Source organism: Salmo trutta, chromosome 19 (assembly GCF_901001165.1).
Source record: "Salmo trutta chromosome 19, fSalTru1.1, whole genome shotgun sequence".
Lineage (NCBI taxonomy): Eukaryota > Metazoa > Chordata > Actinopteri > Salmoniformes > Salmonidae > Salmo > Salmo trutta.
This window is the reverse complement of record NC_042975.1, coordinates 44,886,406-45,168,733: the sequence shown is the minus strand read 5'-3', so window position 1 is coordinate 45,168,733 and position 282,328 is coordinate 44,886,406. Positions and strand designations below refer to the sequence as shown.

General features: G+C 43.5%; 7 protein-coding genes and 2 long non-coding RNA genes across 20 annotated transcripts; 3 read left to right on the top strand and 6 right to left on the bottom strand.

The window, feature by feature from the left end:
* Positions 1 to 10,297: 10,297 nt before the first annotated feature.
* On the bottom strand, positions 10,298 to 106,566 carry LOC115154723 (neuronal migration protein doublecortin). Of its 4 annotated transcripts, none has more exons than XM_029701235.1 (8): positions 106,308 to 106,566; positions 73,756 to 74,179; positions 62,812 to 63,152; positions 28,494 to 28,596; positions 18,315 to 18,371; positions 15,788 to 15,856; positions 13,018 to 13,115; positions 10,298 to 12,770 (listed from the first exon to the last, which is right to left on the bottom strand). In XM_029701235.1, the coding sequence occupies exons 2-8, from the start codon at positions 74,114 to 74,116 to the stop codon at positions 12,714 to 12,716; spliced, it is 1,086 nt and encodes a 361-aa protein (XP_029557095.1). In that variant the 5' UTR covers positions 74,117 to 74,179; positions 106,308 to 106,566; the 3' UTR covers positions 10,298 to 12,713. The 4 variants fall into 4 exon arrangements, with proteins under 4 accessions (XP_029557095.1, XP_029557094.1, XP_029557096.1 ...); XM_029701234.1 differs by lacking the exon at positions 106,308 to 106,566 and adding an exon at positions 86,186 to 86,292; XM_029701236.1 differs by lacking the exons at positions 18,315 to 18,371; positions 106,308 to 106,566 and adding an exon at positions 86,186 to 86,292.
* On the top strand, positions 105,604 to 123,102 carry LOC115154724 (transmembrane protein 47-like). The gene is made up of 3 exons (XM_029701238.1): positions 105,604 to 105,915; positions 111,340 to 111,480; positions 122,013 to 123,102. Exons 1-3 carry the CDS (start codon positions 105,720 to 105,722, stop codon positions 122,192 to 122,194), a joined length of 519 nt encoding a protein of 172 aa, XP_029557098.1. The 5' UTR covers positions 105,604 to 105,719; the 3' UTR covers positions 122,195 to 123,102.
* Positions 123,103 to 130,147: 7,045 nt separating this feature from the next.
* On the bottom strand, positions 130,148 to 131,568 carry LOC115153714 (uncharacterized). The gene is made up of 3 exons (XR_003867746.1): positions 131,382 to 131,568; positions 131,140 to 131,264; positions 130,148 to 130,861 (listed from the first exon to the last, which is right to left on the bottom strand). It is a non-coding gene; the product is annotated as an uncharacterized LOC115153714 (long non-coding RNA).
* Positions 131,569 to 142,834: 11,266 nt separating this feature from the next.
* On the bottom strand, positions 142,835 to 158,825 carry il13ra2 (interleukin 13 receptor, alpha 2). Of its 3 annotated transcripts, none has more exons than XM_029701231.1 (10): positions 158,399 to 158,825; positions 152,634 to 152,732; positions 148,409 to 148,560; positions 147,749 to 147,902; positions 147,375 to 147,495; positions 147,063 to 147,247; positions 146,619 to 146,773; positions 146,158 to 146,305; positions 143,828 to 143,918; positions 142,835 to 143,737 (listed from the first exon to the last, which is right to left on the bottom strand). In XM_029701231.1, the coding sequence occupies exons 2-10, from the start codon at positions 152,719 to 152,721 to the stop codon at positions 143,623 to 143,625; spliced, it is 1,209 nt and encodes a 402-aa protein (XP_029557091.1). In that variant the 5' UTR covers positions 152,722 to 152,732; positions 158,399 to 158,825; the 3' UTR covers positions 142,835 to 143,622. The 3 variants fall into 3 exon arrangements, with proteins under 3 accessions (XP_029557091.1, XP_029557090.1, XP_029557092.1); XM_029701230.1 differs by having other exon boundaries at positions 143,828 to 143,924; positions 158,399 to 158,817; XM_029701232.1 differs by lacking the exon at positions 152,634 to 152,732 and having other exon boundaries at positions 143,828 to 143,924; positions 158,399 to 158,818.
* Positions 158,826 to 161,495: 2,670 nt separating this feature from the next.
* lrch2 (leucine-rich repeats and calponin homology (CH) domain containing 2) lies at positions 161,496 to 233,830 on the bottom strand. Of its 3 annotated transcripts, XM_029701226.1 has the most exons (22): positions 233,574 to 233,830; positions 192,364 to 192,508; positions 187,195 to 187,321; positions 186,848 to 186,953; positions 186,534 to 186,670; positions 186,121 to 186,251; positions 185,802 to 185,889; positions 185,347 to 185,443; positions 185,159 to 185,262; positions 181,145 to 181,212; positions 180,689 to 180,805; positions 179,739 to 179,807; positions 179,391 to 179,453; positions 176,944 to 176,992; positions 176,715 to 176,753; positions 176,340 to 176,477; positions 172,282 to 172,332; positions 172,086 to 172,149; positions 165,716 to 165,822; positions 164,461 to 164,598; positions 164,276 to 164,353; positions 161,496 to 163,644 (listed from the first exon to the last, which is right to left on the bottom strand). In XM_029701226.1, exons 1-22 carry the CDS (start codon positions 233,806 to 233,808, stop codon positions 163,525 to 163,527), a joined length of 2,271 nt encoding a protein of 756 aa, XP_029557086.1. In that variant the 5' UTR covers positions 233,809 to 233,830; the 3' UTR covers positions 161,496 to 163,524. The 3 variants fall into 3 exon arrangements, with proteins under 3 accessions (XP_029557086.1, XP_029557087.1, XP_029557088.1); XM_029701227.1 differs by lacking the exon at positions 176,715 to 176,753; XM_029701228.1 differs by lacking the exon at positions 179,739 to 179,807.
* LOC115154721 (uncharacterized) lies at positions 219,693 to 226,791 on the bottom strand. Its single transcript, XR_003867929.1, has 2 exons — positions 226,753 to 226,791; positions 219,693 to 219,790 (listed from the first exon to the last, which is right to left on the bottom strand). It is a non-coding gene; the product is annotated as an uncharacterized LOC115154721 (long non-coding RNA).
* Positions 233,831 to 246,197: 12,367 nt separating the features above from the next.
* Positions 246,198 to 253,866, top strand: si:dkey-17o15.2 (UAP56-interacting factor). The gene is made up of 11 exons (XM_029701229.1): positions 246,198 to 246,368; positions 249,854 to 249,946; positions 250,047 to 250,205; positions 250,748 to 250,912; positions 251,036 to 251,172; positions 251,313 to 251,398; positions 252,249 to 252,339; positions 252,633 to 252,679; positions 252,778 to 252,852; positions 253,011 to 253,113; positions 253,261 to 253,866. Exons 3-11 carry the CDS (start codon positions 250,094 to 250,096, stop codon positions 253,387 to 253,389), a joined length of 945 nt encoding a protein of 314 aa, XP_029557089.1. The 5' UTR covers positions 246,198 to 246,368; positions 249,854 to 249,946; positions 250,047 to 250,093; the 3' UTR covers positions 253,390 to 253,866.
* A 1,694-nt stretch (positions 253,867 to 255,560) lies between these two features.
* Positions 255,561 to 263,674, top strand: LOC115154717 (U2 snRNP-associated SURP motif-containing protein). The gene is made up of 24 exons (XM_029701225.1): positions 255,561 to 256,067; positions 256,703 to 256,796; positions 256,877 to 256,988; positions 257,092 to 257,201; positions 257,284 to 257,351; positions 257,447 to 257,541; positions 257,654 to 257,718; positions 257,864 to 258,029; positions 258,157 to 258,362; positions 259,007 to 259,050; positions 260,065 to 260,169; positions 260,265 to 260,331; positions 260,443 to 260,612; positions 260,759 to 260,921; positions 261,037 to 261,116; positions 261,220 to 261,307; positions 261,426 to 261,554; positions 261,724 to 261,904; positions 261,987 to 262,061; positions 262,142 to 262,205; positions 262,343 to 262,490; positions 262,728 to 262,838; positions 262,923 to 263,143; positions 263,229 to 263,674. Exons 2-24 carry the CDS (start codon positions 256,710 to 256,712, stop codon positions 263,356 to 263,358), a joined length of 2,685 nt encoding a protein of 894 aa, XP_029557085.1. The 5' UTR covers positions 255,561 to 256,067; positions 256,703 to 256,709; the 3' UTR covers positions 263,359 to 263,674.
* Positions 263,675 to 263,834: 160 nt separating this feature from the next.
* wdr44 (WD repeat domain 44) lies at positions 263,835 to 277,683 on the bottom strand. Of its 5 annotated transcripts, XM_029701222.1 has the most exons (21): positions 277,655 to 277,683; positions 276,020 to 276,079; positions 274,003 to 274,036; positions 273,460 to 273,537; positions 272,350 to 272,956; positions 271,965 to 272,089; positions 271,561 to 271,647; positions 271,295 to 271,431; positions 270,999 to 271,082; positions 270,789 to 270,895; positions 270,516 to 270,667; positions 270,219 to 270,357; positions 270,005 to 270,078; positions 269,738 to 269,854; positions 269,522 to 269,644; positions 265,973 to 266,164; positions 265,707 to 265,808; positions 265,298 to 265,413; positions 265,098 to 265,225; positions 264,846 to 264,992; positions 263,835 to 264,512 (listed from the first exon to the last, which is right to left on the bottom strand). In XM_029701222.1, the coding sequence occupies exons 1-21, from the start codon at positions 277,666 to 277,668 to the stop codon at positions 264,424 to 264,426; spliced, it is 2,712 nt and encodes a 903-aa protein (XP_029557082.1). In that variant the 5' UTR covers positions 277,669 to 277,683; the 3' UTR covers positions 263,835 to 264,423. The 5 variants fall into 5 exon arrangements, 4 of the variants coding, with proteins under 4 accessions (XP_029557082.1, XP_029557084.1, XP_029557081.1 ...); XR_003867927.1 differs by lacking the exons at positions 276,020 to 276,079; positions 277,655 to 277,683 and adding an exon at positions 274,823 to 275,425 and having other exon boundaries at positions 264,846 to 264,930; XM_029701224.1 differs by lacking the exon at positions 276,020 to 276,079.
* Between the last annotated feature and the right edge of the window lie 4,645 nt (positions 277,684 to 282,328).

The window sequence follows — 282,328 nt, the reverse complement described above, 5'->3', positions numbered from 1 at the left end:
AACGTTAGGGAGGGAGTCAGTTCAACTTCCAATGTAACACTAGGGAGAGGGTCAGTTCAACTTCCAATGTAACACTAGGGAGAGGGTCAGTTCAACGTCCAATGCAGCACGATCTGGCTGTCAGTCTCCAGAGCCAAGAGTACCACGACATCCGGTCTATGGCTCATGCTGGGGTCTGTCGATGGCAGAACTTCAGTCCTGCAGCAGAGGGCACTAGAGCCACACATTCACGCCACATAGCCATCAGATCAGAGGGACATGGCCCTTTAGGGAGCACTCAGTGTTTTCCTCTGTTTGATCTGTGTCTTACGAGTCATGTGTTGTTGTGTATGAGTTGATCGTGATTATTCACAATAGTCCATGGCCTTAGAGGAGAAAACGTTACGAAGTGGATACAAGCATGAAATGTGGTAGAAACATTCCTCAGGATTATTAAAACATCCCAGAATGGGAGCCCACTTCAAAGTGAACCTGGAAACGAGTTATCAAAAAAATTGTAAATGGCTTCCATAATAGCTGGTATTTGACCATAAAAAACATTATGCAACAGATAAAAGCACGACATTTGGTACAAACATTCCTCAGATTATATGAAAACATCTAAGAAGGGGTGTTCATTTCAATCCAGATCAAGGGGTTGGGGAGACAACCAACATCTTGATCTGCTGCCATTATCCAACCACCAACCTACAACTTGGTGGTTGGATAATCCTTGGTAAGATGGAAGAACAGCCCAGCAAGGAGGACAATGATGTCTATATCCACTGTTCAAATGATCATGGTTTGTGCACCCTTTTGAAGGGAATCTTTAAAACCTGTTGAGGATAGGGGGCAGTATTTTCCCGGCCGGATGAAAAAACGTACCCAAATTAAACTGGTTACTACTCTTTCCCAGAAACTAGAATATGCATATTATTAGTAGATTTGGATAGAAAACACTCTGACGTTTCTAAACAGTTTGAATGGTGTCTGTGAGTATAACAGAACTCATAAGGCAGGCAAAAACCTGAGAAAAATTCAACCAGGAAGTGGAGGATCTGAGAATTGTAGTTGCACTTCCTAAGGCTTCCATTGGCTGTCAAAAGCCTTCAGAAAGTTGTTTGCGCATTCTCCTGTAACTGGGCAGAGTATAGTAGCTCAGTCACTGAGTGGACTGCCTGGGGACAAAGAGATTGGATATGCGTGGTCCCACGAGTGCGCTGTTCCTTCTTTTTCTCCTTGAATGAATACGCTATTGTCCGGTTGGAATATTATCGCAATTTTACGTAAAAAATACCATAAAGATGGATTTTAAACAACGTTTGACATGCTTCTAAGTACGGTAATGGAACATTTTGACATTTTGTGTCTCGAATTGCGCTCACGCGGTATGCCTTTGGATAGTGACCTGAACGCACAAACAAAACGGAGGTATTTGGACATAAATATGGATTATTTCGAACAAAAACAACATTAGTAGCAGTCCTGGGAGTACATTCTGACAAAGATCAGCAAAGGTAAGAGAATATTTATAATACTAATTCTGAGTTTAGGTGACCCCGAACTTGGCGGGTGTCTGTATAGCTTGCTGTGATGGCAAGTTATGTACTCAGAATATTGAAAAATGTGCTTTCTCTGTAAAGCTATTTTAAAATCTGACACAGCGGTTGCATAAAGAAGTACTGTATCTACAATTCTTAAAATAATTGTTATGTATTTTGTCAACGTTTATGATGAGTATTTTTGTAAATTCACCAAAAGTTTTGGGTGGGAATACATTTTCTGAACATCACGCGCCAATGTAAAATGCTGTTTTTGGATATAAATATGAACTTTATCGAAGAAAACATACATGTATTGTGTAACATGATGTCCTAGGAGTGTCATCTGATGAAGATCGTCAAAGGTTAGTGCTTCATTTAGCTGTGTTTTGGGGTTTGTGACATATATCCTTGCTTGGAATATGGCTGTGGGGTTATTTTTGTCTATGTACTCTCCTAGCAAAATCTAATGTTTTGCTTTCGCTGTAAAGCCTTTTTGAAATCGGACAATGTGGTTGGATTAAGGAGAAGTGTATCTTTAAAATGGTGTAAAATAGTCGTATGTTTGAGAAATTGAAATGATTAGATTTTTGAGGTTTTGTATTTCGCGCCATGCTGTTCCATTGGATGTTGGCCAGGTGTTCCGCTAGCGGAATGTCTGTCCTCAACAGGTTTTAAGATGAAGGCATACTCTTGTATCTGCCTCTTCGTGGTCACATTCTGCCGTTGATGTCAGAGCGCCCTTTTTGTGACCACAGACTCATCAATTGTAGCATATATCTCTTTTCCATCTTCAAATTCATTGGCACACCTTCTGTGTCATTTTGAAAAGCTCCTGTTTGTTATTAGGATTTCTGAGAAAGTCAGAGAACTTACATGGAAGCTTGGTTGTCTTCCCAACTTTCTTTCAGATGCCTTTTCCTCGCTTCTCTCTCGTTGAGTCTTGTTGACTATATTCTTTGTATGTGTCCCACTCAATATCGATTTTAGGGCACAGGTGGGTAGGAATCTACAATGATCAGGCCTAGCATCTCCGATTTTTTGCTTGGAAGGTGGAAAAACAAATCTAGGATTCCATTTTTAAGCAGTGGTACATTATTCCTCTTAATGCTCTGATGGATAGATGTGTTCCTATCCACAATTACTTCCTTGAGATATGTTTTATATTGAGAAGTGCCTAGTTTCTCAATGAATTAATATTATGGACTCTGTTTTCGTCTGGCGTTAAGGCAGAGCTAGTGTCAAACGCAAGTTAGTTTGCAATTTCGTCAAGCAAAGACAGTCGCACTGACATCTTCCAGCCCTAACGCCAGGTTTGGCAATTTACCTGTCTAACATCAGCACGCTTGCGCTCAGGGGTGGAAATATTTGAGTCGTGTCCTTAAAAACATGATTCAAAGTGGTAATTTCAGGCAACGCTGGTAGGGATATTTAAGACAAACCAAAAATTGGTTTTAGTGGTGACGCAGTTGGTTATTGCATGGATTTTGATAGCGATAACGCAGCCTTCCAGCTGTTACGCACACTGCCCATATGCGCATAGAACAATATGTGATTTGGTGCCTGTATACTTAGTATTTAGAAACATAAAACACTAATGTTTTTTCCCCATTTTGTTTTATTTGTTTTAAAACCAAGTATAGCCCCCCTCCTCTCAATTAAGTGTTTTTTCTTTTTGTCCTGCCTAATGTAGCTAATCAAGTACAGTAGGATAGTCAAGACCGTCAATAAAGGGTTTGGCTCGTGAGACTGCTTGGAAATAAATCTTAATCACCAAAGGTTTATTAAAATATGAAGTTTGAGAGGAGAAAAACAGTGAGCTTACATTCCATTTTTATCTATGTATTGTAGGCAGGTGTACATTATTTTAGCCATGCTTTGGACGTGAGTAAAACTCCCTCCATGATGTAGGCTACATGTGTCCATGCCCATCATGAAACGAGAGATGAGAACCTCTGTGAATAAATCAAATCACATTTTATTTGTCACATGCGCCGAATACAACAGTGAAATGCTTTCTTACAAGCCCTTAACCAACAATGCAGTTTTAAGAAAATAGTGAATGAAATATTTACTAAATAAACAAAAGTAAAACATTTAAAGTAACACAATAAAATAACAATCATGAGGGTGAACCTCGTATTTAGAAGTTATTTTCCTGTAATAATTGTTTGTTTCATATTTGTAAAAACTAAGCCCTCCGTAGGCCACCCTTTCCCTGGCTCAACAGCAATGGAGATTTTATGATATCAATACATTTTACATGTTTTTATTGTTGTTGAAAAAAACAAACAGATTGCTTGTTTTTCATTGAATTTAATTATACCCAAACTTATTAGAATGATTCACTGTCCAATGCAACTTCTGGAGAAGTGTGAATGCGATCTGTAAAATGGTTCCAATATGTATATAAAACATATTTGGGAGCAGTATAACGGTGAGCGGACATTCTCCCTTTCTCTTTATATTGGATCTTTGTCCAACTACTGTAAAAAGTTTGGACGTGTGCAAAACCCTCCATGGCTTGTGTTGTTTTGATATTATATGCCCACAGGAAGCTCATAAGTATGGTGCCTGTAAGTGTTACTGTAGAAAAGGCCTATTTAAAAGAAGTTGTTGTTTTGCTTTGAATTTGCTTTGAATTATTCGCTCTCTTTTTAGGGTTTGTCAATAATGAATTTAATCTTGCTTATAGACAACATTTGGCATATCCACGCTCAGCCATAATGCAATTTACAGTGGGCCTAGCCCCTATATCAGGGTGAATGCTATGTATATATTTCCACATTGAAGCCATGCAGTTACTTAGAACAATGTGGACTGCAGACAGGTTCAAGTTAACATATTTAGCAAAGGTTACATTTAGCTATTTTGTTTCTGTAAGCTGTTTAACAAACTATAATGGACTAACATTGGAATTGGAGTAGATTCCAAGGCAATACATCATAGACTATAAATACAGAACTTGAAGCAACCACATATATAGCCATGGAGCACCTTCAGATTGGCCAGTGAGGAGCCAAGCCTCGACACACCCACAACTTGTTTGTTCATCAAAACCCAGCCCTTTCACGCCAACGCCAGCAACTGTGCCGATATTTGTGGTTGTGAAAATAGCAAAAATATTTCTGACACATCCCCCAAACCTATAGCGTTACCGCCAGCGCTTAGATGAATCATAGCGTTAGGTTTGTTAAAATGGAGCTTTCTATGTTGACTGTTGTTAGCCATGGTCTCAATAAATTAACGGCATAATGTAACTCCTAGGGTGTTGCCAATTTTTAAGCTTGATAACATGATGTTTTTAAGGTGATTCATGTAGTAATTCAACAAAATTATTGAATATTATGGCATATTGTTGAAGACTGGTCCACTACTCACAAATACACAAGATTTTGATTATATATGGCAACAAAAATTCAACAGCAATTTCCCCCCCAAAAAATCTGATTCTATATTGGTGGCCATATTCGATAATGTAAAAAAGGAAATTGGGGTGCCATGCCCCAATTTTTCGGCACCCCTTCTAATATCAGGTAATACATCTCAAAGAGAATCTCTACCAAATTTGATGCTTGAAAAACACTATGTTATCAAGTAAAAAAATTGCCATCACATCCTAGGAGTTACATTATGTAGCTAATTTATTGAGAACACAGGTAATTTACTCTGAATAAAACCTAAAACTGGGGATGGTTGTTCTAACAAAGGCTTTTACCCTAACGGTTTCATATCAAGGTGACATTAGAAAATTGCAGCGTAATGTAAAAGCCTATGTTAGAATGGCCATCTCCAGTTTAAGGTCACATTCAGAGTAAATTACCCAATTGCCCCAAAATTTGGGCACCCCTTCTAATATCAATGAATACATCCCAAAGAGAAGCTCTACCAAATGTCACGCTTGTATCCGCTGCATAACAGTTTCATTACTTTTTGATGCTACCCACTGGGCACACACAGTTTCTATGTAATTTCAATGAAATTACACTGAACAAAAATATCAACGCAACATGTAAAGTGTTGGTCCCATGTTTCATGAGCTGAAATAAAAGATCACCAAAATGTTCCATATGCACAAAAAGCTTATTTATCTAAAAGAAATTGCACAATTATGTTTAAATCCCTGTTAGTGAGCCTTTTTTCTTTGCCAAGATAATCCATCCAATATTACACAGGTGCAGCTTGTGCAGGGGAGAATAAAAGGCCACTCTAAAATGTGTGGTTTTGTCACGCACCACAATGCAACAGATGTCTGAAATTTTGAGGGAGAGAGAATTTGGTATGCTGATTTTTGATTTAATATTAATTTCTTTACAATAAACCGCCTCGAAAGCCGTTTTTGAGAATTTGGGAGTACGTCCAACCGGCCACACATCCGCAGACCACGAGGCCCATTGTCGTGCCTTTCATCCGCCGCCATCATCTCATGTTTCAGCACGATAATGCACGGCCCCATGTCACAAGGATCTGTACACAATTCCTGGAAGCTGAAAATGTCAGAGTTCTTCCATGGCCTGCATACTCACCAGACGTGTGACCCCATTGAGCATGTGTGGGATGCTCTGGTTCGACATGTACGACTGCGTGTTCCAGTTCCAGTAAAATCTTAGAAATTGTTGCGTTTATATTTTTGTTCAGTGGGTAAGGCCCTGGACTAGAAACTTGTAATGCATTGTGTGGATTTATTATTGTGTGGATGTATTATATGTCCATGTAGGCTACTTGTTTACAAAAAGAACAAATGTAAAAGGGGTGCCAGCATTCACCAGGGAAACATTCCAGGGACACAGACAAAGCAGATTGTGTTTTCATGTAATCAAATTTATTTGTTATTGAACTTTTTTATATGACAGCAATGTTCACAAAAATGATAGCTTTGTATTTTAATTTCACTCAGTTTTGATCTTTACATTGTACAGTTGTGTAAGGACCATAGAAAACCCAATCGACCTCAATATTGGTACAATGTAGTCTACTCATGGGATTTAAAGCATGCAATCTGACTTAAAAAGGTTTCATTTTACAAAGATAAGTTATTTTTTGGAGACAAAACTCACATATGAGAAACTAAAGGAACATACGTCATCTCAGCAAGCCACACGTCTAATTCTATAATTTTGCAAACTATCCTCTAAACTACAGAAAGTTTGTTTCTTTTCCTTCTAAAGTCGATAACAGTAGAAAATATCCACGAGTAAAAGGAATTTCTCACAAAAGAAACATTCATGTAAACAAAGGCAAAAAAGAGGGCACATGGACAGCTAAACCAGCAAATGAGATGATCAGACAATCATGATTGTTTTGTTCTTTACTGGAACGTGAACTATATGAAGGCAGTTTGGGCCGTCTGTTGACTAACGTGCTGTAAATATTCAGTGTTTATCAGTCATTGTGATCAGTAATGATGTTCAGTAATGACCACAGATGAATAGCTTTATGATCCATGGCTGATAGGGGATGACTTATGGCTGTTCATTCTGTTGTGGACTAGCCTTCTAAGGTAAACCGTCCTTCGGGTTGTTCCAAATAATGCACGAAAACAATGTTAGTTTCTTAGCTACATTATCGAACAAATGAACTATTTTATCAATCTGTTTATTATTGTTGAGTAATATTGTAGTGAGGAACATTTCTTTACAACCCCATTGATGATAGTATTGGTTATTCATGAAAACATCACCCCTGCATACAATATTGTATAAAGGTTTGAATGGTCTCTTAAATTGACTCTATCCGGGGATTCCTAGCACCATGGTAGAATGTTGAGTATGGTAACATACTATTTCACAGATATGTCCAAAAGCACTGTCCAATTCGAATCAACTTTGTCATATGGTGTGTACAGTATGTCTGTGTATGAGTGTGTGTGTGTGTGTTTGTGTGTGTGCAAGCATGTGTGAATTTACAGAACCAGTAAAAAGTTTGGACACAACTTCTCATTCAAGGGTTTTTCTTTATTTTTACTATTTTACACATTGTAAAATAATAGTGAAGACGTCAACAATATGAGATAACACTTATGGAATAATGTAGTAACCAAAAAAGTGTAAAACAAATCAAAAATATTTTATATTTGAGATTCTTCAAAGTAGCCACCCTTTGCCTTGATGACAGATTCGCACACTCTTGGCATTCTCTCAACCAGCTTCATGAGGTAGTCAGCTGGAATGCATTTCAATTAACAGGTGTGCCTTGTTAATTGTTAATTGTAAATTGTTAATTGTAAATTTGTGGAATTTCTTTCCTTCTTAATGCATTTGAGCCAATCAGTTGTGTTGTGACAAGGTAGGGGTGGTATACAGAAGAGAGCCCTGTTTGGTAAAAGACCAAGTCCATTTATGGCAAGAACAGCTCAAATAAACAAAGAGAAACGACAGTCCATCATGACATGAAGGTCAGTCAATACAGAAAATGTCAAGAACTTTGAAAGTTTCTTCAAGTGCAGTTGCAAAAACCATCAAGTGTTATGATGAAACTGGCTCTCATGAGGACTGCCACAGGAAAGGAAGACCCAGAGTTACCTCTGCTGCAGAGGATAAGTTTATTAGAGTTACCAGCCTCAGAAATGAGTCCTGACGAGTCCAAATTTGAGATTATTGGTTCCAACCACCGTGTCTTTGTGAGACGCAGAGTAGGTGAACAGATGATCTCCGCATGTGTGGTTCCCACCGTGAAGCATGGAGGAGGTGTGATGGTGCTTTACTGGTGACACTGTCTGTGATTTATTTAGACTTCAAGGCACACTTAACCAGCATGGCTATCACAGCATTCTGCAGTGATACACCATCCCATCTGGTTTGCGCTTAGTGGGACTATCATTTGTTTTTCAACAGGACAATGACCCAACACAGCTCCAGGCGGTGTAAGGGCTTTTTGACCAAGAAGGAGAGTGATGGAGTGCTGCATCAGATGACCTGGCCTCCGCAATCACTCGACCTCAATCCAGTTAAGATGGTTTGGGATGAGTTGGACCGCAGAGTGAAGGAAAAGCAGCCAACAAGTGCTCAGCATATGTGGGAACTCCTTCAAGACTGTTGGAAAAGCATTCCAGGTGAAACTGGTTGAGAGAATGCCAAGAGTGTGCAAAGCTGTCATCAAGGCAAAGGGTGGCTACTTTGAAGAATCTAAAATATATTTTGATTTGTTGAACACTTTTTGGGTTACCACATGATTCCATATGTGTTATTTCATAGTTTTGATGTCTTCACTATTATTCTACAATGTTGAAAATAGTAAAAATAAAGAAAAACCCTTGAATGAGTAGGTGTGTCCAAACTTTTGACTGGTACTGTATGTTGAGAGTGCGCATAATTGCATAAGGTAGTCATTAGGGTTGACCATCTCTCTGCAGGTGTGCTGGGGTTTATGAGGACCAATTGGTTTTTGTATTAAGTTAGAGGAATGCCTGAGTTTATATAACTGTTGGATGTCATATCCAAGTGGATGAATTACATGCATCTGTATTGAATAGTGTAAGGTACAGTTATTGTGGATGTATTTAGCCCGTACAGGTGGTTAAGTACATGTGTTGATAAATGTTTTTTTCTTAGGATTGTCTTACTGCAGTTTTAGGGCTCTATTCAATCCGTATGGCGGAAGTCCAGCATTACAGCGTGATTGAAATTTAAAGGCAACGTTCCCGCGTTCGCGGAGACTGCATTCACGGTGAATATGTCGGCTCAATCGGAAATGACTATAACATTTCTATTGCGCAATCTGTAACTCCTCAGCGAATCAGATCAAATAGAGCCCTTAGTTACGCTTGCATTCAGATCTTGGTAAATCATGACTAACATTTAAGATATACTGTAGTAAATGATATGATGGATTTAGACAGCTTTTGTCTGCCTATAGATGTATTTACTACTTGGAAATAATTTACATGCTATTCTGTCTTTATGACTTGTCTTGGACACATGCTCTTTGGTGAGACAGAATGTCTTCCAGACGTCTGGTTCGGTTTTACCAGAGGAAACAGTACAGAACAGCAGTAGCAGTGGTTCAGTGCTCGGCAGTAGCTCCGGCAGGTCTACTAAAGTGCCACTGTCTCAGCTGCATTGAAAGCAGTGTAAACGTGGGGAGCAGTCCCCAGTAGTGTACAGTGCAATTCATTTCCCAGACACCCCCTGTTTAAACTGGAGATTAACGTTTACTGTTGAGAGAGACTCCCAGTTACCATGGTGATTGAGACGGCCAAAATGGTGATCATGAACAGAATAGTAATACCATGCTTTTCACACAGCGTCTGCTCTTTTCTACCTCTTGACGTCTCATCCAGACTTCCCCCTACCAAGAACACACGCGCACGCACACACACACACACACACACACACACACACACACACACACACACACACAGAGAATAAAATACACTCACATGGACACCGTCAAATACATCCCCAAAACCTGTATTGTGTTACCATGGTAACGTATCACAGTTGTTTCCCTTGCTATTTTTAAAGGGTGATATGATCACTTAAAATTCCTTCTACATTCAGCGACGGTTGCATGTCTTCAGAATACAGCTAAGAGGACCTGCTGCAAATATTACACAGTAGGATCCATTGCAACACAGACCACGCCTAGTATTGATCAAAAACAGATTGGAGATGGCCTGTGATGTGACTTCATCGTGATAAGATTCATGGACGTCAATATGGATTGGTACCGTGTGTATGTATGGCAGTGGTGGGACTAAAACAATGAGACAGAAATGTAAAATTGTATTGTTCAGTTAAGACTGAGCCAACAGCCATCATTTGAGTACAGCCAGAACGGGAGGTGGAATACAACTCTTTTAATTGCAAAAGGGAATTGGTTAATACATAGAGTGAAGCACTGAAACAAGCCACTGTGACATTGCAAAAACACCATTAAAGAGGACGTTGTACATTTCCCAGTAACCCAAGTCATTCCATCAGAGATGCATTCAAAGAGAACAGAAAGAGAGAACGTTTGCACTATAGTTACCCTGGCATTCTACAAAACAATGTATGAGAGATCACACTGCGCTGATGGCAGCTCTACAATTCAAGACATTTAAAAATGCTTTACAAACAGATTGTTAACAAAGAGGACATGTCTTAGTTTTCCTGTTTTTTTTTGTTGTTTTTTTTTATCAAAAGACGCCAATCAAAAAAAAAGGCACCACTGGAGGTGAGAGTTTGGCCCACACCTCCTGTATTATATGGTGGTGGCAGCTTCACACAAAACAACTGACCGACACTGTTAATGTTAAGCTGTAGAAAATCTGGGGCAAAGAGACAAGATATTGAACAGCTGGTGAGATAAAGTAGAACTGAATTCTCCAGAAAAGACTTTTATTTTACAAAGTGTTGATTCCCAGAAGATGTAAAAGTGGACATGCAGCTGTAGTGCTGACATCACAGTGACATCACTCCCTGCAGATGGCGGGTGTAAGTAGTCGAGAGTGTGCTGTGCTGCTCATTTGGGTCAGATTTGGGTCAGATCCAGAGAGAGGTTCACACTGGATCACTTTACATACGTAAATACCTTACATACGTAATACTTGGTCTAGTATTTCACACTATTCTTTGGGACGACTGCCACAGAAAAATGTCCCTATGCCTGCACTAGAACACAATGATGTGTTAATCAGATTTCGCCGGACATCCTCTCTAGGAACATGACGTTACTATAACCATTCATGTGTTATCCGTCAAGAAAAGGAACAATGTTTTATACATATATATTACTTCATTTTTTTAATAATACTTTTTTCCGAACAAACAATTCAATTTCCTCCTATCTAAACTTTGAATTCAATCAGTAAGCACTAAGAAAAAAGATTTAGCCATGCAAAATGTGAGAAGCTCTACTTATTGTTTTCTGTGCTGGTGAAAATCTATTTACCCTACAAGGACATGGTCTGGTTAGAATGGTCTCATGGGAGGCCCCAGTGACAAACAGACAGTACAGCACAGTAGCAGACAGGTATGTCTCCACTGGGGGAACTACAGATGATCTACATTTTAGATTTCCACTTTGCTTGATACAATATATACTTTGGCTTTGACATTTTTTATTGTAAGGATCATTTATTCTAAACTTGCCTCAATATAAGTACACCTGGCTTTATCACATCTCCATTGAAGTCTCCATCTTAGAATCAGTCACAAAAAGGAGTTCAAATAATCATCACCAAAATACATTTAAGAATCCTAAACCGTTATTTAATAAAACAAAAAAGGATGTGCTTGTTTGTTTTAAAAAAAGGGCCAATTTTTTTCTGGCTTTGGTTGGGTTTGTACACACTAATAGAACTTCCCCCAGTACCCCTACTCTATATGCCCACGGTTTCAAAGCTGCTTGGCGCCACTGTGCCTTGCAGTTTTTGAAGACCTCATAGATAGATGATGCACAGAAAACATGTTATGTTGACTCAACGTTTGGCAGGCGTTGTATTGACGTTTTTATGAAAGCATAGTTATGAATGTTAGGCATTAGCTGGGATGTTGCAATGGCTATACACAGTATTTACAGTAGATGAAAAGGAGGACATTCACCTCTCACGGCTAAAGCGCCTTCCCCTAAAAATGTTCTTATTACTTTTAACAGCTTGAACCATAGCACAGAAAGAGAGAGGACAAAGAGGGACATTATGAGCAAAACTTGACTACTGACTACTACACCCCAGAGAAATAGTCCATTTGCTGCTTGGAATTGTGCACTTGAATTGGGAAAATCGTAAAAATGTGTGATTTGCCCTATATCAGAATGCATGGTTTTCAACTGGAAAGAAATACACTTTTGTAGTTACATTGTGGGAACTGCATCTTTGAAATTGCTTGTTAGTAAATGATGTGCCCCTTCTGAGAGCATAAGAGGAACCATTGGACTTTCACACAATAGAAGGATTTGGCGAATTTGTAAGATGCAGTAATTCGTACATCATTGTCGTATACGCCCAGCATATACATTCTTAACAACATAGGATATAAAAAACAAGATCTAGTGGTGAATTCTCAAGCAGCAAAAGGTGGAACAGCCGTGGTGACCAAGGTCAGATAGACATAGCACGTGGCACCAGGGAGAGATCAAATGGAGAAGTCCTCCCGGATAGTACACTAGAGGATGCTGGCCGTTAGTGAAGGTGGAGAGCACCAGAGATACCTCCAAGTGGCAGGCCAGGGGGAGACGGGTAGGCAGGCAGCAGCTGACAGACAGGAGGCTCTACATGGACTCCCCAAGAGAATCATCATCATCCAGAGATAGGGGCAGGTAGAGATCCTACAGGGAAAAACATGGGAGGATCAAAGTCTGAATGAGCTAGGGGACACTTCCTCTTCAATGAGTTCTGAGCTAAGCTATTGGGCTTGTAGGTGCAGTATGAGAGAGAGGGGGGAGAGAGAAGGCAGTATGAGAGAGAGAGAGAGAGGGGGAGAGAGAGAGAAGGCAGTATGAGAGAGAGAGGGGAAAGAGAGAGAGGCAGGGAGGGATAGGTAGTGGTATTTAGGTAGTGGAGTGAATGGGGTACCTTCTGCTTGCGGTGGATGCCTGGGCTGTTGGGGGTGGAGGTGGGGGACTGCTTGGAAATTGGGGTGGAGAGCTGGCTGCTGGAGCCCGTCCCATTGGCTGTGAGAACCCAAACGGAGCGAGAAAGAAAGGGAGGTGTAAAGAGAGAGAATACGAAAGGTAAATGGAGAAAGAAAGAAAGAGACCAGTGAATTAGACAGTGTGTATGCCAGGACTCCTTGGCCCCAGAGTAGGGTCATTCCTGGGCTTTGCCCTCACTTGGTTGTAGACAGAGTCTCTCTGGGCGGCTGACTGACTGACCGGGTCCCTGTTTGTTCCTCTCTGCTGGAGGACATTTGGCCATTGCTCTACAGCCCTGGCAGGTTGCTAGGATACCCCTGGCCTTGACAGTGTTTACATCTGAGAGTGGTGTGATGTGTCGTAGTTTGTGTAGTAAGACTTTTTAAAAGGCTTTTGTCTTTAAGAGAAAAACAGAACCCTTAAGGAAAGACTTTGAAACAGATGGTTAGCCTCTCTTCCAGTCTGAATTGTAAACAGGCACAGTGGACCAAGAGCTTTGCAGATGAAGCCAACTCCAATGCAATGAAGTTCATATCTTCATCCAGACCTAAAATATCTATTTAACTAAAACCAGGAAAACAAAAGTAAAAAGCCAAGAAAGGCCTCAAATGTAGCAGTGTCATGTAGAGAGAATGACATGAAAGCAGTATCTACAGAACTAGGTGGGGAAGGCAATAAAGATATGCCTAATCTATTTTAGTCCATAGCCTCTATGGCTGTATGTATATATGCTGTATGACAGTATAATGGCCAGGAGATTAACTTCTCCTGTCACATACAGCCAACTGTTAGTCTGATTCCAGTCTTTCAATATAAATCCGATTTTGAAGCAGGGGTTAAACAGAAACATGCACCGCAGATAACTGAAAACATGGCTTTTATTTCAAAAGAACAAAACATTTGAAATAAAAACGAAACAAACAAACAACAAAACAAAAGTGTTAATAAAATAGTAAAACCCAAACCACCCCGGGGGGAAGGGGGTATATGGGTTAATATTAGGGTATATGAGTTAATTTTGGGGTATAGGGGTTAATATTGGGGTATATTGGGGTATAAGGGTTAATATTGGGGTAGATGTATAAGAGGGCAAGCATGCTCGACAGGTAGAAACCATATCAGTACGCCAGCCTAATAAACACATAAGAAATATACAAGAAACCATTTCAGACCAAGCCCTAACAACAGCAACACACAGTATTTCTGCCTCCCTCCATGTCTGAAACTATGAAAGCTAAGTAATCAGTGTATCAGTACTCAATACAAAACTGTGTGATTGTTAAAAGGGTATATGTTGGATGACTTAGATGTACAATAATGAAAAACCAAAAAGAAAACAGTGTGGTGGTGTCATTTAACAGCGTACTATTTTGATCATGTGTCTGACTGCGGTGTAAAATCGGGGCCCCTCTACCCTAAGTGTTTCCCCACCCCTCCTGATCCGTCGCCCACCCGGGTGGCCACCCTACTCTCATGTCTTGACTGTAAAGAGGCTGCTTAACCTTGGATACATTAGGAGGAATACTAGCCACTTGGCTGTCCATCTGCTGCCTTTAAGGGCAAGCCCTCCCCGACCCCCACCAGCTCTCACTGAAATATTCAAGAGCACTGAGAGAGGGAGTCGGGCAGCAGAGTCTAGCTGGGAGGACACACTGACCTCACATTCACCCGCCACCAGCCAGACTAGCCAGCCAACTCACTGTGGAGTGACACAGGGTGACAGGGGGACACCAAGCAGCATTCTACACTATACCCCAGCCTGACACGTCAGCTAGGGTAGCACCTGGTGCGTGTGTGTGTGTTTTAGCCTACGTGTACACGTCGCTGGGTGAATTGATGTTTAGTTGTTCAAGGTGTGAGAATAAAGTGCCTAATTAACGGTCTCTCATGCCATAATCCCTTGACCCATGTAGTGAACCCTCTGACCTGTATAATCAGTGGTTACAACTGGTCTAGTAGTTAGAGCTGAGGGAGACTGCTGCCCCTTCCTGAGTGTTCTCTTCAAACCTCTGTACATCTCGTTGGCCCTCTCTTTGTCATAGACAGCGTATGTCAAGAATACTAACCGCTCTAAGCGCTTCAGACAGATGTTTACAATCCTCCACTACCTTTGTTTTCTTTTCATATTTCATCTTTTTTTATCAATGCTTAAGGACAGCAGATCTGGATTAGTATCATTTTGTGATTCGTAATCTGTTCAGATTATCCTGATCAAACATAGGCTGGATTTCTTTGTGTCCCCATTTCTATGTTTTAGTGGGGGTTTGGGGTGGTGCGGCGTGCAGAAGGTGCTGTGCTACGATTAGAGGACAGTTCCCGCCGGTAAACACTGTCTGAGTCACTGCCTCACTCACAGGACAGACAACGAACACGAGAGTTTAAACACCCTGTCTGAGCAATACAATCCCGGACAACAACATGCAGATTACAGACATAAAGTATAATTCAACATAAAAAAAAGAAGAAGAAATTAAACCAAATCAAAACAACAGAAAAAAACTCACATCATATTAATGACATGTAAAAACAGTAATAACCACATGCATTCATATCAGTTGGTTTAAATCTAGCTGCTTTTAGAATCAGGGTGGCTGGATGCTGAGAGGGTGAGTAGTAGTAACTCTGTAATAGTCTATGTGATGAAGCCGGTCTATGTCGGGTGTGGGCTTCCATGGGCAGTCACATTATAGATCAGACAATAATGAGCTCACTCGATTCAGCAGGAGACTTGCTGCGCCGGATCTGACCTGGACTTTTCTTCTTCATCATCCTGCAACCTTCTGTGGAGAGAAATGTACACACACAAACACACACACCACACAAACACACACACACACCACACACACACACAGTGTGTGAGCATAAGACAAACAAAGGCCACAGTAACTACAGTAGCATCTTCCACATGAAAGGCCGCATTGACAAAGAAACAGACGTTCATGCAAACAGACTGACACAATGGGAACATGGACACTGTAAATGGTCATTTATGGCCACATATGTGTCTTTCACGAAGTCCACTGTTGCTGCAATGTTTTCAGTCAGGGGGATTGGGTGACAGTTTGGTAGTGTCTGTTGTACAAAGAGTAGCTTCATAGTGAGCTTCAATCTATGTGACTTCTGTGTGTGTGGTCCCGTGTGGCTCAGTTAGTAGAGCATGGTGTTTGCAACACCAGGGTTATGGGCTCGATTCCCACGGGGGACCGGTACGGGGATTTTTTTTTTTTTAAATGTATGAAATGTATGAAAAATGTATGAAATGTATGCATTCACTACTGTAAGTCGCTCTGGATAAGAGCGTCTGCTAAATGACTAAAATGTAAAAATGCAGCAATTCTATGTACGGTAGTTTGGTGATATTGCACTGTAGTTGGGTGATATTGTACTGTAGTTTGGTGATATTGTACTGTAGTTGGGTGATATTGTACTGTAGTTGGGTGATATTGTACTGTAGTTTGGTGATATTGTACTGTAGTTGGGTTATATTGTACTGTAGTTGGGTGATATTGTACTGTAGTTTGGTGATATTGTACTGTAGTTGGGTGATATTGTACTGTAGTTTGGTGATATTGCACTGTAGTTGGGTGATATTGTACTGTAGTTTGGTGATATTGTACTGTAGTTTGGTGATGTTGTACTGTAGTTGGGTGATATTGTACTGTAGTTGGGTGATATTGTACTGTAGTTGGGTGATATTGTACTGTAGTTTGGTGATATTGTACTGTAGTTTGGTGATATTGCACTGTAGTTGGGTGATATTGTACTGTAGTTTGGTGATGTTGTACTGTAGTTTGGTGATATTGTACTGTAGTTGGGTGATATTGTACTGTAGGGTGATATTGTACTGTAGTTGGGTGATATTGTACTGTAGTTTGGTGATACTGTAGTTGGGTGATATTGTACTGTAGTTTGGTGATATTGTACTGTAGTTTGGTGGTATTGTACTGTAGTTGGGTGATATTGTACTGTAGTTTGGTGATATTGTACTGTAGTTTGGTGATATTGTACTGTAGTTTGGTGATGTTGTACTGTAGTTTGGTGATGTTGTACTGTAGTTTGGTGCTAGCCTTGTATGGCATGCAGTCTAATGTGTGTATGTAAAGCGTTGAGGTTTGCTGTATGTACAGTAGTTGTGTATGCCGTGTGGTTTATTCTGGGTCATTGCATTAACAGTGAAGCATGAAGCCGACAGCCACAAAGAATCCTAGACATCCTCCCCTCCTCCCTCACCTTCCTTGCCCTCCCTCTCCACTCCCCCTCCACTCTCTGCTCTCAGTACTCCACAGTGCCTCCGCCTTCCTCTCAGTACCACACAGCCGTTCTATACCTCCACCATCCTCTCTCCTCCTTCAGAATGTCTGATCTTCCACCTCTGTGCTCTCAGTGCCACACAGCCGTTCTATTCCTCCACCCTCCTCTCTCTGTAAATGCTAATCGCACTGTCTGTCTGTCCTTCCTGTCTGCTGTGAGCTGATCACACTGTGTCTGTCTGTCTCTGTTTTCCTAACCTTTACGCACCAGGAGTCACCCACACAGCCAGATGCTTGTGTGCCAGCGCTAGTGTGAAATGCCACCGGGCATTCAAAAATCCTTCACATCCAAAGAGCACATCAGACACTCACCTCCCCTCTAACGCCCCTCTCGCCCACTCTCTCTCTGGCAGAGACTTAGGTGTTTAGGAGACACCTGCTCTGCTGCACCCCCTAAGGAGAGGAATGGCATGGCCCAAAGGTGACAGAAGTGCCAGATGGGCTTATTCTGAAAATGGGCATGTTATGCCCTCACTAAAACAGTTACTAGTTCAATAACATACTGCGTTTGGCAACATGTTTATGATGTTTTTCTCAAGGCTTATGCATAATGTATTCAGGCCTTGAACGGGTTAATTAAAGGGCCTTGAGTTAAGTCCACATTTGCCATTTGAACTGGATCCAATTCGGCTTTTAGTGATGCTTATTACATACTGAGCTACAAACACTCCCCTCTGTCTCCTGCAATGGCCATAAAATCTGGCTGAACTTTAATGTGCAAATCTGATAAAACAAAAGGATCCAAATCTATACCAAATAGGGCTGTGTATGGTGATAAGATTGGACTATCGATGTGAAAACGCTGTATCAGCTTGGACCAGAGATAGGGCCCAGTCCTTCCCCTGCCTCTGGCCCCACCCAGGCCAACTCAGTGGTCTCCAGCAGACATGATATGATGTCAGTGTGATGTCGGCATGACCCCACTGACCTTGGTTATTAAAGGCCCCCTGGGCTGATTTGGGTTTGGTTCCAGAGGGGTAGTGTGCTGAAAGAAAGGAACCACAACATTAAAGCACACGGGTCAACTCCTTCACACAAGAACCCAGTGAGAGGCAGGCAGCGGGTCAGGAAATGGACCCCGTCTAAAACACATCAAACCTACACCGATGCTGTATAGTAGTTGTGTATATTATGAGTTCCCCTTACTTCTGATCTCCCTGCTAAACTCAGCAAAAAAAATAAACGTCCTCTCACTGTCAACTGCGTTTATTTTCAGCAAAATTAACATGTGTAAATATTTGTATGAACATAAGATTCAACAACTGAGACATAAACTGAACAAGTTCCACAGACATGTGACTAACAGAAATTGAATAATGTGTCCCTGAACAAAGGGGGGGTCAAAATCAAAAGTAACAGTCAGTATCTGGTGTGGCAACCAGCTGCATTAAGTACTGCAGTGCATCTCCAGTTCTTGCTGTGAGATGTTACCCCACTCTTCCACCAAGGCACCTGCAAGTTCCCGGACATTTCTGGGTGGAATGGCCCTAGTCCTCACCATCCGATCCAACAGGTCGCAGACGTGCCCAATGGGATTGAGATCCGGGCTCTTCGCTGGCCATGGCAGAACACTGACATTCCTGTCTTGCAGGAAATCACGCACAGAATGAGCAGTATGGCTGGTGGCATTGTCATGCTGGAGGGTCATGTCAGGATGAGTCTGCAGGAAGGGTACCACATGAGGGAGGAGGATGTCTTCCCTGTAACTCACAGCGTTGAGATTGCCTGCAATGACAACTAGCTCATTCCGATGATGCTTTGACACACCGCCCCAGACCATGACGGACCCTCCACCTCCAAATCTATCCCGCTCCAGAGTACAGGCCTCGGTGGAACGCTCATTCCTTCGACGATAAACGTGAATCCAACCATCAACCCTGATTAGACAAAACCGCGACTCGTCAGTGAAGAGCACTTTTTGCCAGTCCTGTCTGGTCCAGCGACGGTGGGTTTGTGCCCATAAGCGACGTTGTTACCGGTGATGTCTTGTGAGGACCTGCCTTGCAACAGGTCTACAAGCCCTCAGTCCAGCCTCTCTCAGCCTATTGCGGACAGTCTGATCACTGATGGAGGGATTGTGCGTTCCTGGTGTAACTCGGGCAGTTGTTGTTGCCATCCTGTACCTGTCCTGCAGGTGTGATGTTCGGATGTACCGATCCTGTGCAGGTGTTGTTACACGTGGTCTACTACTGCGAGGACGATCAGCTGTCCGTCCTGTCTCCCTGTAGCGCTGTCTTAGGCGTCTCACAGTATGGCCACATCTGCAGTCCTCATGCCTCCTTGTAGCATGCCTAAGGCATGTTCACGCAAATGAGCAGGGACCCTGGGCATCTTTCTTTTGGTGTTTTTCAGAGTCAGTAGAAAGGCCTCTTTAGTGTCCTAACTTTTCATAACTGTGACCTTAATTGCCTACCGTCTGTAAGCTGTTAGTGTCTTAACAATCGTTCCACAGGTGCATGTTCATTAGTTGTTTATGGTTCACTGAACAAGCATGGAAAACAGAGTTTAAACCCTTTACAATGAAGATCTGTGAAGTTATTTGGATTTTTACGAATTATCTTTGAAAGACAGGGTCCTGAAAAAGGAACGTTTCTTTTTTTTGCTGAGTTTATATAGAGAGGTGTCGAGGTATGAAAGAGGGAGCTAAGTGTGCAGTGGCCTGTGTAGCTATTATGTAAAAATAGTCTACGAAGCTTGTAGGGAGTAGCCAGGGAAGCTTGGTAGCTCCTCTCCACTCCACTCAGAGTCAGTATCAGCACCACTGGATCATCTGACCTAAACCTGTCACCACCAAGATGAATGGCTGTTCCTCTTCCCATGCTAATCCCTCCCTGTTGCTTACTTCACACAACACGCACAGCAGGTCTATACATTAACATACACTACCCACACATAAATACACAAAGCCACACATTCACTGAGAGGAGTGATACATTTACTCTGGTATGTAAGAGGCATCTGTCCCAGCGTAGCATGGAAAAACCTGTCCTATATGTAGGCCCGTCTTTTGAAATGTGATGTGAGGAAAACATAAAATGGCCATTCTACAGTCCTTCCCATATGGCCCTGGTGGTGCCTGATCCTATTTGGCATTTGAGGCGCCCTAGAGACTACTTATCGATCAGTTAGCATGGCTAAAGCCTAATTTACATCAACTCCGTCTAAATAATGAGCTCTAGTTCAGTACTGATGTGAAAGACCTAAGTGTTGGACTGCGAGGAGAAAACTCAAAAGGAGACAAAAGGGGATTTTGCTATGTGATGTATTTACCAGTCATTCCATTGAACAGCTAGCTAGCCTACATGTGGACTGAGCTGCTGTATGTTAACTCTAGACAATATCTGGGTTCACTGGCATGCAGATATTTATTTAACTTTCTATTTCAGATAGATTCTTTACTTTCTAAATCAGACACCAGACCTGTGAGTTCCTGTCTGAGTTCCTGTCTGAGTTCTTGTCTGAGTTCCTGTCTGGGTGGATGTGAGAGAGAATGAAATATACAGTAGTCAGCATACAGTCAGTGTACAAAACATTAGGAACACCCTCCTAATATTGAGGTGCACACCCTTTTGCCGTCAGAACAGCCTCAATTCGTCGGGGCTTGGACTCTACAAGGTGTCGAAAGCGTTCCACAGGGATGCTGGCCAATGTTGACTCCAATGCTTCCCACAGTTGTGTCAAGTTGGCTGGATGTCTTTTGGGTGGTGGACCTTTCTTGATACACACAGGAAACTGTTGAGCGTGAAAAACCCAGCAGCATTGCAGTTCTTGACACAAACTGGTGCGCCTGGCACCTACTACCATACCCTGTTCAAAGGCATTTAAATATTTTGCCTTGCCCATTTACCCTCTGAATGACACACATACACAATCCACGTCTCAATTGTCTCAAGGCTTAAAGTGGAACTGACAGCATTTTAGCAACATGAAATCTTAGCTGTTCATAAACAACCCCAGGAAGAATATGACACTTAAAAAAAAAAAAAATTGACAAGCGATCACTTAGATATGGTGATTTTCATGTTTTCATAAATTCTTAGAATGTTTGAGAATTACGTATACTAAGGCATTTGTGAAAATTCTATAGCAGTATAGAGTGGTAAAGCGTCCGTGCGTTTGGACACTTAGTAGACACTGCAGTAAATAAAACACCTGTCTCATCCAGGACTGGAGTCTACGCTGACCGGTGCATCATGGCCAATCAGAGCTACAGTAGGCCTTTATGCCAACAAGCCATTGCCACATAGGCCTGCTATCATTCACTTTGAACTGGCCTGTGTGTTTACAGGCAGTTGTAACAGCTTGACTTTAGATCTTTAGAAAGCATTCGCCAAAAGCCACAGAATACACCTGAATGGATTTCTGCAAATATGTCAATACCACGGGAGTCCTCTTACATTTGGGAAACATACAATCGTATTGATCAAACAACCATAAAAAGGTAGGCTCTCAACAAGATCAAGAACTAATGCTAACCAGAGAAAGATTAGCTCAAATATAACAAAATAACATTAGATAAACCCTCTCAAAGTGTACGTCATGGAATGTTGAGTCAAATATAATCTATTTTTAAAACCTCTTATGAAGATGGTTATGTAACATAAATTGGGAATTTGATATGTTTGGTTGATATTCTGATTGTCTGTTCGTTTCATACATGCAAAGTAGTTAAAACGCAATCAGTTCCACTTTAAAAATCCTTCTTTAACCTGTCTCCTCTCCTTCATCTGCACTGATTGAAGTGGATTTAACAAGTGGCATAAATAAGGGATCATAGCTTTCACCTAGATTCACCTGGTGAGTCTATGTTTTGTACACTCAGTGTATAGTAGCACAATCACATTGACAGATGAGAGAATGTCTAAAAAAGCGGGGTTACAGTGGTGTAGTAGGTTTCTAGTGATGTTACAGTAATGTAGTACGTGACTAGTGGTGTAGTAGGATACTAGTGATGTTACAGTGGTGCAGTAGGTTACTAGTGGTGTTACAGTGGTGCAGTAGGTTACTAGTGGTGTTACAGTGGTGTAGTAGGTTACTATTGGTGTAGTAGATGACTAGTGTTGTTACAGTGGTGTAGTAGGTTACTAGTGGTGTTACACTGGTTTAGTAGGTTACCAGTGATGTTACAGTGATGTAGTAGGTAGGATACTAGTGATGTTACAGTGGTGTAGTAAGTTACTATTTGTGTAGTAGATGACTAGTGTTGTTACAGTGGTATAGTAGGTTACCAGTGGTGTTACAGTGATGTAGTAGGTTACTAGTGGTGTTACAGTGGTGTAGTAGGTTACTATTGGTGTAGTAGATGACTAGTGTTGTTACAGTGGTGTAGTAGGTTACTAGTGGTGTTACACTGGTTTAGTAGGTTACCAGTGATGTTACAGTGATGTAGTAGGTAGGATACTAGTGATGTTACAGTGGTGTAGTAAGTTACTATTTGTGTAGTAGATGACTAGTGTTGTTACAGTGGTATAGTAGGTTACCAGTGGTGTTACAGTGATGTAGTAGGTTACTAGTGGTGTTACAGTGGTGTAGTAGGTTACTATTGGTGTAGTAGATGACTAGTGTTGTTACAGTGGTGTAGTAGGTGATTACTTTTGTTACAGTGGTGTAGTAGGTTACCAGTGGTGTTACAGTGATGTAGTAGGTTACTAGTGGTGTTACAGTGGCGTAGTAGGTGACTAGTGGTGCTACAGTGGTGTAATAAGCTAATAGTGATGTTACAGTGGCGTAGTAGGTGACTAGTGGTGCTACAGTGGTGTAATAGGTAACTAGTGATGTTACAGTGGTGTAGTACGTGACTAGCGGTGATACAGTGGTGTAGTTTGTTGACAGATGATATTAAAGTGGTGTAGCAGGTGACTAGTGGTGCTACAGTTGTGTAGTAGGTTACTAGTAATGTTACAGTGGTGCAGAAGGTGACTAGTGGTGTTATAGTGGTGTAGTAGGTGACTAGTTGTGTTACAGTGGTGTAGTAGGTTACTAGTGGTGTTACAGTGGTATAGTAGGTTACTAGTGGTGTTACAGTGGTGTAGTAGGTTACTAGCAGTGTTACAGTGGTGTAGCAGGTTACTAGTGATGTTACAGTGGTGTAATAAGTAACTAGTGGAGTTAGAGCGGTATAGCAGGTTACTAGTGGTGTTAGTGGTGTAATAGGTTACTAGTGGTGTTACAGTGGTGGAGTAGGTTACTAGTGGCGTAACAGTGGTAAAGTAGGTTACTAGTGGTGTTACAGTGGTGCAGTAGGTTACTAGTGGTGTTACAGTGGTGTAGAAGGTTACCGGTGATAAAGTAGTGCAGTAGGTGACTAGTGGTGCTACAGTGGTGTAATAAGCTAATAGTGATGTTACAGTGGTGTAGTAGGTGACTAGTGGTGTTACAGTGGTGTAGTAGGTTACTAGAGATGTTACAGTGGTGTAGTAGGTGACAAGTGGTCTTACAGTAGTGTAATAGGTGACTAGTGATGTTACAGTGGTGTCGTACGTGACTAGTGGTGAAACAGTGGTGTAGTTTGTTGACTAGTGATATTACAGTGGTGTAGTAGGTGACTTGTGGTGTTATTGTGGTGTAGTAAGTGACTAGTGGTGTTACAGTGGTGTAGTAGGTGACTAGTGGTGTTACAGTGGAGTAGCAGGTTACTAGTGATGCTACAGTGGTGTAGTAGGTGACTACTGGTATAGCAGGTTACTAGTGGTGTTATAGTCGGGTAGACGGTGACAAGTGATGTTACAGTGGTGTAGTAGGTGACTACTGGTATAGCAGGTTACTAGTGGTGTTAACGTGGTGTAGTAGGTTACTAGTGTTGTTACAGTGGTGTAGTAGGTGACTAGTAATGTTACAGTGGTGTAATATGTTACCTGTGGTGTTACAGTGGTGAAGTAGGTGACTAGTCGTGTTACAGTTGTGTAGTAGGTGACTAGTGGTGTTACAGTGGTGAAGTAGCTTACTAGTGGTGTTACAGTGGTTTTGTAGGTTACAGTGGTGTTACAGTGGTTTTGTAGGTTACAGTGGTGTTTCGGTGGTGTAGCAGGTTACTAGTGATGTTACAGTGGTCTAATAAGTGACACGTGGTGTTACAGTGGTGTAGTATGTTACTAGTGGTGTTACAGTGGTGTAGAAGGAGACAAGTGATGATACAGTGGTGTAGTAGGTTACTAGTGATGTTACAGTGCTGTAGTAGGTGACTAGTGGTGTTACAGTGGTGTAGTAGGTCTCTACTGGTTATACAGAGGTGTAGTAGGTGACTAGTAATGTTACAATTGTGTAGAAGGTGACTAGTGATGTTACAGTGTGTAGTAAGTGACAAGTGAAATTACAGTGGTATAGTAGGTAATAGTGGTGAAACAGAGGTGTTGTAGGTTACGATTGGATTACAGTGGGGTAGTATGTGACTAGTATTGTTACAATGGTGTAGTAGGTGACTAGTGCTGTTATAGTGGGGTAGAAGGTTACAAGTGGTGTTACAGTTGTGTAGTACGTGACTATTGGTGCTTGTAGTAGGTTACTATTGGTGTAGTATGTTAAAAGTGGTGTTACAGCAGTGTAGTACGCTACAGTGGTGTAGTAGTTTACAATTGGTGCAGTAGGTTACTGGTGATGTTACAGTGGTGCAGTAGGTGACTAGTGGTGTTACAGTGGTGTAGTAGGATACTAGTGATGTTACAGTGGTGTAGTACGTGACTAGTGGTGTTACAGTGGTGTAGTAGGTGACTAGTGGTGTAGTAGGATACTAGTGATGTTACAGTGGTGCAGAAGGTTACTAGTGGTGTTACACTGGTTTAGTAGGTTACTATTGGTGTAGTAGATGGCTAGTGTTGTTACAGTGGTGTAGTAGATTACTAGTGGTGTTACACTGGTTTAGTAGATTACCAGTGATGTTACAGTGATGTTATAGGTTACTAGTGGTGTTACAGTTGGTGACTAGTGGTGTTATAGTGGTGAAGAAGGTTATTGGTGATGTTAAAGTAGTGCAGTAGGTGACGAGTGGTGTCACAGTGGTGTAATAGGTAACTAGTGATGTTACAGTGGTGTAGTACGTAACTCGCAGTGATAGCGTGGTGCAGTAGGTTACTATTAATGTAACAGTGGTGCAGAAGGTGATTAGTGGTGTTAGTGGTTTAGTAGGTGACTAGTGGTGTTACAGTGGTGTAGTAGGTTACTAGTGATGTAATAAGTGATTAGTGGTGTTAGAGTGTTGTAATAGGTTACTAGTCGTGTTATGGTCGGGTAGAAGGTGACTAGTGGTGGTACAGTGGTGGAGTAGGTTACTAGTGGTAAAACAGTGGTGTAGTAGGTTACTAGTGGTGGTACAGTGGTGGAGTAGGTTACTAGTGGTGTTACAGTGATAAAGTAGGTTACTAGTGGTGTTACAGTGGTGAAATGTTTACTAGTGGTGTTACAGAGGAGTAGTAGTTTACTAGTGCTGTTACAGTGGTGCAGTAGCTTATGTGTGGTGTTACAGTGGTGTAGTAGATGACTAGTGTTGTTACAGTGGTGTAGTAGGTTACTAGTGGTGTTACACTGGTTTAGTAGGATACTAGTGACGTTACAGTGGTGCAGTGGGTGACTAGTGGTGTTACAGTGGTGTAGTAGGTGACTACTGGTGTTACCGTGGTGTTATAGGTGACTAGTGGTCTTAGTGTTGCAGTAGGTTACTAGTGGTGTAATAGATTACTAGAGGTGTTACAGTGGTGTAGAAGGTGACTAGTTGTGTTTCAGTGGTGTAGTAGGTAACTAGTGATGTTACAGTGGTGTAGAAAGTGACTAGCGGTGATTCAGTGGTGTAGTTTGTTGACAGATGATATTAAAGTGGTGTAGTAGGTGACTAGTGGTGCTACAGTGGTGTAGTAGGTTACTAGTAATGTTACAGTGGTGCAGAAGGTGACTAGTGGTGTTATAGTGGTGTAGTAGGTGACTAGTGGTGTTAAAATGGTGCAGTAAGTTACTAGTGGTGTTACAGTGGTGTAGTAGGTCACTAGTGGTGTAACAGTGGTGTAGCAGGTTACTAGTGACATTACAGAGGTGTAATAAGTAACTAGTGGAGTTAGAGTGGTGTAGTAGGTTGCTAGTGGTGTTATAGTCAGGTAGAAGGTGACAAGTGGTGTTACAGTGGTGTAGTAGGTGACTACTGGTATAGCAGGTTACAAGTGGTGTTACAGTGGTGTAGTAGGTTACAAGTGGTGTTACAGTGGTGTAATAGGTGACTAGTGATGTTAAAGTGGTGTAATATGTTACTTGTGGTGTTACAGTGGTGCAGAAGGTTACTAGTGGTGTTACAGTGCTGCAGTAGGTTACTAGTGATGTTACAGTGGTGTAGTAGGTTACTAGCGGTGTCACAGTGGTGTAGTAGGTGAGTAGTAGTGTTACAGTGGTGTAGTAGATGAGTAGTGGTGTTACAGTGGTGTAGTAGGTTACTATTGGTGTTAATGAGGTTACTAATGTAGGTTACTAGTGGAGTTATAGTGATGCAGTAGGTTACAAGTGGTGTTACAGTGGTGTAGTAGGTTACTAGTGATGTTACATTGGTGTAATAAGTAACTAGTGGAGTGAGAGTGGTGTAGTAGGTTACTAGTGGTGTTATAGTCAGGTAGAAGGTGACAAGTGGTGTTACAGTGGTGTAGTAGGTGACTACTGGTATAGCAGGTTACAAGTGGTGTTACAGTGGTGTAGTAGGTTACTGGTGGTGTTACAGTGGTGCAGCAGGTTACTAGTGGTGTTACAGTGGTTCAGTAGGTTACTAGTGGTGTTACAGTGGTTCAGTAGGTTACTAGTCATGTTACAGTGGTGTAATAGGTTACTAGCGGTGTTACAGTGGTGTAGTAGGTGAGTAGTAATGTTACAGTGGTGTAGTAGATGAGTAGTGGTGTTACAGTGGTGTAGTAGGTTACTATTGGTGTTAATGAGGAGTAGTAGGTTACTAGTGGAGATACAGTGATGCAGTAGGTTACAAGTGGTGTAGTAGATGAGTAGTGGTGTTACAGTGGGGTAGTCGGTTACTAGTGGTGTTACAGTGGTGTAGTAGGTTACTAGTGGTGTTACAGTGGTGCAGTAGGTTACTAGTGGTGTTACAGTGGAGCAGTAGGTTACTAGTGGTGTTACAGTGGTGCAGTAGGTTACTAATGGTGTTACAGTGGTGCAGTAGGTTACTAGTAGTGTTACAATGGTGCAGTAAGTTACTAGTGTTACAGTGGTGCAGTAGGTTACTAGTGGTGTTACAGTAGGTTACTAGTAGTGTTACAGTGGTGCAGTAGGTTACTAGTGGCGTTACAGTGGTGCAGTAAGTTACTGGTTGTGTTACAGTGGTGTAGTAGGTTACTAGTGGTGTTACAGTGGTGCATTAGGTTACTACTGGTGTTACAGTGGTGCAGTAAGTTACTAGTGGTGTTACAGTGGTGCAGTAGGTTACTAGTAGTGTTACAGTGGTGCAGTAGGTTACTAGTGGTGTTACAGTGGTGCAGTAGGTTACTAATGGTGTTACAGTGGTGCAGTAGGTTACTAGTAGTGTTACAGTGGTGCAGTAGGTTACTAGTGGTGTTACAGTGGTGTAGTAGGTTACTAATGGTGTTACAGTAGTGCATATAGTGGTGCAGTAGGTTACTAGTAGTGTTACAGTGGTGCAGTAGGTTACTAGTGGTGTTACAGTGGTGCAGTAGGTTACTAGTGGTGTTACAGTGGTGTAGTAGGTTACTAGTGGTGTTACAGTGGTGCAGTAGATTACTAGTGGTGTTACAGTGGTGTAGTAGGTTACTAGTGGTGTTACAGTGGTGCAGTAGATTACTAGTGGTGTTACAGTGGTGCAGTAGGTTACTAGTGGTGTTACAGCGGTGCAGTAGGTTACTAGTAGTGTTACAATGGTGCAGTAGGTTACTAGTGGTGTTACAGTGGTGCAGTAGGTTACTAATGGTGTTACAGTGGTGCAGTAGGTTACTAGTAGTGTTACAGTGGTGCAGTTGGTTACTAGTGGTGTTACAGTGGTGTAGTAGGTTACTAATGGTGTTACAGTAGTGCATATAGTGGTGCAGTAGGTTACTAGTAGTGTTACAGTGGTGCAGTAGGTTACTAGTGGTGTTACAGTGGTGCAGTAGGTTACTAGTGGTGTGGCTGCTCTCACCATTCTCATCCAGGGAGAAGTCATCCTGGGCGTAGCGGAACTTCTCTGGGCCACAGGCAATGAAGACATCATCATCACCAAAGAAATCCTGAAGACAGGTGACCTGGTGGAGCAGAGACACACAGGGCCATGTGAGAATGCAGCTCTGCGACAATGCATACATACAATTCAGTGGGATCTTAACATGACATATCAGATATGAAATACATTCATCTTTGACAGTGACCAGTCCGACCAGTCTCAGCACTACCACCTCCTTGACTCTGCACTTTTCTCCAGGTCACATCATGTCAGTAACAGCTTTACAGTAACGGCAACACACAGATAGAGCAAAGAAATTCAGCAGCCAACGTGTGCCCCAAAAATAAGGGGGCTTATACTGCATTAACATTCTCAAGTTCGCTAAACTGCTTTTAAAATGCTGGTTGTGTGTTAATTAAAAAAGATAATACACTTGCATTCAACCACGACAAAACGTTGCATATAATTGTGCGAGGTTTGAGATTAGTGAATAGCTGTGGGGCTAGCTCGTAGAATGATCTAAAATCCTAGGGTTTAATACCGCTTAAATTGGAGATGGTTGTTGATGATAAAATCTGTGGCTGGTAAAGGACTAAGACATGGGAGATAATACGACTGCAACATCCTACTTTACATAAAGAGCTATTATTAGGAAGAACTGACATTTTTAGTATAAGGAGACAAAGGTGAATTTATCTAAGATTTCATCTAATGAGTCAGACCTCCTTCAGCCTTCAATGGAGTCCAACAGCAGACAAAAACTCTCCTACAATAGGTTGTATTCAGCCAATGAAAGAAAGCTGGTTGTATTGAGTACTCTTGGCACGTTAGCATGGCTACTAGAGCCAAACATGTCCCAATCACACACAGTCCAACGTTACTGAGTCTTTAATAATGACTAATAATTGTGTATCACAGAGCTCGGTTTAACCCACTCCTCTAAAGGGTCTGATCCCCTTCACTGCAGCTGTTCATATCAGAAGCTACTTACTAGACAGATGTCTTGGGCCACACCCACTTTCACTGATGACCCTCCAATAGAAAAGCCCTGTTACTGGAACTAGCAGGTTTATTAGGCCCTCCCCCGCCTCACATTCAAAACACAGTCTTCCTCTCTGGTCTCCCGGGTGACAGGCGTCCAGGTTGCCACGCCACGCCCCTGAGGTTCAAAACCTGGAGGGTAATACCCAGGATACATCACATTACAACCTTCTTTGTGACACACTTCTAAACTATGAGCTGATGCTAATTCTGGAGCACCCCACCCCAGCAGCTGCCATGATGCTTGTCGCTACTGGAGGAGTGTCTGGTCTGCATGGCGTCTGGCAGCTGTACATCCTCCATGTCCCACGGGTCCAGGACATAGACAGGGGCAGGAGTGGCACATATCCCTAGGGTCAAACCCTAGTGATGAAATTACTATATATAATCCCATTCTTATTGCTTTTTCATTGTAGACCTCTAATTAACTCACCCAGTCTTTCAGTGTATCATTAAACAGTCAATATTGTGAGCTTAAAATTGTGATTTACATTTTTTTATTATCTTCAATCTTACAATTCCCATGTGGAATTTAGCAGGAATGTAGCTCTATAATGGGGACATTTTAAGCATGCCTCTCGGGCTGTCAATCATGTGTCAGATGGGAAGCGTGATGGGGTCTGCCAGCCCTCCACCCAGCCCCCACCACATCTCTAGGTGGTGCTAATGGAGAGGGGATGTAAATGAGGTCTTTGGTGGTCTCTGGGGGGTCTGTGTGTCAATCCCTCTGATGACAACAGCCCATCAAGGCTGGCTGGGCTCCCCAGCTACACTGGTAATGAGGGGGGCCGAGGGGGCTAAGCAGGACACAGGGCCCTATGAGGGAGGCCAAACTTGACTATGGTTCATAACAGTCTCTCTCTGTCCATCCCCCACACCCAACCCCCATGCTTTTGTTTAGGGTCAGGACGAGGCAGAGGTCATTAGAGTGATGACAATAGAACAGACTGAAGAAAGGAGCGATAGAGTAGAACTGCTTAGAAGACTGAGAAACATTTAGTGAAAATATAACGGTCTGTAGAAACTAAGCTTTTCATATACCACTTTATGCAGTGATGGTCAACATTAGTACAATTCAATGTATTTATTTATTGATCTTGTCCATTACTTTAGAATGAAAGGTCTAAATCAGATCATCATGATCCTGGACATGATAAGATCCCGGACATGATTAGATCATGGACACGATAAGATCCCGGACACGATAAGATCCCGGACACGATAAGATCCCGGACACTGTTATTTTGTGAAGGAATCCATTTCTGAGAAAAACAGCGAGAAGCCTTTTGGAAGCCTTTTGGAAACCAGCTGTGGTGTGTGAATGTGGGCCGAATAGAAAACATATTAAGCGTATTACTGGGTTTCTGCAGTAATGGAAAGACAATACTCTGAACCACAGGAAGGCCCAGATATTCAGCCTTTCCTTTCCAGAGATCAGGTCATACGGCACTACCATTACCACCAGGGAAGTAAGTCTGTCTCATTATACCCATCTCACTATTGAAAAGCACTACTTCATCACCTAATACAACTGAATGTTTGTGTCTATGCTCAGACATGAGTGCAGCCACTGCTGTAAAGTACTATTGACAGCCCGCTCAGCACACCAGTGTGCTTTACACTAGAGGAGCCGTCATGGCATCCAGTGTGACAGCCACTCTGTGTGTGGATTTGTGCTGACAAATGCATAGAGCTAATTGACTGCAGAGCTTCTGATTATGAAGATGCCTGTCTGATCTGACAGCACTGTTACTGTGACACACATGGCCTAGGAAGGTTCAGGAGGGACAGGGACAGTAGTAGAGGGAGAGAAACATTAGAAGAGGGAAAGGGACAGGCACCAGGGGTGAAGGAGGACCTGGGGACAAAGTCAGGGTCCTTGCTACCCGGGATCCTTGGGACGTCCCTACCCCTTTGAAGTTAACATTTTTAATGGTTAAGGTAAGGGTTAAGGTTAGGGTTAGGTAAGGGTTATGGTTAGGGTAGGCGTTAAGGTTAGGGTAAGGGTAGGGTTTAAGGTTAGGGTTAGGTTTTAGGCTACAGTTAGGGTAAAGGTAGGCGTTAAGGTTAGGGTTAGGGTAGGGTTTAAGGTTAGGGTAGAGTTTAAGGTTAGGTAAGGGTAATGGTTATGGTAAAGGTAGGCGTTAAGGTTAGGGTAAGGGTAGGCGTTAAGGTTAGGGTAGAGTTTAAGGTTAGGGTTAGGTGAGGGTTATGGTAAAGGTAGGCGTTAAGGTTAGGGTAGAGTTTAAGGTTAGGTAAGGGTTATGGTTAGGGTAAAGGTAGGCGTTAAGGTTAGGGTTAGGGTAGGGTTTAAGGTTAGGGAAGAGTTGAAGGTTAGGGTTAGGTAAGGGTTATGGTTAGGGTAAAGGTAGGCGTTAAGGTTAGGGTAGAGTTTAAGGTTAGGTAAGGGTTATGGTTATGGTTAGGGTAAAGGTAGGTGTTAAGGTTAGGGTAGAGTTTAAGGTTAGGTAAGGGTTATGGTTAGGGTAAAGGTAGGTGTTAAGGTTAGGGTAGAGTTTAAGGTTAGGTAAGGGTTATGGTTATGGTTAGGGTAAAGGTAGACGTTAAGGTTAGGGTAAGGTTAGGGTTTAAGGTTAGGGTAGAGTTTAAGGTTAGGGTTAGGTAAGGGTTATGGTTAGGGTAAAGGTAGGCGTTAAGGTTAGGGTAAGGGTATGGTTTAAGGTTAGGGTAGAGTTTAAGGTTAGGGTTATGGTTAGGGTAAAGGTAGGCGTTAAGGTTAAGGTAAGGGTAGCGTTAAGGTTAGGGTAGAGTTGAAGGTTAGGGTTAGGTAAGGGTTATGGTTATGGTTAGGGTAAAGGTTAGGGTAAGGGTAGGGTTTAAGGTTAGGGTTAGGTTTTAGGGTAGGATGTCTCAAGGGTGCCAGATAGCAGTAACCCAAAGCAGGTCGGACTTCCCATTGGGCAAAACAGTCATTATGACGTCACTACAACTAGTTTTGCCCACTTGCTTGACCTGTCCTCCATCCTGTTTTGCTAAAGACGTCTTACAGAGAGCGAAAGAACGAGAGAGCGATAGAAAGAGAGAGCGATATATAGAAAGAGAGAGATAGTGTTGATGGGAGTCGAAGCAGATCAGGTCCGAGACAGCAGAGAGAATGACAAGATGCCTGTATACCAGGTTAATCCTGATTGGTCTGGCTTCCACCAGCTCATATAAGGACCTGTGTCACGCTAACCAAGGTAAGGTGGGGCCACTGACCCTTTTCTGTCAACTCCTGTCACCCCTCAGCCCTGCAGATACCACAGCTTACACTGACCAGCCAACCAATCCCAACCGTCAGCCAGGCAGACACCACAGCTTACACCGACCAGCCAGCCAATTACATCTCACTAATTATGAGGAGGACAGGTGCCAATCAGAGGCACGGTGTACACTTACTTACACTAAGATCAAATATCTATTTGGAGATACTATATGGGTCATTTCAGTCTTATTAAAGTACTTATCCAGAGAGATTGCAGTTGTCACCTTTTACAAGTCAATACATTCCAACTGCTGTTTGATTTTCCGACCAAACTGTGCATGTACATACAGTGTAGTATAAATACATTGATACTAAATTATATCTAAATATACCCTGACATACAGCTAAATCTGTTCATAAACCCTCCCATTCCACGGATAATAGTGGGTCTGAGAGAGATCATTCTCCAGATATCACATCTCTACATCTATATTAATGGCATTGCTTAGGGCTTTCTTCTTGCAGGGCAAGGGTCGCATTGCCACACAGTGAGAGTGAACGGTTCAGGAGCACAGTAGTGCTGTAGGATGAGGCTGTTGCTGACAGGGCAGCAGACAGTGGTGATGTGATCTGAGTGGATGGGAGAGAGAGAGAGCGCCCCACAAAAATGGACCAGGGAGGAGGGGGTGACCTTCAACATGGGTGAGCCTGTCAGACTTGCCACCAGCACAGTAGACACACACACAGAGCTGCAGCCAGAGACTGTCTACAGCTAGGTCACCAACAAACAATATCAGACACCATCCAAAAAAGAAGACAGAGACCGAAGCCTCAGAGGAACACACAAAAGTAGTCCTCAGCAGCAGTACTGACATATCATCACATCAATCAGAGAGAGAGGGATCGAAGCTAAAGAAGAAAGGAAGTTTAAAACTGATGATGTGAGATGACAGGTTGATAGCAATGCATTATGTCTGAGCAATTGCAGACAAGCCTTACTTACTCTTCTGTTGGCCCTAGTCCCTTCTTCCTACTCTACCATTGGTCTGTGCAGTTGGATTAGTAGCTAACACTGTAACTTAAGACCTCCATTTCAGAGGGATGGGTGAATTAGCACTTAATGGGTTAATCCTGTAGCCTACCGTATACTGGGGAGTTTGGAAATAGCCACGGGATGGTTTTAAAACACTGTCAACACCGTTGAAAATATTTATTTGAAGCTTTTCCATAAATTGTAATATTTGTAGCTACTTTTTAAGGAAATACCTGCAGTCAACGTGTGCAATATGTTAAGAGAGAAAGCAGATCGCTTTCTTCATTTCACATTACTTTCCATTATGATGCTTACCATAGTTCCCCAGAACAGTTGAGCCAGTCATGTGTTTGTTTGTAAATAGCACAACGGGAGAAAGCGGAAGTAGGCGAGTGTAACACTCGTCGTAAGTGGTAGTTGAAGTGGACCAAGGTGCAGCGTGGTAAGTGTTCATGATTACTTTATTCATAAACACACTCAAACAAACTAACGAAAACGCACAGTTCCGACAGACACTAAACAGAAAACAACCTCCCACAAACACAGGAAGAAAACAGGCTGCCTAAGTATGAATCCCAATCAGAGACAACGATAAACAGTTGCCTCTGATTGGGAGCCACACTCGGCCCAAAAACATAGAAAGAGAAAACATAACCAAACATAGAGAATAATAAGGATCTCTACGGTCAGGGCGTGACAGCGAGTCCAACTTTGTATTGACAGAGGTCCCATTTTATATTGAATGTCTAGTGTTTTTTTTTGTTGCTTCAATAGAGTGATCAGGGACGTGCAACTATAGTTTTCCTTTACAGAAAATACACTACCGTTCAAAAGTTTGGGGTCACTTAGAAATGTCCTTGTTTTTGAAAGAAAAACACATTTTTGGTCCATTAAAATAACATCAAATTGATCAGAAATACAGTGTAGACATTGTTGATGTTGTAAATGACTATTGTAGCTGGAAACGGCAGATTTTTTATGGAATATCTACAGAGGCCCATTATCAGCCCATTATCAGCAATCATCATTCCTGTGATCCAATGGCACGTTGTGTTAGCTAATCCAAGTTTATCATTTTAAAGGCTAATTGATCATTCGAAAACCCTTTTGCAATTATGTTAGCACAGCTGAAAACTGTTGTTCTAATTAAAGAAGCAATAAAACTGGCCTTCTTTAGACTCGTTGAGTATCTGGAGCATCAGCATTTGTGGGTTCGATTACAGGCTCAAAATGGCCCGAAACAAAGAACTGTCTTCTGAAACTCGTCAGTCTATTCTTGCTCTGAGAAAAGAAGGTTATTCCATGCAAAACATTGCCAAGAAACTGAAGATCTCGTACAACGCTGTATACTACTCCCTTCACAGAACAGCGCAAACTGGCTCTAACCAGAATAGAAAGAGGAGTGGGAGGCCCCAGTGCACAACTGAGCAAGAGGACAAGTACATTAGAGTGTCTAGTTTGAGAAACAGACACCTCACAAGACCTCAACTGGCAGCTTCATTAAATAGTACCTGCAAAACACCAGTCTAAATGTCAACAGTGAAGAGGCGACTCCGGGATACTGGCCTTCTAAGCAGAGTTGCAAAGAAAAAGCCATATCTCAGTCTGGCCAATAAAAAGTTAAGATTAAGATGGGCAAAAGAACACATACACTGGACAGAGGAACTCTGCCTAGAAGGCCAGCATCCCGGAGTCGCCTCTTCACTGTTTTCAGCTGTGCTAACATAATTGCAAAAGGGTTTTCTAATGATCAATTAGCCTTTAAAATGATCAACTTGGATTAGCTAACACAACGTGACATTGGAACATAGGAGTGTTGGTTGCTGATAATGGGCCTCTGTACGCCTATGTAGATATTCCATAAAAAATCTGCCGTTTTCAGCTACAATAGTCATTTACAACATTAACAATGTCTACACTGTATTTCTGATCAATTTGATTTATTTATTTTAATGGACGAAAAATGTGCTTTCCTTTCAAAAACAAGGACATTTCTAAGTGACCCCAAACTTTTGAACGGTAGTGTATACTGAACAAAAATATAAATGCAATATTACTGAGTTACAGTACATATATAGAAATCAGTAAATGGAAATAAATTCATTAGGACCTAATCTATGGATTTCACATGACTGAGCAGGGGCGCAGCCATGGGTGGGCCTGGGAGGGCATAGGTCCACCCACTTGAGAGCCAGGCCAACCCATTGAGGAGTCAAGCCCGCCAATCAGAATGAGTTCTTCCCCACAAAAGGGCTTTCTTACAGACAAAAATACTCCTCAGTTTCATCAGCTGTCCAGGTGTCTGGTCTCAGACGATCCTGCAGGTGAAGAAGCTGGATGTGAAGGTCCTGGGCTGGCATGGTTACATGGTCCGCGATTGTGAGGCCGGTTGGACATACTGCCAAATTCTCTAAAACGATGTTAGAGGCAGCTTATGGTAGAGAAATTAATAACATTAAATTATTTCGCAACAGTTCCAGTGGACATTCCTGCAGTCAGCATGCCAATTGCACGTTCCCTGAAAACTTGAGAAATCAGTGGCATTGTGTTTTTACATTTTTTTCAGTCAGCTAAGACAAATTCTTATTTACAATGACGGCCTAGGAACAGTGAGTTAACGGCCTTGTTCAGGAGCAGAACGACAGATTGTTTACCTTGTCAGCTCAGGGATTCAATCTAGCAACCTTTCGGTTACTGGTCCAACGCTCTAACCAGTAGGCTACCTGCCGCCCCGTTGTATGACCAAACTGCACATTTTAGAGTGGCCTTTTATTGTCCCCAGCCCAAGGTGCACCTGTGTAATGATCATGCCGTTTAATCAGCTTCTTGATATGCCACAACTGTCAGGTGGATGGATTATCTTGGCAAAGGAGAAAAGCTCACTAACAGGGATGTAAACAAATTTGTGCACAAAATTTGAGAGAAATAAGTTCTTTCTACGTATGGAAAATTTCTGGGATATTTTATTTCAGCTTGTGAAACATGGGACCAACACTTTACATGTTGCGTTTATAGTTCTGTTCAGTATACATTAGTCCAACACATTTGGCAGAAAATAGCTTAATTTTCATCAGATGACAACAGAAGTGCAATGCTATTTGGCTGACAGTAAATGAGCTTACAATAAAACAGCAAAGTATTTTGGGCAAAAAATTATGCATGGCCATCATATTTCTAATGTTTATGATAGAAAGAATGTAGCCAGCTAATGTAAATTCTTATCCGAGTGGAGAAGTGCAACTGAAGAACAACATTTGTCTGACGCCGAGCAAAAATTACAATAAGAAGCATTTTAGATTTGCATTTACAAAATGCAGCAATATATTTCTTATGCTTTTTTGTTTTTCCTGGGTGAAAAACGATAAATGCTGAGTTAAGTTTAACTTGCTAGTTATCTAAATAAGTGGCTGAATGGTTAAGGGCTCGTAAGTAAGCATTTCACGGTAATGCTTGTTGTATTCGGCGCATGTGACAAATAAAATTCAATTTTTGATTTGATTTGAATTAGTAAGGTGACGGGGCATCATACTGTGTTAGCTTTCTGCTGTGATTGAGAAGTCAAAGCCCTTTGAATGAGTTATCTGTACAGCTGCCGCTGCTATCTTTAGATTTCTTCTCTGAGCAGAGCAGGCAGGCCTGTTGCCCTAGCGACTCCAGACTCCACACAGACACAGCGTGTACACATGGTGCTCCAGAGCCAATACTGTTGTTTCTTCACACATGCATGCATCAAGACTTTGTTCAATTGCACAATGCCTCTCGTTCACATTCGCTTGTAAATGTCCAAACTCAAAAGAAAATGACATTCGGTAGCTCCAATATGTATAACTTCATGAGCTGGATTGCCTGCCTTTGCAATTCGTATATTTTGTTTTGCGCTCGTTAGGATATTTAGCTAGCAGCCTCCATGAACATTCCATGAAAACACCCAATGGTCTTCCTTGCATTTTTTGGCACGCCCTAGTGTACTAAGCTGGTAATAGCGTAAATCCCAGGATGAGTCAAGGACGGTATGACCATATGAAAGTCTGGATACTGCTCCTACCATTGAACACAGTGGAGGAGTTTTACAGCAGCTCAGTATAGTTCTCTCTCTCTCTGTGTGTGTGTGTGTGTGTGTGTGTGTGTGTGTGTGTGTGTGTGTGTGTGTGTGTGTATGTGTGTGTGTGTGTGTGTGTGTGTGTGTGTGTGTGTGTGTGTGTGTGTGTGTGTGTGTGTGTGTGTGTGTGTGTGTGTGTGTGTGGATGAATGGGAGTATATGCATGTATGAGTGGCTATGTGTACACACGTGTGTGTGAGCAGAAGTCCTCACAAGGATAGTAAAATGGGGAAATTACAGCGGTCCCCACAAGGAAAAAGACAAATTTAGGCTTAGGGTTAGGCTTTGGGTTAGGGTTACAATTAGGGTTACGGTAAGAATTAAGGTTAGGGGTTAGGATTAGGAGTTAGGGTTAGGGGTTTTGGGTTAAGGGTAGGGTTAGGGAAAATAGGATTTTGAATGGGAATATATTTGTTGATCCCCACAAGGATAGTAAAACAAACATGTGTGAATGTGTGTGTGTGTGTGTGTGCGTGTTTGTGCTCTGAGTGATGAAGCACTGCACCAATACTGCCTGTGCCTGCATCCCCCCTCTCCTCTATGCATGGGTGAGTACTGGAGAGGTTCACTGGGGGGGCGAGGGAGACAGCCATATACCTTTCTGACAGACAGCCCCAATCTACAAACTGGCACATTACCATAATTACATTTACACTTCATATAGAAACACATTGGAGCTTTAAGGCCACTTGCACTCATAAAACATTGAGCAGGAAACACAAAATCAATGAGCAGGGTAACCATGGAAACAGACACACAGGCTCCACATGGTGCAGGGAGCCTGAGACTACAGTTTCCCAGTCCTGTATGTGTCAGTCTGTCCATCCCATTCAATCTCCGGTCTGGAGGTTTGGACAGAGATTCTCACTCCCTACTACTAAAGTATGTCCACTACAACAGTCAAGGCGACTTCAGTATGCAGACCAGTCAAAATTACTTCAGTATGCAGACCAGTCAAAATTACTTCAGTATGCAGACCAGTCAAAATTACTTCAGTATGCAGACCAGTCAAAATTACTTCAGTATGCAGACCAGTCAAAATTACTTCAGTATGCAGACCAGTCAAAATTACTTCAGTATGCAGACCAGTCAAAATTACTTCGGTATGCAGACCAGTCAAAATTACTTCAGTATGCAGACCAGTCAAAATTACTTCGGTATGCAAACCAGTCAAAATTACTTCAGTATGCAGACCAGTCAAAATTACTTCGGTATGCAGACCAGTCAAAATTACTTCAGTATGCAGACCAGTCAAAATTACTTCAGAATTCAGACCAGTCAAAATTACTTCAGTATGCAGACCAGTCAAAATTACTTCAGTATGCAGACCAGTCAAGGTTACACCATAGGACATTTACTACTGGAGGGCTTCCCAGAATTCATCAGCTCATCTCTTGTGCACAGACTTCACATTGCAGCAATGTATCTTCTTCAGTCCTAGAGACAACTGGCCACTTGGTGAAATATCACTTAAGAGGATTCACTGGAATCAAATGTTGTTTCAATATGTCTTAACAGGCACTCAACCCTCTGCCCCATTGGTCCAGGGAGACAGAATGCAGCGGCAGACAGCAGCAGACAGGACAGGAGATGATGTCATCCCAATCTGCCTGCTCCCTCCCGACCTGCCTGGCTAAAATGGCTGTACCAGCGTAATCCCATTAGAGCTAATCCCAGCTCGATGTGTCTCTCCTGGGTACAGCTCCCTGCTCCGTACCCCTCCACGCCCTCTCTTTCAACTGTTATGCCTCTGTGAGGGGTAGGGTGGGGTGAGGGCACACAGGGAGTCTAGGATGCCTCCACTAATTGAGATGTAGAGGTACAGCGACATCCGAACATGCTGATTGGCTGTGTGAATGGCCCTGAAAATGCGTGTAATCCAAACATTAGCTCTCATTATCATAGAGAGAAAATAGTGTTTTTAGCTAATCCTATCCAAGCGTGTCCTGGGACAGTGCCCATAGTGACTGAGGGGTGATTGAGGTTATACACAGCACAGCACACACATGCTTGCCAGCCTTGTTACAGGTCCATTATTTCACCGTATAAACCGGTCTGCGGAGATCAGTAGTGGTGCGTGGGTAAAGTCACTGGGTTAGCCAGAATAAAAAGCCATATTAAAACCTATGTGTTGTGATAATTGTGTTGTTTGCTCTATAACCTGTTAGTTCATATGCCTTGCGACTGTGATATATCGGCATAAAGGCCGAGACAATAAGAAGACACAGCGGCAGAATAAATTCAACCACACCTTTGTTTCATCACAAAACCGGAGAGCAAACCCTGTCCGATGAAGTCCACAAAGCACATTGCATGTAACAAACAGCATTGTCAAGCAAGTTAATGTTTCCGACATTTTCGGACTACTAAACAACTACTGATTTAGAAACAGGGAGAGTTACCGCAAGTCACAAAGAAAACAGGAGCTGCCTCCACGATTCCAGCACCATTTCAACTTCAGCATTTCAACATCATCAAATCACTTATGCTTAGTCTAATACAGTGACAACTAAAAGATACCAAAAACAATTTAGTCAACGTTAGCTAAATATGATGTGGCTGTCCAGGGTTCTGATTTCGGTGTATGTGTGCGCGTTCGTGCAAGTACAAAACATGTTGACTCACCCTACTTGTAGAGAGACACCAAAGCCATCCTCCTCTCTTTCATGTTGATGAAACGGTCTATGACTCTGTCATGCAGTACACACCTTTATTTTGTTGTCCTAGGCTACCTGGCTAAAATGTTCTCACTAGCCTAACTTCCTTTCATGCGCAACGTTAGCTAGTTAGCCTTCTGCATCTAGCTACATACTGAACTTGCATCCTCTCAGTCCAGGGGCACAACAATGTATGAATTAATGGTTGGATCAGAATCACTGTTATAATCATTGGCCTGTACGAAGAATTAAGTAAAACCACAGGTCCAAATCCCTATCTTCATCCATGGCTAATTTAGGAAAGGGCCAATTTTAGCTAGCCACCAAGAGGACAACAACACAACGAGATGCAACAATTCCAGTTGTTTCAGTCTATGACGTATGCTCTCAATGCGATTTGATGGGAGTGACGCTTCCCTTGACACTTTGTTTTGGTGCGCCAGGACCATTCACATTTGAGCTCACTCAGTATAGCTCAACTCTGATTGGCTATTATTTGATACTTTTTTTAAATCAAGGGAGGGCAAATGCTCACTGGCTTCCCTTGCATTCAATGCTATGGGATGCAACAATGTCATACTCTTTTGGACCAGACAGCATCAGATAGATGAGCTACACATACAGAGACAGAGGGGTGCTCTTTCGCTCACTCAGATGCTTTCTCCGGTGAGATACATTCAGCCTCTTGTGAACTGAAGGAAAATTGGCATCCCTTGGCATCCATGAATACATTCCACTGGTGGAGACACACCCAGAGGTGTTCATAGAATAGCTCTAGTCATTTCTATCACAGATCAGGTGATTGTGTTTCAGTTTGGGGTGTTAGGCTCAGAACACTATTGTATTCACTGAGTGTATCAAACATGAAGAACACCCTCCTAATACTGAGCTGCACCCCCCTTTTGCCCTCAGAACAGCCTCAATTCGTCAGGGCATGGACTCTACAAGGCGTCGAAAGCGTTCCACAGGGATGCTGGCCTATGTTGACTCCAGTGCTTCCCACAGTTGAGTCAAGTTGGCTGGATATTCTTTGTGTGGTGGACAATTCTTGATACACACGGGAAACTATTGTGGGTGAAAAACCCAGAAGCTTAGCAGTTCTTGACAGACTCAAACCGGTGTGCCTGGCACCTACTACCATACCCCGTTCAAAGGCACTTAAAATCTTTTGTCTTGCCCATTCACCCTCTGAATGGCACACATACACAATCCATGTCTCAAGGCTTAAATTGTCTCAAGGCTTAAACATCCTTTAACCTGTCTCCTCCCCTTCATCTACACTGATTGAAGTGAATTTAACAAGTGACATCAATAAGGGATCATCACTTTCAGCTGGGTTCACCTGGTCAATCTATGTCATGGAAAGAGCAGGTGTTCCTATTGTTTTGTATGTTTCTCTATATACACTCTATAAACACTCTCTATAACCTAAAAGGGTTCGTCGGCTGTCCCCATAGGAGAGCCCTTTGAAGAACCCTTATTGGTTCCAGCTAGAACCCTTTTGGTTCCAGGTAAAAACCCTTTTGGGTTCAATGTAGAACCCTTTCCACTTGGAACCAAAAAAGGATTCTCCTATGGGGACAGCTGACGAACCCTTTTGGAACGCTTTTATCTAAGAGTGGAGAGCGCTGCAGCAGCTTCTACACACACAGCTGAAAGGTGAAAGCATAGGATTGCATCTTCCCCCGTTGCTATGGCGACAGAGGATGTATGCTTGTTTTACATTGAACTGTTTGGTAGATATGTGGACCATACAAATAAGGTCTAAATATTCCAGCTACACGTCTCACTATAACCTATTATACGGCATACAGCCAGGCTCCTATTGTAATGCTATAAGAAGACATCCATATGCGTATAGCACATGAGCAAAAATCTATCTAAAGTGTTTCACTAAACACCTATTGATCCATACATTGTATGCTATACAGCCCTTCTGCTCGAGTAAATGAATAGCTGTTATAATGGCACTAGAATCCGTTTTGTCCTGTTCTGGCCCCTGGCTGTTTCCCCTGGGAGTCTGCTAGGTCAACAGAGACATATTCCTCCACCATACTGCCCCACTGACCTGTCGTTCAGAGAGAACCATCTGATTAAGCCATCATACATAAACATGACACAGCTCTGTCGATCAGTACCCCCTGCAATCACAAAGACTGGAAGGATCTCCCAAACAAATTATGTAACTGAGCAAGCAAACATTTTTATCTCAATTAATATGAATTAAACAATTCGGTTTTTTTTTTGTTCTCTGACGGCAGGCGAGGCACACTGCATTTTGCGGCCTGTATTTTGGTTACTGAATCTACATTATGAAGCCAGACAAAGAAGAAAAGAACAAAGCAATGGGATAGTTTCTAGGGCTCTAATTCTTGATGATCAACGTCCCTGTATTTCCTAAATAGAAACCAGTGACCAACAGAAAACCCTGGCCAGGGACAGAGACAGCAAGGCTTCCAATAGGTGCCAACGTTTGTCTGAGACAAAACGAATAACCTCTTCAAAGGAAGAGAATTGGAAACAATGAGTCTGTTGACTGTAGCCTTTATGCAGTGTGACTGACTGGGGCCTTGAAAGCAGACTAGTTACAGCAGAGGCTGAGGCTGAGCAGAGGCTGAGCAGAGGGGGAGGCTGCCCAGAGAGACAAGAGCCAGAGCCCGTGCTGCTGCAGCTCCTTCTTCTAATCCCCTCCCTGTTAAACGTTGCGAGCCGGAGAATGATTAGTCCTGTACTCGGGCTCTCGGGGGTGCCAAGGAGAAGCTGACATATGCTAAACGGATCCTTATCAGCTGCCACTCACAGGGTGTTTTGAGCTGTGATTTCCATAAATCAGGAGGAAGTGGAGGAAGTGAGAGAGCTCACACTCTCCTGCTCTCATCGGCAACTCTCTCCCAGCACTGGAAAGGGATGCGGTGTTTGGAGGGGTAGGATGGGCTGGGAGGGGGGAGGGGATGCTTTCCTCTAGGAGTCTACCTCACAGCAATGTGGTCCCATGTGGCCCGCTGTATCTAGCCGCTCTTTATAGAGTTGATCAAACAAATGTAAACTCAGTGCATCCTTGAGGAATAAATTGGCCCGTATTTATTGTGTGTTTTTGGAACACAAGGGGATTCTGAGAATCTGGAAAACACACACTCGAGGCAACATTCAAATGTGACTGAATCTGACAGGGTGGAAGACAAAAGCGCGAACGCACTATCATCTTTACACGTCTTGGGACAGATGCGACAAAAGACAGACGACTGTAAACAAACCATCTTTTCTGAGAGTCGGCATCTATGTCTAGAGGCCTACCTACAGCTGGTATATGAAATGTCACAGTCCCTCAGAGCCATGGCTATAGTTAAGAAAGGGCATTCCAGCTTGAGGGATATTCATATTAGAGAAGATGAGCATCATGTCTGAAAAGGTCAGGTCACCTTGTCATCTAGACTCACCTAGCAACAGTATCCAGACAAGTGGTGGGGTGACACAAGACTCACTCTCGAGATGTTTCAATATTCATCTTTTTCATCTTCTACATGCAATAAATATGTATGTTTATTTAAATTTGTCGACACAGACTTCATGTATGCTCTGTACCACAGTACAGTATCCACAGTATTTACACTGCATAGTCTATGTCAATATGCCAATATGAAGTACAGTAAGTGTGTCTGGGTTTTCAGCCCCCTTACCTCTCTGATCTACAGAGAAAGTCCTGCTGAGAGCCTGGCCACTCCCTCACTCCTCACTCCAGGTTCTCCCCGCTCCTCTGCCCCAGAGCCCACCCCTAATCCTTGCTTTAGCAGCTGTCAGGGCCACATGGCCCCCCAAAACTACCACCACAACCAGGACCAGAAGCCAAGCAGGGACCCCACAACTACAGAAACTGAATTATTCAAAGCTCTTTTCTTGAATGACACAATTCCAAACAATGGCTCATAGTCCCAGATGCTTTACAATCTGATAGCAGTGGATTAGTGAGTAAAGTAATAAAGTCAATGTGTGTATTCCTCTACACTACTTTTATCAACAACAACAAAAAATGGAGAGTGCCCTCGAGCCAATGGAAAAATGCTCTCATTTCTCTGAGGCAGTGAAAAACGTGTTTTCATTCCAATATCCAGTCTAAAGAAATAGTGGAGAAACATGACCCAATTACCTAGTCCTAGGCCCAGACGCTTTGCCTTTTAAGGAATTCATTTTCACAACCTTTTCACAGAGTTGCTAGAGGCACGGCTAAGAGAAGGTACTATAGATCACCTCCAAGAAGAGAGCTCATATACTGTAGCAGGAATGACACATACTTTCTATAGTGTAATCCTCATTCTGTGGTTGAATGTTGTGGATTATTGTCGGTATGATATGACTCATACAAGCCAATAAGAACAATAGGGGTATTACTTCCCGGTTTGACTGCTGAAAATGGGCGCTGTATTTAAAACAACAGGTACTACAGAAAAAGGTCCATAACTGGACTATTAATTATAAGTCAGGACCAATGCCAAATAGTTTCAAATAAAAATGCAACTAGCCACAGAGTAGAATTCCAATACATCTATACCCATCAATACGTAGTTAACCACCTTTCTTTTCATTTTTCTCTGAGAAACAAAGACTTGAGACTACAGACATCACTCTAAAGCGTTAGGATTTCATGCCAGATAATAGCTGAACACCAGTTCCTTGACTATGACCTTGATTTTTGTGCCAGATCTGACAAGCAGCAGGAAGCATTCCCTCCAATCCCCACTCTGGAATCTTCCATTCTCGTACAACCGCCACGGGGGTTTGTCTTGAATGCATTTATTCCCATATCTCTTTTGGCCGGAAATTAATGAATGAACAAATTATAAGCCGAGGTACCTCTTCTCTGCCTGGACGCCATCCTTACTGTTGCCCCGGGCAACCATGTTAATTCATCTCCATGCACGACTAAAGTAGAGCAATTACTGCATTTTGGCTGAGAGGTGAGATGGGTGGCTAATGTAATCAGGAAGGAGCACAGACATGGGAGGGATCTTACTCCTCTTACCAACACTTGAGACTCACAACGAATGTTAATGAGGACTCAAAAGAGCATTGCGTTGGAATCAATGATTAAACCATCACTGATTACAGTCATTATCAGAGATCTGCTCCAATTTCCCCCGAAAAATCAGTCTGTTACAGTCAGACACATGTCTGCTTCTATTACAGGATGCAGCTGTTTCATATGCATTCAGTGCTCCTCGTCCACATGTATCATACTATCGAACTATCCTACAAAGACATATGTAACTCATATTGCTTAGCATAAGTCAAAAGGAACAACAGTAAACTTTGAGGGAACTTTGTAGGAGTTGTCTTGGGTATTTCAGTCAGCGAGGACAGCCAGATTTGACTAATTGGCAGCCTGTGATACTATTGATCTGCCGGGAGCTGTGCGTGGGACTGTGGGGCTGTTGTATGAAACGCTGTGTTTGTGTGCGCAGCACAGTATCAACCAGCAGGCCGTCTCACCACTGCTGTATTCTACAGGAGGAGAGGGGCGAGGGGAGACAAAAGAGGGATCTTCTAGCTACAGACCCAAGCAGCCATGCTAAATCATTTCGGGCAGCTCTTCAAAGAGCAATTTAACAACATCTCCAGATTCACTATATGATCTGCCTCAGTACACACAGTCCATGATATCGCGAAACAAAGCAAGAGCCATGTGAAATATTAAAGCCCTCGGAACATGGGATATACGCTGCAGCAGAGCAGAGTGCATGCTGCAGCAGTTTCTGCCGAACTAGGCTTTCTCAGAGGAGAGCGTCGGGGGGTAAGAGGAGCAGAGCGTCGTCCCCCTGGCAAGGAGAAGCGGAGCAGTGGGCGGGGCCGGCATCTAAGTGGAAAAGACACGACTCGTTTTTTTTTTTTTACAAAACCATACATGTGCTTGTACTGTACAATGTCCAACTGAGTTCATATAAAATGGCATTAGGGATGTGAACGATAATAGGGAAAACTGGCAAAAAGATTACTTTGTAAAACAGTTCGGAACATGCCACAATGTTTAAGCTGTCCGCGATTTTACTGAGAGGATAAATCCTGTGCCTGATTCCAGGCAGAACCAGTACCTGACCATGCTCCGCCAACCCTGAGGCCAACTCCCACTCTATTCCTCCCTCTGCAGACTCCTCACCAGGATCGATAGTGTGGGCTCTGAAGCCTGCATAAAACAGGACACTTTTATCTTCCCAAAAACACTGTATTTCCCTCACCACTGCCTGAGTGCAGTTGATAAAGCACTGTGCTACTTTTCCCTATTGATTGTGTGAAAGGTAATACTCTACGTGCTTTAGTCCTTAATGAAAAGTTAAGCAGAATGGATTACTACCTTTCTCAACCAGCCTAATTCACAACTAGGCTCCTAATCAACGCGTTTGTTTCAGCTATTTTAATTGAAAGGAAGGGCTTTGTAAGCAAATTAATTGCTTATTCCGCCGGTAATTTCTTTGCCAGGGATTATGCTGTGAAGAGATCTGCTGCACTATTAAAGAAAAAGCCAGATTGATGTAATCCCTCCAGATCTCTGACTAAGTTAATACGAAGATGGTGAAAAACAATGTGAATAGTCATAATGGCCAAGACTCTCTTTCTCTCTCTCTCTCTCTCTCTCTCTCTCTCTTTCTCTCTCTCTCTCCCTCTCTCCCTCCCTCTCTCTCTCTCTCTCTCTCTCTCTCTCTCAAAGAGTGGTGTTCCTCTTCAGATTTAGAATACAGAAGTATTACAGCTGTATTTGACTGTATCTGTGAAGCTGTTTCCTCTCATGCCAGAAAGGCCTATATTGATCTGTCATATTTTCCTGCTGCACTCAATCAATACAACTACTGGGGCAAAAAAACATGCATTGCACACATATGAGTTATTGGACACTGATTCCATGTCCCATTTATGTCCGCACAGAATATAGATCAGGGAACAACTGAAGGGGAGGACTGGTGGCCAATAAGGTGGTCAATAACACTGTATACTTCTCCTCTGATGCCATGTGGCTTTGAGACATGTTTTAATGTCAGAGCCTAATCCAGACCGGGCATTGAAAAAGAGATTATTTCATATTAATGTACATCAGCATTCTCTCGGGGAAAAACCAGTCAGCTCTCTGACAACTGAAAGAGATTTTTGGTCCCGGAGAGTTTGGGAAGGGTTCAGGCGTGTCAGCAAAGCAACATTCCGGACACTTTGACCAAAGACTCTGTTAAAGTCAAACACGAATGTTCCCCAATAATGTAACTTGTTAGAATAACATTTGTTCCAATATATCAGTGTCCCAATATTAGGATATTTGGGAAAATATAGCTATGAAAGGATGGTGGCTCCTTTCACAATGGAACAGATACACTACCGTTCAAAAGTTTGGGGTCACTTAGAAATGTCCATGTTTTTCAAATAAAAGCACATTTTTGGTTCAATAAAATAACATCAAATTGATCAGAAATACAGTGTAGACATTGTTAGTGTTGTAAATGACTATTGTAGCTGGAAACGGTAGATTTTTTTTATGGAATATCTACATAGGCGTACAGATGCCCATTATCAGCAACCAACACTCCTATGTTCCAATGTCACGTTGTGTTAACTAATCCAAGTGTATCATTTTAAAGGCAAATTGATCATTAGAAAACCCTTTTGCAATTATGTTAGCACAGCTGAAAACTGTTGTTCTGATTAAAGAAGCAATAAAACTGGCCTTCTTTAGACTCGTTGAGTATCTGGAGCATCAGCATTTGTGGGTTCGATTACAGGCTCAAAATGGCCCGAAACAAAAATCTTTCTTCTGAAACTCGTCAGTCTATTCTTGCTCTGAGAAATGAAGGCTATTCCATGCGAGAAATTGCCAAGAAACTGAAGATCTCGTACAACGCTGTATACTACTCCATTCACAGAACAGCGCAAACTGGCTCTAACCAGAATAGAAAGAGGAGTGGGAGGCCCCAGTGCACAACTGAGCAAGAGGACAAGTACATTAGAGTGTCTAGTTTGAGAAACAGATGCCTCACAAGTCCTCAACTGGCAGCTTCATTAAAATGTACCCGCAAAACACCAGTCTCAATGTCAACAGTGAAGAGGCGACTCCAGGACGCTGGCCTTCTAGGCAGATTTGCAAAGAAAAAGCCATATCTCAGACTGGCCAATAAAAAGAAAAGATTAAGATGGGCAAAAGAACACAGACACTGGACAGAGGGAGATTGGAAAAAGTGTTATGGACAGACAAATCTAAGTTTGAGGTGTTCTGATCATTGTATATTTTGTCACTGTATATTTACCATTGTTCAGTTTTTTTCAGTGTGTCACACTTAGGTGCTTTGTGGCACCTTTTTTAAGTTGAAAATGATAACATCCGAATACCATAACATAAAGTGGGAGATTTGTACAGGGTAAAAGGGATCTTGAAGAAGGAAGGCTATCACTCCAGTTTGCAACGCCATGTCATACCCTGTGGACGGTGCTTAATTGGAGCCAATTTCCTCCTACAACAGGACAATAACCCAAAGCACAGCTCCAAACTATGCAAGAACTAGTTAGGGAAGAAGCAGTCAGCTGGTATTCTGTCTGTAATGGAGTGGCCAGCACAGTCACCAGATCTCAACCCTATTGAGCTGTTGTGGGAGAAGCTTGACCGTATGGTACGTAAGAAGTGCCCATTAAGCCATTCCAACTTGTGGGAGGTGCTTTAGGAAGCATGGGGTGAAATCTCTTCAGATTACCTCAACAAATTGACAACTAGAATGCCAAAGGTCTGCAAGGCTGTAATTGCTGCAAATGGAGGATTAATTGACGAAATCAAAGTTTGAAGGACAAAATTATTATTTCAATTAAAAAAACTGATTTAAAACCTTGTCAGCGTCTTGACTATATTTCCTATTCATTTTGCAACTAATTTCATGTATGTTTTCATGGAAAACAAGGATATTTCTAAGTGACCCCAAACTTTTTAACGGTAGTGTATATGTACCTTGTTTTATAACCAGCTCTCTGCTCCATTACCCTCCAAACAGCCAGCTGAAATGACCTATTTTGAAATAATCAATGCCCTTATCTATCCCAGCAGTCATTTGTGTATTTTCCAGGGGGAGCTGGGGCCTGTGATATTTTGGTGCGACCGGCGCTTTGAAGCCAGAGAAGAAGAGGAAGTGAATCGCAGGGTTTGGCGGGTTTAGGGATAAGACAGGCCCATGGAAGGGAAGGATTAGCAGGATTTAGAGGCAGCATCGTGGGTGTGCAGCTCACGTCACATAATATACTGTTTCTATCTTAGCCACTGTTCTGAAATGTTATGAGAAACCTTCAAAGCAGAGATGATGACTTTGTGAAAGCGCCACGGGTCATACACACCATAGGTTACTTTGAGGTCAGAGGTAAATACAACAATTCTCTGGCTTAACGACCATTTCATACCATATGGGATCTTTTGACGCTTCGGTAATAAGGGTGGCACACCTATGACAAAGGTCAACTAGGTCTCCAAATAAGACAATGACCAGTAATATCGAGACACAACTTCGGTGAATCAAAGTGTTTACCAGCTCTGTTGACAGCGCATTGCTACAACGTGTAGCGTAAGGGAGGGGACTCTGCGGTAAATATATGAAATTCCCATAAGCGGTGAGCTCAATTCAATGAGGTTCAAACGACGGGAGAATCCGGGGGAAAATAACGACGCTCCGAAATGGATACAGTGCGTTGATTTTGAAATGAAAGGCCACCAGAGTAAGGGATGAGAGAAACAAGCCTGGGTACATTCAGCAAACAGACAGTAAACAGGGCAGAGGGACAAAGCCTGGCATGCAGCTACAGATTCAGTCTCCACATATTGTTGGGGAGAATGGTAAGTGCCACTGGAGGTCGGCTCACAGGCTCGTTGTGGTGGGTTTAGTGCCGTATTAACCATGTTTTTTAGCCGGCTCTCTGGGTGGTTTCTCCCCTGATCCCAGTGTGCAGAGTTGGGCCAACTACTCTAAGTAGAGCACCCTACTTAGTAGGAAAGTGAGCACTATAAATGCCCTCTCAATCTGACATATGAGCCCTTATTTTGGTGTAACACACTAGATTGTTCATTACTGCAATGACAGCGGACACAAATAAAAGGTGCGCAGACACACACACACACACACACACACACACACACACACACACACACACAGACACACACACACACACACACACACACACACACACACACACACACACACACACACACACACACACACACACACACACACACACACACACACACACACACACACACACACACACAGAGTAATCACTGTTCAGGGAGCATTGAGGTGGATATTGGACCTTCTCTTTTTGTCAGCTTGTAATCTGATAAGGCTAACTGAGGAGCCTCTTGCTGGTGAGGTAAAATGAACTCCTCTGCTTTTCTCTACATAGAGGTGAAGAGTGGCAGTAGGCCAGAATCTGGGGGTGGGGGGGGGGGGGGGGTTGCAAGAGACAAATGTTGGTTGCAAGAGACAAACATAAGTGCCTTCAAATGGTTTCCCAGGTCATGAGACTTCTAGTCTATTCTCCCCTAACTGTGTTATCTATCAAATCGAAAAAGTCTAGAGGAGATTTCCTGATTTCCGTGCTGCTCGCCTCTTCCATATAAGGACACATAGGTCCTAAGGAGTGGCCACAATCGTCACAGAGTCGGGGACAGGAGAGAACTGTTGAGTGCAGGCCACACAGAGGGACCAGGGGCGAAGGGAAGGAGACTACTACATAATGACAACATCCTTAGATCTAGTGTTTCACAACCATGGCCTTTGGACCCACACTCACAGAAACAAACCATGCTCAAATCATTACATTAGTATTACTATCTGTCCACTGGTCAGATAATACAACATCAGATAATACAACATCACCATGAACCTTTCTTCCTTAAGCACCCACCAGCTAACTGTTAAATGAGGAGATCCCTGCCTGTAAAAGCCCATAATCACCCTATAACAGATCTCTGATTGGCCCATGCTTGGTGCTTTCAACGGTGTTGAGGGCAGCAGTAAAACAGAAGAGTCAGCCAGGCAGCCAGATCTTCAGAGTCCTGGGGGCCAGCTGGTGCCTGATGTTCCCAGAGGCCCCCAGGGTCATACATCACAGCAGTGATGCCACTAATGGGCTCCAAATGCTTCTGAGGTTCCACCGTGCACACACTGCTGCCTCCATGCTATCTCCATGGAGACGGCCAGGCTGGCCATGTGACTCTTGACTGATGTGGCTCTGCTGTTATTGGATTTATTCTGCTCATCCGCCCCAGGTTGTGGTCACTTGTTGATGCGGGCTAGATATGGGGATCGGGGTTGGGGGTAGGGGCATCACCGGATGACTGCTGCAATGTCTGCTCAGTCAGGATGCTTTATAACGTGAGCCACGCCCCTTGGTCAGCTCATCCATTTCTCTCTCGCTCAAATCCTGTACCAGCGGGCTGGGGTAGGAGGAAGGAGCGACTGTGAATGCACACGGTTACGTGACACGTTCGGAGTTCTGCGGCTAGCTAGTCACATGGGGGGGACGGGGGGTGAGGAGGAGCTCCTGTAGGTAGCGAGGGCAGCGTGTACAGAATGTAAAGAGCGCGCTCGGCGTATTACGCTGACGCAGCCATTTGCCACGGATACCGAGTCCATCACTGCGGAGTAAATTGCCATGACAACCGCCTCCTCTAGCATGCCTTGCCAAACCTCCCCTGAACGGAGGAGCATGCAGACAGAAAAACCATTGGAATCGCCAGAGAAAGGCTGCTTTTGATGCGGTCAACCTGGGAACGTTTCAAACCTAAATCATACAATCTTGTGAATGTCCACTGTGATTCACTGGCCAAACTGGATGGGTCTCTACTGTGCTAAGACAATAGCAGCATGAACTTGTGCAGGGAACATGAGATTGTATGAGATTGAATTGACTTCCAATTAGCGTATACACTTACAAAACATGAATTACACCTGCTCTTTCCACGACATAGACTGATCAGGTGAATCCGGGTTAAAGAAGGATTTTTAAGCCTTGAGACAATTGAGACACGGATTGTGTATGTGTGCCATTCAGAGGGTGAACGGGCAAGACAAAAGATTTAAGTGCCTTTGAACGGGGTATGATAGTAGGTGCCAGGCGCACCGGTTTGTGTCAAGAACTGCAACACTGCTGGGTTTTTCACAGTCAACAGTTTCCTGTGTGTATTAAGAAAGGTCCACCACCTAAAGGACATCCAGCCAACTTGAAACAACTTTGGGAATCATTGGAGTCAACATGGGCCAGCATCCTTTTGGAACGCTTTCGACACCTTGGTAGAGTCCAGGCCCCGACAAATTAAGGCTGTTCTGAGGGCAAAAGGGGGTGCAACTCAATATTAGGAAAGTGTTCTTAATGTTTTGTAAACTCAGTGCCTATTTGTAGGAAACGAGTTGAAAAGACATACGGCCATTCTCAGCAGCTCAGAACCTCGATAACGAGCACTGTACAGCGAGCGGGCTGCGATGCAGTGTACTCATTGTGTCCTTGAATGATTATGTGATTCAAAGACTGGAGAGCTACGCCTAATAGAGTGATATTAGAAAACGACTGAAGTGAAAGCCACAAAGAATCGGATCGACAATTTACCAGAACCCAATGCTATAGGCCAAAGACAAGCAAAAAAAATGAAATCACCTGTTCTGGGAGAGCCATCTAGTTAAAGGACAGTGCCAGTCAGTGAGTCACTCTACCATGAACACAGCTATTAGGTGGAAATAGGGACAAAATGGCTGCCAGGGAACGAAGTCTCTCCTCCCTGATGTACCCTGTAGAGATGCTGAGGGCGAATGAAGGAATAATTATCCCCTGCAGTGAATATAAAACAGATCCCAATTTGCTGTCTTTTAAACAGGAGAATGCATCCTGTTCCCAATCACCCCGCCCCCTGTTCTCCATGGGTCTGAATGCGCAGGGGAAAATGTGGGCGATTTGCTCGCTGACAGCGAAGGAGGGGGGATGCGGCTTGAGGGGCTAGCTTCACACAGACAGTGGTGAAGTCTGCATTCAGGGACACATAGCCATATCATAACATGCAATGAGCTGGTTCTTTGCCCCTCTCTCTCTCACTCTCTCTCTCTCTCTCTCTCTCTCTCTCTCTCTCTCTCTCTCACACACACACACACACACACTGTCAAATGCTTATGCAATGCACACACACACACGTACCCAGACAGTGTACAATGAACATACAGTACATACATGACAGCTGATATTGAAACACACACACACACACACCAACACACCCACACCACAGGATGTGGTGACTGACAGACCAGGCCACACCAGCTGGGCTCTCTTTGTGCCTCGGATGTGGTCTCCTAGCAACCAGTCACACCAGCTGTCGGTGAGGAATGGGAAGAGGAGGAACGGTGCAGGATCAGGGAGGGGCTGGCACTGCATCAAGACTCCCTCTACCATACCGCCAGCAGCACATCGCTCCTGCCTCGACTGCAGTCTGCAGCTAGCCTAGCCAGCGCTCCTCACCTGCTTCAGCACACAAAGAGCCCTAATACTACACATCACATTAGTGTTTCATCACTCCAGAACAGGAAGTGAACCCTGTGTCTGTGCAATACAATGAACCTCAGGCCTGGAGAAGCATTCTGAGACAGAGACACTTTGATTAGGTTTATGATGTGAACACATGGTTGGAGTGTGTGTGTGTGTGTGTGTGTGTGTGTGTGTGTGTGTTAGTGCTCCACAATATGGTATCTGAGAGCCATGTGGGTTCACGAGCGTGCCGGGTAATACCCAGATCCAAAGCAAATATGTGGGTTTGACTGTGGTAAAAACAAACCACATATGAAATGTACAATCATATCACATCAAACTGTACTGTACACATGCCACACGCCAGCATTCAAATCAGTAGGGAACGCATTCTGATCAAAGATGTATTGCATGCAACAGCTAACAGTTCAACAGCTAACAGAGAGAGAGAGAGAGAGAGAGAGAGAGAGCGAGAGAGAGAGAGAGAGAGAGAGAGAGACAAAAGATCTGAGATACAAACCAACAGAGAGGGTCTAGTGCCTTCAAGCAGATGATGAACTTTTGACACCGTCTCTCGTTTAGGAAAAACATCCCCATTCTGCATGAGGTTTGGCAGAGCAGACGTGAGGCATATTACTACTGTACTTCTCATGCAGGTTTTGTGAGTGGTTTTAGAGGGCCCGGTGTGAGATAGCTTCAGGGTAGGTCGGTGTAATATGCTGATCAGACTCAGTAATGTGAGACTGTTTATCCTGTTACACGCACACATGCACAAACATATAGTATGCCCAGCATGTTGCCATTCATATCAGTGTATCAACAGCAACCTTATACCCCTAAAAATATGTAGAGTATAATATGTCCAGCCATCACAACACTGCCTAGAACAAGTGGATCATTTCATTTGATTTCAATCGCTTCTGTTGTAGCTTAGAACCTATTTTACATCATCTGAGGTTTTTTGTGTTGTGCTCGCCATCGGTTGAGACACAGCATGCTCTTGAATACAGGGTGGGTGTTGTGTTTTGTCTGATAAATATACTAAAATGGGAATATAATTGACAAAAAAAGCAGGGGAAACCTGACTTGTCCTCAAAGGCAGAGAAAGAGGGGGATTTCCTGGGTTAGCCTGCTGACCGTGTGATGACTGATACAACCAGACACCAGGGATTAGCAGTCCGTTTAGACACATCAAAAAGGTGGGCCTGAGGAACAGCAGTAGACAACCAGCCTGGCTGGGTCTGGGCTGGGCCTGGGCGGGGCCTGGGCTGGGCCTGGGCTGGGTCTGGGCTGGGCCTGGGCTGGGTCTGGGCTGGGGCTGGGCCTGGGCTGGGCCTGGGCTGGGTCTGGGCTGGGTGTGGGCTGGGTCTGGGCTGGGTCTATAGCGCTAAAGCCTAATATAGCCAGGCCTCTAGCAGCACTGGCCGGCGATGGGACAGCCAGGAGAAGAGAAGAGGACAATCTAATGAATAGTGTCAGATGGAATATGACGGGCAGAATTGTCTTTTGCTTTCAGCAACGATGTGAAATCAAATGATGCCGTCTTCTTCAAATCAAATTACGCTCCATCGCTGCCAACACACTTTAGGGCGTGGGTTTAATGAAGTCATGTCTCTATGTCAGCTCAGCAGGGTTGTTTGTACCTCCTGACGTGTCCTCTATGTGTCTCTGGGACAGACCTGGCCAGACCAGGGCTGTGGTTTGCTGCTGAGGTAGAGACACTTTAACCTCTCAGAGGATCCCCTCTCACACTGTCATTACCTCCATATCTTGTCTTTACGGCTGCTAATTGCTGCACTTCCGAGTGGCTTTCTGGCAGTGTATACAGATGAACGTGGATATTGGCTATTCAAATATGGATGTCTTATGGTGCATTACACCCACTCCTAACAGGCAATGTTCTACTCACGTTTGGGATGTAGAGCTCTATCCTACCTCATCTGAGTCATGAAGAGCACGATGAAACCGGGAGTCTATTCACATAATGATTTACATCAAATATATGGGTGTCCACTCCACAGCAGGTCTAGTAGACCAGAGCAGGCCAGGGAGCCAACGTAGCAAAGGAGATCTCCTGCCTCCCTCTGTCTGCCTTCCTTTCTGACTGAGTGATCGATGGATCGCTGTGGGAGTTTCTGATGTTTCTGATGTCCGTCCAGCTCTCTGGCCTACTGAAGGGGCTGCACTCTTGGATCTCAGCCCTCTGCACCTGATGACGTTTCCCACCTTAGCCTTCTGGTGGGCTGCTGGGTCAGGTCAGGGACGTGTGTGTGTGTGTGTGTGTGTCTCCACAGGCAGATGAGAGTTGGACCCTGTCAGTGAGTCGCCCATGATCCATGGACTCAACGTCACGTCCTGGTGCTGCTGTAGAGCGGTTGGTTTCTCTACTCAGCTTCTAACAACCACCCAAATGGGATGATCAACCCGCACAAAACGCGATAAGAGCTCAGTCCAGTTAAAACCTTACTGTGGTAATATGAGACGTCTTTGGGATGACATAGCGTGACTTTATTCTATCAAGTCAACAGTACGCTAGGCGTGGGTGATACACTGTACCGCTTATACCGTTTAAAGGGGTGTTTCGAAAATACAGAGAGTATGATCTTCAACCACGTTTTTGGGTTGAGGGCCTCGCAGGGGCTGCAAGGGTGTGTGCTACCCCACTGCTTATAACTAAGTTAAGTATAACTAACAGAAATCTAAAATGTGTCAAATAAATTACATCCAGCTAGGGCTCCAGGGCTCCAGATATGCATTTGGTTTGCTAACTTGCTAGCTTAGTGGCTAGATATCAAGATCAAGCTTCTTGGTTAAAGCAGAGACATTCAATCCCCTCCTGGATCAAGATCCTTGTTGCCTAAATTGTTTTGTGCGTCCCCTAATGTATTTATTTATACTTTTTTTAAATAGCGCCCCTTGTGTGCACATTCGGTAATACCGTATACTCCGGTATGGTACAGAAATGGTATGACGATATGAAAATCTGGATATGTCATTAGGGGGGGGTACTGTCACAAATACTCCTGCTCGCTCCCTCCCTCCGGCGCTCGACATCGACGGTCTACTAACCACCGGTCCTGGCAACAATAATTACGCAATCTGTTCCCCATCATTACGCACACCTGGTCATCATTTACTCCGTGATTACTCCCCCTTTATTCAGCCCTCAGTTGACATCAGTCATTAGGTAGTATTGTTTTCCCTCACATTATGTACGTTTCTCATGTTTGTTCATCGGTATCGTTTCTTTATTAAACTCACCTTCTGCACCTGCTTCCTGACTCCCAGCGTATATGTTACAGGATACCGCCCCAACCCTACAGTACACAGTAGCAACATCATTGCTTTAACAGGCAACAAACAAATGAGCTTTTGTTGTGTCTATTTTAAATCACTGTTTGCTACCCACAAAACGTATCAGCACTTCTAGGGAAACATTGCATGATTATTTCCATAGGTATCATAGTGGTTGCTTCTGTTTCCTTTGATGCTGAATGAAGATAATAGTCTCTGTGGTTGGGGTGAATGAGGGCTTTGTCCTGACCACAGTGGCCTGCTATGTTGTGGCTTTGCTTTAATCCTTCTCTAACTCCAGTTCGCATGATCCCCAGAGCCTCAATTGAGAATACACTCTTAGAAAAAGGGTTCCAAAAGGGTTCTTCGGCTCTCCCTTTTAGGTTCCGGGTAAAACTCTTTTGGGTTCCATGTAGAACCCTCTGTGGAAAGGGTTTTACATGGAACCCAAAAGGACTCTACCTGGGTTCTCCTATGGGGCCAGCCGAATAACCCTTTTAGGTTCTCAATTTTCTATGAGTATATGTCTGGGACTACATTATAGGTCTTTGTCAGAACGTCTCTCAATATCGACAGTGACAGAACTAAACACAAGAGACTTCTTAGGTATGTTTTTCATTCAAAGTTTGTTTTAGATGTTTGTATAATGACTTGGCGGTAGTAGTGCTGAATGTGACCTTAGTCTGACATCTGTTAACATATTGGAGGTCACCTCCCTCTGGAAGCAGCAGAGGATAACACCATCTTCCAGACGATCAAGGAACAGGGTCATCTACTCCACCAACATCACGACCAGCTGGCGCAACTGGGTACGGCCATGGAGGAGGTCCTCCGCGTTCTCCACCGCCACGACACCACCAGCGAGGCTCTCTATACCCCTAACAGAGGGCCTCCTACCACAGGTCATCACAGTGAGCCAGTCCCCCAGCCTACCCAGCCGTCCGCCTAGGTCAGCGATGCCCAAATGTCTCTTCCGGAGAAGCATGACGGTAGTCCATCGAAATGCCGTGGCTTCCTACTCCAGTGCTACCTCTATTTCACCTATCAGACGGGAGCCCCCACCACCAAGCGGTCCAAGGGTGCCACAGTCATTTCCCTGCTGACCGGGCGGGCGTTGGGAGTGGGCTACGGCCATCTGGGAGAGAGGAGAGGAGGAGCTGGGTTCCAATGATAGGTTCATGGCTCTGTTCAGGGCGGTCTTCGACCATCCTCTAGAGGGCATAGAGGGAGGTGAGCGACTTCTCCACCTCCAGCAGGGGTGCCCAGACCGCTGCAGAGTACGCCCTCACCTTTCGGACTGTGGCAGCCTCCAGCGGATGGAATGAGCCGGCGCTCCGCACTCTATTCCGGAGAGAACTGCGCGAGGAGGTCCAGACAGAGTTGGCGTGTCGGGATGACAACCTATTCTTGGATGCACTCATCACGATGGCCATTTGTCTGGATAACCTTCTTTGGGAGCGCCAGTGCCCACCTCGCCACTCGCCTCCCTCCTTTGGCTGTCCTGAGGCAGAGCCTGAACCCATGGAGGTGGGGCCACACACCTCTCCGCGGCAGAGCGGCGTCGCTGGAGACAGCTGGGGCTCTGTCCCTATTGTGGTCAGGAGGGGTACCTGCTTCAGCTGTGTCCGGTTCGTCCTAACCCGGGGTCCATTAGAGCAGAGGGGCAGCACTTTGATCTTCCGTCTCCCAGGGTAGGCGTGAGTAATCCATCATCATCGTTTCCCACCAAACCCTTTCTGGTTCCCATTTCACTGGCAGGCTGTCCCTCAGGTGTTGCCTCTACAGCTCTAGTGGACTTCGGTGCCGCAGGGAATTTAATCGACCAGATCCTCGCCTCCTCCCTAAACATAACTTCTAACTCGCTTACCTCTCCTTTTCCTGTCCAAGCCCTGGATAAGTGGCCATTGGGTTCCGGCACAATAACGTACATCACATCACCACTCATCATCTCCGTGGGACCCGTGGGACCCACCACATCATCATCTCCGTGGGACCCGTGCACCAGGAAAGCCTTCCCTTCCTTATCATCGCTGCATCTGTACACAAAGTCATCCTCTGCCTCCCATGGATTCAACTTCATAACCCCACCATCCCCTGGTCAAGGATGAGAATGACCGCCTGGGGACCAGGATGTCGGAGGACCTGCTTCCTGTACCCTGTGGTTCCACGTCGATGGAGGATCCTGTGAGTGTCCCCTACCCGTGCCTCAGCGGCCTTGGTCATATCTGTCCATAGACTTTGTAACTGATCTCCCCCTTTCTGATAGTTTTACCACTATTATGGTTGTTGACAGATTCTCTAAATCCTGCCGTTTTATCCCTCTCCGGTCTACCTACCGCTCTCCAGGTCGCTGAGGCACTATTCCAGCAGGTCTTCCGGCACTATGGCCTTCTGGAGGACATCATTTCCGATTGTGGTCCCCAATTCACGTCGCAGGTCTGGAAAGCCTTTATGGAGAAGCCAGGGGCCACGGTCAGCCTCACATCCTTGTACCAGCCTCAATCCAACGGGCAGCTGGGGAGGTTCCTAAGGAATCGCTGCCAGGACCGGCAGGGGGAGTGGGCCGTGTTTCTTCCCTGGGCGGAATATGCCCTGAACTCACTTCGTCACTCCTCCCCCGGGCTGACTCCCTTCCAGTGCGTCCTGGGATATCAGCAGGCCCTGGCTCCGTAGACTCCAAGCCAGACCGAAGCCCCTGCAGTGATTGAGTGGTTTCAGCACGCCGTCCGTCGTTAGAAGAATCAGGCGGACCACCACAGCAGTGAGGCTCCCGTGTTCCATCCTAGTGATCGTGTCTGGCTCTCCACCAGGAACCTGTTTGTGGGGCCCTTTAAGGTCCTCCGAAGGTTCAATGACGTAACCTATCGCCTAAAACTCCACACCAACTACTGGATCTCACCCTCCTGTCATGTTTTCCTCTTCAGACCGGTGGTTCCTGGTCCCCTGGCTGATTCCTTCCCCAGCTAAACACCTCCTATGCTGTTAGGTCCCTCCTCGACTCCCGACATTGTGGGGGTTGGCTCCAGTACATGGTGGACTGGGAGGGGTACGGTCCTGAGGAGCGCTCTTGGGTCCCGGTGGCAGACATCCTGGTCCCAAACATCATCCGGTATTTCCATCTCTGCCGTCCGTACCGGCCTGCTCCTCGCCCTCGTGGCTGTCCTCCTTAACGACGTCATCCTCTGTCTGGACCCGCACTTCGGGGGGGAGGGGGGTACTGTCATGCCTACTCCTACTCCCTCCCTCTGGTGATCGACGTCGGCGGTCTACTAACCATTGGTCCTGGCAACAATTATTACGCAATCTGTTCCCCATCATTAAGCACACCTGGTCATCATTTACTCTGTGATTACTCCCCCTTTATTCAGCCCTCAGTTGACATCAGTCATTAGGTAGTATTGTTTTCCCTCACATTATGTGCGTTTCTCGTGTTTATTCATTGGTATCGTTTCTTTACTAAACTCACCTTCTGCACCTGCTTCCTTACTCCTAGCGTTTTGTTACAGGATACCGCCCCAACCCTACAGTACACAGTAGCAACATCATTGCTTTAACAGGCAACAAACAAATGAGCTTTTGATGTTTCTATTTTAAATCACTGTTTGCTACCCACAAAACGTATCAGCCCTTCTAGGGAAACATTTGCATGATTATTTCCATATGTATTGGAAGTCAGTTAAGAACAAATTCATATTTACAATGACAGCCTACCCCGGCCAAAGCCTAAACCAGACGATGCTGGGTCAATTGTGCGCCACCCTATGGGACTTCCAATCACCGCCGGTTGTGATACAGCCTGGAATTGAACCAGGGTCTGCAGTGACGCCTCTAGTACTGAGATGCCGTGCCTTAGACCGCTGCGCCACTCGGGAACCCAGGTATCATAGTGGTTGCTTCAGTTTCCTTTGATGCTGAATGAAGACAATAGTCTCTGTGGTTGGGGTGAATGAGGGCTTTGTCCTGACCACAGTGGCCTGCTATGTTGTGGCTTTGCTTTAATCCTTCTCTTACTCCAGTTCGCATGTTCCCTAGAGCCTCAATTGAGAATACACTCTTAGAAAAAGGGTTCCAAAAGGGTTCTTCGGCTCTCCCTTTTTGGTTCCAGGTACAACTCTTGTGGGTTCCATGTGTGTAATGGGTTTTACATGGAACCCAAAAGGACTCTACCTGGGTTCTCCTATGGGGCCAGCCAAATAAGCCTTTTAGGTTCTAGATAGCACTTATTTTCTATGAGTATACGTCTGGGACTACATTATAGGTCTTTGTCAGAACGTCTCTCAATATCGACAGTGACAGAACTAAACACAAGAGACTTCTTAGGTATGTTTTTCATTCAAAGTTTGTTTTAGATGTTTGTATAATGACTGGGCACACCACATCATTTCAACATGGAGAATTGGGTAATGTTTGGTAGATACACTGATCAATGAGATTCCAACCCATTTGCACCCACTCACAAGTTTGTTGAATTCCCACTGTGTTATCACTATGCATTCAACCATCTTCCAATGGAAAACTAATGTCAGATTTTTTGTTTAGTTGTCATCAAAATGTGTTACTTTCACTGAGCTTTCAAAGCACACCAAAGTTCAAATTGGATTACAATGTCATATATTTTGTTTATTCACAAAACAACTTAATGTGTTATTACTGTACTTCTTCTAATAGAAGAAACAAATGACCTAGATTGCATTTGAGATTACATTGAAAGTACATGTACAAGTGATCAATGCAGTTTTAGAATCTGTGCAGATTATTACAGCGATTGTGAAGATCTCCACAGACCTGTGGCAGCGTATGCATGCTATGTTGAACATGCATGCTTTACATGATCAAATAATCATCTTGAACGTAGTTTTATTATGTATTATATGTGTAACCAAAGTATGGCGAGTAGGCTAGGTCTACTGTGTAGCCTAGGAATAATAGGTTTATGTTTGTACATTTTTTAACCATTTATTTAAGAGGACCACAACAGAAATACGTTTTCACCCTTTTTTTGTGTCATCCTCGATGATTGTAAATGCATTATCCATATGTGTGGCTGTATTGTATTTTAAATTGTAAAATAAAGAAATCTATCTATCTATAACATCCACACTTTCTATAATTATATAAGACATTTATTATTAAAGTAACCTGAAAATGTGGCCATGGATGGGATAGCTGTCGATGGATCAACTCTCCAGTAGGAGGTGCTGCCCAGCCTATTGTTTTTTTCTTATCGTGGATATTATGTTGAAGATCTGATGTTGTTTCAAAGGTACAAATTCAACATATTTCATACAAGGTTTGTCTAAGTTGAAAATTAGTTCCCATGATGACATTATTCTGTGGTTGAAATGTTATCCTGAAAACAACAGATCCCACATCACAATACGTTGCAACAACGTTGATATAACCAGTTTGTGCCCAGTGGGCTGGGTGATGAGGTGAGGTGTGTAAAGGGCGTGACCGACCTGCTTTCCGTCCAGTGTGTAGATCCTCTTAACCACGCCGCTCTCCAGCTTGATGGCCTCTGTGATGTCGGTGAGCACCTGTTCGAAGGAGTGCGCTGTCTTCTTGTTGAGCAGCACGCGAACGGCCTTCCTCGGCTTCACGCCACTCCGCATCACCGTCACCAGCTTGGGCCGAACAAACTCCTTACCCTCCCGGGCTTCGCTGGCCTGCTTACTGGCCAGGCTCTGCAGGTTCTTCTGGCTGGCCGAGGCCTTCACGTTCACAGACCAGTTGGGGTTGACGTTCTTCGTGTAGTCAACCTTCTTGTAGACGTTCTCGGACGCACAGACGTAGCTCTCTCCTGAGGGGGTAGGAAAGGACAGGGAGAAGCATAAAACACTGTGAGGAACACAAAGTATTCGCCTTGTTTGACATCTCAAAAACTCAGTAGGTCCCCATTGGTTTCCAACTCCCTGGGGAAAGATTGGCTTCAATGTGAGACATCAATACTATTGGGAAAAAGTAGGATAATCAGCTCAGATATCACATAACGGCAGATCATATTCATGACTTTTGTATTTGGAGAAAATACCGACACATCCTTATGTAAACTATGCATACTATGCTACTATATCTGACACCAAAGGCATGGACGCAACATAAACTTGTGAAGAGGATGGAAAAACAGCCTCATACTCAAATAGGGCAATCTAGCTCGACTGAATCTGATAGTGTGTCGCCAAACTTGCAGTTATTTTCCCATACATTTATAAATGGGCCAGTGACTTGTGCTTCCTCCCTGTCAATAATTGCTGTAGCATCTCCATTAACCTAATCCAAAGTGTGTTGACCCATGCACTGAACTCTTGCCCAATCATCAAACAGCAGGAGGAGACTGCTCCGTCAGAGATATGCCAGCCAGTGATGGAATATAGCAATCCAGAAAACGGAGCAATCAAACAAAAGGACCCAGATGTGCTCTTTCCCTCCCTCTTTTTTATCCCTCACTCTCTCTCTCTCACATACATACAATACTGCAATGCCATACCACTTCACGAGTACTCCTTCACCCTAGTTTAATACAGCGATGTGAAGAGGGCTTTATTATACCTGAAGCTAAAGTTCTGGGTGTCTTCAACCTGTCCCTCTTTTAAACACAATAAGTCCATACTCATATTCTGGACTTCCTACTACATCACTCACACTCAACTACCTGCACTCTAGGGACACCTACACCAGTGGTATTCAAACTTTTCTGCGGGGACCACATTTTTTCTGCCAGAATTTGTGGGTACCCCATTTTCCCCCCAATTATTTCTCGCAACCCCAGCCTTTCCTGCGGGGGTCCTCATGAGAGCCAGTTTCATCATAGCGCTTGATGGTTTTTGCGACTGCACTTGAAAAAACTTTCAAAGTTCTTGAAATGACCTTCATGTCTTAAAGAAATGATGAACTGTCATTTCTTTTTGCTTATTTGAGCTGTTGTTGCCATAATATGGACTTGGTCTGTTACCAAATAGGGCTAGCTTCTGTATACCACCCCTACCTTGTCACAACACAACTGATTGGCTTAAACGCATTAAGAAGGAAAGAAATTCCACAAATTAACTTTCAACAAGGCACACCTGTTAATTGAAATGCATTCCAGGTGACTACCTCATGAAGCTGGTTGACAGAATGCCAATAGTGTGCAAAGCTGTCATCGAGGCAAAGGGTTGCTACTTTGAAGAATCTAAAATCTAAAATATATTTTGATTTGTTTAACACTTTTTTGGTTACTACATGATCCCATATGTGCTATTTCATAGTTTTGATGTCTTCACTATTATTGTACACTGTAGAAAATAGTAAAAATAAAGAAAAACCCTTGAATGAGTAGGTGTGTCCAAACTTTTGACTGGTACTGTATATACAGTGCCTTGCGAAAGTATTCGGCCCCCTTGAACTTTTCGACCTTTTGCCACATTTCAGGCTTCAAACATAAAGATATAAAACTGTTTTTGTGAAGAATCAACAACAAGTGGGATACAATTATGAAGTGGAACGAAATTTATTGGATATTTCAAACTTTTTTAATTATTCAGCCCCTTTACTTTCAGTGCAGCAAACTCTCTCCAGAAGTTCAGTGAGGATCTCTGAATGATCCAATGTTGACCTAAATGACTAATGATGATAAATAGAATCCACCTGTGTGTAATCAAGTCTCCGTATAAATGCACCTGCTCTGTGATAGTCTCAGAGGTCCGTTTAAAGCGCAGAGAGCATCATGAAGAACAAGGAACACACCAGGCAGGTCCAATATACTGTTGCGGAGAAGTTTAAAGCCGGATTTGGATACAAAAAGATTTCCCAAGCTTTAAACATCCCAAGGAGCACTGTGCAAGCGATAATATTGAAATGGAAGGAGTATCAGACCACTGCAAATCTACGAAGACCCGGCCGTCCCTCTAAACTTTCAGCTCATACAAGGAGAAGACTGATCAGAGATGCAGCCAAGAGGCCCATGATCACTCTGGATGAACTGCAGAGATCTACAGCTGAGGTGGGAGACTCTGTCCATAGGACAACAATCAGTCGTATACTGCACAAATCTGGCCTTTATGGAAGAGTGGCAAGAAGAAAGCCATTTCTTAAAGATATCCATAAAAAGTGTTGTTTAAAGTTTGCCACTAGCCACCTGGGAGACACACCAAACATGTGGAAGAAGGTGCTCTGGTCAGATGAAACCAAAATCAAACTTTTTGGCAACAATGCAAAACGTTATGTTTGGCGTAAAAGCAACACAGCTCATCACCCTGAACACACCATCCCCACTGTCAAACATGGTGGTGGCAGCATCATGGTTTGGGCCTGCTTTTCTTCAGCAGGGGCAGGGAAGATGGTTAAAATTGATGGGAAGATGGATGGAGCCAAATACAGGACCATTCTGGAAGAAAACCTGATGGAGTCTGCAAAAGACCTGAGACTGGGACGGAGATTTGTCTTCCAACAAGACAATGATCCAAAACATAAAGCAAAATCTACAATGGAATGGTTCACAAATAAACATATCCAGGTGTTAGAATGGCCAAGTCAAAGTCCAGACTTGAATCCAATCGAGAATCTGTGGAAAGAACTGAAAACTGCTGTTCACAAACGCTCTCCATCCAACCTCACTGAGCTCGAGCTGTTTTGCAAGGAGGAATGGGCAAAAATTTCAGTCTCTCGATGTGCAAAACTGATAGAGACATACCCCGCAGCAAAAGGTGGCGCTACAAAGTATTAACTTAAGGGGGCTGAATAATTTTGCACGCCCAATTTTTCAGTTTTTTATTTGTTAAAAAAGTTTGAAATATCCAATAAATTTCATTCCACTTCATGATTGTGTCCCACTTGTTGTTGATTCTTCACAAAAAATTACAGTTTTATATCTTTATGTTTGAAGCCTGAAATGTGGCAAAAGGTCGAAAAGTTCAAGGGGGCCGAATACTTTCGCAAGGCACTGTATATATATTTATATACACATCTTTTTAAAATATATTTTCCTTTAACCCTACCACCCCTCCCATAATTGGAGTAAACTAATGAACAACAACACTTAGGCTTCTACTTCCAGCTTATACATACTATATACATTTTACGGACACAGTATATTTTACAATAGTTATATTTGGTTTTGTTTTTAGTCTGTCCTATTACAATTAAGTACCTTAGTAACCACGTTTCCATCCACATTTTTTACGCGAGTAAAGTCATACCGTATAAAAAAAATCCCAACCACTCGGGAAACCATGCAGTTTGAATTAAGATACAGATTAAATAAATGATGGTGAACTCCACAGGGTGGTGAAAGTGCAAGGTGATGAGCTTGATGCTCCTTTCCAATAAATGTCCTGGGTCTTATTCTGGTGACATGATGATCGATGCTTGACTGACCGTTCTGACAAATGAAAATATTCTCGCTGTTTCCCATAATCTCATCATGTAGACCAGCCTACCGCAGAGACTACCTGCACTGCATTTGCGAGCTGTTGGCTAGAGCGCATGTGCCAAGACCAGAGTAGGCACATTTGCTATTTAACGCAACAGTTTTAGTGACAAAACTATCGGTAGAGTTGAAAATGTGATGGAAACAAATTGAACATTCAATTCTTATTCGGTCCTTGAAAACTTAAGCGAAAAATAACATTTTGTGTGCACTATGATTTTTATTTGCAATGTCAGTTTGGTGGAAACACACCAATTGTGGGACAATGCGCATATTTTCTTTATGCAGATTTTGGACTATTCACATTGGAAATCTGTCGCCAATTGGATGAAAACCTAGCTACTGTGATTGTTTTTAGTGAAAATTGTCAAAAAGGGGGAATAAATTTGATTCTTAGCACAGAGAAATTTCTCAAGCAAGAATTTTGCTAGGACTGTTTGGGAGTGGTCTGACTGGGGAAGGGTAAACTGAAAACTACTGTAGCTGTTATTGGCAGAGGTTTGGAACTCTCTTTCTGGAGTTTTGGCCTGCCTTGTGACATCACCAGGCGATCAATTAGTTAATAATTGATCGCCTGGTGATGTCACAAGGCAGGCCAAAACTCCATAATTGGTCGCCTGGTGATGTCACAAGGCAGGCCAAAACTCCATCCCACCAAAACAGGCTGAAAAATCAGGCAGCTTTTTCAAACAGCTCTTACACTAAAAGGGGATTACTGTGAAATTAACATAGTGTGGAAATATATATAGAACAAAGTTTTTTAATGCACTAGGCCTTTAACATCAGCTGATGGAATTATCATAGATCCTAGAAGTAATAATGATCTCCCATTTGTCCTAGTTTTAAGAACAATGTTCATGAAGACCTATGGATCTACTGTGACCTGTAGGTAGTGTTCTGTAGGAGGAGAGCGTAACGGGACCTGTCACTGTGGATCAGTGGCTTCGTCACTCCAGACCAGCTACAGTATAGTCTTCTCTATAGACCAGTGGTTCACAACCAGGGGTACTAGGACCCCTGGGGGCACTTGGCCTATCCTCATGAGACCGTAGTCCTACTGCTAAAATGCATATGAGGGGGTAAATCAGGGGTATTCCTGGGCAGAGCAAAATTCTGTTGGTGGTACAGTAACCGAAAAGGGTTGGGAACCACTGCTATAGACCACTGGCAGGATAACGCCTATACTGCCCTGCAGTTAAGAGACTCAGGGATAAACATTTTCTATAGATAGAGACTAGGTAAATAAAAGGGACTGAAAATTTGGTATTACTATTCACATGACCCTGAGGTGGAGAGGAGAGGAGGCAGGACAGTCAGTGGATAAGATAAATTGATGATCCCTGTCTCTGAGAGGAAGCGATGCAGAGAAAAGACAGATGGAATCTGCAAACAGGAGCAACAGCTGGGAGACAAATCTCATCAGTAATGTGAGGCTGGTGATGAGAGATAGCTAGGGGACAGAGCAGCAATGACACACCAGAGGGCAGGGCAAACAGCAGAGCAGTGTTACCAGGGGATCCGATGACGGGTAGAAACGATATACTTTTTTTTTTACAGATGTAGAATCTTAATTTGAGCCAGTTTGCTGTGAATTATTATGTGTATTATAATTAATGGATTTTTTTGTAGGGGTTGATACATTTTTTGTTAAGGCAAATCAAGTCCGACATTGTAAAGTGGAAATTACAAACTTTAGAAGCCTTTTTAAACCTTGAATACACTACAAGTTTGCATTTCCTGCTGTGTAGGAAAATTCCCAGCAACAAAAGAGTGATCAAATTAACAGCCTACACCTGTAAGGACATTTGAAATGGTGTCACATCACAGTGTTATGCCTGCAACCACTCAAACAAAGTAAAGCTGTGACAAGGACCTTTTCCTCTGTCTCCTGGGGGCACATGCATGCAACATGGTCTGCATACTCTGACTTCTCACATAAGTGCACACCTTAAATCAGGTCACAGACCATTTAGGCCTAGGACCCCTAGACTTAGCGAGTGTAGCAATACCAGTAGGTTAGCTAGGTGGTTTTGTAACACAGGTAATGTAACATAATTCTATCCAAATACTGAAATATGACAAAAACGAAGCTTTTCTTCACTTCGAAAAATCAGTGGGCTTCTGCTTCCACATAGTCAGCCCACAACTCTCCCAGATCTGCCTGTGTGGGTGGGTGTACGTGCACAGGCATCTCCATTCTCCGTGGTTGACAGGGCTACTCGTTATATTCACAGCATTTCTTCCACACAGCACACGGTGAAGGCAAAGCCAGTGCTGTCACTGAGACATGATCATATATAGCCTACTGTAGCAGGCACATCCCTGGAGAACTCATAAAGGAATGTAGATGTACCCCTCCCCCATGAAAAGAAGGGGACTTTGGCTAAGCACATGAATGAGTTGAGTCTAAAATGAACGCCGTCTAGCCGGAATACTAATCTGAATTTCTGCAAGACGTCTGTCTTCCTACCTGCGCTGCTAAAAATGATGACATGTGACATGAGATCCAAGGTATTATAAGTATATTTCTGCAGATGTTTTTCCAATGGAAAGGGAATAAATTAGGCTAGCACATGTGAGAGAGAACCCCGCGTCTGAAACTGTGGCTGTCCTGTGTAACAGTGCATCGAGACAGCAGAGACAGCTTTTCAAAGAGTCTTATGACAGCACCTACCTAGAGGGCACTGCTTACTCACAGCGCTCTTCCATCAGATCTTACAGATTCGGTAGAAGGAGGAAGGAAAACTACCTCCTACATTACATTTACATTTGAGTTACTATTATAGCTGAGCAAATCTATACTCTAGGCACACTGCCCAGCAACAGTGTAAATGGCAGTGCTCGACTCTTCCATCCAGGTAAGCAGGTCCTGATTTCACCTAAGGACAAGAGTCAGCCAGTCCCACTAAGCCTAAGCCTTCTGCCTGGGTGGACTGGCAGCTTGGGCTGAGCTCTTTATGACTCTTTATGGTAGAGTACAGTAAGGACTAGAGGCCTGTAAGGTGGCAGCTGGCTCAGGCTAATACTGTATCATATATCAGGTACGCCTTCCTCAGCAGCCTGGGCTGCTTTCCCTACATGCACTGCACTGTGTAAGTGACCTAAATGAGAAAGAGGAGCAGCCAGCCACACCTCCTCCACCCTTTCCCCATCCTCTATCTGTTTTTCATAACACCCTCCATCTTTTTCGAATAAAAATTCTCAACGTCAATTCTCTACCAATCATTCCTTCATTTCCATGTCCCCAGACAGTCAAGACTGCAGTGTAGAGGCTCTCTCAGGGAGATCCAGAGGACATGACTCAGCTAAGGGCTCCCTCCCTGTGCCACAGCAGCACCAGACAAAGGACAGTGGGAGTAATACAGTGCAGAGAAGTTTTTATTTAACTAGGCAAGTCAGTTAAGAACAAATTCTTATTTTCAATGACGGTCTAGGAACAGTGGGTTAACTGCGTTGTTCAGGGGCAGAACGACAGACTTTTACCTTGTCAGCTCGGGGATTCGATCTTGCAACTTTTCAGTTACAAGTCCAACACTCTAACCACTAGGCTACCTGCCACCCCTTGTTCATTATCTCCCGAAAGAGGAAGAGCAGCAGGGTGAACTGCCCTCTTCTCGCCACCCCACATTCATACATACATACAACTCGCTCTCTTGCAGAAACACACACACACACAAGCAAACCATCTCACTCACTCTCCCTGCTGTGACATACCTTGTCTCCTCTGGCCCACCGGGGCCACCCCACACACACACAGTACACAAACACCCCCAATCACACCCGGACACCCCCCCCCCCCCCCCCCATTTCTAAGCAGCTCAAATGGAAGAGATGATCACCTCATTCTGATCAAATTAAGCCAGGGTTTATGTCTTTGTTTAATTTGCATAATCCCAGCCTCATTTCACCCCGCCCACCAAGCCCCTTTCCTAGAAAAAAAACTACCTCTAGGGCTTCCAAGCTTTTTGGAAAATAATTCTGCCAATTCTGTTCCTATTCATTCCAGTCATAAAAGAGATGAGCAGAAAGATTAGAAGACAGAAGGGTTGATGTGTCAGAGAGGAAGAAAAGAGGAAGTGATGGCATCGAGGGGAGGGGAAGTGAACAGCACAATTAGCCAGGGGTGTTGAGTGTAATTGAAAAACTCTGCCTCCGGGGCAAGTGGCGTTGAGGGAGAGACTTAAACAACACTGGCAGAGGACACTGAATTCCCAGGTCACACGTGTCGAGAGGACGAGTAATTGCTTAAGATTACAGGGTTCTCCTACTCTGAGGAGTGTGGTCTCAAGGTAATGAACCCAAATGTAGAGAAAATCCACTGACAAGGTCTACATAGAAGAGCTGGGTACAGCAAACTAACTGCTGTATAACTACAATCCTTCACTACTCATTCATTTCTCATGGTCCTACCCTCATTGCTTGTCCTCACTTTTACTGTATCTTCCTCTGTGGTTGAACTCCAAACATGCACTCTCTTTCTTTTCCTCAAATCATCCCTTTAAACGACCGTAGAGCCTTTCCCAGCTGGCAAATGCCCAATCTGGCAGCATAATATCAGCCGAAACGTTTCATAATGCTAAGTAGCAGTAAGATCTATTTCTATTCTATTGATAGGCCACAATATGATCCATTTCCCCTGGAAGGCAGCAACATTACATGGAGCTGGGGAGGGAGGCCTCCTGTTTCCCTCTCCTTGTACAGGGAACCAGCTGGGAGGGAGGCCTCCTGTTTCCCTCTCCTTGTACAGGGAACCAGCTGGGAGGGAGGCCTCCTGTTTCCCTCTCCCTGTACAGGGAACCAGCTGGGAGGGAGGCCTCCTGTTTCCCTCTCCCTGTACAGGGAACCAGCTGGGAGGGAGGCCTCCTGTTTCCCTCTCCCTGTACAGGGAACCAGCTGGGGAGGGAGGCCTCCTGTTTCCCTCTCCCTGTACAGGGAACCAGCTGGGGGGGAGGCCTCCTGTTTCCCTCTCCCTGTACAGGGAACCAGCTGGGAGGGAGGCCTCCTGTTTCCCTCTCCCTGTACAGGGAACCAGCTGGGGAGGGAGGCCTCCTGTTTCCCTCTCCCTGTACAGGGAACCAGCTGGGGAGGGAGGCCTCCTGTTTCCCTCTCACTGTACAGAGAACCAGCTGGGGAGGGAGGCCTCCTGTTTCCCTCTCCCTGTACAGGGAACCAGCTGGGGAGGGAGGCCTCCTGTTTCCCTCTCCCTGTACAGGGAACCAGCTGGGGAGGGAGGCGTCCTGTTTCCCTCTCCCTGTACAGGGAACCAGCTGGGGGGGAGGCCTCCTGTTTCCCTCTCCCTGTACAGGGAACCAGCTGGGAGGGAGGCTTCCTGTTTCCCTCTCCCTGTACAGGGAACCAGCTGGGGAGGGAGGCCTCCTGTTTCCCTCTCCCTGTACAGGGAACCAGCTGGGGAGGGAGGCCTCCTGTTTCCCTCTCCCTGTACAGGGAACCAGCTGGGGAGCTCTGCTCCACCTACCTGTCAGTCTCCCCAGACTATGTATCACTTCATTCCCGGCAGAGCCTGTTTCATATACAGTTACAGAACCCCTTTCAAACAAGGAATAACATGTCCTCGTGCTGTTGAGGGGGTACTAATACGACACAGTAAGAGATCCAGCAGCCTTCATGATATCCTGCTTCAGCCACAGGGAGATTGCTGATCTGGCTGGAAGACTCGCCTGTGGATAAGTCTGCAGAGTCTGAGACTCGGTGCTCAGATCAAAGGTGGAGGAGTCCCCCCTAATGAGGGGAGGAGACATTACATCACGCCAAGGAAACGGGCAGGGACCCCGTCTGTCTGCTCATCAAACAGAATGATGCCTGAGCTCCAGCCTCCAGGGGATTTTCTAATTCCTGGCTGCCAAGCATCTCACTGCTGTAAAGGCTCTGGTCTACACTTCTGTTGGGGAGATTTCCACGTGTACATGCCACTGAAAGTCAGTGACCCGGGTAAAAACCTCAGTGAGAATCTCTAATAACAGTGTAGGGCTTCACACAGCGAGCACAGCGGACCACTACTACACCATGCAAATCAATGACAACTGTGTCCACCCTACTGACAACGAGGATGATGATGATAAAGGACAACGATGATCAGGTTGACAGTAAAATGCATCATTATCCCACTCCATTAGCCTTCAGAAAGACCCAGGGATACAGTAAAGCAGTCATAACGGTGGTTACACTCTTAAAAACAAAGGTGCTATCTAGAACCTAAAATGGTTCTTCGGCTGTCCCCATAAGAGAACCCTTTGAAGAACCCATTTTACTTCCAGGTAGAACCCTTTCGGTTCCAGGTAGAACCCTTTCGGGTTCCATGTAGTGACCCTTTTCACAGAGGGTTCTACGTGGGACAGCCAAAGAACCCTTTTGGAACTCCAATATACAAGTGTTCTACCACAACCTCAGCTCCACACGTTATAGGAGAGTCAACCTAGCTGATGTTCTGATGCTATGATAGGTCTGCTCCAGACATACTGAGACCACTGCTCTGTGGCTCCTGGGGCGCTGAGTGAATCACTGGTATGAATTATTGAGGCTAAACAACATGACTGTAGTGACTACTGTGCTGCTCACTAATTACCAGCATTTAGCAGAGTGCAGAGTCTCTGGAGGACACTGTGTAAACTAGCCTAGCATACTGTCCCACTGCTCCATTCCCCTGAAACCATCAGATTATCATATGTAATATATAGTGAGATTACAGCCGGCTAGACCGGCCAGACAGTCTCCTAATCTCATAGCAGAAGACGTTTACGCCTCCCAATCTTTCCAGCGTTGCAGGCGATGACACACTCGGCTGGCGATCTCCATCATACTGCTGTGTAACCTTTCATAATCACATTAACAGACCTTAGAATGATAAGGTTCACTCACAGGGGGAAACGAAGCACAAACAACGGCCTACGAGGAGTCTAAACATGTAATAACACTGAAGTATGATGACCCCCCCCCCCCCAAACTCCCTACCTACCACCCAGCCTCCCTGTGAGCTCACCTTCCTCCAGCTCGTCCATGGTGGTGATCTTGCGCGTTCCGTCGATGGAGAAGATGAAGCGCACCCCCTGGGGCAGGTTGATGTGGTCGGAGAGGGAGCGCGTCAGGTCGGCCAGGAGGGCGTCGAAGGTGCGGAAGCGTTCCACGGCCACGGCGTACACGATGCCCTTGAAGTAGCGGTCTCCGTTGCGGTAGAACCTCACCTTCTTGGCCTTCTTCTCGTTGGTGAGGGCCTGCAGGGTGCGCGTGCGGTAGAAGCTGCAGTGGGCGCTGTGGGTGGGGCTGGGCAGCCCGTTCATGCGCCCGCCCCGTGGGTTACGGGGCTTGTCTCGCTCGTCGAAATGGCCGAAGTCCAGCTCCATGGCAACAGAGGTCCGGGAGGGTCCGTGGTAGACGGGTGCTGAATGTGGAGAGCTCTGGGGAGTCTAGCGTTGAGAGGAATAAAACAACAGCGTTAGAACGACATTATATACAGTACAGAAAAGGTGAATTGGTAAATATATTTCCATGGATGAACTCATAGACTCTCAACGACGGAATACCAAAGTGGGAAATAAATCCCTGAACATTCCACCATCTAGCCACTGTGAAATTCCCTTGCAGTGGGTATCACTTTCCATCTCTATCCCTCTCATACAATAGTGCACCGTGCACTACCGGCGTGCTGGGGTTCACATGCAGTAAACCCAGCCAGCCCTCCCACGTCCCTCCAGAGGGTGTCTGGTTTCTGCAGGATGAAGAGAGGCCGGGCCGGCCCAATCAATTACAGCCCTCACTATCGATTAGACCACCCCTTTACAGACGCACACAGAGGTGTGTTAACCTGCCGCCCCTCTGTGCGTGTAGGTGTGCGTGTAGGTGTGCGTGTGCGTGAAGCAACTGGAGAACGTTCTGCCACGACGGAGCTGCAACAGACACACAAGCCTCATTTGGGAAGTTTCCGAGTTGAACAGGGCATCAATATTTTACGTCCAGTGAACAGAATCACTCTGCAGTAATACTCAGTAGTACATGTCCTACGTAAGCCCCTACGACCCTTTAGTGACCCTAAAACTAAGGCCATCAGCTTCTGAACATACATATCATTATGGACGAAATGGACTCAACATTTACATCAGTTGTACACGTCTTACGTAGAGCTAGAGCTGCTCCTCCGGTAAGGCTACCAGTGTCCTGCCCTACATTCAGCGTGAGCCCTTGGGAGATGGGAATGGAAGCGTGGATAGTAAGAGGTTCTTATTAAGAAGCCCCAGTGGATGGGTGATATTTTGGAGAAAAGGTCTCTCATCAGAGTGAGCTGCTGTTCGTGGTCTGACCAGGATGTTTTCACAGGAAGCGAGACAACTTTTCCTCGGGCTCCAGGAAACGTGCAGAAGTGTGATTCTGGTTTCTGTACGTTGCCTTACTACAGCCATCAAATAAAATCTAATTTGATTCGTCACATACACATATGTAGCAGATGTTATTGCGGGTTTAGAGCTAAACGCTTGTGTTCCTAGCTCCAACAGTGCAGTAGTATCTAACAGTGACGTAGTATCTAACAGTGACGTAGTATCTAACAGTGACGTAGTATCTAACAGTGACGTAGTATCTAACAGTGACGTAGTATCTAACAATGACGTAGTATCTAACAATGACGTAGTATCTAACAGTGACGTAGTATCTAACAGTGACGTAGTATCTAACAGTGACGTAGTATCTAACAGTGACGTAGTATCTAACAGTGACGTAGTATCTAACAATGACGTAGTATCTAACAGTGGCGTAGTATCTAACAGTGACGTAGTATCAGTGACGTAGTATCTAACAGTGACGTAGTATCTAACAGTGACGTAGTATCAGTGACGTAGTATCTAACAATGACGTAGTATCTAACAATGACGTAGTATCTAACAGTGACGTAGTATCTAACAATGACGTAGTATCTAACAATGACGTAGTATCTAACAGTGACGTAGTATCTAACAGTGACGTAGTATCTAACAATGACGTAGTATCTAACAGTGACGTAGTATCTAAGAGTGACGTAGTATCAAACAGTGACGTAGTATCTAACAATGATGTAGTATCTAACAGTGACGTAGTATCTAACAGTGACGTAGTATCTAACAATGACGTAGTATCTAACAGTGACGTAGTATCTAACAGTGACATAGTATCAGTGACGTAGTATCTAACAATGACGTAGTATCTAACAGTGACGTAGTATCTAACAATGACGTAGTATCTAACAGTGACGTAGTATCTAACAGTGATGTAGTATCTAACAATGACGTAGTATCTAACAGTGACGTAGTATCTAACAGTGACGTAGTATCAGTGACGTAGTATCTAACAATGACGTAGTATCTAACAATGATGTAGTATCTAACAATGACGTAGTATCTAACAGTGATGTAGTATCTAACAGTGACGTAGTATCTAACAGTGACGTAGTATCTAACAGTGACGTAGTATCTAACAGTGACGTAGTATCTAACAGTGACGTAGTATCTAACAATGACGTAGTATCTAACAATGACGTAGTATCTAACAGTGACGTAGTATCTAACAGTGACGTAGTATCTAACAGTGACGTAGTATCTAACAATGACGTAGTATCTAACAGTGGCGTAGTATCTAACAGTGACGTAGTATCAGTGACGTAGTATCTAACAGTGACGTAGTATCTAACAGTGACGTAGTATCAGTGACGTAGTATCTAACAATGACGTAGTATCTAACAATGACGTAGTATCTAACAGTGACGTAGTATCTAACAATGACGTAGTATCTAACAATGACGTAGTATCTAACAGTGACGTAGTATCTAACAGTGACGTAGTATCTAACAATGACGTAGTATCTAACAGTGACGTAGTATCTAAGAGTGACGTAGTATCAAACAGTGACGTAGTATCTAACAATGACGTAGTATCTAACAGTGACGTAGTATCTAACAGTGACGTAGTATCTAACAATGACGTAGTATCTAACAGTGACGTAGTATCTAACAGTGACATAGTATCAGTGACGTAGTATCTAACAATGACGTAGTATCTAACAGTGACGTAGTATCTAACAATGACGTAGTATCTAACAGTGACGTAGTATCTAACAGTGATGTAGTATCTAACAATGACGTAGTATCTAACAGTGACGTAGTATCTAACAGTGACGTAGTATCAGTGACGTAGTATCTAACAATGACGTAGTATCTAACAATGATGTAGTATCTAACAATGACGTAGTATCTAACAGTGATGTAGTATCTAACAGTGACGTAGTATCTAACAGTGACGTAGTATCTAACAATGATGTAGTATCTAACAATGACGTAGTATCTAACAATGACGTAGTATCTAACAATGACGTAGTATCCAAAAGTGACATAGTATCTAACAGTGACGTAGTATCTAACAGTGACGTAGTATCTAACAGTGACGTAGTATCTAAAAATGACGTAGTATCTAACAATGACGTAGTATCTAACAGTGACATAGTATCAGTGATGTAGTATCTAACAATGACGTAGTATCTAACAGTGACGTAGTATCTAACAATGACGTAGTATCTAACAGTGACGTAGTATCTAACAGTGATGTAGTATCTAACAATGACGTAGTATCTAACAGTGACGTAGTATCTAACAGTGACGTAGTATCTAACAATGACGTAGTATCTAACAGTGACGTAGTATCTAACAATGATGTAGTATCTAACAATGACGTAGTATCTAACAGTGACGTAGTATCTAACAGTGACGTAGTATCTAACAGTGACGTAGTATCTAACAGTGACGTAGTATCTAACAGTGACGTAGTATCTAACAGTGACGTAGTATCTAACAGTGACGTAGTATCTAACAGTGACGTAGTATCTAACAGTGACGTAGTATCTAACAATGACAAAGTATCTAACAGTGACGTAGTATCTAACAATGACGTAGTATCTAACAATGACGTAGTATCTAACAATGACGTAGTATCTAACAATGACGTAGTATCTAACAATGACGTAGTATCTAACAATGACGTAGTATCTAACAGTGACGTAGTATCTAACAATGACGTAGTATCTAACAGTGACGTAGTATCTAACAGTGACGTAGTATCTAACAGTGACGTAGTATCTAACAGTGATGTAGTATCTAACAATGACGTAGTATCTAACAGTGACGTAGTATCTAACAATGACGTAGTATCTAACAATGACGTAGTATCTAACAGTGACGTAGTATCTAACAGTGACGTAGTATCTAACAGTGACGTAGTATCTAACAGTGACGTAGTATCTAACAGTGACGTAGTATCTAACAGTGACTTAGTATCTAACAGTGACGTAGTATCTAACAATGACGTAGTATCTAACAGTGACGTAGTATCTAACAGTGACGTAGTATCTAACAGTGACGTAGTATCTAACAGTGACGTAGTATCTAACAGTGATGTAGTATCTAACAATGACGTAGTATCTAACAGTGACGTAGTATCTAACAGTGACGTAGTATCTAACAGTGACGTAGTATCTAACAGTGATGTAGTATCTAACAGTGACGTAGTATCTAAAAAATGATTCACAACAATACAGCCATGGTGTCATGTTAATGTTTGTGACGTGCTTTTTTGGATTTTGCAAGTGTCGCATATCTTACAAGAAAAGTGTTTCACCTCATGGGTCTTTTTAAAGACAGATATGGCAGAAATAAGCCCGGGAGCATCCGAATTCGTGGATCATCCCAGTCGGAGATATGAGCAGGCAGACTGGGAAGGATATGTAGCTACTGTAGCATTCTCATCGCCCACCTCCACACCAAGGGCTCATGGACAAGAGAGACTAGAGCTGATCTGAACATTTGGAGCGTTAGTCACTGATGTAAAGTAGATGGTGTCCCAGTCTTCTCTGTGGTGCTGAGCACCATGTGCGAGGGTGTATTCACACTTTTCAATGGTTACTCATCCTCTACACCACAGGGTAAAGGTACAGGCGCCACTCACCCACAAGTTGCGTGACCCAATGTGCAACTGAAGCCTGTCTAAAAATTACTGCAAGAGAGAACAGTACTAAGGTCGGGGGTAAAAAAAAAAACGATTCAATTTCATTTTTCAGAGGTTTTTATTTTGGTTATTGGTAGATAGGATAACTAGTGTAAAGCCATGAGCAGGTCTCTTTCAGGGTCTCGCCTCTCTGTACAATCTGCAGTGCATATAAAGCATTCAGTTAGACGCTGCGAGGGGTAGAGAGCACAGCACGCCGTTCCAGAACTCTTCACTAACATCTGCTCTTTTTAAACGCAAACAGACCTTTTTATCCCCTCGGCAAAAAGACAGAAGAAAAGAAAGCATGGTGGGAGGAGCTAGCTGGCTGGCTGACTGACTGGCTGGCTGGCTGACTGACTGGCTGGCTGGCTAGCCATAGAAGTGTCTTGTGCTACCCAGTTCGGACTGGAACTTTGCAATAGGCAGTTTGAATAATGAGGAGATCAGCCACTGAATGGGCAGAGAGCACCCATTACTGTACCACTCTGAATGGGCAGAGACCACCCATTACTGTGCCACTCTGAATGGGCAGAGACCACCCATTACTGTGCCACTATGAATGGGCAGAGACCACCCATTACTGTGCCACTCTGAATGGGCAGAGACCACCCATTACTGTGCCACTCTGAATGGGCAGAGACCACCCATTACTGTGCCACTCTGAATGGGCAGAGACCACCCATTACTGTGCCACTCTGAATGGGCAGAGACCACCCATTACTGTGCCACTCTGAATGGGCAGAGACCACCCATTACTGTGCCACTCTGAATGGGCAGAGACCACCCATTACTGTGCCACTCTGAATGGGCAGAGACCACCCATTACTGTGCCACTATGAATGGGCAGAGACCACCCATTACTGTGCCACTATGAATGGGCAGAGACCACCCATTACTGTGCCACTCTGAATGGGCAGAGACCACCCATTACTGTGCCACTCTGAATGGGCAGAGACCACCCATTACTGTGCCACTCTGAATGGGCAGAGACCACCCATTACTGTGCCACTCTGAATGGGCAGAGACCACCCATTACTGTACCACTCTGAATGGGCAGAGACCACCCATTACTATACCACTCTGAATGGGCAGAGACCACCCATTACTGTGCCACTCTGAATGGGCACCCAGCAGCCACCCTCTCTGCCATGTTCACATCTCACCCCAGTCATGAGTCTCTCCTCCGTAGGAGGAATGAAGGCACCGGGAAGGTCATCGGTGCCACGCCCTACCCTGGAGCATGCTGGGAGTCCTGCCCTGCCCTGGTCAGACTGGCAGTCTGTCTGTTCGCTCCGACAAACCTTTCCATGGCGGGCATTCAGGAGTGGAACGAGCGTTTCAGTGAAACTAGCCGACTGCAGAGCAGACAAAGAAACACGTCAGAGTCGTTCTACTCCAGTGGGGCAGGTTGCGTCGAAACAGCGACACACAAAACCCCCTTTCTAATGAATCTCATTAGCCATCTCTGTGTGATCTAATCAAAATGAATAGAATTCCTCTGTAGGAGATGGAAAATGTGTGGTTATGATGACCACACAGTAGAGCTTTATGCTAGCTGCTGCATGACAGAACAAAGACTCTCTGCAATACTATAGCGGTATACACGTGGTCCAGCACAGACACAAACGCAAACGCAGACACAGACGAAAAAATACAAACACAGATACACACACAGACACAAACGCAGACACAAACACAGACACAAAACACAGACACAGCAGCCATACTGTACTGTACATGGCCTGTGAATGAGGTTAGCTGCAGCGGGATAAACCTCATCCACACCTGCCTAGAATGTGCTGATACCCAAGTCTGGGCTGTCTGGCTGTATTTGTATCAGGCTTACATCTTCTCTGTAAAGACGTGCAGCAGATAACAGGAAGTAATGGCTTCGTTTTTAGCAATGCAAGTTACCAGGTATGAGATTACTTTCTATTTCAACGTCTTCTATCAAAGTACAGAAACAATCAGGTAAAACAGCATCCCCACTCTAGGGACAATATGGGTGTCCTGGGATACACTGTGTTACCCAGCAGGCTATTGTGCTCTGTCTCGCTCCAGGCCTTGTCCTACACAACGCTGTGATGCAATTTCCTACATCTTCCAACCATCATCAATAGCCCCTCACACTCAGTTGCCCAAAATGGCCTCTTCTAAACAATGCTGATCGATAACCATTCGTCAATAATCCTATCCGCTGTCAGGCTCCTTGTTCACAAACAAAAGCATGTGTCAATATCGCCCCCCAGTCTGTGTCCCAGGATATGGGCCAGTAGGGTGTTGTGTTAAAGTGGGCAGGAGGTGTGGCGGCTACAGGAGGCAGGAGCAGGTGATGTGTGATAAACAGCAGTCATCTTTGACAGCCTGACCTCCTCCCCACAGCCCACTGAGCCCCGTCCACTGGAGCCCCCACAGAGACCACATCCCCTTCCTGGAGTGGACACAACAGAACAGATGCCAGAGGGAACAAGAAGCATAACAGCACCCTCTCTAGCCCCCCCCCCCCCCCCCCCACACCCCCACACCCCCTCGCATCTACTAACACCACATCCCCCTGCCTGGTGACTTCCCAGGAGAAGCCCTTTTCATGTGACCTTAACTCATCCCATCTAAAAACATATATATTGTTCCTGTTGTGAGCCCCCTGGGGCACTTCTATATCCTGTCGAGAATGAGATTTGTCTGCTAAATTCTTAATGCAGTATTAGTATAAGAACGAGGCTGGAGGTGCTGCTCTCTGGAGAAATGTAGCAGAAGCAGGCCTGTGTTTAAGAATAGGTTTAGAGGAGCACAATCCCAACTGATTCCCTGGTGACTAACTGACACCCTTCTGTCACTGCGGCCTGCTTCCCTCAGGTACAACGAACTCCACGAACAGATTCTTCAGACTACTGTTTGGGAACACGGATTGATATGTAGACGATCGACGATTCAGTAATTCATTGATACAGTCTTGGATGAAAAGCGTAACGACGTCCCATTCTGACGCAGCACCTCGGCGCACCATGTGGTGGAATCAACTTTTAAATAGCACATCCACCCTGTGTCCTAGTTATATTTAGCTGGACAATTATTGGATTTCTCGGGGGTTAGATCTGGGGTTGTCGGTTTGATTATCGGTGGGACTGAAATCCCCTATCTAAACAAAAACCTGCCACCTGGCAGTAGCAAAGTAGCAGTCCCTATTCACCATGCCCCTACCCGACCCACACAGACCCACACTGTGGGGAGGTGTATATCTGACCACTGGTCAGCCCAGGAGTTGGCACACGTTGTTATGTCAACACATTCAGTCCACCGTGGTCATTATTGTGTAGTCTAGAAGCTGCTCCCTGTGACTTCTAAAGCTCTGATCTGTGCCAGGGGGACGGACGGACGGACGGACAGACAGACAGACAGACTAGAGTCCAGGCCTGGGCCAGGAATTGAAGCAGATTTACCAATTAAAGGCCACTTCCTGCCAAATCCACACCTAGTGGCTGTGACCAGTGACCACACCTCGATGGGCTCAGACAAAGACAAAGACATGCAGGCAGCCTAACCCCTGAACATCTCCACACCTCTATCACCCAACTCTCTCCGCATACAATGCCCACACATGGCTCAGCTGCTGGGTAATGGCAACCCCATTTAGACTCCATGGTTTAACAGGGACATGTTAACCTGTATCTGTGTAAACAGTGATTGTGTGAGACTGGCAACGCCCCAATGGCAAAGGCCATGAAACTCACTGCTTTTAATGGTGAAATACTGATTGTGATTTATATGTCCTCCTCCCCTAATCCCTCAATAGCCCTGAAACACATATGTGCCCTTCATGGAGATAAACAGAGAGGACCACATTGTCCCCACCCAGGGATGTGGCTGGGACCACCCCTCCCCCGCCCACCCTCGACCTGCAGAGCCCGGAGTCTGATTGGGGTTTTATGACAGCCAGGCCCTGGGATGCATGGGATGGGGATTGGGGTGGGACCGAGGGAGGGACCAGAGTGGGATGGGTTATGGGCAGTGGTACTCCTCCTGACAGACAAGTGCTTGGCTCCCAGTCCAGCTGCTCCCATAATGGACAGAGAGGTAAAGCACTGACCTTCTCCTCATGATATCACTGGAGACAGCCCATTGTCTCACAGAGACACCCCCATCACTTTCACTACTACTACTACTACTACTGTGGTACTACTCTATCACTACTACTACTGATGTAGTACTACTATATCACTACTACTACTGATGTAGTGCTACTCTATCACTACTACTACTGATGTAGTACTACTATATCACTACTACTACTGATGTAGTGCTACTCTATCACTACTACTACTACTGTAGTACTACTCTATCACTACTACGGCTACCGTAGTACTACTCTATCACTACTACAACTGATGTAGTACTACTATATCACTACTACTACTGATGTAGTACTACTCTATCCCTACTACTACTACTGTAGTACTACTCTATTACTACTACGACTACCGTAGTACTACTCTATCACTACTACTACTGATGTAGTACTACTATATCACTACTACTACTGCTGTAGTACTACTCTATCACTACTACTACTGCTGTATAACTACTCTACCGCAATACTACTCTATCACTACTACTACTGTAGTACTACTCTATCACTACTACTACTACTACTACTATAGTACTACTCTATCACTACTACTACTGCTGTAGTACTACTATATCACTACTACTACTGTAGTAATACTATATCACTACTACTACTGCTGTAGTAATACTATATCACTACTACTACCGATGTAGTACCACTCTATCACTACTACTACTGATGCAGTACTACTCTATCAATACTACTACTGATGTAGTACTACTCTAGCACTACTACTACTACCATAGTACTACTCTATCACTACTACTACTGTAGAACTACTCTATCACTACTACTACTACTGTGTAACTACTCTATCACTACTACTACTACTACCGTAGTACTACTCTATCACTACTACTACTGTAGAACTACTCTATCACTACTCCTACTACTGTGTAACTACTCTATCACTACTACTACTACCGTAGTACTACTCTATCACTACTACTACTGTAGAATTACTCTATCACTACTACTACTGTAGAACTACTCTATCCCTACTACTACTGTAGAACTACTCTAGCACTACTACTACTGCTGTAGTACTACTCTATCACTACTACTACTACTACTGTAGTACTACTCTATCACTACTACTACTGTAGTACTACTCTATCACTACTACTACTACTGTAGTACTTCTCTATCACTACTACTACTGCTGTAGTACTACTCTATCACTACTACTACTGCTGTAGTACTACTCTATCACTACTACTACTGCTGTAGTACTACTATATCACTACTACTACTGCTGTAATAATTATATATCACTACTACTACTAATACTACTGTATTACTACTCTATCACTACTACTACTGCTGTAGTACTACTCTATCACTCCTACTACTACTGTAGTACTACTACTATATCACTACTTCTACTACTGTAGTACTACTCTATCACTACTACTACCGTAGTAATACTATACCACTACTACTACTGCTGTAGTAATACTATATCACTACTACTACTGCTGTAGTACTACTATATCACTACTACTACTACTACTGCTGTAGTACTACTCTATCACTACTACTACTATTGTAGAACTACTCTAGCACTACTACTACTGCTGTAGTACTACTCTATCACTACTACTACTACTACTGTAGTACTACTCTATCACTACTACTACTGTAGTACTACTCTATCACTACTACTACTACTGTAGTACTTCTCTATCACTACTACTACTGCTGTAGTACTACTCTATCACTACTACTACTGCTGTAGTACTACTCTATCACTACTACTACTGCTGTAGTACTACTATATCACTACTACTACTGCTGTAATAATTATATATCACTACTACTACTAATACTACTGTATTACTACTCTATCACTACTACTACTGCTGTAGTACTACTCTATCACTCCTACTACTACTGTAGTACTACTACTAAATCACTACTTCTACTACTGTAGTACTACTATATTACTACTACTACTACTGCTGTAGTACTACTATATCACTACTACTACTATTGTAGTACTACTCTATCACTATTACTACTGCTGTAGTAATACTATATCACTACTACTACTGCTGTAGTACTACTCTATCACTACTACTACTGCTGTAGTACTACTATATCACTACTACTACTGCTGTAGTACTACTCTATCACTACTACTACTATTGTAGTACTACTCTATCACTATTACTACTGTAGTAATACTATATCATTACTACTACTGCTGTAGTAATACTCTATCACAACTACTACTGCTGTAGTACTACTATATCACTACTACTACTGTGCTAGTACTATTATATCACTACTACTACTACTGTAGTACTACTCTATCACTACTACTACTGCTGTAGTACTACTCTATCACTACTACTACTGCTGTAGTAATACTATATCACTACTACTACTGCTGTAGTAATACTATATCACTACTACTACTACTGTAGTGCTACACTACACTACTACACTACTATTAGTAATACTGCATTCAAACATGAGCACACCAATATAATGTTTCAATACTAGTGTTATTACTATACTAATGACTCACCCCAGTGCATTCCCACCACCAGAGCAGAAATTACAGGAGTGGCCCCTAACTATTGAAATATTTAAATTGCCATCCACATAAGCTCCAGACCCCTACTCATAGGGCAACCCCAACAGTTAATGTCATTCAAGCCCTAAATATAAAAAATAAATTCATGTGTCAAAAAATATACGGGCTCTCACCAGGCTTACCTAACACAGGGCAGGGTGCACATTGAAGCAGATAGACAGCAAGGCTGTTATATTGTGTGATAGTGACATGTCTAACTGCACCACAGAGATGTGAGCCATTCCCACCACTACAGCCGCCCATAGAAAAAACCCCTGATCATTCTACCTGCCCGCCAGCGTCCTGTATCCTCATCACAGCTGATCTGTGTAACACTAAGCCAGTCTTAGCTGGTTTTAAGTCATATTCAAAAAAAGAAAAAAGTTTCTCTGTACTCCCTCTCTCATTAGTGTAACAACAAAACCCATCCGTTGAGCACATGATCTCAGAACAGTGCAGTGGTCGCAGTACCCTGCATACAGATGAGCTGTGTTAGTTGTGTACTAACGGGTACGCGCACACCTACAACCACCTGCTCAGCTAACTGCCTACATAGCTTCCAATTCGAACAATCCTCAGAAGTGTTCAATACTCAAAACAACAAATCAACACACCGTCCGAAACAGAAGTAAAATACCGAAATAATATGTTTTGCCATTTAATTACGTTTAACCCAAATATATAGTATCCCACTAACGGTACTCACCCGCGCTGGAGTGTATGGAGTGAAGTGGGTGGGTGTGGATGCTGCAGGAAAGCGGCACGAGCTCTTTTTGCCTTTGTCTGCCTCGCTCTAGTCCACGAGCTGTGCATACCTGACCGGCTGCACTGCTGGGTCCTAAAGCCGACCGCCGCGAAACCGCCCTAGCATGCCAATGGCACAGACCGGTATGTTAGGGTATTTCTCACAAAAGGATGACGTAAACCTTTTCAAAGCTGCAAAAGGTTTACTTTCGGACTATTACTGTGTCATGATTAATACTTGTTCTAATTCAGATATCCATGTAGGCTATAATGCTGCTTAATGAAATTATAAACACTAATCTGAAGAAAGAAACAATCTGCATAAGTCTGCTTCATTTGATCCCTGTGTTTTGAGAAAATCATGCCTCCATTTCATTCCTCTATTTTGCCACTTCTATTGTAAGGTGATGTAGTGTTGATAATCTCTTACAACAGATTGAACTGGGTGGGTGTTGCGCCTCTCTTCACACCATACATGTTACAGCATATTTCCAGAGGCAGAAACAGCAGGATAATAAATTGATACATTTGCAGTTGTGTGTGTGTGTGTGTGTGTGTGTGTGTGTGTGTGTGTGTGTGTGTGTTTGCGTGAGCTGGCTTCAGAAGGTCAAAGCCCATTATGTACACCACTGCCAGAGATAGAGGAGAGAGGATAGCTCTAAGAGCTGATGTCCTTCCAGATAAGAGACTATGACATGACAAAGCAGGACTGCAGTCACCCACCCTCTGTAAATGGGTTGCATCTGCCGTGTGTATCAGGTGGAAGTGGAGGTGTCTACGAGCACCTGTGTTTAGGTGTGTCTGCGGGTGTGTGTTTGTATTAACTTGTCATACAATCCTGCCTTGTGCGTAGTGAACTGAGACAAAGTCATCAGAGTGCATCTCTTTGAGACTAATCAGGACTGACGTTGTGATGCTGGGCCTCTATGGGGAGTATGGATAAAAGCCTAAACACCTCAATACATCTGTCCAATCTGCTTTCCTTCGGTGGAGTTTGTTTTTTTAGAAAAAACAGGCCCTTTAAATCAAATCTGTGTCTTGGCCCAGTCAACAACACACACTCCATCACCCTGTGCTGACAGGGTATCAAATAAACCCAGACACCTCTTTATAAGGCTCCTGTCACCATCAATAACAATACAGCTCTCCATCAGATGAATGATCCATTGGACTCTGTCCAAGTGAGTCCCTATAGAATTTGATCCAGCTGAATTTACAGGCTGTACATGGCTATGTAAGATGTATCATAAAATAAGAGTATGGTGTAATGTAGTATTGATGTTAGTGGCATCCTCCGACATGGCGGTGCAGGCATAAAGCGTAGACAAAGTGCGACCCGGTCTCGGAGTGTTCCGTATTATTCTTTACGTAAATCTGAGACAAGCCATTTAGTTTGATACGTTACGTATTGTATGGTATGTATTTCATTTGTAGATGTCTATTTCCCATTTTGTATGATATGTTACGAATTATAATTCATATTATATATCACAATTTGGAAAATGTATAAATAGGATTAAGTTTAGGAGTTAAGTTCAAGGGTTAAGGTTAGGGTTTGGGCTAGAGGAAGGGTTAGCTAAAATGGTTAGGGTTAGGGGAAGCGTTAGCTGAAAGGGTTAAGGTTAGGGTTTGGGCTAGAGGAAGGGTTAGGTAAAATGGTTAGGGTTAGGGGAAGCGTTAGCTGAAAGGGTTAAGGTTAGGGTTTGGGCTAGAGGAAGGGTTAGCTAAAAGGGTTAGGGTTAGGGGAAGCGTTAGCTGAAAGGGTTAAGGTTAGGGTTTGGGCTAGAGGAAGGGTTAGGTAAAATGGTTAGGGTTAGGGGAAGCGTTAGCTGAAAGGGTTAAGGTTAGAGTGAGGGGAAGCGTTGGCTAACATGCTAAGGAGTTGCAAAGTAGCAAGTAGCTGAAAAGTTGCTAAAATGCAAAAGTTTTCAGTGATGAGTTTCAAACTTGCAACCTAAATCTTTAGAACGCTAGTCCAGTGCACTTGATCCCTGCTTCTCCTATGACCCATCAACCGGCCAAAGTGTGTCAGGGAAGAAAAAATCACGACAGAGAAAAATGACAAAAAAAAGAACACAAAAACACCTACCCAGCCAGGTATGAAAACGGAAACAGTGGGTGGTGACTTCGGGGACCATGTGGACTGCTGGAGCAAAGTGAACGTTGACTTTCTCCATTTGTGAAACTATTTCAGTCGGATATGGGTTTCCAATATATTTCAAAGAAACTGCCACCAACAACCTTTTTCAGAAAATAGTTTCGAATTGATCCTGTAGTTCACAATAAGAAATGACCTGTGCCCATTTTCATACCACAGAAACCCCCAAGCTCTGCCTCTGTGACAAGAGAGAGCTATACTACAGTTTAATGTTTCATGCTCTCTGGTACAGTTGGTGCCCAGAACATGGGAAGGGTGGAGGGCCATTCTTTTGTATATTTTCATTTGTTTCTCTATCCATTGTGTTTCTTTGGTAGATACAGAGAATGGTTTGTATTTATATTCCATGGAGTTCAAAAGCCTGATAATAGAGCACCTAACTTCTTCTCTACATATGTTCATCCTATTTAACTCTGTGAAATGACATAACCACAGTTGGTTGTTTTAGAGGGATAATACAAGGATAAGACTGGTCGCCTTAGAAAGCTAACATGGTTGGTCCTTTCTAGAGGGTTCACTGTGGTTTTGACTGCCCCGCTCCCCTCAGGCGTAAAATACACTTTCGGACTCAGCTGTTGCTGCATTCTGGAGTCTCTCCTGTGCATGTCACACATAACTCTAATTCAGTCTGACCGCTGCCTCCTCAGCACCTCCCTCAGCTGTCTGAGAGGGGCTGCCTCCTGCCTGCAGACCGCCGGGCCACAGACAGGAGGGGCAGCGGGTACATTTGGTTGGGGGGACGGTCACAGGAAGAGGGGCAGATTTGGACATTAGCCACTCAATGGGGTGCTGTGTCACATAATGCTTCGGGGCAAACTGAACACGTGCTGTGCCACGTTCAAAAGCTGTTGTGGATTAGTCTTCTTTGGGCTTCACTTCAAAATCATTTTGACTAACTTGACCAACGCAGAAGACCTAAATCAGACTAAGCTGTATGTGTTTTCCTTTGACTCCTAACTTATTGTACACATACTATTTCAACGAGTCAATTAGCAATTTGTTCAAATGATGAACATATTCTTTACAGTGAACTAAATGTTATTTTGTCAGTAGGAAGAGTAAACACTTTGATAAACACCAAGTAGAAGGGAGCAGCTCTTCAGATGGAGGTACTGCTCCTGTGACAGGGGTGAGTGGGATATGACTGAGACTGAGAAACTCACAGCTGGTGTTTTTGGGAAACATGATAAAAAGGAGGAGGGCCTGCAATGGGGAGGGGCATGGTATCTTCGTGAGGGGGGCTGCTATGACGACGAATGAACGAGGATGTAAACAGACGATGGGTCATGGAGACAGATGTCCAACAGGCTGGCAGAAAGAGGCACTGCCCAGGCTGGTAAAGCTATAGGAGACAAGTGGACGAGGGGGGTCCTGGCTGCTTAGACCACATAGTGAATGTGAGACCCAGTAGGGTATTCCTTACATCAGGATCCACATATGCCCGCAGAAACTCACCCACTATTCTTCTGTAAGACAGGGGAAATGGTCGATACTAGACTATATCCAATAATATAGCTGTTGTGTCTCATCTTCCACTATGCTGTCAATGACACCATACACATGAAAATGTTTATTTTGCTTTCAGCTGTGATCAAATAAGGATCATATCCTGGAAATGGATTCCATAATTCAGTTTGTGCTAAATTTCATTTTATTACCCTGGTGGTGTGTGTTTCTAGAAAACCACCAGCTGCTTCCGTCTATTATGTCACAAAGAATCCGATCATACAAAAAGTTAATGATGCATATTATTACATACAGTACCAGCCAAAAGTTTGGACACACTTACTCATTATTTTCTACATTGTAGAATAATAGTGAAGACATCAAAAATATGAAAAAACACATATGGAATCATGTAGTAAGAAAACAAGTGTTAAACAAATCAAAATATGTTTTATATTTTAGATTCTTCAAAATGGCCATCCTTTGCCTGGATGACACTTTGCACACTCTTGGCATTTTCTCAACCAGCTTCATGAGGTAGTCACCTGGAATGCATTTCAATTTAAAGATGTGCGTTGTTAAAAACAATAAATGAAAAACAATAAATTAATCAAACGAAACGTGAAGCTACTGCAGTGCTCACAGGCACTTTCACATAAACAAGATCCCACAAACACAGGTGGGAAAAATAACTACTTAAATATGATCCCCAATTAGAGACAACGATTACCAGCTGCCTCTAATTGGGAATCATACAAAACACCAACATAGAAAAAGAAACTAGGACACAACATAGAAATAAACAACATAGAACACCCCCAGTCACGCCCTGACCTACTATACCACAGAGAACCAAGGGCTCTCTATGGTCTGGGCGTGACAATATCCACATAATTTTCCTCCCTCATGAAGCCATCTATTTTGTGAAGTGCACCAGTCCCTCCTGCAGCAAAGCACCCCCACAACATGATGCTGCCACCCCCGTGCTTCACGGTTGGGATGGTGTTCTTCGGCTTGCAAGCGTCCCCCTTTTTCCTCCAAACATAACGATGGTCATTATGGCCAAACAGTTCTATTTTTGTTTCATCAGACCAGAGGACAATTCTCCAAAAAGTACTATCTTCGTCCCCATGTGCAGTTGCAAATCGTAGTCTGGCTTTTTTATGGCGGTTTTGGAACAGTGGCTTCTTCCTTGCTGAGCAGCCTTTCAGGTTATGTCGATATAGGACTTGTTTTACTGTGGATATAGATGCTTTTGTACCTGTTTCCTCCAGCATCTTCACAAGGTCCTTTGCTGTTATTCTGGGATTGATTTGCACTTTTCGCACCAAAGTTTGTTCCTTTCTAGGATACAGAACGCTTTCCTTCCTGAGCGGTATGACAGCTGCGTGGTCCCATGGTGTTTATACATGCGTACTTTGTTTGTACAGATGAAAGTGGTACCTTCAGGCGTTTGGAAATTGCTCCCAAGGACGAACCAGACTTGTGGAGGTCTACAATTTTTTTTCTCAGGTCTTGGCTGATTTCTTTTGATTTTCCCATTATGTCAAGCAAAGAGGCACTTAGTTTGAAGGTAGGCCTTGAAATGCATCCACAGGTACACCTCCAATTGATTCAAATGATGAAGCTTCTAAAGCCATGACATCATTTTCTGGAATTTTCCAAGCTGTTTAAAGGCACAGTCAACTTAGTGTATGTAAACTTCTGACCCAATGGAATTGTGATACAGTGAATTGTAAGTGAAATAATCTGTCTGTAAACATATGTTGGAAAAATTACTAGTGTCATGTACAAAGTTGATGTCCTAACCGACTTGCCAAGACTATAGTTTGTTAACAAGACATTTGTGGAGTGGTTGAAAACGAGTTTTAATGACTCCAACATAAGTGTATGTAAACTTCTGACTTCAACTGTAGACCTATTTGGTAAAAGACAAAGTCCATATTATGGCAAGAACAGCTCAAATAAGCAAAGAAAAACGATGGTCCATCATCACTCGATACGGAAAATGTAAAGAACTTTGAAGGTTTCTTCCAGTGCAGTTGCAAAAACCATCAAGCGCTATGATGAAACTGGCTCTCATAAGGACCACCACAGGAAAGGAAGACCCAGAGTTACCTCTGCTGTAGAGGATAAGTTCATTAGAGGTACCAGCCTCAGAAATTGCAGCCCAAATAAATGCTTCACAGAGTTCAAGTAACAGACACATCTCAACATCAACTGTTCAGAGGAGACTGTGGGAATCAGGCCTTCATGGTCGAATTGCTGCAAAGAAACCACTACTAAAGGACACCAATAAGAAGAAGAGACTTGCTTGGGCCAAGAAACACGAGCAACGGACATTAGACCGGTGGAAATCTGTGCTTCAGTCTGATGAGTCCAAATTTTTGGTTCCAACCGGCGTGTCATTGTGAGACGCAGAGTAGATGAACGGATGATCTCCGCATGGGTGGTTCCCACCGTGAAGCATGGAGGAGGAGGTGTGATGGTGTGGGGGTGCTTTGCTGGTAACACTGTCTGTGATTTATTTAGAATTCAAGGCACACTTAATCAGCATGGCTACCACAGCATTTTGCAGCGATACGCCATCCCATCTGGTTGGCGCATAGTGGAACCATCATTTGATTTTCAACATGACAATGACCCAACACACCTCCAGGGCTATTTCACCAAGAAGGAGAGTGATGGAATGCTGCATCAGATGACCTGGCATCCACAATCACCCGACCTCAACCCAATTGAGATGGTTTGGGATAAGTTGGTCCGCAGAGTGAAGGAAAAGCAGCCAACAAGTGCTCAGCATATGTGGGAACTCCTTCAAGACTGTTGGAAAAGCATTCCAGGTGAAGTTGGTTGAGAGAATGCCAAGAGTGTGCAAAGGCAAAGGGTGGCTACTTTGAAGAATATAAAATGTAAAACATATTTCGATTTTTTTCACACTTTTTTGTTTGCTACATGATTCCATGTGTTATTCCATAGTTTTCATGTCTTCACTATTATTCTACAATGTAGAAAATAGCAAAAATAAATCAAACCCCTTGAATGAGTAGGGGTGTCCAAACTTTTGACTGGTACTGTATATACAGAACATATTTATTTTCATAAATGCTAAGTGATGTAAATTTCAGCTGTGTTGTATTTAAATGTTGGTTAGACGGCTGCGTTTTGAGATAGCTTAGATATGGTCTCTGATCACTCCTCTTTCACAGAGGGTTTGGAATGAGTGCCTGCATGTGTATCGGGCTGATATGATCATGGTCCCCAGGCTGGAACAGTGTAAAGTCTGACAGTCAGTCCGTTAACCATGGACATTTTAATAGAATTACCCATCATTCACCACAGCTTTCAGTCCGAATACGCTGATAATGAATCTCATCATGATAAAAGTCATCAGCAAGATCGCTTTGACGTGACTTTTATGGATGTCGATTAAGGCAGCCCCCCGCACCTCTATGATTCAGAGGGGTTGGGTTAAATGCGGAAGACACATTTCAGTTGAATCCATTCAGTTGTACAACTGAGTAGGTATCCTCCTTTCCTTTTCCCTTAATTGATTATATTTCAGCATCTCATTCATACTTTATGTTAAAGACATGCTCCGGAACTTTGGCGACTACTAAGGGTTTTTTAATTCTCCCGCTTTGGGCTGGATGTGTCAATGTTCATACATGCATAATCTCTGAGCAGAATTACTGTCTTACCTCACTTAGCCACAAAATCCCTAGTTTGAAAGTGGCTGTTTCTCTGGAAGCTGTACATGCGCCATTTTCCCTACATTTTCCCTCGCGTGGGCGAGAGAGCAATGACTTGGTGCACATATTTGCACGTATGTGACGTAGTACGCAATTTACGGGGGCCACTTTTGGCTCGGGAGAGCTACTTTCACAACTGCTGGCTAAAAAGTATACAAATGTACCGGAGAATCTATTTAAATTCATTGTGGATCGAGTGGATGAGCTAATGTGACTCTGGGAAACTGATTAGTGCTTTTTATCGCAGCGGCAGTCTGAATGGATCAATCAGTCTGTCTCTTCCTGTTCTGCCCAGCTCAGTCAGCACTCTGCTGGAGCACTCAGTGACATCATCAGTAAGAGGCTGACCAGCAGGACACATGACAGGGCATTATCACACCAACCCGACCTGCAGCCCTGAATCAAACAGACAGGCAAGTAAGTCAAAAGGGTTAGAGGGTCCAAGGGGGTTGAAGTTTGTTGCCACGGAGAAAGGAAGACAGGCTGGAAAGGGAGAATTTGGTAATGATGACCGTTTCACTAGGTTGACGACCCCTCCATCAAACTGTGTGTCTAATGTGACCCCGTTTATGCTCTGACAAGCCATAATCGGGTTTACATCCAGAGGCCCAGGGTTAGGTTATGAGCTCAGTCACACACACTGCCAGGACATCATGGTGAACACTAGAGGACTAGAAGATAATGTCATGTGTGTGTGTGTGGAAGTATCTCTCCCTCAAAGATACTTATCATCACATCACATCTGGCGAATCACAGCTGCTCCACGCTCTGTGTATGTGTGTGTGTGTGTGTGTGTGTGTGATATCACAGCTTCGTAAGGTGATAGACAGTCATTGCCTGTGCAGTCAGTGTGGCGGAGTGCTTTGTCTCTCCCACTGCCAGTTGAGACTGAGGCAGACGTACAGCCAGACTCGAGCCTGGTATGACCCCTCTAACTGAATGCAGGAGAGAAAGCGTTAGAGTGGGGTCATGGCGGGTTCAGTCTGCCTCCCGCTACGAAAAACTGCTGCCCTCCTTCTCCCTGTGCCTTTGCATGACCCCCCTCCATCTCCTGGTTATTGTATCAAACATCCCATCAATGGGCAACTTGAAAAAACAAGCACTCCAGAAATCCTATATAAAGCAAGCCCTCCTTTCATTCATTTAGTTTCATGTATGTTTAAATGTTTGTTCTCACTCAGTAGTGCTGAAGACTCTCAGAACCTCACCTGTGTGCTCCACTTCTCTTTATCTGGCTGAAGACAAGACTGAGCTCCTGGTTGTACATGCTCTTTAGTGTGGTTCTACTGCAACTCGCCATTGCTGTTGTAGACCGAGCCGTTCTGCCGTTCCTAAACTGGGGTCTTTTTTATGCTTGTTACACTGTATGAAAACAAAGATGGCGTGTCTAACAGTGAAAGCGGAGAGTGTTATAGAGACCGTGCAGGCATGCGGGCTCGGAACATTGTCGTCATATTTATCGTATGGCATGGATTCAATTAAATTGGAGGTTATTGGATGGGTGGGTATGGAGGAAGTGGTAGCATGGGAGTGGCGATCTAAAGAAAAAGACATGACCTGGATTTCCTTTATCCGCTCTCCCATCACTATGGTTACCACAGCCAGTTACCTTTTGTGCAGAGTAACAAGTAGCCTTGTCTCCTTAGCCAATGTTCTAATGAGGTGGTTTGGAGAGGGATGACAGCACACGCTGCATGCTCACAGAGGAGGGGACGGCCATCAAAAGGGAATGGGCTTCGGGGTGTGGGACAGCCTCAGACTGTAACCCCCTGCTGGCAGTTTGGCAGTACCACACAGTCAGACAGCGGTGGCATTAGTTCGTTTGTAGCACTTATTTATGCAGTGACTCACTGAAAGACCCTAATTTAAACACTGTTTAGAAGAACGGTTTAGGGAGGCGGGGGCTTTAGATTTTTTGTTGTTGAATAATATAGGTAAATAAAGAGAATAAAAGCAAAGCTCCCGCATACTTAAATTAGGTGAAGAAAGTCTTTGTTTTGCAGCTGCATTTCCCCACTTAGTATTTGATCTCAGCCCAATACTGGATGTGATTATAAAGCCCTCAGGTCAACCATGCTACTTTGATGTCCAACGTGAACACTTTCCTAATATCCCCCCCAAAAAACTGAACAGGGAATATCAAAGCATATCTTATTTTGTGTTCCAGACAAGAGGACAGCGAGAGTTCAATCCCTCGTTGACCACTACACTGCTAGAAATACCAACCAAAAGAAACCTGGATCTAGCCTGGGTACCAGTCTGTTTGTGCTGACATTCCACTCCTTACCACTCCGTGTCATGCCAAACATATGACATGGGGTACAAGGAGTGGAATGTTAGCACAAAACAGGTTTGTATTTCAGGCTAACCTGGATCATATTAGATCCACAACTATTGGTACAAAAGAATCTACAACTGTGGGATTGTGTGTGCAGAAGGTAGCTGGAGCAAACACAACGGAGCGTCTCCTTGACATGAGAGGCCAGACAAAAGAGTCAAAACAGTACCCAGTTATTACGGTGACACAGGGTTGGCACCCTATTGTTAGACTGTGCCCATGTGCCTCCCTAATCTTAACTTTCCATGGAAACATTTCGGGAAGATGGGGTTATGCTGGGTTCATCAGACATATTATGTTTTACAATCTGTTAACATCTTATATTCTAAACTTGTTTTAATGAACCCTAAAAGATACGATCTGTGATTTAAACCGTGAATAGCCATTAGATGACCCAGTTGAGGGATTGCACAACAAATGAAACCCTCAGTAACTCAGCAGGCGACGACTGGTTTAGCTGAATGGAAATAGTGTATTCATACTGAGTGCACAAAAAGGAACTGGCGGAGCATAAAGGCTTTGCCACAGAATAATCTATATTGTGTGGATAGTGAATAGTCACGTTGTCATTTCTCTTTGATGAACAGCTGTGCCCTAAAGGTATCAGAGAAGACAAGAAACTAAACACAAAACACAGGACATCGGACAAAAAGCATCCCAGGTGAGTTCAAACTGACCTCGGATCAAACAGGTGAGGACTAAGGACTCCACCCAGCCACGCCTTGCCTCTGACCAGACCTACCACACAATGAAATGGTTTCACATGAAGGGGAAGAGCAAAGATTGACAGATATACCTTTTAAAGATCCTCAGGGCATGGCTAGTTGTAACTGAGGGTAAAAAGAGAAGGGCAGATATTGTGTAGGGAGTAGGGACATATCCCTCTCAACCAGTGATCGCAATCCCAGAAAGACCAAAGGAAGAGACCTTTACCACTATTTGTCTCATCTTGACATCTTTAAAGCAAAGTTATCCATCATACTTGAGGATCAATAGCAGTAGCCCAATAGAACTGCTTATTTGTTTTACCCCAGACAAGATTTCTACTGGTGGGAATTCAGCAGATGATCACAAGGGCCAGAAAACAATTGTGATGTCATAAACGTGAGACCAAAGTGCCATCTTGTGGACAATCGAAAAATGCACATTGAGCTCGTCTTTTTTTCATTACGGGTTACTGCCGTAAGGAGAGAAGTCCAAACGTGATCCGTTTAATCTGATCCACTTCCAGATATAATATTAAGTGCAACATCATTATGCTATTGCCCTTCCTTTCACGGGGATTGTATTCAGTGATTACATGTTTGGTTCATTGCCATATCTTCGCATCTACTGAACAAAAATCGTGTGGCAGAAATTGGGTAGCTGTGGGCGAAGGAGTTGATGTATTGCATAAATCCCTGAGACAATCTATAAATGTCTGCATCTTTTGACCCTTATTGGTAAATCTTCAGCTAAGGTGAGGCTATTATAGCTAGAGCCTGTCAGAGAAGCTGTGTGAGTTCCTCCTGGAGTGTGGGTTCATAACCACACTCCACATCAGCCTCAGGGCAGGAGGAGGACTGAAAACCGACTAGCACAGCTGGCTGGATTAAACTGAACATATGTCTCCAGGGTGTAGGATCCTATCTATCCATCCAACTGAAGAAGAAAAAAAAAAAAACATAGAACTGCTAACAGCTTTCATTACAGCCACATAATGAGCGAGTGGTGTAGCCTAATGCGCAGGTAAAATCTTTGACGACTAAAAAGCATTGCTACACTGACCTAAAGCCCTGCTGCTATTTATATGGGCATGACTTTCACAGCATAACTGGCAAGGCAAGCTCCCTGAGAATACCTGACAGCAGCCATCGTTTATTCGCTTATTCTGAGGCCACGGGTGACAAATGAGCTCAGGATGGCTAGTCACTCAGGCTCCCTGGGTTTTAATTCTCCTCTATTTTATTCATCTGGAAAAGATGTGCCATATCCTAACGGTCCTCAGATTTTCCCACTACCTGCTCTGGCACCAGGTGATGACGTCAGCATCTCTCCAGGGCAAGAAAGCAGGGCAAGCAATTACGGGGAGAAAGAAGAGAAAACACAGCAGCAAATAAAGCCATCGGATTCAACTGGGGTGGCTGGCTGTGAAGATAGACTGTTCCTCCGTCACCCCTGAACAAACACAGCGAGTCTCTACGTGGATAATCTGACAGAACAAACACAGTGAGTCTCTACGTGGATAATCTGACAGAACAAACACAGTGAGTCTCTACGTGGATAATCTGACAGAACAAACACAGTGAGTCTCTACGTGGATAATCTGACAGAACAAACACAGTGAGTCTCTACGTGGATAATCTGACAGAACAAACACAGTGAGTCTCTACGTGGATAATCTGACAGAACAAACACAGCGACTCTCTACGTGGATAATCTGACAGAACAAACACAGTGAGTCTCTACGTGGATAATCTGACAGAACAAACACAGTGAGTCTCTACGTGGATAATCTGACAGAACAAACACAGTGAGTCTCTACGTGGATAATCTGACAGAACAAACACAGTGAGTCTCTACGTGGATAATCTGACAGAACAAACACAGTGAGTCTCTACGTGGATAATCTGACAGAACAAACACAGTGAGTCTCTACGTGGATAATCTGACAGAACAAACACAGTGAGTCTCTACGTGGATAATCTGACAGAACAAACACAGTGAGTCTCTATGTGGATAATCTGACAGAACAAACACAGCGAGTCTCTACGTGGATAATCTGACAGAACAAACACGAGTCTCTACGTGGTTAATCTGACAGAACAAACACAGTGATTCTCTACGTGGATAATCTGACAGAACAAACACAGCGACTCTCTACGTGGATAATCTGACAGATCAAACACAGTGAGTCTCTACGTGGATAATCTGACAGAACAAACACAGCGACTCTCTACGTGGATAATCTGACAGAACAAACACAGTGAGTCTCTACGTGGATAATCTGACAGAACAAACACAGTGAGTCTCTACGTGGATAATCTGACAGAACAAACACAGTGAGTCTCTATGTGGATAATCTGACAGAACAAACACAGTGAGTCTCTACGTGGATAATCTGATGGAGAGGCTACGGTACAACATGGCTCATGTCACCAAAGCCCCATCTACTAACCACCACTGCGACCTGTACACTCTCGTTGGCTGGCCCTCGCTTCATACTCGTCGCCAAACCCACTGGCTCCAGGTCATCTACAAGACCCTGCTAGGTAAAGTCCCCCCTTATCTCAGCTCACTGGTCACCGTAGCAGCACCCACCTGTAGCACGCGCTCCAGCAGGTATATCTCTCTAGTCACCCCCAAGGCCAATTCCTACTTTGGCCGTCTCTCCTTCCAGTTCTCTGCTGCCAATGACTGGAACGAACTACAAAAATCTCTGAAACTGGAAACACTTATCTCCCTCACTACCTTTAAGCACCAACTGTCAGAGCAGCTCACAGATCACTGCACCTGTACATAGCCCATCTATAATTTAGCCCAAACCACTACCTCTTCCCCAACTGTATTTATTTATTTTGCTCCTTTGTACTCCATTATTTCTATTCTACTTTGCACTTTCTTCCACTACAAATCTACCATTTTAGTGTTTTACTTGCTATATTGTATTTACTTTGCCACCATGGCCTTTTTTGCCTCCCTTATCTCACCTCATTTGCTCACATTGTATATAGACTTATTTTTCTACTGTATTATTGACTGTATGTTTGTTTTACTCCGTGTACACACTCTGTGTTGTTGTATGTGTCGAACTGCTTTGCTTTATCTTGGCCAGGTCGCAATTGTAAATGAGAACTTGTTCTCAACTTGCCTACCTGGTTAAATAAAGGTGAAATAAATAAAAAATAAAATGAGCAGCAGCTGTCGTCAGGCAGAAAACACATTGTATCAAATTAAGAAAGACATATACTGCAGATCATTTAATCAAAGTCAACAATGTCACTCACAGGAGAGAATTGAGAGATGCGAAGCAAAAGTAGGAAAGCCATAGGCCTACCAACAAAGTGAAATCAGGTCGGTAAGGGGCAAATGGTGGTCAGAGAAAGACAAATAGAATGCACACATGGGTAAAGGAAGCAGAATAATCTGCATGCACAAAAGGAATAGACAGCATAATCCTACACAGAGATTGAGTGAGACACATACAGTACATTCAAGGCACATACATTGTGTAAAAGAATCTTAGTAAAATCCAGGCTGAATTGTAAGTCAAATGTCATAGAAATATATGGTATTTTTGTTCTTAATTACATCCTGTTATGGTAACATAGATGAGCCAACACCTCAGACAGACAGATCGCTAACAGTGTTCTAGCCTGCCTTGAGTCTGATCCTTAGTGATCATATTGGCAGGTAGTCTAGCTGTTAAGTGTTGGGACAGTAACCGAAAGGTCACTGGTTCGTATCCCTGAGCTGACTAGGTGACAAAATATGCTGCTGTGCAGTTGAGCAAGGCACTTAACCCTACTTTCGCCTGTAAGTCACTCTAGATGAGAGTGTCTGCTAAATGACTCCAATGTAAATCAGGCAGGCTGTCATGTCAGGCCCTTCACTGTGGTGGCTCCTGTTATGCAGGAGATCCTACAGGTGGGGGGTGGGGACTATGAGGTAGAGTGAGGGCTCTCAACACAAGAGGGTAACCAACCAAGAACTCGTTCTCTGCCTCAATTAGCTTTCATGTACTCAAGAGCACTGAGGCTGGGTCCATTATCTTCCCACCACAGCTCAGGCACCAGACTGATCTGCAAGTAGCCTAATACAGGAATATTTTAATGTTAATCTCCTGCCGGAGCTTTAATTTAGCATTTCATTAAAACATGATAAGAGAAAGTGCACTTGAAAAAGCAAAAACGCCTCAGCAAGTTAACCCTGTAGGCTACACAATAAATAATCCATAAAAGCTCTCCTAACTGATTCACTGTGCTGTGTGAAATAATGGCTCTGTGATAGCAATATATATATAAGCAACACTACTGGAGGATCCACATCCGCAGGTCTTAAATGTTAGATGTGGAGATAGTATATGCCAAAATAGTCAAAAGTAATATCAAGGTCGTAACTATGGCACTATTTTCTGATAATTGTTCAGCACTGCCACTGCTTCAATGATCCAGAATTTGCTGACAATTCTGTTTAGCTGGCACTTGAAAGTAGGTTGCATCCTATTACTGAGAAAGGTGAGAGGAACTTTACAATATCATCTGTTTATTTAAACAGTACCCCAGCTATAACAAGACAGGTACCCAGAACATAACATAACGTTTTCATTTGGTTTATGAGATCACAAGATAGACGAATATTTTCCAAACAATGTTCGAACGTTTTTTGTCAAGAATGATGTTGTTCTTTTCAGGAACATGTCTCTGGAGGTCTGAAATTAGCATAAGTGCCAAAGAAAATGCTTAAATTTAAAAGTGTTTTACAAGTGTAAACATTTATAGCATATAAATCACAAAACAATTAGACTCATTTGAAAGGCAGCACGACACATCCGAGTGGGCGCCTGCGATGGTCCGAATGATGATGCTACACCGTGGCCAGTTCAACTTGATCTGGAAACATCTCCGTATGACCAGCGTTCTCCATATCCGTGGGCAATGGAGCAATTTTGTGTTTGATTCGGTAAAGCATCACGATCAACATGGCAAACAAAAATAACAGCAAACATACAAAAAGTCCAAGGTACGTCGACAAACTTGGTAGCCTTGGGTCTTGACGTCCTATTTCCGCGACAGTTGTTGTCCAGATGTGCTCGTCGCTGGAGTTTATTAACATTTTGGAAAATCCATCAGGGCTTGGAGTAAGAAAGTTCCTCCAGATTATTTGGCCATTCATCATGGTGAATATTACACTGCTGTCATCAAGCTGTAGACTCCGGGTTTCATGTGAACAAATGGTTATGTCCAGTCGCGCAATGCCCAATGTATGTCCCAATTACATTTGAATGTACAATTATCCACATAATTCAAACGGTTTGGCGAGTACAGCCCGTTGGCCAGTCCGAGGTCAGGTTTCGAGGATACACCGTAGTACTTTATTGGTTTTGAGGTGTGTGTAATAACGACGCGGGCGCGCGGTTTTCTGTCACGCCTGAGTGCGCTCTTCGCGTTTTCTTTATTTGGACGATCGGTACGTCACTCGATCAGAGCAAATGTATGACACAAATGTTACCAAAAGTCCCCGCTTTATTTGAAGGGATTTAACATTGACTTCTAATACGTTCTAAAGGTGAAAATAGAGACATCTATTTTCTAGTTATTTTGCGCACTGTCGTGACAGCGTTTTTTGTTGCCTCCTCCGGCGACATTTAAACAATTCATGAACGGGGTCTTGTGTGAAGAATTGAAGCCGTGACCTTGCATTCTGTTAAAAACAATACCTCTTTCATATAGACTCGGAGTTCTCATACAATACCCTGAACGTCGAAACAATGACAGAAGGCATTGGTTTTGGGAGCATAAGGATTTTAATGTATTAAATTGTTTCCATCCATATGGTTTTCTTCTTCATATGAGATTCCAATCATGTTTCATGCGCAGTGTCCTATCTATGCTGCTACTATGTTCTTTATTTTACTCTTATTATTATCTATCCGGATGCCTTCATATACATACAGTATCTACCTCAAGTATCTTATACCTCTGCACATTGATCTGGTACTGGTACTTCCTGTATATAGCTCCACATTGATCTGGTACTGGTACTTCCTGTATATAGCTCCACATTGATCTGGTACTGGTACTTCCTGTATATAGCTCCACATTGATCTGGTACTGGTACTTCCTGTATATAGCTCCACATTGATCTGGTACTGGTACTCCCTGTATATAGCTCCACATTGATCTGGTACTGGTACTTCCTGTATATAGCTCCACATTGATCTGGTACTGGTACTTCCTGTATATAGCTCCACATTGATCTGGTACTGGTACTTCCTGTATATAGCTCCACATTGATCTGGTACTGGTACTTCCTGTATATAGCTCCACATTGATCTGGTACTGGTACTTCCGGTATATAGCTCCACATTGATCTGGTACTGATACTCCCTGTATATAGCTCCACACTGATCTGGTACTGGTACTTCCTGTATATAGCTCCACATTGATCTGGTACTGGTACTTCCTGTATATAGCTCCACATTGATCTGGTACTTCCTGTATATAGCGCCACATTGATCTGGTACTGGTACTTCCTGTATATAGCTCCACATTGATCTGGTACTGGTACTCCCCGTATATAGCTCCACATTGATCTGGTACTGGTACTTCCTGTATATAGCTCCACATTGATCTGGTACTGGTACTTCCTGTATATAGCTCCACATTGATCTGGTACTGGTACTTCCTGTATATAGCTCCACATTGATCTGGTACTGGTACTCCCCGTATATAGCTCCATTCGTGTGTATTTTATATTATTCCTCATGTGTTAGTTACTATTTTATTTGTAATATTATTTCAACTCTGCATTGATGGGAAAGGTTCATAAACAAGCATACCAGTTGTATTTGGCTCATGTGATTAATAAAATAACGTTTGATTTGATTTTAATTTGATCCTCTGATGGTGGTTATGGTGATAGGGTTTGTCTGTCTGTGTGTGTGTGTGTGTGTGTGTGTGTGTGTGTGTGTGTGTGTGTGTGTGTGTGTGTGTGTGTGTGTGTGTGTGTGAGATGGTTTGGGATGAGTTGGACCGTAAAGTGCAGGAAAAGCATCCAACAAGTGCTCAGCATATGTGGGAACTCCTTCAAGACTGTTGTAAAAGCATTCCAGGTGAAGCTGGTTGAGAAAATGCCAGGAGTGTGCAAAGCTTCCATTCAGCCACAAGAGGATTAGTGAGGTTGGGCACTGATTTTGGCGATTAGGTCTGGCTCGCAGTTGGCGTTCCAATTCATCCCAAAAGTATTGGATGGGGTTGAGATCAGGGCTCTGTGCAGGCCAGTCAAGTTTTTCCACAAAGTTGGAAGCACAGAATTGTCTAGAATGTCATTATATGCTGTAGCGTTAAGATTTCCCTTCAGTAGATCTAAGGGGCCTAGCCCGAACCATGAAAAACAGCCCCAGACCATTATTCCTCCTCCACCTAATGTAACAGTTGGTACTATGCATTGGGGCAGGTAGCGTTCTCCTGGCATCCGCCAAACCCAGATTCGTCCGTCGGACTGCCAGATGGTGAAGCGTGATTCATCACTCCACAGAACGCGTTTCCACTCCAACAGATTCCAATTGTGGTCAGCTTTACATCACTCCAGCCGATGCTTGACATTGTGCATGGTGATTTTAGGCTTGTGTGCTGCCACTTCACGGCTGAGCCGTTGCTGCTCCTAGACGTTTCCACTTCACAATAACCGCATTTACAGTTGACCGGGGCAGCTCTAGCAGGGCAGAAATTTGACGAACTGACTTTTTGGAAAGGTGACATCCTTTGATGGTGCCACATTGAAAGTCACTGAGCTCTTCAGTACGGGCCATTCTACTGACAATGTTTGTCTATGGAGATTGCATGGCCGTATGCTCGATTTTATACACTTGTCAGCAACGAGTGTGGCTGAAATAGCCGAATCCACTCATTTGAAGGAGTGTCCACATACTTTTGTATATATAGTGTATGATTGAACAGGGTCTCAAGTGGGGCAGATATAGTAGTGAAAAGGTCTGAGATTTCTAATCCACCACTCTGGATCCACTGTGTGAATAAAAGTTTAGCTCTGCATATTGAAGTCACCAGCCACCTATGCAGACCGGGTCTTGACTTACAGATAGGCAGCATCCAGAGTGGTCCACCAGCCAACTTGACACAACTGTGGGAAGCATTGGAGTCATCCCGCAGTGTTTGTGAATATACCCTGATGAAGACAGCTTGGCTGTCTAAACGTTGGATATTACATTTTTGCATCTGAGCTCCTAGAGTGCGCGGCTCTCCTTTATTTTCAAGTTTTCTACTCCGCTAGCCAGCACCTCGCCTAAATAGGTGTGCGTTTATTTTTCTTCTAGAGCGTCCAGAAGAGTACCAGATGTCTGGTGATTATATTTGTACATCTGTGGTTGTTCCATGGTTCTTCTGTGAATGTCTCGCTCGCTTTCTCTTTCCCTCTCTCGACTCTCTCTCTCTCTCTCTCTCGCTGTCTTTCTCCCTCTCTCTCAATAATTCATCAGTCATAGAGACAAAGCCCACCTCTCATCATCTTCCAAAAGCCTTTTATACTCCTGCTCTGACATATTCAGTAATGGCCAAGACTAGGTTTACAGGCCATCGTTGTAAATAAGAATTTGTTCTTAACTGACTTGCCTAGTTAACTTAAGGTTAAATAAATAAATAAAATATACAGTATTTACACCACAAAGTTACCATAAGAGCCAGGACATGTTTCAATGAAAGGACAAATGCAGTTGAAAAAGGACAAATCCCCTCCAAGGCCAAAGTCCACCCTTGATGTGATTCAATATAACCTAATGTATGTACAGTGTGTAGTGATGGATTATAGATAGTAGAATAGTTGATCAAATCCATTAGGTTCATTGTGCTCCAGTTAACAGCCAATGCCATATCAGTTGACCAGACGGGGGAGCACGGGATCTAAGTAAAGCGCATTGTGCGCACAGACAGACGCGAGGAGGAGAGGACTTCATCAGGGTTTTCATCCCAACTCGCTACAGTCGATTCTGAACTTTCGGATTGAGGGTGCTGGAGGACGAGGTCACAGCTTTTCTTGTCTCCTCAATTTCAAAAGGCGTGGATCGAAGTAAACTTAATATGAAAACATGTCTGTAAATGAAGTGTACGTTTTCAGACCATTCAAGTTGATTGCTTTACTTTGTGTATTCCTGGCATTGTGTCTGGACATTGTAGCGTTATTGAGTCCCGCCTGGGTAACCGCAGAGCGGTTTTCTTTGTCGCTATGGGAATCATGCACCGAAAAAGATTCTGGCTGGAGATGCCTTTCCACCCTCAAATCTGGTAAGAAGCAATTTTTTTCCTTCTCAAATTCTTCTTCGTTTTGATGTAAATGATGCCTTTCAAGTGGTTTTCTATACAGATGAAAAGGGATCCCCAAAATTAGTTATAATCCTTGGCTCCCAAAATAATGTAGAAGTATTTTGGCAGCGAATGACTGGGGACGATCACAATAGGAACCCAAAAATGATGATATTGGCATTTTTTCATGCTTTCATGCGCGTAAGGCTCATTATCTATTACAAACTCTATAAAACATAGCCTAGAAATTGGTGCAGTTGTTTCCCTTTCTCAACCGTGTTGAAGTTCTATAGCATACACATACACTTTATAGACTGGTCCAGATGGATACAGAATGAATGCGTAAAACAATCGGATTATAGTGAGAGAAATACCTGGAATTGACGGTGAATTTCTACTGTATGTACGTCATGGATGAAGAGATCAACAATGGACCATTGTTAATGTACTGTAATTTGCTTGTTCGACATCGCTCTTGGTCCGGCTCCGTTGATACATGTCTACTGCAACACTTGCTTTCCAGGGACAATATTTTTTAGCCTGGTTGCCTCTCGGTTAAACTATTCCGCTCTTTGCCACTTGCCACTATTACATTCCACTCATTGCCACTCTGTCATGAGTGGAATATGTTAGCTAAGAAGACTGGTACCCAGACTAAATATTTTGCTCCCCGCCCTGCCAATCAGTGCGTACCACTTCTGTGAGTGATTCTCGCGATACAAGTAGATGTTTAGGCCTATCTGAGGCTATTCTCATTGAGCGTCGCCACAGTTTGTTGATCTTTTGGAATGTGAAGTTTTCTTTCTCGGCGGAGTGTTGTATTGCTGAGCAATTAGTCCCCATGACGTGCCATCTGGGAGCTCCACTGATCTCTGCAGAGCTTTCCCACTGGGCACAGACGTCAGTCCAACGTCTAGTTTTGATTTAGCCTCCATTTGGTTGAATTATCATTTAACGTGAATTCAACTAGAAGAAGAAAAACAAAATGATCATGTCATTGGAGTTAGGTTACATTGATTTATTGCAAATCCAATCAGTTTTCCAGGTTGATTTAATTTCATCACATAGAGTTTTTGGGTTGAAATGACGTGGAAACCACGTTGATTCAGCCAGTTTTTGCCCATTGGATTGTGAATGCAGAGTAGTGTTCCACCTATTGTTGCATTCCTCTGGTGGAGAGGGCAGTCTTGCTCTGGTATCTCTTTTTGTGAGTCTCTTTCCCTCGCACTCTCTTTAAATTTTATTTATTTTATTTATTTCACCTTTATTTAACCAGGTAGGCAAGTTGAGAACAAGTTCTCATTTACAATTGCGACCTGGCCAAGATAAAGCAAAGCAGTTCGACAACATACAAAAACACAGAGTTACACATGGAGTAAAACAACATACAGTCAATAATACAGTAGAAAAATAAGTCTATATACAATGTGAGCAAATGAGGTGAGATAAGGGAGGTAAAGGCAAAAAAAAGGCCATGGTGGCAAAGTATAGCAAGTAAAACACTGGAATGGTAGATTTATAATTTGAAGAAAGTTCAAAGTTAAAATATAAATAATATGGTGCAAAGGAGCAAAATAATAAATAAAATAAATACAGTAGGGGAAGAGGTAGTAGTTTGGGCTAAATTATAGATGGGCTATGTACAGGTGCAGTGATCTGGGAGCTGCATGGGGATGGAGGGGCTGTGGTTATGGCCTGAAAGCGTCATCATAGATACATTTGACAGTTTAAGGGGGGATGTTCTCACGCATTCCGACATAGGCCTAAGCCATATATTTAGGGTAAGTGGCGACCCCTCATTCAGGGCAGGTGGTTGGTAATCTTCTCTAGTTGCGCTGTGATTGGCTCAGTGTGCTGTCACTCATGGGGACACTACGTCTCTGCAAAATCTACAAGGAAAGCGAAAAAGTTCAAGCCCCCTTGGGTACTGCCATAGATTTACATTAGAAGTGCCCATCCAAGAAGGATCAAGGTCATTGGCCACATATAAAATAATGTCAAATCATGTTATATCTACCTTAGCTTTGATTGGACTTATCTGTGTCAATATCATACTTTCAAAATCTTGTCTACAGTAGCAAGCTAGACAAGCAGTCATCATCATGAATCACATCGACAATCTGCTGACAAATCCTTTTCAATCCTTGTCATATGAAGAGAAAATATAAATAAAATGTATCGGTGCTCATCGGCCATTGGATATAAACATTACCCAACAAGTTGGAAATCGCAAATTCAACAATGAGTGGTTTGGAAGGAATCAGTGGCTAACTCTAAGCGTTGCAAAGCAATCACTATTTTGCTTCCCCTGCTATTCAGTGAAGAGGGTGTGTGGTCCAAGTTTGGGTTTAAGGGTCTCTTTTCCAAGCTTAAAAGGATAAACATTCACACGCAATACCATGGGCCAGAAAAGGTTAAATACATTGGCGATGCTGTCAATCCAGCATGACTTCTCTCATGTTCAAAACAACTGGAAACTCGGAACTGGGAAATATCAGACTTCGGTGAGTTCAAGACAACTGGGAACTCTGAAAAAACAGGCTCCGACTGGGAAAATGTGTTTTGAACGGTCATCCAACTCAGAATTCCAAGTCAGGAACTCTGGCCTCTTTCTAGAACTCCGACCTGAAGATCACTGATGTCATGATTCGACCTTGTTGTTTTTTATGTTACCAGGGTAACCCTACATGAAACACAGCCATTATTTTAAGTGTTTCTAATATCCCCTATGGGAAAAATGAATGGTGGAAAAACAATTGGAACCATTTCCCTATTTGACCTCTAGGTTTTATGGGTATTTTGACACCTCCACTGTGGGGCTCTAATGTTGGTCTCTGCTGCTTCCTTAGTTTCATCCCTCTCCTCTACTGTTTCTCAGTATCTCAGTAGTTGTTTTGGCTGAGCCTCCCAGCAGAGTAGAATGTGCTGTTAGGGAAGGCCTCAGTGAGGATGCTACTGCCACTGCAGCCAGCTTTACTACTGCCTCCAGGCTCCAGCACAGAGCAGAGAGGACACCATATGGGTGCTGGAGAGGCAGGTTAACCCTGGCGGTCTCCTCTGATAGGACCCTCTATCTCAGTTCAGTGCCCTCCCCTGTGGTGCCCAGCCAGCCACACCCTTTCCAAGCTTGATGGTCTGTCTCTGTCAGACTAACAGAAGAAAAAAACAGTAGGGGGAGGTTCTCTTCTGCACTGTTTAACCAATCCAGTAAATGTGGAAGAGTTAATATGGAGTGTCGCCTGGTTAGTATTCCGGATGGAAACAACTTCAGAGAGCTAGCTGCTAGCCAGATATTAGCTAGCGTTATCTAGCGATAATGGAATCTCCGACAAAGTTGACACCAACAAAATTGGTATGTGGTGTCTCGCGACTTTGTGGCAAGAAGTTCATCTCGAAGACAGACAGGCACTATCTATAGTCATCCGCTATATGTTTCACCCGGAGACTGTAAACAAGTGGCATCACAGCCTCTCTAACTTTTCTCCTGAAAACCGGATGTTTCTGTTTTGTAACAACCCCGCGGAGCTTGCTGTCAGACAAATACCTGTCACATAATGAGCTGCTGTGATAGATCTCTTTCCCTCTGTTGTTGTGGTGTAATGTGGAGAAGGAGGGGGGGGGGGGCTGAATGTGAGGCGGTTCCAAAGAGATGACCCTGTCCCTGGGCAGAGAGAGAGAGAACGCCTGCCTGCCTGGCGGAGCTCATTAGGACCAGGGTGTCTGGGTGCAGGGGCGTGGTGGGGTTAACACTACAGGAGACAAAGGAGACGGTGACCTGGGACCTGGGGGCAGAGAAAGACATGACAGAGCGGAGCTCATTAACTGCCTCCAGTGGAGCTTCTCTCTGTTCTCTGAGGCGAGCCATCCGACCGAGACGCAACAGACCTGCGGGAGAACTGAACAGTCAGTTGGATTTTGGAACGCTGCACCATGGCTATGTCTGCACAGCCAGAACCTGGACAGAGGAGAAGCAGAGGCAGATGGGATGGATGAGATGGAAGAAAGGGTTTTGCACGTGGTCAAGTGAGCATGTTTGAAGTAGCTCTGTGGATCGAGCTCCCTTCACTGTCTAAATTAAAACACTAGAGAGGACTGTGAATGTTGGAGAATTTGAAACTCTTTCTTGACCACAAATACACACACACGTGTTTTGAGTTGTAACAAGAGCAGTAGGCTATTTGTTTCCCGCTTGTCTCTCATCACTGGTCTGAGTTTATGGGGGATCCATTCAATTCCACCATACAGTCATACACTACATGTTTGGAACATCTCATTCCAAAATCATGGGCATTTATGTGGAGTTGGTCCCACCTTTGCTGGTACAACAGCTTCCACTCTTCTGGGAAAGCTTTCCACTAGATGTTGGAACATTACTGTGGGGACTTTCTTCCATTTAGCCAAAGAAGCATTAGAGAGGTCGGGCACAGATATTGGGTGATTAGGTCTGGCTCGCAGTCGGCATTCCAATTCATCCCAAAAGTGTTCAATGGCGTTGAGGTCGGGGCTCTGTGCAGGCCAGTCAAGTTCTTCCACACCGATTTTTACAAACCATTTCTGAATGGACCTTGCTTTGTGCATGGGGGCATTGTCATGCTGAAACAGGAAAGAGCCTTCCCCAAACTGTTGACACAAAGTTGGAAGCACAGACCAAACAGCCCCAGACCATCCACCAAACTTTACAGTTGGCACTATGCATTGGGCAGGTAGCATTCTCCTGGCATTGGCCAAACCCAGATTCGTCCGTCGGACTGCCAGATGGTTAAGCATGATTCATCACTCCAGAGAAGGCCATTTCACTGCTCCAGAGTCCGATGGTGGCGAGCTTTACACCACTCTCTTAGGCTTGTGTGCTGCTGCTCTGCCATGGAAACCCATTTCATGAAGCTCCCGATGAACAGTTCTTGGGCTGACGTTGCTTCCAGAGGCAGTTTGGAACTCGGTAGTGAGTGTTGCAGCCAAGGACAGATGATTTTTACACGCTACGTGCTTCAGCATTCCCGTTCTGTTAGCTTGTTTGGCCTACCACTTCACGGCTGAACTGTTGTTGCTCCGAGATATTTCCACTTCACAATAACTGCACTTACAGTTGACCGGGGCAGCTCTAGCAGGGCAGAAATTTCGCGAACTGAGTTGTTGGAAAGGTGGCATCCTATGACGGTGCCACGTTGAAGGTCACTGAGCTCTTCAGTAAGGGCCATTCTACTGACAAAGTGTATCTATGGAGATGTGTGCTCGACTTTATACACCTGTCAGCAATTGGTGTGGCTGAAATAGCAGAATCCACTAATTTGAAGGGGTGTCCACATCCTTTTGTATATATAGTGGATTTTACTGAGTGATTAGACAGGAGTACCCTATGAATCAATGTTGGTGATGGTCGTTTGTAACATGTGTCTCCTGCTGCAGACTGGCAGATAGCCACCCTCGTGTTGCTGCTGGCCGGTGCTGCGGTGACCCTGGTGGCCTTCCTTGTGGCCCTCATCTCCCTGTGCCGGGGGACACACAGACAGCACTACCGCACTGTAGCTGTGTTCATGTTCGCTGCAGGTGAGTCCACCAAACTTAAACTATCACAAACCCAACACACCCAACACCAAACAGGGTCATAGTGCGCCACAACACAATCACATACAAATCAAATCACATATTAATCATCATATGCTTTGTAAACAACAGGTGTAGACTAACAGTGCAATGCTTACTTACCTTTCCAAACAATGCAGAAAGAAAATAGAGGAATAATAGAAAAGTAATAACGTAATAATTAAAATAATAATGAATACACAATGAGTAATAATAACTTGGCTATATACACAGGGTACCAGTACAGAGTGGATGTGCAGGTGTACGAGGTAATAGAGGTAGATATGTACATATAACTAGGAATAAAGTGAATAGGCAACAGGATAGATAATAAACAGTAGCAGCAGCATATGTGATGAGTCAAAAAAAATTGTGCAAAAAGGGTCAATGCAGATAGTCCGGGTAGCTATTTGATTAATTATTTAAGCAGCCTTATGGCTTGCGGTAGAAGCTGTTCAGGGTCCTGTTGGTTCTAGACTTGGTTAATCGGTACCACTTGCCATAGGGTAGCAGAGAGAACAGTCTATGACTTGGGTGGCTGGAGTCTTTGACAATTTTTAGGGCACCGCCTGGTATAGAGGTCCTGGATGGCAGGGAGCTCGGCCCCAGTGATGAGCTACCCTCTTTAGCGCTTTGCGGTTGGATGCCAAGCAGTTGCCATACCAAGCGGTGATACAGCCAGTCAAGATGCTTTCAAGGGTTCCACTGTAGAACTTTTTGAGGATCTGTGGGCCTATGCCAAATCTTTTCAACCTCCTGAAGAGGTGTTGTCGTGCACTCTTCACGACTGTGTTGGTGTGTGTATCACAACTCAGGATATGACCCAGATGCAGGCACGGGAGGTGGATAGTTTGATTCTTAGAATATTTAATATAACAAATGGGCAGGCGAAAGGCAGGTCGAGGGCAGGCAGAGGTTTGTGAACCAGGTCAGAGTCAGGCAGGTACAGGACGGTAGTCAGGCTCAGGGTCAGGACAGGCAGAAAGGTCAGAACCGGGAAGACTAGAAAACAAAAACTTGAGAACAGGAGAATCGGGAAACACGCTGGTAAGACCTGACAAATCAAGTCGAACTGGCAACAGGCAAACAGAAAACGTAGGTTTAAATACACAGGGGATAATGGGGGAAATGGGAGACACCTGGTGGGGGGTGGAGACAAGCACAAGACAGGTGAAACAGATCAGGGTGTGACAGTATGTGGATCATGATAGATCCTTAGTGATGTGGACACAGAGGAACCTGAAGTTCTCGACCCGCTTTCACTAAAGCCCCATTGATGTGAATGGGGGCATGCTCGGACCTCCATTTCCTGCAGTCTACGATCAGCTCTTTTGTCTTACTGACGTTGAGGGAGAGGTTGTTGTCCTGGCACCACAGGTCTCTGACCTCCTCCCTATAGGCTCTCTCATCGTTGTCGGTGATCAGGCCTACCACCGTCTCGTCGTCGTCAGCCAACTTAATGATGGCGTTGGAATCATGCGCAGCCACACAGTCATGAATGAACAGAGAGTACAGGAGGGGAGTAAGCACGCACCCCTGAGGGGCCCCTGTGTTGAGGGTCAGCTTGGCGGATGTGTTGTCGCCTACCCTCACCACCTGGTGGCGGCTCGTCAGGAAGTCCATCATCCAGTTGTAGAGGGAGGTGTTCAGTCTCAGGGTCCTTAGCCTAGTGATGACCTTGGAGGGGACTATGGTGTTGAACGCTGAGCTGTAGTCAATGAACAGCATTGTCACGTAGGCAAAACATGGAGATACAGTGTAATTCTTTCCTCAATCTGCATTGGTCTCCATACAGACAGAACTCACCATTTGAGGTCATAGTCAAGTTGTTTGCACAAAGCTAAATAGACACTGACTGAGACTGTGAGGGTGGAGAAGGAGAGGGCGGGTGGCGGGGGGATGAGAGGGGAGTTGGGGGTGAGAACTCTCTCTATGGTGCTTTGAGACCCAGAAAGCAGGCTGATGCGTGCCAAGAAAAAGCAGCCGCAGAATTTGCACAGTTACCAATGAAGAGTGGAATGTATTCCCTCATGGATAATATCCATGAAGACAAAAATGAATTCTCCCACTGCTCGGTCTGCTCCCCCCTCTCTGCTTGCACTCTCTGCTCCTTCTCTTCCCTCTCTCTGCCCCTCTCAATGGTCTCTCTTTCATTTTCTGCTCTCTCTCACTCGTTCCCCCTTTCTCTCTGCTCTCTCCTTCACTAGGTCTCTCCTTCTCAGGCTCAGTCAAAACACAATTAAAAGGCCATGCCGGAATAACAGTGCTGTGGAGCATTTAACGCTTAAAACAAACTAATTGTTCAAAACAAACTCATTTCACAATACTTTTTATTTCTCTTCTGTGAACTGTAGCAAATCAACAGCTGCATATTACTACCAATACATCACCATATAAAGCATCCACAGAGAGGACAAGCACGGTAAGCCATATTGAATAAGGAAGCAATATTAAAACCAACATCGCTTTTTGCTGTTCTTGTAATGAAAAAGAGTGTGTGTGTGCATTTCTGTGTGTGCATGTTTGTATGTGCGAGGTCAGGAATAGAGCAGTGTGCAGTCAGCCAGTCAGTCTTGTGGTTTGGAAATAATGATGGAGCAGTGACAACAGCCTTTGCCTGGTTTGTACTCAGTCCCACTTTCCCTACCATTCCCCAATTTTAAACTTTCTTATATAAAAGACAGGCATTCTGTTATTTAATTTATATAGAATGAAAACAAATACCCTTGCTCCCACTCCCTGCACTTTCTCAGGCCTGGACACATACAGTGCATTCGGAAAGTATTCAGACCCCTTCACTTTTTCCACATTGTTACGTTACCGCCTTATTCTAAAATGGATTAAGTTGTTTTTCCCCTCATCAGTCTGCACACAATACCCCATAATGACATCACAATACCCCATAATGACATCACAATACCCCAAAATGACAAAGCAAAAACAGGTTTAGACATTTTTGCACATTTATTAAAAATATAAACGGAAATATCACATTTACATAAGTATTCAGACCCTTTGCTCAGTACTTTGTTGAAGCACCTTTGGCACGGATTACAGCCTCGAGTCTTCTTGGGTATGATGCTACAAGCTTGGCACACCTGTATTTGGGGAATTCCTCCAGCCGTGACGCTTGGCATTCAGGCCAAAGAGTTCAATCTTGGTTTCATCAGACCAGAGACTCTCATGGTCTGAGAGTCTGGCCACTACCAAAAGGCCTGATTGGTGGAGGGCTGCAGAGGTAGTTGTCCTTCTGGAACGTTCTCCCATCTCCACAGAGGAACTCTGGAGCTCGGTCAGAGTGACAAGTGCTCAGTTTGGCTGGGCAGCCAGCTCTAGGAAGAGTCTTGGTGGTTCCAAACTTCTTCCATTTAAGAATGATGAAGGCCACTGTGCTCTTGGGGACCTTCAATGCTGCAGACATTTTTTGCTACCCTTCTCCAGATCTGTGCCTCGACACAATCCTGTCTCGGAGCTCTACGGACAATTCCTTCGACCTCATTGCTTGGTTTTTGCTCTGACATGCACTGTCAACTGTGGGGCCTTATATAGACAGGTGTGTGCCTTTCCGAACAATGTCCAATCAATTGAATTTACCACAGGTGGACTGCAATGAAGTTGTAGAAACATCTCAAGGATGATCAATGGAAGCAGGATGCACCTGAGCTCAATTTCACCTTTATTTAACCAGGTAGGCTAGTTGAGAACAAGTTCTCATTTGCAACTGCAACCTGGCCAAGATAAAGCATAGCAATTCGACACATACAACAACACAGAGTTACACATGGAATAAACAAACATACAGTCAATAATACAGTAGAAAAAAAAGAAAACAAAAAGTCTATATACAGTGATTGCAAATGAGGTAAGATAAGGGAGTTAAGGCAATAAATAGGCCATGGTGGCGAATAAATTACAATATAGCAATTAAACACTGGAATAGTAGATATGCAGAAGATGAATGTGCAAGTAGAGATACTGGGGTGCAAAGGAGCAAGATAAATAAATAAATACACTATGGGGATGAGGTAGTTGGATGGGCTGTTTACAGATGGGCTATGTACAGGTGCAGTGATCTGTGAGTTGCTCTGACAGATGGTGCTTAAAGCTAGTGAGGGAGATATGAGTCTCCAGCTTCAGTGATTTTTGCAGTTCGTTCCAGTCATTAGCAGCAGAGAACTGGGAGGAAAGGCGGCCAAAGGAGGAATTGGCTTTGGGGGTGACCAGTGAGATATACCTGCTGGAGCGCGTGCTACGAGTGAGTGCTGCTATGGTGACCAGTGAGCTGAGATAAGGCGGGGCTTTACCTAGCAGAGACTTGTAGATGACCTGGAGCCAGTGGGTTTGGCGACGAGTTTGAAGCGAGGGCCAGCCAACGAGAGCGTACAGGTTGCAGTGGTGGGTAGTATATGGGGCTTTGGTGACAAAACGGATGGCACTGTGACAGACTGCATCCAATTTGTTGAGTAGAGTGTTGGAGGCTATTTTATAAATTGCATCGCCGAGGATCGGTAGGATGGTCAGTTTTACAAGGGTATGTTTGGCAGCATGAGTGAAGGATGTTTTGTTTTGCGAAATAGGAAGCCGATTTTAGATTTAAATTTGGATTGGAGATGCTTAATGTGAGTCTGGAAGGAGAGTTTACAGTCTAACCAGACACCTAGGTATGGTGTGAAATAATTATTTGATACATTTTAGAACACGGCTGTAATGTAACAAAATGTGGGTAAAAGTGAATGGGTCTGAATACTTTCCAAATGCACTGGAGTCCATTGAGAGACAGGTGTCAGGATGTATACAAGCAACCATTGGTTCCATCAGCTAGTTACTTAGCCAGTTGCTCTTCTAAAAAGCCAAAACAGCCAAGAAGTCTCCAATACTGTAGGACCAGTATGTGGTGGGATAGATTGTGGTAGATGTCTGAGGCTTTCGCCGTTTGTCATTTGCTGAGAAATGTGGGAGATGCAGTGTTTTCTTTCCCTCTCTGTAATTGCTTTCAGGCCTGTTAAGGATAAAGGTCTCCTTATGCAGGAGAGCCTTCAGTCACAGGATGGAGGGGGCAGGGGGGCTGTGTAAATGCCCCCAGTCAGAGAGAAAGGCTGAGAGTCATTGTTGTGCCTGTCTGCTGGCCAGAAGTACGGCCCCAGCCCAGCCGCCTCAGTCTGGCCTCTGTCAACAGTCACGTTCCTGAGCTTATGTCTCACGCCTCTTCACCTCTTCTCCTCCAGGTCGAGTCTCAGTAAATGTCCCCTCTCTGAGTCAGTCGACATACACGCACACTCACACGTGCACGTACACACAGGTTTTAATAGGGAAAAGGAACAGTAGTTAACTTTATGTCTAGAGAGCCCACCGTGTGGTATTTCCTCTCCTCCTCTTTCAACTTGACGCCTTACTGTTTGACCATAAAAGTAGGAGGAAGACACATGCCTCACCGCACACACGTGAGTACACACACAGCACACACACACACAGCACACACACAGACAGACCAACACTCGCTCTGATTCATTGCCCAACACAGTGACTGCTTTCCTGCTCTTAAATATATTCATTAGGAATGTGTTGACTCGGAATGTGATGTGATGGGTGAGTTTACACAATGTGAATCCTAAAGTTAATAGTTATGTCTGTGTTGGTATTTTAACAAAGTTCAATCGACTAACATTGGTGGCTATCTCACAGGATGAACAGGACACCCACTGATCCTTACAACAGTCTAACAACTGTGTGGCAACGAGTGCGTCAAACCTTTCTTACTCCACGTACAAAGTACACAGAGAAATGGTAACACAGGATACACACAATAAAAGTTCTGTCGCTCTAGGGATATTTTAGTGTGACCCAATGTGTTTTCTGTTATAAGGTCTGCCACCACAGTTCCAACCACAGTCCGGTGGAACACAACGTCACAAGTTATAAAAGCACATGTTTGACTTTTCTTTAGAAGTTCAAGGTTATAGGCTTTGGCCACTTGACAGTATAAACCCACAAAGAGTTAGAATTATAATAGGCTTTTACCTACAGACTTCAGTTCAGCGTGTAAAATGCTGGACCAGAATTTTTCAGTACAATAATCCTATATTTAGGCTGTGGTCAGTAAAGGCTAGGAAAGTTCTGACACAAGCATATGGTAGAGCGTTTCTCAGTGGCAACCTAAGGAGGATGCATTAGAACTTCCTTAGAGAACTAGAGATTGGATACAGGATGCAGTACTATGTTTTGTTTGTTTACTGTGTAGCGGAGCATGGGCGGGTGCGTTTGTTGTTGGCTGCTGGCTGCAGTAATTAGCAGCTGTTGGGTCTCTGAGGGAGGGACACAGAGAGTGTGAGGGGAACACAGGGGGAGGAACAGGGTTTGTAGAGTGTAGAGGACATTGAGGGGAGGGGGTGTGATAGGACCCCCTGTGTAGCGGCTGGTTGGGGGAATCTATCACCCCTCTCCGAGCCTGGCTGTGGTCCCTACTCTGACTCGCACGTGGCTCCAGTTTCCCATCAGCAGACTTGGCATCACTAGCTCTCTACCTGCACACAGGTAGTCATTCATACAACAAGGCTAGCTGGTTCCCTTTTACCAGAACACATCTCAAATAGTAGGGCCCTATAAAATGTCTTTTATCAAATTAAATCAAATTTTATTTGTCATATGCGTCGAATACAACAGGTGTAGACCTTATAGTTAAGTGCTTACTTACAAGTCCTTAACCAACAATGCAGTTGTAAGAAAAATACAACAAAAAAAGAAATAAAGTAACAAATAAATAAAGAGTAGCAGTAAAATAACAATAGCGAGACTATTTACAGGGGTACCAGTACAGAGTCAATGTGCGGGGGCACTGGTTAGTTGAGGTAATATATACATGTGGGTAGAGTTATTTAAGTGAATTATGCATAGATAATAACAGAGTAGCAGCAGCGTAAAAGAGGGACCAGTAGTCTGGGTAGCCATTTGATTAGATGTTCAGGAGTCTTATGGCTTGGGGGTAGATTGTAACGATCGTCTGGAAGAGGGGACCAAGATGCAGCGTGGTAAGTGGTCATAATGATTTTTAATGATACACTTCAAAAAAACAAACAGGGAAAACGAAAGCCAACAGTTCTGTCCGTTCAAACCACACAACAGAAACAACTACCCACAAAACCCCAAAGGAAAACAGGCTGCCTAAGTATGATTCCTAATCAGAGACAACGATAGACAGCTGCCTCTGATTAGGAACCCTACTCGGCCCAAAACAAAGAAATACAAAAGCATAGAAAAAGGAACATAGAACGCCCACCCAATGTAACACCCTGGCCTAACCAAAATAAAGAACAAAAAACCCCTCTCTATGGCCAGGGCGTTACAGTACACCCCCCCCCCCCCAAAGGTCGGACTCCGGCCGCAAAACCTGACTTTGAAGGGGAGGGTCCGGGTGGGCCTTCCTACGGCGGCGGCTCGGGTGCGGGACGTGGACCCCGCTCCACCCTTGGCTTCGGCCACTTAGGTGGCGCCCCTAGCTGCGCCGGAGGACTGATGGGCGACCCTGGCTGCGCCCGGCTGGCGGGCGATTCTGGCTGCGCCCGGCTGGCGGACGACCCTGGCTGCGCCCAGCTGGCGGGGCGTCCCTGGCTGCACCCGGCTGGCGGGCGACCCGGGCGGCTCCGGGCTGGCGGGCGGCTCCGGCGGCTCCGGGCTGGCGGGCGGCCCTGGCGGCTCCGGGCTGGCGGATGGCCCTGGCGGCTCCGGGCTGGCGGGCGGCTCTGGCGGCTCCGGGCTGGCGGGCGGCTCTGGCCCAGGATTCACCAGGCTGGGGAGATATGAAGGAGGCCTGGCCCTGGGCGCAGGCACAGGACTCACCAGGCTGGGGAGACATGAAGGAGGCCTGGCCCTGGGCGCAGGCACAGGACTCACCAGGCTGCCGGGCGGCTCTGGCGGCTCCGGCGGCTCCGGGCTGGCGGGCGGCTCTGGCCCAGGACTCACCAGGCTGGGGAGACATTAAGGAGGCCTGGCCCTGGGCGCAGGCACAGGACTCACCAGGCTGGGGAGACATGGAGGCCTGGCCCTGGGCGCAGGCACAGGACTCACCAGGCTGGGGAGACATGAAGGAGGCCTGGCCCTGGGCGCAGGCACAGGACTCACCAGGCTGGGGAGACATGAAGGAGGCCTGGCCCTGGGCACAGGCACAGGACTCACCAGGCTGCCGGGCAGCTCTGGCGGCTCCGGGCTGGCGGGTGGCTCTGGCGGCTCTGGCCCAGGATTCACCCCGCTGGGGAGACATTAAGGAGGCCTGGCCCTGGGCGCAGGCACAGGTCACCAGGCTGGGGAGACATGAAGGAGGCCTGGCCCTGGGCGCAGGCACAGGACTCACCAGGCTGTGGAGACATGAAGGAGGCCTGGCCCTGGGCGCAGGCACAGGACTCACCAGGCTGGGGAGACATGGAGGCCTGGCCCTGGGCGCAGGCACAGGACTCACCAGGCTGGGGAGACATGAAGGAGGCCTGGCCCTGGGCACAGGCACAGGACTCACCAGGCTGGCGGGCGGCTCTGGCGGCTCCGGGCTGGTGGGCAGCTCTGGCCCAGGATTCACCAGGCTGGGGAGACATGAAGGAGGCCTGCCCTGGGCGCAGGCCTCACCAGGCTGGCGGGCGGCTCTGGCGGCTCTGGACAGGTGGGCGGCTCTGGCGGCTCCGGACAGGCTGGCGGCTCCGGACAGGCGGGCGGCTCTGGCGGCTCTGGACTGGCGGGCGGCTCCGGACTGGCGGGCAGCTCTGGCGGCTCCGGACTGGTGGGCGGCTCTGACGGCTCCGGACTGGCGGGTGGCTCTGGCCCAGGATTCACCAGGCTGGGGAGACATGAAGGAGGCCTGGCTCTGGGCGAAGGCACAGGACTCACCAGGCTGGGGAGACCCACTGGAGGCCTGGTCCTGGGAGGAGGCACTACAAGGCTAGTGCGAGGAGCAGGAACAGGACGTACTGGAGAGAGAATGCGAGAGGCAGGCACCTGAAAAGCATGGGTAGTTGACTCAGGCCTCACCCCTGGTCCAGCCGAACTACCCGTCTGCCCCCCCAAAAAATGTTTTTCGGGCTGCCTCTCGTTCTTCCCGGGTAGGCTCCAATATCTATCGATCACCTGGCCCCAAGTCCAGTCTCTCCTCTCCCAATCCACTCCTGATGAGACCAGGTGTCCATCTCCTCCCGAGCACGCTGCTTGATCCAGTTGTGGTGGGTAGTTCTGTAACGATCGTCTGGAAGAGGGGACCAAGATGCAGCGTGGTAAGTGGTCATAATGATTTTTAATCATACACTTTAAAAAACCAAACAGGGAAAACGAAAGCCAACAGTTCTGTCGGTGCAAACCACACAACAGAAACAACTACCCACAAAACCCCAAAGGAAAACAGGCTGCCTAAGTATGATTCCTAATCAGAGACAACGATAGACAGCTGCCTCTGATTAGGAACCCTACTCGGCCCAAAACAAAGAAATACAAAAACATAGAAAAAGGAACATAGAACGCCCACCCAATGTAACACCCTGGCCTAACCAAAATAAAGAACAAAAAACCCTTCTCTATGGCCAAGGCGTTACATAGATGCTGTTTAGAAGCCTCTTGGACCTAGACTTGGCGCTCCGGTACCGCATGCCGTGCGGTAGCAGAGAGAACAGCCTATGACAAGGGTGGCTGGAGTCTTTGACAATTTTTTGGGCCTTCCTCTGACACCGCCTGGTATAGAGGTCCTGGATAAAAACACCACAATTGGGTGTTCGATGTCCATGACAATGCTTAAACCACATCAGAAGACCCCTTTTGAGGTCTGGAAAAAATCGAAGAAATTTCGATTTTGGGGTGTAGTTACCCTTTAATGTCATTGTGCACCAACAAGAGAATGTTGTTACTTTAGTGATGTTTCTGTAGCGCTCATGTGATTGCAGAGTTTGCAAAACAAATGGCCACTTGATTTATGCAAATAATAATGATGTAAGTCGCTCTGGATAAGAGCGTCTGCTAAATGACTTAAATGTAAATGTAAATGTCATTCCGCCAGGTAGGCAAAGGCTACTTTGTAGTTAACATTTAACTGAGAAGATTTTTGTGAATGCCTTTCCATCTTCCAGAAGACAGTTGTCATTACATTAGCGTCATCGCTAACGGCTACACAAAGTGGTAGACAAACACGCACTCACAGACAGGGGCGTTCTTGTGTCATTGCCTCTTCATAAAGTTCAAGGAAAATATAAATCATTGATGCATTTTTTTCATGTCTTATGATAATCATGGGCATATTAATGAATGTTGCAATAAGTTCAATACATTTAGTTGATTTCTTACTTCCCTACATTTTTTATATTGTTGAATTCCGTTTTAATGTCTGTATTCCGTGATTCCGTTGGCAACGTGGATTTTATAGAGCCCTAAAATAGTGTACAGAGATAGAAGACATACATTGTCTGACTATAAAATGTTAACATATTTATATCTTTCTGTGGATTTATTATCTCGATTTTTTCCCTTTCTTTCAGTGGTCCTTCAGGCCTGTGCACTGGTCCTCTACCCAATCAAGTTCATTGATGGAACCGTCCTGCAGACCTACCATGAGTTCAACTGGGGCTACGGACTGGGCTGGGGAGCTACCATCTTCATGCTAGGAGGAGGCATCCTCTTCTGCCTCCGGACAGACATGTATGAGGATGCTATGTACTGAGTCCATATCTCTCTCCTTCTCCTACTCTCTCCATCTCTCTCTTGCTCTTTCTGTCACACACACACACACGCACGCACGCACGCGCACACACACACACGCACGCACGCGCACACACACACACACACACACACACACACACACACACACACACACACACACACACAAACAAATAAATATTCACACCCATACTCTGGTACAACAACACACACACATAAACATACACATGCACACACATCGCCTTCCTCTGCCACCATAGACAAGCTTAGACACCTACATATATCTCACAGACACCACTCCACGCTGTTATTTATAGACAGAGTGTGAGGACCTGTTCTAAGACAGGGCTCCTGGCTCTGGCTGATCAACAGGAGAGCTGAAGTCGGAGGAACAGCTGTGTGGAGAGAGTGTCTGTCTGTCCTCTGTGGGCTCCCAGAGACCCCCACCACGGTCAGACAGATGGCGATGCTGTTAAAGCACAGAGATGGTTTTGGACAGAGATGGGCCACTCGACCTATGAACTTTTCTACAGCACATCCCATGGATCTCCATTCGTAGAGGAACAAGAAAGATTCTCTGAGCCCTCCCCTCTGGGCTGAGGTGTTTATATAAGGGATTGGTATATATTCCTTTTATTGGGTGTATTTTAATGTTGTTTAGAATTTCATGATGACAAATCAAATTAGGGATGTATTGATGTTATCATTTATCTTGCTATCCGATCTCCAACAGGAAGATATATTTTATGTATCGCTGTTTGATAATTGCAGTTTCTGAACACTGATAACTTAACATGGGATCAGAGTTGAATCCCTAGCTACGTGTTTTCATAGCTGAAACATATCTGGTTTTGCCAGCTCCTTACATTTGAAGTGTAAAATAAACAGTACTGTTATATATGCAAAAATGAACACGTGTTTCTCATTTGTTTTGAATTATGACAGCAGTCTTCAGCTTTTGCATAGCTCTGGCTCTGAGTTATGTCAACTGAGCTTTGCAAATTGATTTGGTGGTCTTTATCCAGTCTTTGGATCTGTTCACGTCTTTTCATAATGAAGAACACAAAACATTTGAACAACATGCATAACAGAGGGTCTTTGAATAGTTGCACACGTTTAGTTTGTCGAGTAGAATCTGTCTAACACCCCTACCATAAGACCTCGGGCCCAGAAATAGCCAATCAAAGCTATGGCAGGAATGTACCACTGAGCAGGGGAGGAGGGGGGTAAATGATAGGTGCCTTGCTTTGGAGGAAATGGCATGGCAGGGAGCCACTTGCTAAATTTCTTACTATACCATTCTCTCACGACCCAGGACACAAGGGCCTCGCAGGCCAGAATGAAACAGCCGCAGCAACCCAATTATAGTTGCCATTACCAGTGTGGCTGCTTGTGGATCTACTTCTAAATGGGACGTGGGAATAAGACTCCTGGGCTGGAGCGTAATGAGGTTTGGAGGTATTGGCTGGCAGGATATTGACGGTCTCTCAGGGCTTTACCAGACACTAATAGTGCTACTTCCTGTCCACTAGATGAAAGTGGGGCCAAACACCAGAGGCAAAAGAGTTCAGGACCTCCCATGTATTACACGCTTATGGTGCCATTAGAGTGATGAAGTATCATTATTAGCTATTTTGTCAGCTCTCCTCGTAATGGGTATGTAAATATCAAACATGTCCAAAGGCTGTGCAATTCATTTCACTTGTGAAATATTCCATTGACAGGCTATGGGTAAACATATGGGTATAACAATACATTCGAGTCAAAGTCATTCTCCTAGAGTCAGTCCACCCTTTCCCTCAATGCATTCCTTTGCACACCTGTAACTACCGTTCCATACATTCCCTTTTCCCCCTGGATATTCTACAGAAGCTCACTGTTACGTAATCACCTGTAACTACCGTTCCATACATTCCCTTTTCCCCCTGGATATTCTACAGAAGCTCACTGTTACGTAATCACCTGTAACTACCGTTCCATACATTCCCTTTTCCCCCTGGATATTCTACAGAAGCTCACTGTTACGTAATCACCTGTAACTACCGTTCCATACAGTCCCGTTTCCCCCTGGATATTCTACAGAAGCTCACTGTTACGTAATCAAGCCGTCGTTTCAGGGGCTGTTGTAAATGACTTGTTTATTAGCTCCTCAAAACAAACCATCAGCGTTCTGGTTCCCCCTCTGTGACTCCAGACTGTTTTTCCCCTGCAGGCTGTGTTTTTAAGACAGAGAGGGGAAGGGAATGCATTGCCTGGGATGTTGTTTCAGTTCAGCGCATCTCATCTGGTTTCAATTCCATGGATACTGAGGGCTGTGATAAAATTAGCCTTGATATACATTTTTGTTTTCAAGAAACCAAAAAACGATGATGGCATACTCAGCGAGGGAGGTCTTGAGCCACTCTCCCTTTTTGTCATGCTCTCAGTAATGAGACTGATGTTGTGTCTGCGGGCCCCGGCGGGGTTGCTATGTAACTGTGTGACTGTGTGTTCAGTAACGCAGGACCCAGAGGACGTGTCCAGGCACGCCAGTGCTCAGCTGTTCCTCCCGAACCACTGACTCTCAGGTGTCAGGTGGAGAGTCTGACCGCCTGGTGCCTGTCCTCCCTGGTGCTGCTTGCCCACTCCTCTGTCCCTGCCCAGCAGAGCGCACACTGCAGCAGCTGGGGCTCTCTGCCTGGACCAGGGAGATTCTCAACACCATCTAACTTCAACCTGTTTTGTATTTTAGCTGCACCAGTGAGAAAAGGGCCCCATGTTATTGTGCGTGGGTGCTCTTGTAAAACACTTCTGCCACGGTGTTGGCCTCTTGTCCCCAAGCTGTCAACAGCTTCTCACAGGAGTCTGGAGGGCGTTAGGTCAAAATGGATGCTTAGCTTCTCTGATCGTTACTGGAGTGGCTGTGCTAGGGTCAGAGTTGATCATTTTCTTATTTTAGAAAGGACGTTCCAAAAATCCACGGACTGCAGCTGGTTGGTTAGTGGTGCATGGTCACGTGGTGTGTGGAGTATTGGGTACATATACTTTACATAGGGGGAGCTTCTATAGAATGACAGGTGTGCAGCTGTGTTATGCCAAGGGCGTATCCTAGGTTGTAACTGGAGGAGTCTAATCTGTGGCTCATGTCATGATGCACTGACATGTGGAGTTTGGTAGCAAAGGAGCACCACGTATTTATTTCATCATGCATACATGCACTTAAGAATACACAATAAAAGTTTGCACAGACACTGTCATTATTTAAAATGAGAAAAAAATCAGCAATCAACTTTATGGAGCTAAAGAACATGTTCACTGCCACAATTATTTGGTTCACTTTACAATCCCTCTCGTTATGGAAGAGCATCCGACAGCATCGAGGTCATTGGAGAATTTAGTCTGACCACACCTGCGCTATAAACATGTCTCCCTCTCGCCTCCTAGTGGACAAACCTAACACTGAGCTACGGCTGGGAAAAGGCATGGCCTCACTTGCCTGGACGTTTTTCTGATGATGTGTGGTTGCTTGTAGATGCTGTCTCCTCAGAAGGGCCTTTGTCTTGAGGGTGTCCCCTCTTGGGCAGGATGTTTCTACAGCTGCAGCTACAGGTCCTGCTGCTCACCTCTGGAGGTGTGGAAGGTGACACCATACAGGCTCCACAGTCAGCACCTCCTGACTGGTCCTGACACCATCACACCTGGCCCTTCTCTCCCCTCCCCAGACTTACACCAGCTCAGCTCTAGGTCAACATTCACACTGCTAAATAAACAAAGTAGGAAATAGTATCCCAGGACTACAGCAAAACCAGTTAGAAGTGCAACTGGTTGGAAAAACAGATGAAATAGCCCATATGTTCAATATAAATAACAAGTCCAGGCACAAATGGAGTTGATGGTCCTTTATTTGCAAGTGTTGCGTGGTTCACGCAAACATACCCTGCCCATCTTCCGAAAACATCTGAAACCCTTCCTCTTCAAACACTCTTAAATAATCCTCCTCCTCACCCCTTCTTTAGCTCTGACTCTACTGATAGCTACTTGTGATATGTGGTTGTCCCATCTAGCTACTTTATAGTCAATGCACTAACTGTAAGACGCTCTGGACAAGAGCATCTGCTAAATGACTAAAATGTAAATGTGATGTAATACACATTACAATGTAATCAATGTTACTGCACTGGCCACTCCTGCCTAAACATTACAGACGTGAGTCCAAATGCTGATATGCAGTCAGTGATATAGCTATACAAACAAAAAAACTCCCACATGCAAACTATATACAGTACATATAACTCCCCAGTGAGTCCTCTATAAGCGTGAGCAGCCAGGGCGAGCAGCCTGACCCCAGGGCGCAGTAACCAGCCGGCCCTGCTCTACAGTGTGTCTGCAGGGACAGATTCCAGTTACTGAGCATGGGGGACAGAGGTAGGCAGGGGATGCAATCACAGGCCTGGGCAGTGAAACCATTAACAAGGGCAGGGCCGGCCCTGGGCATAAGTAATAAGAGGTCGATTAGTGACTCCTGACCTAAAAACAAATAAAGACAAAAGCACATAAAACATTTTTTGAGAGTAAGTAGAATACATAGGGTGGCATTTTGGAATTTGGTTGTGCATCATCAGTTTTTCTCTTGTTATGTCAGTCACTGACATTCACTCAATTAGCCTATGTCAGCAAAATAAAAATGGATTGGTAAATTAGTCTAACCAGCTATCTAAACCTTGTAGTAATCATGGCCAAATTACCCAGGGGCCCTGACCTTCAGGGGCCCCCATTTATTTTGTTAGTCACTCTCACTCAGATATCATATTAGCATGGCAAAATGTGTAGAATTGCAGAAAATTCACTTTTAATCTGCAAAAAATGTCTCTACCCCATGGCAAAATGTGTAGAATTACAGGAAATGAATTTGCCAACTTAAAAAAAAATCTCGCTTAGGGCCCTCCAAAGGCTTGGGCCTGCCCTGACCAAGGACCATTGTCAGCACTGTTAATTAATAAAGCATAATAACTGAGTAATTAAAAATATATGTAAAGAAGTTAGTCAAATTCCAAACAAATTGTTGCTAAAAGTAAAGACTACCTCTGGTTGGCACCTTCCTCCTGAGGCGAGGGATCCACAGCAACTCCACCACATGGCCCAGGAACAGGTGGAACAGAACAGGTGGGACACCCACCAGCAGCCTGAGTGGACCAGAGAGCTCCCTAGCTGTCCCAGCCCTATGTCAGAGCCTGAGAGGTGTTCTGTAGCTCTGCACCTGGACAGCCCAGAGCAGGACCTTCCCCCATGACCCTGTACTTCAACATAGCCCCTCCTAAATTAAATATTAACTAGAGGAACAAACAACCCCCCCCCCCCACTCTGCCAAGCGTCTGCTCTCTACGCACCATGCTGGCCGGGTGCTCTGTGCTTACACCCCATGGAGGCTGGGCCTATTCAAGTGTATTGCCTTATTAATTATCAGTGAATTGCAATTAGTAACAAATGATTCATCAATGCTGAATGCCTAGTGAACTCAGCTGTGTGAGTCAGGGCTTTGGCTCCCAAACCGATTGTTGGACTCAATCATTTGATTCCTCTGATGTTATATAATAACTACACAACAGCCATATTCCATCTAGGTATTTACCGGCACTCGTCATGCGCTATTACAAAACATGCGAGATCAAAATCTGACAATTGAGTGTGTGTGTGCGTGTGTATGTGCGTGTGTGTGTGTCCACGTGTATGTGTCTATGAGTGTGCGAGCCAGTCTGTCACTCTGACACATCCCTGAGGCACTAGCTCTGCTTTCCTCAGCAGTCTTGTCACATCAGTGCCTCTGTTCCCTGAGCTATTGAACCGAACCGTGTGTGAGTGTGAGTGTGTGTAGCTGTCCTCTGTCTCTGGCGGTTTGGGAATAATTAGTAGAGAAGTGTTCCTGAGTGATAGTAGAACGGCAGGATCGTCTGGCTGTATAACTCCTCTGACTCCTCACTGGGCCCTCACTGGGATGAGTCCATTATATAACGGTAAAATTAGACACACAGCATGGAGAGTGTTACTAGTACTCCTTTCATGTAACCTGGTGAGAGTAGACCAGTATGTGGTCTTCATCATGTGTCCTGGACAGAGAGCCCCAATGCTGTGGGAAGTGCTCAGCTGCTTCTGTGGCCTTGGGCATGTCTGTCAGTGAAAGAGTACAGAGGAGAACTACCAGGACAAACACAAACCAGGTGGTCATTCTCCCAACACCGCAAAGGGTATTTATTTATGATATTTACACTCTGTAGCACAGCTAGAGGGTAATGAGTTACATATCTATTCAAGGCAGTTCAGAAGATTAAATTGAGTCGAAACAGACCAACCCTAAAAGTGACATCGCAGTAAAACAGAACATTTCAAGCAGTTATATTGAAAAATGGTGGAACACTTGCATACCCAACAGTTTGGAGCAGGTGCCGTACACAAATGTTCATTAGCAAAAAAGACTCCTCTGCACACTAGAAGAAATGCTCCCTAGTGTGTCTATTATAAGAAGGCTTTGACCTTTCATCAGGTCTCAATGGGTTGAATGGCACTATAATAAATACTTGGAAGTGTATATTGTAGTGTGCCCTTTTTTTGCTGACTATAAATGTTCAGTTACATGAGGTAATTAACTTTTACTATGTGGACAGGGTTGGTGAAAACATTTTTGTGTGCATATCAAAGTAATAACACGTAATATCGCCATCTAGTGGTATTGCATGGCATGTTTTCAATTGAGAGGTGGCAGAGCGGCAGTGTTGCATCTAAAATATACACTGAGTATACCAAACATTAGGAACACCTTCCTAACATTGCGATCCACCCTCACCCCTTTTGCCCTCAAAACAGCCTCAATTCGTCGGGGCTTGGACTCTACAAGGTGTCGAAAGCGTTCCACAGGGATGCTGGCCCATGTTGACTCCAATGCTTCCCACAGTTGTGTCAAGTTGGCTGGATGTCCTTTGGGTGGTGGACCATTCTTGATACACATGGGAAACTGTTGAGCTTGAAAATCCCAGCAGCGTTGCAGTTCTTGACACAAACTGGTGCGCCTGGCACCTACTACCATACCCTGTTCAAAGGCACTTAAATATTTTGTCTCGCCCACTCACCCTCTGAATTGCACACACAACATTCACGTCTCAATTGTCTCAATGCTTAGACATCCTTCTTTAACCTGTCTCCTCCCCTTCATCTACACTGATTGAAGTGGATTTAACAAGTGACATCAATAAGGGATCATAGACTCACCAGGTGAAAACTATGTTATGGAAAGAACAGGTGTTCTTAATGTTTTGTGCACTCAGTGTATGTTCTTTCAAACAAACTTACGGAGGCATGAATTTGTTTTGCAAAGGGGTGAACATAAAACTATTGCAAATTAATCAGGGGTTATAAAAGAGGCTGATTTGGTGAACAGAAAACCCCATATTTATTGTTATAGGTGTTGGTTTAATCTAGGCTGAATGTTAGCTTTAGTCTGTGAACTGTATCAACTGGAGTCTGGTCGGACTGGAACTGTGTCATGGTAAGTCTATTAATGGCTCTGTGCAGGTGTGGGCTAGCCTCTAATCTCAGAGAGAAGTATATTATCAGAGTCAATTTCCAGAGGTTCATTTATCCTCCGAAGAAAACCCATTGGAAACATAGAGCCATGGAGAGCTTTGTATGTACAGTTGAAGTCGGAAGTTTACATACACCTTAGCCAAATACATTTAAACTCAGTTTTTCACAATTCCTGATATTTAATCCTAGTAAAAATTCCCTGTCTTAGGTCAGTTAGGATCACCACTTTATTTTAAGAATGTGAAATGTCAGAATAATAGTAGAGAGAATTATTTATTTCAGCTTTTATTTCTTTCATCACATTCCCAGTGGGTCAGAAGTTTACATACACTCAATTAGTATTTGGTAGCATTGCCTTTAAATTGTATAACTTGGGTCAAACATTTCAGGTAGCCTTCCACAAGCTTCCTACAATAAGTTGGGTGAATTTTGGCCCATTGCTCCTGACAGAGCTGGTATAATTGAGTGTCTCCTTTGAATGCAGGTCTATAAGGCTGTCTATAAGGCTGTCTATAAGGCAATATAACATGAAGGTAGTATCATCATCATTAGCAAGCTATGTGAAGGAGGTATCTATTGGATCTATAGGATCTTTACAGAAAAATGTATTGGCTAACAGAAATTGCTGCATAACTTGCCAAAGAAAACATTTATTAGACAACTAGGATAGCATTAAGCTCAACATGTTACAATTTCATTATCACAATACCACCATCACAGACTGAAAGCATACAGCAATGTGACAGGTGTAGTAACCATACACAGAGTATATTTAACAATGTATTCGGGTTATATCCTAAGGCCAAGCTGAGTCATCCTCTAGGTGGGCAGTCCACCAGAGAGAAGGATGATTATGAAGTCACCCTCTTCCCTGGTTGTTTACACTAGGCAGTGACTGCTCTCTGCCATCTTCCTCTTCCTGTTATCTGTGGCCTCCAAGCACATCTTACCACACTGTTAGAGCATGTCCCAGTTTGACCGCTAAGTCTGATGAATCCCACTGAGCCCAACAGTCTCACTGGCAGTGGTTGGACAGGCTCCTTCTATCTATGCCATAGGTCTGTAGGCCTGGGGTGGGGTGGGGTGGAGTCATCCTCACTTGCCCATGGAGCTGCATCTGTAGGGGGACAGAACACCATCACCAGCTCTTTCTTATATGTACTCCATTTTACATAGGCTATCTTCACTCCATTTTACAGAGTGGGATGAAATACAACACAAAGGCAATATTTTGACACAGAAAATCTCATCTTAATGGATAAACCCATACAGCCTATAGGCCTATTGTTGTCCACTTTTGACCTTGTAAAAAAAAAAAAATGACATTGTTCAAAATTACTGAAAAAAACACAGATTATTCAATTAAAAATATGGACCTGTTAACGATTGACTTACCAAATTGATATGGGAGCTAAAACATCAACATTTCATTTGGAAGACGCAACATCAGCTGTCATTCAACAAGTAGCCTAAGCACACAATGGAAAACGTCCGGCAGCAACAATTCATAAATCTGTTGGCTAAAAACAAAAAATATTCAAAGGAATGTCACCAAATGCCACTGTCCAACAAAAGCCATTGATGCCATATCAAGCCCCGTTTAAATGGCAGCAGTTCGATCAATACCGTTTCCTTACCTTGGACAGTTCTGTTATCTCGATAAATGACCTTCGCTTGTTTAAATGTAGTCATTGTCGGCGTCTCGGCATATATACCAGAGGATGACGTATAGAATGAGCAGGATGGCGAAGAGAAACAAAGCAATGAATATGGCTTTGGTGACAGGGGACACCGACTGCATGGCAAGGAGGATGGTTGAGCGGAGCTGTGTCGACGGTGGAGCTCTCAGACATCTCTGGTGATCAGGATGCAGGAGGCTTCTCCAGTGCCACAGCGCATCTAATATTAGACGACTAGCAGTGCCCATCAACCTTCCGCAGCAGTGCCAATATAAAAACAAGGTGCTTGATGGGTGGTATTAAAACTGTAACCAATTGTTTGCCTCCAACTTCAGTTAGCTAAGCTACAAGGAGGTAGGTAGCCTATATCCATATTCTCAATAATACTACCATATCAAAAAGATTCAGTGCATCACCCCATTACTTAGAATCATTTAAAATATGTATATATATTTTTTTATTCACAGTGGATTATGGTCTTTAGCTTTGTTTGACTGGGTCTGAGACTGCCCTCTCAAGATGAATCGGGTTAATAGGTGATGCTGGATTACTCAGAAACATCATCCTCATATTCAGATTCATCTTCTTCCTCCTCATCTGAGGAAAACTGCTCTGATGGCTGTGGTCTGTTAGGAGTGTTGAGGTAGTATGGATGGGGACTTCTTGCCTTGGGCATGGGCACCGGTGGGGAGTGGGCTGGGACAAACTGTTTTTTAGCATGTTCTCAGTGGGTACAGGAAGTGATGCAGGTGCAGGTGATGCCATCATATCAGTGGGTGACACCACAGTGGGTAATGTGACCGAAGTAAGGGGTGCCAGTGGGTTATCTGGGACAGCTCCCTCTAAGCGACAGACACGCCCCACAAGCATCTCCACCAGCTGAGTGGCATGCCTCGGATCAGTCCTGATCTTCAGGGTGAATTTGGCCTGGGTGTCTCTCTCTGGTCCATCACCTGCTGAGATTATCTCTATGTCAGTCAGTTTCCTGCAAAACATCAGACAGACTTTGTTAACCTATGCATTGCATGCTCACATATGGTCTTTGTTAAAATATATATATATATGCCTCCACGTCATTGTGACCCTTTAGCTACCAGACTTTGATCCGATGAGGTCATCCCTCTCTTACTCTGCTGTAGTCCTCTGGGTTCTATTGTTTCTGACGACCCAGCATACTGCTCTCAGCGCCAGGAGGACGAGGAGCAGAACCACCACATAGATGATGAAGATGTCTGAAGATAACCCACTGGGACACTGTTGCATACGTGTCCCCGCTGGCACTCATGTCTGAGTTGTCTTGGGGACGGACAGCCTCCTGGAATAGTGCCAGTAAGGCTACGTGTGGCATATGCGAGGCACATATGTCGGTTCCCTACTCTCTCCCTCAGTCACATCCATGTGTTAGTGAAGGGTTAATGACAGCTTACAGATCCATGTGTTAGTGAAGGGTTAATGACAGCATACAGATCCATGTGTTAGTGAAGGGTTAATGACAGCATACAGATCCATGTGTTAGTGAAGGGTTAATGACAGCATACAGATCCATGTGTTAGTGAAGGGTTAATGACAGCATACAGATCCATGTGTTAGTGAAGGGTTAATGACAGCATACAGATCCATGTGTTAGTGAAGGGTTAATGACAGCATACAGATCCATGTGTTAGTGAAGGGTTAATGACAGCATACAGATCCATGTGTTAGTGAAGGGTTAATGACAGCATACAGATCCATGTGTTAGTGAAGGGTTAATGACAGCATACAGATCCATGTGTTAGTGAAGGGTTAATGACAGCATACAGATCCATGCCTCCTGGCCATTATGTTTGATCTGATCACACACATATTCTCATATAGCCTTTATCGTTCTCCCTTTATTGGTTACTAATTATCCATCACCATCAGCATTTCAGAACTAAAGAAACAAATTGATTGCAAAGTAAGAAGAGGCTGATAGACATCGGCATGGTAGAGTCCATAGTTGCCATGGCACCGTGAGGTAACCTAGGCAGAGAGCTCAGTAAATTTTGTACGTTTTGTAACGACCAACCGACAGACAGGTAATGCGGCTTTTTGTTTAATCTGTTTGGAAGAATTACAGCGAGGACTGCATGCTGTTTCCAGAGGTGGCAGAGGAAGTTCAGGGACTGTTCAGGGAATGCTCCTCACCACCGCCAAGATGTGGTGGCTTTTCGTGTGCTTTTCAGCAGCCGTTGCATCACCCAGGTGGGTACTACATTCTAGAAATGGAGAACCAGTACCAGAGGGGCGGCTCCAATGGAGTGACTGACCATTCAGAGAAGCAGGTGTGGTGGGCTGTTGAAGAGCTCCAGGCCTGTTTTTTTAGACTTTCTTTGTTTCTCATTGGCTGTCCCATCGATGCCCCCTCCACTGAACCTACACTGCCTTCCCAGCCAAAACTGCCTCAAATGCCGTCTCCATCATTTACAGTTGAAGTCGGAAGTTTACATACACCTTAGCCAAGTACATTTAAACTCAGTTTTTTACAATTCCTGACATTTACTCCAAGTAAAAATCCCTGTCTTAGGTCAGTTAGGATCACCACTTTATTTTAAGAATGTGAAATGTCAGCGGAGATAATGATTTATTTCAGCTTTTATTTCTTTTATCACATTCGCAGTGGGTCAGAAGTTTACATACAGTCAATTAGTATTTGGTAGCATTGCCTTTAAATTGTATAACTTGGGTCAAACATTTTGGGTAGCCTTCCACAAGCTTCCCACAATAAGTTGGGTGAATTTTGGCCCATTCCTCCTGACAGAGTCAGGTTTGTTGGCCTCCTTGCTCGCACACGTTTTTTCAGTTCTGCCCACAAATTTTGAGGATTGAGGTCAGGGCTTTGTGATGGCCACTCCAATACCTTGTCTTTGTTGTCCTTAAGCCATTTTGCCACAACTTTGGAAGTATGCTTGGTGTCATTGTCCATTTGGAAGACCCATTTGCGACCAAGCTTTTACTTCCTGACTGATGTCTTGAGTTGCTGCTTCAATATATCCACATAATTTTCCTCCCTCATGATGCCATCTATTTTGTGAAGTGCACCAGTACCTCCTACAGCAAAGCACACCCATAACATGATGCTGCCACCCCCATGCTTCACGTTTGGGATGGTGTTCTTTGGCTTGCAAGCCTCCCCCTTTTTCCTCCAAACATAACGATGGTCATTATGGTCAAACAGTTCTATTTTTGATTCATCAGACCAGACATTTCTCCAAAAAGTACAATCTTTGTCCCCATGTGCAGTTGCAAACCGTAGTCTGGCTTTTTTATGGCGGTTTTGGAGCAGTGGCTTCTTCCTTGCTGAGCGGACTTTCAGGTTATGTTGATATAGGACTAGTTTTACTGTGGAAATAAAGACTTTTGTACCTGTTTCCTCCAGCATCTTCACAAGGCCCTTTGCTGTTGTTCTGGGATTGATTTGCACTTTTAGCACCAAAGTACGTTCATCTCTAGGAGACAGAACGCTTTCCTTCCTGAGCGGTATGACGGCTGCGTGGCCCCATGGTGTTTATACTTGCGTACTTTGTTTGTACAGATGAACGTGGTACCTTCAGGCATTTGGAAATTGCTCCCAAGGATGAACCAGACTTGTGGAGGTCTACAATTTTTTTTCTGAGGTCTTCGCTGATTTCTTTTGATTTTCCCATGATGTCAAGCAAACCGGCACTGAGTTTGAAGGTAGGCCTTGAAATACATCCACAGGTACGCCTCCAATTGGCTCAATTGACTGGAATTTTCCAAGCTGATTAAATGCACAGTCAACTTAGTGTATGTAAACTTCTGACCCACTGGAATTGTGATACAGTGAATTATAAGTGAAATAATCTGTAAACAATTGTTGGAAAAATGACTGGTGTCATGCACAAAGTCGATGTCCTAACTAACTTGCCAAAACTATAGTTTGTTAACAAGACATTTGTGGAGTGGTTGAAAAACGAGTTTTAATAACTCCAACCTAAGTGTATGTAAACTTCAGACTTCAACTGCACATGTTTTGTTTGTTTTACTTTTTAATGAGGCTTTGAGATTCTTCTTTACAGGGCACCATTTTCTCAGAGAGACAATCTGTTCTCGTGATCCGTGAGAGCAGAGTGTCTGACTGTCACTGTGTGTTAATGTAATTAGAGCTCTAATGGTGCAATATTCATAAGGGAACCCTGAATGAAAAACTCTTAGAAAAAGATAGCTGCAAATTATTTTTTATCCATTTTATTATTTTTATCAGAAAAGCTCTTGAATCTAAATTTGGTTTCAAATTATAGCAGGATTTCATTTTAAGGATACCTCATTTTCTACACAAAGGCAATTCCACAGTACAGAATTAAGCTGAGACTCAGATTTTTCACTTTAAAATGTATACAAGCAGAAAAACATTGATTTCAAAGTTTAACAAATCATACAACTTTCTGCACAATAACTACTTTGAACAACGTGCACAGTAAATGAAAAAATATATAATTTACTTGAAAAATCTGTTACCAAACTTTGTATCTGCACAGTTCTTCCTGTAAATGTGTTTTTGTAACATTTTCAGTGGAAATTGTGAAAAGTATTCAGACCCCTTAACTTTTTCCCCATCAGGTTGGATGGGGAACGTTGCTGCACAGCTATTTTCAGGTCTCTCCAGAGATGTTCGATTGGGTTCAAGTCCGGGCTTTGGCTGGGCCACTCAAGGACATTCAGAGACTTGTCCCGAAGCCACTCCTGCGTTGTCTTGGCTGTGTGCTTAGGATCGTTGTCCCGTTAGAATGTGAACCTTCGCCCCCAGTCTGAGGTCCTGTGTGCTCCGGAGCAGGTTTTCATCAAGGATCTCTCTGTACTTTTCTCTGTTCATCTTTCCCTCAATCCTGACTAGTCTCTCAGTCCCTATATAATGATGCTGCCAACAGCACCATGATTCATCGTAGGGATGGTGCCAGGTTTCCTCCAGATGTGACGCTTGGCATTCAGGCCAAAGAGTTCAATCTTGGTTTCATCAGACCAGGGAATGTTGTTTCTTTTGATCTGAGAGCTCTTTATGTGCCTTTTGGCAGACTTCAAGTTGGCTGTCATGTGCCTTTTACTGAGGAGTGGCTTCCATCTGGCCACTCTACAATAAAGGCCTGATTGGTGGAGAGCTGCAGAGATTGTTCCAGAAGGACAACTTTCTCCCATCTCCACAGAGGATCTCTGGAGCTCGGTCAGAGTGACCATTGGTTTCTTGGTCACCTCCCTGACCAAGGCCCTTCTCCCCCGATTGTTCAGTTTGTCTGGGCGGCCAGCTCTAGGAAGAGTCTTGGTGGTTCCAAACTTGTTCCATTTAAGAATGATGGAGGCCACAGTGTTCTTGGGGACCTTCAATGCTGCAGAAACGTTTTGGTTCCCTTCCCCAGATCTGTGCCTCGACACAATCCTGTCTCTGAGCTCTACAGACAATTCCTTTGACCCATGGCTTGGTTTTTGCTCTGACATGCACTGTCAACTGTGGGACCTTATATAGACAGGTGTGCGCCTTTCCAAATCATGTCCAATCAATTGAATTTACCACAGGTGGACTCCAATCAAATTGTAGAAACAGCTCAAGGATGATCAATGAAAACAGGATGCACCTGAGCTCAATTTCGAGTCTCATAACAAAGGGTCAAGTTGGCTGGATGTCCTTTGGGTGGTGGACCATTCTTGATACACATGGGAATCTGTTGAGTGGGAAAAACCCAGCAGAGTTGCAGTTCTTGACACAAACAAGTGCGCCTGGCACCTACTACCGTACCCCAATCAAAGGCACTTAAATATTTTGTCTTTCCCATTTACCCTCTGAATGGCACACATACACAATCCATGTCTCAATTGTCTCAAGGTTTAAAAATCGTTATTTAACCTGTCTCCTCCCCTTTCATCTGCGCTGATTGAAGTGGATTTAACAAGTGACATCAATAAGGGATCATAACTTTCACCTGGATTCACCTGGTCAGTCTATGTCATGGAAAGAGCTGGTGTTCTTCATTTTTTGTATGCTCATATGTCTGCTGTTTGGAAGAGAATAGGATGTTATGCAGAAAATATGTTGGTAGGACAGGATGTTTGTATGTTTGTCCACATGGAAGTGAGTGTTTTATGTTTACTATAGGTTAATGAGGCAATACAAATGTGATGTTACTAAAATGAAAGGGCATTTAGTTAAAAGGGCCCCCTTTTTTCATAATTTGACAGTAACTAGAATAAATCATAATTCTAATTACAAAAATGTGACTGACAATGATACTTTAGTCAGAATGAGTGACTTGACTAAATCTTTAAAAAAGAGTGCCAAAATTACAGCAGTATTTCTGTCTGTAATAATGCCCTTTTGTTAGGAAAAACGAATTCTGATTGTCTGGGCCTGACTCCCCAGTGGGTGGACCTATGGACTCGCAGGCCAAGCCATGGCTGCGCCCCTGCCTAGTCATGTGAAATCCAACGATTATGGTCTAATGAATTTATTTCTATTGACTGATTTCCTTCTATGAACTGTAATTCAGTAAAAACTTTGAAATTGTTGCATGTTGAGTTTATATTTTTGTTTACTATAATTTCCCCCCCCCCAAAATGTCATAATAATTTCAGACCCCACTGTACTTCCTTCAGACTGAAATTTGGAATTAACTGTTGTGACACATCTTAGTGCTTTCATTGAGGTCATGGCAATAACGCCAGATTCAAAAGATTCATCAAATGATTTTTACACATTTGTTTCTGATACCCCCAAGTGTTCTGAAATAGTGAATAAAATAACTTGATGGTACATGTTAATAGTATCTTAAAATATCCTGTGTGAATCCATTTGACTTTGTGACTTCTCCCAATCCCCCTTCACAGGTGGGTATGGCGGCTCACACAGCGAGTTTGCTTCACAAAAGTGTCTCCCTCAGAAATATTAGTGACCACTGCTCTAAGGCCAACAATGTTAGAAAAATCAATACGCAAATCCGCTATAGGGCATTTGAGTAGAGCTTATTCAGACTTAAATGATTTTAGACTGATGGTCTAAAGATGATTATAACAAACGCCCCTTGAAAATATGAAATCCATATACTGTTGAAGTCGGAAGTTTACATACACTTAGGTTGGAGTCATTAAAACTCATTTTTCAACCATTCCACAAATTTCTTGTTAATAACAAACTATAGTTTTGGCAAGTCGGTTAGGACATCTACTTTCTGCATGACACAAGTAATTTTTCCAACAATTGTTTACAGACAGATTATTTACAATTCACTGTATCACAATTCCATTGGGGCAGAAGTTTACATGCACTAAGTTGACTGTGTCTTTTAAACAGGTTGGAAAATTCCAGAAAAAGATGTCATGGCTTTAGAAGCTTCTGATAGGCTAAGTGGCATCATTTGAGTCAATTGGAGGTGTATCTGTGGATGTATTTCAAGGCCTACCTTCAAACCCAGTGCCTCTTTGCTTGACGTCATTGGAAAATCAAAAGAAATCAGCCAAGACCTCAGAAAATAAATTGTAGACCTCCACAAGTCTGGTTCATCCTTGGGAGCACGTTCATCTGTACAAACAATAGTACGCAAGTGTAAACACCATAGGACCACGCAGCCGTCATACCGCTCAGGAAGGAGACGCGTTCTGTCTCCTAGAGATGAACATACTTTGGTGCTAAAAGTGCAAATCAATCCCAGAACAACAGCAAAGGACCTTGTGAAGATGCTGGAGGAAACAGGTACAAAGTATTTATTTCCACAGTAACACGAGTCCTATATCAACATAACCTGAAAGTCCGCTCAGCAAGGTAAAATCCACATGGGGACAAAGATTGTAGTTTTTGGAGAAATGTTCTCTGGTCTGATGAAACAAAAATAGAACTGTTTGGCCATAATGACCATTGTTATGTTTGGAGGAAAAAGGGGGAGGCTTGCAAGCCGAAGAACACCATCCCAACCGTGAAGCACAGGGGTGGCAGCATTATGTTGTGGGTGTGCTTTGCTGCAGGAGGCTTGGTCACAAATGGGTCTTCCAAATGGACAATGACCCCAAGCATACTTCCAAAGTTGTGGCAAAATGGCTTAAGGACAACAAAGTCAAGGTATTGGAGTGGCCATCACAAAGTCCTGACCTCAAATCCTATAGAAAATATGTGGGCAGAACTGAAAAAACGTGTGCGAGCAAGGAGGCCTATAAAACCTGACTCAGTTACACCAGCTCTGTCAGGAGGAATGGGCCATTTCACCCAACTTGTTGTGGAAGGCTACCTGAAACGTTTGACCCAAGTTAAACAATTATTCTGACATTTCACATTCTTAAAATAAAGTGGTGATCCTAACTGATCTAAGACAGGGAATTTTTACTAGGATTAAATGCCAGGAACTGTGAAAAACTGAGTTTAAATGTATTTGGTTAAGGTGTATGTAAACTTCCGACTTCAACTGTATTCACTCCATTATCATCTTATGGGATCTCTAACGTATCACAGATGAGTCTTCACCACAGTGGCCTGTCACATGGTTACTGTTGGCAGCATCCTTGAGTTGTGGCAACTGATGGTGGTCAGGGCTGGTTGGGGGGGGCTGGTGACCAGGGATGGAAGGGGACTGGTGGTCAGGGCTGGTTGGGGGGAGCTGGTGACCAGGGATGGAAGGGGACTGGTGGTCAGGGCTGGTTGGGGGGAGCTGGTGACCAGGGATGGAAGGGGACTGGTAGTCAGAGCCGGGAAGGAAAAGCTGCAGGTCAGGGGAGAGTTTTTTGCTGACCCTCCTGCAGGCGCTGAAGAATATACTGTACGGGACAAAGGAGAGGAGGAACCCCAGTCAAGTAGAAGACCATGTAGTAATCCCCAAAGTGGTCATGGTCTGTCATGGAGTAGTCCTGTGAAGACATAGTACTCAGTATCACACAGAGAGGCATCATTGAGGATTACTTCATGATGATTCATTCACAACTGACAAAAGCAGTGTCAAAGATAAACCAATTGTACAATAAGGCTCATGTATGTATAGAGTCGGACGATGTTAACAATAGATCAACTAAAGTTTACAACAGGGTGTATGTGATAAAAAAGCACACATCAAATTAGTGGCCCATTTTTTTACAGTCCGAAATGAGGTGAAGGGAGGGTAGACCTGCGAGGGGGGGTTGGCGGTCATTGGGATGGCCATGAGGCCCAGCAGGTAGCCAATGGCCTGGGAAGCTCTCAGGGGGCCCACCAGTTCAAAGGCCACAGGGGCCATGAAGCTGACGGAGCAGCCGTCACACAGCCCCCAGCAGTAGACACACTACAACCAGCCCTTCAAACCTGACATACAGAGGAACCAGCATAGACACCAAGCCCAGCACCATGAAGGAGCCTATCTGGAGGATGATGACATGATGATGTTTCCTTCTAATCCTATTCAACATTGAGTCCTAAGGACAACCTCAGACACCACATAATGTTTTTTTGGAGCAGGTTAGGAGAATTAGCATAGCAGGTTAGGAGAATTAGCATAGCAGGTTAGGAGACTGAGTTAGCTAAATTGCTCTCCTGACCTGCTACGAAAAGTCACAACCCAATGACGGAGGACTGCGTTCCAATCTTGTTCACAGTATGTTCTCTTGGATGTGGTTAACTGCAGGAATATCCTGCATACCCCTTGGAGCAGATCTCCCATCCTGCCAAACAGCAGGTGGACCATGTCAGAGAACACCCCAATGCACAGCAGCAGGACCCACTCCTTCACTGGGCTCTCAACAAACTGCTCCTCCACAAAACTCATCTGACAAGAGACATCAATAGGATACACTGAATCAACGGGCAGCTTTTGTAGAACGATCAATATTAACAACGGTATGGCCGGGATTCAAAAAGGCAATGATCCCATGTTCGCAGAGATCGCATTCACGTTAGACGCTGCAGGTGTCAGATTCATCGTAAATTACCTTTAAATGTCAAGCTTGCTAAAACACGCCTTAGACTGAATCCCAGCGAAGGTCAGAAAGATCCAAAATATTTAGACACAAAGGCACAAAGACTGCAGGAAGTAGCGTGTCTGGATCACCAGGCCCACAGCCAAACAGAACCCCATGGGTGAAGTACCACAAACCCTTGAACACAAAAAACAGCACCAACATGTTTAGTATTTATAACATCAAATTAATGTACAAAATGTATGAATAGATTTGATTGAATTCTTGAAAATAAATGACAATTATATCACTAGGATTTGCATATTAACCAGTTTTCCTCAATGCAATAATTTATGAGAGCAAATATGGTAGAATAGAATTCTCCTAAATTACATGGTGATCGAAATTGTCCAAAGAAAGTCACCCTGCAGTCGAGGTGATCTGTGGACATGCTGACCAGGAGGCAGCGGAGTAAACTACAAATACGTTAAAGTACTACTTAAGTATTTTTGGGGGGTATTTGTACTTTACTATTTATATTTTTTACAATTTACATTCCTAATGAAAATTATGTACTTTTTACTCCATACATTTCTCCTGACACCCAAAAGTACTCGTTACATTTTGAATGCTTAGCAGGACAGGAAAATGGTCCAATTCACACACTTATAAGAGAACATCCCTGGTCATCTCTACTGCCTCTGATCTGGCAGACTCACTAAACACAGATGCTTAGTTTGTAAACTATGTCTGAGTGTAGGATTGTGCACCTGGCTATCCGTAAATAAAGAAGCAAGAAAATGGTGCCGTCTGGTTTGCTTAATATACAGAATTAGAAATAATGTATACTTTTACTTGTTATACTTATTAAGTATATTTAAAACCAAATACTTTTAGACTTTTACTCAAGTAGTATTTTACTCGGTGACTTTCACTTGAGTCATTTTCTATTAAGGTATCTTTACTTTTACTCAAGTGTGACAATTGCATACTTTTTCCACCACTGCCAGGGGGAAGCAGAGACAGATCATACCCAATGGCCAAAGCACCAACCCAGGTTGAGAAGAGAGAAGGGGAGTGAAGATCCTCCAATTTCTTATTTATAGGGTAATACAGCAGTACAGTTATGAGGTATTTTGTGGGAGAAGCAAGTATGAACATGATTGTGTGCGTGCATGCGTGTTCGTGCGTGTCCAATAATCTGTGTCAAGCAGAGTGGCCCCACTGGCATCATGCCTCATCAATGTTTGAACAAACCAAAACTAAGATTGATCAACTATTCACAGCATTGTCTGAACAATTGATATCCAAGCAAAACTGACCTTCCACCTATTGCAAATGTAGAAACTTCATTATTTGAGTCCTCATGAGCATTAACTAGCATATATGTATGATTCTAAAAGACCTCTGAGGGCCGAAGATTGATCCATTACACCAGGTGGCTGCCAGGACAACAAGCCAGCCAAACCCTCCCTCTGGGAACGAATCCATGTCAGGAGCTGGATTTGCATGGGCACATAGGACAGTCTGAGACGATGGACCTTTGTCTTCCTCTGTATCAAAGTCAAGACAACTTCCATTGCTTTTAATTTCTCCATGCTCGTGACATAAATACATCCATAAGACAGTTCAGCAACATTTCATTGCAAGAGCAACAATATACACTTGGAGGACAGTCATCCTGACCGGCCACATGATGGGGCCAAATAACATACATCTCAAGGTCTCTGAAACAACAATCACTGCAAATACAAGACTGTAAAAAAAATACCAAACAACACATCTTTATAGCTATAGAGCAGCAAAAAAATGTATTAAACATAAGTTCAACACCATCCAATGCATTGAACTTTAACAGGCCGGGGAATTCTATGCAAGCACTTAAAAGATACATTCGACTGGATACAATGGCATCAAACTAAAACTACAAAAACCGACTCCAATAAGTATAATTTGTGATATAAATGAAAGACATGTGGAAAGTAAACAAACCGGAAAGAGCTATGGCATTTTTTAAGTCTATACTGTGTAAAGTAAACCCTGGAGTATTACATTACGTAAATGGTTTGGTAAGAACACTTCATATTCTACTGAGTAACATATCGATGCATAAGAGATGAATATCAGCATACAAGTCAATACAATTCTGTCTTGAATATGAAATTACACAGTGCTTTACTGTCTCTCCTTTTGTGTCTGTGCATGGGTGTGTGCTTATGTGTGTTTGAGCATGTTTGCATGGGTGTTTCAAATAAGTGTGAACACCAGTCTAACTCGTATCTCTATATCATTTTTCTGCCCAAAGGTAATGCTTGCAGAAGCCATACTACTGGTTCTCTCTTGTTTTATTGAAATGACTGTGAGCAGAGAGTCCTTTGGAATATTCCATCAGTTTGTGCAGGGGACCGAAAGGCATCAGTTCCCCCTCTCTGGCTTTCCACCTAAGAGACAGAGAGTAGATCAAGATATGCAATGATCCTTCACCAGTATTTCAGTGCTTACTAGACGGTTTTGTGTGCGTGTATACTCACGTTCTCCATAGTGCCCACCCAAACAGAGACAGGATCAACATAGAGATGATGATCCCGATGATCACGGCACAGCCCACCACAGCATCTGACTCTGTATCTAGGGAAAGAGACGGGTTCAGATACTACTCCGTACAGGAAATACACAGTGTACAAACCATTATGAAAAGATATTATCCCTTAGTGATTTAAATCCACTTCAAATCAGTGTAGATGAAGGGGTGGAGACAGGTTAAAAGAAGGATTTTGAAACCTTTGAGACATGGATTGTGTATGTGAGCCATTCAGAGGGTGAGTGGGCGAGACAAAAGATTTAAGTGCCTTTGAACGGGGTATGATAGTAGGTGCCAGGCGCACCGATTTGAGTGTGTCAAGAACTGCAACACTGCTGGGTTTTTCACCCTCAACAGTTTCCCTAGTGTATCAAGAATAGTCCATCACCCTAAGGACATGCAGCCATCTTGACAACTGTGGGAAGCATTGGAGTAAACAAGGGCCAGCATCCCTGTGGAATGCTTTTAACACCTTGTAGAGTCCATGCCTGACGAAATAAGGCGCAACTCAATATTAGGAAGGTGTTAATGTTTTGTACACTCAGTGTATATGCATACAGTTGAAGTCGGAAGTTTACATGCACTTTAGCCAAATACATTTAAACTCAGTTTTTCACAATTCCTGACATTTAATCTGAGTAAAAATGTCCTGTCTTAGGTCAGTTAGGATCACCACTTTATTTTAAGAATGTGAAATGTCAGAATAATAGTCGAGAGAATGATTTATTTCAGCTTTTATTTCTTTCATCACATTCCCAGTGGGTCAGAAGTTTACATACACTCAATTAGTATTTGGCAGCATTGCTTTTAAATTGTTTAACTTGGACCAAACATTTTGGGTAGCCTTCCACAAGCGTCCCACAATAAGTTGGATGAATTTTGGCCCATTCATCCTGACAGAGCTGGTGTAACTGAGTCAGGTTTGTAGGCACATGCTTTTTCAGTTCTGTTCACAAATTTTCTATAGGATTTGAGGTCAGGGCATTGTGATGTCCACTCCAATACCTTGACCTTGTTGTCCTTAAGCCATTTTGCCACAACTTCGGAAGTATGCTTGGGGTCATTGTCCATTTGGAAGACCCATTTGCGACCAAGCTTTAACTTCCTGACTGATGTCTTGAGATGTTGCTTCAATATATCCACATTATTTTCCTCCCTCATGATGCCATCTATTTTGTGAAGTGCACCAGTCCCTCCTGCAGCAAAACACCCCCACAACATGATGCTGCCACCCCCATGCTTCACGTTTGGGATGGTGTTCTTCGTCTTGCAAGCCTCCCCCTTTTTCCTCCAAACATAACGATGGTCATTATGGCCAAATAGTTCTATTTTTGTTTCATCAGACCAGAGGACATTTCTCCAAAAAGTATGATCTTTGTCCCCATCTGCAGTTGTAAACCGGTTTTGGAGCAGTGGCTTCTTCCTTGCTGAGCGGACTTTCAGGTTATGCCGATGTAAAACTTGTTTTACTGTGGATATTGATACTTTTGTATCTGTTTCCTCCAGCATCTTCACAAGGTCCTTTGCTGTTGTTCTGGGATTGATTTGCACTTTTCGCACCAAAGTACCTTCATCTCTAGGAGGCAGATCTCTAGGAGGCAGATCCTTCCTGAGCGGTATGACGGCTGCGTGGTCCCATGGTGTTTATACTTGCGTACTATTGTTTGTACAGATGAACGTGGTACCTTCAGGCGTTTGGAAATTGCTCCCAAGGATGAACCAGACTTGTGGAGGTCTACAATTGTTTTTTCTGAGGTCTTGGCTGATTTCTTTGATTTTCCCATGATGTCAAGCAAAGAGGCACTGAGTTTGAAGGTAGGCCTTGAAATACAGCCACAGGCACACCTCCAATTGACTCAAATGATGTCAATTTGCCTATCAGAAGCTTCTAAAGCCATGACATCATTTTCTGGAATTTTCCAAGCTGTTTAAAGGCACAGTCAATTTAGTGTATGTAAACTTCTGACCCACTGGAATTGTGATACAGTGAATTGCAAGTGAAATAATCTGTCTGTAAACAATTGTTGTAAAAATTACTTGTGTCATGCACAAAGTAGATGTCCTAACTGACTTGCCAAAACCATAGTTTGTTAACAAGAAATTTGTGGAGTGGTTGAAAAACAAGTTTTAATGACTCCAACCTAAGTGTGTGTAAACTTCCGACCTCAACTGTATATACAGGGGAAAGAATATGCATGGAGGAGAACAAACAGGCAAATCTATGAATTGAATTTAAGGACATACACCAGGAGATGATTTCTGTATGGAGAAATCTGTTACCTGAGTGACAGGACCAACGGCTCCAGTCACTCCAGAAGCCTCTGTCAGCACAGTAGTGGTGCATCCTAGACCTGACCCGGAAGCACTTCCTCTGGGCGCCATCCATTGAGAGGGAAGTCAGCGTCATCTCATTGGTTACGTTCCTCTGCTGCTGGTGACAGGAACAATATCAGATCTGAACAAAACTTCAGAAAGATTCTGTCTATTCTCTAACCAATAACATTATTATTTGCTTCTTCAAAGGTTATCTTCAATGACGTTATGTATCAAGCAAAAGGAGAACTATGCTCAGTACAGTATGTGCCTGCATTATCTGTAATCATGCATTCCTGTCTTTACTATACATTGCAGACTGAGCAATGGCCAAGTTGCTACGCTACCTGTTATCTCAGGGAATACACAATGTTTTGACACATAACGTCATTGAAGATAACCTAATTGAAGATTAAAGAAGGACATACCAACAACAGCTGCCCGCCTACGCCCTCCTCTCTGGCTTCCACCTCATACTCAAGGCAGTGCCTGGGAATCCTCTCGTTGGGCAAGTCCCACTGTACCTGGAGCCTCCTGTCTGGACTAGCTTCCAGATGCACTGTCTCAATGGCTGCAGGTTTCACTAGAGTACAGAGAGACCCGAAGGAGTCAGTGGATTGTTTACAAAGAAAACAGAACGGAGAAGACATAATGATGTCATTGCAAGTACCGGTGGGTGTAATGAGACAGGAAGAGAGATTAGAGATAGAACTGTGTGGATAATATCTGTTTGGATATGCTATATACAAAGGACATTATGAACAAAGGACATTATGTGCAGTCCAAGAATGTTTATGGGAAAATAATATAGCATTATTGCATTGAATAGGTGAGGCATATCATGCCTTTTTGTGAAGTTGAGTGTTAAGTACCATAATTCTGAATTTGCAGGGAGAAGAACGCCGACCTCAAGACCACCTTGGGAGAGGAGCTGTTTATGCATATGTTGAAATCACTGAATTCTGGGAGAGATTCCTCTGTGAATTTGCAGCCAGTCCTGACCCCATTGGAGTGGATGTACTGAGGACACTCCTCAGCTTGCTCCATCTCCCGATGCCTGGAGAAGCACACAGACACACTCAGGCATCAACACGCCACATTTGTCCGGTATATAAAGGTACAGACATGTAGGTAGGCCATACATTAGGAGAGATGTTCTAATGTGCCCATTTAGGGTGACCTACCAAAAGCACAGGCTGTACTGGGATGGGGTTGGCTCCTCCAAGCTCGTCTCCCAGGTGCACTCCATGAACTCCTTCTGATAAAACACGCAGCCAAACCCCCGGACCCTGGAGCCAACTGGGCCTGGAAGCAAATTAAAAGAGGTTAAGAGATTAATAGATGGTTGAAGCTGGTCGAACAAATCGAACCGCCCCATTTCGCCCCTGTCCATAATGGTGCCTGTAGAGAATTCCAGCTATACATCACTCCCGGCATTGTTCATTCCTATATAGGATGTTAAGAGGATAGAACGAATCCCGCTTTCTGTCAGCCTATCGGTGTCATTTAATCCAAACGATGCCATACCTAGAAAAGCACATTGTCCTCCTGACCTCACCTGTGTTATTGGGTGGCAGGACCATCTCTGTGAAGGGGCTCTTGAGCTCAGTGCCGTTGGTGCAGGCTCCCTTCAGTAAGGTGGAGATCCGCACCCTGACCTCCTTCTCCAGGTCAAACTGAGCACGGTACCATGTCCGTACAGTCCTGATCACCTAACCATTCACAGGCAATATCGCATTAATATTATGCATACCTCAGGCACCTGGCCACTACTATGGCCTTTGAGCCATAACCACAGTTATATTGAAAATATTTAAAAAATCTACAATGTATTCATGATGTTCTCATGAATACATTCATGAATCATTCATTCCTGAATTTTTCATTCTTACTCCCCCTAAAAATGTTGTAGGCTATTTTACATTTACAGGAAAACACCAGAATAATTCCATTGAAGCTAAATACAGTTACACCAAGTCAACCACAAATCTAGACAGATCTTAGGAGATATCATTGGGAAATATTGACTTCTAACGTAAATCATAACTGGTTTTGGCAGGATGTTTATGGATGGTGTCACGTTTCTCTGTTATTCTGTGTGTAAGAATACAGTAGCATTAGGACAGTCCTGTCCTGGCAGACAAGTGTTGCCAGGACAACCCTCTGGTGTGGCAGGTACACGTTTGACAATGTCTAGTTTTGTTGTCCAGCGACTTACAGTCCATCTGCTCTGATATGTGTTGAAGTACTCCAGATGGTATCTCATGGAGCAGGCAGTCAGGTTGGTCAGGCTGGCTGGAGCCGTCCAGTAGATGTAGAGCGGCCCGAGGTGGCCAGGGTCATCAATCCCAATGTTCTCAGGAGGATCCACTGTAAGACAATGAGGTACACAGTATTTTCAGGTCAAAGGCTAATAGAGAAAAGGCACCTGCAAGCTTGCAGTAAGCATTAAAAGAGGCAATCTGTGATTGGTTCATCAATTGATTATATATACTGTTGTAACCCATCGAGACCAAAATATAAGCTTGTTTTAGTTGTTTGTAAACAATTTCATTGTAAATAAGCACGGTATAGCCTCAAAACATGGTTAGAGCTATAATTTTGCTATCATGGAGTCCTTGCAGCCATAACTAACACAGACAGCACACATACATCTCGCCGACGTCAGCCTGACAGCGGTATACCGTTAGTAGATTGTGTTCCGTGGAGAAGGTCGGCCGGAGGGCGGCTGTGGGAGGTCGAAATGCATGCGCGCTGCACAGTCACATGGCCGCTCAGAATCCCAGAGTCGGCTGTAGATATTGTAGATTTTGAAATTGGGACCCAGATAGCACACATACGTCTGCCCAACGTAATTACGATGTATACATGATACATCGGGAAGATGTAGTATAGCAGTCATGGCCAAAAGTTTTGAGAATGACACAAATATTAATTTCCACAAAGTTTGCTGCTTCAGTGTCTTTAGATTTTTTTGTCAGATGTTACTATGGAATACTGAAGTATAATTACAAGCATTTCATAAGTGTCAAAGGCTTTTATTGACAATTACATGAAGTTGATGCAAAGAGTCAAGATTTGCAGTGTTGACCATTCTTTTTCAAGACCTCTGCAATCTGTCCTGGCATGCTGTCAATTAACTTCTGGGCCACATCCTGACTGATGGCAGCCCATTCTTGCATAATCAATGCTTGGAGTTTGTCAGAATTTGTGGGTTTTTGTTTGTCCACCCACTCTTGAGGATTGACCACAATTTCTCAATGGGATTAAGGTCTGGGGAGTTCCTGGCTATGGACCCAAAATATTGATGTTTTGTTCCCCCAGCCACTTAGTTATCACTTTTGCCTTATGGCAAGGTGCTCCATCATGCTGGAAAAGGCATTGTTCATCACAAAACTGTTCCTGGATGGTTGGGAGAAGTTGCTCTCGGAGGATGTGTTGGTACAATTCTTTATTCATGGCTGTGTTCTTAGGCAAAATTGTGAGTGAGCCCACCTGCTGAGAAGCAATCCCACACAGGAATGTTCTCAGGATGCTTTACTGTTGGCATGACACAGGACTGATGGTAGCGCTCACCTTGTCTTCTCCGGACAAGCTTTTTTTCCGGATGCCCCCAAACAATCGGAAAGGGGATTCATCAGAGAAAATGACTATACCCCAGTCCTCAGCAGTCCAATCACCGTACCTTTTGCAGAGTATCAGTCTGTCCCTGATGTTTTTCCTGGAGAGAAGTGGCTTCTTTGCTGCCCTTCTTGACACCAGGCCATCCTCCAAAAGTCTTTGCCTCACTGTGCATACAGATGCATTCACACCTGCCTGCTGCCATTCCTGAGCAAGCTCTGTACTGGTGGTGCCCCGATCCCGCAGCTGAATGAACTTTAGGAGGCGGTCCTGGCGCTTGGACTTTCTTGGGTGCCCTGAAGCCTTCTTCACAACAATTGAACCACTCTCCTTGAAGTTCTTGATGATCCGATAAATGGTTGATTTAGGTGCAATCGTACTGGCAGCAATATCCTTGCCTGTGAAGCCCTTTTTGTGCAAAGCAATGATGACGGCATGTGTTTACTTGCAGATAACCATGGTTGACAGTGGAAGAACAATGATTCCAAGCACCACCCTCCTTTTGAAGCTTCCAGTCTGTTATTCGAACTCAATCAGCATGACAGAGTGATCTCCAGCCTTGTCCTCGTCAACACTCACACCTGTGTTAACGAGAGAATCACTGACATGATATCAGCTGGTCCTTTTGTGGCAGGGCTGAAATGCAGTGGAAATGTTTTTGGGGGATTCAGTTCATTTGCATGGCAAAGAGGGACTTTGCAATTAATCTGATCTCTCTTCATAACATTCTGGAGTATTTGCAAATTGCCATCATACAAACTGAGGCAGCAGACTTTGTGAAAATTAATATTTGTGTCATTCTCAAAACTTTTGGCCACAACTGTAGAGAGCATTAGCATATTGGCAAGACGTTTTGCAGATGTATGTAGAATGCCTACATTCTACAGTTCTACATCGTTTATATAAATAGGCCAGGCATCAACATTCTATTCGGATATCTCGGCATCATTTTACCAATGTGCAAACGCTCTCCAAACGTCATATTCCCTACGCATTTTGATACGTCGGCCAAAGATTTGCGTGCTGACTGGCGTCAAGTGTCACAATGCGGCCTTCTCTGGATGTATAATCATTCCTCACCCGTGGGGGCCACGTATCACATATTTTAGGCATAGCTTACCCATGGACAGTCAAACATTTTCAGGTCATGGTTGGCAATACTTTTATCAGAAAATATGTATAAAGCCAATAGGCTTAAATAAATGCGCATTTTCTGATTACAGAACTTGTCCCATGCATTATTTTCACCTTTTTTTGTAAATATATTCATCACATATTCAAATCAAATTGTATTTGTCACATGCGCCGAATACAACAGGTAGTAGACCTTACAGTGAAATGCTAACTTACAAGCCCTTCACCAACATTGCAGTTTTAAGAAAAATAAGTGTTAAGAAATTATTTACCAAAATAAACTGAAGTAAATAAATAGAAAAGGTAGGTTTTCCTTTTGTCCAGGTGGGAAATGACAGTGTGGAGTTCAATAGAGATTGCTTCATGTGTGGGTCTGTTGGGGCGGTATGCAAATTTGAGTGGGTCTAGGGTTTCTGGGATAACGTTGTTGTGAGCCATGACCAGCCTTTCAAAGCACTTCATGGCTACAGACATGAATGCTACTGGTCGGTAGTCATTTAGGCAGGTTATCTTGGTGTTCTTGGGCACAGGGACTATGGTGGTCTGCTTGAAACATGTTGGTATTACAGACTCGGTCAGGGACAGGTTGAAAATGTCAGTGAAGACACTTGCCAGTTGGTCAGCACATGCTTGGAGTACACGTCCTGGTAATCCGTCTGTCCCTGCAGCCTTGGGCATGTTGACCTGTTTCAAGGTCTTACTCACGTCGGCTACGGAGAGCGTGATCACACAGTCGTGCGGAAGAGCTAGTGCTCTCAAGCATGCTTCAGTATTGCTTGCCTCGAAGCGAGTATAGAAGTAATTTAGCTCGTCTGGTAGGTTTGAGTCACTGGCAGCTCTTGACTGTGCTTCCCTTTGTAGTCCGTGATAGTTTGCAAGCCCTGCCGCCTCTGAAGGAGCATTTTCTTGTTTGCTTATGGCCTTATACAGATCGTTGAGTGCGGTCTTAGTGGCAGCATCAGTTTGTGGTGGTAAATAGACAGCTAAAAATATAGGTGAAAACCCTCTTGGTAAATAGTGTGGTCTACAGCCTGCATACGCTATATTTTTGTTAAATGTGATGTTTCTGTTTCTCTGTTCCTTGTTCCTCTCTTCTTTGTGCCAGAGTAATTTTAAGAATTTGATGGTTTAGCAATAGGTTAATAAACTTGACATTAACTCTAATCTTCCCTCTTCATTTTACCCACAAATAAAATCACTTCCAATATTATAGTCTCATTTAGCTCAGTTGGTAGAGCATGGAGCTTTATGGCTTCGATTCCCACAGAGGATAAGTATGAAAAATGAAAAGTATAAAAATGTATTTAATCACTACTGTAACTTTTTATTATTGCCAGTATAATTTAGCAGCTTTCACATGCATAGTCCAAATAGCGGCTGAAGGGAAAATGTGATCTAATGCAGATGTCTTGGCGACATCTTGCCAATGTGCAAACACTCTCTGTGATGCTGAGCGGCTAAGTGACTGTGCAGTGCACATTCATTTCAACCTCCCACACTCCCCGCCACCCACCTAGCCATGTGCTGTCTGGATATAACCACCTATATAGCCTATATAGTACAGTGTATTTGACAGCCCATCACATTCTTGTACAAACATAATTTTGAACGGAAATCTGCCTGGGATTATGAGATATTACACAGTAAAACAGTGATTAATGAATGGAAAGACACCTGCAGAGACTAACCTGTAATTTCTTGTGACTTGATGCACTGACTCCAATCAGATATAAGCATTAATATGGCTGTCAACTGCCACATTTTACTCTTCAACATTCTTCTGGCCCCTGGAACATAATGAGAATGTAATTGTAGAATTTACTATTGATAAATCAATCATATCTATCCAGGTTTGGGGAAGCTACAGTACTCTGAAAATCTAGTTTACTAAGATACCAATTACTAAACACTGGAAGAAGTTAAGCTACAATAAAACTACAAATAAGTAACAGAGTTTACTTAACTAAAGTCACTTTGAAAAAGTAGTTCACTACATCCAAACTACTTCGTGAAAAATTATCATATCTTAATCTGAAATATCAGACTACAAATTTCAAGACAGATCAATCTGGGGTCATATGTTAACAGAATGTGTAATTTAGCCTTTTAAACACAAAAACAATGTTTCAAGTGAGAATTAGGCAGGTCTGCCTACTTCACTTACAATTTGTTATTTTTGCAATAAAATTAGTGGTTTCATTAGTAGTTTGGGTTGGGTTGTTGCAATATGGTCTCAGAGTATTTTGTATTATTCTGTACGAAAATCTGAGAAATCAGTATCATATGTTACTATGGTATGTATTCATTTGTGGATGTCCATCACCGATTTCGTATGATATGTTAAGAATTACAATTGGTATTATATGTTACGAATTTGCAAAACGTACAATATACTATGAATTTTCTAAATGTAAAATATGTTAAGAATTTGCTAAAATGTATGATATGTTAAGAATTCTAGATAGGTGACTAGGTGGCTAACATTAGCTAGCTCGTTAACGTTAGCTAGGTGGCTAATGCTAACATTGGTTAGCTGGCAAGGGTGAGGGGTTAGGTTTAAGGTTAGGAGTTAAGGTTAGTTAAAAGGGTTAAGATTAGGGGAAGTGTTAGCTAACATGCTAAGTAGTTGCAAAGTAGCTAAAAAGTAGTAAGTACTTGAAAAGTTGCTAATTAGCTAAAATGCTAAAGTTGTCCGTGATTAGATTAAAAAAAAAAACTTTAGGTGGCTAGATGTTCGTGTAATCACCCACCCTGACCAACCAACCTCCTTTCGTTTTTGCCTTAAAACCTCTTACATCTAGATGTGCCGCTAGCGGAACGCCTCGCCAATATCCAATGATAGAGCGTGGCGCGAATTACAAACACCTCAGAAATCCAAAAACTTCCATTTTTCAAACATATGACATATGTTTGAAAAACATATTTTACACCATTTTAAAGACAAGACTCTCCTTTATCTAACCACATTGTCCGATTTCAAAAAGGCTTTACAACGTAAGCAAAACATTAGGTTATGTCAGGAGAGTACCCAGCCAGAAATAATCACACACCCATTTTTCAAGCTAGCATATAATGTCACAAAAACCAAAACCACAGCTAAATGCAGCACTAACCTTTGATGATCTTAATCAGATGACACTCCTAGGACATTATGTTATACAATACATGCATGTTTTGTTCAATCAAGTTCATATTTATATAAAAAAAAAAAAGCTTTTTACATTAGCATGTGACGTTCAGAACTAGCATACCCACCGAAACTTCCGGTGAATTTACTAAATTACTCACGATAAACGTTCACATAAAACATAACAATTATTTTAAGAATTATAGATACAGAACTCCTTTATGCAATCGCGGTGTCCGATTTTAAAATAGCTTTTCGGTGAAAGCACATTTTGCAATATTCTGAGTAGATAGCCCGGCCATCATGGCTAGCTATTTTGACACCCACCAAGTTTGGCACTCACCAAACTCAGATTTACTCTAAGAAAAATTGGACTACCTTTGCTGTTCTTCGTCAGAATGCACTCCCAGGACTTCTACTTCAACACCCAATGTTGTTTTGGTTCCAAATAATCCATAGTTATATCCAAATAGCTGCGTTTTGTTCTTGCGTTCAAGACACTATCCGAAGGGTGACGCGCCGGCGCATATCGTGACAAAATATTTCAAAATATTCCATTACCGTACTTTGAAGCATGTCAAACGCTGTTTGAAATACATTTTTATGCGATTTTTCTCGTAAAATAGCGATAATATTCCGACCGGGAGACCTTGTTTTCGTTCAAACACTGAAAATAGAAAATGGAGTCTTCACTTGCACGCGCGCCAGTGTCATTGTTCTCAGAACGACCACTTTCCAAAACCCCTACTGTTTTTCGCCCAGGGACTGCAGAGTCATCATTCCCCGTTCTGGCGCCTTCTGAGAGCCTATGGGAGCCTTAGAAAATGTCACGTTACAGCAGAGATCCTCTATTTTCCATAAAGAGGCTATAGAAGGACAAGAAATGGTCAGACAGGGCACTTCCCATATAGAATCTTCTCAGGTTTTGGCCTGCCATATGAGTTCTGTTATACTCACAGACACCATTCAAACAGTTTTAGAAACTTTAGGGTGTTTTCTATCCAAATCAAATAATTATATGCATATTCTAGTTTCTGGGCAGGAGTAATAACCAGATTAAATCAGGTACGTTTTTTATCCGGACATGAAAATACTGCCCCCTATCCTAAACAGGTTTTAAGTAACTTTGTCTTATGTAACCATACCAAACATAATATACTGCTCAAAAAAATAAAGGGAACACTTAAACAACACATCCTAGATCTGAATGAAAGAAATAATCTTATTAAATACTTTTTTCTTTACATAGTTGAATGTGCTGACAACAAAAATCACAAAAATAATCAATGGAAATCCAATTTATCAACCCATGGAGGTCTGGATTTGGAGTCACACTCAAAATTAAAGTGGAAAACCACACTACAGGCTGATCCAACTTTGATGTAATGTCCTTAAAACAAGTCAAAATGAGGCTCAGTAGTGTGTGTGGCCTCCACGTGCCTGTATGACCTCCCTACAACGCCTGGGCATGCTCCTGATGAGGTGGCGGATGGTCTCCTGAGGGATCTCCTTCTAGACCTGGACTAAAGCATCCGCCAAGTCCTGGACAGTCTGTGGTGCAACGTGGCGTTGGTGGATGGAGCGAGACATGATGTCCCAGATGTGCTCAATTGGATTCAGGTCTGGGGAATGGGCGGACCAGTCCATAGCATCAATGCCTTCCTCTTGCAGGAACTGCTGACACACTCCAGCCACATGAGGTCTAGCATTGTCTTGCATTAGGAGGAACCCAGGGCCAACCGCACCAGCATATGGTCTCACAAGGGGTCTGAGGATCTCATCTCGGTACCTAATGGCAGTCAGGCTACCTCTGGCGAGCACATGGAGGGCTGTGCGGCCCCCCAAAGAAATGCCACCCTACACCATGACTGACCCACCGCCAAACCGGTCATGCTGGAAGATGTTGCAGGCAGCAGAACGTTCTCCACGGCGTCTCCAGACTCTGTCACGTCTGTCACGTGCTCAGTGTGAACCTGCTTTCATCTGTGAAGAGCACAGGGCGCCAGTGGCGAATTTTCCAATCTTGGTGTTCTCTGGCAAATGCCAAACGTCCTGCACGGTGTTGGGCTGTAGGCACAACCCCCACCTGTGGACGTCGGGCCCTCATACCACCCTCATGGAGTCTGTTTCTGACCGTTTGAGCAGACACATGCACATTTGTGGCCTGCTGGAGGTCATTTTGCAGGGCTCTGGCGGTGCTTCTCCTGCTCCTCCTTGCACAAAGGCGGAGGTAGCGGTCCTGCTGCTGGGTTGTTGCCCTCCTACGGCCTCCTCCATGTCTCCTGATGTACTGGCCTGTCTCCTGGTAGCGCCTCCATGCTCTGGACACTACGCTGACAGACACAGCAAACCTTCTTGCCACAGCTTGCATTGATGTGCCATCCTGGATGAGCTGCACTACCTGAGCCACTTGTGTGGGTTGTAGACTCCGTCTCATGCTACCACTAGAGTGAAAGCACCGCCAGCATTCAAAAGTGACCAAAACATCAGCCAGGAAGCATAGGAACTGAGAAGTGGTCTGTGGTCCCCACCTGCAGAACCACTCCTTTATTGGGGGTGTCTTGCTAATTGCCTATAATTTCCACCTGTTGTCTATTCCATTTGCACAACAGCATGTGAAATGTATTGTCAATCAGTGTTGCTTCCTAAGTGGACAGTTTGATTTCACAGAAGTGTGATTGACTTGGAGTTACATTGTGTTGTTTAAGTGTTCCCTTTATTTTTTTGAGCAGTGTATATCATACTAAATAGAAAGTTCCGGATTTACGTTTACTATGTAACGTGTAATGTGAGACTAGACTGCGCTAGCTAACATAGTTTAGCCTGGTTTAAGACGGGCGTTTGGCATTCGTTTGAAGATTTAGAAGCTGAGGAACCATTTCACACTGACTGCGTTTCTGGACTCGGTTGAAGAATTGGGCGCGGGCGATTAGGAGGACTATGTTGGCATCGGTCGAAGAGGGGTGCTCACTGAACTTTATCAGGACTTTGGTCTGAAGAAGAGCACGGTTTACACTATTCATTATGAGACGGAATCTAGCTGGAACCGAAGAATCGTTGCCTAAATACAAACTTGGCGTTCGGCCAAAGAGGATTACGTGAATACGCACAGTGTGACGAACTCTGCTTGGCTATTGCGTGACATTCTGTGTTTAATAGCCAAATGTATTATTGTGAACTGCAAACTCTGCGTCAGCACGCTCGACACCATAGTAGGGTATACTACAATACCATGGCTATAATGTAACACATTTGCCTCTAGAAATGTGCTAATTTGCCGGTGGAAATGTTCAACATTCACTGAAGTAAGCTAGCTAGCAAATTGACCAGATATCTATAGTAGTTTCCTTGGTAACCAAACAGACTTGCTTCAAACCAGCAGTCCTAGCTCGAATTCAACAATGACAATGTTTTAAATTCGACTTTTGCTTTCAAATGCAGCTCAAACATTACATTTGTACATTTTAGTAATTTAGCAGACGCTCTTATCCAGAGCGACTTACAGTAGTGGGTGCATACATTTCATACATTTTTTTCGTACTAGTCCCCCGTGGGAATCGAACCTACAACCCTGGCGTTGCAAACACCATGCTCTACCAACTGAGACACACGGGACCATAGAACATAGAACATGTAAGAATGAACTACAGCCACTGAATTCTACCGTGCTGATATAGGGAAATGATGTACGTTCTAGAATGCCCTTCAAGACAATCCATAATAAATGCCAGTAAACGTGCTAGCTACTTCAGTGGATTCAATTATAGCCATGGTATAAAAGGGACATATCAAATCGGGGCTCTATGCGTTCTCTGGAAAATAATGAGCGTTCATTATCCCTTACTTGTTCAAAATAGGGTTAAATGTGTAATAGTCTTGATATAAATCTTAGTTTATATTGAGATCGAACTATTAAAACAGACATACATATTTCATGTGACTGTGAAGCAAACTACAATTCATAGCTTTAAAGAATCATGTGAAAATAATACATAGTTGATATGCACAAATTATAATCTATTGTACAGTAGCTATATTCATTAAATTCACAGTGGGAAAAAATCATAAAAATCATTAAGGGATTAAAATACAGTAGACATACAGTTAATATACAAAGTACATGTTTTTCAAGCATATACAGTAAAGAATGCTTACACAGTGCAAGCATGCTTTTAAATCAAATTATGTCTATACAAATGCACCCCACAATGAAAACCATACCATTTTATATAAACAGTTTATGAGAATATAAAGATGAGATCATTTGGATCCAAAACAGAAAGAACAGAGGATAAAAGTGCATATCCACAGACAAGAAGTACTTACTGTGAATCGAGTCAAGGTCTCAGCAGGGGTCATGTACTGTACGCTGCCTGTACGTCTGGACCTTGCCAACCTGTCCTCCCAGCCTCTGAGTGTGATCATGGATGTATTGAGGTGGAAGGGAAATCAGGGCTGGGCTGTGGCACTGATCTAGATGGGTGGGTGCTTCAGGGTAATGGTTTCTCATCCTGTTGGATGTTTTGGTTTCCCTGTTCCCAGAAATCAGGTCCTGGTTCCTGGGAATAAAGTTGCAACGCTTCTCTTGAAGCTCACAGTAAATTATAGCAACTTGGCGTACATATTGACTCTAAGCACTTTGGTGCACCAGTATCAACCAGTCAGCCTTGATCCAATTTTAGTTACTAGCACTAGAGTTATTGTTGAAACATGTAGCTACCTTTTCCTGTATAATGGCTGAGAGACATTTCACTAATTACATTGTCCTGTGTGACTGAGTTGGTAGAGCATGGTGGTTGCAACACAAGTTTGTGGGTTCAATTCCCGCTGGGGCCACCCATACCAAAAATGTATGTATGCATGACTGCAAGTCGCTTTGGATAAAAGCGCATGTTGAAAATGGCATACAGTAACTACTTATGATAATGCATACTTGTTGGTACATCAAAGATCCACACAAGGCCTAACTGTCAGACCTAACTACCCAATACAAAATGTTTCACAAGGCAATAAAAAATGTAAATTACTATGTTATTATTTAGTTATACTTTGTAGCTTTTAACAATGATTTCCATCCAAGAAAATAAAGGACTGTCTTCAAGTGTAACCAGTTATTTTAAAGAATTTCACTTTATTTTTCCTTTGTTTTTATTTTTTAGAAACACCCCACAATTTATACAGAGGATATATACACACACGGGGCTCGTTCATCCGGGATCCTTGCATGCATTGTTTCTTTTTAAATACAAAACCTGTATGTACAGAATACATCAGAATGATTCTCGGCAGTATAGTGTGTAGATGATTCTTCCTGCTCTTTTAATCAAATAATTGAAAGCTCAAAACAGCATGAGTGACGTAGACGTGAGGGACAAGTGGGAAAGCAGACTAGGCTAATGTGGATGGGTCTGGAGGAAGATGGTGCAGGTTTATAACATATACAGTATACCATGACACAAAGCTTACTAATGCTCTGACATGGCAACCAATTAGGAATGAACAATTCATTTGGTTTTAGGATTACCGAAGTATAAGGCTTGTATGAAAGTTGTTTGATATAAAGAATAAGGAACAATAGCTGGTAATTATGTTCTGTCAACAAACAATTGTAAATCTTTCTGTCTTGTGTCAAGAAAAGCTCAAGGAATGATCACTGTGTCCAACTCAAACACCAGTTAAAGAGTCTTGTCACATTGGTAGGCTACTTGATGACTAATTACAACTAAGCCTTGTTGAAGTGTTGCCTTGAGGGCCTTTAAAATAGAGGAGATGGGCTATGTTGCATGTTTCTGGGATGAGTATAGAGATAAACAAATGGGAACACTAACTATTTATAAGTCAGAGACAACAGCTCTTGTTCTGGCAATTGCGATGCAGTGGGGTGGGGTGGTGTTCACTGGCAGGTAAAAGACTCGTAAGGCATTCTGAACAGGGGAGGCAGCCAAACGGAATACATACTGAAACCACCAATCATCACTTAGAACATAATAAAATCATCTATACACGAAAATGTAACTGCATCAGAGATACATTCCCAAAAACGTCAGTCAAAGCACAGCACGCTCCAAATAACAGATAAACACAGACACAAAGCCAACTAAAATAATGGAATGTTCTCTCTTGTATTGGCAATGTATTTACAGCATTCCAGCATGTCATTAATAAAATGCTTGGCATATTAAAAAACTGTGACCATACATGAGCCACACACACACACACACACACACACACACACACACACACACACACACACACACACACACACACACACACACACACACACAGCAAATAAGAGATGAGCTTCATTGGGAAAGTGACGGTAAAAAAAAACGATAGACATGGGAGTGGGAACAACAGTATTACTGACAACATAAACAGCAGTATGAGTAAGGAGTTAAATATTTAATCAGTGAGTAACACTGATTAAATCAAAACGTACATTGCAGAGACCTGGCTGTGTGGTGCCAGGACAACAACCTCTCCCTCAACGTGATCAAGACAAAAGGAGATGATTGTGGACTACAGGAAAAAGATGACCGAGCACGCCCCCATTCTCATCGACGGGGCTGTAGTGGAGCAGGTTGAGAGCTTCAAGTTCCTTGGTGTCCTAGATCACCAACAAACTAACATGGTCCAAGCACACCAAGACAGTCATGAAGAGGGCACGACAAAACCCATTCCCCCCACATGTGACTGAAAAGATTTGGCATGGGTCTTTAATAACTCTACCTACATGTACATATTACCTCAACTAACCGGTGCCCCCGCACATTGACTCTGTACCGGTACCACCCCTGTATATAGTCTCGCTATTGTTATTTTACTGCTGCTATTTAATTACTTGTTACTTTTATTTCTAATTCCTATCCATATTTTTTAAAACTGCATTGTTGGTTAGGGGCTCGTAAGTAAGCATTTCACATGCACCTGTTGTATTCGGTGCATGTGACTAATAAAATTTGATTTGAAATACCATTGTTCCTGCATCCCACACAAAAGCACATTTGAAGTTAGGAATGAATATTTGCAATAATAGGACCATCATTACTAAATGGAAACCAAATGAAATTCCCTTTAAGTGAAACTATTCGCAGCAGGAACAATGGTTTAGATTTCCTGCAATTTGAGGTTTAATTGAATCGGACTTTGTGACACCTAAGGACAAACCGTACCCAAAAGCTAATATATTAATATGTTTTTTAAACACTATAATTTGTTTACAAACCTGATAGCTATACTTTAAGTTAATGTTTGAGACAGCTTTTTGGCTATTAGCCAATCGGGGGTTTCTCAACGAGATCAAGGCACGTGAATGCATCCAACTGGTATTTACGTTTTCACAACTGGTAAATTCCTACCTCCCACTCAAGGATGAGACAAGTTTTCCACTAGTAATTACCAGTTGGAGGGCTGTTCAAATGTATTTTTCCTAGTTGTATGTGGTAAACATAGAGAATGGTAGAGATCTTCATACATGTTCCATTATGGCCTCTGAGCGCACAGGCAGCGCCATTGAGGTCGTAGTTAATTTGACTACTTCTGTAAGTTGGCAAACAAACTGAAAGGGTGCATACTGCCATCTAGAGTGTGTTGTTTGAACAGGTATAAAGCCAAGGATGGCGATTTACTGCCGCCTAGAGATATGGAATGTTTGCTCATGAGTATAATTTATTGGTTGATCCCTCCTGATGACCCGGATGGAATGATGTGATCCTTCCTCCACCCACAGGAAGTCCCACCCAGTTGACTCCTTTAAAAATGGTGAAGCCCTCAATGGCAATGCAAAAACAGGTTTTATCGAATAGAGTCCTCTATCTAACTCTATGGTGGTAAATTACCACTTCCCACTATTTGTATTTTTACAAATGCAGCATTAAAGCAGGACAATATCATCAGTTTGGAGCTAAAAACTCCTGTCACATAAGTTAAGGGGGTCATCAGGGATGAAACAAACAAACAAACAAAGCACATAAATAGAAAAAATAAATAGATAAATAGTCTCCCTGATAAAATATTTAAGATTAATCTATGGGATCACCTAATTGCTTATTTTGTTTTCCTTATTTGACGTTTTGCAGATGTGAATCCAACCAGAGGAGCAAGTTGTAAACTTAAAGATGAAATATTTCAACATAATAAAAAAAGTTAAAAAAATGTTTCATTGCATCAAATGACCAAAATATAAAATCTCAGGATTGTATGTGTATATGGTACAATATCCCAACTACATACCCCTGTGCTTTCAACTAGTCCTATTGAAAATGAACATGTGGTTCGAATCAAAGCTACATGCAGTCACAGTAGTCTTATGTCTTTAGGTCTGCATTTGACAGAAGGTCCTGTGACAGTGGGATGGCTCTCTCGTATACTGTACAGTGTGGTGAGCTATCAAAACCACCTGCAGTACCTCAGAGCATCCTCCCTTCACCACAGCAGAGCAGTAGACAGATGGGTCACTGAACATGAGACCAACACCATCAGCAACCTTGTGCAGGTGAGAAAGTCTCTACGCGGATGTGCCGCAGTTTTAACATCCATCTGAATCATGGACACCATGCTTTTAAAAGTAAACTTAGCATTCTTCCCCCAAATAGCACTGTTATGGACAGTACAATAACTCTAGTCAAATGCAGACTGTAAGAAGTGTGTGTACTGGGGTTTAGCTACTGCTGGCTCCTCTGAGGTAAAGCACTGTTAAAGACATCCCAAGCTTTACCTCTGAGATATCAAACAGAGGTATACTGTGATAGAACACAATGCTCTTGTACAAATATGACTCAAAATCCAATTTGAATGCTAATTTGTTCTACAAAGAAAAGTCAAAGAGGTTAAGGACCACTTGAGTTATGTGGTATGGCTGGTGGGCCTGCATGCAGTTAAGTTCTCTGGGTAAGAGTGTGAGTACATGCCTTTAAAACAGCTATCACTTCACTACCAATGTATTTTAATACCGAGAGTTGAAAACCCAGTGACTTCAGTGTTGGCACCACTAGGTTCAATGGTGTCTGACCATGGGCCAGTCAATATCACCATGGTGACAGACAGGTCTTCATCTTCACTGCGATTCCCTCCTTAGTCTGACCTCTGACCTGGCTTTAGGTTCACCAGCACTCATAAAGTCCACACTGCGCAGGTCACACAGAGTCACACTGGTACTCCACACACACACAGTACAGTAGGGTCCCCTGAGGGTAGGACATGACAGAAGCTAACAATCTGATGGATGGGAGGCGGGTCCCAGCTGACATCATATAGAGGATCTGAATTAACCCCTCCTTCTCCTGGCTCAATCAGCTGATAATGGACTCCATGCAAGCCCCGGGCCCTCGCCCCTAAGGGTTCTCTGGTGATGAGCGGAGCGGGCTGGAAGCCCCCTCCTCTGTGGGGTGTAGGGCTGAGGGGGTGAATGGCTTGACTGGACAGGGTGGGTGGAGGCAGTGTCATGGCTGCTGTTAGACAGCAGACAGCTGGGTGGGCTTGGAGGCTGGCAGATCCAGTAGAGCCTGGACGGTCATGCCCACCTTCACCAGCCCACGCTCCTCTAGGATGTGGTGGGGCAAACACAGCTTGTCCTGCCAGGGCCAAAACACAGCACGCAGTCATCACCAGACCTTTCAAAACACTTAAAAGGACAGTACAAGTGAATTGATGTTTATATCTCTGTCATGCTGCTCTGGGTATCAGTCTATTTATTTGTTGAAAGATGTTGTTGTTGGCAAGACAACGCAGTTGGCTAAACCAAAAAGAGTGGCACAGCTCAACCTATCCACATTAACTTCAGTAATCGGACAAAAGTTTATTTACAGATGGTTATCCAAAGATGTTTTTCATATCTGTAGCTGTTCTCCTGGTTAGGGAGAGTACCACAACTGGGGAAAGAGGCATATCAGATCTATGGGTGATGACAGAGAAAGACAGTAGTGATTATAAACTGAGTGGTTCAAGCCGTGAATATCAGATCGTATACCAAGGGTTTGACAAAACATATATTTTTTTGTACGGCTCTAGTTACGTTGGTAACCAGTTTATAATAGCAATAAGGCCCCTTGGGGTTTGTGTTATATGACCAATATACTATGGCTAAAGGCTGTATCCAGGCACTCCGCATTGTGTTGTACTTAAGAACAGCCCTTAGCCGTGGTATATTGGCCATATACCACACACCCTTGGGCCTTATTGCTTAATTAAGTGGTGTGTGTTTACCTGTGGCACACCAAGCTTCTTACAGGCATCCAGGAAGTTTTCCACATTCCTGCGACACTTGGCCATGCTAAGCTTCGGCTGTGGGACAGAGTTGGTCAACAGTTACAGCCATTTTGTTTATTCTCGGCTGGTGGTTTGCTTCGGCTTTGGGGATTTCAAACAACAGGTTTTCAACTGGTGCTTACCACTGCGGGCGAGGGTACATGGATGCTGGCCACCGACCGAGGACGAATGTGATTGGCCAGATGGCACAAGACAACGCCATCCATCAGAGCAGCTCCCACATCGTCTGGCAGCAAGACCTTCAGTCTGGACTCCAGGTTCTAAGAGGAGTCACAGAAACAACACGCTCAACATGGATTCTGTAGATCCCGGCGGAATACTGTAGATCACCTATTACAACCGCTGTCGCAAGACATGGAGGAAGATTATTTTACAGGAAGATTATTTTACAGGAGGAGTTTGAAGTAACCCACAGTGTTACCCAGAGGGACCCACCGGGATACTGTGCTACCTGCAGCTGTCTGGAGGAACAAGTAGCGACACGTTGAGAATTCCGAGGAACTCCAGACAACATTAAAGAGCCCATTCAAGGCCCATCAGAGGAGGAAAACATCTCCGAATTGTAGTATTATACTGTATTCTTTGGTAAACTCGGTCAACTGCTCACTGTCAACTCTGCCAATAGGCTTTTTTGTTCACACCTCTGTTGGAAAGCTGGTGATTTTCCATAGCCGTTTACGGGTTGAAAAGGGCAGATTTGGGGATAGATAAACAGCTCAATTGTAATGTAACATCACAGCGCTGCATGGGTTTTGACTGACAGCCGTTCTGAACTTGACGACCTCGGGTGACAAGAAGTTGCCCTCCTGCTAATTGTGCAACTTTAGGACATTTTCTGTTGTCCAAGTGAAGGAAATGCTGTAAATAAAGATGACTGTGTATTTTGAAAGATAAGACGTTGAGGAGTAAAATAAATACCGCTTTGATGTCATACAAGCAAGCCGTGCACTTCACATTTCCATATCATAAAACTCATGTCATATACAGCATCAACCTTTATGATCACTATGTTAGATGTAGTTACAAGATGACATGGCGTCATACCCTGGGTTGTTCGGAACAGATTGAGGTGAACTGTTGTGTCCTCACCTTTGGTCTAATAGTTTTACCATCATCTCTAAACTCTTCCCTTTGAATTGCTACCATGGTTATGCATATGCTTTTCATATTTCTTCTGTAAGAAATATTATTTCAATTTATCCTCATCCATATAGGCCAATAAGGGGTTAAAATTAATGAAGAAATAATGCAGGACATTTGTATAATGAAAAGGACTGCTACATAACACCTTTTGTGAAGTCTATAAAGTCTAAATCAGGTTATTGGTGGTGTCTTTTGATCATGGTGTGTCATCCTGTGTTTTCTGAACCTCCTGACCTGCCGTAGGAGGCCAACCTGCTCCATCTCCTCCCTCAGGTGTTCCATCTTCCTCCGCATGGTGAAACTGGGGTCTGACGGCTCCTGGCGGCTGCTTCGACAAAAAGCTACGACAACATATCGGAAACATAGCGTGTGACATACTGAAATTACACAACTTTCAAACAATAGACTCCTGGGTATACCCCTGGGCCCTGCCGTTATGAGCAAATAGTCTAGACTTTTTAATGACAAGTGTTGAAATTCATGTGGTAAATTTACACAATCTGATATGTTTGATATTAGTGTACGTTTTGTAAGTGCCCTTTTAAATGTCGCATACGTCTTTCTGCATTACCCCTCATAAACATCCCCTGCCCCCCCCCCCCCTTAACTCTTCCATGTGGAAGAGGGAGGTAACTAAAAAATGTTCCCATGAAAATCATAATCAATTTTATATGTTAAAACACAGAGAGAGTTTATATTGTCACTGACCTTGTAATATTGGGGGTTTCTACCAGTATATTGTGAAATGTATGCATTTCATGCATTTATTCGCTTTGTATCTGTTGATTTGTGAATGCTGTACATGCTAGCTAGTTACTGTCATTTTCCCTGTACATGACATCATTGGGCTAACATGGCTATTCATGTCCCCTGTTGTTCATTTGTACTTGACAGAGGAGTTGGTGCATAACGGCAGCACAACACTTAATGTATGGATGTAGTTTGTTTCTTTATCAGGCATGTCATGTTTTTGTTTATGATATTTTAACAATATTTGACTGTTAGTTTGCAAGTGCACTTCATGTACGAGCTGTACCTAATGTCTGGCTGTTATTGATGAAAGTTAGGCCCGTAGGCTATACTGTACATTGGCTACATTTTATACTGTACATTGCATTATATTTTACATTTTAGTCATTTAGCAGACGCTCTTATCCAGAGTGACTTACAGTAGTGAATGCATACATTTCATTTCATGCATTTTTTAAAAACATTTTTTTGGTACTGGCCCCCCGTGGGAATCGAACCCACAACCCTGGCGTTGCACACACCATGCTGGCGTGGCAAACACCATGCTCTACCAACTGAGCCACAGGGAATCTATATCGTTGTCAAAGGAGATTGTTATTCTTAGCCCTGTCTACGGTACCCATGTGGAAGACAGGAGTTTGGCGTGTTAGGGCAGCACAGCATTTGTTGATGGAAGTTTTTCCCGGTCATTATCAGTGAATAAAAAGATAAACACCAACCTTGATCCGTTTGTCATCTGTAAGCTGATTAAAACGCAATCTACACCGGTCACATTTACTCACAGGCTTCTTTCCAACCATTACTGTAACTTTGGAATGTCCAGACCATGGTTACTTCTAGGCCAGTGAAATGTGTATTTCAGTGTCAAACAAGTTTTGTTTAGTTACTCCCTTTAGTGTGGAAATCCTGAGCCCTCACTAAAGATGTACATGCATGGAGGATAATAAATACTATACATTATATAATAAAAAACTATTGCTACTCCTAAGGAAAACTCCTTAGTAGCCTTTCTGTGGGTTCAACACAACATTTCTTCGTTTTTGTAAACTATTTATTGATAGCCGAATACCATGGAAATTCCACTGAACTCCTCCGACAATTTTACTTGGAAGTGAAGTACAGTTCAGAGGGTCATCTCATGCATCATCGTTAACTTTGTCTCTTTTGCATTGGTAACTGGAACTGCAGTCAAAATGTCCAGTGATTGACCAGGGAGCACAGAACAGAGTGTAACGGTCAGGAACACATTGCCCTGTTTGTTGGATTTCTACGAAATCCCTAAATAGTTCCTCTTCTCTATTTATATATTTTTAAAGGAGGAATATGCAGTTAAAAAAAAGTGGCCACTGATTTGGTAAACAGCTGAGGAATGGGGCTGGAGAAAGGTAACCACTCACAAATTCATAGAGCTATGGATGCAAGGACTGACCATGATATCAAAATTATATGTTGAGGCTATACATGTCTTATTTAAAAATAAATTACAATTAAATTGTTTACAAACAATTGAGTAAAAAAGCGTATGTTCTGATGGGGTACGGGTTGAACTAAGCTCATGAGGCATTTATAAGTAAAATTATTCAAGAGTCAATGGGTTTACACTACCGGTCAAAAGTTTTAGAATACCTACTCATATATATATGAATGAATATATATATTCATTCATATATATATGAGTAGGTATTCTAAAACTTTGAGAGAGGGAGAGAGAGAGCGCGAGAGCGAGAGTGAGAGAGAGATATATATATATATCTCACATATGGAATCATGTAGTAACCAAAAGTGTTAAACAAATCAAAATATATTTTATATTTGACATTCTTCAAATAGCCAGCCTTTGCCTTGACAGCTTTGCACACACTTGCACTCTCAACTACACTACAGTTCAATAGTTTGGGGTCACTTAAAAATGTCCTTGTTTTTGAAAGAAAAGCAACATTTTTTTGTACATTAAAATATCATCAAATTGATCAGAAATACAGTATAGACATTGTTAATGATGTAAATGATAATTGTAGCTGGAAGCAGCTGATTTTTTTATGGAATATCTACATAGGCGTACAGAGCCCCATTATCAGCAACCATCACTCCTGTGTTCCAATGCCACGTTGTGTTAGAAATCCAAGTTGACCATTTTAAAAGGCTGAAAACTGTTCTGATTAAAGAAGCAATAAAACTGCCCTTCTTTAGACTAGTTGAGTATCTGGAGCATCAGCATTTGTGGGTTCGATTACAGGCTCAAAATGGCCAGAAACAAAGACATTTCCTCTGAAACTCGGCAGTCTATTCTTGTTCTGAGAAATGAAGGTGGGAAATTGCCAAGAAACTGAAGATCTGGTACAAGGCTGTGTACTACTCCCTTCACAGAACAGCGCAAACTGGTTCTAGCCAGAATAGAAAGAGGAAAGGGAGGCCCTGGTGCACAACTGAGCAAGAAAAAAAGTACATTCGTGTCTAGTTTGAGAAACAGGCACCTCACAAGTCCTCAACTGGGAGCTTCATTAAATAGTACCCACAAAACACCAGTCGCAACGTCAACAGTGAAGAGGCAACTCCGGGATGCTGGCCTTCTAGGCAGAGTTGCAAAGAAAAAGCCGTATCTCAGACTGGCCAATAAAAAGAAAAAGATTAAGATGGGCAAAAGAACACAGACACTGGACAGAGGAACTCTGCCTAGAAGGCCAGCATCCCGGAGTCGCCTCTTCACTGTTGACGTTGAGACTGGTGTTTTGCAGGAGCGATTTAATGAAGCTGCCAGTTGAGGACTCTAATGAATTTATCCTCTGCAGCAGAGGTAACTCTGGGTCTTCCTTTCCTGTGGTGGTCCTCACGAGAGCGAGTTTCGTCATAGCGCTTGATGGTTTTTGCGACTGCACTTGAAGAAACTTTCAAAGTCCTTGAAATTTTCCGCATTGACTGACCTTCATGTCTTAAAGTAATGATGGACTGTCGTTTCTCTTTGCTTATTTGAGCTGTTCTTGCCATAATATGGCCTTGGTCTTTTACCAAATAAGGCTATCTTCTGTATCCCCCCCTACCTTGGCACAACACAACTGATTGTCTCAAACGCATTAAGAAGAAAGGAAATTCCACAAATTAACTTTTAAGAAGGCACACCTGTTAATTGAAATGCATTCCAGGTGACTACCTCATAAAGCTGGTTGAGAGAATGCCAAGAGTGTACAAAGCGGTCATCAAGGCAAAGGGTGGCTATTTGAAGAATCTCAATTATAAATTATATTTTGATTTGTTTAACACTTTTTTGGTTACTACATGATTCCATGTGTTATTTCATAGTTTTGATGTCTTCACTATTATTCTACAATGTAGAAAATAGTAAAAAAATAAAGAAAATCCCTTGAATGAGTAGGTGTTCTAAAACTTTTGACTGGTAGTGTATGTCATTAATTTAAATGGATGTAGCAATCACAGATTGCCCCTTTAAAGCAGCCCACAGGTAAATTCAACCTTTTACGTGTACGAAAAAGTATGCATGGACTACTGGATAAGAGCTTCTACTAAATTACTGATATGTAAAATGTACACACAACAGTTGACATTGATTGTATTTGCATCACACTAAAATATCTTGAGTCACACAATGATAACTATATGGGGTATGACATTTAGCTCATCACCCTCATTTAGCTCAGCACTCTCCCAAGCAAAAAGGCAGTAACTGCTCATTTGGTCGAAAATGAGTTAAGGTCATTTTTGTTACATTAAATACATGCTTAATCATGTGGACAAGTATCCTGCCTCTATTGTATTGTGTTTTGGAGAAAATGGGGGTCGTATTAGCAGTAACTGCAAAAAGTTACTGTGAAACCAAAGTAAATGGCAGTAACTGAACTTACTGCCTTTTAGCTCAGTTTCAACCTGCCCTTGGCTGCAGTTACTGCGTTTTACCTTGGTTTCATATCATTTTATTCTGATAGTGATGCAATCGAACCTGTATGATGCTGACTGACAGCTACACACACACATTGATAATCTACGGATACAACACCATGGCACAGCATTCCCGGGGGAAAATGATGGTGGAACTTGCTCTGAAACGCCGACATCCAGACACTGGTAAGAACGAGCTAGCTAAGTAGATCTGAGATCAAAATTAATTAGTTAGCTAGCAATATGAATATGAACATGTAAATATGTTTAAAATATATTCTTAAAGCTGTTATTTATTGAATCAGTCAAAAAAGTGTATTTGGAAAAAAATACAAATAGAATGTTATTAGCATGTTATGTTATAATGCTATTATTACAATCTCATGGTCATTTTTTATCATTTGTATTATCTTACATCATACTTCTATCATGTTCCATATATATATATATATATATATATATATATATATATATATATATATATATATATATATATATATATATATATATATATTACATTACAAGGCAGGTAAACATTTCATGTAATTCAAACAATTGCAGTGCTGCTTTTCACATTTATTCTTATAAGACATGGGCTACTTGTCAAACACAGTATGTAATGTGACTGACGCAGACCCTACATCTCTATGTAAATTCAACTGGTATCTTAGTGGAAGACACACAAAGGATGCAGTTTCATCTCTGTTACACTGTCAGTAATTACACTCCTCTTGTATTAATAGCATAAATGAGAAGTATAGTAAACTAACAAATGAAAATGGCAGATACTGCTCTTTGCTTTGGTATTACCCTGCAATTTATAACTGATAAGGGATTTATATGTTTAAATGTAATGATTAAATAATTCTACCCTGAAACGTAACTATTAGTGATTATTAGTTATGTAGCATGTATAATGAATGATTAAAGTACTAAACGTAAGTCCCATAAGGTTTAGTAGAGATCTGTGAGGAAGAGAAATGTATGCGTGTATGTGTGTGCCTAAGAGAATACCGAGAACAATGAAGACTGTGTTTGGCTCAACCTGGCTAGAACTCAGATACTTATCATAGGACAGGGAGTACTTCTCAAGGTTCATCTAATCTCGGGGGAATGGAACGGACAGCGCTGGGTAGTGATAAACAGTGGTGAGAACTCTGGGGAGGGATACAACTCACCTACTGTTTGTGTGGATGTATGTGCGTAAGTAGGGAATGAACTATAAAATGAATGTCTCTGTATTATGGACTTCAGAACGTTCTCTGAATAAACTGTACGAACCTTTTGCATAAGCTGAGTCTTTGCCTAATTATTATTAACCCAGTGTCTTACAAACCTTGGGGATTAGTCAAAGCTTATTGATTGTTAGTTATTATCATTGGGATTGAAAATTCTCTTGACAATAACATATCATGCCAAGGAAGAAGGCAGTAACTGTCGTTTAAGGGTCAAAGGTCATGTCAGGTCAGGGTCAACATGAATAAAAAAAATGTACTCATAGTAAGGCAACAGATCATTGCATCTCCAATGATCTCCCTAGAATTCATTTGGCTGGACAATTAAAAAACTTTGAAGCCATTTTTCTCAGCTCCACTCTATGAGCAGTTACTGCCTTTTTGCTTGGGAGAGCAGAATAGTATGCCGAAGACGTCATAAGCAATGTATCGCCATGCTTGGGACTTGCCCTGACTGACAAGCTGTAGCAGTCCATACTTCACCAGAATCACTATATTACATTACAGATACAGTAAAATGGCACGATTAATAGCCTGCATCATAATTGCACAACAACCTGTTCAAACTCATTGCTCCACCACATGTTCTCTGTTTTACAATTATTTAGAGTTAAAAACCTTGACTTGAAAATATGTGCCACTTGTATTGCCTAATCATACAATAATAAATAAAATCCTTATAAAAAGGAATGACTAACCCCTGAACAGTTTAATTCATACAGGCTTACCTGATCTTGGTTTAAGGCCAAACACTGTGAGGGTGGTGCTGAAATCAGCGTTCCGCAATACCTCCTGCACACAAAATACATAATTCGATTCTTGGTCAGACAGAACAACCAATGAGGATATTTGCTTGAGTATGTGCTTACATAATTTGATTGTAATGTGCTTTTACTGTGCATGTGATTGGATAGCGAATCTCACCTCACACTCGTCATTCCCACTGGAGTTTCTTCGGGCACTCTGGCACTTGTTCTGTGAGAAGAGAAGATGCATTAAGAAAAATATTTAATCCATGCCCTAGAACCTAGTTCGCCGTATTGTAAATTGCTCTCCGTTACTCTTTTTTTGTATGGTCATTAGCAGAGTTTATGTGATCTCAATTTTTGCTTCACGACTCCAGCAATTTGTAAAAATGAAAAAGTAGATATGAGCCATAGTTTAAAAACTCTGTGGATAGTGCTAAAACAATGCGATATCTTAATTCTGCCCTCAGGCTTGGAGGGAAGCAAAAGTACTTAAGCTACTCAAGAATAGTAAAGCCCCCTTTACTGGCTCAAAAAGCCAACCAATCAGCCTGTTACCAACCTTTAGTAAAACTTTGGGAAAAAATAGTGTTTGTCCAGATACAATGCTATTTTACTGTGAACAAATTGACTTTCAGGACGCTTATAGGGAAGGACACACAACAACCACGGCACCTACACACAAATGACCGATGATTGGCTGAGAGAAATTGATTGTGGGAGCTGTTTTGTTAGACTTATAGATTATAGTCTGCTGCTGGAAAAACTTGTGTTATGGCTTAATACCCCCTGTATATAGTGGATAAAGAGTTACCTGTCTAACAGAACAGAGAATGTGTTGTTTAATGGAATCCAGGTAGAATCAGGAATTCCACAGGGCAGCGGTCTAGGCCCCTTACTTTTTTCAATCTTTACTAATGACATGCCAGCAGATTTGAGTAAAGCCAGTGTGTCTATAGCGCATTCGGAAAATTATTCAGACCTCTTAACTTTTTCCACATTTTAGTACGTTACAGGCTTATTCTAAAATGTATTTGTCCCCCCCCCCTCATCAATACACACACACACACACAATACCCCGTCATGAAATAATAAAAAAATGGAAATATCACATTTACATAAGTATTCAGACTCAGTACTTTGTTGAAGCACCTTTGGCAGCGATTACAGCCTCGAGTATGACGCTACAAGCTTGGCACACCTTTATTTGGGGAGTTTCTCCCATTCATCTCTGCAGATCCTCTCAAGCTCTGTCAGGTTGGATGAGGAGCATCGCTGCACAGCTATTTTCAGGTCTCTCCAGAGATGTTCAATCGGGTTCAAGTCCGGGCTCTGGCTGGGCCACTCAAGGACATTCAGAGACTTGTCCCGAAGCCACTCTTGCGTTGTCTTGGCTGTGCGCTTAGGGTTGTTGTCCTGTTGGAAGGTGAACCTTTGCCCCAGTATGAGGTCCTGTGTGCTCTGGAGCAGGTTTTCATCAAGGATCTCTCTGTACTTTGCTCAATTTATCTTTCCCTCGAGCCTGACTATTCTCCTAGTCCCTGCTACTGAAAAACATCCCCACAGCATGATGCTGCCACCACCATGCTTCACCGTAGGGATGGTGCCAGGTTTCCTCCAGACGTGAAGCTTGGCATTCAGGCTAAAGAGTTCAATCTTGGTTTCATCAGACCAGAGAATCTTGTTTCTCATGGTCAGAGTACTTTAGGTGCCTTTTGGCAAACTCCAAGTGGGCTGTCATGTGCCTTTTACTGAGGAGTGGCTTCCATCTGGCTTCTCCCATCTCCACAGAGGGACTCTGGAGCTCTGTCAGAGTGACCATAGGGTTCTTGGTCACCTCCCAGACCAAGGCCCTTCTCCCCCGATTGCTCAGTTTGCCCGGGTGGCCAGCTCCACAGTGTTCTTGGGGACCTTCAATGCTGCAGACTATTTTTGGTACCCTTCCCTAGATCTGTGCCTCGACACAATCCTGTCTCGGAGCTCTACGGACAATTCCTTTGACCTCAAGGCTTGGATTTTGCTGTGACATGCACGGTCAACTGTGGGACCTTACATAGACAGGTGTGTGCCTTTCCAAATAATGTCCAATCAATTGAATTTACCACAGGTGGATTCCAATCCAGTTGTAGAAACTCAATTAAAAGCTCAATGTCGAGTCTCATAGGTCTGAATACTTATGTAAATAAGGTATCAGTTTTTTATTTTTAATACATTTGCCAACATTTCTAAAAACCTGTTTTCACTTTATCATTATGGGGTATTGTATAACGTAACAAAATTTGGAAAAAGGGAAGGGGTCTGAATACTTTCCGAATGTACTGTATTGTACACGTAAGCTACTACAGCGAGTGAAATGACTGCAACAACCTCTTAATGATCGACCCTTTTTTTTCCATTTTTGCCTAAAATGACATAGCCAAATATAACGGCCTCAGGCCATGAAGCAAGGATATGTATATTCTTGGTACCATTTGAAAGGAAACACTTTGAAGATCGTGGAAATGTGAACGGAATGTAGGAGAATATAACACAAAAGATCTGGTAAAACATAATACAAATAAAAAAACACCTGTTCTTTTGTATTTTTTTGTACCATCATCTTTGAAATGCGAGAGAAAGGCCATGTCTTGCTCCCAGACAAACTAAACAACTTCTTTGCTCACTTTGAGGACAATACAGTGCCACTGACACGGCCCACTACTAAAACCTGCGGGCTCTCCTTCACCGCAGCCAATGTGACTAAAACATTTAAATGTGTTAACCCTTGCAAGGCTGCCGGCCCAGACGGCATCCCTAGCCGCTGCCTCAGAGCATGCGCAGACCAGCTGGCTGGTGTGTTTACGGACATAGTCAATCAATCCCTATCTCAGTCTGCTGTTCCCATATGCTTCAACAAGGCCACCATTGTTCCTGTTCCCAAGAAAGCTAAGGTGACTGAGCTAAACGACTATTGCCCAATAGCTCTCACTTCCGTCATCATGAAGTGCTTTGAGAGACTAGTCAAGGATCATATCACCTCCACCCTACCTGACACCCTAGACCCACTCCAATTTGCTTACCGCCCCAATAGATCCACAGACGACGCAATCGCAATCACACTGCATACTGCCCTAACCCACCTGGACAAGAGGAATACCTATGTAAGAAAGCTGTTCATCAACTACAGCTCAGCATTTAAAGAGCAGCAGTTAGTTTAAGAAAGGGTGGCAAGGAATATGTTAGTCCTAAATATTTAAAAAACTAAAAGCATTTGGGACAAATCATTCACTAAACCCTAAACCTCAACTAAATCTTGTGATTAATAAAGTGGAATTTGAGCAAGTTGAGGTGACTAAACTGCTCTGAGTAACCCTGGTTTGTAAACTGTCGCGGTCAAACATGTTGATACTACAGTAGCTAAGATGGGGAGAAGTCTGTCCATAATAAAGCGCTGCTCTGCCTACACTATCAACAAGGCAGGTCGTGCAGGCCCTAATTTTGTCGCACCTGGACTACAGGCGTGGTCAGACGCCACAAAGAGGGGCCTCGGAAAATTACAATTGGCTCAGAACAGGGCAGCACGGCTGGCCCTTAAATGTACACGGAGAGCTAACATTAATAACATGAATGTAAGTCTCTCATGGCTCAAAGTGGAGGAGAGATTGACTTCATCAGTACTTGTTTTTGTAAGAATTGTTGACAAGCTGAATGCACCAAGCTGTCTGTTTAAACTACTAGCACTCAGCTCAGACACTCATGCATATCCAACAAGACATACCACCAGAGGTCTCTTCACAGTCCCCAAGTCCAGAACATACTATGGGAGGTGCAAAGTACTACATAGAGCCATGACTACATGGAACTCTATTCCACATCAGGTAACTGATGCCAGCAGTAGAATCATATAAGATTTTTTTTTAAAGACACCTTATGGAAAGTGGAGACTGAAGAGACACACACACAGTCACGCTTAAACATACACATGATAAGACACGCACGTACAGATGGATTTTGTATTGTAGATATGTGATAGTAGAGTAGTGGCCTGAGGGAACACACTTAATGTGTTGTGAAAAGTGTTATGAAATGTAATGTCATGTAACATTTAGAATTGTATATAAAACTGCCTTAATGTTGCCGGACCCCAGGAGGAGTAGCTTCTGCCTTGGCAACAGCTAATGGGGGATCCTTAATAAATACATATAGAAATCAACATCATGGGATTCAGAGTGCAACTCGGTAGCCATGGTCTCCTACCTTCAGATAATCTTTCCTCAGATACTTGTTCCTCCTGCGCTCCTCATTCTGGTTGAGTACAGGTGGAACCTCTGGCCACTTTGGCTCCGTGTCTGACTCGGACTTCAGGCTGCCATCGAAGGAGCATGAAGAGGAGGGCTGCAGAGAGAGAGACAGGTCAAGATACTGGGACACTGTATTAACCAAATGGCAACGCAATAATGGACAAAACCCCCTTGGTTTTAGCAGCACTAGAATTTCATTTAAAGAGATGATTGACCTAAAGCCTCTCCCTACGTCACTCAGTTATAAAAGGCTAACATGCACACAGCCACGTCTTCACATGGACGGTGATGAGGGTGAGGAAACAAAAAGGCACGAATAAAAATGGGGGACCTCAGAGAAAGCGGCGTCGTCGTCTGTGAAGTCAGGGTCCTTTCCAGAGACAGACAGAGAGAGGTGAACAACATGAGTGAAACCCAGACACCAAAACCAAGGCCTCACACACGGACACATTAAAAAGTGGAACTGAAAACACGACCATGATGTAGTATTACTCGCACAAAATGGGAAGAATGAGTAGCATGTTTCCTGTAGAAAACAGAGAAGTACATTAAGTCCTTACCTGCCCACTCAGCACTGACGTGCCACTGCTCCCTTCATCTAGAGAGGCACTAGGAGAGAGAAAGTAAAACACACTGACTCACACATATTTACCTTCATGGACAATAACCTCATTTTTGAAACAGTGTGTCATCACTAGGGCAGCCAACAATCAATAACAACAGACAGACAATGGAGCCTTTACTACGTAGACATGGAATCACTGGCCACCTTAATAATGGAACACTTGTCACTTTAATAATGTTTACATACTGCTTTACTCATCTCATATGAATATACTGTATTCTATTCTACTGTATTTTAGTCAATGCCACTCCGACATTGCTCATCCTAATATTTATATATTTCTTAATAACATTCTTTTAGATTTGTGTGTATTGTTGTGAATTGTTAGATACTACTGCACTGTCGGAGCTAGTAGTATTTCGCAACACCGGCCATAACTTCTGCTAAATATGTGTATGTGACCAATAAAATTTGACTTGATTTGGTGTAGCTCAATTGGTAGAGCATGGTGGTTGCAACGCCATGGTTCTGGGTTCGATTCCCACGGGGGACCAGTACAAAAGAAAGTATGCACTCACTAACTGAGTCGCTCTGGATAAAAGCATCTGCTAAATAACTAAAATGTAAAGTGTAATTACTCGTAGTTATAGCTACAGTGCATTCAGAAAGTATTCAGACCTCTTGACTTTTTTTCCCACATTTTGTTATGTTACAGTCTTAATCTAACACGGATTGAATAGTTTTTTTCCCCTCAATCTACACACAATACCCCATAATGACAAAGAACAAACAGTTTTTGTAATTTTTTTGCTAATTTATATATATATAAAAAAACGTAAATATCACATTTACATAAGTCTTCAGACCCTTTACTCAGTACTTTGTTGAAGCACCTTTGGCAGCGACTATAGCCTTGATTCTTCTTGGGTATGACGCTACAAGCTTGGCACACCTGTATTTGGGGAGTTTCTCCCATTCATCTCTGCAGATCCTCTCAAGCGCTGTCAGGTTCGATGGGGAGTGTTGCTGCACAGCTATTTTCAGGTTTCTCCGGAGATGTTCAAATCGGGTTCAAGTCCGGGCTCTGGCTGGGCCACTCAAGGACATTCAGAGACTTGTCCCGAAGCCACTGCATTGTCTTGGCTGTGTACTTAGGGTTGTTGTCCTGTTAGAAGGTGAACCTTCACCCCAGTATGAGGTTCTGAGTGCTCTGGAGCAGGTTTTCATGAAGGATCACTCTGTACTTTGCTCAGTTGATCTTTCCCTCGATCCTTACTAGTCTACCAGTCCCTGCCGCTGAAAGACATCCCCACAGCATGATGCTGCCACCACCATGCTTCACCGTAGGGATGGTGCCAGGTTTCCTCCAGACGTGACGCTTGGCATTCAGGCCAAATAGTTCAATCTCGGTTTCATCAGACCAGAGAATATTGTTTCTCATGGTTTGAGAGTCCTTTAGGCGCCTTTTGGCAAACTCCAAGCAGGCAGTCATGTGCTTTTACTGAGGAGTGGCTTCCGTCTGGCTACTCTACCATAAAGGCCTGATTGGTGGAGTGCTGCAGAGGTGGTTGTCCTTCTGAAAGGTTCTCCCATCTCCAGAGAGGAACTGTGGAGCTCTGTCACAGTGACCATCGGGTTCTTGGTCACCTTCCTGACCAAAGCCCTTCTCCCCCGATTGCTCAGTTTGGCCGGGCGGCCGGCTATAGGAAGAGTCTTGGTGGTTCCAAACGCCTTCCATTTAAAAATTATGGAGGCCACAGTGTTCTTGGGGACCTTCAATGTTGCAGAAATATTTTGGTACCCTACCCCAGATCTATGCCTTGAAACAATCCTGTCTCGGAGTTCTACGGACAATTCCTTCGACCTCATGGCTTGGTTTTTGCTCTGACATGCACTGTCAACTGTGGGACCTTATACAGACAGGTGTGCGCCTTTCTAAATCATGTCCCATCAATTGAATTTACCACATGGTGAAATCCAATCAAGTTGTAGAAACATCTCAAGGATGATCCTGGGCTGAATTTTGAGTCTCAGAGCAAAGGGTCTGAATACTTATGTAAATATGGTTGTTCTGTTTTTTATTTTAATAAATGTGCAAACATTTCTAAAAACCTGTTTTCACTTTGTCATTATTGGATATTATGTGTAGATTGATGAGGAAAAACAATTATTTAATACATTTTAGAATAAGGCTATAATGTAACAAAAATGTGGAAAAAGTCAAGGGGTCCGAATACTTTTCGAACGCACTGTATTTTGAGACAAGATCCTATAACACGAGTCATGGGGACAGTTTCGATGAGGCATGAATGGCATGCTTTTGAGTCTATGACAAGGCTTAACTTGCGCCCAGGAAACCGGCTAGTTTTATGCAAGCGACCCAAGGTCTTAGAGTGTAACGGGCAGGAGTAATGTGTTTAGGTAGAGCTGTGCTGTACGTACCTGCGGATAGCCTGAGAGGGGGACCTTTGTTTGCTGCTGGAGCTGCCAGAGTGACTGAGGAACCTGGAAAGGTAGACAGAAGGGTGGTTAGTACCATCTCTCCATTTTCTCTCTGCAGGCACAATGTGTTCAGGCAGCCATGATATGGTAAGTGTTCCGGGTGGATTTAAGAACTGGAGAACAACAGACAATCTATCGAAGGGTGTGCATTCATCTCACAAGGCACAGAAACATGCATTTCATTCTCCAGCTTGACATTTTTCACGATTGTAATTAACAGACACCACATTAGTTTTCTATATATACATCCACCTCCTTAAACTTTCACAATCTCACATCTGTCTCTACCTGTGTGCACGGCCGGCAACCCTCCTTCGATGAATTAGACTCTCTGCTCTACAAATTAAGGACCGTCGTCTGGTAGCCACACATCATGTGTGCACCAATCAGGTCCAAGGAAGAGGCGAGGTGGGGGAGCAGGAGATGGATGAAGCAGGGAGGGAAGAAGAGGAGAGAAGAGGGGAGCCAATGACAGGGAGGTTCGTTAGATGCAGAGCAGGAATAGAGATAGTTAGAGCATGGTGATGGGGTAACTTCAGGAGAAAGAAGAGTAGTAAAATGTCTGGAAATGGATAAAATACAGGTAATACACTCTTAGAACCTAAAAGGGTTCTTCAGCTGTCCCCACAGGAGAACCCTTTGAAGAACCGTTTTTTTTGGTTACAGGCAGAACCCTTTTCCCCACAGAGGGTTCTACATGGAACCAAAAAGGTTCATCCTGGAACCAAAAATGGTTCTCGTATGGGGACAGCCGAATAACCCTTTTGGAACCCTTTCTTCTGAGAGTGTATAGAAGCACCTAATGTAAGAGAAATGATAACGTGTACTCTTCACGTATCACCTGCTGTCTGCAACAGCTATGGCTGGCTCACGCTGACAATTGATTATTGTTAACCTAATAACTATGGGTAGAACCCCAATAACCAGTCAGAAACCCATGACTGTCAAGGTTGTAAATCAAGTCCTTTTCTTTCCTGTCTTGGAGAATGAAAAGAAGAGTCCTTCCCCTTCCCAACCCTCTCCTCCAAGAACATCCCAGGATCTTCCTGCCCTTTCACTGATAAGGGGTCAAGGATGGAGTGAGAGAGCGCGAGCAGAGGTGAGAGTGGGGGATGCTGAGCTCAGCAGAGGCGAGGAGGACAGAAAGATATGGGGTTAGGTAGGAGCAGGGCTCAGAGTGAGGTGAGGTCAGAGAGGAGAGGAGGGAACAACCATGGGGTCAGAGGTCAGCCTCTCACCTGTTCTGTTGCTCCTGCTGCAGAAGCTGGACGGCAATCTTCCTCAGGTCCAGCACCTCCTTCAGCTCTTCCTCCTCCTCCTCTTCCTCCTCCTCAGCTAGCTGATCTTTATCAGAGCTGCAGGCCACAGGGACGTGACAGTTAGAAACCTACACCAACTGCTTCACACTCAATGTAATAGCATGAACTCACAACGTGGCCATACTATGGTGGCATCTATCCAACGACATGGCCGTCTCAGCATGTCTACTGTCCCGGCCTGTTGTTATTATTATTTCACTACTGCTATCATCTAGCTGCTAAGTATCAACTCACTTACAGTACATTAACCAGGGTTGTAAATAAATGATCTAAAGGAGACTGATAGATCAATATTATTTCAGTTCAGACTTAAATAACTTGAAGGTGAATTCTCTTCCCTTCCTCCTCCTGTCGATCTGTGTAGTGAGGACTTACCCAGACTCCTCTTTCCAGGTTTCCTTATCTTTGCTTTGGTGTGACTTGTTAAGAACCTTCTCCAATTCCTGAAACACAGAACAAAAAGTCAGATTCATTAATTCAATAAAACATTTTATTTTTTTAAAGTTATAGTTAAGCAATAAGGCCAGAGGGGTGTGGTATATGGCCAATATACCACGGCTAAGGGCTGTTCTTATGCACGACGCAACGCAGAATGCTTGGATACAGCCCTTATCGCTAGGTGCCTTATTGCTATTATAAACTAGTTACCAACGTAGTCAGAGCAGTAAAAAGTAATGTTTTGTCATACCCGTGGTATACGGTCTGATGTACCACGGTTGTCAGCCAATCAGCATTCAGGGTTCGAACCTCCCAGTTTATAACTAGATGTGTAAAACCCCTACACTACTACCCAGGTTCAATCACAAGCCTGTTTTTCATTATCGATCCAAGTCAGGCCGAGACAAATTTCATTTGGCCTTTAAGCGCTGTGCCTTGGCTTATTCCACAAAATATACCCCCCAAAAAACCTAACAAGATGATCTATTTGCCTATTCCATTTGTAAGGGAGGACATCCTTTTGGTGGAGGTTTCAGTGAGGAGGCAACAAGAAGCGGAAGTACAATGTCCAGGTTGGACATGTATTTACAGTACAGGAGTGGCAAACTGTACGCTACGTATAAATGTACAAACAACTAAACAAACAGGACGTAGACAGGTATCATAAACAAACAATAACAGAAAATAAATCAAAAGGTTGAGCTCAATAAATCAAACAAACCCCAATTATGCCTGAAACCAATGGCAGCATTCCATCCTTACCCTGTCTGTCTGCCCAACAATGAAATGACAGGGCTTAAGTACATCTCAACACGGCCTTCACCTTGGAAGAAACCACTTCCGACCAATCACAAATACACCTCAAAAATACATACTTGAAAGCATCAATAACCACAATAAGGTAACCCCATTGACATTTCATAAATATGCACACTTCAATTAATAGTATCACACCATGCATAAAGCAGAAATAGATAGTAGGTATCATTTAGCTCCCCTGTTAGATTTGGCCAGCTTGGCACTAGCCAACACACAGGATATCTAGCACTTCAGACTGCGAACCTGGTTGGCCAACCCTCCTGACGCAGCAGGAAGAAATAATTCACCTCTTCAATCAACAATGCTTAACACGTAAGTGGGGGGGGGGGGGGGGATTTGGCAGTAGAATGGCCCGTTTTTTAAAAAAAAACATTTTTTTTTAACTAGGCAAGTCAGAACGGCCTGTACTGAAGAGCTCAGTGACTTTCAACGTGGCATAGGATATCACCTTTCCAACAAGTCAGATCATCACATTTCTGCCCTGCTAGAGCTGCCCCGGTCAACTGTAAGTGCTGTTATTGTGAAGTGGAAACATCTAGGAGCAACAACGGCTGGTTTGTCGAGATTGGTGAGGAAGAACTTGACTGGCCTGCACAGAGCCCTGACCTCAACCCCATCGAACACCTTTGGGATGAATTGGAACGCTGACTGTGACCCAGGAGTAATTGCCCAGCATTAATGCCCGACCTCACTAATACTCGTGTCTGAATGGAAGCAAGTCCCCGCAGCAATGTTCCAAAATCTAGTGGAAAGCCTTCCCAGAAGAGTGGAGGTGGTTGTAGCAGCAAAGGGGGGACCAACTCCATATTAATGGCCATGATTTTGGAATGAGATGTTTGACGAGCAGGTGTCCACATACTTCTGTCTTTCTCTCAGCACATATCAAAGCTGCAGGCTAAAGTTAAATCTAGACTGGGTTTCCTCTATCGTAATCGCTCCTCTTTCACTCCAACTGCCAAACTACTGCAGCCCTCATCCTCCATATACAACACCCGTTCTGCCAGTCACATTCTGTTAATTAAAAGGTCCCCAAAGCGCACACTTCCCTGGGTCGCTCGTATTTTCAGTTCGCTGTAGCTAGCGACTGGAACAAGCTGCAACAAAACACTCAAACTGGACAGTTATACCTCTTCATTCAAAGACTCAATCATGGACACTTTTACTGACAGTTGTGGCTGCTTTGCGTGATCTATTGTTGTCTCTACCTTCTTTCAAATCAAATCAAAGTCTAATCAAATGTTATTTGTCACATGCGCCGAATACGACAGGTGTAGACCTTACAGTGAAATGCTTACTTACAAAACCTTAACCAACAATGCAGTTAAGATATATAGGGGGTACCGGTACAGAGTCAATGTGTCAATGTGCGGGGTTGGGGGGGCACCGGTGTTGAGGTAATTATGTACATGTAGGTAGAGTTATTAAAGTGACTATGCATAGATAATAACAGAGAGTAGAAGCAGCGTGGGGGCAATGCAAATAGTCTGGGTAGCTGGCTGCACCGGTTATTTGAGGTAGTATGTACATGTAGGTAGAGTTATTAAAGTGACTATGCATAGATGGCAACAGAGAGTAGCAGTGGTGTAAGGGGGGGGCACTGCAAATAGTCTGGGAAGCCATTTGACTAGATGTTCAGGAGTCTATTGGATTGGGGGTAGAAGCTGTTTAGAAGCTTTTTGGACCTAGACTACCGCTTGCCGTGCGGTAGCAGAGAGAACAGTCTGACTAGGGTTGCTGGAGTCTTTGATCATTTTTAGGGCCTTCCTCTGACACCGCCTGGTATAGAGGTCCTGGATGGGAGGAAGCTTGGCCCCAGTGATGTACTGGGCCGTACGCAATACCCTCTGTAGTGCCTTGTGGTCGGAGGCCGAGCAATTGCCATACCAGGCACTGATGCAACCGGTCAGGATGCTCTCGATGTAAAGGATGCTCTCGATGCAGCTGTAAAACCCTTTGAAGATCTGAGGACCCATGCCAAATCTTTTCAGTCTCCTGAGGGGGAATAGGTTTTGTTGTGCCCTCTTCACGACTGTCTTGGTGTGCTGGACCATGTTAGTTTGTGCTGTTGTCTGTGCCCAACAATGTTTGTACCATGTTTCGTGCTGCTACCATGTTGTGCTTCTGTGTTGCTACCATGTTGTGTTGGTACCATGCTGTGTTGTCATGTGTTGCTGCCATGCTATAGTGTTGTCTTAGGACTCTCTTTATGTAGTTTTGTGTTGTCCCTCTTGTCGTGATGTGTGTTTTGTCCTATATTTGTTTATTATTATTATTATTATTATTATATTTTTTTTATATATATTTTTTATCATAGCCCTCATCCCCGCAGGAGGCCTTTTGCCTTTTCGTAGGCGATCATTGTAAATAAGAATTTGTTCTTAACTGACTTGCCTAGTGTTAGGTTCTAAATATCAGAGTAAGAAATCGACGGACACTATGAAAGCTCCAACCAAGTTTATTCACCCATTGGGTCCATACAGCTATATAAGACAAAAGACATTCACACAAGCACTGATATTTAACCCCGAGTCTCCTCCAACACATCTGAACAGCCAATGCATCTCTGTTGCTAGACAGAACCTTAGTGATATTTATTCTTCCTCACTTCCTCTAACCTGACCTCTGCCCCAAAGTGCTCACTCCTCCCCAACTCACGGCTGTCATGTTGACTCGTACCAGACTGTGTCTCCTCTCCTCCCATAGGATCCCTGATGGCTAACAATAACATATCCTGACATAATGTAAACGTTATACATCACCCTCTCTCCCTCAGTGACATTAATAAGTATATTTCATATTTTCACAACCAAACACTACTTAAATAAAAGGTTAAATATATATATTTTTTAACTGTATTGTACTTTAATTCTTTGCCTGATTTAGGGCACTTAAGAGCTGTGAATGCCAGGCATGGGATCTCAAGTTGTATGACTTGATGAAAGGTATGATTAGTTTTAAGCACGGATTAAGCTTGTACTGACAATCTCCTATACCCCGGAGCTAATAGTGGAAAAGGAACAGGCAGTGGTAGGACAGTACCTCACCCGCGGATAGCTCGACAGCGGAAGACAGGCTAGTTAGTGGTGTACGTGTAGTGGCCATACAGCTCCCTATGGATTTCTTGTGACGTACCTTTATACAGGAGATGTAGGGTCCAACACTCTGCTGCCCGTCCCCCTCTGACAGGGCATTATCCTCCTCTGGGTTGGGCTCGATGAAATCATAGGGTTCCTGATCTACGGGCACAACACACCAGGTTGAACCTCAGACTATCTGCTTTCCTAACAGTCAAATCCACTGCATCTAAAAACAGGCCTCACCTTTGCCTGAGTCCATCTTGGAGAGGAGAGAGAGGGCGTCGGCGCGGGCCGTCTCTGAGACCTGAGAGTGCAGGCTGATGGTGTCATCGTCAGAAGGCTAGAGGAAGGGAGGGAGGGGCGAGGAGGAGAAGGGAACTTAAGAGGTAAGTGAGCATGAACCATAAACGAGTTTACTGAACATGTCTGCACGTATTACAGAAGGTGGTTGACTTGGGCCGGAGCTGACAGGAACATTGTACAGGCACCTCAAATATTCTACTGCTTTAGTTTCTGCAAAATATTGTAGTGTTCCAGCACCTAAAATGAGTACCGGCACCTACTTCAGTCCAAGTCAAGCACTGACTATAGAATAAATACAAAGGGGCATTATCAATTTGCCGTGGTTGAACGCACACCAATAGGCTTCGTACAGTCTAAGCCTCACTACAGTCTGACTACAGTGGGTGAACTCTGACCTCCGTCGTAGACAGTCTTTTATCCCCGTTGTCACTGCCGATACCAGAGTCAGGACCGTGGTTCTTACTGGGGTAAAAATCCTCCATGCTGCAGAGACATATAAAGGGATAGTCGGAAATGAAAGAGTCAGACAGCTTCGTTTAAGTCACAATCATGACATCATAAGCACTTCATAATATGTCGAACCTGTGTCATTAATCTTCAAATATGTTATAGCAGTTGTCATTATAGTTTCATGGAACACACCATTCATGATGCATATGGTCTATTGTCTTGTCTGTAGTATACGTAGTAGTATGATATGATATAAGAGTGTACCTGTCTGTCAGAGGCTGGGGAAGGCAGCGTTTGCCCAGGGAGGGGAGGTCCAGAGAGTCAGGCTTCTTATTCAGCCTACATGTTTGGATGTTCAGGTACTTAAAGATGTGCACCTTGCCCTTCAGGCAGATCTGAAATACACAAATAGCTGATTAAATGAAGTGTCCACCTGATGGTGCAACTGTTCCTCGGAGATGGTAGATGGTGGTATTTCATGAATACTGTCACAGCTTGGGGGCGGGGGGGGGGGGGAATAGGGGGTTTCTAGGCGCGTTGCCGAGCTGAGGTTAACCTGTGTATTACTGTAACCACATCCCTGAAACACATCCAGATGGCAGCGGATATTCCCATGCAGCGCCAAATGTCAAGTACAGCCCAAACTACCACAGATGTTGCCACACAAGAACACACACCTGTGCAGGTGGGGACTGCATAGGGTTGTTGTCGAGGATGATGTGCTGCAGCTGCCTGAGTCTCCTGTAGACAGGAGGGATCTCTGTGATCTTATTGCAGGAGAAGTCTAGTCTGGTGAGTGGCAGGTCCGCCAACTCTGGAGAGAGAGAGAGCGAGGGGTAGAGAAAAAATAAAGAAAGCATAAAAGGCATGGGGTTGGATATAGAATAAGGAGAGAGAGTACGGTAAACCTATATAGTTGGTATCCAGAGAGGTGTTGGGGAGGGAGAAAGAGTGAAGAGGACCAGGGGAGAGAACGTAAACTGCTACATACCCTCAGGCAGCATGTGAAGACAGTTCCTCCTGATGTTGAGTTCCCGTAAGGCCTGGAGCCTCCCCACCTGAGGGGGCAGCACCTGGATCTCATTACAGCTGATGTCCTACAGGGGGAGGACCGAGAGCAGGCGGTCATACAGAGGCCTGCAAATAACTGGACATGGATCACAAATACATGTGGAAAGACACCCGCGCGCGCGCACACACACACACACACACACACACACACACACACACACACACACACACACACACACACACACACACACACACACACACACACACACACACACACAAACACACACAAACACACACACACACACACTGCTCTGGGCCAGTGCTCACCAACTCCATCAGCTCTTTGGCCTTCCCAATTTCCTCTGGGATGGACACTAGCTTGTTGTTGCTCACCACCAGCACTTTGAGGGGGAGGCTAAACAGGTATTTTGGCAATGTTGAGAGAAGGTTCCGGCTACAGAAACACAAAATACACATATACACTATAGTCAGTATACAAGTTTTATCCTGTGTGCAAGGGGCTGTATCTGGATACATCAGGAAAAGATCAAGCAACAAAGGACTCGGTCTTAAAATAATATTAGTGAAACAGAGGACCAGAGGAGATTGCTATCTAATTGTGTCTAGGAAACCAACTGTACTGTCTAGATATAATCATCAAAACTTTAAAAACAACATCACAGTGTATTTCTCACACTATGAAAGAGGAAATGCTCTTGTCACTTGATCCTGTGGAGTCCCTGAAAGGGGAACACCATTCACCTGAGATAAAGCAGAATAAAACTGAATATAGTTGTGATCAGCAATGAACGGGATTCACAGGATGACAGAAAGGACACATGATCAGTTGGATGACAAAGCAAGCACTCTGTCATGTAGCAACTATTTTTTTTTGTATTTTATTAGGATCCCCATTAGCTGTTACGAAAGCAGCAGCTACTCGTCCTGGAGTCCACACAAAAGATGAAACATAATACAGAACATTAACAGACAAGAACAGAACTACATACACTACCGGTCAAAAGTTTTAGAACACCTACTCATTCAAGGGTTTTTCTTTATTTTACTATTTTCTACATTGTAGAATAATAGTGAAGACATCAAAACTAATAAATAACACATATGGAATCATGTAACTTAAAAAAAAAGTGTTGAACAAATCAAAATATATGTTATATTTGAGATTCTTCAAATAGCCACCCTTTGCCTTGATGACAGCTTTGCACACTCTTTTCATTCTCTCAACCAGCTTCACCTGAAATGCTTTCCAACAGTATTGAAGGAGTTCCCAAAGATGCTGAGCACTTGTTGGCTGCTTTTCCTTCACTCTGCGGTCCAACTCATCCCAAACCACCTCAATTTAGTTGAGGTCGGGGGATTGTGGAGGCCAGGTCATCTGATGCAGCACTCCATCACTCTCCTTCTTGGTAAAATAGCCCTTACACAGCCTGGAGGTATGTTGGGTCATTGTCATGTTGAAAAACAAATGGTAGTGGGACTAAGCCCAAACCAGATGGGATGGCGTATAACTGCAGAATGCAGTGGTAGCCATGCTGGTTCAGTGTGCCTTCAATTTTAAATAAATCACAGACAGGGTCACACCAGCAAAGCACCCCCACACCTCCTCCTACATGCTTCACATGCGGAGTTCATCCGTGTCACGTCTCACAAAGATACAGCGGTTGGAACCAAAAATCTCCAATTTGGACTCCAGACCAAAGGACAAATTTCCACCGGTCCATTGCTCGTGTTTATTGGCCAAAGCAAGTCTTCTTCTTCTTATTGGTGTCCTTTAGTAGTGGTTTCTTTGCAGCAATTCGACCCTGAAGGCCTGATTCACACAGTCTCCTCTGAACAGTTGATGTTGAAATGTGTCTGTTACTTGAACTCTGTGAAGCATTCAAAGGGTGGCTATTTGAAGAAACTCAAATATAAAATATATTTGGATTTGTTTAACACCTTTTGGGTCACTACATGATTCCATGTGTTATTTCATAGTTTTTATGTCTTCACTATTATTCTACAATGTAGAAAATAGTAAAAATAAAGAAAAACCCTTGAATAAGTAGGTGTTGTAAAACTTGACCGGTAGCGTACATTTAAAAATGGCACACGTAACACGTGCAGTTGAAGTGGGAAGTTTACATACACTTAGGTTGAAGCCATTAAAACTCGTTTTCAACATAACCTGAAAGGCCGCTCAGCAAGAAAGAAGCCACTGCTCCAAAACCGCCATAAAAAAGCCAGACGACGGTTTGCAACTGCACATGGGGACAAAGATCGTACTTTTTGGAGAACTGTCCTCTGGTCTGATGAAACAAAATTTGAACTGTTTGGCCAGAATAACCATTGTTATGTTTGGAGGAAAAAGGGGGATGCTTGCAAGATGAAGAACACCATCCCAACCGTGAAGCACAGGGGTGGCAGCATCATGTTGTGGGGGTGTTTTGCTGCAGGAGGGACTGGTGCACTTCACAAAATAGATGGCATCATGAGGGAGGAAAATTATGTGGATATATTGAAGCAGCATCTCAAGACATCAGTCAGGAAGTTAAAGCTTGGTCACAAATGGGTCTTCTAAATGGACAATGACCCCAAGCATACTTTCAAAGTTGTGGCAAAATGGCTTAAGGACAACAAAGTCAATGTATTGGAGTGGCAATCACAAAGCACTGACCTCAATCCTATAGAAAATTTGTGGGCAGAACTGGAAAAGCGTGTGCCTACAAACCTGACTCAGTTACACCAGCTCTGTCAAGAGGAATGGGCCAAAATTCACCCAACTTATTGTGGGAATCTTGTGGAAGGCTACCCGAAATGTTTGACCCAAGTTAAACAATTTAAAGGCAATGCTACCAAATACTACATTTACATTTAAGTCATTTAGCAGACGCTCTTATCCAGAGCGACTTACAAATTGGAAAATACTAATTGAGTATGTAAACTTCTGACCCACTGGGAATGTGATGAAAGAAATAAAAGCTGAAATAAATCATCTCTACTATTATTCTGACATTTCACATTCTAAAAATAAAGTGGTGATCCTAACTGACCTAAGACAGGGAATTTTTACTAGGATTAAATGTCAGGAATTGTGAAAAAACAGAGTTTAAATGTATTTGGCTAAGGTGTATGTAAACTTCCAACTTCAACTGTACATATCAATACAAACACAAAAAATATCTAGGTCAAATAGGGGAGAGTTGTGCTGTGAGATGTTGCTTTATCTGGGGTTTTTTAACCAGTTTTGTTGTTCATTTGAGCAATATGAAATGGGAGTTCCATGCAATAATGGCTCTATATAATACTGTATGCTTTCTTGAATTTGTTCTGGATTTAGAGACTGAAAAGACCTCTGCTGGCATGTCCGGTAGAGTAAGTGTGTGTGTGTCAGAGCTGTATTTAAGTTGACTATGCAAACAATTAGGAATTTTCAACTATGTTTTTTATAAAAATAAGTGATGCAGTCAGTCTCTCCTCAACTCTTAGCCAAGAGAGACTGGCATGCATAGTGTTTATATCAGTCCTCTGATTACAATGAAGAGCAAGACATGCCGCTCTGTTCTGGGCCAGCTGCAGCTTAACTAGGTATTTCCTTGCAGCACTTGACCACACAACTGGACAATAATCAAGATAAGACAAAACTAAAGCCTGCAGAACTTGCTTTGTGGAGTGTGGTGTCAAAAAGCAGAGCATCTCTTAATTACAGACAGACCTCTCCCCATCTTTACAACCATGGAGTCTTTGCTTTGACCATGACAGTTTACAATCTAAGGTAACACCAAGTAATTTAGTCTCCTCAACCTGTTCAACAGCCACACCATTTATTACCAGATTCAGCTGAGGTCTAGAACTTAGGGAATGATTTGTACCAAATACAATGCTCTTAGTTTTAGAGATGTTCAGGACCAGTTTATTACTGTTATTCCAAAACTGACTGCAACGCCTTGTCTTTCTTCATGTGCAATAAAGGTTAGTTTAGTGCTGTAGGTTGAAGTTCAGTCTAGTGCTGTATGTTGGTTATCTTTCTCAAATTCATTCGAGGCTAATTCATTGAGTCTATAAACCAAATCTGGAGTCAATCTGACTTGTGGTTCATGAGAAGATGATTTTGAGCATTAGCATATGTGGTAATGTGCATCTATAGGTACAGTGCGGCCATATTTAAATGCAGCAACTTATTTCTCATTACCATCAAAGACTGATGGAAAAAAACTCTAATATAATTATTCAGAAATACCAAATCTGGAGTGAATCTGACGTATGTTTCACGAGAAGATGATTTGGAGCGTTACTTATGCAAAGAATGAGTTGCTAATAGTTTCCTTGTTGTTTGAGATATAAATACCAAATACAGTGTGGTTCCTCTTAGGGACATCCATGACAGTGATGACAAGTTTCAAGTTGATAGGCCCCTGTGGAGTGGATTTACAGTGGTTTAAATAGACATCAAATCTGATATTTGTAAATAACTCAGCCATCTTTTGACCAATCCGTTAGCTTTTCTCAAACTCAGTTAAGATATATACCATGGGCCTAGAATTTGGTGTCATTTTGTCCTATGACTTCATGAGACAATATTTCTATTTATAGTGTGGTATCTTTGAATGCATCAACTCTATTTTCTCAAACTCTTTAGGGACTATTGTAATGAGTCCAAAGACCAAATTTGTAGTGAATCTGACTTTTAGTCCACGAGAAAAATATATGTTATGATTATTTTAAGCATTAGTTACACAGTCAAAAAGTGAATTGTTAATAGTTTCCTTATTTTGTAAGACGGTAACATGGTTCATCATGGTAATGTAGTTGATTAACCTAAAAAGTTTCAAATTGATAGGCCATTGTGAAGTGGATTGACAAACAATTTAAAATATGGGCCTACTATTGTTATTTTACTGCTGCTGTTTAATTATTTGTTACTTTTAATTCATTTTTTTGTTGGTATTTTTATTAAAACTGCATTGTTGCTTAAGGGCTTGTAAGTAAGCATTTCACTGTAAGGTCTACACCTGTTGTATTCGGCGCATGTGACTAATACAATTTGATTTGATTTAATTACTGGTGTTACTTGGACTTTTGGTTCATGAGAATACATTTTTCAAAAGGTTATCCAAAATTTCCAAGATGGAGGAAAATCTATCCTGACGGACCTTAGGGGTCCTTCAAGCAAATTTGTTCCGCATGAGAGAAGATACCTACATACAAAGTTTAAAGTCTCTAAGTCAAAAGGGGCGGCGGATATGAGGGTTTAAGTGAGACTGCTTATAACAGCTCCACCGAAAGGCCAATCGGTGCCATTGCCATCTATGCCTGAGTTATTTGACCATGTCAAAGGGGGAAGAAATAATCCAAGTATAACAAAAGCTTTGCTGTGAACACCTTAATGCGGGCCTTTGTATTTCCTGTTTCTTGGTGATATCATGGTGATATCAAACAGTATGAGGTCACTGGATCAACAGATCACACCACAGTGCTCCACGAGTCATCACTGACCTGATGTTGAGATAGGTCAGCATCTGCAAGTTGATGATGGTTTCTGGGATGCATTTGATGCAGTTGTGGTATAGGTTGAGGGACTCGAGGGGGGCGAACAGACACACCTCTGGGGGAATCTCTGTGAGCCTGTTCTTCGACAGATCTGGGGGAGGGAAAGAGAGAGACAGACAGCAGGTGAGGGTCATGGGTACACAGGAACTATATACACAGTACTGTACGTACAATACATGATCATTAGTATGTGGACACCTGCTCGCCGAAAATCGCATAGAATTTAGTGTCATTGGAGTTGGTCCCCCCTTTGCTGCTATGGCAGCCTCCACTCTTTTGGGAAGGCTTTCCACTAAAGCAGATGAGCTCCCACATTTTTCAGCATGTTTTTAAAAATAGATAGATTTAGACAAACTTAGATTTTTTGGGATGGAGATGTATAGGATGCTACTCTAAACAAGATAACCTTCATTCCAAATCGAAACTCCAAACCTACAACCTGATTTTGGCTGGAATGACTTGTTTCCTACACTCAAGGATTATTATTCCCAACCTATACATCAAATGTTCTGGCAAACAAGCAGAGACCTGAAAAACCCATCCAACCTGGAACTGAGTGAGTAGCACTTAGTCAGAAGCAATTTTTTTACTTTCAAAAGCCAAGAAGAAAAATACATTACAATTCTATATTCTACTTAAAAAGGACTGAATGCTCAGGCTACCAAGCTTTGCTAGGACAAAGAGATACAACTTCAATTAGCACTGACGTGTGAAGCGAGAGGTATCGAAGCCTTTTAGCCCAACAAATGGCAGGCTACCCCAAGTGGGTGACACCTACTCCCTTTGCCTGCTGCACTACTTCTTGGATTCCACATGGCGATCTGTTCACCGTCTGCCCTGGCCTGTCTCCCCCCTCTATCTCTCCCCCCTCTATCTCTCGCCTCCAGCACACATGCACTGTTGGGGCGAGTGACTCTAAATTTACAAATGGCTACCCCCAAGTCATTATATGTTGTATTTTTTTCTTGTGCATTTTGCTATGTGCCTCATGACTCCTGCATGCTTTGTTGACTACGAACTTTCTTCACCCAACCGTGGGACAGATTATGTTTGTTCCCACACTCTGGACTCTGACTCTATTAGTTACACAGACTTTTGGCCCCCCATCCTATTCTAACCACCTCTCACCGGCTTTGTCTTCATGTTACCTGATGAAACTGCTGTACAATATGATCTTGTTGCCATCTGATACACATTCAGATATCATAAATCAGCACTGCAGAGCTCTCCCTGTACTGTGCCGTGCCTTGATTGTATTACTGTTGATGATATCTGGAAATGTGCATGTACACCCTGGCCCATCTACTGTTGCTTGCCCCAATTCTGACTTGTGCTCTGATATCTGTTTCACTGATTTCTGCTCTCGTAAAAGCCTGGGTTTTCTGCACGTTAACTCCGGAAGCTTATTACCTAAAATGGATCAATTGAAAGTGTGGGTTCACAGCTCCAATCCAGATGTGTTGGTCATTACTGAGACGTGGTTAAGGAAGAGTGTTTTGAATACTGATGTTAATCTTTTTCGGCAAGACAGAACTTCCAAAGGTGGGGGAGTGGCAATCTTTACCAAGGATCACCTTCAGTGCTCGGTTGTCTCCACCAAGTCTGTCCCCAAACAATTTGATTTGCTGGTTTTAAGAATTAAACTTTCAAATTGCTCTTTGTTGACTGTTGCTGGGTGCTATCGTCCTCCATCAGCAGCGGGCTGTACCCTACCTGCCCTAAGCTCTCTCCTGGCCCCTTACACGAAGTCTGAATTTGTCCTGCTAGGTGACCTAAACTGGGACATGCTTAAACCACCTGACCAAGTCCTAAAGCAAATGGGACTCCCTAAATCTTTCTCAGATTATTACCAATCCCACAAGGTATGACTCCACACACAGAAAAGTCTACTCTCCTTGATGTTATCCTCACAAATAATCCTGATAGGCATCAGTGTAGTGTAATGTAATGTAATGAAAACGGTTAAAGACCTTGAGAATAAACCCTCCTCCTCACAGCTGCCCATGTCCCTTAAAATGTATGATGTGGTTGTTACTGACAAGAAGTACATGGCTGAGCTCAGGTCTTTAACCGTTTTCCAGAACTTCCTGGGGTTAGACCCACAGAGAGAGCTCCTTAAAGTAACTAACTTTGGCCTTCCGGATAGCCTGAGTACACTTATTTCTCATTTGCCTGAACGATAGCCAGTCTGGATGAAAAGCGTGCACAAAGTAAACTGCCTGCTACTCAGGCCCAGAAGCTAGGATATTCAAATAATTGGTAGATTTGGATAGAAAACACTCTAAAGTTTCCAAAACTGTTAAAATAATGTCTATGAGTATAACAGAACTGTTATGGCAGGCGAAAACCTGAGAAAAAATAATCCCACTTCCTGGATGGATTTAGGTTTGTAGTTTTCTATTGAATGCCATTACAGTATCCATTGACTTAGGACTCAAATTGCACTTCATTTTTACATTTACATTTTAGTCATTTAGCAGACGCTCTTATCCAGAGCGACTTACAGTAGTGAATGCATACATTTCATTTAAAACAATTCCCCCCCGTACTGGTCCCCCGTGGGAATCGAACCCACAACCCTGGCGTTGCAAACACCATGCTCTACCAACTGAGCCACACTAGGTGTCAACAGTCTTTAGAAATAGTTTCAGGCTTGTATTCTGAAAAATGAGAGCGTAAGACCAGTCTGAATGAGTGGACCCTTGGAAGTCGCCAGACCCGTTTTCTGCGCACGACCGAGAGCGTGCCTTTTTTGTTTTCCTTTTATTTTGACAAAGCTTTTGTCCGGTTGAAATGTTATTGATTATTATGACTAAAAACAACCTGAGGATTGATTATAAACATCATTTGAAATGTTTCTACGAACTTTTCAGATTTTTCATCTGTTGTGACTGCATTTGAGCCTGTGGATTACTGAACAAAATGGAGGTTTATGGCTATAAAGAGGGACTTTATCGAACAAAAAACATTTATTGAGTAAATGGGAGTCTTGTGAGTGCAACCATACGAAGATCAAAGGTAAGTGATTAATCTTATTGCTATTTCTGACTTTTGTTACTCGTCTACTTGGCTGGTTACTGTTTGTAATGATGCGTCTCCTGGGCGCTGTTCTCAGATAATCGCATGGTTTGCTTTCACCGTAAAGTCTTTTGAAATCTGACACCGTGGTTGGATTAACAAGAAGTTAATCTTTAAACCGATGTATAACACTTGTATGTTTGATGAATTTTTATAATGAGTATTTCTGTTTTTGAATTTGGCGCTCTGCAATTTCACTGGATGTTGGCCGAGTCGGACGGTAGCATCCCACACCCCATAGAGAGGTTAACCTGTCTCGTTCCCATTGCTTGGAAGGCAGCCACGGTTCATCCTTTAATTAAAGGGGGAGATCATGTTGATCCTAACTGTTATAGGCCTATTTCTATTTTGCCCTGTTTATCAAAAGTGTTGGAAGAACTTGTCAATAATCAACTGACTGGCTTTCTTGATGTCTATAGTATTCCCTGGTATGCAATCTGGTTTCCGCTCAGGTTATGGATGGGTCACTGCAACCTTAAAGGTCCTCAATGATGTCACCATTGCCCTTGATTCTATGCAATGTCGTGCTACCATTTCTATTGGCCAAAGCTTTTGATAAGGTAGACCATTCCAATCTTGTGGGCCGGCTAAGGAATATTGGTGTCTCTGAGGGGTCTTTGGCCTGGTTTGCTAACTACCTCTCTCAAAGAGTGCAGTGTATAAAGTCATAAAATTTGCTGTCTCAGCCACTGCCTGTCACCAAGGGAGTACCCCAAGGCTCGATCCTAGGCCCCACGCTCTTCTCAATTTACATCAACAACATAGCTCAGGCAGTAGGAAGCTCTCTCATCCCCCTCCCAGGATGTTGTGTTAAACGCTCTACAACAAAGCTTTCTTAGTGTCCAACAAGCTTTCTCTACCCTTAACCTTGTTCTGAACACCTCCAAAACAAAGGTCATGTGGTTTGGTAGAATGCTCCTTTCCCTACTGGTGTTATTACTACCTCGGAGGGTTTAGAGCTTGAGGTAGTCACCTCATACAAGTACTTGGGAGTATGGCTAGACAGTACACTGTCCTACTCTCAGCACATATAAAAGCGGCTAGATGTTCTTTACCATTCGGCCATCAGATTTGCCACCAATGCTCCTTATAGGACACATCACTGCACTCTATACTTCTCTGTATACCGGTCGCAAGACCCACTGGTTGATGCTTATTAATAAAAACCCTCTTAGGCCTCACTCCCCCTATCTGAGATATCTACTGTAGCCCTCATCCTCCACATACAACACCCGTTCTGACAGTCACATTCTGTTAAAGGTCCCGAAAGCACACACATCCCTGGGGCGCTCGTCTTTTCAGTTCGCTGCAGCTAGCGACTGGAACAAGCTGCAACAAACACAAACTGGACAGTTCTCAATCTCTTACATTTACATTTTAGTCATTTAGCAGACGCTCTTATCCAGAGCGACTTACAGTAGTGAATGCATACATTTCATTTCATGCATTCTTATATATATATATATATATATATATAAAATATATAAAATATATATATATTTTTTTTTTGTACTGGCCCCCCGTGGGAATCGAACCCACAACCCTGGCGTTGCACACACCATGCTGGCGTTGCAAACACCATGCTCCATGCTCTACCAACTGAGCCACAGGGAAGACTCTTCATTCAAAGACTCAATCATGGACACTCTTACTGCCAGTTGTGGCTGCTTTGTGTGATGTATTGTTGTCTACCTTCTTGCCCTTTGTGCTGTTGTCTGTGCCCAATAATGTTTGTACCATGTTTTTTGTTGCTACCATGTTTTTGTCATGTTGTGTTGCTACCATGCGGTGTGGTCATGTGTGGTAATGTGTTGCTGCCATGCTATGGTGTAGTCTTAGGTCTCTCTTTATGTAGTGTTGGCTCCCTTGTCGTGATGTGTGTTTCGTCCTATATTTATGTTATTTATGCATTTATTTTAATCCCAGCCCCCGTCCCCGCAGGAGGTCTTTTGGTAGGCCGTCATTGTAAATAAGAATATGTTCTTAACTGACTTGCCTAGTTAAATAAAAAGGTTAAATAAAAAAATAAAAGATGTTGGAACATTGCTGCGGGGACTTGCTTCCATTCAGCCACGAGCATTAGTGAGCTCGGGCACTGATGTTGGGTGATTAGGCCTGGCTCGCAGTCAGCATCCCAATTCATCCCAAAGGTGTTCAATGGGTTTGAGATCAGGGCTCTGTGCAAGCCAGTCAAGTTCAGATAAGGCGTTTCCACTGCTCCAGAGTCCAATGGTGCTGAGCTTTACACCACTCCAGCCGACGCTTCGTATTGCGCATGGTGATCTTAGGCTTGTGTGCGGCTGCTCGGTCATGGAAACCCATTTCATGAAGCTCCAGACAGTTATTGTGCCGTTGCTTCTTCTAGAGGCAGTTTGGAACTTGGCAGTAAGTGTTGCAACCGAGGACAGATCATTTTTACGCGCTACAACACTCGGTGGTCCCGTTCTGTGAGCTTGTGCGGCCTACCACTTCACGGCTGAGCCGTTGTTGCTCCTAGACCTTCCACTTCACAATAACAACACTTACAGTTGACCGGGGCAGCTCTAGCAGGGCAGAAATTTTACAAATTTACTTTTTGGAAAGGTGGAATCCTATGAGCGTGCCACGTTGAAAGTCACGGTGCTCTTTAGTAAGGCCATTCTACTAGATTTTATACACCTCTCAGCAACGAGTGTGATAGCCGAATCCACTAATTTGAAGGGGTGTCAACATACTTTTGTATATATGGTAAATAACATTCTTCATCAAGCAGCACAGATCAGGTGTGCAATATGTATCCAAATGTAGTGTAAGAAAGGATCCAAACAGTGGCTCCAGAAACTGCTATCGGCTGAGTCGGATGAAATCCTCTGGGAGAGTAGATTGATACCAGGCAGTCTTGACTGATCAATATGTCTGAATGAGCGATCGATGGGAACAAGGCATGATCCTCAAAGACAGAGCTGAAATGACACTAGGCCTTAGCACAGTTATATTACACACAGACTACCACCAGATCCAGTCAGTCTTCCCATATCGATATATCGATCGAATTACAGTAGTCCGGCCAATTCCGCTGCTGTATCTGTGCAATACCTTTGCAATTGCTCCTTTGCGGCGCTGTTGCAGTGGATACTTTTATAAAATATATGCGAGGGATTCACTGACCAATGGTGAATCTGAGACATTTAAAATCAGCCAGAGTTCAGACCTCATCATGAAATCACATAATATTTCATAGGCTTCAATGACAGGTACTATTTAACCCCGCTACAACAAAAGGTTAGGGTAAGGAGTGTATAATTATGCTTCCCTCATTAGACAAATATTTAGCTGAATTAATTAGACTCAGAGCGAACACTAATTTCAGATAGCCACAAAGAACACGTCACTGTCCCCTTCAGATAAAATGGTATTGTTGTGATGCGGGAGGCCCATCCCTCTGTCCAATAATGAATGTGATAGCCAGTGGAGTGCACAGCACAGATTACTGTACCCCTCCTCAGCCCCAGCTGAGCTATCGGGCAGCCCCCACTGCCTCTCAAATAAGACAAATATTTGCTAAATAAAAAGGAAATATTAAAAAAACAGACTCACTGTAGCTCCTCCATTCACAAATAGCACTGTCTGCAATACAACTACTGTAGATACCTACTTCAAACCCCTCCATTCACAACAAGCTGGCTACTCTGGTTTACCACCTCAATTCTTATTTACACACTACTCTATCACAACCACACTTTACATTATAAAACAACTGATATTCCGTCACCTAGTTTACACTGTAATTGGAATGCTTACTATCCCTCTGTTTGTTATGTATTCTGTCTATTCTAACAACGTCTAGATAATCGACATCCACGTCATGTAGTGTAAGGCAGCCCCTCGCACCTCTCTGATTCAGAGGGGTTGGGTTAAATGCGGAAGACACATTTCAGTTGAAGGCATTCAGTTGTATAACTGACTAGGTATCCCCCCCTTTCCTTAATCAACTGATAGCTGATGTGTGGTGAGCGTTCTGGCACAGAAATGGTCGGCGTACATCACTGGGGTGGGTGCTACACATTGACGGTGGATGAGGTGAGATTCCCCCTACTATGTAAAGCACTTTGAGGTACTTCATTTAGTAGAAAAGTACTATATAAATCCAATCAATTATTATACAATTCCTTCTCTCTTATATGTATGGGAATACTTTGGAACATATTTCCAAAATTAAAATAACATATGTACAAAAAAAACTTGTGGGGCCAAAACCACTTTGGCCTGCGGGCTTCCAGCTGGGGAACCCTGGTCTAGTATGTCATTGTATGCTGTAGCATTAAGATTTCCCTTCACTGGTGTTACGAACCGGCTCAGAGTTCGCAACAAAAGGGAGACAACGTGGAGACAAGGAGTATCAAAATATATATTTATTAACTAAAGTAACTAAGTAATTAACAATGGTGTGTGTAATCAGTAATCAGTAGTGTAAGTGAGTGTTTTGCATACCTGAATGTAATAATGCAAGGTGTTGATGGGTGCCAAAGCAAGCAACCAAAAAGCCACAACTAGCACAACCAAAAAGCCACAACTAGCACAACCAAAAACAACAAGGTGTCTGCATGGAGAGAGTCTCCCCAATGAATGTGGAAGAGGTGCCTTTATCCTGGGACACACCCGGGCCCAGGTGTTTCCCATGTAGCTGACGACCTTCCCAACTCCGCCCACCGGCATCCTAATAAGGAACAAGAGCAAAGAGAGAAAATACGGCAGACAGAGTGGGAGGGTCGTAACACTGGAACTAAGGGGCCTAGCCCGAACCATGAAAAACAGCCCCAGACCATTATTCATCCTCCACCAAACTTTACAGTTGGCACTATGCATTCAGGCAGGTAGCATTCTCCTGGCATCTGCCAAACCCAGATTCGTCCGTTGGACTTCCAGATGGTGAAGCGAGATTCATCACTCCAGAGGATGCGTTTCCACTGCTCCAGAGTCCAATTGCAGCCTATTAGTGTCTGATCCCATAAATCAGTAGTCTAGTCTCTGCCTGTGTGTCCCTAACCTAACATAGCAGGCGTAAAATAATCACCTGAAACTAGATCCCCTACATACTGGTCTCGACAAGAAGAAAATAAACTGTCGGTGGAGGTTCTCTTCTGCACTGTTCAACCAATCCAGTAAAAGTGGAGGAGGAGTTAAGATGGAGTGTCGCCTTAACTTCAAAAGTGAAAGTCACTTCACAGGCTCCCTTTCCATTTGCCCTGAGACCTGGAACATCCGGGTTGTTGGGGACCCAGTAGATGCTGTGTCCCTGAGGCTGGGGCTCTGCTGTAGAGCACAGGCAGGTCTGTGAAGGAGAGCTCTGCAGTGCTCCGTGAAGGATTATGTGAAGGCCCTGGCTACCGATACCATGGCAACCATACGCAGAGTGAAGGGGAGCGGCAAGCAACTGAATCTGCAAGATGCTCACGTGAGGGGACGTGTGTGTTTATCCGCATTTATGTGTGTCTTTGTTTGCTTCAGTAGTGCATGCAAAGGAGGGAAGGAGGTTGTGCTGATACAACTGATTTCTAAATGAAAGTTTAACATAGGTTGAGTTCCCCAAATACAGAGTGAGTTGGTTCCTGAGCAGTCTAATAAACTGACCCCAGCCCTGTGTCTGTGTGTAGGGGTGAGTGTTCAGCATGGCGAGTAGGAGGGTGTTAGCTGCCAAAACAACGTTGGCTATTTAATTAGAGAGAGGGCAGATGCAGCAGGACTAAAACTTTAGGCCACTCACAGGCCTTGGCAGCCTACCTGATATAATGGCCTCGTTTTTCTCTCATCACTAAACCCAAGACTGCCCAAGAAATCGTTGCATTTAAAAAAATCTAAAATCCAGATATTTGACTGAGTCTCATGTACATCTTTAAGCTCAGTTAAAGCCCAATCAGGATGAATTCCAATTTGATCTCCTCCACTCACAAGAGACGTATTCCTTTCTTTCGGGTTTTCTGGGAATAACCAGTCAGGCAAATGAGAATAAGAGGAACCTGGGGCCATCCAGTCAGATCCCACATGGCAGACAAGCCATTAAAGGCAGAGTGGGAACACAACAAAAATCAATACTTGTCAGTCACCCACTCTCTTACTCAGTCACCCACTCTCTGTTCAGAGAGAAAGAGATGTGACAAGTTGTTTTGGCCGAACATAAGGAGGGCCATCTCTGAGCAAGCCCGTTACAAATTGCAGCATTAACTGTGTGGGAGACATTTTGCATAAGGAAGTGTTTGTGTTTAACTCCATTCCTGAGGCAGTGGGATGGGAGAGTTCTGAGCGGAGATACATCCCTGCTCCACAGAACAACAGCCACCACTAACACAAGCACACAGTCCGGTACAAAAGGTACAGACCAAAAATAGAGCTGAGGAGACCAACAGATCTGTCTCTCCATCACACAGAGCACCAGCCAGGCTGTTCAGTCGAACACAACTAATGAAATGTGACAAAACCCCAATAACCTCCGCAGAGATGTCAGCACACCACTTCTTAATATCCAAGATGGCGTAGCAGTCAGACGTCTTTGTCCTGTCGTGTCCCTTGTATATATCTTTTTAAAATATTTTCCAGAAACACACACGCTAAGCAGTATCAGGGGTTAGTGTGTGTAAATATTGTCCTGCAACCCGCCTCACCCAATGTGGCGTGGATCAGTTTTTTTCTAAAGTATTTCTATTTACTTCAGATCTGGAATCCCTCAACTGAAGCTAGTCAGCTAACTAGCTACCAGCCAGCAAGCCGTCATCAGCTAACCTTCAGCTCGGAAAGGTCTCGCCAGTTCGTACAATCGTGACTCAAACCAGAGCATAACGAACCTATTTTTTTTCTCTCCATATCCCCGGATTCCTACCGCAAACTCTGAACATTTTCATCTGGATCTTCGCAACTAGCTAACCGCAATCCCAGGTGACTACTCCAGGTGAGCGTTTCCATCCCGGAGCAAGCGCCAATTAGCCTGAAGCTAGCCCGGCTAGGGCTCCTGGGCTACCACCGAAGCCCATTCCTGGGCTACAATATACGGACCCCTCCTACTGCCGGTACGGGGCACTGAACACCGCCGATCCTCTAAAACAGGAATACCGACATAATCTGCCAGAGGATTCCAACAGGCCCCTCTGGCGCGAAGTCCGCTGAAGGCCCATTCTGCTAACCGCGGCCTGCTAGCTACCTAGAGCTACTTGGAACCCCACTAATCCACGACTGGTCTATCGACGTCGCCGCACGAAGATGCAAAAACAGACTTACCCCCATCGCGACGTCCCCCAAAGGCCCTTCTGCTAACTTGCTATCCCCGGTCTGCTAACTGCTAGCTTGCTATCCCCGGTCTGCTAACTGCTAGCTTGCTATCCCCGGTCTGCTAACTGCTAGCTTGCTATCCCCGGTCTGCTAACTGCTAGCTTGTTAGCCACGGCCTACTAACTGCTAGCTCTTACTGCTGGTGATTCTCTGATCCACCTCTACGCAGACGTCACCATTCTGTATACTTCTGACCCCTCTTTGGACACTGTGTTAACTAACTTCCAGACGAGCTTCAATGCCATACAACTCTCCTTCCGTGGCCTCCAACTGTTCTTAAATGCAAGTAAAACTAAATGCATGCTATTCAATCTATCACTGCCCGCACCTGCCCGCCTGTCCAGCATCACTACTCTGGACGGCTCGGTCTTAGAATACGTGGACAACTACAAATACCTAGGTGTCTGGTTAGACTGTAAACTCTCCTTCCAGACTCACATTAAGCATCTCCAATCCAAAATTAAATCTAGAATCGGCTTCCGATATCGCAACAAAGCATCCTTCACTCATACTGCCAAACATACCCTCGTAAAACTGACCATCCTACCGATCCTCGACTTCGGCGATGTCATCTATAAAATAGCCTCCAACACTCTACTCAGCAAATTGGATTCAGTCTATCACAGTGCCATCCGTTTTGTCACCAAAGCCCCATATACTACCCACCACTGAGACCTGTACGCTCTCGTTGGTTGGCCCTCGCTTCATACTCGTCGCAAAAACCCACTGGCTACAGGTTATCTACAAGTCTCTGCTAGGTAAATCCCGCCTTATCTCAGCTCACTGGTCACCATAGCAGCACCCACTCGTAGCACACGTTCCAGGAGGTATCTCTCACTGGTCACCCCCAAAGCCAATTCCTCCTTTGGTCGCCTTTCCTTCCAGTTCTCTGCTGCCAATGACTGGAACGAACTGCAAAAATCACTGAAGCTGGAGACTCATATCTCCCTCACTAGCTTTAAGCACCAGCTGTCAGAGTAGCTCACAGATCACTGCACATAGCCCATCTAAACAGCCCATCTATCTACCTACCTCATCCCCATACTGTATTTATCTTGCTCCTTTGCACCCCAGTATCTCTAGTTGCACATTCATCTTCTGCACATCTACCATTCCATTGTTTAATTGCTATATTGTAATTACTTCGCCACCATGGCCTATTTATTGCCTTAACTCCCTTATCTTACCTCATTTGCAGTCACTGTATATAGACTTTTTGTTTCTTTTTTCTACTGTATTATTGAATGTATGTTTTGTTTATTCCATGTGTAACTCTGTGTTGTTGTATGTGTCGAATTGCTATGCTTTATCTTGGCCAGGTCACAGTTGCAAATGAGAACTTGTTCTCAACTAGCCTACCTGGTTAAATAAAGGTGAAATACAAAATACAATAAAAAAAAATTTAAAAAGACTGTAGCACAGGAAACACAATCTGCATTCCAGTGAGACGGGTCCTCAAGACATACAGTACCAGTAAAAAGTTTGTCTGAGTAGGTGGGTACAAAGGTTTTTCTTTATTTTTACTATTTTTCTACATTGTAGAATAATGGTGAAGACATCAAAACTATGAAATAACACCCATGGAATCATGTAACCAAAAAAAAAAGTGTTACACACATAAAAAAAATATTTTATATTTGAGATTCTTCAAAGTAGCTACCCTTTGCCATGATGAGAGCTTTGCACACTCTTGGAATTCTCTCAACCAGATTCATGAAGAATACTTTTCCAACAGTCTTGAAGGAGTTCCCACATATGCTGAGCACTTGTTGGCTGCTTTTCCTTCAGTCTGCGGTTCGACTCATCCCAAACCATCTCAATTGGGTTGAGGTCGGGTGATTGTGGAGGTTAGGTCATCTGATGCAGAACGCCATCACTATCCTTCATCAAATAGCCCTTACACAGCATGGAGGTGTTTTGGGTCATTGTCCTGTTAAAAAACAAGTGATAGTCCTACTAAGGGCAAACCAGATGGGATGGTGTATTGCTGCAGAATGCTGTGGTAGCCATGGTGGTTAAGTGTAAATAAATCACTGACAGTGTCACCAGCAAAACACCCCCACACCTCCTCCTCCATGCTTCACGGTGGGAAACACACATGCAAAGATCATCCGTTCACCTACTCTGCGTCTCACAAAGACATCTCACAAAGGCACCGCAGTTGGAACCAAAAATCTCAAATTTGGACAATAAGGACAGATTTCCACCGGTATAATGTCCATTGCTCGTGTTTCTTGGCCCAAGCAAGTCTCTTCTTATTGACATACCTTCACGTAATGACGTGCTGTCGTTGCTCTTTGCTTATTTGAGCTGTTCTTGCCGTAATATGGACTTGATCTTTTACCAAATAGGGCTATCCTCTGTATACCACACCTAACTTATCACAATACAACTGATTGGCTCAAACACATTAAGGAAAGAAAAAAACGTTTAACAAAGAACACCTGTTTATTGAAATGCATTCCAGGTGACTACCTCATGGAGCTGGTTGAGAGAATGCCAAGATTGTGCAACGCTCTCATCAAGGCAAGGGGTGGCTAATTTGAAGAATCTCAAATATAAAATGTTTTTATTTGTGTAACACTTTTTTGGTTACTACATGATTCCATATGTGTTATTTCATAGTTGTGATTTCTTCACTATTATTCTGCAATGTAGAAAATAGTCAAAATAAAAGAAAAACCCTGGAAATAGGACTGTCTGAACCTTTGACTGGTACTGTATACCTACACTTATTCCAATATAATATCAAAATCAGTGTCCTTGTCGAATAATGAATAATGCTAATTCACTATCCTTGACAGGTGAACTTGACCCACTTCATCAGTGAGAAGGAATGCCAGTTAGTCAACTAGGGTCTGGAGACTGTGTGCTTTTCCATTCCACAACATGAGGATTAGTGATTACCATAATAGAAGAGACCCTTCCTGCCTCTCACCAGTCAACCACAGCAGCAGCACCAGCCCGTTCCTCTACTCCTGCCTGCAGGAAACCTGGGCACCTCAAATATTCAGACGGCAGCCCGTTCAGTGAGGTCAGCATATGACTGGCACGCATATGAGAGCGAGCGCAAGAGCGAGAAAGAGCGAGCGAAAGATGAGCTCAGGCATGCACTCAGAGCTGGCCTAGATTTCAGCCCTTATGGGATATAGAGAGGGGAGCCAGCACCCACAGTGGGAAATGGGTGTCCCCAAACCAAACTACATTACCCACAACTCTCCCTCCCCATTCTCTATGTGTATCTGAAATCTCCTTCCTGCGTGCTCCATGTCTTGAGAGTCCCATTGATTTTCTCCACATCCTATCATCAACTTGGCTGTAGACATGTAGAGCACAGCACCGAGAGGAATCATTCAGAGCAACACAGGAAGAGAAGCAGACAACAGTTCCTCAACCTAAGCTAAACCCCATCCTTGCCAAACATAGAAAGAATTGCTCTAATAATTACAAAATGCATTCGTTAGCGATAATCTTTATAACAAAGATCAAACTAGCAGTGTTCTAGACCTGGCAACACTGTCCTTTGGTTTAGCATGAGACAGACAAGAAAGAGACAAAGACGGACGGACGGGACAGGACAGACAGCAGGGAGAGGCAGTGTTGGGAACCCCATGTGACAGTGACTTCTCTAATCCTCAACCTCCTATTCAACACAGCACAGCCAGAGAGGTGGGCATGACATGCCTGAGAGGACTGCTGTATAACCCTGGCCTGCCTGGCTACATGACAGAGACAGCCAGGCAAATACACCAATAGATCTTATACCCTGGTGGTGGCCTAGCACACACACACACACACACACACACACACACACACACACACTAACCCCTGATACTGCCTTACTGCTTAGCGTGTGTGTTTCTGTAAAGTAGAGAAATCACATTAGTCGCTGCCGTGGCCTATTTCACAGCTTTTCAAGTGGAGGGTTGTGTTTCGGGGCTGCTCATGATGGAAAGGGGCGGGGTACCCTTCGTCTCAGCTGTGTGCCAGAGGGGGGTATAATCCCCCTGCCCCACATCACCCCTCCATGGACCATCTCCCTCCACAGCAGGGTCACCCTATATCACTCCCACTCACAACCTGCCCCCCAAACTGAGGATGTATCACTTACACCTCTCCAGAGACAGAGCTGCAAATGGATACATGTAGGGCTCTTCTCCTCTAATAGCCAGAGGGGATGAGGGGAGAAAGCAGGCCCACAGCATTGTTTGGGGGCAGTGGACCCCAACAGAGATGCAACCCCCAGCCCTCATTAATCACCACAACCTTGACCTACATACTCTGTTTTTAGGTGATTTAATCAGAATGAAAAATAGTCCTGACCAAAGCAGGGCTCCAGACTGTGACCACTTGATTTTAATTATTGGCATCAGTGCGAGCTGAACATTGTACATGGTCACCTCACTTAAAAACATCCTATTTTTTTGGGAGGCTAAAACCATGATAAGTTGCTCGTGATTCCTGTAATTCAAGTTTCTGCCTGCCCCAGTGCCGGTTTCACTCAATATGGTCTGACTGCGAACCGTCCTGGACGGTTCTTACCTGAGCATGCAAGAACCACCCAGGGAAAACCCACCCAGTCTTTCCATTGGCTCCTGGCTACTTCCTCGTTTTACGGGTCGCAGTAGCAACCCGTTTTATTGACGAGTTTACCATTGAACTACTGCGAGAGTTTGGACTTGGCCAGAGAGGATGAGTCAGATTTCACTGTTAGTTTTACACACAAAATAATTGTACAGTTTCAGTTAGTAAAACTGACGACTGTTTTTGATGAAAGTACTGATGAGTGCTTGAATGCGTTGCATGAGTGTGCTTGCTGATAGTGACACCCCCTGGCATTGGCTACACTTGTAGCTACTTCCCAAGGCATTGTGGGATAGCAGTGCTTGGAAAACAGGAGTGAGGGACACTGTGTCTCAGTGTTTTTGCCGTTAGTCTACTCAATGGGGAGAGCATTATCACAGTGACATCTACACTGAGTGCACAAAACATTAGGAACACCTGCTCTTTCCATGACATAGACTGACCAGGTGAAAGCTACGGCTCCTTATTGATGTCACCTGTTAAATCCACATCAATCAGTCTAGCTGAAGGGGAGGAGACGGGTTAAAGAAGGATTTTTAAACCTTGAGACAATTGAGACATGGATTGTGTATGTGTGCCATTCAGAGGGTGAACGGGCAAGACAAAAGATTGAAGTGCCTTTGATCGGGGTATGGTAGTAGGTGCCAGGCACACCGGTTTGAGTGTGTCAAGAACTGCAACACTCCTGGGTTTTTCACAGTCAAGTTTCCCATGTGATCTCAAGAATTGTCCACCACGCAAAGGACATCCAGCCAATTTGACACAACTGTGGGAAACAGAGTCAACATGGGCCAGTATCCCTGTGGAACACTTTCAAAACCTTGTAGAGTCCATGCCCCTAATTAATTGAGGCTGTTCTGAGAGCAAAAGGGGTGCAACTCAATATTAGAAAGGTGTTCCTAATGTTTTGTACCCTCAGTGTGTGTGTGTGTGTGTGTGTGTGTGTGTGTGTGTGTGTGTGTGTGTATATATATATATTTCTTGTGTTAACTGTTATCCTACTTGAAATATAATCTTGGGAGGGGAGAAAAATGGGCCACATTACTAGCTACCGCCGGTGACACCGCAATACAGCTGCCCAGTGAGAAAGAAAATGTGGTCCGACTGTATAACATTTTCAAATCCAATTGCGGGGAAAACACAGCAACTGTTGTCACAGTCGAAGAGGTTCTCAGTTTTGTGTCGGTATAATGTTTGAGCTCAATAGCGACTATTTTACAACCAATATATTTGATATGGCTTTAGGGTACAGAGCGCGCAAAATGCACGTCGGCGATTGCATAGGCCTCATTAGGTCGTAGTCTAGGCTACAACTGCAAAGTTATTTGGGACATTACATGTACTGTTAGATTAATGCATGGCTATTAGCAGTGGCTATTATTTTTAGAGTCAGCGATCTAGCTAATGTGTTTTGAGTTTCCACCTACTGAGGTAGTGAATTATCCCTGAATAAAGTAGCCTTTGATATCAGTGCGCATAGATGCTGGCAAATTAATCTACTAAACAACATCGGAACATTTTGGAGCCCTATTTTAAACAGTAAAACATAACATTGTCAACTTACAATTCATGACAATCACTGGATTAGGTTGCACATTCAAATATTTTGAATCACACCATGTTAAATAAAACATTTGTTGAAGACCATCTCAGTACTCTATTACACTTCTTAATAAAGCACTGTGAATGACCTAAGATGCCGGTTGAATGAAAATGCGACTTTCAGAAATGAGATTAGATTGTTTCCTCACAGCAAACAGAAGCAACGATGTAACTATACGTCACAACAACAACCAAAAATGGTGCGACCAAATCATGGGTTGCTGCCACCAACTGAAAAAAATGTTAGACTGGAACCCTGCCAGGTCAGTAGATGGACCTTAAATTATCTCATGTCCTTGCACCCAAATCTCATAAACATTGGAAAGTTGCGAGTCGATTTATGCTTTGTTTGCACCGTTTCTAAAGAAAAATGTTTATTCACACAAACTCTGACGCATTAAGACACGCCCATTCCCAGAAACTCATGCACTTTCGACACACATATTTTCATGTGTGTGTGCTGGTGATGCAGGTTTAATTGGCCCATGTGGGCCTGTGTGTGCCGGGGCCTGAGCTGATACAGTAATTAGAGACCCCTTTAAGGAGCTGCACAGCCCCTGGTAAACACACACAGCACAGGCTTTTCAATTACTCTCTTTATGGCTGCTCACACAATCTCCATTATTACATACAAGTACATAAGTACAGCAGCACCAAATAAACTATTGGTCAATACATTAATTGGCTTAACTGAATACAAGCCCATAGCTTTTGAGAAGTACTGTATGTATGTAGAGTCATGTAGATTCAGGAACATCTCTTTTCTCTCCCACACAAACACATAGCCAATACTGTCCTTATCTCTGTCTCTCAGACTAAACACAGAGACATATTAGGGCTCCCGAGTCGTGCAGCGGTCTAAGGCACCGCATCTCAGCGCCAGAGACGTCACTACAGACCCTGGTTCGACTACAGGCTGTATCACAACCGGCCGGGATTGGGAGTCCCATAGGGCGGCGCACAATTGGCCCAGCGCCGTCCGGGTTAGGGGGCCTACCCCGGGGTAGGCCGTGATTGTAAATAAGAATTTGTTCTTAAAACCTGTTGAGGATCTTATCCCGATCTTATCCCGGTATTGGGATTCATTGTCATGTGACCATGGCGGGGAATTCAAAACTGCAAGAGTAATCATTTCAAAAAATCAAATAATCAACTATTTTCCTCCATTTGAAAGATATATCTCCTAAATCTAACCACGCTGTCCGATTTTCAGAGGCATTACGGAGAATGCATAAAGTTAGGTTATGTGAGGAGAGTACATTGACAATAGCTGCGTGTAATGTTTAGCCAATTCAAAGAAGGGCATCAACAGACAGAAAACTAGCTAGAATTATGCACTTACCTTTGACAATCTGCATCAGATGACACTCATAGGACATTATGTTATACAATACATGCATTTTTAGTTCCATCAAGTTCATATTTATATCCAAAAACAGCATTTACAGTCGCGGTGAAATTCAGAATTTTTTTCGGCTCGAATGCACCCAGTGAATCCAGCATTACAAATCACGGAATTACTATTCGAAAACATTGGTAAATTATAATATTGTCATTCAAAGAATAATATATTATCATCTCGTAATTGCTACCGAAGGGCCAGATCTCAAAATAACTTTACTGGGAAATCACATTTTGTATAAACTGGGTACTATGCTAACAACAATAAGCTATATGCTAAGCTAAGCTAAGCTATACCGTTAGCATTAGCATCATCTAATATCGATAATAACATTCTAAATATCCCCTTACCTTTGATTATCTCCATCAGAAGGCGCTGCCAGAGATCCCAGGTCCAGAACAAATGTGGTTTCTTTTGACAAAGTTCATAATTTATGTCCAAATAGTTAGCGTTCAGTAGGCTCCCACAAAATGAGGTGGGCAGTGTAAAGTCACGTCGAAAAACTAAAGAAAACCTAGTAAATAATCTATTTACGTTTGTTTAAACATGTCAAACGTTGTTTAGCACTAATCTTTTGTTCCATTTTTAACGTGAAACATCAGTAAACATCAGTAATATTTTCACACAACCTATCAAGTGTCTAGAATAAACGATAATGACAAAGGCACTCTTCTCAGATTCATGCGCAGGCGCAAAAAATGAAGTGATGACGTGTCAACTTGTAAGCTTTCTAATTCGGTGTGTATTTATCACAGATGCTTCAAACAACTTTCTAAAGATCGTTGACATCTAGTGGAAGCAGTAGGAGTTGCGAACTGAATCCTTTCTCACTGTGGTATCTTTAAAACAATGACACTAAATAGTACAGTCACAAAATTCTCTTTTTTTTTAATCTATTTTTCACAGGTTTTTGCCTGCAATATGAGTTTTGTTATACTTACAGACACCATTCAAACTGTTTTAGAAAATTCAGAGTGTTTTCTATCCGAATGTGTTAATAATATGCATATCCTAGCTTCTGAGTTGGTGTAGGAGGCAGTTAAAAATGGGCACATATTTCTTTCAAAATTCTCAATACTGCCCCCGTGGCCCGTAGAGGTTAACTGACTTGCCTAGTTAAATAAAGGTTAAATAAGATAAAAAATAAACATACAGACAGATAAATTCTCTCTTGGACTCCCTAATGGGAGGCTTAAGGTGTCCGGCACAGCTTTAACAGCTAGTAAAGGCTTTGCGGCCAATTCTATGCTGAGAGCTAGTCTTCCTACATGCATCATTCATGTTGTACAGGATAGGTGAGCATTGATTTCCACTTCCTGGCATGAAAACGCATCCAAAATGCATGTATGCTTGTGCAGATATTACCCCCTCGTCCCAATCCTGTGAGGTAAGAGCGTAGGAGCGCTGCATGGGAGCGCTGCGTGAGAGCAGTCCATCCTACAGGCCTTTGTTCTCTCACATGGCCCAGGCACACAGGGCCTAGCTACCTGGAGCGTTGGGCCAGTAACTGAAAAGTTGCTGAATAGAATCCCCGAGCTGACAAGGTAAAAATCTGTCGTTCTGCCCCTGAGCAAGGCAGTTCCCCTGGGGCAAGATGATGTGGATGTCGATTAAGGCAGCGCCCCCGCACCTCTCTGATTCAGAGGGGTTGGGTTAAATGCAGAAGACACATTTCAGTTGTACAACTGACTAGGTATCCACCTTTCCACCGACTCAACATAACCCAGACCGTACCCACAGACAGTGAGAATGGCTGACTGACAGAGAGAGAGAGACGGACAAAGCTGGGGGAAAGACAGAGAGGATCATGGGCGCAGACAGACCGGCTAGACAGACATAAGAGACAGATATGAGAGAGACAGATTCGAGCATCACGTCGCTCTTCTGATAATATATACAGGAAGAGAAAGGTCGGGTGGATGTGCTGTGAATGTAAAGGCAAAGGGATCTCTCCCGTTAAAAATAAAATACAAATCAACTGACAGACATGTCATAATGTAAAAACATCAGCCCAATTCCCCTTTGCCCCTGAGGGGAAGACCAAAGTTGGCCAAGGCCCTCGTCTACAACTGGAGGTTTTGATGATGCAGGCTCCCATCTGTACATGAAGGGGACCCCCCCTGCCGGGCTCAACAAAGGCCTAGCCACTATTGTTTGGGGAGCGTTTGAAGCGCACGGAGTCGATGACGAAGGGGGTAGGGAGAAGAGTGCTGCTTTGCTTTTGTGATGCTGTCCGTTTCTGTCTCCATCCTTGCCCCTGACCAAACGCCATCTGTGGCAGGGAGGCAGGCAGGCAGGCAGACAGCAGGCCCTTTGTTAGTGCCCACAGACTTCCAGCAAAACACGGCCGGCCAGGCTGACTACCCCCCCAGCCAAACCATCATGTTGCAGCCTCTTCATCAAGTCCAGAAAGGGCTCTTTAATTCAAAGGACATTCAACCTAATAGATGAAGCCTGGCTGGTAGTGACGCTGAGAGCAGAAGGAGGTAGGAGGGTTGAATGAACTTGTAATGTGAAAAGGTAATACCCCCGTCACACCTTCTCCAGTGGATGTGGCCTATTGTCTCGCAACATACCGATGTAAATTAGCCTTAAGATAGGCTCGATATGTGACTAGGCAAGGCTTGATTTTAGTGGAAGTATGAACTGGACTTAACCAAACCATGACATTTAGCTCATACTATCTGGTTCTACCATCAGATAATTACCCCTCCGGTAGCGTGGCAGAATAAATCTTCACTTAGCCATAAGGCATTGAGGCGTGGGGTGCGCTCGGCTGTAAAATGGCTGCCATTTATCACCAAGGTTAGGGTAGCACACCGTTGGTGGATGAAGAAGAGGCACAAATGTCACCTTTTACTGGAACATTTCCTTTCAATTCAGTTTTTAGTGTAAATTCTGTCTTAAAATGCCTTATGCGACCATGGTACATTGTATGGAGCAAGAGAGATTGGCCCCAATGAAATGTAGCAACTCGGTCCGTTTGCCTTTCCTGCAAAGCAGCTTAACAAAGGAGAGTATCGTACCAGTGGTTGGTTGACTGGGGCTGCTAGGCTAATCTGTGTATCTCCAGAATGCTAGCTGCTGATCGAGGGAGAAGACCTGTGGGCAGTTGCTCCGCACACAGGGCCCTCTGCAGTTACCACAGCACACACACGGCTTCAAATTAAAACACATTCTAAGCAATGTTCTCCTCGGCTAATCACATTCATTTGGACCGAGATAAACCTCCCAAATAGAATTCTATCCTTAATAGAATGATCAGCAGTCTAAAGCACACCAGGCATCAACAGAAACAGTGGGTGACGGTGAGAGCTCTTCTCGCCTAATATAGGCCTCCATCATTTCATTTTGTGTACTGGATTAACCTTCTCACATGATCCTTTCTGTTACTTGTAACAAATTAGTAGACTAGCATGGATGAGTGTCAATTAATGCAAAAGTGGCATAGAATGTATAAATCAACCGTTTTGGAAATATAATATTGTCACTGGCAAAAAGACTGATATCTGATTCACTTTAATGTTATTGTATGTTAACAATGAGCACGTAGACTTTATCAACTAAATATTTAAACAATAGAACTCTGGTCTGACAGGTATACATGTTTTCAGTTTCTCCCCCAGACATGTTGAGGCAGACTAGCAAATCTACACAGAACCCCGAGGGGCAAAATGGGAGTTGGGATTTTCAGCCATCTGTCCCAATCAGATTGCCAAGAGCGTAGCAGCTTCATGAGTCAATACATGTGCGCAAAATGGGAACGTGTTAGCATTCTGGAGCCAGTGGAATGTGTATTTATATGTGTGAGTGTGGGAGTGGTGGGTTGTGCAATTTGGTCGGCTGGGAAAATCTAAGAGTGTTTATGTGTCTAAATGGAGGGTGTTGGTGTGTGGGGGAGGTGGTACTGTAGTTGAGGGGACTATGGAGGGTGTTGGTGTGTGGGGGAGGTGGTATTGTAGTTGAGGAGACTATGGAGGGTGCTGGTGTGTGGGGGAGGTGGTATTGTAGTTGAGGAGACTATGGAGGGTGCTGGTGTGTGGGGGAGGTGGTATTGTAGTTGAGGAGACTATGGAGGGTGCTGGTGTGTGGGGGAGGTGGTACTGTAGTTGAGGGGACTATGGAGGGTGTTGGTGTGTGGGGGAGGTGGTATTGTAGTTGAGGAGACTATGGAGGGTGCTGGTGTGTGGGGGAGGTGGTACTGTAGTTGAGGAGACTATGGAGGGTGTTGGTGTGTGGGGGAGGTGGTATTGTAGTTGAGGAGACTATGGAGGGTGCTGGTGTGTGGGGGAGGTGGTATTGTAGTTGAGGGGACTATGGAGGGTGCTGGTGTGTGGGGGAGGTGGTATTGTAGTTGAGGAGACTATGGAGGGTGCTGGTGTGTGGGGGAGGTGCTATTGTAGTTGAGGAGACTATGGAGGGTGTTGGTGTGTGGGGGAGGTGGTATTGTAGTTGAGGGGACTATGGAGGGTGTTGGTGTGTGGGGGAGGTGGTATTGTAGTTGAGGAGACTATGGAGGGTGCTGATGTGTGGGGGAGGTGGTACTGTAGTTGAGGAGACTATGGAGGGTGCTGGTGTGTGGGGGAGGTGGTACTGTAGTTGAGGAGACTATGGAGGGTGTTGGTGTGTGGGGGAGGTGGTACTGTAGTTGAGGAGACTATGGAGGGTGCTGGTGTGTGGGGGAGGTGGTACTGTAGTTGAGGAGACTATGGAGGGTGCTGGTGTGTGGGGGAGGTGGTACTGTAGTTGAGGAGACTATGGAGGGTGCTGGTGTGTGGGGGAGGTGGTACTGTAGTTGAGGAGACTATGGAGGGTGCTGGTGTGTGGGGGAGGTGGTACTGTAGTTGAGGGGACTATGGAGGGTGCTGGTGTGTGGGGGAGGTGGTACTGTAGTTGAGGGGACTATGGAGGGTGCTGTGTGTGGGGGAGGTGGTATTGTAGTTGAGGAGACTATGGAGGGTGCTGGTGTGTGGGGGAGGTGGTATTGTAGTTGAGGAGACTATGGAGGGTGCTGGTGTGTGGGGGAGGTGGTGTTGTAGTTGAGGAGACTATGGAGGGTGCTGGTGTGTGGGGGAGGTGGTATTGTAGTTGAGGGGACTATGGAGGGTGCTGGTGTGTGGGGGAGGTGGTATTGTAGTTGAGGAGACTATGGAGGGTGCTGGTGTGTGGGGGAGGTGGTACTGTAGTTGAGGGGACTATGGAGGGTGTTGGTGTGTGGGGGAGGTGGTATTGTAGTTGAGGGGACTATGGAGGGTGTTGGTGTGTGGGGGAGGTGGTACTGTAGTTGAGGAGACTATGGAGGGTGTTGGTGTGTGGGGGAGGTGGTACTGTAGTTGAGGAGACTATGGAGGGTGTTGGTGTGTGGGGGAGGTGGTACTGTAGTTGAGGAGACTATGGAGGGTGCTGGTGTGTGGGGGAGGTGGTACTGTAGTTGAGGGGACTATGGAGGGTGCTGGTGTGTGGGGGAGGTGGTATTGTAGTTGAGGAGACTATGGAGGGTGCTGGTGTCCAGTATAACCATACCCTCTTTTGTTTCCATTGGTTGTAAGTGATCACATGACAGAAAGTCAAGTGAAATATTATAGTGCTCAGGAGTCAAGAACACAATCAAACAATCACAGAACCAAATGTTCATGTTCAAATATCCTATATCTACAGCATTTACCCCCATCCGATCATTGTTTTTTGTTGGAGGGAAAGTCTCTCTCATTCTCCTGCATGTGCAGCGCAGCATGTTGGTGCCCTTTGTGGTAGCGTAGGGTAGGGTGGAGTTGCATAGCGTAGAGTAGGGTCATACAGCATGTTGGCTCAAACATCTGGCCAGGTTGGGCCTCTGCTCTCCAGCCTCTCCAAGGTCAGGGCATCGGCTTACAGCTCTCACATTGCCATGGAAAAACAAACTGGACTGCCGGCAAACTGTCAACAACATACTGCAAAACACACACACACACACCTTTGTGTCAGCTTGCCTTTCTCGGTCTTTGTATGCATCTCACGTAAATACGACACACACACACACACACAAGCTCCATCTCATGAGTTTTGCATGAACACATGGCCTAGGTCTATGTTGACAGCTCCTGCAAGGACCCAACCACTAAAGAACAATGGAAATAGCATTTTTCTTCTAATTATTTTACAACACTGTTGCTGTGCTGCTCTAAGTTGTGAAGCATTCTCAAAGTCCTCTGATTCTATTCTGTGATGTGGTTTCATGCTCCAGCATTCCATCTTTGATGATTCTGTTTGTGTGTTCTGTCTGCTGAGGATTCCATTTGGGAGGTTTATCTACGGATTATATATAGGGTTCTGTCATCAGGGGTTCTGTCATCAGGGGTTCTGTCATCAGGGGTTCTGTCACGTCCTGACCAGCATAGGGGTTATTTGTATTTGTAGGTTGGTCAGGACGTGGCAGAGGGTATTTGTTTTATGTGGTTCGGGGGTTATGAGTATTTTAGAGGGGTGTTTTATTTATGTATTACGGGGTTTTGGTGTATGTTCTGGGTTTTGTATTCTAGGTTGGTTATTTCTGTGTGGTCTGTGTGGCTCCCGATTAGGAACAGCTGTACGTCGTTGTTCCTGATTGGGAGTCATATATTAGTTGCGTGTTTTCACCTGGGGATTTGTGGGTAGTTGATTTTGCACTGCTTGTTATTATAGCCTGTAAAACTGTTCCTGTCGTTTCTTTGTTTATTGTTTTTCCGTGTTCACATTTTAATAAATAATAATGATGATGAGCACGCAACCCGCTGCGCCTTGGTCCTCTCTCTCCTACGACAGCCGTGACAGAACTACCCACCAAACACGGACCAAGCAGCGGAGGAGGGAGCAACGGATGGACTATCGTGAGACATGGGCATAACTGAGGATAAGCATTTCCAGGGCTATGGAGGAGTTAAGGGAGCCCGAGAGGCAGCCCCAATAAAAAAAATTGGGGGGTGGCAAACGGGTAGTTTGGCTGGGCGAGGATTGAGCCCCAGGCCAAATCCCCGTACCTTTTTTGGGCAACATATGACTGGACAGGTCCCGTGCTTTGGGGTGATGGGTGCTGTGGTGAGGCCGAGTATTTTCAGGCCGTATGCACAGTACCAGCGCCCCGCATGTGCCAGGGGAAAGTGGGCATCCAGCCAGTAGGGGTGATGCCAGTCCTGCGCTCGAGACCGCCAGTGAGCCTCTACGGTCCAGTGTTTCCCGCTACACGCACTAGCCTTGAGGTGCGTGTCTCCAGGCTGGCACGTCCAGTACCAGCACCACGCATCAAGCTTCCAGTAAGTCAGCCCAGTCCAACTCAGCCTGTCCCCGCTCCCCGCACTAGCCCGGAGGTGCGTGTCCCCAAACTGGCACTTCCAGTACCAGCACCACGCATCAGGCTTCCAGTGCGTCAGCCCACTCCAACTCGGCCGGTTCCTGCTCCCCGCATTAGCCCTGAGGTGCGTGTCCCCAGGCTGGTACCTCCACTACCAGCCCCACGCATCAGACTTCCAGTGCGTCAGACCAGGCCCGAGATTCCGGCAACAGTGCCTCGTCTAGAGTGTCCGGCAACAGTGCCTCGTCCAGAGTGTCCGGCAACAGTGCCTCGTCCAGAGTGTCCGGCAACAGTGCCTCGTCCAGAGTGTCCGGAACCGGGTGAGACGGCCCACTGTCCGGAACCGAGTGAGACTGCCCGCGACCCGGAACCGAGTGAGTCTGCCCGCGACCCGGAACCGAGTGAGTCTGCCCGCGACCCGGAGCTCCCAGAGTCGCCCTACAGTCCAGGGTCTTTAGTGACTGTCCTCAGGTAGAGGTATGCAGTGGGGGTGGTTAGGTCAGGCAGGGGTTTAAGGCCTGAGCCACCTCCACTATAGGAGGTTTGGGGGGGGTGGGGGTGTAGCACAGGTGCCGTCGGTGACGGCAGCCAACCTCCCTTTCCCTCCCTTTAGTTAGGGGTTTATTTTTTATTTTATTTTTTTGAGGTGCATCCGGGGTCTGCACCTTTAGGGGGGGGGGGGGGGGGGGGGGGGGGGGGGGGGGGGTGGTACTGTCACGTCCTGACCAGTATAGGGATTATTTGTATTTGTAGGTTGGTCAGGACGTGGCAGAGGGTATTTGTTTTATGTGGTTCGGGGGTTATGAGTATTGTAGAGGGGTGTTTTATTTATGTATTACGGGGTTTTGGTGTATGTTCTGGGTTTTGTATTCTAGGTTGGTTTTCTAGTTTATTTCTGTGTGGCTCCCGATCAGGAATAGCTGTACGTCGCTGTTCCTGATTGGGAGTCATATATTAGTTGCGTGTTTTCACTTGGGGATTTGTGGGTAGTTGATTTTGCACTGCTTGTTATTATAGCCTGTAAAACCGTTCCTGTCGTTTCTTTGTTTATTGTTTTTCCGTGTTCACATTTTAATAAATAATAATGAGCACGCAACACGCTGCGCCTTGGTCCTCTCTCTCCTACGACAGCCGTGACAGGTTCTTCCATTGGGGGTCCTGTCAAGAGCTGACCCCATTTAGTTGACAGGTAGATTGTTTGGTCGATAGATTTTTTTAGCCGAGCAAATATATATATATTTTTTAAATGTCTCAGTGGACTAGTCCATTGCTGAGGCCGCGGGGATGATCCTGTGAAAAAGAAAGAAAATGCCTACCTGATTACTCATCTCTTGCGCAATTAGCCTACGGCTGTGTCTGTCTGTACAAGGCTTGCTGGCACAGGAAACTGAGGGCTCAGACCATTTTATACAGTGTTGCTTGAGTGAACCTCAGGCTGTATCTAAGTTAATTGTTGATATGTTTCAAGTTCCTTGCTGACGACATGCCATTCATAGCCCATGTGATTTCTAGGTTATTTTCTACCTGCGGGCTGCAATGTTTGTTGACTTTATGTAGGCTATTTTTACATATTTGTAATAAGTTACTTTTAGATTTGTATAATTTTCATTGAGATATAATTTGTATTAACCACATGACATTGATTTTGCAATATGAAGACTTTTTTTTATAATTAAATGAAACTGTTCCAAAATGTGCATATGAAATCATTACTAGCACACAGATCAGTAGAAATGGTACAATGACATGGCATTCCAAATGGAAAAGGTTGCTGACCGCTGGTGTAGAAAAATCCACGAAGGCTAGCAGCAGTGGGGAACTGTGTTTTTTCTTCTGGTTAGGTTGTATTGGTTTCTGGCTCCCTCTTTAGTCATTTGTGTGTCTTCATTTTTAAATTTCAGTGCTTAAAGCATCAGTCAAATTAGCCTACATACTGTATAATTGATTTTATTCAAACATAGGGTGCGTCTACAGTGCATTCGAAAAGTATTCAGACCCCTTGACTTTTTCCTCATTTTTTGTTACAGCCTTATTCTAAAAAAAGATATGTTTTAATTGTTCCTTAAGACACACACACACACACACACACACACACACACACACTACCCCATAATGACAAAACAAAAACAGGTTTAAAGAAATGTTTGCAAATATATTAAAAATAAAAAAACAGTAATACCTTATTTACATAAGTCTTCAGACCCTTTACTCAGTACTTTATTGAAGCACCTTTGGCAGCAATTACAGCCTCGAGTCTTCTTGGGTATGACGCTACAAGCTTGGCACACCTGTATTTGGAGAGTTTCTCCAAATCTTCTCTGCAGATCCTTTCAAACTCGGTCAGGCTGGATGGGGAGCGTCGCTGCACAGCTATTTTCAAGTCTCTCCAGAGATGTTCAATCGGATTCAAGTCGGGGCTCTGGCTGGGCCACTCAAGGACATTCAGAGACTTGTCCCGAAGCCACTCACAGTCTTGGCTGTGTACTTAGGGTCGTTGTCCTGTTGGAAGGTGAACCTTCGCCCCAGTCTGAGGTCCTGAGCACTCTGGAGCAGGTTTTCATCAAGGATCTCCCTGTATTTTGCTCCATTCATCTTTCCCTTGGTCCTGACTAGTCTACCAGTCCCTGCCACTGAAAGACATCGCCATAGTATGATGCTGCCACCATCATGACTCACCGTAGGGATGGTGCCTGTTTTCCTCCAGACGTGATGCTTGGCATTCAGGCCAAAGATTCCAATCTCGGTTTCATCAGACCAGAAATCTTTTTTCTCATGGTTTGAGAGTCTTTAGGTGCCTTTTGGCAAACTCCAAGCAGGCTGTCATATGCCTTTTACTGAGGAGTGGCTTCCATCTGGCCAATCTACCATAAAGGCCTGATTGGTGGAGTGCTGCAGAGATGGTTGTCCTTCTGGAAGGTTCTCCCAGCTCCAGAGAGGACATCTGGAGCTCTGTCACAGTAACCATTGGGTTCTTGGTCACCTCCCTGACCAAGGCCCTTCTCACCCGATTGCTCAATTTGCCCAGGCAGCCAGGAAGAGTCTTGGTGGTCACAAACTTCTTCCATTTAAGAATGATGGAGGCCACTGTGTTCTTGGGGCCCTTCGATGCTGCAGAAAGATGTTGGTACCCTTCCCCAAATCTGTGCCTCGACACAATCTCGTCTCGGAGCTCTATGGACAATACCTTCGACCTTATGGCTTTGTTTTTGCTCTGACATGCACTGTCAACTGCGGGACCTGATATAGACAGGTGTGTGCCTTTCCAAATCATGTCCAATCAATTGAATTTACCACAGGTGGACTCCAATCAAGTTGTAGAAACACCAAGGATGATCAATGGAAAACGGGATGCACCTGAGCTCAATTGAGTCTCATAGCAAAGGGTCTGAATACATTTTATATTTATTTAAGTAGGCAAGTCCGTTAAGAACAAATTCTTATTTACAATGACGGCCTACCCCGGCCAAAACGGACGACCCTGAAGTTTGAAAGATTAGGTGTGTCTAAGGGTTTTTCTTTATTTTTACTATTTTCTACATTGTAGAAAAATAGTGAAGACATCAAAACTATGAAATAACACATAGAATCATGTAGTAAAAAACAAAAGTGTTAACCTGTTGTGGTATAGGGGGCAGTATTTTCACGGCCGGATAAAAAACGTACCCGATTTAATCTGGTTACTACTCCTGCCCAGAAACTAGAATATGCATATACAGTGGGGCAAACAAGTATTTAGTCAGCCACCAATTGTGCAAGTTCTCCCACTTAAAAAGATGAGAGGCCTGTAATTTTCATCATAAGTACATTTAAACTATGACAGACAAAATGACAAGAAAAAAATCCAGAAAATCACATTGTAGGATTTTTAATGAATTTATTTGCAAATTATGGTGGAAAATAAGTATTTGGTCAATAACAAAAGTTTCTCAATACTTTGTTATATACCCTTTGTTGGCAATGACACAGGTCAAACGTTTTCTGTAAGTCTTCACAAGGTTTTCACACACTGTTGCTGGTATTTTGGCCCATTCCTCCATGCAGATCTCTTCCAGAGCAGTGATGTTTTGGGGCTGTCGCTGGGCAACACGGACTTTCAACTCCCTCCAAAGATTTTCTATGGGGTTGAGATCTGGAGACTGGCTATTCCACTCCAGGACCTTGAAATGCTTCTTACGAAGCCACTCCTTCGTTGCCCGGGCGGTGTGTTTGGGATCATTGTCATGCTGAAAGACCCAGCCACGTTTCATCTTCAATGCCCTTGCTGATGGAAGGAGGTTTTCACTCAAAATCTCACGATACATGGCCCTATTCATTCTTTCCTTTACACGGATCAGTCGTCCTGGTCCTTTTGCAGAAAAACAGCCCCAAAGCATGATGTTTCCACCCCCATGCTTCACAGTAGGTATGGTGTTCTTTGGATGCAACTCAGCATTCTTTGTCCTCCAAACACGACGAGTTGAGTTTTTACCAAAAAGTTATATTTTGGTTTCATCTGACCATATGACATTCTCCCAATCCTCTTCTGGATCATCCAAATGCTCTCTAGCAAACTTCAGACGGGCCTGGACATGTACTGGCTTAAGCAGGGGGACACGTCTGGCACTGCAGGATTTGAGTCCCTGGCGGCGTAGTGTGTTACTGATGGTAGGCTTTGTTACTTTGGTCCCAGATCTCTGCAGGTCATTCACTAGGTCCCCCTGTGTGGTTCTGGGATTTTTGCTCACCGTTCATGTGATCATTTTGACCCCACGGGGTGAGATCTTGCGTGGAGCCCCAGATCGAGGGAGATTATCAGTGGTCTTGTATGTCTTCCATTTCCTAATAATTGCTCCCACAGTTGATTTCTTCAAACCAAGCTGCTTACCTATTGCAGATTCAGTCTTCCCAGCCTGGTGCAGGTCTACAATTTTGTTTCTGGTGTCCTTTGACAGCTCTTTGGGTCTCGGCCATAGCGGAGTTTGGAGTGTGACTGTTTGAGGTTGTGGACAGGTGTCTTTTATACTGATAACAAGTTCAAACAGGTGCCGTTAATACAGGTAACGAGTGGAGGACAGAGGAGCCTCTTAAAGAAGAAGTTACAGGTCTGTGAAAGCCAGAAATCTTGCTTGTTTGTAGGTGACCAAATACTTATTTTCCACCATTAGGTGGAAAATAAATCAAAATATATTTTTTATATTTGAGATTCTTCAAAGTACCCACCCTTTGCCTTGATGACAGCTTTGCAAGTCTTGAAGGAGTTCCCACATATGCTGAGCACTTGTTGGATGCTTTTTCTTCACTCTGCGGTCCAACTCATCCCAAACCATCGAAATTGGGTTGAGGTTGGGTGATTGTGGAGGCCAGGTCATCTGATGCAGCACTCCATCACTCTCCTTCTTGGTCAAATAGCCCTTAGACTGGAGGTGTGTTGGGACATTGTTATGTTGAAAACCAAATGATAATCCCACTTAGTACAAACCAGATGGGATGGTGTACCGCTGCAGAATGCTGCGGTAGCCATGCTGTGCCTTGAATTCTAAATAGATCACTGACAGGGTCACCAGCAAAGCACCCCCACACCATTACACCTCCTCCTCCATGGTGAGAACCACACGTGGAGATCATTCTTTCACCTACTCTGCATCACACATAGACACGGTGGTTAGAACCAAAAATCTCAGATTTCCACCGGTCTAATGTCCATTGCTCATGTTTCTTGGCCCAAGCCCTATGACGTGAAAGCTTAAGAATGCTGCTAAGTTTGGGCCTTTGTCTCCGGAGTACACATCGTCGTCCCCATGAATGCAAACCAAGTAAAAAACGTATCTTTAGGTCTTCTTGCTCTCCTCAGAACCTTGAGGATCTCGAAATGGAGTAGGTTGGCAGTGGTGAGCACTCTGAAGCTGAGCCAGACCAGGATGAAGTGAGTCTACCTGCGGCGACAGGTGTGGTAGAATCCTACCAGAGAAGAGTTTGGACCGGTGGGAGTGAGAGTTTTGGAAAGAGTGGACTCCTGCTTTTTGGCCGACACAAAACATCAGCTCAGCCGTGAAGTGGTAGGCCACACAAGCTCACAGAACAGAACCGCCAAGTGCTGAAACACGTATTGCGTAAAAATTCTGTCCTCGGTTGCAACACTCCCTACAGAGTTCCAGACTGCCTCTAGAAGCAAGCTTCATGAAATGGGTTTCCAAGGCCGAGCAGCCGCACATAAGCCAAAGATCCCCATGCGCATTGCCAAGCGTCGGCTGGAGTGGGTGTAAAGCTCACTGCCATTGGACACTGGAACAGTGGAAACACCTTCTCTGGAGTTATGAATCACAAATCTGGGTTTGGCAGATGCCAGGAGAACTGAACCTGCCCGAATGCATAGTGCCAACTGTAAAGTTTGGTGGAGGAGGAATAATTGTCCGGGGCTGTTTTTCCATGGTTTGGGCTAGGCCCCTTAGTTCCAGGGAAGGGAAATCTTAACGCTACAGCATACAATGACAACACAGAATCATCTGGCATATCTTGATATGTTAATACATCCATGTTTTATGCGTTGTCCACACTCTCGTCCGCATAAGAACATCCTTGGAGAATGCACTCGGAGCACGGTAATGAGAAACCCTTAGAGTTTCTACCTGATATGGTCAGGTCAGGTTATATTTGCTATTCTGTGAGGCCCTATATTCAAATTTTAAAAAGTGTCACACGTGCAGCAGGTGCAGACCTTACTGTGAAATGCTTACTTACAAACCCTTAAACCAACAATGCAATTCAAGAAATATAGTTAAGAAAATATTTGCTAAATTAAAAAAAAAAGTCATAAAAAGTAACACAGTAAGATTACATATCAATAAGGAGGCTATATACAGGGGGTACCGGAACCAAGTCAATGTGCGGGGGTACAGGTTAGCCGAGGTAATTTGTACATGTAGCAGAGAGAACAGTCTATGACTTGGGTGACTGGAGTCTTTGACAACAAAAAATCCCGGACCCACTACGTTGCTTTAGGTGCCAAGGATTCGGACATGTTGCAGCAGTGTGTAGAAAGGAGAACCCATGATGTGAGAAATGTGCAGGAGGGCATAGTCAGAGAGAGTGGTATTTGGGCCAGTCGTGGCGCTTGATGAAGCATTGTGGCCAGTTGCTTCACCTAAGGTATTTGGGCCAGTTGCCACACTTGCTGATTCGAAGTACCCTGTGAGAGAGAGACAGGTTGAGAGAGTGCCAGAGTTTGCGTGGGGCAATAAGTTTCCTATGCTGATGCAGTGAAGAAAGTAGAGGATAGCCCAAGCGTTAGTGATTCGACTGGGAGCCCCCCAGTGAGTAGGCCTGAAGAGAGAGAGAGATCCAGAAAGTACACGTTTAAGTAAGATTGGATTTCTTGCATTTATAGCCATGTTGATCAACTGCACTGCGCTGAAGGAGCGGAAATCACAGAAGATGGATGTGGTAGTTGCAGCAGCAGAGAAATGTAAGAGCTATTTTAGTTCAGAAAATCTACAGGAAGTTTTGAGATGAGAGAAGGGGTTCCATCCTCCCAGGCCAACGGCCCTAGGATTGTTTAGGGACAAAGTAGTGGGATGGGGTGGTGGGTTTTGGGGATAGTGTATAGGTGCAGGGTTTGATGGTGGTGCAAAATGTTTGGTAACGGAATTTCTCCAAAACTAAATATAAAAGCGTTGATATTAGTTGTCAGGGGTCTTTACTTCAACATTATTGTGTTTGATGTATTTCTAATACCTTTTAAGACTTTTTCTGCTAGATGTTTTCTAAGACCCCTTTTCTATTTGTTTGACCAGAAAAAAAATCCTTTGCTTTTTCCAAATTTTAAGATGGAAAATTGTTGAAAAATGTACAATATATGCCTTCATTTCTCAGCTTTCATTTGACACCCAATTTGATATACTCCTATGAACTTAACTTGCTGGCGCTCATGTGTCCTTCTACACGGTGGAAATGCCCTGGTGCTCATGTGTCCTTTTACATGGAAATGCCCTGGTGCTCATGTGTCCTTTTACATGGAAATGCCCTGGTGCTCATGTGTCCTTCTACATGGAAATTACCATGAACAGATCCTCCATGAAGAGGAGAGTCTTATCAAAGTGCCGGCCCTAGTTCATCCAACCATCTATCTGTAATGTGTTTTTCTGAACTAATGACAATTATTTTCAAGGCATGACTGTCAGTGTCATGTGCAAGAATTGTTTACTGACTTACAGTATCATGGATAAAGAAATCAAAATCATTAAAACCTACTCTTTACATGATCCGTCTGTCAACTGCTATTCAAAGAACTACTGACTACATCGTCCTAAAACTAAAATAGAGAGGTTTCGTTTTCTGAACAAGAAGTCATGTACTTGGACTTAAAATCAGCGTAGAAATAGAACACATTATTCATGCAACTGACACATTTCTCCTTTCATCACAACAGTGTTCTTTGAACAGGACTACCTCCATCTGCCAGTTGAGATTTGATATTGCCAGCTTAAACAATGTATGCCTTCCATTTCTTTCATTTTTTTTCTCTCTCAAAGATGACAAAGTCATCATCATGAGGAATCCCTTGTGGAAAATGGCAAAAAGGAAGAAAAAAAATTGGCAGAGCCTATTCCTTTCATGCAAAAGCCTTTTCGTCACTGTTCACTTATCCTCACATTCTACACTACAAGGTGTTACAATCATGTGTGAATGGAAATGCACCTTCTATAAAATAAAACAGCCTTCTTTATCCATCTGAAAGGCACTGCTTGTCCTCACTTCCTTTAGCAGCACTAATCTACAGCAAATATATCCTTTTGTAGAGGAGAGAAAAAGGCTCATGTAGAAGCACTGACCAAACACACCACACCCATAGCAGTATATTCAGCCAATTGTCTTCTTGCCTTATATACTATATGCAACAATACTCTAAATTACTATCAACACTGCATGCATTCAATCTTAACATGGACGGCATACCTCTATTCTTTCACAGGTCCTCACTATCCTTATACTTAAATAACTTGTCAAGTAACTTCTCACTGGCAGGTCTTGCCTTTGATGGGAACATTACATACTACCTGATAAGACAATAAGCCTGCTCTGTCACCACCACACACACACACGCACACACACGCACACACACACGCACACATGCCAGAAATAGTGCACACAAACTTCCTGTATTCACAGCTTCTCATGACTCGGTATGATGCATTATTTTTTACACATCGCTCTAGTATTCTTCTCCAGTGATAGACCATAGCAACAGTATACATTTAACACTTAATAATAATAATAATAATAATAATAATAATAATAATAATAATAATAATAATAATATTATTATTATTATTATTATTATTATTATTATTATGTGCTGAAACCAACTCACACGGTCATCATGTCACAAGATTGAAATCAGTCAGATCATCAGTTCTACAACTGATAAAACTGTGAAGTTAGTATGTTTGTTTTTAGCAGCTAACAAATGCATCTCGTTCCAAAAATAGACCAACAAGTATCTCGTTAGCTGGCTGAAGGAACATTCCATGTATAATTCAAACACAGCACTTCAAAGTAGGCTAGAATAAATGAACATCTCTGATGCAGTCGAGTAGTAATACTGTAGGTCTCTCCTATCTACACTGAAAAAAATATATATAAAAAGGCAACATGTAAAGTGTTGGTCCCATGTTTCATGAGCTAAAATATATATATTTTTTAAATCACTGAAATGCAATAAAAATACTGTTACTAAAAAAATAAAAAAATAAATCACAGAAATGTTTCATACACACAAAAAGCTTATTTCTCTCTAATTGTGCACAAATTTGTTTACATCCCTGTTAGTGAGCATCTCTCCTTTGCCAAGATAATCCATCCACCTGACAGGTGTGGCATATCAATAAGCTGATTAAACAGCATGATCATTACACAGGTGCACCTTGTGCTGGAGACAATAAAAGGCCACTCTAAAATGTGCAGTTGTCACAACACAATGCCACAGATGTCTCAAGTTGAGGGAGCGTGCAATTGGAATTCTGACTGCAGGAATGTCCACTAAAGCTGTTGCCAGAGAATTGAATGTTAATTTCTCTACCATAAGCCACCTCCAACGTGGTTTTAGAGAATCTGGCAGTACCTCCAACCGGCCTCACAACTGTCACCCATTGAGAATGTTTGGGATGGTCTGAATCGACAGCGTGTTCCAGTTCCGGCCAATATCCAGGAACTTTGCACAGCCATTGATGAGGAGTGGGACAAAATTCCACAGGCCACAATCAACAGCCTAATCAACTCTATGCGAAGGAGATTTGTCACACTCCATGAGGCAAATGGAGATCACACAAGATACTGACTGGTTTTCTGATTCAGGCCCCTTATTTTAAAAGGTATCTGTGACCAACAGATGCATATCTGTATTCCCAGTCATGTGAAATCCATAGATTAGGGCCTAATATATTTCAATTGACTGATTTCCTTATATGAACTGTAACTTAGTAAAATCTTTGAAATTCTTGCATGTTGCATTTAATTTATATTTTTGTTCAGTATAAGTAGAGGGGACTCTTGCATATAGGACACAATTCTTTACCTAAATGTACACCATAAATCACAACCCACTGGGCACAGACCTCAATTCAACGTCTATTCCACGTTGGTTCAACAGAAACCAGTACGTGCCCAGTGGGAATGAACTTCATTACTCTGTATTCATTTTAACTAAGACCTTTGTGAAACCCGATTTAAATCATTTCCCTAACATCACAGGCTAGGAGCTATTTTCAATCTGAACAAGAAGCTGCTGACTAGGCTGGTGTTTGCCATTTCCCCTTCATTTGATATGAGACATCATACTTCTCAGTGTTTGCATTTGTCAACTAGCTCACCCGAATAGCCTACATTGCCCACCAAGACCATGCAATGACATAATTAGACACCCAGACAACAAATAAAAACAAACACACAGAAACACAAACCAACTCATATACAGTCACTTCCTCTTGAGTTAGTTACCCTGGGTTTGCAAAAGGAAGACTCTGTTCCTCTGAAACTAGTGACTTGTTTGGAAACAGTGGGTGTGTTAATTCAGGAGGTGACGGGGGGGTTGACCCAGAAACAACAGCTAGTTTTGCTTTAACACATTGGACACTAACTCCATCAGAGGCCTTGACTGCAACCAAAACAGACAACTTCACATACACGCACATTATGAATAGCCCTTTAGAATCATTGTCATACTAGATCACTGTCCTATTCACAGAAGAATTGACAGATTAAGCCCACTACGGTACCGTACACCAGGAGAGTCATGCACCCCCAAAATCTGAGGGGGAACAAATTGCATGAGGAAGGCTTTGGGTGGACCAGAGGTGGGCTAAGTTGGAAAATTGAAACATTTTTCAAGCACATGAAACTACTTTTTCCTACAATCTAGAGCCATAAACATTATGCTTAATTGATGTCAACAATAATATTTCTGCATACTCCTGAGTGGTAGTCGTTTTTTATATAAATTAAATATGCATCTCTGCTCAAATCTTGGTGAAAGATTGAAAAGAATGTGAGTCTTATTCAGTACATTCTGTAATTGCTTTCTTTTCTAAAGTCTACCAACGGTGTCAGCAGGCTTTTTTTATTTTACCTTTCTTTAACCAGGTAGGCCAGTTGAGAACTAGTTCTCATTTACAACTGCGACCTGGCCAAGATAAAGCAAAGCACTGCGACACAAACAACAACACAGACTTAGACATGGAATAAAAAAAACATACAGTCAATAATACAATAGAAAAGGTCTATATACAGTGTGTGCAAATGATGGAGGATAAGGGAGGTAATGCAATAAATAGGCCAAAGTGGCAAAATAATTACAATATAGCAATTAACCAATGGAGTGATAGATGTGCAGAAGATGAGTGTGCAAGTAGAGATACTGGGGTGCAAAGGAGCAAAATAAATAAAATAAATAACAGTATGGGGATGAGGTAGTTGGATGGGCTATTTACAGATGGGCTATGTACAAGTGAAGTGATCTGTGAGCTGCTCTGACAGCTGGTGCTTAAAGCTAGTGAGGGAGATATGGGTCTCCAGCTTCAGTAATTTTTGCAGGCTTGCCAGCTAAGATGGAGCCGGAGAAGAATGTTGACGTTTTACGTGTTCCTATCCAATTGTGCTTTTTTGTTTGTTTCTTTGCGATGTTTGTAACTTATTTTGTACATGTTGCTGATACGGTCTCTTATGACCGAAAATAACTTCTGGACATCAGAACTGCGATTACTCACCACGAACTGGCAGAATCCTTTTTTTCCTTTAACGAGTCCGACGAGCCCAACCTGAATGACATACTGCTTTCCCGGGAACAGGCCCAGATCTCCGTCATTTGCATGAAGAGAAGGCGGAGAAAACCTCCACTGCCTTCCAATTTGCTAGCAAACGTGCAATCTTTGGAAAATAAAATCAATGACCTACGGAGAAGATTAAACTACCAACAGGACATTCAAAACTGTAATATCTTGTGCTTCGCGGAGTCGTTGCTGAACGACGACATTATCAACATAAAGCTGGCTGGTTATACACTGTATCGGAAGGATAGAACAGCAGCATCTGGTAAGACAAGGGGCGGGGGACTATGTCATTTTGTAAATAACAGCTGGTGCACAACATCTATGGTTTTGCTCGCCTGAGTTAGAGTATCTCCTGATAAGCTGTAGACCCCACTATCTACCTAGAGATTTTACATCTGTATTTTTCGTAGCTGTCTACATACCACCACAGACTGATGCTGGCACTAAGACTGCACTAAATGAGCTGTATTCAGCCACAAGCAAACAGAAAAACACTCACCCAGAGGCGGCGCTCCTAGTGGCCGGAGACTTTAATGCAGGGAAACATAAATCGGTCTTACCAAATTTCTATCAGCATGTTAAAGATGAAACCAGAGGGGGAAAAAAACTCTGGACCACCTTTACTCCACACACAGAGATGCATACAAAGCTCTCCCTCACCCTCCATTTGGCAAGTCTGACCATAATTCTATCCTCCTGATTCCTGCTTACAAGCAAAACTTAAAGCAGGAAGCACCAATAATTCGATCACTAAAAAAAGTGGTCAGATGAAGCAGATGCTAAGCTACAGTACTGTTTTGCTAGCACAGACTGGAATATGTTCCGGGATTCCTCTGATGGCATTGAGGAGTACACCACATCAGTCATTGGCTTCATCAATAAGTGTATCGATGATGTCATCCCCACAGCGACCGTACGTACATACCCCAACCAGAAGACATGGATTACAGGCAACATCCGCACTGAGCTAAAGGCTAGAGCTGACTCTTTCAAGAAGCGGGACTCTAACCCAAAAGCTTATAGGAAATCCCGCTATGCCCGCAGATTAACCATCAAATAGGCAAAGCGTCAATACAGGACTAAGATCGAATCGTACTACACCGGCTCTGGCATTCGTTGGATGTGGCAGGGCTTGCAAACCATTACAGACTACAAAGGGAAGCACAGCCGCGAGCTGCCCAGTGACACGAGCCTACCAGACGAGCTAAATGACTTCTACGCTCGTTTCAAGGCAAATAACACAAACATGCATGAGAGCACAAGCTGTTCCGGAAGACTCTGTGATCACGCTCTCCGCAGCCGATGTGAGTAAGACCTTTAAACAGGTCAACATTCACAAGGCCGCAGGGCCAGATGGATTACCAGGATGTGTACTCCGAGCATGCGCTGACCAACTGGCAAGTGTCTTCACTGACATTTTCAACCTCTACCTGTCCGAGTCTGTAATACCAACATGTTTTAAGCAGAACACTATAGTCCCTGTGACCAAGAACACTAAGGTAACCTGCCTAAATGACTACCGACCCGTAGCACTCACATCTGTAGCCATGAAGTGCTTTAAAAGGCTGGTCATGGCTCACATCAACACCATTATCCCAGAAACCCTAGACCCACTCCAATTTGCATACCGCCCTAACAGATCCACAGATGATGCAATCTCTATTGCACTCAACACTGCCCTTTCCCACCTGTACAAAAGGAATAACCTATAGGAGAATGCTATTCATTGACTAAAGCTCAGCGTTCAACACCATAGTGCCCTCATCAATAAGCTAAGAACCCTGGGACTAAACACCTCCCTCAGCAACTGGATCTGGACTTCCTGACAGGCTACCCCCAGGTGGTAAGGTTAGGTAACACCACATCTGCCACGCTGATCCTCAACACAGGGGCCTCTCAGGGGTGCATGCTCAGTCCCCTTCTGTCCTCCCTGTTCACTCATGACTGCATGGCCAGGCACGACTCCAATACCATCATCAAGTTTGCCGATGACAACAGTGGTAGGCCTGATCACAGACAACGACGAGACAGCCTATAGGGAGGAGGTCAGAGACCTGGCCATGTGGTGCAAGGACAACAACCTATCCCTCAACGTGATCAAGACAAAGGAGATGATTGTGGACTACAGGAAAAAGAGGAAAGAGCACGCCCCCATTCTCATCGACGGGGCTGTAGTGGAGCAGGTTGAGACCTTCAAGTTCCTTGGTGTCCACATCACCAACAAACTAACATGGTCCAAGCACACCAAGACAGTCGTTAAGAGGGTACGACAACACCTATTCCCCCTCAGGAAACTGAAAAGATTTGGCATGGGTCCTCAGATCCTCAAAATGTTCTACCGCTGCACCATCCTGACTGGTTGCATCACTGCCTGGTATGGCAACTGCTCGGCCTCCGACCGCAAGGCACTACAGAGGTTAGTGCGTGCGGCCCAGTACATCACTGGGGCAAAGCTCCCTGCCATCCAGGACCTCTACACCAGGCGGTGTCAGAGGAAGGCCCTAAAAATTGTCCAGCCAAGTATTAACAAGCATGGCGCTCAGTATGTTGAACTGCATTCTGCCTCTCATCACCACCATCAATGATTCCACCACCTGGCTTCAGAGGTCACACAATCAGGCACCACATGCATGATGTACAGTTGGCTATTATAGTGTGGGAAACCAACAGCATCCTTTCATAAGACAAATTAATGCTTCATTCTGCCAAAACATACATAAGCTACAGTATCTACATGGATTCAATAAACTGTAGGCTATTGATAGTGTATAGTATAGGCCTGCTATGTGTTCAACCACATGAATAGCATACATTGTACTCTCAAATCGACATGTGATATTTGACCTCTTGAGAATAAAATATACATTTACTAATTTCATATCTGTTCACTTAAAATTAAGCTACTAGAATTTTGATTCAACAGAAATTAAACGAATGTGTCTGTTCAATCCAAATCGATCTCGTACATCCCTAAGGGGGTAATGCGTAATACACCCACCACTGGGGCTATGGAGACGGCCTATCTTTTGTCTTCGTCTGCCGGAGACAAAATAGCCTTTCAGTGAACATGCATAAATATTCATTGGGTAAGGTTTTACGATTCATCTTCCCATTCGCCAATAATTTGCTTCACCTAGCCAGGCTACTCACCATCTAAATGTAGGTTAATGTAAAGCCGCTCTATCGCCCTGACTGGGTTGCGCTTGTCATTTCATTCATGCATGCATATGGTATCAACAAGGGAGCGATTGGGGAGTAAACGACCAAAACAACTAAACAAGCCGTTGCCGCGGCATTGCAATCACAATTGTAGATAACGTAAATACTATGGCACATTTTTACACATTCAGCTCAGCCATTATATTCCTTGCGAAGACACCACGATAAGAAAGCCAATGCAACACTGTCTATTGCACTATTAATCAAACAGAGCTGTTTGTGAAAATATCCCATGGTAGGCTAATATAATAGTGCGCACCACGTTCAATTGTATACATATTTTGCTACCTTGTTGCATGGCACGCCTATTTGTTCAACCAGCTGAAGCCAGTGGGTCTCAGGAGCAGCCAGCATTTCGGAAACCCACCTGCCTGCGTTGTATCAGTAAGATCATAGCACAGTCCAGGGTAGTCTCTCAGCTTCCTCCCGCTAAGATTCAACGTTCCTGAGCACACAGCATCCTCCAGAGCGCGGTCTAAACTCCGGGCCGTGTGGAGCTGATGCTGGTTGATCCCCGGGTTCCAGTGAGGTCCGTTGGATAAGTGATGGTTTGGAAGAGCCGTTACAGCTCCCACACCTCCCTGACTCGACGCCATTTTCATAAGAGGAATTATTCTTACAATAATAACAAGCGGTAGTTTCTCTGCCCATGCGCACAAGGCAGAGACTCCGGGGACTTTAGGCTAGACGTTAGGGGAAGGGCTTCTGAGAGGGCGTGGGCTCGGTTTAGCGCCGATGCAAAATTCTTTTTTTACTGGATATTTGGTGGATATTCTCTCGTAAATAGCTATTGAACCAAGCATGCCATAACTTTGAATAAGGTATATTCTGAAACAGGGTTGGAGGGATAAAAATCCACACTTTTTTTGTTTTAAATAATAGGATTTAATATTTCAATGTTGAATAGCTCTTACACAAAGCATGCCATGACTATGAAAATGATATATTCTGAGTAAGAGGAGGTTGGGCAAAAATGGTCCATGTGCTGGTTATTGGTTATTTGATTCAAAAATTGACTTGGAAAAAACGGAAAACGGCTTAGTTTTTGTTTTTTTGTTTCTGCATTTGAAAAACGAAAATCGGAAATTGACTTGATTTCTCATTTATTGTGTCAAAATTATTATTATTATTATTAACCCTGCATTATAAATATATAAAAGCCCCTAAAATAATCTGTGTTTTTATTTACAGTAGTGATGGACAGCTGGAGGCATTTTGTTTTTCACAAGCGTAGCAGGCTATGAGTGCTGCAAATACCATTTCCAGGATGGGCTATTAGCAAGACAATAGACTCTTCAACCTTTACAAAAGGATAGTGTAATAGCTCAGCTACTGTAGGTGTGAAAAACAAATCCCCCAAATTTGCAATGTATTAAGTACTGTAAAGTTTTACATTTATAACTAGTAACCTCATGTAACCGCAAAATGTCAGATCAAGCATATACTGTACAGAATTTATGCTTTCGTTAATAAAATGATAAAAATACTCTTTCAAAATGCAGATTTTTATTTCAACTATCAGCAGGACAATAGGGAATAAATATCACTGAATGACAGAGCATGGGGACTGGTCTTGGGCAAGTCAGTTAAGAACTAATTCTTATTTACAATGATGGCCTACCCCGGCCAAACCTGGACAACGCTGGGCCAATTGTGCTCCACCCTATAGGACTCCCAATCATACCCGGATGTGATGCAGCCTGGATTCGAACCAGGGACTGCAGTGACGCCTCTTGCACTGAGATGCAGTGCCTTAGACTGCTGCACCACTGATAAATCAATCAGATTTGTATTTGGAAATGTTAGGATTATTTTGCTCTTCACTTGCAGTCCCTTAGTAGCTAAGGCCTACTTCCGACCGGTCCGTTGTACAGAGCCATATTGTCCTAACTGAAACCCTTAATTAAATAATTTTAGCCGTGATTGTAAATTAATCAGCTGATGCATTGGTCCAGACCCAGGTGGCATTGGCGGAGAGTCTCTCGTCATTGGCGGAGAGTCAGGCGGTATTGGCGGACAGTCAGGCGGAGAATGACGCGGTGAAGAGGGTGAGGAACGAGATGGAGTCCCAATCCATGCCAGGCACACCTGTGAGCTGTGGAACTCCACCTCCTTTTTGTGGACTCCTTGATGAAAATACCCTGATTAACTCTTTAGTCATATCACAGTTTATCTATTTTCTTATGGTTTTGCCTACACCTAGCGACCTGTTTAAATTATATGAGCAACATTTATTTTATTTTATTTGGAATGGCAAGCCAGACAAAATTAAAAGGGCCTATTGTCTCACCCCATGTTCAAGAATGGCCTTTTTCCCTTTATTCAGATTACAACCGCTCACTTTCGGTTATTTGAAAACGAAATAATCTCCAAAATATCGTTACTTTTTAAACAAGCCATAGAAGTTGGTTGTAATTTCAGTTTAATCCACCAGAAAAGACAGAACAAATAATACAACAAATATTGTGGTTAAATTTAAATACTTTATCAATTGGAAGCTTTATTAAGTGGACGGGGGGAAAAGTAAGGAACTTGTCTTTCGGCCCTGCATTAAAGACCAAAATTGGTTAAAGAAAATTGTGATAAATAAAAATATATACCAGTTTCATTTAAGGACCAAAGAAATTGACAGCTGTGTCATAGTGATATATAGTGAAGTGATCCAAGTGTCACGGCTGTTTGAAAGAGCGGACCAAGATGCAGCGTTTTCGTAGTTCCACATGTTTTATTTAAATCAGTGAAACCGAAAGCAACAATGAACACTTTAAGTAAATACAAAACAACAAACCGTGACGCTGGAGGAACATAAACCTCACGAAGAACAATCACCCACAAACACCTGTGGGACAAACCTAACTTAAATAGGACCTCCAATTAGAGACAACAACAACCTGCTGCCTCTAATTGGAGGTCATGCCAAACACCCCAACATAGAAATGCAAACCTAGAACCAAAACATAGACATACAAAACCCAGACAAACACTCCCTGTCACGCCCTGACCTATTCTACCATAGAAAATAACACTCACTATGGTCAGGACGTGACACCAAGATGGCGTAGCAGTCAGACGTCTGCATGTCTTGTCCCGTCCCATGTATATATATTTTTCTTCATATATACAGTGAGGGAAAAAAGTATTTGATCCCCTGCTGATTTTGTACGTTTGCCCACTGACAAAGAAATGATCAGTCTATCATTTTAATGGTAGGTTTATTTGAACAGTGAGAGACAGACTAACGACAACAAAAATCCAGTAAAACGCATGTCAAAAATGTTATAAAATGATTTGCATGTTAATGAGGGAAATAAGTATTTGACCCCTCTTTCCCTCTCCAGAAACAAGTCTCTCACCGTTGTTGCTTGTTATAGACCCCGTTCAGCCCCCAGCTGTGCCCTGGACACCATATGTGAATTGATTGCCCCCATCTATCTTCAGAGTTCGTACTGTTAGGTGACCTAAACTGGGACATGCTTAATACCCCGGCCGTCCTACAATCTAAGCTAGATGCCCTCAATCTCACACAAATTATCAAGGAACCTACCAGGTACAACCCCAAATCCGTAACCATGGGCACCCTCTTAGATATGATCCTGACCAACATGCCCTCTAACTACACCTCCGCTGTCTTCAAACAGGATCTCAGCGATCATTGCCTCATTGCCTGCGTGTGTGCGTAATGGGTCTGCGGTCAAACGACCACCCCTCATCACTGTCAAACGCTCCCTAAAACACTTCAGTGAGCAGGCCTTTCTAATTGACCTGGCCCGGGTATCCTGGAAGGATATTGACCTCATCCCATCAGTAGAGGATGCCTGGTTGCTCTTTAAAAGTGCCTTCCTCACCATCTTAAATAAGCATGCCCCATTCAAAGAAATGTAGAACTAAGAACAGATATAGCCTTTGGTTCACCCCAGACTTGACTTCCCTTGACCAGCACAAAAACATCCTGTGGCGTTCTGCATTAGCATCGAATAGCCCTCGCGATATGAAACTTTTCAGGGAAGTCAGGAACCAATATACTCAGTCAGTTAGGAAAGCTAAGGCTAGCTTTTTGAAACAGAAATGTGCATCCTGTAGAACTAATTCCAAAAAGTTTTGGGACACTGTAAAGTCCATGGAGAATAAGAGCACCTCTTCCCAGCTACCCACTGCACTGAGGACAGGAAGCATTGTCACCACCGATAAATCTACAATAATCGATATTGTCAATAAGCATTTTTCTACGGCTGGCCATGCTTTCCACCTGTCTACCCCTACCTCGGCCAACATCTCAGCACCCCCTGCAGCAACTTGCCCCCCCCCCCGCTTTTCCTTCACCCAAATCCAGACAGCTGATGTTCTGAAAGAGCTGCAAAATCTGGACCCTACAAATCAGCTGGGCTAGACATTCTGGACCCTCTCTTTCTAAAGATTATCAGTCAAAATTGTTGCAACCCCTATTACTAGCCTATTCAACCTCTCTTTCGTATCATCTGAGATTCCCAGAGATTGTAAAGCTGCCGCGGTCATCCCCCTCTTCAAAGGGGGAGACACTCTAGACCCAAACTGTTATAGACCTATATCCATCCTGCCCTGCCTTTCTAAAATCTTCGAAAGCCAAGTTAACAAACAGATCACCGACCATTTCAAATCCCACCGTACCTTCTCCACTATGCAATCTGGTTTCCGAGCTGGTCAAGGGTGCACCTCAGCCACGCTCAAGGTCCTAAACAATATCATAACCGCCATCGATAAAAGACAGTACTGTGCAGCCGTCTTCATCGACCTGGCCAAGGCTTTGTCAATCACCGCATTATTTTCGGCAGACTCAATAGCCTTGGCTTCTCAAATGACTGCCTCACCTGGTTCACCAACTACTTCTCAGATTGAGTTCAGTGTGTCAAATCGGAGGGCCTGTTTTCAGCTGTGCTAACATAATTGCAAAAGGGTTTTCTAATGATCAATTAGCCTTTTAAAATGATAAACTTGGATTAGCTAACACAACGTGCCATTGGAACACAGGAGTGATGGTTGCTGATAATGGGCCTCTGTACGCCTATGTAGATATTCCATTAAAAAATCTGACGTTTCCAGCTACAATAGTCATTTACAACATTAATAATGTCTGCACTGTATTTCTGATCAATTTGATTTTATTTGAATAAACAAAAAATGAACTTTTCTGTCAAAAACAAGGACATTTCTAAGTGACCCCAGTCTTTTGAACAATTGTGTGTGTATATATACACTGCTCAAAAAAATAAAGGGAAAACTTAAACGACACAATGTAACTCCAAGTCAATCACACTTCTGTGAAATCCAACTGTCCACTTAGGAAGCAACACTGATTGACAATACATTTCACATGCTGTTGTGCAATTGGAATAGACAACAGGTGGAAATTATAGACAATAAACAAGACACCCCCAATAAAGGAGTGGTTCAGCAGGTGGTGACCACAGACCACTTCTCAGTTCCTATGCTTCCCTGCTGATGTTTTGGTCACTTTTGAATGCTGGCGGTGCTTTCACTCTAGTGGTAGCATGAGACGGAGTCTACAACCCACACAAGTGGCTCAGGTAGTGCTGCTCATCCAGGATGGCACATCAATGCGAGCTGTGGCAAGAAGGTTTGCTGTGTCTGTCAGCGTAGTGTCCAGAGCATGGAGGCGCTACCAGGAGACAGGCCAGTACATCAGGAGACGTGGAGGAGGCCGTAGGAGGGCAACAACCCAGCAGCAGGACCGCTACCTCCGCCTTTGTGCAAGGAGGAGCAGGAGGAGCACTGCCAGAGCCCTGCAAAATGACCTCAAGCAGGCCACAAATGTGCATGTGTCTGCTCAAACGGTCAGAAACAGACTCCATGAGGGTGGTATGAGGGCCCGACGTCCACAGGTGGGGGTTGTGCTTACAGCTCAACACCGTGCAGGACGTTTGGCATTTGCCAGAGAACACCAAGATTGGCAAATTCGCTACAGGCGCCCTGTGCTCTTCACAGATGAAAGCAGGTTCACACTGAGCACGTGACAGACGTGACAGAGTCTGGAGATGCCGTGGAGAACGTTCTGCTGCCTGCAACATCCTCCAGCATGACCGGTTTGGCGGTGGGTCAGTCATGGTGTGGGGTGGCATTTCTTTGGGGGGCCGCACAGCCATCCATGTGCTCGCCAGAGGTAGCCTGACTACCATTAGGTACCGAGATGAGATCCTCAGACCCCTTGTGAGACCATATGCTGGTGCGGTTGGCCCTGGGTTCCTCCTAATGCAAGACAATGCTAGACCTCATGTGGCTGGAGTGTGTCAGCAGTTCCTGCAAGAGGAAGGCATTGATGCTATGGACTGGCCCGCCCGTTCCCCAGACCTGAATCCAACTGAGCACATCTGGGACATCATGTCTCGCTCCCTCCACCAACGCCACGTTGCACCACAGACTGTCCAGGAGTTCGCGGATGCTTTAGTCCAGGTCTGGGAGGAGATCCCTCAGGAGACCATCCGCCACCTCATCAGGAGCATGCCCAGGCGTTGTAGGGAGGTCATACAGGCACGTGGAGGCCACACACACTACTGAGCCTCATTTTGACTTGTTTTAAGGACATTACATCAAAGTTGGATCAGCCTGTAGTGTGGTTTTCCACTTTAATTTTGAGTGTGACTCCAAATCCAGACCTCCATGGGTTGGTAAATTGGATTTCCATTGATTATTTTTGTGTCATTTTGTTGTCAGCACATTCAACTATGTAAAGAAAAAAGTATTTAATAAGATTATTTCTTTCATTCAGATCTAGGATGTGTTGTTTAAGTGTTCCCTTAATTTTTTTGAGCAGTGTATATATATATATATGTCTTACAGAGCCTTTCAATAAGTCCACTCAAGTTTCTTCAACTGTCTTCTGACTGTGATTAGAGTGATGTTGATGTTGAGCCGTGATGCCAGCAGATCCCAGATTGCCTTTGCTGATCGCTCATCATCTTCAACCATCAGTGAGTTGATGGCAGGAATAGTCTCGCTGGAAATGAAATACAATTAAAAAATGTTCAGCAGACAGTAAAGACCAGCAGTTGATTTATTTAAGCATTATTTTTAGCATTATTAGGTCTACTTTACACTATTATAGCCAATTGTTATAATAGAATTTGAAGCAATAGCCTATCCGCGTGTGGTCAACTATTTCAGCACCGTTTCACGCTGCTCTGAGACAAGCATGGGGACTGGTCTTAATAAATCAATTCGATTTTTTATTTTCACTGAATCTACGTTTGGGTATTGGTTAGCCTACAATTAGGGTGTGGAAATGTTAGGATTATTTTTGCTCTTCACTTACAGTCACTTAGTAGGCTACTCCCGAAAGTTCACATTGTACAGCGCCATATTTTCCTAACGGAAACCCTGAGGGATTCGTTTTTCGTTTTTCTTGGAATAGAAACACCATAATATTAATCAAATGAATTAAGCTACATTTCTCAAAATCAATCCCATATACTATGTTCTTACAAAAAAAGGTTTTAAATTCTCTAGTACAGCCAATATTAAAACAGTCAAATGCTTCTCAAAGATGCCCTCTGGTGGTCAAACTAGCAATAACTAGCATTAATGGCAACAATGGCTGACACTTAAATAAAGTGCCATAGAATTCTGCGACAGCCCTCAAGCTGTGCTGCAATATGGCACAACTTTTAACGAAAGAACCACTGTAGCTAGTAGTAGTTAATACCTCAACATGCTACAAGATTTAGCTGCCCTTCCAGCGCTATCTGCTGCAGAAAGGTGAGATTTCGCCATTGCTTTCTGTAGCTGAATTAGCTAGATCTTCTGGCTGGCTGATGGTAATAATTGACTGAGTAATAATCAACTGCATTTACTGTAAATGGTTACCTATCTGGCACTTTGCATAGATAACATACCTGTTGCTTACACATACAACAATATCAAATTAAGCTATAGTCTGTGTGTGTGTGTGTGTGTGTGTGTGTGTGTGTGTGTGTGTGTGTGTGTGTGTGTGTGTGTGTGCGTGTGTCCGTGTGTATGTGTGTGTCCGACTGTATGTGTGCTGAATGTGCCCGTAGGAGTATGGCACAGTATGGCATCTGAGCAGATCATCATAAACTTAATTTAGTTCCATCAGCCAATACAGTAAGTTAAAGTGAGCCTTTTTATTGGTATGGGTATACAAACATCCTTTCCTACTCACTGAGAGGCAGAGGTTGACTATACTCTTCAGTTGTGAACAAGACTATTGTTGTGGCAATTGGCCTACTTCTCTGAATGTATACATACCCATTGTCTGGGGGGGCTGATGATCAATGAAACGGAGCCAGTCGGATATTACTTGATTACTGACCCCCCACCCACCACTTCTCTCTCTCTCTGTATCTCTTTCTTTCTCCCTCTCCTCTCCCTTTCTTTCTCTCTCTCTTTCTCCTCTCTCTCACACCCACAGACCCATTCAAACAGTTCAGTCACTCAGCCCTATCCAGTGGACATGACGCTCTCAAGGTCCTGCTTTACCGCCTCCTACAACACCCTGATGAGAAGTAATACGCCTGGCCCCATGACTGTAAGTCTACATATCTCTCTAACCCTGCTGAACCCTACCGTGCTGAGACAATATGACTCTAGAACAGTTTTACACTATTTTAAATGGAACAGTGAATATTGATCTATCTTTCTCTCTGTCTTGACCATCTTCACAGTTCACTCACAGATAGTATGTAGGCTGGTTAAAACCTCTTACATCTACACGTTCCGCTAGCGGAACGTCTGCTCCAATATCCAATGATGGGCGGGGCGCGAAATTCAAACTCCTCTAAATCCGAAAACTTACACTTTTCAAACATATGACTATTTTACAGCTATTTAAAGACAAGACTCTCCTTTATCTAACCAAACTGTCCGATTTCAAAAAGGCTTTACAGCGAAAGCAAAACATTAGATTATGTCAGCAGAGTACCCAGCCAGGAATAATCACACAGCCATTTTTCAAGCTAGCATATCATGTCACATAAACCCAAACCATATCTAAATGCAGCACTAACCTTTGATGATCTTCATCAGATGACACACCTAGGACATTGTGTTATACAATACATGCATGTCTGTTCAATCAAGTTCATATTTATATCAAAAACCAGCTTTTTACATTAGCATGTGACGTTCAGAACTAGCATTCCCACCGAACACTTCCGGTGATTTTACTAAATTACTCACGATAAACGTTCACAAAAAGCATAACAATTATTTTAAGAATTATAGATACAGAACTCCTCTATGCACTCGATATGTCCGATTTTAAAATAGCTTTTCGGATGAAGCACATTTTGCAATAATGTAAGTACATAGCCCGGCGTTACAGGGCTAGCTATTTAGACACCCTGCAAGTTTAGCCTTCACCAAAATCACATTTCCTATAAGAAAAATGTTCTTACCTTGCTTGTTCTTCATCAGAATACACTGCCAGGACTTCTACTTCAATAACAAATGTAGGTTTGGTCCCAAATAATCCATCGTTATATCCAAACAGCGACGTTTTGTTCGTGCGTTCTAGACACTATCCCAACGCTAAATCTCGGCCACGAGCATGACGCAAAATATGACAAAAAATTTCTAAATATTCCATTACCGTACTTCGAAGCATGTCAACCGCTGTTTAAAACCAATATTTATGCAATTTATCTCGTAGAGAAGCGATAATATTCCGACCGGGAATCTGCCTGTCTGTAAACTGAGGAAAAAACCGAAAGCCGGGGGCGGGGCGTGTCACGCGCCTAAGGCTTAGTCCATTGACTGACCACTCAGCTTTTGCTCTCGTGTGCTTCAGCCAGGGCTTTGAATTACATCATTCCTGTTTTTCCCGGGCTGTGAGACTCCATTGTTGACGTGAGAAGTGTCACGTAAGAGCAGAGATCCTTTGTAAACGATAGAGATAATCAAGAAGGGCAAGAAATGTTCAGACAGGGTACTTCCTGAACAGAAGCATCTCAGGTTTTTGCCTGCCATAGGAGTTCTGTTATACTCACAGACACCATTCAAACAGTTTCAGAAACTTTGGAGTGTTTTCTCTCCAAAGCTAATAATTATATGCATATTCCAGTTTCTGGGCAGGACTAATAATCAGATTAAATCGGGTACGTTTTTTATCCAGCCGTGAAATTACTGCCCCCTAGATGTAAGAGGTTTGGCACCTGCAGGACTGTTTGAGGGACAACTGGACCGAACATTTTAGAATGCTTGGACTTCAGCTGAGACCCTCTTCTCCTTCCCTGTCCTTCAAGGACAGTCCCTTCTTCTTCTACACTTGCTGTTAGGCATGATGCCCTCAAAGTATGTCGCTCTCATGTTGTGTGGTATTACCTATAGATGACTCCTAGACACTTTCAAATTGTTTGCCTGTGAATGGTTGTCCACATCAGGCTATTTACCTTTTAAAATACTGCGTCCCTCACAGAATTCAAATGATCCCTCGACTGCCCCATGCTCTCTTTCTCTCCAGGATACATCAGGGGAAGTTGCTTTGCTTTTGGCAAACCCCTCGTCCTAAATTCTGCTCTCTTCTTCAACTGCTCTTTGATTAAACATTTTTTTTTACAGAAAGTTGACACGGCACTTGTATAGATGGATGTTGGCATATGGGATGAAAGTGGATAGATGGGTGTAGATGGGTTTGGTTGAAGAAACTCCCTCTGCCTCTTGCTCCTGTATTCAAAACTTGTCAAATACATTCACCATCCACTTCAGCTAGCATCACCTGTTTTTAGGGCTGTTTTAAAATCTTAGGGTCAAGCACTTTGGATGAAGTGTCAAAATGGGATGTAGGCTGCGTTGTCATGTTTATGAATGTGTTGGTAGTGTCTGAACAATAACGTATCCAATGAACAGTTTCTTAAATCTGACAAGGGTTGAAGTTACTGATTTTTCATCCAGTTGTTGGCAGTAATGTGTTACCCACCTCAGGAACACGATTGACCTGGTCCAGTTCAAATAGTGATTAGAGGCCCAACCTTTGTTCTTTAGGGGTAGTTTACCTTAACCTCAAATGCAGATTAATCCTGTAGGCCACTAACAACCATGCGCAATATAGTTTAACCTAAAAAAATTGTAATTACACTGTCTCACTGGGTCTTTTCCAAAGAAGTGTAATATGAGAGGTTTGCTGCGGCTCTGCATGCTTATGGATTAGAGTAAAAGAGATTCATAGCCAAAGGCCCGAACCTACTAGCCTGGCTGACGCCTAATTCAAAGTCCTCCTGACTTCAGGGTCTGGAAAGGCTCTTTTAATGTTGTCAGCACGATCTGTTGATAATAAAGGGGGCTGTGCTCTTTTACCGATTGGTTCTCCTCTGTGTCTTTCTCACTCAAACACCCACAGGCAGAGCCACACACAGCCCCCCAGAAAAAAACTACATTTTTGAAAGAATCAATCAATGAGTCTGCACAATTTCTGAGCGAATATTGTATTAACAAACGGCCTCCTGTCCAGACCAGTGAGTCGCAGCTCTTCCTTACTGTGTGGTCATTTGGGTCACGTCAGCCAGGCTTCAAACCGACAGTCACAACCAACAAACAGATGACCGGGTGCACTTACACATAAAAGTTATGGACAATTGTCACGTCCTGACCATGGTAAGCTGTTATTTTCTATGGTAGAGTAGGTCAGGGCGTGACAGGGGGGGTTTATTCTATGTGTTCTATTTCTATGTTCTTAGGTTCTGGTTTTTGTATTTCTATGTTGGTTTGTTTGGGATGATCTCCAATTAGAGGCAGCTGGTCCTTGTTGTCTCTAATTGGAGATCATACTTAAGTAGGGGTTTTTCTTCCTGGGTTTTGTGTGTGATTATTTTTGAGTAGTGTTTGTTTCACCTCTGCGTCATGGTTTGTTGTTTTGTTTATTCAGTTTATTTATGTATTGCATAGTTTCACAGAGTAAATAAAATGTGGACCGACACACACGCTGCACCTTGGTCCTCTCATTCCTATGACAGCCGTGACAGAATCACCCACCACCAAAGGACCAAGCAGCGGGATCAGGGATGGACCTGGGAGGAGATTCTGGATGGGAAAGGACCCGGGAGTCATGCTGGGGAGTATCGCTGCCCGAGGGAGGAGATTGTGGCAGCAAAAGCAGCGTTATTATGAGGCACTATACCAACCACGAGGCAAGTGCGAGAGGCATTTTTTTGGGGGGGGCACACGGAGTTTGGCAGAGTCGGGGTGGAGACCTGAGCCAACTCCCCGTGCTTACCAGGTGGAGTGAGTGAAGAAGCAAGCACCGTGTTATGCGGTAATGCGCACTGTGTTGCCAGTGCGCATTCACAGCCCGGTGTGATCTGTGCCCGCGCTCCGCATTCGCTGTGCTAGGTTGAGCATTCAGCCAGGAAGGGTGGTGCCAGCTCAGCGCTCCTGGTCTCCAGTTCGCCTTCTCGGTCCAGGATATCCTGCGCCGGCGCTGCGCACTGTCGCCACTGCGTGTTCACAGCCCAGTTTGTCCTGTGCCAGCTCCCCGTGTTTGCCGGGCAAAAGTAAGCATCCAGCCAGGATTGGTTGTGCCAGCTATACGCTCAAGACCTCCGGTGAGCCTCCACGGCCCAGTATATCCTGTGCCTGCCCCACGTACCCGGCCTCCAGTGAGTCTATCCAGCTTGGTACGTCCTGTGCCTGCTCCCCGCACTCGCCCTGAGGTGCATGTTACTAGTTTGGCGTCACCTGTGCCAGCCCCACGCATCAGGCCTCCAGTGCACATTCCCAGTCTGGAGCTTCCGGCGACAGCTCCCAGTCCGGAGCTTCCGGCGATAGCCTGCAGCCCGAAACCTCCGGCAATGATCTACGGTCCGGTGGCACAGAAGCAGAGGGATCAGCGGGCGGAGCGGGGGTTACGCCCCAAACCAGAGCCGCCTCCTCTACTGGAGGATGCTGTTACGGATACAGGAAGTGTGTATCCTGTGTTTCTTTTCTCTCCTTCTCCCCTCACAGGTGACAATCATCATTCACCAACCAAGACACCTGCTCCTTTTCCCTCAACCAATCACATCCCCTTTCCCTTGGTTTAAAAACCCAGTCAGTAGTTTTCTCAACAGTTCAATCTCTCTGTAAGCTCGATCTCTCTGTTAAATCTCTGTCTCAAGCTCTCTCTCTCTTTGTATGCAGATCGTTTGTTTTTGCCCATACATGTCACATTTGTCCGGTACCTGTGAGTATTATTTTGTTGTTTGACTGTTTGTTTAATGGTGTGAAAAGGGGGTACAAAGACCAGTCACCCATGGGCCTACATTACACGTAGGAATACAGTGTCTAAATGCACTAGTTAGAACTGGGCGGACCACCCACTGTAGTTTTGGTTATTGAAATAGGCTAGTCTAGCTTAGGGGTGTTTTTGGATTATTGTTTCTTTCGTGGGGCCAGCTCAGCCCCTCTTCCCACACCCCATTACTGTGTGTTTAGGCAATAAACCAATAGAGTTTGATGGTAAATTTAAGTTGTCTGTGGTTTTTGTTATCACTTTTCACTGTTATAATTTGCATGAGTTACGTTACGGGTTTCGTTGCCATCCAGCCTAGACTGCAGGGCCAAAGGGATTCGTAACAATGCGCTGGATGATAAGGTTCTGGGTACTGCACCAGAGCCGCCATAGACACTGGTTACCCTCCCTTATTTTTTTATTTTTGTGTTTTAGTTGCATTTGGAGTCTGCACCTTTGGGGGGGGTACAGTCACGTCCTGACCATGGTAAGCTGTTATTTTCCATGGTAGAGTAGGTCAGAGCGTGACAGGGGGGGTTTATTCTATGTGTTCTATTTCTATGTTCTTAGGTTCTAGTTTTTGTATCTCCAATTAGAGGCAGCTGGTCCTCGTTGTCTCTAATTGGAGATCATACTTAAGTAGGGGTTTTTCTTCCTGGGTTTTGTGTGTGATTATTTTTGAGTAGTGTTTCACCTCTGCATCACGTTTTGTTTATTTATTGCATAGTTCACAGAGTAAATAAAATGTGGACCGACACACACGCTGCACCTTGGCCCTCTCATTCCTACGACAGCTGTGACAATAATGTAGGCGTGTATTCTCAAAGCCTGAGGAAGGCAGATTGATCACTGAGAAGGTCTCCATTGTCAATACAACATAGTAAAAACTGATCCTCTATCTGTCCCAAAAGGCTTTTTGTAGATCATAAAAGACTGTATGGTCAGTGAGAGCTTATGAGGCAGGGAAGCCAGACCCCGGGGGATGTGTGTTGTCATTTCTGGACCAATGTATTGGCTGAATTGCATTAAAGAAATGCACTAGAAAATGTATATTAGATTTTAGCATAAACTCTTATCCAGAGCAACTAGGGTTACATGTCTTTCTCAAGGGCACATCGACAGATTTTTCACCTAGTTGCCTTGGGGATTCGAACAAGCGACCTTTCGAGTTACTGGTCCAACGCTTTAAACCACACATTTCATTATATTGTCGCACCGCGGTGGTAGTATTATTGCTGTTTTAAGGCTTGCGCTCCTATTGTTGATGTATTGCCTAATAGCCAAGATGACTTGTAGAATCTGCAACTCAATGCATTCAAGCCTGACCTTTCATTTTCAAGTGTATCTCCACAAACATTAGCGGGCAGACAAGGCCACACAAAGACCTCAGACACCAGCGGATAATTGAAGAACCCAAAAAGGCCACTAGATGTCATACTGACAGAGATTCTTAAAAATAGTACAAGTCATTTTATAAATGTACTGTATCTCTACCAAAACACATGTTAAATGTAGTGTTAGTACAAGCAACCTATACTATCAAGAAGCGAGCAATACAACCGTAAATGGTAAACAGATACAGCAATATGCAACACTATATACATTGCACCAGGAGATGTCTAAAAAAAACACTAGATGAAAGTAAAGGGTACCTGTGGTACAACTGATCAGATTTCCCTGACTCAGATTAAGCCTAGTCCTAGACTAAAAAGCCCTTTAAATGAATAATCTCCATTGATCTTGCTTTTAACTCTAGGACTAAGCTCAATCAGTGTCTGGGAAAGCATCCCTTAGCCCATTAGCAGCAACATCAATATTAGGTAGGGACAGAGCCATAGTGAGGCAAACTATTCTCCAACTTGGCATTAAAATTACCATGACATTATTTATCATGCATTATTTAGTTTTATTGTGGCCATGGAATCTTTGGGCCAGCATAACACCCAACAAAATTGTCAAGCCCCTATGAGAGCTTTTGAACCCAGTTTCTACTTTCAGCTTTAGGATATCCTGTGGGAGCAGCAAGAACATTTAGGTACTGAAGTTGCAAATAGGTCAAAATATTTGGCTCAGTTTCACAACCAGATTTAGTGAGATTTGCTACTTTGAAATTAGGACTGGGATTGGTGTGTTTTACTTTGTTTTACTCTGAGACTAAAAAAACGATTGGAAAATGGGCTTTATGCTCACGTTACCCTTTGAAACAGTTAACTTCCTCTGTCAACTTTCAGCAGAGGTGGTGCCATCTAGCAGTTTAAAAACTGTACAACACAGGGGTATTCCGTACATGCACCACTATTCAGCCGTATCTGGCTGCATTTACACAGGCAGCCCAATTCTGATCTTTTTTTCACTAACTGGTCTTTTGACATCTCTGATGTGATTGGTCAAAAGACCAATTAGTGGAAAAAAGATCAGAATTGGGCTGGCTGTGTAAACGCAGCATTTGAGACTTGAACCACGATTCGGGCCATGCTTTTTGCTCGTTTTTTTTTGGAGGGGGCAGTTTGCTTTTACCGTTATTTCCAGCATGATCCACTGGTTTGCTGCAGGTAAAAAATCCTAGGAAATATTATACAGAAATCCATAGCTTTTTTTTTTATTTAGAAGAAAAAATGTATTCCCGCTACAAAATTCAAAGATATAAGTGAATTTATGTCCATCATCCCCCGATTCAGAATATATCATTTTCATAATCATGGCATGCTTTGTGTAAGAATAATATTTAATTTTCATAGTCATGTCATGCTTTGTGTAAGAGCTATTGAAGATTGAAATCCTAAATCGTATTATAAAAAATAAAATACAGATACAGAATATGCCTTCTTCATAGTCATGGAATGCTTGGTTCAATAGCTATTGATGAGAAAATGGAATATTCACCTAATATCTGATATAAAACTAATTTTACCTCTGTGGCCTACCGGACCTTTTGGAATAGAGGTACATGCCTTTTCTTATCAGGGAGAAGGGAACATAATCACGTCGGTGCCATGACCTGTCTATAAACTATTGGAGTTATTAACAGGTCCCAATACAGACCTGTATGATTAGGCATATGAACATTTTGCACCTGGAACTAATCACAACTATGTATTTCCCACCAAAACTAAATTGTGTGGTTTGATTAACCCTCTGTCTCCAAAAAGGCAAAGCTGACAGGCCGACATAAATGTACCGTAAGATAATGTTGCTGATAGTGAGACTACTATTACTATCATTAATAATCACACTGTGATGTCTAATGAAACATACTGAACCTGCAGAAAGACCTCTGTTGCACAGTGTCTAGGCTTACTTTGTAAAAGGTCTACCAAATGTTTTGCTTGCCTAGAGGCCTAACTCGACTGTTAGAACATGAGCTATTTTAGGCTCCGTCATGCAATTGGTTGAATTCATTTTAGGCTCTGTCATGCAGTTGGTTGAATTCATTACAGGGTTGGGTTGCCTCTTCTCTGGATATTATCAGCACAGCAGACAAACTTTACCAGCTGCCTAGGAGCAAGAGGGCCCCAATGTATGAGAAAAGTGTGAGTAAAATATAGTGTATAATCTTTTTTTTGAGCATTATCATTACTTTACTCGTGGAGGAAGATATAGGGTACATTTGAGACCATAATAAGTGAGAAGTCCATACAGGGCGTCAAAGTTTTGCCCCTGCGTGCGACACAGGAATAATGGACATCACAACCACTGCAGATGCAGCCACTGTCAAACCTGAACCCACTGCTATGGAGGAGTCAGATCCGCAAGAGCCCCGCACATCGGAGAAGATTGACTTGTCACTAGGTTGGACATTTTCTCATGATTCTTTGCAGTATGCGTGTTAACCAATCAAATGTTGCTCCAGTAAACAAAGCATAGTCAAGTTCATGTCTTAATATGTTCCATAGTGCAACAATAATTGCTTTATTATTCAATCTTATTGAACAATAAAACAAAATGCATTCGACACAAGTAGGCATCTTGGTGTGATATGGACCTACACCACATGTTACATAGCCTACACGTCAACAATCTGATTTCTTATTGCCCTTTAGTCTTTATGTTATATGCCACTTTAAACTGTAGTCCTTTAATGGAGATGTAGACCTGCTATTAAAACACCATCCAGTTGAGATCTTAGGGGAGCTCATCCATTATTGTCATATTGAGTTGAACATCGCAGACATAATGCCACTGTAATTTTGGACCCCATTAGCTCCCCTTACACGTAATGGATTCAGCTTCTCAAGTGACACGTTAAAGTGAGTGATTTCAGCTTGGAGTGCATGCTTCAATTGTCAGTGACTACTCTCATCTGAAACACAGCTTTACTTCCCTGTTCCCAGATGACATCATCAAACTGAACAAAAAAGAGAACAAGGCAAATAAGGCTGCCAACAAGGCTCGGGACCGACGTACCACAAACAAAAACACTGTCCTCAAGAAACTGGACAGGGCAGGACAACAGTGGACATTTCCTTTCAGACGTGGCCCTTATCAATTCCAACAAGGTACGCCTACTATATTGGTCACTCATCGCTTGCATATCCCTCCATATGAAGACATTCATCATTACCATATCATCACACTCTTGGAGAAATTAGCTGATTATACTATAACTATTTTTTTTTTAGGACCCTACAAATCGCGTTACATGGCACCCCCTATTCCTGGCTATTACAGAGTAAAGCCATATCTCAGAAAGACTCCTTTTGGAGCACATCACCTCAAAGGTGTGAGCCCTTTAAAAAGACCTCCTTTGAACACAAAGGTATGTGCACAGAAAATGACTGACATTTGCACTTTTCCAATATGTGAATATGATGCATTGTAGTAAGTGCACACACTGTTTAGTCCAAGTTATTGGTCAGATGTGACAAAAGGTAATTGTTTGGGGTTTTTTCCCTTCAGGAAGGAGCACAGTTTGGAAAACGTAAACCGTTGTTCAAGGGTGCATTTTATCAACCATACAGAGGTCCCCCAGGGGCTTTGAGAAGGTACAGCATGTTTGCTTAATGCATTATCACAGCACATTTATAACGCATAAGATTCTCTTAGACTCTGACAGGGCTTTCCTTCTCTCTGAGCGCATGGGTTTTATGTGTGTATAATATATACATGATGTGTATGCATGGGTTTTATGTGTGTATAGTATATACATGATGTGTATGCATGGGTTTTATGTGTGTATAATATATACATGTGTGTGTATGTATGGGTTTTATGTGTGTATAGTATATACATGATGTGTATGCATGGGTTTTATGTGTGTATAGTATATACATAATGTGTATGCATGGGTTTTATGTGTGTATAGTACATACAAGATGTGTATGCATGCGTTTTGTGTGTATAGTATATACATTATGTGTATGCATGGGTTTTATGTGTGTATAGTATATACATTATGTGTATGGATGGGTTTTATGTGTGTATAGTATATACATTATGTGTATGCATGGGTTTTATGTGTGTATAGTATATACATGATGTGTATGTATGTCGTTATGTTTGTGTAAACACAGGATTTGTACATCAGTTATGCAGTTCAGAAACATTCAAATTAGTAGCTTCAGGGTCAGATGGACTTGAGCTTTGGGAACCTACTCTAGTCTTATGTAAATGTATGAAGGCCTAGACTCCTGTTCTTCCAATACAGAAAATTATATTAGCAATTTACTGAGTTATGACATATGATTTTCATAGATAGGTTTATTTGTGAAACACATTGATTCCATTTGTTCACAATTCCATGCACTTTTAGGGATATCGCTAGGGATATTGTTTGTCTTTTTCATTTGATTTGTACAGTCTCTTTATGGGCATGATTCTGTGTCACCGTATTAGGCCTCCTCCCCAATTCAGAGGGCAGAAGAAGCCACCATTCCAGCCCAAACAGAGACAGGGCGGTGGGAAGCCATTCATCCTAAACAGAGGGGTATTTTGTTATTTTCACATTTATAATACTTATACACAACCTTGCTATTCAGAGGAATGAATGTACAGTATCACCACACTTACAGTAAGAGCCATGCAAACAGAGGTCATGTTCAGCATGAGTAAAACAAGGCATATTACTGTGTACTGTTCAATGAATACTGTTTTTTTTATGGTTTGCAATAGATGATCTTAGTACGGTGTCTAATACCTACTAATTCATCTGAATGAATACACAGAATAATAGTAAAAGAAACCCTTACATGTACATTTATCATCTTCCCCTCCTTCTAGTTTCCTGCAGCAAATGGAAAAATTGATAAGTACCAAAAGGTTAGAAGGTGAGATAACATCACTGTGGTTGCTTGTGACAAATAAACCAAATTATATTGGTAGTATTGCTCATAATTATATGTTCTCATAACATTACCTGCAATAGCTGGAAAAAGGCGCCCTCCGGTGTTTCTACCTTGACGGTGTCACTGCCCAACTCCAAAGCCAACTCAGAGCCCACGTGAGTTGCACATACATTAGTACACACTGCAGCCATGTTTTACGGAAAGGCCTTTGTTGGTTCTGTACAAAAAACGTTTTATTTCTAATTATGTGTATTCAGATAGGCTACAAAAGCTAATCCTTATCTGTCCTGTGTCTTTACCTGATCTCTCTCAGGGCCAAGCAGGCCACAGTGATGGACCGATCCAGTCCATCAGGGGCGTCCCCCCAGCCCAAAGGCATCCCTCTCAGATTTAACTTCAAGGCCACTATAAATCAGGTGATATGCCATTACCAGTGTTTAGAACATGTCGATGTCTTTAGCATAGAGATCCTATGAAATTAAGAGTCTAATTCTGTCGTTCCACCAGCTACCTTCTCCTTATAAATAATGAATATGTCACCATGACTGTTTCCTGGTTTTCAGACGGGAGTGACCCTCAATGACCGCTTCACTGGTATGAGGATCTGGGCAGGCCCAGGACAGGGTCCACAGAGGGGCAGTGGCAGGGGAAGAGGCAGAGGTCGAGAAGGCCGGACTGTCATCCTACAGTGATCATTGTTGAGGACCTGTGCTGTCTGTAGCCTATATCAAAAGCATCTCATTAATCACCCTCTTAACCCTTCCAATATGCTCACATTTTGAAGACACTTTATACTGATGTTTATTTTAGTATGTATGGCACACATTTAGTTACTTTTCTTGTTTACAAAATGTTTTGACCTCGGGAAAAAGTCTAGACATTCAATTAATTAAATTACAAGTGATAAAGAGCTGAAGTGACAGGCTACACAGATTTATATACTCTTCATATAGACAGTAGACACACATTTATTTTGGGAACTATCATGTGAAGTTAGGACAGTGATCTCAGCCTGTTACCCAAAGTATTTATAGCACTTGTTAATGGGGTTGGCATCTACGGTGCCTTCGGAAAGTATTCAGACCCCTTGACTTTTTCCACATTTTGTTAGGTTACAGCCTTATTCTAAAATTGATAACAAACAAAACAAATCCTCATCGATCTACACACAATACCCCATAATGACAAAGCAAAAACTGTTTTTTAGAATTGTTTGCTAATTTATTAAAAATAAAAAATGGAAATATCACATTTAAATAAGTATTCCGAACCTTTACTCTGTAATTTGTTGAAGCACATTTGGCAGCGATTACAGCCTTGAGTCTTCTTTGGTATGACGCTACAAGCTTGGCACACCTGTATTTGGGGAATTTCTCCCATTCTCTGCACAGCTATTTTCAGGTCTCTCCAGAGATGTTCGATCGGGTTCAAGTTCGGACTCTGGCTGGGCCACTCAAGGACATTCAGAGAATTGTCCCGAAGCCACACCTGCATTGTCCTGGCTGTGTACCTAGGGTCGTTGTCCTGTTGGAAGGTCAACCTTAACCCCAGTCGGAGGTCCTGAGCGCTCTGTAGCGGGTTTTCATCAAGGATCTCTCTGTACTTTGCTCTGTTGATCTTTGCCTCGATCCTGACTAGCCTCCCAGTCCCTGCTGCTGAAAAACATCTCCACAGCATGATGCTGCCACCACCATGCTTCACTGTAGGGATGGTGCCAGGTTTCCTCCAGATGTGACGCTTGGCATTCAGGCCAAAGAGTTCAATCTTGGTTTCATCAGACCAGAGAATCTTGTTTCTCATGGTCTAAGAGTCTTTACGTGCCTTTTGGCAAACTCCAAGCTTGCTGTCGTGTGCCTTTTACTGAGGAGTGGCTTCCGTCTGGCCACTCTACCATAAAGCCCTAATTGGTGGAGTGCTGCAGAGATGGTTGTCCTTCTGGATGGTTCTCCCATCTCCACAGAGGAACTATAGAGCTCTGTTAGAGTGACCATTGGGTCTTGGTCACCTCCCTGACCAAGTTGTTTCTCCCTCGATGGCTCAGTTTGTCCGAGCGGACAGCTCTAGGAAGAGTCTTGGTGGTCCCAAACTTCTTCCATTTAAGAATGATGGAGGCCACTGTGTTCTCGTGGATCTTCAAAGATGCAGACATTTTTTTGGTGCCCTTCTCCAGATCTGTGACTCGACACAATCCTGTCTCTGAGCTCTACGGATAATTCCTTCAACCTCATGGCTTGGTTTTTGCTCTGACATACACTGTCAACTGTGGGACCTTATATAGACAGGTGTGTGCCTTTCCAAATCATGTCCAATCAATTGAATTTACCACAGGTGGACTCCAATCAAGTTGCAGAAACATCTCAAGGATGATCAATGGAAACAGGATGCACCTCATCTAAATTTCGAGTCTCATAGCAAAGGCTCTGAATGCTTATGTAAATAAGGTATTTCTTCTTTTTTTTATACATTTGCAAAAATTTCTAAAAACTTGTTTTCGCTTTGTCCTTATGGGGTATCGTGTGTAGATTGCTGAGGAATTATTTGTATTTAATCCATTTTAGAATAAGGCTGTAACATAACAAAATGAGGAAAAAGTGAAGGGGTCTGAATACTTTCTGAAGGCACTGTATATGGAGGCCATTTTACACTGTTTACAGCAGCGCCTCTGGAAATGTACTAACAAAATGTCAAACATTAATTTTAATGAGACTATGCACTTGTATGAAATCATGAGCAACTTGTGCATTTCGATTTGCTTGATTACTTACTGTCGTTCAGTTGCTCACATGAGTTGTAAATTAACTACGAAATATAGCAACTTGTTTAAAAACGTAATATAATTAAATGTTTCATTTATTTGGTAATCAACACATTTTCTATACATGTAGCCTACTTGCACTTACATATGTATTGTGTAAAGATCACACAGCCCAAATGTTTTGGGGTTTACAATAGATTTAACTAAATGTAATAGATTATATAGCTAAATAACATTGCATGTATGTTATGGTATTATGATTTTATTATAGCCCACTGAAAGAGCCGGCAACTCAGGTGTGGGGTCAACTAGATAGCACAGCCACAAAGTAGCACAGGCTACATAGTAAACATTTATGAAAACATACATGTGCTTTTTGGGTTCATTTCAGGTTAGGCATAAGGTTAGCAGTGTGGTTACGATTGAGGTTAAGGTTACGGTTGAGGTTAAGAAGGTCAATTGTAGAAGTGGGCGGAGTTTGTGGCTTTGTGGCTGTGTTAACTAGTGACGACCGTTTTATTGGTCAGAGCGAGAAGTGACATCGCTTTTCCGCTATGTCCATTTTTGTCTATTCAAAATGGTGGAGCAATAACAAACGCATTGTACATTTCTACGGTAAGAAATGTGTAACTTTTAGTGTCAATGATCCATACTTATTGCGATGTAGATCATTCAAAACCAGCTTTTATTTCTTTCTTTTTTTATTGTAGTAAGTTAAAAATGATCGCCGTAGCAAAGCTTTACGCCAGATCACACGACATGCATGCGAGATTTGGCCTAACGTTAGCTACCACAGTGATTGTATGGGGGGGGGTTGTCAGGGCTCGTATCAGCAGAGTTAGCTAGCTAACTAGAGTAAGGAAGCAAATGATAGCTGTCTAGATATTAATTAGCAAGGGTTCGTATCTGGCGACAGAAATGTGCAGGTAAGTTACAGTCAACAAATATGATGACGTGTAGCTAGCCAGCTTTACAATGTTAGGCGGATGGCCACATCTAGCTCGCTACTGCTAGCTAAACAGCTAGTTGACCTACCTGGCTAGCTACAGCACTTTGCTAACTATTTACTATACACCTGCAGATGTAATAAGTGTGCATGAAGTTGCATACAGCGAGCTTTTGCAAATGGGAACCCACAGTTCCAGAAGAACTGTAACTCGCAACAAAAAGAAAAATACAATATGTTTGTTCGTCGGGTGTATGTACATTTCCTCCACTGACACTGATACGGTATTTCCGCTTATTTGCAGTATCAGTATGGCAGACAAAAATGGCAAGAAAGGGAAACCTGTAGGTGTTAAGAGAACATTGACCAAGAGAGAACAAGAAGATCTGAAGAAAAAGGTAAGATATTTGACCCTTTATAGATATCTGCAACAAAGTGCAGGTCTATAATAACAATTTTAAAACAATATCATTTCCAGGAACAAGAAAAAGCAGCTGACGTTTTTGAAGAGTTTTTAGCATCTTTTGACAGTAACGACAAAAGTGGGGTGAAAACGTTTGTTCGTGGGGGGATCGTAAATGCAACTAAAGGTGAGCAGAAACATGCTGGCTAATACAGCTCTGGTGGGGTTCTATATTGTGAACACTTATTTTAGTGCTACATGGTTACTCTTTCTGTTGAATTATTTTGCAGAAGAGGAAGCAGCAGAGGTCAAAAAGAGCAAGCTTTACCGACCGAACACTAAGTTTACTTCAGTGTCCCAGAATGTCTCACCAGCACACTCTTCGGAAGTCAGAAGGCCGGTGAGTCACCATGTGAATCTCTTACTGTATACAAGATGACACTATACATTATTTTGCCCCCATATGTTTGTCTGGTCTACAGATTGTTAAAAAGAAGACGGAAGAGAAGAAGAAGAGCAACCTTGAACTTTTCAAAGAGGAGCTAAAGCAGTATGTTTTTCACACGCCGTAGTAAATCACGTTTCATTCTTTATTTGACCAATTTGTAGTTTACATTTTTGCATAAAATGACTCTGTTCTCATAGAATACAGGAGGAACGTGAAGAAAGGCACAAAAAAAAGAAAAATGAGCCTGGAGGAGGATATGGAGACGTGGACATACCACTAACACGACGATCAAGTAAGAGCCAGATCTGTCCCTTGCAGTGGAAAAATAATGGCCTTTGTCCAAATCAAAGATGAACCCTCAGTAGCTTTTAAATGTTTAGCTGAATATGCACATCTTCCTCCAGTATTTGATGATGACCCAGCAACACCGAACACAACCAACCTGTACATTGGCTGCATTAACCCAAAGGTAAAGGAACTCTTATCTGCTTAGGACGTTTTGACAAAGGAGATATAGTCTAGCTTGCTCTTGTTTGGGATACATTCAACTTACCTAAATGCTGACTGCATTTTTGTGAAACTGTGTTGATATGATGCTTTATATAATGTGACAGATGAATGAAGAAATGCTTTGCAAAGAGTTTGGCAAGTATGGTCCCCTGGCGAGCGTGAAGATCATGTGGCCCCGTAGTGACGAGGAACGTACCAGGGTCACAAACAGGGGCTTCGTGGCCTTTATGACCAGGAAAGATGCAGAGAGGGCCTTGGCTGCTCTAGACGGTGGGTCTGTGATAAGAGAATATTAAACATACTATTCAGTAAACGCTGCCAGATGATAAATGCACTGTCAAGTGTTCCATTGATCATGTCCGTGGCTCATGTAGGATCATTACTCCTTTTGCTGCAGGTAAAACAGTTATGGGTTTTGAAATGAAGCTGGGATGGGGGAAAGCTGTTCGCATCCCTCCCCAGCCTCTCTATACACCCATAGGGGTACTGAAAATCTCCACCCCCCCACCCCCCTCTGGCCTGCCCTTCAACGCTCAGCCCCGAGACCGCTTCCGCAATGACTTTACCAAGCCATGGGGCAGGTCCAAGGAGGAGTTTGACAAGGTAGGTTGGTTCTTTTAACACTGTAGGGTGTGTGCATGGTTCTTTTTCAAGGTTATATATTTTTTTGTTTTACACTACAGTTAATTTGCCAATTTTATGTGTGTTTGTAGCGGATATTCTATGCCGGGTGATATTTATCATAGGATCAATCAACTGGACATTGCTTAGAATTTGATCTAGAATTCAGAATTGCATTTAGATGCACACACAAGACCATGCGACGGTCATGTTCTGAAGTAGCAGTTCCGAGTTCCATTTCTCAGTTTAAATTCCAGTTGGTTTGTCCCGTGGTGCGTGTATAGACATGTTATGAATCTATTCCTTAGTCTAGTAGTGTCTTAGTTTTAGGATATGTCTTAAGACAGGGGGTTTGACCCAGATGGAGTTGTGAGGTATTGTTACAGAACCATATGCAATCAAAATGTTACTGTAAAATTTAAGAGGGTGGGGATATCCTATAGTATAGATCATTTACTTATAGTGTAGCCGTCTCTCGATTGTGGGATCTTTTTCCCCTCATTCAAATAATGTATAGCTGTTACTGCTATCGTCGTTTTCTATGCTGTATGTATCCTGCAGTGTTTCATCTGTATATATACTCACTTTTTTTATATCTTCACTATTTGATTTGACTTCACGAACAGACTCTGTCCGAAGCCGTAGTCAAAGTGGTTATCCCAACAGAAAGGTACACACTCTCTCTCCATTCTTACTACTACTGCTACTACGACTGACCAGCCGTTCTCACAGACAGAACACAGTGTTAGAGGACAGAGGCCCTGGTGTACTGTTCCTGTGTACGTATGTGACCGACAGGAAGCCCCAGTCCTAAGTGTTATGTCTGTATGTACATGACTAATGGGAGAGGACAGCTGAGACCGTAACACTGTTTTTGTGCTTTTCTCCCTACGTGTGTCTCATAGTTTGTCCTGTTCTAACATTGGTCTGCATTAAGCCATCTTGTTGACAACATGGCCTATATTCAGGGAATTGGTAACCCCTGCTGCTTAGGACTGGGGGCCCTGTATATGACTAGTAGAGGGGCCATGGTTCTCAGTTGAACATGGTTAAAGTGAATCTCTGGCCTAGTAAGCAAAGCCCTCAGTTTTTATTAATTAATGTTGTCCTAATTAGATCAGTAAATGACACCATTGTAATCCTCTGTCAGGAAAATAGATTGTTAGACTTAAGTGAGTGTTGGGAGTCAGTGAGTTAGGCCTATATCCTGTCAAACATACTGGCACTAACTTCAGTGGCAACCTTGGTTCTTCCTATCTGGGTTGGCTGAGACACTGCAGACAGATACAGCTAGAAGGCAGATGCGTTTTAGATTCAAATCAGTAGTAAGTAATGTTGTCACTGTCATATTGTCCCACTTTTTAATTTATACACTTAATATTTGGGGGAAGAAGAAACATTATTCTAGATACATGACAACGTCATGATCGCCTTCTGATGTAGCTGCGCACTAGGGACAGACAGTCTCCCCCACTCACTCGTTTGTGTGCAGACCATCACACAACATATCCTCAACATTACTGTGACAAATGATGGCAGAGGGACAGTGTTATAGAAGAGAGACAGAGGTTAAGGGGCTTAGTGCCAGTGTGCAGTGAGAGCTTTGACATGGCCACTGGTCTGAATGAAGGGGGGGACAAGTCACAGCGTCTGGTCTCTCATCCCCTCTCCTTTTACTCCACAGGAATCTGTTGGGCCTCATCCACAGGATGATAGAGTTTGTGGTGCGTGAGGGACCCATGTTTGAAGCCATCATTATGAGCAAAGAGAAGAACAACCCTGACTTCAGGTAAGGCGCCATTGCTGAGCGTTCCCTTTCCCTCTCGTCCTGTCAATGATCGTATATATTTTGAAACTAACCTTTTAAACTATTGATGATTTCAGGTTCCTGTTTGACAACAAAAGCCAAGAGCAGGTGTACTACCGCTGGAAACTCTACTCCATTCTCCAGGTAGGTCATGCCCTTAATCTGACCTGGCTACACCCCTATGTCCAGGAGTCCATCTCCCTACTCTACTCACTGCTGTGCCTCATCTGTGTCCCTCTCTCCCTCCATCCCCAGGGCGAGCCCCCCAGTGAGTGGAGGACCGCAGACTTCCGGATGTTCCGTGGGGGCTCCATCTGGAGGCCGCCCCTCCTGAACCCCTACCTCCATGGAGACGAGGAGGCGGGAGAGGAGGAACAGTCTCCCTCTCAGGAAGAGGAGCTGAAAAAGGGCCAGCTGAAGGCCGAGTGAGTGTAGCTGTACATACAGGGGCAGAGCGGGAGGTTTTGAGGCAGACTGAAGATGAAAAGTGTTCTCTGAGGAATGTTATGGGAAAACTGACTGGTGAAAGTCAATGTTTTCTGGGCAACAAAACTTTTTTTATTTATTCCAGGCACAGAGAGAGACTGGAGACACTGCTGAGAGGGCTCACCCCTCGTAGGGAGGACGTTGGTGACGCAATGCTGTTCTGTCTGGAGAGAGCTGAGGCAGCGGAGGAGGTGGTGGGGTGCATCGCGGAGTCCCTGTCTCTCCTTCAGACACCCCTACAGAAAAAGGTCCCTCACCCACTTCCTGTACACGGGTCCATCCTATGAGTCTCGCATGTGCATGATCAACCACATTCACGTGACATGCTACTCACAATCGTCATGTCCATCTTTATTTCCACAGATTGCCAGACTGTACCTGGTATCCGACATCTTGTACAACTCCTGTGCCAAAGTTGCCAATGCATCTTATTATCGCAAATAGTAAGAAGTCTTTTTTTAGATAAGTCTGTAATTATAGAATACACACGCTCAGTGGTCATACTGTGTCCATCTGAGGGTTTTCACTGTTTCTTTGTTCCTTCAGTTTTGAAGCAAAATTGCCCCAGATATTTGGTGACATCAGTGATGCATATCGAAACATACAAGCAAGACTACAAGCGGAACAATTCAAGGTAATAAGTGTAGTTTAAAAAATGACAATGCTTTATTATGCTTTTTCAAGCTTGTGTTTTGTTGTTGCCTTTACCAGAGCAAATACATTAACACTCACCTATGTTTGTCTTTTCTCAGCAAAAGATAATGGGCTGTTTCAGGGTCTGGGAAGACTGGGCTGTCTACCCAGAGCCCTACCTGATCCAGCTGCAGAATATCTTTCTGGGTCTTGTCAAGGCAGGAGATGAAGTGATCGAGAGGGTAGAGGTGAGCTGGATCTCAGGACAGGACCCTTCCTGGACAAGACCTGGAAAATAGTTTTGATCAATGCCTATTTGACTGATGACTGCTACATTCTCTGAAAGTGTGTGTGTTACAATGCAGCTAGAAGCAGAGCTGAATTTCGAGTCATTGGTTTATGTGGGTCTCACCTCAGGTGGTGTCTCCAGACCTGGATGGAGCTCCATTGGACGGGGCACCGTTAGATGGAGCTCCGCTGGATGACCTCGACGGCTCGCCCCTGGCCTGGGACCCTGCCTCCCTGGATGGGGTGCCTGTTGACGACATCGACGGAGTTCCCCTGGGCGCTCCCATGGATGACATCGATGGAATGCCTTGTAAGTCAACCTGGCCGATTTTATCTGTGAAAAACCATAAATGTATAAGCTGTTGACTTGATGTATGTTTTGTGTTTTCCAGTGGATGATCTGGCCCACTCCAAAGTGGCTCTGTCTAAATGGGAGAGAGTGGACGATGCTGAAGCTCTTCCACAAGGTACTGTACACGTTCAGCACTGCAAACCCCCACAATCACATCTCTACTCCTAACCCTCACTCTGCCTCTTCATCTTTCAGCTAACACTGAATCCAAATGGGACAGTGTGGGAGAGCGATATTCTGGGGACAACCTGAATGTAAGGTAAGAACCTGGTGAAAGCCATCTCTAAAAGATGTTGACATTTTTGGGAAGGCAACTTTTTCCTGAGTTACCATCATTGTAGCCTGTCTTGCAGTAGATGGTAGAGTGGCTCTTCCTCATCTTCTCTCCCCCTGCAGTGCTAACACTAAGGAAGGAGATGGCGAATCAGAGGGTGACAGCAGCGATGATGACAGCCCATCTAAGTACGACAGTGCTGACTTCAAGAGCTCCCTCAGTAGTTTTGAGATGTCTGAGAGCAAGAGGAGCCGGCTGAGAGAGCTGGAGGCAAGCACAGTCTACTGGCACCAACACAGTACCACACCCAACCCACTGCAGTAGTAATTCAGTCTGTCCATAGCGGCCATCCGACAATACATAGGTCTTCTATAACGCTTTTCTAAAACCCAAATACGCTTGACTAATTTCCTGTTCTTGAAGGCAGTTGATTTGCCACTAATTTATGAAACAATTGGACCCACTGTTCTTAATGTATAGTAACTCATACTATTGTCTTTGCTGCAGGTGAAGGTGATGCAGTTCCAGGATGAGCTGGAGACTGGGAAGAGGCCCAGGAAGTCCGGAATGAACGTGCAGAAACAGGTGGAGCACTACAGGAACAAGCTGCTACAGAAGGTGTGTCTCTAGTGTGCTTTGTCATACAGGCCCTGCAGTTGTACATTTGACCCAATAACTCACCTGGCTGCAATTGATCCTCAGGAGTTTGATAAGGATGACCAGGAGAAGAAAGAGAGATCCACGCCAAAGTCAAAAGACAGATCAAAGAAAGAGGAGAGGAGAGACAAGACAGAGGAGAGCAGTAAAGGACGGGAGAAGGAGAAGAGTAAAAGGAGTCAAGACCGGGACAGGAGCAGGGACAGGGGACGTAGTAGAGACACAGAGGAACGGACACAGAAATACAGAGGACGTTCTCCCTCAAAGTAAGGCCTGTGTGAAATCACTTGTCTGTGTTCTATTTAATGTGTTCAGTATTCCATATATATATTTGTGCTGACTGTCCAACAGAACAAAGTCAAAGTCTCCCAAGAAGTCCAAGCGGTCCCGGTCGCCCTCGCCAGCCAGGAAGACGTGGAGGAGGTCTAGCTCCCGGTCACCACACCGCTCCCACAAAAAGACAAAGAAGAGCAAACACTGATCCAGATGCCTGGACTCCATGCCTCTCCCCTTGACGCAGCAAGGCGACTCCCATGGACTGCCCTGCTCCGCCAGTGATTACCATGACACGGCCCCACCACGCTCGTTTCCTCACAATGCCTCTGAACTGTCAGCTGTTTGTTCCCCCTCCGTAAAGTTATCCTGATTGCTGCAGTCAAGATTTGGCAAATTTTTTGTAAGATCACGTTTGAACATTATTTGTACAGTTCTTTGGTTTTGCTGTTTGTTTTTAAACCCCATTCAGATTATTGCGACTAGTCCCTGAGACGTCACAATAAATCACTATTGGCATTGTGTCCATTGTCCAGGGTCGGGAATGAATTAGTGTAGGCTACCATTATTGAATCACGATGTCTCCTGTCCAGTCATTCAGCCTTTCTAAACAGTTTTGAAAGTTTGCCTCAATATAAAAGGTAATCTCATCTCAATGGAAAAAAACAGAATGAGTTCACTTTAACTGAGAATACCATTTACTTTATTAAGTGAATCATAAACAATGTAAAAAAGAAAAGTGGTTCCATTTTATTATTCATTACACACTGACAGACAAATTAAAATTTGCAACCGTAATGATTGAGTTAGTGCTTAGTTAACAAATTTAAGACCGTCATTCCTGGCAAGGAGGAGCGCGGGTGTACTAGAAATGCAGTAAAGTTGAGTAAGACAGCGTACCCCTCACACTGACAAATAGCTTACATTTGTGTATTTTAACCATCCATCCCTCAGTTACCGGTCCTGCTTTACAGTCTGACCGTCTCACAAACCTGCTTTACTTCAAAAACACAGTGCACACTGGTTCTTTGTGTTAAAGAAAAACAAAAAAAGTGACAGGACATCCGTGGGCTGCTTCCTCCATTTACAGTTCACTTCCTCAACCTTCCCGTCATCCTCTACTACAGGGTCCCTGTTCTCCGGAGGATAACTCCTCCCGGAGCACTCACCCGTAGGCGATTGGCCGGTTTTAGAAGTGTTGGCAGGGCAGCGGGTTGCTCTGCCTCCATTGAAGGACTGTACACTGACGGCCAGATCAGTAAGGGTGAAGTGTTCAGTACTTTTTTACATTGATGAAAACCTTAATGGCGCCAGTGAAGTCAGCAGAGAGCAGAACCTCTGTATGATCAGTCTTCAGAGCCCCTGTGGACGAGAAATACCCTGTTTAGCGTTGAAAACTACAAAGTTTCCCTATCAACTCAACTCATACCATCCATTGATCACTCTTAAAACAGCAGCATGGCTACCCCAGCACTTTTGTTATTGTTTTGTGGACGAAACGGAGGTGAGGAGAGTTGGGCGGCAAGAAAAACATTTGCAGTACATATTCTGCTGTCCTATAGCACATGCAATGATGTCAGAGTGTTTGTTTGCAGTAATATCCCAAAACAGTCGTGGTAGTTTGAGCCCATCTTTAATGATGAGTCGCTCTAGTCTCAGCATAGCTAAACAGGTATATAAATCAGTATAGTGTACCTGAGGGAATGGTCTCCGAGTCAGTAGAGTCCAAACTCTTACACTCTGCATCAGCCCCAGCCCCCGCTTTCTCTGCCCCCGCCTCCTGGGGGACAATCAGGTTAGGATGGGGCGCAAAAATAGCTGATGTCACTACTGCATTGTGGGCTGAAAAATAGAGACTAGACTTAGTGGAAGGACACTACAAAAATACTGACAGTGTTTCATATCACCGACAGTAAAGAGCTGAGCACCACTACAGTATCTAGTTACCTTTAATTCCCTCCCAGAAGTCATTGCGGTCTCGTCGTACAGAGGTGAACTTGCTCAGGTCATGGTAGGTGCTCCAGATGTACACGTACTTATCCTCTGAGCCACTCACAATGAATGAGTAATCATGGCTGGAAAATAGAGTGACAGTTTGTTTACCGACTACATAAGAACATGGCAGACTGAGAAGGAGCCATTCTCACCTGAAGCTGGCTTTGATCTGACTACTGCTGTTGACGTAACCCTTGTACTTCATGGACAGAGACAGGTCCCGCAGGTCATACAGGCGGATCCTGGAGTCATTGGAGGTCACTAGAATCTACCAACACAAAAAGACTCAGCTAACAGATAGGGATGTCTGTGGGAATTTGATTTATTTTACTTTACTTTTATTTAACTAGGCAAGTCAGTTAAGAACAAATTCTTATTTTCAATAACAGCCTAGGAACAGTGGGTTAACTGCCTTGTTCAGGGGCAGAACAACAGATTTGTACCTTGTCAGCTCGGGGATTCGAACTTGCAACCTTTCGGTTACTAGTCCAACGCTCTAACCACTAGGCTACGCTGCTCACTAGGCTACCCCCTGGAAAAGCGCCAGGAGCATGGCTATACCTTGTTCTCTCCAGGCAGAGGCTCGATGCCTGTGATTTTCCGTCCTACTCGATTCCTGCCTCTGGTCGACCGTACGTGGATCTGGGTGTGGTATTTAAGGCGCTGAAATAAGAACCGACATTCGAAAAACGGTGAACCCTCTCCAATGTTCCTCATTTTCAGAAGTATGTCCTGCCATTGTAATAGTCAAAGAAGAATCAAACAGCTGAAATGATTTTTCACTAGCCCTTCAAACTTGAGGAACAGTATGTCTCCCACCACTGTACCTCAGTGTCGTAGAAGATGCAGCGGCCATCATAGGTGCCGATGACAGCGTACTTCCCATTCTGGCAGAAGTTGGCAGCAGTGATGAGGCGTGTTTGTCCGTCCACCTCGTTCCACAGAGCCACCTTCTTGTCTGGGATGTTCCACAGACGCAGCTTCCCATCCAGAGAGCCACTCAGGAAGTACCTGTCATCCTAGGAGAAATAACAGGTGATCAGTCTGGTTAACAGAGCCAGAACATCGTCACAGCTGTGTATATCCCCCCGCAAGCGGATACCAAGACGGCCATCAAGGAACTTCACTGCACTCTATGTAAACTGAAAATCATATATCCTGAGGCTGCATTTAATTGTAGCTGGGGATTTTAACAGAGCTAATCTGAAAACAAGGCTACCTAAATTCTAATCAGCATATCGATTGCCGTACACGAGCAAGTAACACATCTGACCACTGCTACTCTAACTTCCGCGATGCATACAAGGCCTTCCCCCACCCTCTTTTGGCAAATCTGACCATGACTCCATCTTGTTGCTCCCCTCCTATAACCAGAAACTAAAACAGGAAGCACCCGTTCTTAGGTCTATCCAACGCTGGTCTGACCAATCGGATTCCACTCTTCAAGATTGCTTCGATCACGTGGACTGGGATGTGTTCCGGGTAGCCTCAGACAATAACATTGACGTATACGCTGACTCGGTGAGCGAGTTTATAAGAAAGCGTATAGGAGAAGTTCTGACCATTAAAACCTTCCCTAACCAGAAACCGTGGATTGATGGCAGCATCAACTGAAAGCATGAACCACCGCATTTAATCAATGGCAAGGCAATTGGAAACATGGCCGAATACAAAGTGAGGCTATTCCCTCCGTAAGGCAATCAAACAGGCAAAGCATCAGTATAGAGAAAGTGGAGTCGCAATTCACATATGTCTCTCAAACACAAGACCTATGTGGCAGGGTCTACAGACAATCACGGATTACAAAAAGAAAGCCAGCCCCGTCGGACATCGGTGTCTTGCTCCCAGACAAATTAAACAACTTCTTTGCACGCTTTGAAAACAATACAGTGCCACCGACACATCCCGCTACCAAAGACTGTGGGCTCTCCTCCTCCGTGGCCAACGAGAGGAAAACATTTAAGCGCGTTAACCCTCATAAGGCTGCCGGTCCAGACGGCATCCCTAGCCGCGTCCTCAGAGCATGCGCAGACCAGCTGGCTGGACAGTTTATGGACATATTCAATCAATCCCTATCCCAGTCTGCTGTCCCCACATGCTTCAAGATGGCCACCATTGTTCCTGTACCCAAGAAAGCAAAGACAACTGAACTAAATGACTATCGCCCCGTAGCACTCACTTCTGTCATCATGAAGCGCTTTGAGAGACTAGTCAAGGATCATATCACCTCCACCTTACCTGTCACGCTAGACCCACTCCAATTTGCTTAGCGCCCCTATAGGCCCACAGACGATGCAATCGCCATCACACTGCACACTGCCCTATCCCATCTGGACAAGAGGAATACCTATGTAATAATGCTGTTCATTAACTACAGCTCAGCATTTAACACCATAGTACCCTCCAAACTCATCATTAAGCTTGAGAACCTGGGTCCCGACCCTGCCCTGTCCAACTGGGTCCTGGACTTCCTGACGGGCCGCCCCCAGGTGGTGAAGGCAGGAAACAACATCTCCACTCCGCTGATCCTCAACACTGGGTCCCCACAAGGGTGTGTTCTCAGCCCTCTCCTGCACTCCCTGTTCACTCATGACTGAGTGGCCATGCACGCTTCCAATTCAATCATCAAGTTTGCAGACGACACTACGGTGGTAGGCTTGATTACCAACAACGACGAGATGGCCTACAGGGAGGAGGTGAGGGCCCTCTGAATGAGGTGTCAGGAAAATAACCTCTCACTCAACATCATCAAAACAAAAAGAGATGATAGTGGACTTCAGGAAACAGCAAAGGGAGCACCCCCCTATCCACAATGATGGGACAGCAGTAGAGAAGGTGGAAAGTTTTAAGTTTCTTGGTGTACAAATCACAGACAAACAGCAATGGTCCACGCACACAGACAATGTGGTGGAGAAGGCGCAACAGCGCCTCTTCAACCTCAGGAGGTAGAAAAAAAAGGTGGCTTGTCACCGAAAACCCTCAAACTTTTACAGGTGCACAATTGAGAGCATCCTGTTGGGCTGTATCACCACCTGGTACGGCAACTGCACCGCCCACAACCGCAGGGCTCTCCAGAGGGTGGTGCGGTCTGCACAACACTTCACCGGGGGCAAACTACCTGCCCTCCAGGACACCTACAACACCCGATGTCATAGAAAGGCAAAAAAGATCAAAGACCACAACCACCCGAGCCACTGCCTGTTCACCCCGCTATCATCCAGAAGGCTAGGTCAGTACATGTGCATCAAAGCTGGGACCGAGAGACAGAAGCTGTTTTTCAATCTCAAAGCCATCAGATTGCGGGACGGTTGAGCTAACGTAGGTTGTGATTAGCATGAAGTTGTAAGTAACAAGAACATTTCCTAGGACATAGACATATCTGATATTGGCAGAAAGCTTCAATTCTTGATAATCTAACTGCACTATCCAATTTACAGTAGCTATTATAGCAAAAGAATACCATGCTATTGTTTGAGGAGAGTGCAGTTATGACCTTAAATGTATTAATAAACCAATTAGGCACATTTGGGCAGTCTTGACAACATTTTGAAGAGAAATGCAAAGGTTCATTGAATCAGTCAAATTCTAGATGTTGCCATCTAGTGGACAAAATCTAAATTGCACCTAGATTCCTAAGTCATATTGGCCTCTCTCTCTTGCATTTCAAAGACGGTACAAAAAAAAAGTTTTTTTTTTTCTTTCTTTGTATTATCTTTTACCAGATCTAATGTGTTATATTGTCCTACATGAATTTAACATTTCCACAAACTTCAAAGTGTTTCCTTTCAAATGGTTTCAAGAATATCGATTTCCTTGCTTCAGGTCCTGAGCTACAGGCAGTTCGATTTGGGTATGTCATTTTAGGCAAAAATTGAAAAAAGGGGTCCGATCCTTAAGAGGTACAGCCACCACTAGCACAGAGAGGTGGCTACCTACCTACAGACTTGATATCATTGGCCACTTTAATAAATGGAACACTAGTCACTTTAATAATGTTACTTTAAGAATGTTTACATAGCTTGCATTACTCATCTCATATGTATATACTGTATCCTTCACTATCTGTTGCATCTTAGCCGCTCGGTCACTGCTCATCCATATATTTTCATCCCATTCCTTTACTAGATTGTGTGTATTAGGTTTTGTTGTGGAATTTGTTAGATATTAGGTTTTGTTGTGGAATTGTTAGATACTGCTGCACTGTCGGATCTAGAAGCATAAACATTTCACTACACATCTGCTAACATGGGTATGTGACCAATAACATTTAATTTGAGAACAATCATAGCCAACTCACTCTGCACTTAAAAAAAAAAGTTAATACTTCAACCTAAACACGCACTGACAAAGGCACATGCTCATAGAGACCCACTTACTCTGGGATGGAAAGCGATGGCTGTGACAAAGTCAATATGCTGAAAGCAGCATAGACACTCTCTCCTGGATATGTGCCACAGTCTGACTGTCTTATCCATTGACGAGGAAAGCAGGAAGTAGTTCTGGAATCAAATAATACAGTGAATATTAGGACAGTGTACAGGCATTTGGGAGTGTTTGAAAAGGGGGGCGGGGAAAGGCCTGCGGAGTCTCACCTTTGACCAGGACAAGTCCAGCAGGTCAGCCGTATGACCCTTGTACTTGCAAAAGGGGACTTGGCGGAAGGGGAGATTCTTGTCCTCTGAATCGGGGTCTTCAGGAACACTGCTCATCTGGGAACAAAAAAAGAACTCTTGTCTGTCAGGCTGGGGCTCAACAGTAACACTGGTATAGTTACCCAAAGCAACCCTGACCATAATGTTACTTTCTTCATGCTTTACAGCTGACCCTCAACTCTAACCATGTCACTGATGGTTCCTAACCTTACTCACCCCACCGTCCGTGTCTGATTTGGAGGAACACAGGCTTTCCTGAGAGGGAGAGGGCGACACACGACCTGGTTGAGAGAGAACGTAAGGGAAGAACCATGAGAAACCCACCAAACAAGCTTTACATTTACTAAAGGTGTGGCAGACAAACTATTTTGTTCAGAGACAACAGAGCTCAGACCTTCTTTAGGTCTCATGATCTACCCACCTTCAGTGTTGTACTTTATCCTCATGTTGTTGAAGTAGTCAAAGGCATTTTTCAGAACCCAGATTCGCACCACGTTGTCCTGGCCCGCTGTCGCCAACAACCTGCCACAGTGTGAGAACTTCATGGTCCACACTGCACCCTGAGGCCCGAACAACAGAACAAGGGTTGAGCAAATACGCATGAATATATATATCCACGCTTACATCTACATTCATGGTTACATGCTGTATGCTTCAGTCATGGAAGAGGTCTGTTTTTCAATGGAATGAAAGCACTGACACATTAACACAATCTTACCATGTGCTCTCCACTCAGGTCCTGGACCACCTTGACCTGATCAAAGTCAAACGGGCCCTTGAAGCTGTGGGCTGCCTTGAACTTGACAGGCCGGGTGTAGGGCATCCCCTCGTCATCACTGGACGACGGGTCATCCTGGTCGTTGTGAAACACTGAGACACAACCACACAGTGAGACGTCACCCAGCAGAGTGACTAAACCGCAGCAGTAGAATGTTCATCGAAAAAAAGAAAAAGAAAAATCTGTGGATGAGGGCTGTGGGGGTTGGCATACCTTCATCACGGACGCTCTTCACCTTGTTGACGGCCTTCTCACCATACTCTTCAGCCAGATGCTTGGCCCTCTTCACGGACTTGCCCAGGAACTTCTTCAGCTGAGTGCTGTGGTAGTGAAGACAGAGGACACATGAAACCGTCACAGACTGTCAGAGCAGAGAGGAAACACTAAACACAGCATGAGGCAGGACACTATGCCATTTCTTACGTTTTCTGTTTCAGCTTCCCTCCGTCAGAGTCGGTCAATGGAGCCTGGGCCTTGTCATCATCATCTGACTGTGCTGCGTCATTCCTGACAGGAAAAAAACAAACAGACATCTTCCTCAAGATATATATTATCTTTTTTATGTGTGGGACTGCTACCCGATATAGTTACCAAAACAATCTGTTAGCACAGGGGAGTGAATATATAGCTGTAAGTTTTTTTCAACCATAGCCCAAGGATTGGTGTAGCCACATGATATATTACAGTACTGGCTTGAGTGATAGGAGAGTCGTTCTTACGTGATGTACTCCTTGGTCCTCCTCATGATGTGTAATGTGAGTGGGTTGATCCCTGTGGGAAGCTTCTCCTCCGCCTGGATGAGAGGGATCTCCTCACCTGTGTCCAGATTCTTGATCATCACACTCGCCAGGATCTCCTATTACAGAGAGCCCAGCTAATCAATAAATTAGAAACAAACACTCAAAAAAGTATGTGTAGAGAGTAGAAGAGCCCCTTTGTACAGGTTAAGGCATGATGAATGAAAGAGCGAGACAAGGAAACATACCTCATCAGTCAGCTCTCTGCCAGAGTTGGATCGTGGACGCTGAGGACCTACAGTGTCACCAATGGGACCGGATGCCTGCTCATCCTCCTGTGGGAGCACACCAATATACACACACGCACTTACTACACTGGTGTTAATTCTAAGACAAATGGGTATTCCGAATTGCAAGGGTCAAAGGCCTGTTGAAAAAGGAGAACAAAGAACAAAAAGTAAATCCACACACTGGTACGCTGCTGCCGAAGTGTTTATTCAGAAGAGGACAACATTTTAACCCCAAACTAGGTCTTTGTCAGGACAAAGTTTTCCCCAAGTGCAGAAGAATATATACATTGCCTTCCTGGGCAGCAATAAGTGGACCTGTGCTCTGCGCCAATGGAAAGCATAGGAAACAAATACCCACTGACCTGTGCTGTGACAACCTTGTCCCCACTGGTGGCGCTAGCCAGGTCCAAAGAGTGCTGCAGATCCTTGGTGATGCTCCTCACTGTGCTGCTGGGAGACACCAGGCCACATGGCTCCTCCAGCTCCCCTGCATACACCGGCCAATCACACAGCAAAGACACAGGGTTAAAGGTCAACAGTGTCACCTTGTCTCCATGGTTACACAACTAAATTATCATGAGTAAGTGTGGGTAGAAGTGAACAGCTGAGAACAGTTATGAGAGGTCAATGTGTTCAGCTCAATGTATTCCATCCCTGCAGCAACATATTTAATTGACATGCATATCAGCATTTTATCTTGACCTTGTGCTACTGAGTGTGTGGGTATACAAGCAAAGCGTTATTTACCTTCCAGTCCTGGTGGCCTCATACACTCCTGGGACTTCTTGCTGAGGGGTAAAGCAGGTCGGGATGGGGGTGGTGGCCGTGGAGGAGCAGCTCCGCTGGGAGGGGGTGGGCGTGAAGGTGGAGGTTTCTTGGTGCTGGCCACAATGTCAGGCTCTACAGTGAACTGCCGTGGGGGTTTTGTAGGCCCCGGGTCAGAGGAGCCAGCCGGCTTGTCTGTGAGGGGATCCTGGTCTAGGATGTCTGCTGGTCTCTGCTCCCTGTCCCTGTCCTCTGCAGACACCCGGGGTAGGTCAGGGAGGTCCAGTGGGAGGTCTAGCTTCCCCAGGGTGCTTGTGATGTCTGGGGGCTGGACGTGCTCCTGTGACCCTGACGACAGGCTGGGGATGTCTGGGAGAGCCATGGAACACGCTCCCTGCTGTTCCTGTGGCTGCTCTGATCTCTCAACCACAGGCTGAGATTCCATAGCAGGATGCTCTCGTTCTACAGGGGCCACATTTTCGTCCTTCACCTCTGACTCTGCCCTTGTATCAGCATTCCTCTCCTCCTTCAGCTGAGCCTCCTCCACCGCACTTCCCTTCTGGCTCTCCTCAATGATGCTGTCGATGATCTAGAAGGGACAAGACATCATAGATGAAAACATAATCATCAAAAAGGTAATATACTCATAACAGGATGTTTCTCTAATGAGGATTGTGTGGTCGTATGAGTGTATTCTCTCTGATAAAAGTGTTGTGGGATTTCCTCACACTTAAGGTGAGAGAGGGACGTGAAGAAGGAGTACAGACACGCGTTGGAGGGGCTGTGTGTCTGTGTCGATGACCTAGACAACTTAGTGGCGTGCCACACATCCAAACATTTGCTGGAGTGACAATGTAGAATCTGGTGACACCATGACAGACTAGCAGCATTTACATAGAGCCCAAGAACCAGCAACCACCAAAACACATTTACCGACATGAACAACACATAGTCAGGGGCTCAGTAACTATTAAAAATCCTCAGGAATAAAATCCAACTTATTTATTTTTCATACTGTCATAACCACAATGTTCTAGCTACGTAGGGATTAATGAGCATTAGCCTAGATTTTAAGATAAGGAGGGGGAGTACCTGGATGGAGTCATCTTGGCGTGCCTCAGGTGCGGCCAGCCCAACAGCCACATCCTCTGGTGGGCTCTCTACCACCCCCTGCAGGAACACAAAACAAAATGTACAAGGAGACTGACAAGGAGAAACACTGTACTTTTATAAACTAGCACCTCATACAGTGCATCTACACACTAACCATTTGGGATCTGCTTATGATTTGTAATATTTTACTACTAAAAGGGATGACAATGTCCTGAATAGAGTATGTAAAACTAAACTGGCACCTCAGGACATGCAGTAGCAAACTACTTATTGCAAACAACCCCGGGTAAGGCTGTGTTTTGGGTATAGCCTCAATAGAACTCTTAAAGGCGCTCCTCTAGCTCGTTTGAAAGTAGTTACCCAGCTATGCCCTTTAAGTAATGATTAAACTAAAACCAACACTCGGTTACAGTTTTTGACATCTCCTAAATGAAATGAAACTTCACTCTCTAGTCTTTAAAGAGATGGTTCTTAGGTTATTATTGTTTTTTACTGTCAAATGCTAGTAAGAACAATAAATACCTGAGGTGTGGGAAGGACAAACTTTGCAGGTGTCCTAAGTAATAAAAAGACAAGTGAAAGTGTTAGTCACAAGACTAGTCCTGACATGGTTCATCAGAATTACCTTTACTAGGGCCTAAGCTACATTTCAGATGAGAGATTTGAAATAAATCATGCTTGTTTTAACATTACAAAACAAAAACACAAGACAACCGTAAAAACGATTTATTCTTAACATGTAAGATATGTAATCATGCAAGCTACAGGAAATTACAGCACCTTTTACACCAGTGTTCTCCTGTTAGTTTAAGTTTGAGCAAATTAGGAAAAATACAGCTTTTCAACAAGCAACAGTTGAAGCCAAAACCACTGTAGCTATTTTATCTCCAATCACTCTACTATAATCATATAAAGGAAAGTGTGTGTGTCTCAGAGAGACATGTCAATCACACTTCTCTCTCTCCCTGACACTTGACCCCTCTTGTTATGGTCATGGCGAAAACAAAATTCCTGTTGGGAGACTTTGGCAATTGATGACCCCACAACCTTTTGCCTCTTTAAAAAGATGGAGTAAAAATAAGACAAGGCAAAATCATCCACAGACTGGTGGCACAGTTGTTGTTGTTGCAAATAATTATAGGTAATGTTTTCGTTCCTTTATTAGAGAAGAGACACTGAATGTATGAGCAAAATAATTCTTACTTGCGAACATCTGGTTGAATTCATGTCAGTGACCAGCATCATCATCACAGCTGATAACGTTTTTCAACACCAATAGCACAGTATATACACATGATATACCTTTATTTGAGCAATTGATGTAAGTAGAAAGGTTACTTACACTTTAGGAGATGGAGTAAAATTGACGTCTTCAGCAGCATCGTAGAATTCCTCTGTGTCACTATCTGACGCCATTAAGTTAGCTTGCTAACGTACCTAGCTAGTTTAGATGCATACAATTGCCAGTGCCTCTCCGATAAGGGAAATCGCTGCAATATTTTGATGAGGTCGGTTTATTATGAAGACATACACTTTGTACAGGGAATAAAAAGGGTACTCCACTGAAAACGGACTTCTTTCTGTAGGATACACCCAGATGTTGCTAGCTAGCTACTAGCTAATGCCTGGGAGAGGCCACTCACCTGTGTGTACTAGCTACTGCCGGTACTGGCCGCTATTGCTAACGTAGCCAGCTAGCTAACGAAGAAGGTGGCCCTAGTCTTTAGCTAGCTACCAATTTTCTTGAATCAATTCATAAATAAATACTCTGAATTAAAGGTCAACGCTAAAACGACTACCTATTACTGCGTTCTTCCTCGAAATAGGACTGCAGCCGCAACAAATTTAGGGCAGCTTCACAAACAAGGAGGAAGAACACCCCAAAAGATTAAAAACACACATTCGGAAATCTCGCGCGAACTTATTTGACAGCTTCAAAGCCCCGTTCGTCTCTTCTACGCGTCGCTTTCATATACGCTGATCTGAAAACATAAAGCAAAGATGGAACCTGATTTGGTCACTTGTCTACTTCTTTCAGAGCTGTTAATTAAGGATTCGCGTGTATTTTTAAATACATTATAGTATTTTTTGTATTTTATTAGGATCCCAAATTGCGAAGGCAAAAGCCACTCTCGCTGGGGTCCAAATAGCAGTAAATGAATTTGTACAGCAATAGTTTAATGATGACCCTTGCTTAGGCTCGATACAATCACCCCAAAGTAAGTTAACCCTATTGGAGCAGTGTTTAGCAATAGAGACCGAGGTTTGACATCCACAAGAGGTGTTGCACTGTTCGCTACGATGGTGTCAGAAGTGAGATGGTGCCCGTGTGGCCATCAGAGAGGCGAACCGAACAGAGGGAATAGTGTAACGAGCATAGAGATCCTATTATATTAGTATTCTGATTCCTAATTCTATGGAGCTGTGGTTAGTATCCTATGGGCTGTGAGACATGGGTTCGAGATCCGCAATTGTTTGGTTCACACCTGTTGTCCTTTGATTACAAGTTTTTCTTTTTTACCGTGTCTTCTAGGCTTACTTTTTTAGCTCACTGACCGAAAGCATAGACTGGCTTGGGGAGCAAACGTAGTCTTCAGGTCTGCAGTAAAAATAAAAACACAATTCATCTTGTTAAAAAATATAGGCTATTTCTGGCCTATTAGTGAGTCATCTATAACATTAATTTATAGATAAAACAAACAACGATATTGTCAGCACAATGCTTTCTTCTGTGCGGTTTTACACCCCCAATGAATGGTATATACTAATACCGCCACCAGCTGGACCACGCCTGCTTTGTTTGGTTTTGTGGCTATGAAAAAAGGTTGCCATATGAGGGTCTGGCCAAGATGGCGCTGTGCGCACACGCATTTCTCCGTATTAAAACTTGGAATTAATTGTGAATCTCCTACAATTTAGCTGTAGTTATTTGTCGTTTGACTATTTCATATTATTCAAGACTACATTTTATCTTATTTCGTCGAGTTCAGCCCTGATAAAAACCTAAAGGTAGCGAAACGGCTAGCATTGACATAGCATCACGTCAAATGGACATGTGCAGAAATGCTCCTGATGCTCAGGCTAATGTTCTAATCGCTAGTTTCCACGATTATGCTGTTGACCCAGTGGATATTTCCCATCTTTCTGTTATGGACAACGAGGACCCCCCCTACTATCACTCCAAGCAAACCTCCTGCCTCTGAAAAAGGCAAGTCTGACAGTAACTTCAACTCAGCGGACATCGTCACCATGCTTTTGCAATTAATCAATAGTATATCTGCTGCCCTGGAAAAAAGGATTGCTTAGCAACGCGGTCCAGCGCTGAAAAAGAGGATTGACTTCTCATGTGCATATGTAACGGTTTAATTAAATAGTTTAATTCCTGCATGAAATGGGTATTATGCCATCTCCTGGTAGATTAGTGTGTTTACATTGTCTAATACGCTCAGCGATAAGGGAATGGCATTCTGGGTCATCCACAGCAGATTTATAAAATCTCGGTTTTCCGTGGGTTTTATGCTAGCAAAAATTCATTTTTTGAAGTTGGTAGGTAACTCGAAAATGCATCTTCTTTAGGAGTACTATTTATATCCCATCGACTAATGATCATTCTTCCATACTGTGTGTCCCATCATTGCAGCTAATTTATGACACATGTATACAGTATATGTTTTATAAACTCATAAACACCAGCCAGTGTATTAGCCGGATTTTGTTAGTTTAGGAAAATATGTGGTACTTTCTAGGTGTATTATATTCCTTTGCCACAAGAGTGTGGCATTTTTTCAGGTTCATTTTATATATCTTGAATACGAAAATGAATGATAGTTTATTCTTATGTTGTATATATGAGATTACACATGGAAACGATGTATTTATTTTATTATGGTAAATTGAGAATTGGTGGCTAACTCCACTATACGATCACAATGACTGATAGACGTTTAAATAGTTTTTTTTATGTTAGTATATTATACAGCAGATTTATGGAGAATTGCTGTGGGAGTGCTATTTATATCCCGTCGACTACTGATTATTCATCCATACTGTGTATCTCATCATTGCAGCTTTGAAAATAAATGAACGGCTCCTTCCTCTGTTGATTTACTGACTTGAGGGACGGGACCAGGAAGGTCACACATAGTGATAAGAAATGAAAGAAAAGGTTACTCACTTTGAAAAGCGCATCCAGAAAGAAGGGCACACTGACGCGTGTGAGAGACGGGTCACCGAAATAGAGAGCTATTCAAGGCGTTGGAACTTGAAACTGCACGGCGTCCCCGAGGTGGAGATGCAATATGTACGTCAGGAGACCACACGGATCTGCCAAGCTGTTCTCCAGGAGGAGAGGACCAAACTCCCTGAAGTGACTGACGTTGTTCACCGTCTCGGCTCAAAGCGTCCTAACAACTCCAAGCCCAGTAGCATCATCATGCAGTTTACGCAGCGAGTCTACAGAGATGCGGTGTGGAAAGCAGCGAAGATGTCCACCTACCTGCAAACCGAACGTTTTGAAGTTTAATGAGGATTTCTCCAGGGATGATCAAGAGAGGAGGGAGAAGCTGTAGCCAGTGATTGAGGCAGCGCGCAAGCAGGGAAAGACTGCATATTATTTCTGGGCGAGTGCCTTCATCAATATAACTGAAATGTCTCCCTTCCTGAGAACATAAACGTATTGCTGTAACAGTGCGTACGTCATATTTCTAAGCATATGTAAGCGCTTTGAACTTTGGTGTGTGTGGACAATGAAGGTATGTAATTGTTTGTATTCTGTTTCTGATAGAAATGTATTTTATTTCATTTTTATAGGAAAATGCCACTTCAGGAGTATTTTTGTTGCTGACTGACAGCTAGTTAATTTTAAATTTAGCTAATTGACAGCTAATTAATGTTATATTTGTATTTTTTCACTCAGTAAAGTCTATGAATATGCTGCGGCTCTTGGTGTTTCTGCTCTGTACTCAGTTACCTCCTGTGAGCACTTGACAACCATTCCTTATTTCCCTCTTTTCTTCTCCATGTTCTCGTTCACCTTGTCTTTGTCAATAGTTTCTCTTAATGTTAGGGGTTAAGACACACCGTGAAACATAAAGCCTTGTTTCTTTTTCTTAATAAGCAACTGAAGACTGATTTTAGTTTTTTTCATGAATCTCATTCTACTGTAAATGATGCTAACTTTTGGAGGTCGCAATAGGGTAATGATATTTGGCTCTCACATGGTTCGGAACGATCAGCAGGTGTTGCTACATTTAAAACATTGTTTTGGTAGTGTCATTTTGCATTCAGATTGTGACTCAAGTGGTTATTATCTTTGTCATATCATTTAATTTAGTCAAACGATTTTGGTTACTGTTTATGGGTATATCTTCTTGATGCTGTAGAAAATCGAATTTTATATTGGTTACCTGAATTTCCCAGCTCCTTACTCTTAATAGGTGGAGATTTTAATATTGCTTTAGATAATTATCTTGATAGGTGGCCTCCGCAGCAGTCTACTTCTCTAAATGCCAATCTATAGTTATTTATGCAGAAGTTTGGTCTAGTGGATATATGGAGAGAGAAGTTTCCTCTTGAGAGATCCTATACCTTGTGTAACAAAACATGTACTAGACGTCCACTTATTGACTATGGTTTCAGAGGGCTTAAGAAACTAGGTTTCTATTCATATTCTTAACAACAGACTATAGAGCTATCTGAATACAAGTTTCAATATTTCCCTGTAATGATAGTCAATGCAAAGCTTCACACTGGAAACGGAATATTAAAACATGAAATAGTCAAATTTGATATCATAGGTTTTATTATACATTTTTTTGAATAAAGCCCAGGGGTAAAGTCTGTATAGGACAAACTGGGAGCTTCTACAGTTTGAAATGGCTAAATATTTAAGAAAATATAGCAGTGATCTTGTGAAGACCAGAAGGATAGAAGAGGAAAATGTTATATAAAGAATTACCTCGCTCTTCCAGAGATACGGATAAAGCTGAGTTAATTATCCCTCCTGTTGTGTTCGTTTCATGTGAATTCATTCTGTGTTCCCGGTCCAAAATGACCACCCCATTATAGCTGATTATAAATCCATAATAATACATATATTATCCCCTAATGTTGTGTTCAATCTTTTTATCAACTTAAGGTCTTGTGAACGTTACAAGTTTTGAAACTCTATTTTCTATTTATGGCCTGTAGGCCTCATGGACCTGAGCTCATACAACTTGTTTTTGAGTAAAAAGAAAAGCATAATTTATGGATTATTTTGACTATAACAACTACTCAGATGAAACATATGGTGCTATTTATCACAGACTACTTCGTGTCAAAGTTTAACAAGGACTCTCTCCTCCTCACAAGTGTCATGATCAAAGATATGATCAAGAGCCTCACATACAGTATATCGTTTGGTCATTGTGCTGCCACAGAATGAATTGTGAGCAAGGCCTCACGATTCTCTTCTAAATGTTAACTATTGATTCTTCTGATCAAGAATGATGTGATAATCCCATCTCTTTAGAGGAAATAATAGAGGCTATTGATCGCCTTTACATGAACAAATCCTCTGGGGTTGATGGTATTACTGCAGAATTCTGCAAAGGTTTCCCGAAGAATTGGCTCCCTTTCTATTGGAAGTGCACTCTGAAAGTATAGCCAATGAAGCACTCCCTCCCACTCTAAAGCAAGGTTTAATTACTATAATTCCTAAACCTAAAAAATACTTGTTACTCATTGATAATTGGCGTCCAATTTGCCTTTTAAATAACGATTACAAGCTAATAATAGCACTTGTCCTTGCTAAATGATTAAGGGCTGTTTTGGATGCCATTATAGATGAGTCCCAGTCAGGGTTTATGAGAAATAGACACATCTCAAACAATGTCAGACTGGTATTAGATATCATAGATTACTCAGATTTGGTCTCTGTAGAGAGTTTTATACTCTTTGGATTTGTATAAAGCCTTTGATTTGCCTACTTCTCATACTGTGTAATTACAATATTGAAAACAATCGAGATTGATTGATTTCATTTCCATAAACAATCCCTTTTAGCATAGGTCCCTCTCCTTCTGTTCTGAAAAACAATAGGAAAATCCGTGACTTATTTCAATGTGATGTTGTTTCAGTCCCATATGTCATGTCTTTCTGGAATGGCTTTTTAAGAAATATTAATTGGAAAAATGTTTGGTGTCTTTCTCAAATGTTTATTTTAACTAATAAGATTAAAGAAGTTTCTTTATAAATTAATCCACAAGTGCTACCCTACTAAACATTATCTTGAAAAGGAAAAAAAAGACATTGATGTTTCCTGTACCTTCTGTAATGAACATCCGGTGACTGCTTTACATTTATTTTGGTATTGTTCTTATACCTGGAAGCTGTGGGAAGATATCTAAAACAAATCTATAGATCATATACACTACCGGTCAAAGGTTTTACAACACCTACTCATTCGTGGGTTTTTCTTTAATTTTTACTATTTTCTACGTTCTAGAATAATAGTGAACATCAAAAACAGGCACCCCTGTTAATTGAAATGCATTCCAGGTGACTACCTCATGAAGCTGGTTGAGAGAATGCCAAGAGTGTGCAAAGCTGTCATCAAGGCAAAGGGTGGCTATTTGAAGAATCTCAAATATAAAATATATTTTGATTTGTTTAACCATTTTTGGTTATTACATTATTCCATATGTGTTATTTCATAGTTTTGATGTCTTCACTATTATTCTACAATGTAGAAAATAGTTTTAAAAAATAGTATAAAAATAAAATAAAAAATACCTTGAATGAGTAAGTTCTAAAACTTTGACCGGTAGTGAACATGCAAATGTTTCCCTTGTACTTGAAAATGTGATATTTGGTTTTACAAAGTATAGAAAAGTATATGCAAGGCCTTTCTTAATCAACCTCATTGTTTTTTGAGCTATATTCATCAATGGTTATTTGAGTAAAAAACCTCTGTTTATTACTCTTGAGAATGAAATTGAACAATATACTGTATAAACCCTTTCTTCTTTTCGTAACAAAAAAGCAATTCAAACTTTCAATGTTTGTAGTTTTTACAAGGTCTTAATGTAATGTATTGTCTTTATTCCCCTGACTGTTGTTTGTATACTCTGTTTTTCTATATTGTATATTTTGAAGTGCTTTACAAAAATAAAATAAGAAAATAAGTTGCCATACCAGTTACCAGCATGGATACTTTACATCCCTTGCAAAAGACCATTTGGCAGATTCGATTATGCTGAGCCACGGGGCACCAGTCTATGGCCCGTGATGTGAAAAGGTAAAAGCTGGTGATGGAGGAGAGCCTTTCTCAAATGAACAGTAATCTGCTCATCTTGGTCATGTCTACAAGGCCAACCTGGTCTCAGAGCATTTCGCATTATTCTGTACGTAAATCTGAGAATCTCCAATTAGTATGATATGTAAAGTTTTGTATGGTATGTATTAATTTGTGGATGTCCATCACCCATTTTGTATTATTTGTTACGCATTAGCAAAACATACAATATGTTACTATTTTGCAAAGCTTATGAGAATTATAGCTAGGTGGCTAACATTAGCTAGGCTAGGGATTAGGGTTAAGTTTCAGTTTAGGAATTAGGTTAAAGGGTTAGGGAAGGGGTTAGCTAAAAGGGTTTAGGTTAGGGGAAGGGTTAGCTAACATGCTAAGTAGTTGCAAAGTAGCTAAAAAGTAGTAAGTCGTTAATGTTGCTAAAGTTGTCCGTGATGAGATTCGACTTCGCAACCTTGGGGTTGCTAGCCATTCGCGTTATATGTATGTGGAAAATGCATCATACGGGACAGATTTCAGGACATTGACCCCAATCGTCATTTCCTGTTAAACGCGGAA

What these genes read in the sequence shown, in the direction of transcription:
- wdr44 (XM_029701222.1), bottom strand. An exon ending in GCATCTTCTACGACACTGAG is followed by an intron (nt 265,809 to 265,972) that starts GTACAGTGGTGG and finishes TTCTTATTTCAG; the next exon opens with CGCCTTAAATACCACACCCA. An exon ending in CTTCTGGGAGGGAATTAAAG is followed by an intron (nt 264,993 to 265,097) that starts GTAACTAGATAC and finishes TCTATTTTTCAG; the next exon opens with CCCACAATGCAGTAGTGACA.
- lrch2 (XM_029701226.1), bottom strand. Translation starts at nt 233,808, where the DNA reads ATGAAAATGGCGTCGAGTCAGGGAGGTGTGGGAGCTGTAACGGCTCTT. An exon ending in CTGACCTATCTCAACATCAG is followed by an intron (nt 187,322 to 192,363) that starts GTCAGTGATGAC and finishes GTGTTTCTGTAG; the next exon opens with CCGGAACCTTCTCTCAACAT. An exon ending in CAAGATGGACTCAGGCAAAG is followed by an intron (nt 185,263 to 185,346) that starts GTGAGGCCTGTT and finishes TTGTGCCCGTAG; the next exon opens with ATCAGGAACCCTATGATTTC.
- LOC115154723 (XM_029701235.1), bottom strand. Translation starts at nt 74,116, where the DNA reads ATGGAGCTGGACTTCGGCCATTTCGACGAGCGAGACAAGCCCCGTAAC. An exon ending in ACACACTGGACGGAAAGCAG is followed by an intron (nt 28,597 to 62,811) that starts GTCGGTCACGCC and finishes CTGCTCCACCAG; the next exon opens with GTCACCTGTCTTCAGGATTT. An exon ending in CTTCTCCCTGGATGAGAATG is followed by an intron (nt 18,372 to 28,493) that starts GTGAGAGCAGCC and finishes CCTTTCTTTCAG; the next exon opens with CACACTACCCCTCTGGAACC.
- si:dkey-17o15.2 (XM_029701229.1), top strand. Translation starts at nt 250,094, where the DNA reads ATGGACATCACAACCACTGCAGATGCAGCCACTGTCAAACCTGAACCC. An exon ending in CATTCATCCTAAACAGAGGG is followed by an intron (nt 252,340 to 252,632) that starts GTATTTTGTTAT and finishes CCCTCCTTCTAG; the next exon opens with TTTCCTGCAGCAAATGGAAA. An exon ending in TCAAGGCCACTATAAATCAG is followed by an intron (nt 253,114 to 253,260) that starts GTGATATGCCAT and finishes CCTGGTTTTCAG; the next exon opens with ACGGGAGTGACCCTCAATGA.
- LOC115154717 (XM_029701225.1), top strand. Translation starts at nt 256,710, where the DNA reads ATGGCAGACAAAAATGGCAAGAAAGGGAAACCTGTAGGTGTTAAGAGA. An exon ending in GTGGTTATCCCAACAGAAAG is followed by an intron (nt 259,051 to 260,064) that starts GTACACACTCTC and finishes TTTACTCCACAG; the next exon opens with GAATCTGTTGGGCCTCATCC. An exon ending in AACTCTACTCCATTCTCCAG is followed by an intron (nt 260,332 to 260,442) that starts GTAGGTCATGCC and finishes CTCCATCCCCAG; the next exon opens with GGCGAGCCCCCCAGTGAGTG.
- LOC115154724 (XM_029701238.1), top strand. Translation starts at nt 105,720, where the DNA reads ATGTCTGTAAATGAAGTGTACGTTTTCAGACCATTCAAGTTGATTGCT. An exon ending in CCTTTCCACCCTCAAATCTG is followed by an intron (nt 105,916 to 111,339) that starts GTAAGAAGCAAT and finishes CTCCTGCTGCAG; the next exon opens with ACTGGCAGATAGCCACCCTC. An exon ending in TGTGTTCATGTTCGCTGCAG is followed by an intron (nt 111,481 to 122,012) that starts GTGAGTCCACCA and finishes CCTTTCTTTCAG; the next exon opens with TGGTCCTTCAGGCCTGTGCA.
- il13ra2 (XM_029701230.1), bottom strand. Translation starts at nt 152,721, where the DNA reads ATGTTGAAGAGTAAAATGTGGCAGTTGACAGCCATATTAATGCTTATA. An exon ending in CATATCAGAGCAGATGGACT is followed by an intron (nt 147,903 to 148,408) that starts GTAAGTCGCTGG and finishes GTGAATGGTTAG; the next exon opens with GTGATCAGGACTGTACGGAC. An exon ending in CCTGCCACCCAATAACACAG is followed by an intron (nt 147,496 to 147,748) that starts GTGAGGTCAGGA and finishes ATTTGCTTCCAG; the next exon opens with GCCCAGTTGGCTCCAGGGTC.